Here is a 238751-nt window from a genome sequence, read left to right on the forward strand (position 1 = left end):
ACACATTTCTTCTGATCCTGAGCAAAACCCCAGAGCAGGAGATGCATGCTGCTTCTCAGACAACTCACTCCAAATGAGGAAGTGGCCACATCTTTATCAACTCAGCAGCCTGATCACCCACTTTGTTAAAATAGCCACATTCCCTCACTGAGAGCTGGAGTTTCTCATAAGCATACTTGATATCTTAGAACTGGAGGCTCTGATGTCACTCAAGTCAAGAGTTGAAGTTGGACTCTGGGTTGTCAAATGCCTCATGCTAAACCCTCAGAGTTGATCAACTTTGCTGAGCCCCCGTTTCCCTATCTGAAACATAGAAACAACAACAACAAGAATAATAATGCCTAATGTGAAGATTCAATGGACTAAAGATTCAAACACATGGACTGAAGTGTTTACCAGTATAATTTAAAACCCACAGGTATTTGAGGCTCATGTAAATGCCCAATAAATTGCAAGCATTGTTATTCTATGTCCTTTCAGTGCAATACTTGTTGTTTCTGCCATTACCCCTTCTTCTGGAAAAAGTACCCTACTTCTCCTTGGGAACTTTTCTTCTGTTGGATATCATCCCCAAGGGACCACCTATTCCTGGCTGAGGAATGGTAACATGGACTCAGCCCAACCAGAACCCTCTTCTTAGTATCTGAATCTTTAGCTGAGTCACATCCAAAACTGAGTGGGAAAAATACAGGGGAACCACAACAGAAAATATTTAAGAGTTAATGGGTTCCCATTGAAGAACACGGACAAGACTGGCTGTGAGCTCCTGTGGTGGCCCACGTGATCAGAGCTTCCCTGGCTCCTGTCTTTTCCAAGATCTGGTTCTCTGGTTTTCCCATAGACTCTTTGACTTTCTCAGAAATTTAAACTCCTATAAAGTCTCCAAAAAACCTAAGCTAGGCAGAACTGGTTTTCACTGCTTGTCATCAAAGTACGTGATATACTTTTCAAAGAATGATTAGGTCTCTGTGAAACTCAGCAAATTCTTTAATCCCCTTTTCCTCTTCCTCTGGACAAGGAGAGTGTATTAGCAATCAACTGCTGGGTGACAAATAAATCCTAAAGCCTGGTGGCTTTCAACAATACATATTTATTAACTCATAACTGTGTGCCTGGAATTTGGAAGCAACTCTGCTTAGTGGTTCTGGTTTAGCATCTTTCAGGAAGGCTGTAGTCAAATGTCACCCAGCGTTGCTGTCATCTGTCAGCCCCGGCTGCTTGACCGGGGCTGGAAGACTGACTTCCAAGATGGCCCATTCATACGTCTGTTGTCAGGAGGCCTCTGATCTGTATCTGTTTGAGAGTCTTCACCATGTGGAATAAGACAGAAGCCACGACACATCACACAAGGCAGTCCTCTTCAATGTGAATGCCAGCAGGTAGCAATGAAGATGACTGGGGGCCACACAGGGGAAGCCCAGAAACCCTGTAGGGGGCCTCTGTAGCCAGCTACCATCCTTCTTTCGCTGAGTTATTCCTATTCACCCCAAGAAGAACATCTCATTTCAGAAACCCTCAGACAGTGATTTACAAATAATGGGTGGAAGGAGGCGGTGAATATGAAGGTGCGAAATAGGCAGAGTGAAGGTCTCCAGTCTAAGGACTTGCTCTGGAGAACTGGAAAAGAGGAAGATATAGCCTTTAGGGAAGGGAGACACAGGCTGCCCTAAGTCCAAGGACAAAGAGCAGTATAAAACCTAAGTGTTCCCCCTGGGCAGCCCCAAAGAAGGTTTGACAGACAGTTCAGGCCTGCTTGTCAATCACTGCTCCAAAGTCAAACTGGGTTTGAGAACTGGAGTCCAAGAGTCCAGGCCGCTGCCAAGCTGTTACATATGGGCTGACAAAATGTTCCCCACAACACTCATGTTGAAGCTCCAACCTCCCAGTACCTCGGAATGTGACTGAATTTGCAAACAGGGATGATAAAGAGGTGATGAAGTCCAAACTGGGCTGTGAGGCTGGGCCTTAACCTGATCTGACTGGTGTCCTCGTGAGAAGATGGCATTTGGACAGAGACACCGAGGGCATAGACAGAGGCAAGACTGTGGAAGGAGAGAGCAAAAAGTCAACTGTGTGCAAGCCAAGGAGAGGGGCCTCGGGAGAAACGAAACCTGCCAACACCCTGATCTTGGACTGCCCGCCTCCGGAACTGTGAGAGAATCACTTCCTGTTGTTTAGGCCACCAGTCTGTGGTCTTCCATCATGGCAGCCCAGGCAGACTGAAGCTCGGGCTGCCACTGTTCTTTGAGGCAGCTCCTAACCTCTGCTGTGTACTGGGGTGTCACAATCAGATGTGAGGCCTTCCTTTCCAGACTCAAGGAGGTGAGACAGGTCTGGGCATCCGTGGCCAGCTGATAAGGATGGGCCTGGCATGGAGCCACAAATGCACTGTGCACCCAGAGGCTCTGTGTCTACTCCTGGTTCTTTCCACAAGCTCCTGCCGGGCCCAGGCCTCCTGCTCCTCTCCTCCGAGGGCGGCTCCTACGAGTACAGCTCCTGCGGCCACCTCCAGCGGCCTGCCACCTTCTCTCTAGCTGCAGAGCACCTTCTGTATTCGTTCCCGCACTTCCTTTGGTCCCAAAGACACCATCATCTCAGCTACCGGAGGTCCTTGCTGAGGACAAACAAGAGAAAACGTTGCCTTAAACTGCCTGAGGAACACACACCCGGGCTCAGCTGCAGGAGTTACGCCCAAGCCAACGCTGGCACTGGTGCCTGCACCCCAAGGAGCCGGGTGTGCACTTTATGAGCTTCAATTTCTGAGGCTGAGGATGGGTCCCGGGGCCTGGTCTCCTTGGGTTGGTATGTCCCTTCCCCCAATCAACTGCCAGGTCTCTCAAAGGGGCAGCATGTGTGTTTCACTCATTACTGGATCCACTGCATCTAGCATGGTGCTTGCACATGTAGGTACTCAGTGGGTTCTATCTGTTGAATGATTGAATGAGGGCAGGTGCTCATGTTTCCTTCATCTCTGTAGCCCACAAACTACACTTAGTGCTACTGGTCAATGTCAGCTGAGTGGGTAAAAGAGGGCTCCAGTCCAGTCCAGTCCAGCCGCCTGCCTCACCTGCTGTCCACTGAGGGCCACTCGGAGGAGCTTCATCATGTTACTGTGTTTGATGCCTTCCAGACCATCTGACAGCTTCTTCAGTTCTCCATTCAGCACGTCCTGAGTTAAGTTTGTACCAGGTCCTTCTAAAAGTCTAGAAGAGAGCCAGTCTATGAGGGGCCAGCACAGGCCAATGGCAAGTGGGTGGAAGGGAGGACTTCAGAAGCTTATCCATCAGCTACAACATATTGATAAATTAATAGCACAATCGATGTTCAAGCCTGCTTGGAAGTGGAGGGAGATATCTACTACTCCCATCCTAGTTGGTGAAGAAACAGCAACCAAGGGACTACAAACACAGAGACTCCAAGCAAGTGTGCATAAAAAAGGGAAACTCAGAGGATACCGTGAGAGGATTTACTAATTACTACCTGTGTCATGCAATCTTCATGGCCCAGTTTTCTCACCTGTAAAGTGGGGATAATAATAGTCTCTGCACCTCACAGAGCTATGGTGGGGCTGAGTTAAAACTTGGAAGAGCACGGAGTGCCCTGGCTGAACAGACAGTAAGAACTCGAAAGCATGAGATCTTATAAAAAGAAACTTACGGATGAGTTAGATATAGGACGGAAGAATGAAGCCCTCTGAGAAATGACGTGAAACATGGCTTCAAGACCTCTGGGATTTTCCTGGTGGTACGTGGATAAGAATCCACCTGCCAATGGAGGGGACTTGGGGTCGATCCCTGGTCCAGGAAGATTCCACATGCGTCAGGGCATCATAGCCCAGGCACCACAACTACTGAGCCTGAGTGCTTCATCTGCTGAAACCCGTGAGTCTAGAGCCCGGGCTCCACAAAGGCGCCACCACAATGAGAAGCCTGCACACTCCAACGACAAAGTAGCCCCCGCTTGCCACAACTAGAGAAAGCCTGCGTGCAGCAATGAAGACCCAGTGCAACCAAATAAATAAACAAAGACTTCCAGGGGACGTAGCAGAGAAGAGCAGAAAGAAAGACATCAGGAGAACCCAGCACCAGTGATGGCCCTGCCACCACTTGCTGTAACCATTCTTTGCCCACAAACTGAAACAGTTCAGGGGGTACAATGGGCCAACAACCATTCCTCACTTTCCTGGCAGTCCAGCTGAGACCCTCTTCCAAAAGCAGGTTTGAGCTCAAGAGAAAGTTCCTAATTAGTCAGGGCTGGACTTGCAGAAACTTCGCCCCAGCCCTGATTGGGAATTAGAGCAAGGGATGGGAGCAGAACTAAAGACGGGCCAAGGCTGGAGACCTTCACTAGTGCAGACAGTCCTTGACACCAGCTCGGGCACTGACCGCTCCTGAAATGGCCAGACACCCCATCCCCCATGCTGGCTTACATGGGAAGCTGGCAGGCTTCCAGCTCAGAGACAGGGTTCATGAGGGAATTGGAACCAATGGCCTTCCAGGGCACATTTCCTTACTCACTCCAGTACTTGAGCAATTCAGTTTCGAGAAATGTAACCATTTTTATTGTATCTTAAAACTAGACCACATGACTGCTGTTATTTATGAAATGGAGAAGAGGAAATGTTGAAAATATAAAATGTAAGACAGTTTGCAGCACCATGGATGGACCTAGAGATTATCATACTAAGTGAAGCAAGTCAGAAAGAAAAAGACAAATACCATGTGATATCATTTCTATGCGGAATCTAAAATACGACACAATGAACACGTCTACGAAACATAAGGAAAAGACCTGTGGTTGCCAAGGAAGGTGTGGTGGGGGGAGGGAAAAACTGAGAGTGTGGGGTGAGCAGATACAAACTATTACATATAGAATGGATAAATAACAAGGTCCTTCTGTATAGCCCAGGGAACTATATTCAATATCTCATGATAAGCCATAATGAAAAAGAATACGAAAGAGTACCTATATGTATAATTGAATCATTTTGCTGTACCATAGAAATTAACACAACATCGTAAATCAATCATACTTAAAAAAAAAGAATGTAGTATGAGGTAAAAACCAACAAGCTCCTCAATGTCATTATGGGGAAGCAGGCTGCCAAGGAGCTGGTGAAAGTGACAGGCCCCAGGAGGCCTGTGATGGCAGCCAGGATATGTTAATAAGAGCTGGCCCAGGATTTGGCATGGGCAGAGGGCCTTCAACAGAACTGGATGTTGCTCAACATGTGGGTGTCAGCTTTTCTGCCTTGAGTGGGAGCCCCAGAGTGTCCCTAAAACCTAATCCCATGGCAGGTGTGGGGAGGGAAGACATTAGTTTGGTAAACTAGGACAGCCTCATATGGAATGTCCTAAATTAACGGAGTATTATTAATAATACCTCAGGGAAATTTAGCCTGAGATATGCTTGCAAGGGTGCTTAATGGTGTCTATTCAAGGTTATTCACTGTGGCGTTGTTTGTAACAGCAAATTTGGAAGCAAATGTTCATCAGCAGGAGATGAGTTAAATAAATCATGGTGAAGTGGTATGATAAGGGACTAGGTGTAGCTGAGAGGAGGAGGAGGAGGATACCCTCTAAGCCTGGACAGATCTAAAGATATGCTGTTAAGTGAAAAACAGACAAACAAGCGAAAAAAAACAAAAAAGACAGAGAAATATAGCCATTATTTTGTAAACTTTAGACGGAGTACAATCCATAAAAATACTGAATCACTATGTTGTACATCTGAAACAATATTGTAAATCAACTGTATTTCAATAAAAAAAAATAAAATTAAGCCAAAAACCCCCAAAAGATACCAGTGTTATTGTACTATATGGTATCTTTTGTGTAAAGAGGTGGAAAATAAGGATTATCTAGATATAATTTAAAAGAGTAGTAAATTCAGAGAGGGTTCTGGAATGGGGCAGATGAGGGGTAAGGATTAAAAATGGGATTCATGGGTTTTCCCTGGTGGCTCAGTGGTAAAGAATCCACCTACCAATACAGAAGACAGAGGTTCAATCCCTGATTCAGGAAGATCCCACATGCCAAGGAGCTAAACAGCCCATGTGTCACAACTACTGAGCCTGCGCCTGAGAGCCCGGGAGCCACAACCGCTGAGCCTGCGCTCTAGAGCCCGGGAGCCACAACCGCTGAGCCTGCGCTCTAGAGCCCGGGAGCCAGGACTGCTGAGCCTGCGCCTGAGAGCCCGGGAACCACAACCGCGGAGCCTGCGCCGGGAGCCCGGGAGTCACACCTACCGAGTCTGCGCCCTAGAGCCCGGGAGCCACAACTACTGAGCGCACGCACCTGAGAGCCTCAGCTCCACAAGAGAAGTCACCGCAGTAGGAAGTCCATGCACTGCAGCTAGAGAGTAGCCCCTGCTTGCCTCGACTAGAGAAAAGCCTGCACAGCAGTGAAGACCCAGCACAGCCAAAATGACATCAACAAATAAATAATTTTTAAACAATAGGATTCCTGATATATACATTTTAAAATAATTTCTAGGTTTTAAACCCACATTCAAGAGGTTTGAATGAACGAATAACAATTAAATTTTAAATTAAAAGTCTGCAAGAATGGAGTTATATACACATTTCCTTGACTATGCAGACCTTTCACAAAGGAAACTGCTATTTGGGACTGTCTTTCTGTTGGGGGCTGAGTACGAGGGAAGACAATTTTTGCTATAAACCCTCTTGGACTGTTTGTATTTTTGCCACGTTAATTATATTCTTATCTTTTCAAAATGTATGTTTTAACGGTATAGTGATGGTTTCTTGTTATCAGGTGCTATCCAAGCATTTCACACCAAGAAGAAGCAACAGAGAACACGACACTACATCCACCCTCCCACCCCAGCCGGCTGGACTTTCAATCCCTGCTCCTCCAACTTACCAGCTGCATGATTTTAAGTAAGTTACTTAGCCACTTTGGGCTTCAACTTTCTCATCTGTAGAGTGGGGATAACAATAGCGGTTCCTTTATTAGGTTGCCGAGAACTTAAGGGTATAGGCGCATGCACAGCGCACACCGTGTCACGTGCACACACGCTCAGTTGTGTCCCACTCTCTGCGACCCCACGGACTGTGGCCCGCCAGGCTCCTCTGTCCGTGGGATTTCCCAGGCAAGAATACTGGAGTGGGTTGCCATTTCCTTCTCCAGGGAATCTTCCTGACCCAGGGATGGAACCTGTGTCTCTCGTCTGCTGCCTTGGCAGGCGAGCTCTTTGCCACTAGCATATATACATGTGCACATATCTTGTGTGTATTATGTTTTTATTGGATCATAATTGCTTTATAATGTTGTGTTACTGTCTGCTGTACAACAAAATGAATCAACCATATGTATACATATATCCTCTCCCTCTTGAGCCTCCCTCCCACTCGCCATCTCACCCTCTAGGTCATCAGAGCACTGAACTGAGCTTCCTGTGCTATACAGCAGCTTCCCACTAGCTATCGACATATTTAACGTATATGATATATAACATATTGCACACACGTGTGTAAGCAAGTACACAAACAAGTGTTTACTATTCCTATCAAACATAATCTTCACGACAAAACTGGGAAGTTAAGTAAAATGGACATCTGTGGGGTCTGCTGCTCAGCCCACATTGCCCTTCCTCCTGATACCAGGGCCCTAACACTCCCTGTGGAATGACTTGGCTCCATCCTCAGCCCACGAGCTCTGGCTGGGGGTCCACTCAAAGCCCCGCATATGACCTAACCTAGACTGGTCAATGTATCACATTCTCCAGGCCTCAGTGACTGGCTCGGAGGCAGAAAAACCAGGCCAATCAGGCCCCATCAGAGTGAATTTCAAGACACGGCTGGAGTCGGGGGCTGCAGTTCAGCCGTCTTACCCCCACAGTGGGGACTGTGAGAGAGGCAGCTTTTGATCCCCAGGATCCTTTCTCCCTCTCATGTATACTAAGACAATCTTCAGCTGGGCATGTGGCCACCAAGGTAAAAACTACATTTTCTGGACTCCCTTGTAGCTTGGCATGGCCACAAGGCAGGCGTTAAGGCCAGCAGGATGTCAGTGGAAACATGTATAACTTTTAAGCCAGGGCCTCGAGGGGAAGGAGCGCCCCATCCCCTCTCCCTTTCCTCCTTCCTCCTCTGGCTGAACCGTGAGCCACCACGGACCATGGGGACAAGAGCAAAACCTGGCCCACATGCCACCACTACTGAGCCTGTGCTCCGCAATAGGTCCTCCTGCTGCAACAAAGACCCAGTGTAGCCTCCCCTCCCCTCCCCGGCCCCAAAAAAGAGAGGGGGTGGAGAGCATAGGCAAAACCTAAAGACAGCAGGACCCTAGAGACGTGGACAGAAGCTGTTCAGCCTTGAACTACCTGATCCAAATGCAGGTAAGGGAGACACGCACGTATCCATCTAATACAGAACCTCTGCAGAAGGAGCGGCTGGCCTGGGAGAGTGTGTGGCAGAAAGTCAAAGGGGCAGAGGGAGAAACAAGGTGTCGGTACCATGATTTTTGGCCCCTGCGTTAACCTGGGCCTCAAGTCAGCCCTTCTGGCCTCTGCAATGATGTACACGCATCTCTCCCCTCTTGCTTAAGCCAGTTTTGGTTGCACTTTTTGCCCTCACAATCTAAAGAGCCCTGTGACTGTGAACAATGAGACCTAGTATCATCCCCACCCTACAGGGGAGGAAAGGGAAGCTCAAGGATGAGCAGGAACCTGGACAAACTGAAGTCACCTGGCAGGTGAACTATTAGGTTGGTGTGAAAGTAATTAATGGTTTGGCTTTGTTGATATCGGAATAGATTCTTAAATAAATGTGGTTTTATTATACATCACTTTCTATCCCGAAGCACAGATTTTTATGCTCTAGGAATAAGCAAACTTATTTCTCGTTGGCAAAAATGCGTTGATTATATGGTTCCAATTTTGATGAATGAAGATGTGTTTGAGCCTAGTTATAATGACTTCAGAGTCTGAAACCATAATTACTTTTGCACCAACCTAATAACTGGGTCAGTGAGTGGCTGGGCCGCAGTGGCAACCAGGTGGGTCCAACCCTGGAGCCAGAACCACTGCATCTTCCAGGGGAGCCCAGGCTTCTCAGTACCATGAGTGACTCTCTCACTGAGAACCTCTCGCTAGCTTTGGGGCCGGACTGCAGGCCTGACTGCCAAGCCCTGGAGTGGAGAGGGCCCTGGGAGGGAGACAGGGGAGGCAGTTCCCGAGCTCCGCCTGTGGGAACTCACCCCAGCACACGCTTGGCAATGATGTCCACCTTCTCCGAGATGGCACCCAGCTGCGCTCGACCCACCGCAGGGCGGGTCCACAGGTAGGAATATGCTGGGGAGACGAGATCTTGCAGGCGGCAAATGTGACCCTGGGGAGAGAGGTGGTCACTGAATGCACTGGGGGTTGGGGGGGTGGAATCCTGACATGGGAAGGGAGGGGAGTGGGACGCCACCTGCTCCCTGGGTCTCCAGGCTCCTGACCCACCTGTCTCAGCAGGATGATCCTCTCCACGTAGGCTGAGTCTAGCACCTCTCTGTCCTGCAGCTGCCTCCCAAACGCCTCCTCCACGAGTGCCTGCAGCTGGCCCACCAGCTGGCATCTCTGGGTCTCGTCGCCTACCAGCCGGCAGAGGTGCAGCCTGCAGGAGAAGCCAAGGGACCATGCTGCTGCGGCCACCCCCAGCGCTGCCAAAACCCTCCTCCCCAGAGGAGCGGGTGGGCTTTGCAGAATGACTCCCTCCAGGGGATGCTCTCCCTCCAGCTGGGCTGGAGCCAGCGGGGAGACTCCCGACGGTCTGCCCGTGACTCCGTTCCCCAGCGCCTCTCACCTGGCCTGCTGCCCTCCCCTGAGCTATTGTTTGAATTCAGGACTCAGTTAAAAAGCTCAAGTTTTGCTGTCAGGTCAAATTTTCTCCTTTTCAGAATTCTTCTAACCACCTTGTTCCCTCCTTCAGAAGCAGCAGTCTCTAAGACTCCAAGCCTCAAACCAGGCCCTGTCAGTCCTCAGTCCCCGGGCTGCCCTCACCCTGTCCCTGGCAGGACTGGAGGGACCCAGGGCGTGAACAGCACAGGGCCAAGGGCGGTTCTGGAGGAGCGTGCCTTCCTGTCCCTGGTGTAGAAGAAAGGCAGGCAGCAAGGGACGGATGACCATCTCATGAGCTCTGAGATCGGGCAGGCCTGTGAGTGAAGCCAGCCTTGCCGGACATCTGCAGCAAGTGACACAAGCACTCAGAGCTCAGGATGCTCATCTGTTACCATGGGGACAACGAAGCCGCCCTCACAGGGCGCTGGGCGGAGTAAAGGAGGGGCTGTCTGTGTACACCAGTGTGGCCACCACGTCTGGGAGCTGGAGACGGGCTGGGAGTCTGAGCAGAGGCTTAAGTGAGGCAGAGGGTGGAAGGACAAGACCCTCTGGGAAGCAAATCCGGAGCATGCCATGGCCCCAAAACATCATTTTCTAAAATGAATGAAGAGAATTCCCTGGTGGTGGTCCAGTGGTTAGGACTCCATGCTTTCACTGCAGGGGGCACAGGTTCCATCCCTGGTCAAGGAACTAAGATCCTACATACTGCCTGCCAGGCACAGCAAAATAAATAAAAAAAAACAAATGAAGAGAAATCACATGAAATTGTACTAAAGCTGTTTCTAGGACCTCTGTAGCTAGATAAGGCAGCGGGAAGAAAGACATCAAGAGACCCTAGTGGCCATGCTTGAGATAATCCACGTAAGGTCCAGGGATCCACACCTGCGACACAGTACACGCTAGACAAACGTCAGTTATTACTACTACCTTCACCAAGCCACCAGCACTGCTATGACAACTACTATCTTTAGTACTGCTACTGAAATAAGTCATAGCAGTGGCTTGATTACAGAACTACCTAAAGCGAACAGCTTCTGCTGTATGAAACCTGCGGGCGTCAACTGCAAGCAAAAGCCACGGCCATCTTCCTCTGACTCCCCTTGTGCCTTGGGGAGGACTGGAATGGGTCACCAAGTATCGTCCCTGTTCTGACCCCATTTCTCCCCAGGATGGCACTTTCTCCATGATAAGAAAGGTGGTACACAAGCTGTATTCCTCGTGCCTGTTGCACTTGTTCCTGAATGTCCCATGCAAGAGATGCCCAGTGGGAGTTCCGTGGTGGTCCAGTGGTTATAGAACTCGGTGCTCTCGCTGTCATGGCCCAGGTTCAATCCCTGGTTGGGGACCTGTGATCCCACAAGCCTTGCAGCATCCCTCCCAACCCTCCTCAAATAAACAAAAGCAGAAATACCCACCACTACAGTATGAACTTGAACCTGCCTCGTTATTTAGCTTCTTGACATCTTGCTCTCATTAAATGCACAATAGGGCAAAATCATACAAGTGACCCCATCTGATGGGAGAAGTAACATCCTTGAGGCAAATGCAGTTGATGGGAACCCCCTGGGCTCACCCAAGTAAAATACTGACAGCCTGTCCCCAAACCAGCTCAAGAGGAGGCATCTAGGAGTCCCAGTCCCCCTAACTACAGACCTGTCCATTGGCTTTCCCACTAATGCCCTTAGCCCGAGATGTGGCAACAGGGATCCAAACTGTAACTGCAGCTGGAGTTGTGGTGGTGGTGTTCAGTCTCTAAGTTGTGTCTGATTCTTTTGCAACCCCATGGACTACAGCCCACCAGGCTCTTCTGTCCATGGGATTTCCCAGGCAAGAATTCTGGAATGGGTTGCCATTTCCCTCTCCAGGGGATCTTCCCAACCCAGGGATCGAACTTGTGTCTCCTGAATTGGCAGGCGGTTTCTTTATCACTGACTCACCAGGGAAACCTTCAGAGGAAAGAACTACTTGAGATGTGAAAAGCATGGTGAGACAGCACTCACTCACTGTATTGGCTGGGCTGGGGAGAGGTTGATCAAGCGTAATACTGATGACAAAGAACAAACCTGCCATTTTACTGAGCACTTTCTCCGCGCAAAACAGCTTGAGGCTTAATTTAACTGAACAGTGGCACAAGGCCGGTACTGTTACTGGCCGCATTCTTAAAAAAAATTCTCAGCAAGTTAAAAAGATATATTACCATTCCAGCCTTCACATGAGCCCAGAACCTGGGGCTGGTCATGGAGGACAGGACAGCAAACAAACCCAGGTACCTGACACCTCTCTTTGCTGGATCCCTGCTCCCCAAAGCAGCTGATAGCGGGGCCACCCCTTTGGCCTCTGCCCCATCACGCCGACAGCGCTCCGAGGCCAGGGCATGCAGCCTCATGATCCCTGAGCTCTCAGTTGGGAGGCCACCTCTACACCTCCAGTACTGGAGGAGCCTGCTAGGGTCGGGCACCATGGATCTGGCCTGATGGAGGGAGAGACCATGCAGGAGGAGCTGTCTCAAGGTAACAGTCCCATTTTAGAGAAGAGGAAACAGAGGCTCGAAGAGATTAGGTGACTTACCTGTGGTCACACAGCACCAGAAGCCTAAGACCACAGTCAAAATCAAGCGTGACTCCAGGCCCGACTAAAACATCCGCCATGGGGACCCAGCATCAGCAGGTGAGCCCTTTCCTCCCAGGGGCGAGTGCTCCAGATTCCCCGCTCACCTGTTGAATTCCGGAAGTTTCTCCAGGTCCAGCAGGGCTGAGTGGCAGGTGACCCGGCTCAGGTCAAACTGTGTGATCAGCTCTGGCAAGGTCCGGCCCATCTGGTTCTCTGCAAGTGAGGAGGCCCAGCTGCTCAGCATTCCAACACCCCACTCCCCTGTAAACCACCCATCACCATTGCATTTTCAATCACAAGGAAGGGTGACCAAACAGATTTGATTTCTAGTCATTTTACATATCAAGAGTCCGGATGAGCTTTCATTTGCAGAAAGGGTTCTGTCACTAAGGAGAAAAAAAATCTTGAAAACAAAATCTGCCCATATCAACCCTCACTGCCCTCAAAGACATGAGCTGCAAGAACAGCCTGCTCAACTGTCTGGCTGTGGGCCAGGGATCCCGACTGACTGGTTTTAGACGGGGTCCGAGCAGAAGTGTACTTTACGAGCTTCCTGGGAGATTTCAAACTGCAGCCAGAGTGAGAGAGCTGAGCCAGGAGCTGCTTCCCTCGAGCCGCAGCTCCATCCCACGCAGTCAGTGGCATCCTGGTCAGCCTTGCGCCTCTGCCACATCCTTCACTAGCTGTGAGACTTTGTTGAGCTACTCAACCTCTCTGGGCCTCATAAGCTTCTAACAAACTGGTGATAATACATCTCTCTCATGGGTATTTTAAGGCTTAAATAAGACAAGAGCAGAAAAAGCAGGAGGCAGACTATGGCCATGTTTTCAGAAACCACCCCTGACCAAAGAGGTCATTCTACTTTGTGCATCATCAAGAGGTGGGCCTGATGTCTTGGGTCAAGCTTGGAATAAACTAGGGTCACCGTAATACTAGTAATACTCCCAGAGAACATACTTACTCTACTCTAATAATGTAACTGCAATAATCACAGGATCTGTAGTTTTTGTGCTTATCGTGTAGCAGATACTGTGCTGGCGCCCCATAGGAGCTCAGTGAACCCGAACTTAACTCAGAGAGGAAGACGCTTAGCTCCATTTTACAGATGAGGCAACCAAGGCTCACAGATCATAAGCTCCTTTGAGGCCAGAGATTACACCTTGCTCACTGTTGTAGCCCCAGAACTTAACATGGTGCCTGGCTCAATAAATGGTGGACAAAGAAAGAATTCATATGAGATCACACAGCCACGGCTTCCCTGGTGGTCCAGTGGCTAAGCATTCACTCTTGAATGGTGGTCCAGTGGCTATGCAACATAGGGGACGCCAGTTTGACCCCTGATCTAGGATGATCCCACATGCCTCGGAGCAACTGGGCCTGTGCACCGAGAGCCTGTGCTCCTCAACAGAAGCCACCACAATGAGAAGCCCGCAAACCACGATAAAATAAGATCAATAAACTAAAAAAAAATCAGAGCCTTTGGACAGCACAGCTGGGACCGAAGGCCAGGTAGCCTGACCCAGGGCCCCAGCTCCTCACCACTATGGTCTCTCCAGGACCTCTCAGGGGAGTGGGTACCTGCAAACCCTGAACCGCAGTTGGTGATGATGTCGAGCAAGGCGTCTGGCAGGAAGCCAGTGGCAGCAAAATGCTCCAAGAAGATGTCCCCTTGCCTCTTGGACAGCTTGCTGCCATCCTTGTTGAGGAGCAGGGGCAGGTGGGCAAAGTGTGGGGGCTGCCAGCCCAGAGCCTGGTAGAGGAGCAGGTGCTTGGAGGTGGAGACCAGCCACTCGGAGCCCCGCAGCACGTGGCTGATGCCCATGTGGTGGTCATCCACCACGGAGGCCAGGTGGTACGTGGGGAAGCCATCGCTCTTCAGGATGACCGGGTCCCCCTCCACGCTGGCCACCTCGTGCCGATTCCAGCCGTATACCAAGTCCTGGAAGGCTGGCGCCTCCCCGTCCAGGCGGAAGCGGATGGCAGGCTTGGGGTCCGTGGCCAGCTTCTGGGCCACCTGTGCCTGGCTCAGGCTCCGGCACCGATTGTCATACCTGTTGGGAAGCAGAGCAGGAGCTGAGAGTTATTAAGAGCATTGGTGATGGGCGTGAGCTGTAGCCGTGTGTCTGATAACCGTGACCCTGGGCAGGTCATTTACCTCTCTCAGCAGTTTCTTCAGTCTTGAATGGGGATAATAAGGTTGTTGTGTGGGAGAACTAAGTGTAATAACATAGCACAGCAGACTCAAGTCTGTTTCCTTTCTTCCCTGGTTGACATTCTTGGTCAAATGTCACCCAAGCGGGTGAATCACGATGGGTGTTGCTAAGTGTGCGATCCCATTCCTCTATACAACTGACCTGTCCACATTGGGCCATTCTAGTCACTGAGATTCAATGAGATGTATGCCTGGCAGGTAGAGGATGATGAAGATTCTGGGAAAGATTTTTCTCTCCAAGTGAGCCTGAGAGTGAGCCACAAGCTGCTGCAGCTACTTGGAACTGACTGAGGGAGGGAGGCAACAAGGGAGGCAGAAAGAAAACAAAAGAGAGTCCCGCCTTCTCAGAGTTGCAATGGTAATTAAGAAAAAATAACCCGTCAACAGGCAAACAGACTGTTTATGATTTAAAAAGCAATGCTGCAGTGAATGTCGTGACCTTGTGTGAATATCCAAGCCCGTGTCCAAAGAGTTCACTGACACTGGAACTTGAATGCTATGCTGATGGGAGTACAAGCTAATAAAGGGCCACTAGACAGTATCTATCAAAGCCACAAACTGACCCTGCAACTCCAAATCTAGGGAGGTAACCCAACACACACACTCTACAGACATGCCACATGATGGACATCAACACTGCTCCTCAGCACCCTCAATTTTTAATACAAAAGATTAGAGGTAACATGAATGTTTATTAGTAAAGAACTGATGAAGTGAGTGAGGACTCAGCCCTGTGACAGAATAGTTTGCAAGTGTAAGGAAATTTATGGACTCACACAGACTGATCCTCATCACAGTCAGCGGCATCTATAAGCTGCATGATATGGTATGTGTGATACCATTTGAGCAGAGAAGGAGGGGAAATAGCACGCATTCATCAGGGTCTTCACTGCATGTCTCTGGAGAAGGAATCGGAGAGCCAGTCAGGGCTGGGACAGATCTTTGCATATACACCTTCCTGAACATGAGACAGATTTTACTAATCTATTTATTTATTTGGCTGTGCTGGCACGTGGGATCTTTTTTTTCAGTTGTGGTGTGTGAACTCTTGCTCTTAGGTGGCTCAGCAGTAAAAAAAAATCCACCCGTGATGCAGGCGATACGGAAGCACAGGTTTGATCCCTGAGTCGGGAAGATCCCCTGGAGAAGGAAATGGCAATCCACTCCAGTATTTTTTCCTGGGAAACTGCATGGACAGAGGAACCTGGCAGGCTATAGTCCATGGGGTCAGGCTACAGATCATGGGGTCACAAAACAGTTGGATGCGACTGAGCAACTAAACAACAATGTGAACTCTGAAGTTGCGTCACGTGGGATCCAGCTCCCTGACCAGGGATTGAACCCAGGCCCCCAGACTGGGAGTGTGGCATCTCAGCCACCGGACCACCAGGAAGTCCCCAAATAAGAGAGAAATTAAATGACCTTACACGCCTGAGGCCCAGGGCGGCAGGCAGAGCTGACTCGGCCCCTGAGATATCCATCCTGGTGTTTTTGCTTTGTGTCCTCCCTGCCCTCGAGTGCGGGCTGGCCCTCCTGACTTCCTTCTAGTGACCAGAGCACAACGCAGCCACGAGACATCACTTCCTCGATTGGGTGACACAGAGGCTGCGGCTTCCACCCTGCTCGCTCCCCTCCCTGCCCACTGCCTTCTCCCTGGCTCGCCTGAAGGAATGCCAGCTGCCAAGTGGTGAGCTGCCCGGTGGAGAGAGGCCCACTCGGCCGGGACTGTGGTCTCCAGGAAACAGCCTCTGAGAGGGATGGAGGTAGATCCTCGGCGAGCCCAGCAATCGAGGCAATGGCAAGGCTGGCCTAGACCCTGATGGTGGCTTTGAGAAACCCTGAGCCGAAGGAGCCAGCTAAGCTGTGCCCAGACTCCTGATCTGCAAGAACCCTGAGGTAGGTGGGTTGGGTGTCATTTGTTACGCAGCAGGAGCAAATGAACACAGCCGCCCCTAGGGAGGCACGGTGACAGGCTGGGGCTCTCACCGGGGCGTCTGGCGGTTCCTCAGGGCCTCCTTCTTCAGGAGCTCCAGCCGCTGGGGTGAGCAGAAACACAGGTACGCAGCACCACTCCTCAGCAGGGCTTCAGCAGCCTGGGCGTAGAGCGCAAGCCGCTGAGACTGAAGGTAGGGCCCAGCAGGGCCTCCACGCCGGGGGCTCTCATCTGGGGGAACACCTGGAATATAGGCAGAGGGCAATCACCAAACGATAATGACCCCGAAGACACAGCACAGGTTCCCAGGCACTGCTACAAGCATTCCACATACTCCGGTGGCGATGGTGTTAGCTGCTCAGTCATGTCCGACTCTGCGATCCCATGGGCTGTAACCCGCCAGGCTCTTCTGTCCATGGGATTCTCCAGGCAAGAATACCAGAGTTGGTCCCTTCTCCAGGGGGATCTTCCCGACCCAGGGATCAAACCTGGGTCTCCTGCATTGCAGGCGGATTCTTTACCATCTGAGCCACCAGAGAAGCAATTCACACACACTGCAGAGCTTTCAATCCTCCCAACAATCCATGAGGCTGTCACTCTTATCACTTCTCTTTTCCAGATGAAGAGGTAAAGCACAGAGGGATTAACGCGTAAGGTCACAAGGCACCCGCTCCACGATCCACACCCTCTTTGGCATATCCTCTCCCTCTATCCTTGCCCCGAAGAGTGATAAACCAGCCCTGCCCTGGCACAGCGGACTCAGGAGAAGCAGTGTGGTTCAGGGACAGCCCATCCAGGCCAGCTGGACTCCTGGCTTGGCCCTTGACTACTGTGACAAAGGGTGGTGCCATGAACCTGTGAGGCTGCTTTTATATTCTGTGATCACTGTTAAGGCTCCAAACCACCCAACCTGGTAGATGCTGTTGTGAACCCCATTCAGAAAGGAGGACACAGGAGCCCCAAGAGGCTGCGTCACGTCACCTGGCCAAGGACAAGTGGGTACAACAACATTCAAAGCCAGGCTAGCTGGTCCCAGGCCCATGCTCTTAACCACTCCGTGGTCTGCCTCTTGCATTCCTCAGCTCTCCTAAGCCTTGGTTTCCTCCTCTGAAAAGTGGAGCTAAGAGTCTACTGTGCAGAGTGACTAAGACTTAAATGCATCAGTGCTCACTAAGTGCTTAGCCCAATGGCTTCTGTGTAGAACATGGAAGCTGCAACATATGCTGTTAGAGCAAACGTGATCCATTATAAGCCCAAACCTCAACCCAAAGTCCGGTTTCCACAGGTCACAAAGGATAGATTTCACTTATAAATGCTTCCAGGAGAGGCAGAGGGGCCACAGAAGAGCTAGATGATGGTGCTTCTGCCCTCAGAGGGCTGTCAGATGAATTAGGAAGCTAAGGACAGGGTTAATCCTGCACACCCGATGTCCCACAGTCTCTGGAGGTAGAGGGGCCTGGGCTCAAAGGCACTGGCCAGTTCTAACACCAGGCAAGACACCTTGCAGAGCCTCGGTTTCCTCTTTTAAAAGAAGGAAACAAACATTTACTTAGGTTTCCCTGGTGGCTCAAACCATAAAGAGTCTGCCTGCAATGGAGGAGACCTGGGTTCGATCCCTGGGTTGGGAAGATCCCCTGGGAAAGGAAATGGCAACCCACTCCAGTATTCTTGCCTGGAGAATCTCACAGATGGAGGAGCCGGCTACAGTCCATGGGGTCATAAAGAGTCAGACAGGACTGACTGACAAACACGTAACACACGTTTACTTTCTCCTGAGGGTCATCATGAAGCTGGAATAAGACAGCCTATCGGAAGGCTCGGCGCCCTGCCTGGCATATCTCAGCTCTCAGTAGGTCCTGGCTGCCAGTATCATTGGTTCTGTTGATAGTGATATTGACTCATTTGTCAGAGAAGGGGGGCTGGATTACATGCATCTGGGGTTCCTTCTTGATCTAATGTCAGCATGTCCAACATTTGGTATATGCTCCAGGGTTTAAGAGAGACTCCACTAGATGCACATAAGAAATAGCATGTAAATGTTCACAGAAATTTGACTCATCATATCCAAAATGTAGAAACTAAATGCCCAACCACTGATGAATAAGCAAAAAGTGGTATCTCCACATAATGAATAGTGCTTGGTCATAAAAAAAAAGAATTCATTCACGCTACAACATACATGCCGCAACATCCCCTTCAGGGATCACAGCCTTGTCCTGGAGAAGGGGCATGTGTACCTCAATGAAGCTCTGAGCCAGGCCATGCAGGACTACCCAAGACAGACAGGTCACAGTGGAGGATTCTGACAAAACGTGGGCTACAGGAAGAGGAAATGGTAATCCACTCCAGTGTTCTTGCCGTGAAAACCCCATGAGCGGTGTGAAAAGTCAAAAAAATGATATCAGAATATACGCCCCACCCCACCCCCAAGTTGGTAAGTGTCTGATATGCTACTGGAGAAGAGTGGAGAGCTCCAGAAAGAATGAAGCAGCTGGGCCAAAGCGGAAACGATGCTCAGCTATGGATGTGTCTGGTGGTGAAAATAAAGTCTGATGTTGTAAAGAACAATATTGCAGAGGAACCTGGAATGTTAGGTCCATGAATCAAGGTAAATTGGATGTGGTCAAGCAAGAGATGTCAAGAGTGAACATCAGCATCTTTAGGAATCAGTGAAGAAAATGGATGGGAAAGGGTGAATTTAATTTAGATAACCATTTTATCTACTACTGTGGGCAAGAATCCCTTAAAAGAAATGGTGTAGCCCTCATAGTCAACAAAAAAGTAAGAAATGGAGTACTTAAGTATAATCTCAGAAATGCCAGAATGGTCTTGGTTTGTTTCCAAGGCAAACCATGCAACGTACAGTAAATCCAAGTGTATGCCCCAACCACTGATGCTGAAGACGCTGATCAGTTCTATGAAGACCTGCAACATCTTCTAGGACGAACAGCAAAAAAAGATGTCCTTTTCATCATAGGAGAGTGGAAGGTGAAAGTAGGAATTAAGGAGATATCCAGAATAACAGGCAAGTTTGCTTCCAGAGTACAAAAATGAATCAGGGCTAACGCCAACAGAGTTTTGTCAAGAGAACTTGCTGATTACAGCAAACACCCTCTTCCAACAACCCAAGAGACGACTTTACACATGGACACCACCAGATGGTCAATACCGAAATCAGATTGATATGTTCTTTGCAGCCGAAGATGGAAAAGCTCTATACATCAGATAAAAACAAGACCTGGAGCTGACTGTGGCTCAGATCATGAGCTCCTTTTTGCAACATTCAGGCTTAAATTGAAGAAAGCAGGAAAAACCTCTAGGCTTCAGTAGCCAAGCTGTCTGACTCTTTGCCACTGCAGCATGCAAGGCTTCCCTGTCCCTCACCATCTCACCATGTCCATTGCCTCGGTGATCCCATTCAACCATCTCATCCTCTGTTGCCCTCTCCTGCTTCTACCTTCTATCCTTCCCACCATCAGGGTCTTTCCCAGTAAGTCAGCTATTCGTATCAGGTGGCCAGAGTATTGGAGCTTCAGCTTCAGCATCAGTCCTTCCAAAGAGTATTCAGGGTTGATTTCCTTTAAGATCGACTGGTCTGATCTCCTTGCTTTCCAAGAGACTCTCAAGAGTCTTCTCCACACCACAGTCCAAATGTATTGATTCTTTGGCACTCTGCCTTCTTTATGGTAAAGCTGTCACATCTGTACATGACAACTGGAAAGACATAGCCTTGACTATATGGTGTTAGCAAAGTGACGTCTTTCCTTTTTAACAGACTGTCTAGATTTGTCACAGCTTTTCTGCCAAGAAGCAATTGTCTTCTAATTTCATGGCTGCTGCCACCATCTGCAGGGATTTTGGAGCCCAAGAAGAGGAAATCTGTTACTACTTCCACGTTTCCCCCATCTATTTGCCATGAAGTGATGAGACCGGATGCCATGATCTTAGCTTTTTCAATATAATATTTAGTTTTAAGCTGGCTTTTTCACTCTTCTCCTTCACCCTCATCAAGAGGCTGTTTAGTTCCTCTTCACTTTCTGCCATTAGAGTGACATTATCCTCACACTGAGGTTGTTAATATTTCTCCCAGCAATCTTGATTCTAGTGTGTTAACTCATCCGGTTCAACATTTTGCATCGTATGCTCTGTGTATAGTTTTATTAAACAGGGTGACAATAAACAGCTTTGTCATACTTCTTTCTCAATCCTGAACCAGTCAGTTGTTCCTTACAGGATTCTAACTTGCTTCCTGACCCACACAGAGATTTCTCAGGAGACACGTAAGAAAGTCTGGTATTCCCATCTCCTTAAGAGTTTTCCACACTTCGTGACAGTCCACATAGTCAAAGGCTTTAGCAGAGTCAATGAAACAGAGGTAGATGTTTTTCTGGAATTCCCTTGCTTTCTCTATGATCCAGCGAATGCTGGCAATTTGATCTCTGGTTCCTGTGCCTTTTCTGAACCCAGCTTGAACATCTAGAAGTTCTCGGTTCACATGATGCTGAAGTCTAGCTTGAGGATTTTGAGGATAACCTTACTAGCATGGGAGATGAGTGTAATTGTCTGGTGGTCTGAACATTCTTTAGTACTGCCCTTCTTGGGAACTGGGATGAGTACTGACCTTTTCCAGTCCTGTGGCCATTGTTGGGTTTTCCAAATTTGCTGACATATTCATTGTAGCACTTTGATAGCATCATCTTTTAGTTAAATAGCTTTGCAGAAATTCCGTCACCTCCACTAGCTTTATTGGCAGCAGTGCTTCCAAAGACCCACTTGACTTCACACTCCAGGATGTCTGGCTCTAGGAGAGTGAGGGAATACACCATTATGGTTATCTGGGTCATTAAGATCTTTTTTGTAGAGTTCTGTGTATTCTTTCCATCTTTTCTTGATTGCTTCTGCTTCTATTACGTCTTTACCGTTCCCGTCCTTTATTGTGCCTATCTTGGGATGATTTAGGTATGAGCTAAATCAAATCCCTTATGATTATACAGTGGAGGTGATGAATAGATTCAAGGCATTAGATCTAGTAGACAGAGTGCTTGAAGAACTAGGGATGGATGTTCCTAACATTGTACAGGAGGCAGTGACCAAAACCATCCCAAAGAAAAAGAAACGTAAGAAGGCAAAGTGGTTTTCTGAGGAGGTTTTACAAATACCTGAGGAAAGAAGACAAGCAAAAGGCAAGGAAGAAAGGGAAGATAAATCCAACTGAATGTAGAATTCCAGAGAAGAGCAAGGAGAGATAAGGAGGCCTTCTTAAATGAATGATGCAAAGAAATAGAGGAAAACAATAGAATGGGAAAGACTAGAGATCTCTTCAAGAAAATTGGAGATATCAAGAGAACGTTTCATGAAGGATGGGGACAATGAAGGACAGAAACAGTAAGGAGAAGGAGTAGAGATTAAGAAGAGGTGGTAAGAATACACAGGAGAATTATATAAAAAAGGTCTTAATGATCCGGATAACCACGACGGTACCTAGGTCACTCACCTAGAGCCAGACATCCTTGAGTGTGAAGTCGAGTGGGCCTTAGGAAGCATTACTACAAATAAAGCTTGTGGAGGTGACAGAATTTCAGCTGAGCTATTTAGAATCCTAAAAAATGATGCCATTAAAATGCTATACTCAATATGACAGCAAATTTGGAAAACTCAGCAGTGGCCACAGGACTGGAAAAGGTCAGTTTTCATTCCAATGCCAAAAAAAGGCAATCTCAAAGAATATTCACACTACCACACAATTGTGGTCATTTCATGTGCTAGCAAGGTTATGCTGAAAATCCTTCAAGCCTAGCTTTACCATCTGGTAGCTAAGACGGTAAAGAATCTGCCTACAATGCAGGAGACCCAGGTTTAATCCCTGGGTTGTGAAGATTCCCTAGAGAAAGAACTGGCAACCCACCTCAGTATTCTTGCCTGGAGAATTCCATGGACAGAGAAGCCTGGCAAGCTACAGTCCCTGGGGTCACAAAGAGTTGGACACAACTGAGCGAATAAGCAACAGCAGGCTTCAGCAGTATGTGAAACAAGAACTTCCAGATGTATTAATACAAGCTGGGTTTAGAAAAGGCAGAGGAACCACAGATCAAATTGCCAGCACTCATTAGATCATAGAGATAGCAAGGGAATTCCAGAAAAACATCTTCTTCAGCTTCACTGACTATGCTAAAGCCTTTGACTGTGCGGATCACAACAAACTATAGAAAATTCTTTAAGGGATGGGAGTACCTGACCGCCTTCCCTGTCTCGTGAGAAACCTGTATGGGGGTCAAGAACCAGCAGTTAGAACTGGACATAGAAAAACAGACTGGTTTCAAATTGGGAAAGGAGTCCGTCAAGGCTGTATACTGTCACCCTGCTTGTTTAACTTATATGCAGAGTACATCATGCGAAATGCCAGGCTGGATGAATTACAAGCTGGAATCAAGACTGCCAGGAGAAATATAGACAACCTCAGATACACAGATACCACTCTAACGGCAGAAAGTGAAAAGGAACTAAAGAGTCTCTTAATGAGGATGAAAGAGGAGAGTGAAAAAGCTGGCCTGAAACTCAGCATTCACAAAACTAAGATCATGCCATCTGGACCAGATGGCCATCACATCACAGCAAATAGAAGGGGAAAAAGTGAAAGTACTGAAGATTTTTATTTTCTTTGGCCCCCAAATCACAGTGGATGGTGACTGCAGCCATGAAATTAAAAGATGCTTGCTCCTTGGAAGGAAAGTTATGACAAACCTAGATAGTGTATCAAAAAGCAGAGACATCACTTTGCCAACAAAGGTCCATATAGTCAAAGCTATGGTTTTCCAGTAGTCATGTATGGTTGTGAGAACTGGACCCTAAAGAAGGCTGGTGATGGTGGTTTAGTCACTCACTTGAGTCCAACTCTGGCCTGCCAGGCTCCTCTGTCCAGTATTCTTGCCTGGAGTGGGTTGGCATTTACTTCTCCAAGGATCTTCCTGACTCAGGGGCCAAACCTGGGTCTCCTGCACTGCAGGCAGATTCTTTACTGACTAAGCCACTAGGGAAGCCCAGAAGGCTGAATGACGAAGAATGGATGCTTCTGAACTGTGGTGCTAGAGAAGACTCATTAGAGTCCCTTGGACTGCAAGGAGATCAAACCAGTCAATTCTAAAGGACATCATCCCAGAACACTCATTGGAAGGACTGATGCTAAAGGTGAAGCTCCAATACTTTGGCCACCTTAGGTGAAGAGGTGACCCACTCGAAAAGACCGAGATGCTGGGAAGACTGAAGACCAAAGCAGAAGTGGGTGGCAGAGGCTGAGATGGTTAGCTAGAGTCACTGACTCGATGCACATGAATTTGAGCAACTCTGGGAGATAACGGAGGGTAGGGGAACCTGGAGTGCTGCAGTTCACGTAGTCACGACGACATAGTGACGGAACAACAGCAACGCACGTGGACCTTGTGCTAAGTACAAGCCAGTCATAGAATGACACGTCTCAAACGGGCAAGCCATACAGACTGATGTTAGTGGTTGCCACTGGCAGGAGGGAAGGAGGAACGGGAGTGCCTGCTAACTGGTTTGCAGTTTTGAGTTGATGGAAATGTTCTAGAATTAGAGGGGTGATGGATGCACAATACAGTGAACATACTGAAGACCACTTCGAAATGGTGAATTTCATATTATATAAATTACAGGTCGACTCCTGAAGCAAGAACATCCAGAAATTACCCACATGGGGTGCGGATCCCTGCCCGCTTCGGTCATACCCTTGGGCCGAGCTGAGGGCTCTAGAGGCTGGACGCGTCAGTCTTGCTCATCCCAGCACCCTTGTGCTAGCACAGTCTGTGGGACGTGGAGCACGTGCTCCACACATGGCCAGTCATGATCTCTTGCCCATCACTGTATCCTCATGTCACATTTCCAAGTCCTCTGGTCTCCTTGGGCTTCTCTGAGAGCTCAGTTGGTAAAGAATCCGTCTGCAATGCAGCAGACCCTAGTTCGATTCTTGGGTCGGGAAGATCCACTGGAGAAGGGATAGGCTACCCACTCCAGCATTCTTGGGCTTCCTTTGTGGCTCAGCTGGTAAAGAAGCCGCCTGGAGTGCAGGAGACCTGGGTTCGATCCCTGGGTTGGGAAGATCCCTTGGAGAAAGGAAAGGCTACCCACTCCAGTATTCTGGCCTGGAGAATTCCACGGACTATACAATATATGGGATCGCAAAGAGTCAGACATGACTGAGCGACTTTCACTTTTGCTGGTCTCCTCACTGTGCTTGGGCCACTCTGGCTTCCTTGCTGCTCTTCAAATACGCCCAGCACTAAGCTTCTGTAGGGCCTTTACATCTGCTACTCCCTGGGCTTTGAGCTTTCTCCCCCTAGGCAACCACGGCGCCAACTTCTCACTTTGTGCAGGTCTCTGCGCTCCTGTCCACCCCTTGGGGAAGTCTGTCCTATCTCAAAGAGCACCCACCCCTCCCTGCTAGTTTGCTCACCTGCTACCCCTTTCTCTACAGCACTTATCACTGCTTCATATCAGAGTAAGGATGAGCTCACCTGTGGTTTTTTTTTTTCCCTACCTCCTGGCATATAGCATCTTAGTTCCCTGACCAGGGATAGAACCCATGCCCCTAGCACTGGAAGCTTGGAGTCTTAACCACTGGACCACCAGGGAAATCCCTAGAATTCAGGTTTGTTTGTTTTTTTTTTTTTTTTAAGTCTGTCTTCCCCTATTTACTGAGGGCAGGGTCTTGGTTTTATGCTTGAATACTACCTGGACCACAGTAAGTGACCTTGGTGCATGAATTCTTTCACTCAGCTAATCTCGACTGTTTCTGCTACAGTCTTCTACAGTTGAGGACAGAAATGAAATCAGTTTTTGCTCTTCAGTAACCCAGAGTTTAGTTAATGATTTACCTGAGATTAGAGCACACGTTGTCGAGAGAGTCTTGGAGTTTTGGGCATTTTCCCGTAGGGAGCTTAAGTAGTCAAACCTGTTCTGACAGGTAGGCAGCAACTGACCTGGGGAACATACACACACTCCTCTGTCCTCCTCGAGCTTAGCTGGCTTCAGAATTAAACTTCCCACAGGGAGGCTGACTTAAGAGGCTGCACATATTTTGTCTGACTCATACAATGTGTCATCTGAGTTCAGATTTGACAATGGGAAGCACTCATCAAAACCGAAACAAAAACAAAAAACCTTGGCCATCTGGCTCCTCCTGGAAATCCGAAGATTTGAGGAGCTGGGCCAGGATTCCCACATGGCCAAAAAGAGCTGGCGCTTCCTCAGGCTCTTCACAGCCCTGGAGCCTCCCAGTCCATCTTCCACTTGGCCTGTTTCCTGCCTGATCCCAGGAGGAGATGAGATTCCGAGATAAAAACAAGAATCTCAGAAGTGCCTTGGAGTCTCCCCTCCCCCGCCCCAGGGAGCTTCAGTATTTTTCTGGGTGGTACCCGCCCCCCAGACAACACAAATGTACCCATTCTTCTGGGGACTCTCAAGTTCTCCACCCTGGGCCCTGTGAGAAGACTTTCAGGCTCCTTCTCCTGCTCCTTCTCTGACTTGCTAAACTGCTCAGTTGCATCCGACCCTTTGCAACCCAGTGGACTGTAACTGGCCAGGCTCCTCTGTCCATGAGATTCTCCAGGCAGGAATATTGGAGTGGGTTGCCAGGCCCTCCTCCAGGGGATCTTCCCCACCCAGGGATCGAACCTGAGTCTCTTGTGACTCCAGCATTGGCAGATGGGTTCTTTACCACTAGCGCCACCTGGGAGAACCTTGCTCTTTCCCTGGAGAAGGGTCCTTTCCCTGCCAGCCTCACCTGCCCACTCGAGCATGTCCTCAATATTCTCCGCTGCCCCAGGCACAAGACGGGTCTGATCTGTGTCCTCCAGCCTCAGGATGAAGCTCCCTTGGTGCTTCTTGGCAAAGATGTAGTTGTACAAAGCAGTGCGGAGGCCACCCAGGTGCAAGAAGCCTGATGGAAGAAGGGGACAGCCCAGATGAGATGGGGAAGATGAAGGGCAAGTCAATTCTGCTTGTGATAAAAGGGCCCAAGGAACATCAAAGCCCAGGAAATGGCTCTCCCTGTCCCATCTCTCCAGCAGTCAGACTGTCCCAGCAGAGGACTGGGCGGCTGACTCATTTACCCTCATCCCAGAAGTGGAAGAACACCCAGGTTTTGGAGCATATCATTTTGTAAAACGGCTCCAGCTCTCCCCACCTGCACCCATCGTTCTACTCTGAGATTTGCCTTGAGACCAAGTTTCACCCAAAGGGGAAACAGATGGTTAGTCACTGAAGCCACTTCACACATGCATTTCATTTATGCAAATTCAATGAGGTCCCTGGGCAAAAAAAACACACTTTGCTAATTGAAAATACTGTATAATTACATTTTGCACATACCCTCTATGCGCTGTATGGACTAACCACATCACACATTTTGAATTTTGACTATTTGATGCTCTAACTGCTGCCTTTAGATACTAATGAAAACTAATATTCGATTCCACTGTATTTCTCCACCCAAGTTTAAACTCTTAAAAGACTTTACTTTTTTCATCATTCCTGACTGAATAGTTAGAGTAAACAGTTTTCCCAGGGCTGTCATTTCCCCCCTTACCCTGCCTTCTTTGGACAAGGTTGTGGCCCTGTCTTCACAATGAGCTCATTTGCATCTTCAGGTGCTAGCACCTGCATGAGACAGGAACGGCTCCTCTGGGATCAGGCAGACTCTAGCTCGACACTGATTATATAGGTGACCTTCAGCTAGTTATTGCAAGGACACCACAGAACCAGAGTTCCCCAAGATAGAAGACATGGGTCGAGTAGTTGAAACCAAGACGTCTTACAGATCTTGATTCAAATTCTGCTCCCCTTGGACATTCTACTTGATTTTTGGGAGCTTCAATTTCCTAATTTGTTGAGAGAGATTGGCAACAAAAAAATAGAAACCTTCCTTGCAAGATTGCTGTGAGGCATAAATGCTGATCAGAGTATACCATTAATTTTAGCTATTACAATGATCTATATTCTTCTGTCTGTAGTCAACCACCTTGCCAACATAGGCTTTTCCAGCAAATCATCAAGGAAACAAGACTTAAGATCATCATAAAGGAGGCTTCTGCTTGTTAAGTGCTTTCCATGAGGTAACACACCTTTCCAGTGCCTCAGCTGGATTACCTCAAATGATGAGGCAGGTACTATTATCAGCTCTATTTCGCAGATGTTAAAATTCAGAGGTTCAATGCTTTGCTCAAGGGGCAAAGCCAGAAATCTGCACCGAGACAATCCCAGGCCTTTGCACCCAAACCAGAGCTTGTCTGAAAACTGCTCGCAGTTCACAACCAGGTAGGTACAGAAATAGCAAGTAAACGCTTAGAAATTGAGAGCATTTTGACAGAATAATTTTACATCTGTTGAATTCAATAGAAAGTCCCCTATTTTGTATGCTTCCCAGAGTTTCAATTTTCTAGTAATTTCTTCATATGGATTTTATAAAAGTATTAATCTGTAATTCACTGGAATCAGAAGCCAGTCAAACCCGGGGTGGTTTGAGGAGCAGGCTCTACACTATAGTGCCTGGCAAGTAATATCCTTGTCATCCTGTGCAGGTAGGATCTTTTACAATGGTAGCTTTGGGACCCAGTAGTTTAGAACGAGAGGTGTGCTTTTTGTGAAGAGGGTAGGAGGTTGCCTCAGATGGAAAAGAACTTGAGGAACTAGTGGGGAGGCCACTAAGGTACACAATGGGTCCCTGCCCCACTCTGGCTTGCTAAGCTCCAACACTAACCACAGGACCGTTCTACCTCCAATTTCCTCTGCCCAGGTTTCTTCTATTGGCTTCAGGTACCTAGCTCCTTGTTACTTGGTTCTCAACTCTCATGGCACCTCCTCAGCAACGCATTCCTGAGCATCCTACCTAACCCCTTGTCCCCTACATTGCTTCACCTCCTGCATGACACATGTGATTGTTTAAAACTACAGCTATTTTCTTACATGTTTGTAGCAGTCACTACCAGTGTAGGCTTCCTGGGAGTAGGGGCCCTACTTTCTCCAAGGCCGTTGCATCTCAGTGCCTACAACAGGCCGTACTCACTAAACATTTGTTGAATACGCAAGAAACAAGGAACCCAAAGAAATGGTACAGTACGATAAGCACGAAATTCCTGGCAACGCGAATAATTTTCGCTCGTAAACGTATTTCTATTTCTGTATAATGAGTTCTCACTGCCCCGCCAGTCTGACTCCACCGGAAGGGATTCGTTCGGAATGTTCGGGGGGCGGGCAAGAGACGGTGGGCCTCGGCCTGCAGCGTCACGTCCGCCAAGGTTACCTGTGGGGCTGGGGGCGAACCGCACTCGCACCGCAGCCCCGGGATCAGTACCCAGGCTGGCTTCGCGCCGCCCCATCAGGCGGCCCAAAGCAGCCGGGGACCTCCCGGGATGCAGCAACCTCTTCAGAAGCACCGCCATGTGGGGCGGCATAGGCACACGTGGGCCTCCGTGCATCACTTCCGGGGACTCCTCCCAGCCAATCCGCTTCCGCCACAGAAGGCGCAACCCCGCCCCTTAAAGGCGCCAGCCTCCTAGCCTGCAAGCCCACACCCCCCTCCCAAGACTGCGGCCCCGCTCGGCCTCAAGGGGGCAGAGCCTAGCAAGCGGGCAATTTCCCGGGCCCGCCCCCCTCGGTTCTCGAAAGCTAGAGCGTGGCAGGGGCCGGGCCGGGGAAGCGGAGGAGGCGGGTCTCCATAGAAACCTCCACCTGTTTCCGGCCAGGCTGTGCAAGATTAGGGGCTGCTGCGGGGGCCAATCTCAGCCAGCTCGCCTTTTCCCGGCGGCCTCTGCGGGAGCGGTGGGTGTTGTACACAATCATCATGGCGGCGGCCGGAGCCCCGGATGGTGAGTCTGGAGGGGGTGGCGGGCGCCCGGGTAGGGCAGGGATGAAGCGGGCGCTCCTAGGGGACGTGGCCCGGCGCTGGGGCGCCAGTAACCTGGCTCGGGCGCATTGGTCCGGCGGCCCTCGCGCAGAGTCTGGTTCCAGGCCCAGTCCGCGGCGAGCGTCCACCCCCTAACCCCCTTGCAGGCATGGAGGAGCCTGGCATGGACACGGAGGCCGAGACCGTGGCGACCGAGGCGCCCGCGCGGTCCCTCAACTGCGTGGAGGCCGAAGCCGCGGCGGGGGCGGCGGCCGAGGACTCCTGCGCAGCGCGAGGCAGCCTTCAGCCGGCCCCGGCCCAGCCCCCTGGGGACCCCGCGGCCCAGGCCTCGGTCAGCAACGGCGAGGACGCGGGCGGCGGCGCGGGCAGGGAGCTGGTGGACCTGAAGATCATCTGGAACAAGACTAAGCACGACGTCAAGTTTCCCCTGGACAGCACGGGCTCCGAGCTGAAACAGAAGATTCACTCGATTACAGGTAATCCCCCTGGCGCTGACAGCCTACCCACCGCACCTGCCTCCTGTCTACGCTAGGTATCGCGTTGCCTGTGTTCTTCCATCAGTTTTCTCAATGCTACCGACAGCCTGCCGAAGGAAGTAGTAACGTGCCCGTAATTCAGATGGAGAAAATGAGATCCAAAACCAGAGCCAATCGGCTGAGCTGGGTTTCAGGCCCAGCGCTGACTCTTAGGCCCAAGTTTCTAACTCCTGTGTCTAACATCTCTAATAAAATTACCTAAGGCGTTTGTTAAGTTTACAGCTTCTAGGCCCTTCCCCCTGGAGAATTTGATTCAGTCGGTCTGGAATGTGGCCAGGGATTATTTTTAGCGAATGTTTCAGGTAATTCTAATAAGGGAACTTTGGGAAACACTGCTGGTGGCTATCATGCTGGCCCCTTCACAGCAGCTCCTATTACATAGATTTATCTTATTTACAGCACTTTGCCATCTGAAATGATTTCCTTTTTAAACTTTTTCTGGGTAGGCTGTAAGCTCCATAAAAACAGAAACCTTATTGGTTTCTATATCCGTGATATTTGTGGACATTCACTTAATATTTGAGTCACAAGGTGGTTGAGGAACTACTTGGAAGGAATAATACCTGATATGGCACTAGGTAGGTAGGTTTAGTTGCTCACTTGTATCCAACTCTCTGTAACCCTGTGGGCTGTATCCTGCCAGGCTTCTCTGTCCATGGGATTTCCCAGGCAAGAATCCTGGAGTGGGTTGCCATGCCCTCCTCCAGGGGATCTTTCCAACCCAGGGATCGAACCCAGGTCTCCTGCATTGCAGGCAGACTCTTTACCGACAGAGCCACCAGGGAAGTCCTGGATATGACGCTAGTGGTAAAGAATCCACCTGCCAGTGCAGGAGACATAAGAGATGTAGGTTCAATCCCTGGGTTGGGAAGATCTCCTGGAGGAGGGAATGGCAGCCCGCTCCAGTGGGTTCTTGCCTGAAAAATTCCAAGGTCAGAGGAGCCTGGTGGACTACAGTCCATGGGGTCGCAAAGAGTTGGACACGACTGAGCACACACATTGATTGGTTACTTAACACCTTGTGCTGCACTAAATGCTCTATATTTGTCCCATCTCTTAGTCCTTAAAGCAAATCCATATATAAGGAACTATTGTCATCACCCTGATGACGTTCTGGAGGCTCAGAGAGGTTGTAAATTGCCTAAGTGCACAACAGTGATTAGTGATAAAGCAGTATTCACTTACGGGTCTGTTGTACAAAGAATCTTTTTCATTTCTTCTTTTTACTGTCCTCTGCCTTTTCCCAAGGTCTCCCGCCTGCCATGCAGAAAGTCATGTATAAGGGACTTGTCCCTGAGGATAAGACATTGAGAGAAATAAAAGTGACCAGCGGGGCCAAGATCATGGTGGTTGGCTCCACGATAAATGATGTTTTAGCAGTAAACACACCCAAAGATGCTGCCCAGCAGGACGCAAAGGCCGAAGAGAACAAGAAGGAGCCCCTCTGCAGGCAGAAAGTGAGTCTCTTGTGTGATTGTTGGTCCTAGGAAGAGTGAGGCTTTGTCTTCTCGAGCCTAGGCTGGTTGTCTCCTTTCTAGAATAAGCTCCTTTTCGGACAGGGCCCATGATGGAAATTTATGGCAGCAGTTGGGTGCGGCTGGCTGTTGAGTGGAGGTGACAACTACCTGAGATTTGCATCTTTGTCTCATCTGGCGGGTCAGTGTGTCTCAAGTCTATCTACTTTAGGATGAGGCCTTTGTAAAGGCAGGCTTCAGACCAGGTATTGAAAGGAAACAGATGTGGGTTTCTCTCCTATTTAGCACCAGAGAAAAGTGCCACTATTAGAATTGACCCTCCATTTCACACAGATGATTACATTTGTTTTTTTGGCTTGTGGCTTCCCCCAAGTCAACAAGCCTTTTTCTCCATAGGTAGGGAAATCAGTAGCTTTCAGCGGTCCCTCTGAAACTGGCTGTTTCAGGAAGCCAAATGAAGCTGACTTGGAAGATAACTACACTGATTTTTTTCTTCTTCCCTCCTTCCTGGTCATGAAATGAGGGTCTGATTTTTCACATGCTCTGTTGCTTGTTTCAGATGGAAGAGATCCAGCCTTGTTTTGTGATCACTGTAGCCATTCAGATTCTCTTTTGCAACTAGGAAAAGTAAGAGTGTTTCACTGTGGAGGGAACTGGTTGAAAGAACGGTCACTTGCAATCTTATCCAGCCAGCCCTGCTTGTAGTTACAGAACCTCCTGGCCACTCTTAGTGTGTTCCAGGATAATAGATATTCTCAACTCAACCTGTATCCTGCGGAGAGTAGACCGACCTTGACCAACATTAATTTCAGTGACCTTAGGCATCAAGGCACATGGCCAACAGTGTGGCACACAATTTTGTGTTACAGGCTTAAAATCTCTTATATGTGCTACCAGAACCCCAAGTCTGAAAACCAAAAGTGTTCTTACAGACTAGGCAGCAACACCCGACCAGAATTAGCATTGATAGTCATGTTTTACTCTAGAAATGTTAACATGTTTGGTGACAGGTGCTTCCCAAGACCCCCAACAAAGAATATCATGTAATGTGTTTTAAAACTGTATTATGTTTATACAAAACATTTGTCCATAGGGTTTCAGATAAGGGGTTGTAAACCTCTGTTCACATCTAAAAGGTGTTTATTTGGACATTTTCCCCTCCAGATATGGGGTGATATGAACCAGTTGAGTTCATTTCCATTTTCCTATCTTCCTTTGCCACGACATATGAAATTGTCAAATAGGAACATGTCAGACATGAGTCTTTCCCCTGGTCACGCCTTTGGAGCATAACATGCTTCTTAAATATAGGGTTTGAGTTACTAATGGTAGCTTAACAGGCTTAGAACTGTTCTCCACAGTGAAGGGAAAATTCTTCAAAAGGTACTTGGGATGTATGAGTCAAATTAAACTTCTGATCCACATAGCTTTGTTCCATTGATGCCAGTTATGAGGCATAAGGTGGCCTGATGAGAGGGACCCATTCTCCTAGCTTTTCATCAGCTTGTTCAAGAATCTGGGGCTGACACATAGAGTGACCTTTTGCTAGTAGTCTGGCACTTTTGAAGTTATTCCTAACCAGAGGGTTTCCGCCATGCCAGTGAGAGTTTGAACTGGCTTGTGGCCACCTGGTACTTAAATTCAATGAAATGTTTACTCTTTACCCACCCATTACCCACAATTCTAGCTTGACCAGACAGCGAGTGTACCTCTAAAGTCACAGATGGAGAGGAAACAAGACTCAGGCATTTGGGCCAGACCAGAGCAGTTTTCGGGGGCCGTGTGCCTAATTACAACCCTTTATGAGCTGCTTCAAACTCCTGAGGAGGGAGTGGAATTAGGCTTACTGTCAGGCTATAGAGTAGTTAACATTTCTCTTTGGAAAAGTGGCTCTTGATCTTTCTGGTTAGCATGGTTGAGGGTGGGGTAGTGGGGAAGATTTCTGCAGTGGGCTGAATCTCCATTTGTTGAAGAAATGTCCCTTCTAGGGAGCTAAGCTAACTGTCACATCCTTACAGGTTTCTGTGGGAGTTTGAGTTGATGGAAATGGCTGTCCCCATTTTGTACCTGCCAGGAGAGCAAGCACCCTTTGTGGCTTTCTTTAAGCTAGCTGTGTAATCTTTTCAGTGGTGATTTCGGGGAAGGGAGAGAAGGAAGTCGAGTTTATGTGAATTAGCAATCTGGAAATCCTGATTGCTCTAAAGCTTTGATGTCTACTATGGTAGCCACATGTGGCTGATTAAAATTCAATAATATTAAGAATTCAGTTCTTATGCTAGCCACATTTCAAGTGCTTAACCACCACAAGTGGCTCTTGGCTACTGTTTTGGACAGTACAGGTACAGAGTATTCCCATCACAGAAATTTTTGCTGGACAGCACTGCCCTGTAGTGTCAGGGACCCATAATCTGTAGTCAGGACAAGCTTTTGAACCAAAATATTAAGGCTTGCTTCATCCTGTTTTTCAGAGAGGTAGTAAAAGACAGAAATGCAGTCAGCTGTTTCATATAATTATCTTTTTCTGACTTATAGCAACACAGAAAAGTGTTGGATAAAGGAAAACCTGAAGACGTGATGCCGTCTGTCAAGGGTGCTCAGGTAAGCCAAACTCCTTTGTGAGCATTCTGAAAAGGAACCAGCCTCCACCTCTGCCTTCTTGAGGTTCCTGCAGTCGTGTCCTCGACTCCTGTCTTCTCCTGCCTCGCCTTTTTTACTGGTTCCTCTCTCTTACCGTGCTCTTGTGCCCCCAGGAGCGCCTGCCAGCTGTACCATTATCTGGCATGTACAACAAGTCTGGCGGAAAAGTAAGGCTTACCTTTAAGCTAGAACAAGACCAGCTGTGGATCGGCACTAAAGGTACGGGCTGGCCTCGCCTCTTCCTGGCTCGCTGCCTCTGGCACCCAGCAGGGCTTGGGCTCGGGCTCATCTCTGCTCCTCAGTCTGGAATCTCTCTCCCCTGTGCTTTGCTTGCTTTAGATTTTGCTTTTTGATGCTCACCTCTATTTGGGCCCTCTTCCCTCATTCTCTTCAGTCTGATCTCAGAGCCAATCCATCAAACATTGGCTCTTCAGTTGTAGCCAGAACCAGAGGTTCCAAACTGTGTGGCGTGCGGGCCAGGTCCTGTCTGTGGACAAGGGTTTTCTGAGTTTACACACAGTCTGTGAAAATCAGGAGATTTCACTGGATCAAAGTTTTTTTGTTTGTTCATTTTTTGTTTTGGCTTCTCTTGAAAAGAAGCAAAAGGTCTAGCTGTTCGGGACCTCCATTTTCACGTGGCACACGGAGATCAGCTGGCACCAAGTAGCCGTTTCCGGTGGGCCGTGCTGTAGCCCTCACTGTCCCGTTTGCCTTTTACTGTGGCCAGCTTTGCTCACATGTGTCGCCTGCCTGGCCGCTGTAGGCCAGAGGCTGCCTGGGCTCAGGACCTGCCTTCCCTCCTTGCCTGGTTGCCCCCTGCTCCCGCCACTTTCCCTGCCTGTGTCCGGGAGTCAGGCATGCTGTTTGCTGGGAAGTGTCTCTGACTGCTGCCCCTCTCCCTTCTCCCAGATGGTTCAAAGTCTTATCAGTTACATTCCAGAATTATCTGCATCTCTTTCTTTTCCCCTCTGTTGTGCCTGTTGATTCCTGGCATCTGTGAACTTTGTTAAAGCAAGTTAACCTCTGTGCCAACCCCATCTGCGATCTCTTCTGTCCTGCCCATCTTCCACACTGCTTTTTCCTCACTGGGTCAAGTCCTCAAAAACTTTGGGCTCTTTAAGGCCAAGTTCAGATGCCTCAACCTAGTGTCCAGTATTCTCAACCGTGGGGTTCGCGTTCAGATTTTTGACCCAGCTTCCTGCCCCACTTGCCCTGTTGTGCCCTGCATACTTGAGCTGCGTCACTCCATGAGCTTCCCACCATGCTTTGCACAGCTCATGTTTCAGTCATGCTGTGCCTTTGCCCGGGATGCCTACTTCCTGTTCCTGTTATTAACAAAAATCTTCCAAGGTCCTACTTAAACATGCTCTTCTAAGGAAGCCTTCCCTGATATCTCTCCACCCTGCAAATGAGCTGCTGCTGCTTCTGTCCACAGAGCACCCTGCTTTATCCCTGGAGCGCTCTTTACTCTCAGACTTACCTGTCCCCCATCAGACTCCTGGAGGGAACCAGACATGCCCGGTTTCCCTGTTTCTGGCCAGCACTGCAGGTATTCAGAGTTCGAGGCAGATGTAAGGAGCAGTACAGTGGTGCGCGTTGTGTAAGGTTAGCTGGTTTCAGGGACAGGCCATTTAGTATGATTCTGCTTAAAATGGGACCAAGGAGGTGTTAATTGCTCAGTTGTGTCTGACCCTTTCCACCCCCACGGACTGTGGCTTCTATATCCACGGATTCCCACAGATAAGGATACTAGAGTGGGTTACCATTCCCTTCTCCAGGGGATCTTCCAGAGCCAGGGATTGAACCCAGGTCTCCCACATTGTAGGCAGATTCTTTACCATCTGAGACACCAGGGAATCCCAAAATGGGACCACAGTTTTAGGGAAAGTAATTGGAGCAGGAGTGACGGGGAATGAGATTGTAATCATCTTAAAATGTGAAAGTAGGTTTCTTGTTTTTAACCCAATCTTGATTCTTAAAATGGACAAAGACCTAAACCGGCAAGATACTTGAGTTTTCTAACAATTGGGCAAGGCAAGTTGTGCATAAAACTTAAGGGCTTTCCCGGTCTTCCCAGGGGCTTTTGAACTCTGTAGTAGGTCATTCTCTTCCACAGAGCCTGGCACATCATCAGTTTTCTTCAGTCATGGGCTGCCCCATCTCGGTCAGATCCTCACTTACTCGTGACCTTGCAGGGGAGTTGGCTTACTTCTCCATCATACGCAGACCTGCCAGAACCCTGTCTCTTCCTTGGCCTGCGCTTTCACTCCTGCAGCCTACTGGGAGGCCAGGATCAAGACTGCTGGCCGGGAGGGTGGGTGCAGGTAGGGGAACTGGATGAGGACTGAGTGTGTAAGCCTTCGTTGGTTCCTAGGGAATGTTTCCGGGTGGTGAAGTTCTATAGGAAACAATGGCCTAACTGCTGGGGCTAATGACAGCCTCCCTTCCGTATGTTAGAGGTTTTGCTTTAGCTCATAGAAGCTGCCACCTTTTTGCTATGGCCTGAAGGCAGAGCTCTGGAAGAATCTTGGTGGATCAGGGTTCAGAGCTGTTGAGAGCCTCGTGGCTCACCAGCCTCATTAAAGAGCCTGGCTGTGAACATGCACATCTTCAAAGGGTGACCAGGGCCAGGATTTCCATTCCCACCCAGGCAGTGGTATCAGTGTCCCTTCAGGCTTTGTTCTTACTGTGGGCCCAGGAGTCCTGCCCCCTGCGTTTCCTAAGCACTGTCCTAGGAGGACGGCTTGTTCTGGGAGTTGGCTTCCAGCCACTGGCTTCATCTTTCTGCTGAAGTGACCGTCCCAGCAGTTCGTTGATGTCTTTCTCAACGGGGTGCTTTATGGAGCGGCATGCAATGGCTCCTGCTTGTGGCTTAAACTGTCCTTGCTAGTGTGCGTGGGAGGCAGTACCGACAGCCTCAGGCCCGGCGGAGCAAGAATGAGCTCCAGGCAGGAGATGGGACGTGACCTCGTGAAGCTGTCACCGGGAATATGTGCCCTGTGTGTAGGGCTCTCAGGTCTCTAATCTAGCTGATTGCTGTCACTTAGGAATGTGGGCCCAGGATTGTTGAATCTTCCGTGTTTTCAGGAGAAGCCAGAAGTCCATGTTTTTGTGTGAAATCTCTGGACAGTTCAAAATGGCTGATGTTTAAAACAGTTTCCATCATGAAAGACCAGTGCTGGTCAGATCCTGCCTGTGGGTGACTGTTAGAGCCACTCAGAAAGTCAAAATCTGAATGAGCATATTCAGGCCCCATCTCCCCACCCTCCTTTTCAGAGACCAAGGCCTGTAGGATAGAAGTTACGTGTCTCAAGCCACCAGCTAGATGACGGTCCAGGGCTCTGAGTTCCTGGGGTTTTGTCAGCTTGCCTCTTTTTTAGATTTTTGCTTGGTGCAAAGCCCGTAGTGAGCTTTTCCCAGCACGGTTCACCTTTTGCTGAGAGCTCCCTGTCCCGAGGTGTCCGCACAGGCGCCATCGCCCCCTTTTGTGCTGCTTGTCTCCAGTCTCCTCTCACTCCAGGCATGCCTTGCTGCCGCCTCTTTCTTACCTGCCATCCTTAGACTTGCTGCAGAAGGGCTTTTCTGACCCGATGTGATGAGTACCTCCTGAGGGTTAACCAGAAGAGGTTATGGATGTTCTCAGAGAGCTTGTTCAAGTGTGTGTGTTTGGAGGGGTGGGAAACTGGGGAGGGAAGGGGCTGGGAGGAGGAGTGGGCAGGATCAGGGTGGGAGGCTGGGGAGGGAAGGGGCTGGGAGGGGGAGTGGGCAGGATCAGGATAGGAGACTAGGGAGGGGGAAGGAGAGGGGCTGGCAGGGGGAGTGGGCAGGATCAAGGGATAGAAACTGGTCGTAAAACCCCAAGCAGCCGCCTTCCTGTATAAGTAGCAGGGGGTACAGCTGCCTCCTCCTGGTCCCTTGACTATCCCAGGCACCAAAGACCTCAGCCAGGGCTGGGCTTGGCGACAAGGGTGCAGAGGAGTTTCTTGGGTGTTTGTCAGTCGTCAGGCTCCGCAGAGAAACGCCAGGATGGCTCTATCTATGCTCTCGGAAGCCTGTAATGCACACCTGCCAAGTGCTGTTCCCCGCTTGCTCCTAGGAAGTCCCCACCTCCCAAACAGGGCTTGAGGTGCACTGGCCAGAAGGTGAGGGTGGGGGTGGACCCCCCAGCCGCCAGCCCTGAGGAGGGGTGGGGGGGCCTTTAATGATCTCTGTGATCCCTCTCAACTTAGAGCGGACTGAGAAACTGCCCATGGGTTCCATTAAAAACGTGGTCAGCGAGCCCATCGAAGGGCACGAGGACTATCACATGATGGTAAGTGGCCGGCGGCCTCGCCTGCACCGCCTCCAGCAGGGAGGGGAGAGCTCAGTGTTGAGAAGACAACAGTCTTAAGAGCCTCCTGTTGTCTTCGAATTCTTAGAGCTTAATCCGTGATCTACTAGTTCTGTTGATTTTGCAGCTGACCCCTCCCCCCGCTCCACCCGCCACCTTCACGCAGTTTAAAGGGGATACGTTTTTATCTCTTGCGTGTCTCTCATATCTGTAATATTTTGTTTTTAGACCAGGAAAATAAATGCAAAGAGGAGGTTAATGGCTTGTGGGTCTTCATTTTAAGTTTTGCCTCGTGTATGAAACAGAGCCTCCCACTAGCCTTGATGCCTGTGAGGGCATCAGGCTGCCCCCTTCTGCCGTGAAGTGCTTACCCCGGGGGGCTGCCCTCGAGTGGCTGAGGACCCTGTGGGGAGGGTGGGGCCTTTACCTGGTTCTGCCTGGAGTTGCGCTCAGGAGAGTGGCTGCTCCTCTGCAGACAGAGCCTCTGGAGATGTTCTCCAGGTCTGCAGAGCAGAGCAGGGATGAGCAACCCTGAGCAGCGAGGCAGAGCCCTTCCGCTCTCCCAGCACTGTTCAAGGGGCTGCTTTAAAAATGAAGTTGAGCCGCCTCGCTCCAAAGTCGCTGTGGCAGGGACGGGACCTGAGCAGCGATAGGGTGCGAGTGGGGCCGCCCGCCCTGCTCAGTCGGAGGAGACGACTGTGCTGTAGCCGAGTCAGCCCTGTCCCAAGGAGGAACGGCCGCACGCGGCTGGCGTAGAGTTTGCAGTAGAGGGAGGCATTGGAAAGTCCGGGAAGAGGGCATATCCAGCTGTGACCCTTCTCTTGGCAGATGGCAGGGCCCCTGGCTCTAGGAAGTCAGCCAGTTGTGGCCCCTGTGCTGCCCTGTGGGGGTCTGGTGGCGCAGGGTTGCCCCAGGCCATGGTTGGCAGTGCAGCCCTGGGTGCCCAGCTCACTGGTCCTCCTCCTGGTAGAGGTGGTGATGGCTCAGGCTCCTCCCAGGCCCTCTAGTCTCTGTGTAGTCCTTAGAGGCTTACAGGTGATTTGTTATTTTTTTGCTCAGGTATTTTTTCTGTTTTAAAAGTTGGCCTTTAATATTGTCATCTGGGCCCCTCCCTTAACTCCTTTTGAAAGGTTTGTCCCACCAGTTTGACCCCATAAGGTTTACAGCCACAGTTTTCAAACAGTCTGGGGAGAGGAATTTCCAACAAGTAGCATGGACCATTTTGGACATATTTTAAGGAGGTGGTGTGGATGGCTAATGCCTTCGCATTTAGTTTAAATGCCGATTTCTGTCTGGAGCTGTTGCTGGCAGAGGTGGGTTCTAATTGCCCCCTTTCTTTTCTAAGCACCATCGAGTGCCTTGGCCTTTGTCTTACTGAAGATATCTGTTCCCTCTTTGCAGGTGCCACTCCACTAGATTCACAGTTCACCTTAGAAAAGGGTGGCTGTGCTTTTTCATTTTTAGAGAAATGTTAAAAGAGTACCGAAAAGAACCGAGAGTACTAAAACAAACCCATATATCCATCAACCAAGAAATGACTGTTGTAAATATCTTGCAGCTTGCTTTCAGTCTTGCTTTAAATAAAAGAAAATCCACCAACAGTGAATATGTCCCCACTGTGTTCCCCTCCCCCTTTGCCCTTGTCTTGATTTATCATGTGGCTCCTTCCCATCTCTGCGCTTACTTTCACATGTATCCATGACCAAGATACAGTATTGCTTTGTGTTTTTTCAGTTTCCATACATGGTATCATGGTATGTATCATTCTGCAGCTTGCTTTTTTTTGGCTCGACATTATGATCTGTCTGTATTCACTCTAGATCCAGTTCATACCTTGTAAAAGTAAATCCAGTGTTCATCTGAGTAGGTCACTTTTAATTTTGCGTTCCCTTACGATGGGTATGTAGGTGGTTTCCAGGTTTTTATCATTTCTGACAGTGCTGCTTTCAACACTCCTGTCTCCTCATGCATGTGTGGCGGTTTGCCTAGGGCAGTGGTTCTCAAACTGGTGTCTGGGTCGGCAGTATTAGCTCACCTGGGAACTTGTTAGACGTGCAGATCCTCAGGCCCCACCCCAACTCTCTGGAATCAGGAAGTCTCAGGGCTGGAGCCCCCAGTCTGATCTAACAAGCCCCCAGCTGGCCCTGCTGCACACGCGAGTTCGGGAACCACTGCTTTAGGATCGGCTATGCCTAACGCTCCCACGCCTTTTTATGTTTTATTTATTCATTTATTTTTGACAGGAGAATGCTCCCCATGTGCACAGTTGTTTTTGTTTTTTTTCCCCTTCCCATTTTAATGAGCTCACCTCTCAGCCCTCCCCTTGTCTGTTGTGCTGCCTGCTCAGTCTCCTGACCTCTGAAGTACCGCTTGGTTTTCCTTTTTCCCTTCCAGGCGTTTCAGTTGGGCCCCACGGAAGCCTCTTACTACTGGGTGTACTGGGTTCCAACTCAATATGTGGATGCAATCAAAGACACTGTGCTGGGGAAATGGCAGTATTTTTGAAAGCACTTTCACCTCTGGCCCAGGAGACTGACCCAAAGTGAAGGACATTGCTGGGAGAGGCCTGCAGCATCCCTGGATTTCAGAGTTCTGGAACTTTGTTCAAAAATATCTATATCCAATCTGAGGTGATGTGGTGACTGAAGCCAGAGGTGATGTACTTTCACCATTAGCTTAATTTTAACTTAAAATCACCGGTTCCCTTTCTTGCAGTCAGCTTCATACCATTTTTAAAAGTCAATACGGTGGAAATCAATAAATCTGAATTCTGAACATGTTGTGTGGAATACTCTTAAGTGTGTTTGAGAGTAGATCTACCAGTTGTGTTTAGAAAGGAATGATCAAAAGCTTTCTGGTTTTTTGGTTGTTTTTTTTTAAGTGATTTCACCTGAAATATTTTCATCTCTTTGGTTGCAAACATTTGGACTGCGTTGTGATGAGTTGTGGGTGGGTTTTTTTTTTTCCTTTTTCATATAAAATTGTATGCAAAATGTGGGGGTTAGTAAGCCATATTTCTCTGTCCACTGGTTCGGAATGAATTCTTTCCCTTTTTACTTTCTCACTTCCTAGATGGGAATTTTTGTTTCTGAAAACCCAAAGATGTCAGTTCCTCCTTTTGTACCTCATCACCACTTCCTTGCCCGGCCTCCCTCCCGCCACGCTGCTGCTCATGAATGCATGGCAGGAGAGGAAGAGCCAGGGGTCTGGTCGGGACGCTCACACAGGCTCTGGTATACGCTGAGCAGCGGAGTGTGTCCCAGCAGCTCCGGTCTGAACATCTTGCCCTTTGGGCCCCAATCTGGGGAGACGGCACTGCTGCTTTGACAGTTGCCTGTGGCCCTTGCTGATTTGGCTTTGAGGCCCAGCTTGGCATGGGTGTGCCGACAGAGGCCCCTCTGAGAGGAGCCAGGTGGAAGCCAGTTATACAGCCATACAGCCACAGACCCAGATCCTCCTTTCTTTAGAATTTTTGAGAAATCCTTCAGCAGTCCAATGATTCTTTCAGTGACGCGTCTGCATTTGGTCCTTCTCATGCATTATGTTCAAGTGTCCTTCATCCCAGGTTTAGAGATGCTGCCTTTCTCAAGAAGTTATCTAACCTAGTGGGTTGGCCAATGGATTTCAACATCGAAAACGGGATAAACGGCTTTCGTGATTAGCTCTCCCTCTTCCGGGTTTAGCCCTTAACGTCCTTTGTCCACGTGAAGTTCTGTCGTCTCCCAGTGGTTTGGTTGACTCTGGAACGAGGGACAGTCTCTTGGTGATTGATACCCTTTGTGCTGTTCGCTGTTGCTCTGCTGCTGTCTTTGCGATTCTCCTCTCACTGGTGCAGGCCCTCATAGTAAGGTTTGGCAAGAGATGTCCCAAACTTCACATTCTGGATTCTAGACTGTTAGCCTTCTTTCTGTGAGATGTATTAGCATGTGTTCGCCTAAGATGACTATTCCTTGTGAGCCAGTTCATGGTGATCTTCCGCGCCCTTCCCTTCTAAGCCGTAGTTCAAGAATCCAGCCCATCCAGACCGACTCTTGCTTTTCGTGGTGTCGTCCATGCCAGGTTACGGATCTAGGCAGGAAAATCTCTTGCTTTTCTGGGGGGCACAAGTTTGTCTGGGAAGTGTAGCATCCAGGAGACGGCCTGTTTTCCACCCCTTGCAAAAGGATCAGTACCTGCAGCTCTTCTGTCCTTGTCAGCCCGCAGTCCCTGGAGGAAAGAGCATGTCTTTCCCTCTTGTGGAAGCTTCGCTCTGCAGTTGACAGGCCTCGTGAGCTCGTGGAATGGCATCGCGGTTTGAATGCTGCTCTTTCCGTTGGCCAGCCTGCCTGTCCCAGAGGCTTGTCCTGACAGTGCCATACACCCGCTCTTGAAGCAGGCGTCCTGTCCCCGTTTCGCGGGGCTGCTCCCCAAGGCCCTTGCCACCAGGTTCCCCCCTCGCCCTGCTCGGGCGGCTGCCTCCCGCCACGTGACGCCCCTTCCTCCCAGTGACGGTGTGCGTCCGGACTCCCTGCTCCCCAAGGGCCAAACCGCTTCTCGCTCAGGCTGGTGTCGTCTCAAAACAGGACCAAAGCCTGTGTGAGCCTTTTTATTTGAAGTAAAAATGGTGCTTTTTTCCTTACTTGGAGATCTTCTATATAAATACTGTAAATGACATCTTTTCGTATGGACCTGTTCGAGCGTTGCTTTCCAGAGCCCACGAACTGTGCTGGCCCGATCTTGGGCTCTGGCCGCCCCGTCCCTGTGGAGCCCTTGCGGGAAGCCCCGGCGAGCAGAGGAGCCGCCGGGGCAGCGTCTGGTGAGAGCCGTGCCGGGGTCCCAGCAGCGCTCACTAGTCTGTTAGTCGGCCCCTGAGCGGGCTCGTCGTCAGCTTCTTACGGTCCAGGATGTACTGACTAAATCTGTGTTAGCAAATTCAGACACTCCTTCCCCTTCGCGGTGTTCATTCTCCCTCAGGCTTCTCTCCGCGCGGAGTCCTCGCTGGGGAGGGGCCAGGACCCCTTGCGGGGCTCTGAGGGCGGGCAGGGGCTTGAGGCTGCCTTCTCTCGTGGAGCTGGCAGCCCTTTCGCAGGACAACAAGCCTTTCCTTCCCTCCCCTCCGCCACTTGGCAGAGTAGGGACAAGGTATCCCTGCCGTCAGCTCTGTTTCAGTCAGCCTTTTCAGAAAACTGAGAGAGATGGTCTCAAGACTTGGTCCAGCTCTTTGGTGTTCAGTATTCAACTGTTTGGTATTCAGTTTTAATCGATGATGGGCCTTTTGCAAGTAGCGTCAGCTCTTTTTAAAAAGAAAGTCAAGCTGAGCTAAGGGTGCACTTTGCCATATCGTGGACGTGGTGGGCCAGGTGAGGCCTCTGTAGGCTCCTGCTTTCCATGACGAGGGCCAGGGAGACTCCGTTCACCACTCAGTTGCCGGATCTCAGCTGGGACGGGCTGCCTTGCTTCTTACTCTCCCTTTCACCAGGTGCCTGGAGGAACGGTCCCGGGTGCTCACGCTTGGCCCGCCCTCTTTGCCAGAGGCAGGACCCTGTGTGCCAAGGGCGGCTTGCTTTCCACCCCGTCCTCTGAGGCCGCCTCTTTCTCTCCTTGCCTGTTGTCTTGGAAAGGATAGTCCTTTGTCTTCAGGCTTTGTGATCAAGTCATCTTAGGACTGGCACCTGTTCCCTTCTTCTCGGGGCCTGGTGGCCTTTCTGAAGTCGCAGGTGGTCGGGAGCCCTCCAGTGCGCGTGACATCTGGTCAGTTGACCTGCCAGGCTGGGTGGTTCTACTGCTTTCTGAATTTCTAAGAATCTCTTTCTTTCCTGACGAGTTCTGCAGATTTATTTGACAATGTACGTAAGTACCATGTTTCCCTTGTGGTGTACACTCTGTTCTGGTTTTGTTTTTAATCAAATGCCTGTTTGGGAGGAGATGAACGTATTTAGTCTATTAGATTTGCGCTGCTGGAAAATTTTTTTTTTAAAGTGTAACCTTGACTAGCTGTCTTATTATTGTTTATCCTGTAAGATTAGTCTATCAATTAAAGTTTGATAATTAATTGCGTCTCCTTTTCCTTCAAATTCTTCATGCGCCTGATCTGTACTGGGGATTGACGAACATTGAAACTGGACCTGGAGTCATTTTTTGTCCAGTTGTGGGGTACCATGTTACCATCTTCCTTGTTTGGCTCTTGGGTATATCCACATTTGTTCCTGCTGAAAATAGCTGATAAAGGGATCCAACGTGATGCACTCCGTGTGAGTCCAGCTCCCAGCTTGGCGGTCAGCCAGGTCCCGGTCAGGGCCTTCCCCTACCTGGCCTCCAGGGGTTGGAGGGCAGGCCGCCACGCAGTCCTCACTCTGCCAGGACACGTCTGATCAAACACTGAGACGGAGCTGCAGCTTCAGCCACAAGCCACAAAGACCCAGGACGGGGGAGGGAGGTCTGTTACCAGCAGCAGGATGAAAGCAGAGACCTGGGCATGGGCAGTGACTGTAGTTGGCAGAATTGGTTTTGACCCAGCACTGCTCCCATTGGACCCTCTCTCCTCTTCGCCCTACTTGGTAAATGTTCCTGAAGGTTCTGGTCTCACTGCCCCTTCCTGGCTCTATGTAGTTTCCCATTGCCTCACAATCCTTGAACCACACCGTTAGATTCTTAAGGTTCTGATTGTTTGGGGGTGGGGCTGTGCTCCATGCTGTCTGTGGCCTGATGCCCCTGGGGAATCTTCTGTCTGCATAAAGGGCACTTCCGAATTGTTCCTGGAGGCATCTTAAACCGGGTAGGGTGATTGAGCCTCCTCAGACAGAGAATGAGATGAACTCCGCTCTGAATATCGTACCATATTTTGGGGGGAGACACCTTGGCATTTTCTTAACTGTGGGTAACCATCAGAACACTCGACAGCAGGGACCTCACAAAACACGGTCATGAGGGCAAGAGGCGAGGACTTCCTGCTTTTGCCCGAAGTGGCCTGTCTAACTCACCCTGCTTGTAGGAAGTTGCTGTGCTTCCACCCAGGAGGCCTCTGCCGACCCCACTGGGCCGTTTTCAGCTGGGATTAACCTCTGCCTCTCCCAGTTTCTCGAGGCTGTTTTTGTTCTGAAGCCTTAGTAGCCTGTCTTAGTCTACTGATAGACCCCTCCCTACTCTTCCCCTCATTTTATAGCTCCTGACTCTCAAGTTTCTTCTATTTTCACCACTTTCCTCTCTATCTCATTGTAATTGCTTGCTGTCTTCCCTTTTTTGTACATTTTCAAACCTACAGATAGTTGAAAAATGCTAGTGACCGCTTCGTGCTTTCACGTGGGTTCACCAGTTGTTAAAAACGTTAACTCCATTTGCCTTCTCTTCACATGCATACTTTATTTTGCTGAGTCATTTGACCGCCTTACAGATGCCATGACATGTTTCGTGTGGATACGTAAGCAGCATCTCCAAAGAGTAAGGCCATTATTACGCCTTAGCACGACACGGGTACCTCACCTAAAAACGAATATCAATTCAGTAATATCACCTAATATATAGACCATGTGAAATTAGTAATACTAGTTAATACATCTTCTAGAATGGTTCTCAATAATTCTTACGCTTCTGAGGCCTGTCTTTTTTTTTTTAATATCCTTTTAACTTTGTCGTTGCTAGCCTTGCTCTCCCTTTAAAGAAACCTCCCCTCCATGTGTCTCTAATCATCATTTGTATCCTGACCCCCTGCTGTCTCCTTCCTGTCTTGAGTGTTAGTTACCCTGTTACCAAGGCTTCTGGAGCTGTGGTTCTGGTCGTGGTCGTGAACTGGCGCCCCCACCTGGCAGAGTCGCCTTGTTCTCTGCCCTGCCCTCCCTCCCACATGTGAGACTTGCTGACTGCAGGGATCCACGACTGAGGACAAACCCAGTTCATGTGAATTATGCAAGGGGATTGTAACCAGAAAGTCCAGTGTCAGACCTAGGCCTGTGTGGGTCCCCAAGTCACATCGGGCGCCTGACCCTCCAGCTCTCAGCTCTGCTTTGTTCTCTGTTGACTCAGCTTCTAGCAGATGCAACCCCGAGGGAAAGAGAAGTGTTTTCTTGCCCAAGAATTCCAGAGTAGAAATACCAGACAGGGCTGTTACTGGCGTGTTACCCAGAGACACAATAACCTCAGCATCCGAGACGTGTTGTTCCCGGTGACTTCAGTTCACTGCGAGTCTGGGGCTTTCAGATGAACGCTCCAGACTATAGAAGACCGCAGCTGTGGCAGGCCACCCGGCAGGCTCTGGGCCTCATGCTCTGCGTCAGGCCAGTTACTGGGAAAGGACCTTCTGCAGGGCTCCAGCCTCGGTAAAGAATGGGTGCTCCTGAACCCTCTCTCCAGGATGTTGTTTAACATCAGCTCTTGCATTGAGTCTGTCCACTGCCAGGCACCGGGACAGATAAAGTATGTGCGTTCCACTGTCACCACTCCATCACCTCTTGTCCGCCCCTTTACCCGTCGGAGGAAACTTTGAGAAGAGACCTAGCCAAGGTCACATTCCTGTCACAGACTGAGGCTGTGATTCAGAATCCAGATGTTCCTGACCCCAGAGTCTGTGCTCCGAGATGCTGGTCTTATTGTTGAGAACTTAGGAAAGAGCTTGGCTACTTTGTTTTGGTTTCATAATTTTTTTCTTTTTTCTCCCTGGTTTATTTATCTTAAGGGTACTAACATATGTTTGTGAGTTGTTTTTTTAACTTTGAACCTTGATATTTATTGCTTGGCCACCATTTAAAAAATCGAGACAGTAAATAGTACATGGGCTTGATAGAGAAATCTCAAATGGTAGGTAAGTCTCACGTAGTTCTAGCTCTCCACACCAGCTGTGTTCCATCCCTGAAGCGAGCAGAGTTCACTTTAGGCTTAAGCACCAAGAGGCCACCTCATGAGCAGAGGGTCAGTCATTCCCACGTAAATCCCTTATCAGAGTCGGGGTATCCACAGAGGAACTTCAAAGCAGGAGGGAGCAGGTCCAGAGGAGGCGCCTCACAAACATACTCCAGCCTAGAGTTCTAGACCATTATCTGTCATCTGTTCGGGTATCCGAGTAAATCCAACATCCCAAACTGAAACGATATCCCTTTCTTTTTCCTTTTTGGCCACTCCATGTGGCATGCCAGATTTTAGTTCCCTGGTCAGGGACTGAACCCGCGTCCCAGTTCAGTGGAAGCATGGAGTCTTAACTGGCTGGGCCACCAGGAAAGCCCCTGTATCCCTCTTCAGTCTGACCCTCCTCTCTTCCCTCTTACAGATAGCAGCTCACCCAGGACCAGTAGCCCCAAGCCATGAACTTGAGAGATACCCTAGACTCTCACTTCCTCTGTCATCTGACCACCTGCTATTTTTATCCCCAGAGTATTTTTGTAATCCCTCTTCTCTTTATCCCAACCTCCAAATCTGCATCTTTCTCTTGGGTTCTTCTAGTGCCCAGCACTTTCATCCCCTTCAGTTTACCCTTTGCACAGCCAGCTGCCAACCACTGAGCTCGAGTATGGCGACTGCGTCTGCTCTGGGGAATCCTGCGCCTGCTGCCTACAAGTTCCTCAAAAGACAATGAGGCCCTGCTTCGTGACCTGATCCCAGCCACAGCTTTAACCAGAGGCCACCCCGCCCAGGATTTCACCCTCCAGTCATAACCCCGGCCTGAACCAACGGCATTTCCCCTCCTGTGCTCACGTGGTGCTGCCGTGGCTCCTGCGCGTGCCAAGGGGCTGACCCCGGCAGAGCCTTAGGAATACAGCCCAGGCTTCACTGCTTGGGAGTGCCTTTCCCAAGCCTCGACTCCTAATGAACTCCCTGTTTTCACAGATTTCTTACTTTTTACACGTGTTTATATTTAGAAAACACTGATTAACAAAAATAAGCCAAGGTATTTCTACCACATGGTGGTAATCTAGCATTTTGGTATGTGTCGTATGGAAATGGAATCCTGCTGTTTATAGTCTGTTCTGTGGCTCAGCTGGTAAAGAATCTGCCAGCAATGTGGGAGACCTGGGTTCAATCCCTGGGTTGGGAAGATCCCCTGGAGAAGGAAAAAGGCTACCCACTTCAGTATTCTGGCCTGGAGAATTCCCTGGACTGTATAGTCCATGGGGTTGCAAAGAGTCAGACACGACTGAGTGACTCACTTTCACTTTTAAAATAAAATACCGATTTTTCATCGTGTAAAACTGTCCCCATTGAACTGACCCCACACTGTGGGATATCCAGCTGAATGCTGTCCATATACTTTGTTACACCCTATCATGTTGTCTTCTCCTTCACAAATTTCAAACAGGATAGTTGACGGGCTGTCACCTAGTCACCATCTGTTAACACTGCTACCATTTCTTTTTTCTTTTTCCTGAACCATTCAAAAGTTACCTACAGGGACTTCCCTGGTGGTCTAGTGGCTAAGACTTCAAGCTCCCCATGCTGGGGGCCCAGGTTCAATACCTGATCAGAGAACTACATCCCACATGCCACAACTAACACCCAGAGCAGCCAGATAAATACAGTCACCTACAGACATCTTGCTGCTTCACTTCTAAGTTCTCCTGAGCATAAGGTTAGTTCACTACATAATACTGATTATATGTAAGAAATTTAACATTGTTTTATCACCTGTGTAGAGTCCAGTTGTCCTCAAAATGTCCTGTTTTTCTCCCCAAACCTTTCAAGCTTCACATTTCCCGTGAAGTTAATGTGTCTCTGGTCTCCTTTAATTTAGTTACCCTGTCCTTTCTGTTCCACGTCAGTTTTTTTTAAAGTCCTACCTTCTGGATTTGTTTCATGATCAGTTGGATGAAGAATACCACGAAGGTGACGTGTCCTCTCATGACCTCAGGAGCAGCTCAGTCAATGCTTGGTATCATTGGTGATGCCGAATATGAAACAGCACATGGATTTTCACGGTCTCCTTTACCAGATGGTGAGCTTCCAGTGAGCAGACCTTACACTTGTGACCCAAGGCCCAGCCTGGGGGAGTGCTCCGCAGTGGCCGGCACACCGTAGTCACATTGGCTGCACGAGTGCCCTGGCTGTTCGGAGGAGACAGAACAGCACTGGCCCCAGACGCAGGTCGTCACAGGCCTCCCAGCCGCCCCTTCCCAAAGGGACCTGCCTGCAGCAGACACACTGATCCTCCTGTTTGTTCCGACTGACACGCTTTGGAATGCTGTATTTGGCCAGTTTGCTGCCTATGTATAGGGGCACACTGGTTTCTCAAAGAACTTCACAGCAAGTTTTTAGACCAGAAAGGCCTTGGCTGTTTGAACATGCACCCAGATCCTAAATACCACTGTCACCAAATAATGTGTGGTTGTTCCCCGCACCTCTCCCACTGCCTCATTCTGGCTTCTTTAAGACTTCCACAGAATGGTTATGAGTGGGCCACTTCACGGCAGGCATGTGGTTAAGATTTTAGCAATCTCTTTGCTGTAGTGGCAGTACTGCTGACTTCAGGATTTTAGGCAGCAACAAACACATTTGCAATTTTTGGCAAAATGTGTAGTTGCTGTGGGAGATAAAACAGACAGAACATTTACCCCAGATATTAAATTAAGGTACGTTCCAATCAGGAGTCCTGTGCAGCCTACTTTTTTGCCTGTTGGATCTCTAGTGCCTAATAAGCAAACTATTTGTTTGAATAAATGCAGCTGGGAAAAAGAAAGAGGCAGTCCCTTATGTTCCAATTTTGCAGTTTTCCAAGAATATCTTAAGTGTTTAAAAATGTAGCATAGCAATGAATGCTTCCTGTTTACTTAAAAAGGAGGGAAATGTGACTGCTTTCTTGTCTGTAGTGGTTCTAAAGTGACACAGAAGGAACTGGCAACACCGGGTACCTCCAGGAGAAGCAGGTGTGTGGCCCAAACCCCACACCAGACTGCAGAGTCCTGTCACCCCGTCCCTCAGCCACGAGATTCTCTGCCGGCTGAGGATCACACAGCCAGTCCCTGCACCTCTGCAACGACGCTACTTCCTACTTAAGTACACGACTGTGATCTCCTTCCTCCTGCATACTAGAAGTTCCGCTAAAAGTAAAGCAAGTATTTTAGGATAGGTCTCTCAAGTTAAGTCTCTAAGAGCTGAGCAGTTGCCTACATCAACTCCAAAGACCTAACACAGTGCTAGGAATAAAAGCAACAGGGTTGTTACTGATGTATGACAAACAGACACGAAGTCAAAGTAACCTAGGGGGAAAGAGAACCTTTTATCTTCCCCAAATTACTAAATTACCAAAATTACTAAATGCCATTAATTCAGAAATGGATCCTCAGGACAGGGATGAAAAATTAGTCCCACACACTGGTGTCAGTCGATATGAGGAATAATCAGTAAACTAACGGGGGCACAAAGTATTTTGAGGCAAAACATCATCTTATCACTAATTCATTCCTCATACTGAAGGTGGTCAGAGAGAAACTTATTTCAAGCACTCTGCTGAAAAAGTTATATTTCTGATATCCATGAATATCAATGACAGAATAATCTTTAAAAATCCTAAGCAATGTCAATCTATTAAAAAAAGCAGTCTAGACATAAAAAACTGAAGACTCAGAAAAATCTTGGTTTTACAGATTTATTTTCAAAGGGCAAAAACGCTTAAGACAATTTAAATACAAGTCTAGACAGAATTACTCTCCAAGTCAGCAATGATGCAGAAATATGTTCTCCCTCCCAGACACTCGCCAGCATCTTCTGAGCCTTCTCTCAGTGAGGAAAAAGGGTCTGGCAAAAGACAAAGTAAATTCAAAAGACAAAGTAAATTTTGGTGTTACTAACTTTAAGTGCTAATCTCTGAGGTGCTAAATCCAGGGTAACTAAAGTTACAGACACAAATACAGTGTTTTATTTTTAAAGTCTGATCACTCATTCTACAGCCTACAGAACAACAGCTAATATTAAGAGGCCTCTTTACTTCAGGCACTGTATTAGATGACTGACACACACCACAGTCACCTTCACGAAAGCCCCAGGCAGGCCCTGTCATACCCCCACTTTACACGTGAGGAGACTGAGGCTGCGGAGGCTGCACAGTCTGCCCAAGATTCCAGGCTCACAGGACGCGGCAGTACCGGGTCAGCTCAGGCGTCTGTCGCTGGAGTTCATGCTCCTACCCAGAAGGCCTCTCCTGCCTACTTAGGAGCCAGGCCATCTCAGCTTCCTGGACAGCAGGCTGGACAGGCCTTGGGGTGGGGGGGTAACTGAGGGAGGCAAAGGCCTCCGCTTCAGGGTGACCTTGCTCAGTTTTTTTGCACAAGTCTGCTTTTAGGAGGAGGGCTGACAGAGTCCTGTCTAGGAATGAACTGCTGTCAATCCCTCTGGAGGATAAAGATGATCACTAGGGTTGGCCCCCTTGGAGTGGCAGATAACCAGAAGGTACCTGCATTTTATAACTCCTGAAAATCTTGTCAAGCACTTCCATTTTTCCATTTCTTCCTAAGTTTTTATCGAAGAACCATGGAGAGATTAATTCTATGGGAGAACAATAAGCCAAATTGTTTACCTGGTATCTTATTCATATACATCCTTCTTATCTGCAATGTAATCTACAATTTCTTGTGGGCACATTAACTTCTCCGCATCTATATCAGGAATCTCAAACCCTGAAAGTGAAATTTATGACAATGCATGAATGTAGAAAAAGCAAATCCTTTAGAACCGAAAGCATCTAACCCTTCAACAACATGCATAAGCACATCAAAAATGTCCAGCAATCTCGAATCCCATTTCTGAGCCTGTTATGTACCAGATGATGTATTTTTCAGACATAATTTGCATACTAGAAAATGCCCCCGTTTCAAGGGCAACATTCAATGGTTTTTAGTATATTCACAAGGTTGTGCACCATCACCACTATCTAACTCTAGAATATTTTCATTACCCCAGAAAGAAACCCTGCAGCCCTTCCAGGACCACCCCTCTAGTTAGGGTGATCTCTGAGGAACCGTAATTAAGTTCTTCTCTGTGGGATGGCATACAAGTCCCTTGGCTTCCATTCAGGCAGTTCACCTCCTAAATGAGCCATGGAACCTCGTAACAGTCTCGTTTGTATAACTAACCATCCCAGACAAGGATAACTTGGGAATGTGCATGGAAACCGCTGCAGGAAACCAAGATGTGTGTATGGGTGTGTGTACAGGCACACATCCTAACCTAGGCACACCTGGCGCTTTTCTAGACGTGGACACTTAGGTCTAGCTCACTGGGGGGGAGGGTTCTCCAAGCTGTCATCAGCCATCAGGTGAAGGCTACGCCCTTCATCTAGGAGCCCCACCCCAAGAATCTCAGGGCCATGCTCCCCCAGGCCTCCTCTTGTCGCTGAGCCCTTGGTACTGCACTGGGCGCTCTGCGGACCTGCTTCCCAAATATTATTAAGTACACTGTCCCTGACGTTTACTTCATCTGATAGTAAGCAGGTGGAGGTGGGGGGTAGCGCACTGCAATTGCAAATCCCCATCAGACTCCCAGCATTTCTCTGCATTTAATCCACCTAAATCAAGAACCAGGACCCAGCCTGTGCGTTACCAAATTCGTCCTCCATGGCCATGATAATCTCCACTTGGTCCAAACTGTCTAAGCCCAGGTCTTTCATAAAATGGGAATTTACTGAAAGCTGCAAGAAAAGAACACCAAATGCAAAATTCAGTCTGTGAGAACACTTGCTTCTCAAAATAACTGAATGGTGAAATGTCACTTAATCATTACCAAGAAGTTTTTTTTTTTTTATTATAAAGAGGTCATATTTTAAATATCAAGATCCATAACAATAATAATATACTTTTAACCTGTGGCAACACACACCTGGTGTGCTTTACATGTTAACTTATTCAACCTTAATTTTGAAATAGTTAGCAATATATATAAAGCTAATGATGAACTGACTTTGTACATTTTACAATGATCTTTGAACACTGTTCTGAATGATATCTGAGAGTCTGTTTTTCCTTGCTGCCTTACTGACCACCAAGACACCACACCTTAGAAGTGACGTCTTGCTCCCTCAGGAATGGCACACAGTATCTGTTATCACATTGTCTTTAATCCAGACCTCACTATCACTAGACGAATCCTTCAAACAGTATACACAGTATACGATCAGTTGTTTTTTTTTAGATGGTGGGCAATAACAGATCACATAGTATGTGTAATATAAATACGTGTACTTGTGTATATATGCCCTTCCACATGCACTGAGAAGTCTCCAAAGACACACCCAAGAAGCCAGGTCAGCTGGCACCTCCCAGAAGAACAAGGTTCCTGGGAGCGATTTTTTGCTTTAGACACTTGGGATATTGTACCATGTGATTAAATACACATTTAAAGAAAAACCATTTAAACCACATCAATTACCTTTTCTGGGTCAATCTTGTCATAGAGTTTCAAGACGTAAAGAACACGGTCCTTGATTCCCTCCAATGTCAAAGGCGGTGCGTCGCTATACTGGCGGCACAGCGGTGTAACTCTGCCTGGAACCTAGAGCAAGGGATAAGGGAAGCGCTGCTGTGGAGCCCAAAATGCCTCTAGAGAAGGCACCGGCTACAGCTGTCTTTCACAGAGCTTCCAGAGGGCTAGCAAATCCACCTCCAGGGAGGCTCACTGTGGCCACCAGGACACACAGAGGCCTAATGCAGCATACAGTCAGAAGCCATAGCAGTTCAACAGCATAAAAATGGATTTCTTGGGACTTCCCTGGCAGTTCAGTGGTTGGAACTCCATGTTTCCAATGCAAGGTGCTTGAGTTCCATCCCGGGTCAGGGAACTAGGATCCCACACAGTGTGGCCAAAAAAAAGATCTCCTTTCCTCTGAGTCAGGACAGGCACTCTTGTCTCCTCTGGTCGGCCTCCAGGCTTTGGGACATTCACTCCACTTAGTGAAACTGCCACTAAAACTAGAGTCTGCAGAGGACCCTAAAGCTTCTCACATCTCCAGCAGCCCACTACCCTTTTAATACCCAAGGCAAAATAACTCCTCAAAAGAGCTGTCAGGGTGAACTGACACTGAGAATCACACACGAGAAGTGTCTAATTTGGCCCTGGTGGTAATTATAGACTTTGGCCAAGACAAATGAAGCCAGCTATGAACCCAAAGAAGAGGATGATGAGTTTGCAGGCATTAGTTTCCAATCTGTTTCCCTTCCAAGTGGGCTTGCCTTGTTGCCACCCACTAAATAATGAGACATTCTGATCTTTGCCATCATTGTGTAATATCTCAAATTTCTGATCTTAGCCCACTTGGAATTCAACTAGGTATGACGGTCTTGACTGGATTCCTTCACAGAATGTGAGAGGGAGTCCAAGTCACAGATCAGCAGACTTAAGGCCATGGAAGGCATGGGGCCAAGAGGGGAAAATGGGACAGCCGTCTGGCAGTTCGTAGTATAGAAGTCTTTAACCTCAACTGGTGTGTTCACCTTCTGAAGCTGATTTTAGGTCTGCAGTTTGGAGTTCTTAGGGGATAGAAATCCATAGGAAGTGGGTTTCCTTTTTGGGATTAAGGTCCTCCAAGTCACAAAGGTCTATGAAAAACTGTAAAAAAAAAAAAACAACCCCCCAAACCAAACAACACTGCCAGGACTTCCCTGGTGGCCCAGTGGTTAGGAATCCACCTGCCAGCGCAGGGGACACAGATTCGATCCCTGGTCCACGAAGATCCCACACGCCTGAGGGCAACGAAGCCTGAGTCCACAATTACTGAGCCCTTGCCCTAGAGCTTGTGCTCTGCAACAAGAAGCCACCGCAGTGAGAATGCCTTTCAGCTAGAGAACAGCCCCTGCCTGCCACAACTAGAAGCCTCTGCACAGCAGTAAAGACCCAGCACAACCAAAATAAAATTAATGTATTTTAAAAAACTGCCGGAGCTTCCCTGGTGGCTCAGTGGTAAAGAATTCGCCTGCCAATGTGGGAGTCATCAGTTTGATTCCTGATGCGGGAGGATCCCACATGCGCCGAGCAACTAAGCCTGTGTGCCTCAACTACTGAGCCTGTGCTCTAGAGCCGGGGAGCCACACTTCCTGAGCCCGTGTGCCACAATTACTGATGCCCGTGTGCCACAATTACTGACCCCCAAGTGCCCTAGAGCAGCAAGAGAAATCACTGCAATGAGAAGCCCACGCACTGCAACTGAAGAGCAGTCCCTGCTCTCTGCAGCTAAAGGAAAGCCCTCGCAGCAACGGAGACACAGCACAACCATAAAAATGAATGATTAAAAAACAAACAAAAAAACCTGCCAATTAACCAAATCAGTACGATCTGTTTAAGAAACACTTATCTTGCAAAAAAGGAAAATCAAGTATTGGAATCAGGTTTAATCAGCAAGCTAAAGAGATCAGAGCACTTGTTCTTTTTGTTTCCATTTATGGTCTCCTTTGCTTTCCGATTACAGCATGTTAAATTAAGGAGACCTCTGATCTGGGGATGCCACAGGCCAACTTATCAACAATGATTAGAAAAGGTTTCCAAACCACAAAAAAAAAAGGGAAGACGCAAAAAGGACCAAAGAGAAAGAGGGAGAAGACATGAGTTAATACTGGTAATGACAGAAAAGAAATCCGAGGTGGGAGGATCTAACAGAGGCCTCGTATGTGTGCAGCACAGCAAGAAGTGGTATGAGGTGAATTACCGCTGGGAAAGGGTGAGAGACAGGAGGGTGACATGCACGGCACCCAAGGGAAGAGGCTGGTGAGGGCACTTTCACATGCAGCTACCCAAGTGGCCCACTAGGTGTCAGCATCGACCCCAGTAGCACTGGCAACTGCCGGCAGGGGCCAGGTGGGTTCCCTGTGATTCAGTCAGTTTGGTTCAGTTCAGTTGCTCAGTTGTATCCGACTCTTAGCGACCCCATGAACCGCAGCACACCAGGCCTCCCTGTCCATCAACAACTCCCGGAGTCCACCCAAACCCATGTCCATCGAGTCGGTGATGCCATCTAACCATCTCATCCTCGGTCGTCCCCTTCTCCTCCTGCCCCCAATCTTTCCCAGCATCAGGGTCTTTTCCAGTCAGTCAGCTCTTCACATGAGGTGGCCAAAGTATTAGAGTTCCAGCTTTAGCATCAGTCCTTCCAATGAACACCCAGGACTGATCTCCTTTAGGATGGACTGGTTGGATCTCTTTGCAGTCCAAGGGACTCTCAAGAGTCTTCTCCAACACCACACATCAAAAGCATCAATTCTTCGGCGCTCAGCTTTCTTCACAGTCCAATTCTCACATCCATACATGACCACTGGAAAAACCATAGCCTTGACTAGACAGACCTTTGTTGGCAAAGTAATGTCTCTGCTTTTTATTATGCTATCTAGGTTGGTCATAACTTTTCTTCCAAGGAGTAAGCGTCTTTTAATCTCATCACTGCAGTCACCATCTGCAGTGATTTTGGAGCCCAAAAAATAAAAGTCTGACACTGTTTCCAGTTTCCCCATCTATTTCCCATGAAGTGATGGGACCAGATGCCATGATCTTGGTTTTCTGAGTGTTGAGCTTTAGGCCAACTTTTTCACTCTCCTCTTTCACTTTCATCAAGAGGCTTTTGAGTTCTTCACTTTCTGCCATAAGGCTGGTGTCATCTGCATATCTGAAGTTATTGATATTTCTCCCGGCAAACTTGATTCCAGCTTGTGCTTCTTCCAGCCTAGCGTTTCTCATGATGTACTCTGCATATAAGTTAAATAAGCAGGGTGACAATATACAGCCTTGATGTCCTCCTTTTCCTATCTGGAACCAGTCTGTTGTTCCACGTCCAGTTCTAACTGTTGCTTCCTGACCTGCATAAATGAGACTAAACAGGGCCCCACCTGGAAACCACAGGCCAGTCTCAAAAGGTGGCTGCAGTGGGCTGTGCAGGAAACAGGAGGGTGTATCACGTGGGAACTCAGGCTCTGGAAGGAGAAAGTATCCCAGCACTAGCTCTTTGTTACTAGCTCTTTGGCCTTGGGCAAGTTATTTAATCTTGCTATGCCCTAGTTTTCCTTATCTGCTAAGTGACCATAAACAAAGGTCTGTCTAGTCAAGGCTATGGTTTTTCCAGTAGTCACACATGGATGTGAGAGTTGGACGAAAATAAAAGCTGAGAGCCGAAGAATTGATGCATTTGAACTGTGGTGTTGGAGAAGACTCTTGAGAGTCCCTTGGACTGCAAGAAGATCCAACCAGTCCATCCTAAAGGAGATCAGTCCTGGGTGTTCATTGGAGGAACTGATGCTAAAGCTGAAACTCCAATACTTTGGCCACCTGATGCGAAGAACTGACTCTTTAGAAAAGACCCTGATGCTGGGAAAGATTGAGGGCAGGAGGAAAAGGGGACGACAGAGGATGAGATGGTTGGATGGCATCACTGACTCAATGGACATGAGTTTGCGTGAACTCCAGGAGTTGGTGATGGACAGGGAGGCCTAGTGTGCTGCAGCTCAAGGGGTCACAAAGTCTTGGACACGACTGAGCAACTGAACTGAACTGAACTGAACTGAACTAATAGTACCCAAGTTCACAGGATTGTTGAGGCATCAAGGAGATAATGAAACGTAGAGGGCTTAGAACACTGCCTGGCACATACAAGTGTTATTCAGGGCTGTCTAGTAGGCTCAGGCAGAGAAGGCGATGGCACCCCACTCCAGTACTCTTGCCTGGAAAATCCCATGGATGGAGGAGCCTGGTGGGCTGCAGTCCACAGGGTCGCAAAGAGTCGGACATGAATGAGCAACTTCACTTTCACTTTCATGCATTGGAGAAGGAAATGGCAACCCACTCCAGTGTTCTTGCATGGAGAATGCCAGGATGGGGTAGCCTGGTGGGCTGCCGTCTATGGGGTCGCACAGAGTTGGATACAACTGAAGCGACTTAGCAGCAGCAGCAGTCGGCTCAGAATGGCAGTGACCTGCCAGTTTGAGAGTGAGGCAGTAGTGTAGCCCAAAGTACTTGATTGACTCCTTCCCTTTCTAGCCTCTTTACTGATTTCCTATCAGGTTACAGTACTGCCAATAGCACTTTACATATGTCATCTCCTTTAGAAGTAATAATAACCCTGTTTTACAGGTGAGGAAACTGAGACAAAAGGTTAGTTATCTTGCCCCAGGTCTCCCAGAATGGCCTCCTGAAGGGTCTTACTGCCTCCTTTCTGGGGATCTCAGCCACGAAATACAGAGCGGACAAGCACTTCTGAAAAGTGTCCCCAACGGCCAACATTGTTTCTGGTGTTAATTATTCTTCCCCAAGGTCTACATTTAACAATTATATGCAACAAAATCACCTCCCTCAGACATCAGAGAAGCCACTGTCTGAAGGAAAAGAATGAGGACTCAACCCTGTGAACCAGCAGGAATAAACCTGAGTAGTTTCTATTAATATCCATCTTACCCTGAACTGGGTCCATCTCTGAGGGGAACTCAGAGGAACCTAGGTGGCTTTAAAGACCATCTCTGCAAATTACCCCCTGGGCGGCTCTAACCAGGTAGCAGACATCCCACCCTCAGTTTGGTTATAAATTCCTTACCTGTCTCCAAAACACCTGCTTGCAGACCTCCATTCCTTCTCCGCCCCTGGGGCTCTAGTTGGAAACCTCAGAGCCAGCCTCCACTCTCCCCATGTTCTCACCATCATGTTTACTGGGTCACCCAGCTAAGTGGGAGGGAAGGTCTCAAATGCTCCTTCAACAAATTGCATTAATCTTTACTCCCTGTGACCTAGACAGAGAACAGCCACATTCCTCAGTGGGTGAATGAGCACCTATACAGCACCCTTCAATACACCTGTCTTCCCACCTCCACTCAGGTCTCTCTCTTTCACAGGCACCAGAAGGTCCACACTAAGGAAGTGCTGGGCTCATCCCCGCCTCTGCATGTGCAACTACACCCACCCCCACTGCATGAGAAGCTGCTGCCTTCAGGACCATGCTCAGTGGGGTTTCCATCAATCTGCTCTTCTGCACTGCACACACACCTGTCCTCAAACGGCAATGCCTTGCCTTTACCTATTACCTGCCTGGCTCAGCAGCCTTTGAGCTTTACCTTATGTGCCAGGCACGGTGCAGTGGGCTGGATCCACAAAGATAAATAAAGACATCTACCCTTGGAGAAGCCTATGGTCTAATGGAAAACACTAATCCAAACAGATCATTTCAATTATAACAAAAATGTGGCAAGGGCCATGACAGGTATTTGTAGGTTGCTTCAGTAACAGAAGTTGTCATTCAATCCTTGAGAGCCAGTGAGGGTACAGATACAAGACTCGGGAATGAATGACGTGGTCGGATCGCAGCCCCAAGTCCACCACCACCACACGTGTCAGTCTGGCTCCAGTACCAGGAACAGCTGAGCCTTCCCTGCACAGGAACTCTTTGGAAATTCTCTGTACTCTGGCTGCCTGTCTAGATTCAGGGCTCTGGGTCAAGTGTAAGACTTCAAGGTCCCATTTTAGGCCACTACATCTTTTTTTTTTTTTGGTACCTTCTATTTTATATTGTTGTTATTTTTATACCCAGGAAAGCTGCTTCGGCTCCTTTATTCAGGGGAAAAAAATTAGAATATAAATGAATAACTAGTTGTTCCAGGGTCTGCACAGTGGATGGATTTGAGGAGGGAAAAGCTGACAGAACAGAATAGGTAGAATGAGCAAAGGTTCAGATGAAATGAACAAAGGCTGGAGGCGGAAGTTTGGGGTGACTGGCATACAAGCAGTAAGAGAAACCAAGAGAGCAAAGAGATGGGTGAGGGAGACTGTGTGGCAAGTGATCTCTTGACCTTACCAACATTTAACGATTTGGTAGAGAAAGTTCCCAACAAGGTGGAACATGAGATGAACCAAGGGAAAATAATGTCAGAAACCACCTAGGGGAAACCGCACAGCAGGGACTAGGCAAGGTTAACATAGCGGCCACGTGTCCAATGAAGACATGAATTGATGTCTTTCTTTTGTATGCATCTCTGTATCTCTCAACTGCTAGCATAAGGCCTGGCACACAGTGCCTCAGTATCTTTGAAGGAGCAAGTATTTACTCTCCAGTTTAGTCCAAAAAGGATACAAGGCAGCTAAATGGGAGCACTTAGTCAAAACCACTCTGTAAGCATAAAGAAAATGGCTGCTCTGCTGTGTATGTAAACCCAGCAGAGGTAGTGGAACCTCTCTGAGCACTTTGCAATTCAAGGCACGGTCCAAGAAGCAGCAGCAGCAGGATCTTCTGGAAGGCCACTGGAAATGAAGACTCTCAGGCCCCTTTCCAGAACCTATATTTTAACGCAAGTGATCCGAACGCACAATCAACTTTGAAGAGCAATGCTCCAAGAATAAGGAATTATCATTTTGCCTCTTAGCCTGACACTGAAGTTGGTCTCAGGAACAAAACGGTAACTATATACGCTACTCTTTGAACTTCAAGGTGACACTTTGAACTTTTTGATTCACTGACAGGACAATACCCCCTGGATGAATTTACTACGCTGTCAGTAAATCTTGACACTGGCTGCACATAAGAATCACCGACAACTTTTAAAAATAGATGACCACATTGGACTGCTAGAGATTTTAATTGATTTGGCCTGGGCATTCTTAGGTTTTATTCTAATACCTTAGTGGAGGTTGAAATCACAATTACATGAAGTCCTAGAGTTTGAAAAGGGCATTCTCTACTTAACTTTGGGAATCTATCTACCCTTAAGACAATAGTTCTTAACCTTGATGCACTTCAGAGTCACCTGGGGAATTTACAAAGCACACGTCAGTGCCTCATCACAGAGGTAAATCAGATGGGTGGGGGACCCACGAGGAACATACTTATTTTTAAGCTACCCAGGTGATTTGAATGTGCAACTAAGGTTGAGAATCATTAACATAAGGAGAAATTCAGCCTCTAAAAGGTTTCATCAGATTTAAAAAAAAAACTTAAAAACTAACTTGCTTCCTATCCTTATTTGCAGGAGACCCCGAAAGAGGCAAAAGGTGCCACAGGGAGAAACCTGGGGAGAGAACTGCTGTGGAGAAGGCTGTAGGGCGGCGTGTCTTCCTCTTTGCACCCAGTCATTAGTTTTTCCCTAGAAAGCCATCACGGTATTTATCATTATCACTACGACTAACGGCGACCGGTATTTCTGAGAGCTCACCAAGCACCGCGCTCGGCATTCTACCAGTATGATCTCCTCTAAACCTCGTTGGAACTGCACAAGGTAGAGTTTTACGATTCAGACTGAGGGTGGGCGACGGTACCTGGTTTGTCCAAAGTTCTGGTCAGAGTCAAGCTGCATTCGAACCCAGGGGTATTTGACTCCAGCTCTGTGCTCTTGTTCACAATCTCTAGGTCACCCGAGTGCCGGCAGGGGTCAACCAAGCACCGTTAGGCAGTGGGAGAGGGAGCGAGCAGGTGTCCTCTGGTCATCCCCACCAACAGGAGCCACAGTAGCCGCGGCCCCGCTGCCTGGCCCCTCCCTCTCACCCCGAGTGGGCCCGACGCCGGACCCCAGCCAAGCCCCCCCACAAAGTCACCGCCAGTCACCTGCGCGAGCGCCAAGGCCGGCAGCGGAGCCCCAGGCCTCGTCCGGGTCTCCGCGGCGAAGAGGGTAGTGCTGAGCGGCCGGGCCGCGGCTAGAGTGGGGAGCCTGGGCAGCGGCGCGAAGGCCGTGGGAAGTCGGCGGACACAGGCGCAAAGGACACGAACCGCCATGGCTACACCGACCCAGGATGCACTGCGCCGCGCCCTCGGATTCAGTATCCCCTTGCGCTCTGCGCAGGCGACGCACAGAGCGGCGGCTGTGGGGAGCGGCTGGCAGTGGCGGCCGCTGGCGGCTCCTGGCTGCACTGCGCCATCGGGGCGGGCGGCCTTGCAGTCCAGGTCCAGAGGCGAATAGATGCTAGAGCCAGAGCTAACATGGTGTGAATATTGTCTTTCCCCAAACACTAATCACTGACACAAGAAAGGAACTTATTTTTACTTATTCTCTGAAAGTTAAAGTTTTGATGTCGGTGATTCTGATAGGGGCAAAGGGACAAAGTAGGTGATTAAATAGTTAATCCCACTAAGGGATTCTAAGTAGAAAAATATGGCAAACCCCTGTAAGTTAATGATCACTCAAAAAAGCAGGCTTTCTTAACCGCAAAACCAAATAGGCTTGCTTAGCAACAAAACCATGCAGAAGAAGCAGGAGACATACCCCCAAACAATAAAATAATGGGTGTGTGAGACCTACATCCTGCCCATTAAGTTCAGTAAGTTAATGACCCCTAGGTCATGCTCTCTGCACAGGTAAAAAACAATAATTTACAGAAAGCTAACATTTCAAAGTAAAGACCCTCATTGTACTGAGATCTGAAATATTCCCATAGTGCCTTAACAGTCCTGCTTGACCCTGTAGGGACAAGAAAACTCCCTTGCCCAACCTGGAGGAGCTGATGATGGAAGCATGATGTCTAGCCAAGAATGAGGAAGAAACTGGTCTCTTACCCAGCCCCGATTTTTCCTTTGATTATAAAACTGTAGCCCACTAAGTTCTCAGGGTGCAGCATCTCTCACCTGCTGGATTGTAAGCCTCACTAGCGTCCTAGTCTAATAAATCACCTATCTATCACTTTGCCTCTCACTGGAGTCTTTCGGGGCAGAGACATAAAGGACTGATATACCTTTATGGAGCCACCTGAAATGACACCAAATGGTTCCAGTTCTTCATATTAAGTTTATTGAATAGGTCAAAACTCAGCATAAAAGAAGAATGTGAGTCATGTAAATGTATAACTAAGACTAATAAATGTGGGACAATAAAAGTCATACACATATTTAAAAACTTGACTGTGTAAACTATATAGCTCACAGAAATGGGAACATGGGAGTAAGCTGAAGAGTGCTAATTCATTCATATTTTTCAGCAGGGAAATCAAAACCTTTGAACAATGGCTTCAAACTCGGAATACTGCCTGGATGAACACTCCAATCATGCCTTCAGTTTACTTATTTCTTTTTACTTTCATTAAATCCAAGTAAAATAAAATGCACTGCCTTGTAATTTCTATGTATGAATTCATGAAAATATCAATAATCTGCTATGTGCTAGTTGTTGAGGCTACATCAGTGAGCAAACCAGATTGGCAATCTATTTTCAGATAGATTGGACAGATATAGAATAAGCAACAAAAAATATAACACCTCCCCCCAAAAAACCCTCCAGGAAGTAGTGATAAGTACAATGAGAACCAATAAAGCAGAGAAGGGGGTAGTGGGGGCTATGAGAGGTGTGCTATTTTAGATAGGGTGGTCCTTGAAGGCCTGTCTTTTGAGGTGACACTTGAGCCAAGACTTTCATCAGTCTGTTCAGTTCAGTCGTGTCCAACTCTTTGCGACCCCGTGAATCGCAGCACGCCAGGCCTCCCTGTCCATCACCAACTCCTGGAGTTCACTCAGACTCACATCCATCGAGTCAGTGATGCCATCCAGCCATCTTATCCTCTGTCGTCCCCTTCTCCTCCTGCCCCCAATCCCTCCCAGCATCAGAGTCTTTTCCAATGAGTCAACTCTTTGCATGAGGTGGCCAAAGTACTGGAGTTTCAGCTTTAGCATCATTCCTTCCAAAGAAATCCCAGGGCTGATCTCCTTCAGAATGGGCTGGTTGGATCTTCTTGCAGTCCAAGGGACTCTCAAGAGTCTTCTCCAACACCACAGTTCAAAAGCATCAATTCTTTGGTGCTCAGCTTTCTTTATAGTCCAACTCTCACATCCATACATGACCACTGGAAAAACCATAGCCTTGACTAGATGGACCTTAGTAGGCAAAGTAATATCTCTGCTTTTGAATATACTATCTAGGTTGGTCATAACTTTTCTTCCAAGGAGTAAGCATCTTTTAATTTCATGGCTGCAGTCACCATTTGCAGTGATTTTGGAGCCCAGAAAAATAAAGTCTGACACTGTTTCCACTGTTTCCCCATCTATTTCTCATGAAGTGATGGGACCGGATGCCATGATCTTCATTTTCTGAATGTTGAGCTTTAGGCCAACTTTTTCACTCTCCACTTTCACTTTCATCAAGAGGCTTTTGAGTTCCTCTTCACTTTCTGCCGTAAGGATGGTGTCATCTGCATATCTGAGGTTATTGATATTTCTCCCAGAAATCTTGATTCCAGCTTGTGCTTCTTCCAACCCAGCGTTTCTCATGATGTACTCTGCATAGAAGTTAAGTAAGCAGGGTGACAATATATAGCCTTTATGTACTCCTTTTCCTATTTGGAACCAGTCTGTCGTTCCATGTCCAGTTCTAACTGTTGCTTCCTGACCTGCATACAGATTTCTCAAGAGGCAGGTCAGGTGGTCTGGTATTCCCATCTTTTGAAGAATCTTCCACAGTTTATTGTGATCCACACAGTCAAAGGCTTTGGCATAGTCGATAAAGCAGAAATAGACGTTTTTCTGGAACTCTCTTGCTTTTTCCATGATCCAGCGGATGTTGGCAATTTGGTCTCTGGTTCCTCTGCCTTTTCTAAAACCAGCTTGAACATCAGGAAGTTCACGGTTCACGTATTACTGAAGCCTGGCTTGGAGAATTTTGAGCATTACTTTACTAGTATGTGAGATGAGTGCAATTGTGCAGTAGTTTGAGCATTCTTTGGCATTGTCTTTCTTTGAGAATGGAATGAAAACTGACCTTTTCCAGTCCTGTGGCCACTGCTGAGTTTTCCAAATTTGCTGGCATATTGAATGAAGCACTTTCACAGCATCATCTTTCAGGATTTGAAACAGCTCCACTAGAATTCCATCACCTCCACTAGCTTTGTTCATAGCGATGCTTTCCAAGGCCCACTTGACTTCACATTTCATCAGCCAGGAGGATGGAAAAGAAACCCTTGAGAGTCACCCTGCTGTTGCTGATGCCAATCAGTCCCTGTGGCTGTGCTCGCGGTCCACCCCAGGCTTCTCCTGCATCCTGTTTTCAACACCACCACTTCACTGCTTATTAAGCAATTGTATCACCTCTTTGGAATTGTCAGTGAATAAATGGCCAAGCTCCACATTGAGTAGAAGACTTTCATTTCTGCAGAAAACTGACAGGCACCTGACTGGAGTCCTAGGACTAGGGCCAATAATATCTGCTTAAGTCACCAGTGACACCCCGGCCTCTGATTGTGCCTTCCTGGCCATGCTCTGTGGCAGACCCACGGGACAGACCTATGATGGTCTCAGAAGAGGGAGCAGTCGTGAAGAGCTCTATTCCCACCAAGTCCACATATAGGACCCTCTCTTCCCATAACCTCTCTGTATTTCTGTTACATTTGATTCTTTTGGTCAAACACAACAAATTACCTCATTTATTTTTTTAACTTTTTATTTTCTAGTGGGGTATAGCCAATTAACAGTGTTGTGATAGTTTCAGGTGAACAGCAAAGGGACTCAGCCATGTACATGGATGTATCCATTCTCCCCCAAACTCCCCTCCCATCCAGACTGCCCCATAACATTGAGCGGAGTTCCACGTGCTATACAGTAGGTCCTTGTTGGTTATCCATTTTAAATATAGCAGAATCACCTCTTATTTAAATGACATATTTTGGGAGAGATACTTTTCCTTCAGCGAACAAAGAGAAAAATGTCAGCCAAGACAGTCCATAGGGTAAGAGGTTCATTACTGAGATCGAATCCTTAGCAGCTGGGGAAGACTTAAGAGAGCACCAGTGCTCTTCAGGAGCACTTCCATCAAAGGGGTATGAACACAGACTATGTCAGCTTCCTGCACACATCACCCCCTCAGCCCACCAGTCAGCCCCCCCTCTGCCCTGCACATCTGTACTACCGTCACGTCCCCTCCTGGATCCCCTGGCATCTTATACCACTAATTCTCTCTTCTCCCTGCTATCTTCAACCTTTCCTTCCCTTCTAGCTCTTTTTCTTGAGCCCCTAAACATGCCAAAGTTCCTCCCCACCTAAAAACAAGGGCAGAGGCCTCCTCCAGTGACCTTTACTATACCTCCAAAAATACCATTTCCCTTTCCATTCATAGTCAACCTCTCAGAAAAAAAAATTATTTGGCTGATTTGGGTCTTAGTTGCCGTATGCAGGATCTTCGTTGCATAATGAGGAATCTTTAGGTGTGGTATGCAAACTCTTAGTTGCGGCATATGGGATCTAGTGTCCGGACCAGGGACTGAACAGGAGCCCCCTGCATTGGCAGCCTGGAGTCTGAAGCCACTGGACCATGAGGGAAGTCCCCATAGTCAACCTTCTTGTAGGAATAATCTACTGTTTTAAATCTTCAATTCCTCACTGCCTATTCATTCTTTTTTAAAATTAATTTTCATTGGTGTACAGTTGATTTACAATGTTGCATTAGTTTCTGTTGTCCAGCAAAGTGAATCAGTTACATATACACATATATCCACTCTTTTAGATTCTTTTCAATATTTTACAGAGTACTGAGTAGAGTTCCCTGTGTTATATGGTAGGTCCCCATTAGTTATCTATTTTATATATAGGAAGTAGTGTGTATATGTCAATCCCAATCTCCCAATTTATCCCTCCCGCCTCCTTTCCCCCTTGGTAGCCGTAAGTTTTTCTACATCTGTGACTCTATTTCTGTTTTGTACGTTAAGTTCATTTGTCCTATTCATTAGTCCACTCTAATCTAGATTATACTTGACCCCCTACTCCCACCAGTGAAACTTCATAAACTGCATCTTAATTGAAGTCCAATAGATACAACCTCTCTGACCATTCCTTTTCTGCCCTCTTCATGGCCCTATTTTCTCTGCTCATCATTTAAATATTGATCCCTGTGGGGGGTTTGTCCTTGACCCATTCTTGACTTTAAACATATACGTTTTCAGGACTGATTTGCTCTAGAGGCGTTAATTGCCACCTCCATCCAGCCTGGCCTCTTCTTTGGGCTTTGTAGTCCTAGATCCAAATACCTGTTGCCAGAAGATCTAAAAGCACTCTTTCCCTCCTCTTAAACTTAGGGTATCATGTTTCTCAGGGTTCCTGAGTAAATTAAATCTTTATGAAAATCCCTCAATTGGCCATGATGTGCTTGCAAAGTTATTAACTCATTTGAGGTTAGAGACAGTGAGGACAGAGTTAGTATAGGAGAGAAAGTGAAATCTTTTATGCAAAGGTTATTAAAGGGTTCATGGGGTCACAAAGAGTCTGACACGACTGAGCGACTGATTAAAGGGTAGTAATGAAATTAGCAAAACCCACTATAGATATATCATTAAAAGGCATCTTTAAAAGAGAAGTAATGGTGTATGGGATTTTCCTGGTAGTCCAGTGGTTAAGACTTCACACTTCCACTGCAGGGGATGCAGGTTCCATTCCTGTCAAGGGAAATAAGATCCTGCATGCTGCATGTGTTGTGGCCAAAAAAAAAAGAGAGATCATGCATATATACTCTCAATATACTCAAGTTCAGTTCAGTCACTCAGTCGTGTCCAAACTTTGCGAACCCATGAACCGCAGCACACCAGGCCTCCCTGTCCATCAACAACTCCCGGAGTTCACCCAAACTCATGTCCATTGAGTTGGGGATGCCATCCAGCCATCTCATCCTCTGTCGTCCCCTTTTCCTCCTGCCAGCAATCCCTCCCAGCATCAGAGTCTTTTCCAATGAGTCAACACTTCGCATGAGGTGGCCAAAGTACTGGAGTTTCAGCTTTAGCATCAGTCCTTCCAGTGAACACCCAGGACTGATCTCCTTTAGGATGGACTGGTTGGATCTCCTTGCAGTCCAAGGGATTCTCAAGAGTCTTCTCCAACACCACACTTCAAAAGCATCAATTCTTCGGCGCTCAGCTTTCTTCACAGTCCAATTTTCACATCCATACATGACCACTGGAAAAACCATAGCCTTGACTAGACGGACCTTTGTTGACAAAGTAATGTCTCTGCTTTTTAATATGCTATCTAGGTTGCTCATAACTTTCCTTCCAAGGAGTAAGTGTCTTTTAATTTCATGGCTGTAATCACCATCTGCAGTGATTTTGGAGCCCCAAAAATAAAGTCTGACACTGTTTCCACTGTTTCCCCATCTATTTGCCATGAAGGGATGGGACCAGATGCCATGATCTTAGTTTTCTGAATGTTGAGCTTTAAGTCAACTTTTTCACTCTCCTCTTTCACTTTCATCAAGAGGCTTTTGAGTTCCTCTTCACTTTCTGCCATAAGGATGGTGTCATCTGCATATCTGAGGTTATTGATATTTCTCCCAGCAATCTTGATTCCAGCTTGTGCTTCTTCCAGCCCAGCATTTCTCATGATGTACTCTGCATAGAAGTTAAATAAGCAGGTGACAATATATTGCCTTGATGTACTACTTTTCCTTTTTGGAACCAGTCTGTTCTTCCATGTCCAGTTCTAACTGTTGCTTCCTGACCTGCATATAGGTTTCTCAAGAGGCAGGTCAGGTGGTCTGGTATTCCCATCTCTTTCAGAATTTTCCACAGTTTATTGTGATCCACAGTCAAAGGCTTTGGCATAGCCAATACAGCAGAAATAGATGTTTTTCTGGAACTCTCTTGTTTTTTCGAAGATCCAGCAGATGTTGGCAATTTGATCTCTGGTTCCTCTGCCTTTTCTAAAACCAGCTTGAACATCGGGAAGTTCACGGTTCACATATTGCTAAAGCCCGGCTTGGAGAATTTTGAGCATTACTTTACTAGCATGTGCTGCTACTGCTGCTAAGTCGCTTCAGTCGAGTCCGACTCTGTGCGACCCCATAGACGGCAGCCCACCAGGCTCCCTCTTCCCTGGGATTCTCCAGGCAAGAACACTGGAGTGGGCTGCCATCTCCTTCTCCAATGCATGAAAGTGAAAAGTGAAAGTGAAGTCGCTCAGTTGTGTCCGACTCCTAGTGACCCCATGGAGTGCAGCCCACCAGGCCCCGTCCATGGGATTTTCCAGGCAAGAGTACTGGAGTGGGTTGCCATTATGAGTGCAATTGTGCAGTAGTTTGAGCATTCTTTGGCATTGTCTTTCTTTGAGAATGGAATGAAAACTGACCTTTTCCAGTCCTGTGGCCACTGCTGAGTTTTCCAAATTTGCTGGCATATTGAGTGCAGCACTTTCACAGCATCATCTTTCAGGATTTGAAATAGCTCCACTGGAATTCCATCACCTCCACTAGCTTTGTTCATAGTTTTGCTTTCTAAGGCCCACTTGACTTCACATTCCAGGATGTCTGGCTCTAGGTGAGTGATCACACCATCGTGAGTATCTGGGTCGTGAAGATGTTTTTTGTACAGTTCTCCTGTGTATTCTTGCCACCTCTTCTTAAGATCTTCTGCTTCTGTTAGGTCCATACCATTTCTGTCCTTTATCGAGCCCATGTTTGCATGAAATGTTCCCTTGGTATCTCTAATTTTCTTGAAGAGATCTCGTCTTTTCCATTCTATTGTCTTCCTCTACTTCTTTGCACTGATCACTGAGGAAGGCTTTCTTATCTCTCCTTGCTATTCTTTGGAACTCTGCATTCAGATGCTTATATCTTTCCTTTTCTCTTTTGTTTTTTGCTTCTCTTCTTTTCACAGCTATTTGTAAGGCCTCCTCAGGCAGCCATTTTGCTATTTTGCATTTCTTTTCCATGGGGATGGTCTTGATCCCTGTCTCCTGTACAATGTCAGGAACCTCCGTCCATAGTTCATCAGGCACTCTATCAGATCTAGTCCCTTAAATCTATTTCTCACTTCCACTGTATAATCATAAGGGATTTGATTTAGGTTATACCTGAATGGTCTAGTGGTTTTCCCTACTTCTTCAAGTCTGAGTTTGGCAATAAGGAGTTCGTGATCTGAGCCACAGTCAGCTCCCGGTCTTATTTTTGCTGACTGTATAGAGCTTCTCCATCTTTGGCTGCAAAGAATATAATCAATCTGATTTTGGTGTTGACCATCTGGTGATGTCCATGTGTAGAGTCTTCTCTTGTGTTGTTGGAAGAGGGTGTTTGCTATGACCAGTGTGTTCTCTTGGCAAAACTCTATTAGCCTTTGCCCTGCTTCATTCCGTATTCCAAGGCCAAATTTGCCTGTTACTCCAGGTGTTTCTTGACTTCCTACTTTTGCATTCCAGTCCCCTATAATACTCAAGTTAGGCAAATAAATACTCGTAGACTGGGATGAAGTTTCCAGTGATACTACCAGATTCAGTTTAGTTCAGTTCAGTCACTCTATTGTGTCCAACTCTTTGGACTCGAAACACAGCACACCAGGCCTCCCTGTCCATCACCAACTCCAGCAGTCCACCCAAACCCATGTCCATCGAGTTGGTGATGACATCCAACCATCTCATCCTCTGTCATCCCCTTCTTCTCCTGCCCTCAATCTTTCCCAGCATCAGGGTCTTTTCAAATGAGTCAACTCTTCGCATCAAATGGCCAAAGTATTGGAGTTTCAACTTCAACATCAGTCCTTCCAATGAACACCCAGGACTGATCTCCTTTAGGATGGACTGATTAGATCGCCTTGCAGTCCAAGGGACTCTCAAGAGTCTTCTCCAATACTACAGTTCAAAAGCATCAATTCTTCGGTGCTCAGCTTTCTTTATAGTCCAACTCTCACATCCATACACGACCACAGGAAAAACAATAGCCTTGACTAGATGGACCTTAGTAGGCAAAGTAATTTCTGTGCTTTTTAATATGCTGTCTAGGTTGGTCATAACTTTTCTTCCAAAGAATAAGTGTCTTTTCATTTCATGGTTGCAATCACCATCTGCAGTGATTTTGGAGCACAGAAAAATAAAATCAGCCACTGTTACCACTATTTCCCCATCTATTTCCCATGAAGGGATGGGACCAGATGCCATGATCTTAGTTTTCTGAATGTTGAGCTTTAAGCCAAGTTTATCACTCTCCTCTTTCACTTTCATCAAGAGGCTTTTGAGTTCCTCTTCACTTTCTGCCATAAGGATGGTGTCATCTGCATATCTGAGGTTATTGATATTTCTCCCAGCGATCTTGATTCCAGCTTGTGCTTCTTCCAGCCCAGCATTTCTCATGATGTACTCTGCATCGAAGTTAAATAAGCAGGGTGACAATATATAACCTTGATGTACTCCTTTTCCTGTTTGGAGCCAGTCTGTTGTTCCATGCCCAGTTCTAACTGTTGCTTCCTGACCTGCATATAGGTTTCTCAAGAGGCAGGTCAGGTGGTTTGGTATTCCCATCTCTTTCAGTATTTTCCACAGTTGATTGTGATCCACAGTCAAAGGCTTTGGCATAGCCAATAAAGCAGAAATAGATGTTTTTCTGGAACTCTCTTGCTTTTTCGATGATCCAGCAGATGTTGGCAATTTGATCTCTGGTTCCTCTGCCTTTTCTAAAACCAGCTTGAATATCGGGAAGTTCATGGATCACGTATTACTGAAGCCTGGCTTGGAGAATTTTAAGCGTGACTTTACTAGCATGTGAGATGAGTACAATTGTGCGGTAGTTTGAACATTCTTTGGCATTGCCTTTCTTTGGGATTGGAATGAAAACTGACCTTTTCCAGTCCTGTGGCCACTGCTGAGTTTTCCAAATTTGCCGCCATATTGAGTACTATTAGGGCTTTAAAAATTGCCATCTCTAGCTCTTCCCTGCTGGTGTAGTGGTTAAGAATCCACCTTGCAGTCCAAGGGACATTGGTTCGATCCTTGGTCCAGGAAAATCCCACCTACCCTGAAGCAACTAAGCCCAAGTGCCACAATTACTGAGCTTACCAGCTGTAACTAGTGAAACCCGCACGCCCTAGATCCTGTGTTCCACAAGAGAAATCACCACGATGAGAAGCCCACGCTCATTGCAACTATAGAAAGCCTGCACAGCAACAAAGACCCATCACAGCCAATAAATAATCTGGAAAAAAAATTGCTGTCTCTCAAACCACTTAGGGAAAGGTGAAGATGATGTCTTCAGTACAGTTGTGCTGTTGACTGACTCTTGTGAAATGCAGGTACTGGTATCAAGGATGCATGTGAGAATGCAAATGAACAACAGCATTTCTAAATTAGCATTTGAAATAGGCTTTGCGTTACTTTTAGTAGGCATGTGAAAATATTACAAATTTCATAAAAGTATATTGCAGTACTTTCCTGATAGCACAGTTAGTAAAGAATCCGCCTGCAATGCAAGAGACTGAGGTTCGATTCCTGGGTTGGGAAGATCCACCTAGAGAAGGGATAGGCTACCCACTCCAGTATCCTTGGGCTTCCTTTGTGACTCAGCTGGTAAAGAATCTGCCTGCAATGTGGGAGACCTGGGTTCGATTCCTGGGTTGGGAAGATCCCCTGCAGAAGGGAAAGGCTACCCACGCTAGTATTCTGGCCTGGAGAATTCCATGGACTGTATAGTCCATAGGGTTACAAAGAGTTGGACACAACCGAGTGACTTTCAGTTTGTTCCCTGGCAGTCCAGTCGTTAAGAATCCATGTGCCAATGCAGGGGAACCGGGTCTGATCCCTGATCTGAGAAGATTTCACCTGCTGTGGGGCAACTAAGCCCACGCACCACAACTAGTGAAGGCTGAGTGCCCTAGAGCTTGTGCTCTACAATAAGAGAAACCAGATGGATGAAAAGCCCAGCACCATAACTAGGGAGTAGCCCCTGCTTGCCACAATTAAATAAAACCCGTGTGTAGCAACGAAGACTTAGTGCAGTGAAAAACAAAAGTATATTGCATATTAGTACACTAAGTTAACTGAGATTTACTGTGTAAGCATCACTGAGTAAATATTCTAGCTGTAAAATAATTAGTTCTTTTTTCTGAAAATCATCTTTACAGGATAGGAAAAAATATGCCAAACAGGATGTATCAAAATGAATATTTATTAACATTTCAAGCTTTATGTACATAACCTTTAAAAGGAAATGTGCAAATGTGAGTAATCACAAAAATCCACTTATATACCCTCTCTCCCAAAGTAAGTACAAATGAGCATTCAAAATCAGTAGTGCCCCACCATCAGAACACAGTTTGTCAGAATGAACACAGGTAAGTAAATGTTTTAAAACTCTTTCAAATAGTCTCCTTTAAAGGAGCAACTCCAAAGAGTACTAAGAGGCCAAAAATACCCAGAACACTGTGTTTTCCAGGTTACCCTAACTTTTTAGTAGCGGTATACAAATATATTTCCATCTTTTTGTCCAGCCAACAAATGAGAATCTGTACCTGACCATTTAACAAAAGACCAATTCTGGCCAGAGACAGGAGGAAGGAGGGCAGTGCAGTGACCCAAGAGTAAGTCCCAAACGGCAATGGTTCCAGAAGTCAATATTGCTGCTGCGAAATGGTCTTTCACGTCACCTTCCAGGAACCTAGCAGCAAGCAAAGGAGAGACAATTCAAATCACATATCAAAAACAAACAAAAAGACATTAAAACAAAAATGGGCCCAAACCATGATCTCTAAAGCAACAAGAACAAAGACACGTGGGAACACGCATGCTTCTGTGTGAAGTCCTAGGGCTGCTGGCCACGGTCGCTAGCGGCCCTGCCTGTCTCTCTGATGCACCTCTGCATTTCCTCACGACAGCTCACAGTGGCCTGCTTCCCACCCGCCAAACCAGCCGAGCCTGGCCTCGCTGTGGTGTCTTTGCTTTTGCTTGTCCCTCTCCTTGACAGGTCTCCCCGCAGGGCATAGCCTGGCTGGGTTTTGGTCATTGTTCAGGCTTGTTGCCTGCATAAAGTCACACCTAATCAGCAATCTGAGCGTGCACACACATATACACTCTGCTCCTTGACTATCGCAGCACCTTCTTTTTACCTTCACAGCAATGTGAGACTATTTGCCTCCGTATCTCTGAGAATATTAATTTGAGATTCTCGTTTCCATATTTGGGGGCTGTCTGTCCCACAGAAAATGTAAACAAATCTGGCTGTCTTTTTAAAGACGGGGCTCTGCAGTCAGCTACTGGGGTTTGAAAGAGTGCCAAATTTTAACCACTAGACCATCAGGGATGGTACTGAGGTTTGAATTCTAACAAATTAAAGAGATGTGTGACCCTGGCAAGTTATTTAATTTCATCAGTAAAATAGCGATAGATGATACGAGTATCTACTTCATAGGACTGCTTTGAAGTTTAATAAAACAGTTGATATAAAAAGCTTAGTGCAGTACCTAACACATAAGAAATGCTTTGTTGTTCAGTTGCTCAGCTGTGTCTGACTCTTTGCGACCTGCAGTCCCGCCAGGTTTCCCTGTCCTTCACCATCTCCCAGAGCTTGCTCAAACTCACGTTCATTGAGTCAGTGATGCCATCCAACCATCCTGTCCTCTTTTGTCCCCTTCTCCTCCTGCCCTCAGTCTCTCCCAGCATCAGGGTCTTTTAAATGAGTCAGCTCTTTGCCTCAGGTGGCCAAAATATTGGAGCTTCAGCTCCAGCATCAATGAATATTCAGGACTGATTTTCTTTAGGATCGACTGGCTTATCTCCTTGCTGTCCAAGGGACTCTCAAGAGTCTTCTCCACACCACAGTTTGAAAGCATCAATTCTTTGGCACTCAGCCTTCTTTATGGTCCAACTCTCACATCCATACATGACTACTGGAAAAACCACAGCTTTGACTAGATGGACCTTTGTTGGCAAAGTAACGTCTCTGCTTTTTAATATGCTGTCTAGGTTTATCATAGCTTTTCTCCCAAGGAGTAAGCGCCTTTTAATTTTATGGCTGCAGTCATTGTCCACAGTGATTTAAGAAATCCTTAATAAAAATTAATTATTCCTCACTGCCACATCACCAGTGCCTTACAGAGCGCCTGGTACACAGTCAAGTTTAAGTGAATATTCTGAGTGAACTGAATGATATATTTTATCTCTGGCTCGCACCCAACTCTTTTTTTTGCATTCAACTTTGTGTAGCTGTCTCTTAGCTCATCTTTTGAAAATCCATAATGTTTTCCTTGACAGTCTCTCCCCAACCCTTCACTGCCAATTAAAGTGCCCTTCCATCCCAAACAGTGCAAGCCTTCTGGCATTATGCACACCAAACAGCAAAAAAATTTGTTTCCTTTTTCTTTTTTGAACCGAGAAGGATTTACTGTAAGAGCCAAGCAAACAAGGAGAATAGGTGACTTATGCTCAAACACCTGAGCTCATTATTTTCTAACTTCCATGAGATTAGAAACAGTAGTGCTTCCTACAGGACTGGTACCAAATAGGCTTTCAAGATTTGCCAAACAAATAGGTTTGAAAAGGGACAAAAGAAATGCTTGACCTAGTAGTTCCATGTGTCTTCAATTTCTGGGCCTATGACTATGCTTCTCTCTTTATATTCAAGAAAACAAGTTTTACGTAAGCACATATTATAAATGAGAGTTCTGAGGTTCTTGTTGCACTAAGAACACTTGCAGAAATGCCACAGCTGGCTACATGCACAAGGAGAGGGACTTCTAGAACATGTACCACCTAGCAAGCTTTGCACAAGATCCAAAGAAAGAGAAATACACATATAACCATCAAGGATGCTTACCCCTGTGAGTTACTAAAGCCAAACTTTGTAATCCTGATTTACTAGGTCTATTTTCAAACATTAATAAAAGGAGTATTTAGAAATGATACCTTCGATGGTGCTCACTTCACCTAAGAATATGAGCACTACTTCAGAGCTTTATATAGCTCAGAAAACTGTTGGGATGCCCATAACTGTGGCATTGGTAAATAGATCTTCTCATCAGTCAACAGGTAAAATATTTATCAAAAGATAAATATCAACTGCCTACATGATGGAGGTACAGTCAATATTTCAAAGTACATATATCTTCTTTTAAAAAAAAATTATTTATTTTGTTTTTGGCTGTGCTGGGTCTTTCTGTTGCTACACGCAGGCTTTCTGCAGTTGCGGCAGCAGGGGCTTCTCTTAGTTGTGGTATGTGAGTTCCTTATTGTAGGGCCTCTCCTGTTGCAGAGCACAGGCTCTAGGAAACAGGCTCAGCAGCTGCAGCACAGGCTTTACTGCTCCATGGCACGCGGAACTGTCCCAGATTGAACTTGCGTCTTCTGTATGGGCAGGGGGATTCCTATCCACTGTACCACCAGGGAAGTCTAACAGATCTTCTTAAGTGCATTTAAAACTTCCTTAACTTTTATGGAAAGAACATAAACGATAAGTTTCTTGTAGAGAATGTTAATTACTCTGATGTGTTTCGGTGTGGGGAAAAACAAGGCTTGACTATACATAAAATACCTATCTAGGGCCATACTGGTGGGCAATCATTGGATGGCAGGAATCTGAACTTTGACTCAGATCTAGTAAACTTCACACTTCAACCTACTTCTTAGTATTCTTTACCATGATCTGTAGTATTTCATGTTTCCATTCACATCAGTCACAGAAAAATATTTGGTTTCTATATATGCACAGATGTTTCTCACAATGTCACACTCACTGGACGGCAATCACACACTTGCCTTCCAGCTTGCCCGTGAGGAAGGCAGTAGAGCATCACACCCATACTCAGGGTTGTCTTCGGGTTAATCACAATCAGCTGAAACACAGGGCTTCCCAATAACTCGTTCTCTTTGGCGCAAGGGTGACTCAGAACAACAAACAGGAGCCCCTGACGTAGGAGAAAAATTAATGACCAAATAAATCATCAAGAATATGTAGGGGGAAAATAAAGCATTGGCAGAGACAAAACTATAGAATCACAGGAATGGCCAACAGACTCTTAAGTCTCGAGGATTTAATCCCTGGATCACTCTTTTTCAGGCCTGAGGGGACCACTGAGCTGGACTTTGGGCTTCTCCACCACAGGGCTCCCCACAACTTTACAGCCAGTCTTTGCAGGTGTGAATCTAGCTGACTTACCAGCTTCCTCAACTTTAGAGCCTACTAACATTCATGCCATCTACCTGGGGGAATGCTGGTATTAAGGAAAGAGGGCATAGAAATACCTGGAGGGAGTCTTCAAACTAGAAATGTTCACCTGTAAGTTGGTTTTTGAAAATTTGGAGCACATTTTCCCATAAAAACAATCTTTTCAGTAGTGACAGGATTTTCAGGCCAGTTTGCAAAAGCCTATTTACTTATAGACTAAAAATGACCCAAAAAAGGCACCATCACCTATGGTTATTTCTGCGGGAAAATGGGTTACAGACCTCCCATGACTTTAAAATTACATGTTCTAATAATAACATCATTATGTATGAAAATCTATGTCACACACATGTATATTGTTGAAAGTAATTATTTCAGGGGTAAAATGGGAAAGTAATTATTTGGGGGGTAAAATGGGAAAAATTAATTACTAGGTCATCTTAGGATTAATAACATTCATTTCTAATTCATACATTTCTGTAATGACTGAATCCTTATAAGGATAATTAATTACCATTATAATTCATTGGTTGTTAAAAAAACAACTGAAAGTCAAAAAATGTTAAATGCTATACATTTAACTAGGGGTTGGCAAACTCTGACCTACAGGTCAAATCTGGCTCAATGCTTATCTTCGTATGGTTCATGAGCTAAGAATGGTTTCTGCATTTTGAAATAGTTAGAAAAAAGAGGAAGACCGTTTTGTGTCATATGAAAATTATATATGAAACTCAAGTTTCAGAAAGCTTTATTGTCCAAAAAGTTTTATTGGCACATAGTCACATGATTTGTTTATATGTTACCTCTGGCTGACCTGGGGCTGTAGTGGTAGAGGAGTTATGACAGAGACCACATGGCCTGCAAAACTGAAAATATTACTAACTGGCCCTTCACAGAAAAAGTTTGCCGATTCCTATACTGAACTATTCGAAGAAGGCAATGGCACCCCACTCCAGTACTCTTGCCTGGAAAATCCCATAGGCGGAGGAGCCTGGTGGGCTGCAGTCCATGGGGTCGCTAAGAGTTGGACATGACTGAGCGACTTCACTTTCACTTTTCACTTTCATGCATTGGAGAAGGAAATGACAACCCATTCCAGTGTTCTTGCTTGGAGAATCCCAGGGATGGGGGAGCCTGGTGGGCTGCTGTCTATGGGGTCACACAGAGTCGGACACGACTGAAGTGACTTAGCAGCATACTCAACTATTAACTATTATTTCTGGAGGTTGGCTTCATGGTGACATTTTACTTCCTATATCATACATTTCTGCATTAAATGTTTTAATATCAAACAGGTATCAATGTAATAACAAAAATGTAAAATTATTTAAATACTTAGTAGGTGTATTCCAGAGATGAACTTAACCCTCTTATTTTAGAGTAAAGAAAGTTAGCCCAAGATGATGTGATAGGTTACCTAAGATCACACAACAGTTGAGTTCATTTCCACAGAAGTTGCTAGGCTAGAGGGAGATGCACCCTTTGTGTTCAGAGCCTGCGGGTGCTGATGAGCGCAGGGCTGCCACTGCGCCGGGCAAGTCAGTCTCCGCCCAGCGCTGAGCCGGCTGCTTCTGCCTCTGCTTGTGGCCCAGCAGTCCCTGTTACTCAGGCAGTTACCTCTGACTCCTGGACAAGTACCTTCAGCCTGTTCAGATGTTAAAACTGGACTGTAAGCCAAGTCTACTGACACAGCACCTAAGAAGCTGTGTTTGTTTCTATACAGTAATGCTAAAGCCTGAGAGAAAACCATGTCGAGGACCCTGTAATCACCCTTCTAAGGGGATTCATTCACATCATAAATCATTTATGGCAATGTGGTTGGGAGCCAAATCTGAAAATCAGCATATTGTTTCTAGGTACAGTCTAGAAATCAAGGTTTGCCCTTAAGTCATACAGTCAGAAATTTTACCCAGTCATATTGTACGATCACTTACATGCACTCATAAATTTCAAGAAAGAACAAGGACTGCTATCCAATTTTGAAAAAAAACAGGCACCAGAGAGGGCCCAGAAATTATGACTTACTAAGTTACCACTCTCATTCAGTGAGACCAATACTAACATACAGACTAGACACAAAGTGGTCCCAGCAGATCAAGACTTACCATTTCAGAGTAAGCTTTGTGACAGACTGAAGCTTGGTAGGAATCATCGATGTGCATCTTTTTCAGGAGCTGACCAGTTTTTAAGTTCCTTGGACACCAAAAATAAATAAGCTCATATCATTCTTCTGACAAACTGGTTTTCACATAATATTCTCTTATGTATCACAGCATCCTTCAGGAGGTGACCAAGAGAAAAACTAAGGGACAGAGGACCTTAGTTCTGATTAGCCACTGATTTAGCTAAAAACAGAACTACATTTTAACTTTGCCAATAGGGTAATTTGATAGCTTAGCTTTAGACTGAACCTGCTATGCCATTAGGGATAAATCTTTTCAAATTCCAGGAGAAAAGTTTTCCAGGATCTCATTTCACTTGTACTGAAATTTGGCACAGGGCATAGCTCTATCATTATGATCTTATTACGCTTCTTGTTATATGTCTAAATTTTCCATGTAAGTCAACGGTCAGGAAACCAAATCTGGTTAGGAGAGAAACTACATCTAGAATAGACTTATAATTATGTCTCTATAATATGTTAATACTAGAGCTAGACTAAGATAACACAGAGAGAAGGGAAGACTGAGATGGAATAAAAAATGGAAAAAGGAAGACAGAAGATGGTGAATATAAAGAAAAAAAAGTTTGTTGGAACCACTCCTTAGTTCTACTGAGGATGTGTGACACTGATTTCTCCACTTATGAGAAACCCTCGGTGTTTTGGCTGTGCCCCATGGCATGTGAGATCCTAGTTCCTCAGTGAGTGATAGAACCCACACCCCCTGCAATGGAAGCCCAGAGTCTTAACCACTGGACCACCAGGGAAGCGCTGAGGCGTTGCAACAGAACTTAAGCCAACTGTGGGGCTGAACATACCCCCTTAAACTTAGAACTTAAACTGATACTTAGAAGCTCTAAGAATAGTCCCTTCCCAGCCTCGAATTCTACTGTGATCCCTTATTGACAAAATGCCAAAAGGCTATTATTAGAAAAAGAGGGAAACTGAAGGATGGAATGAAAAAAGGGAAAGAGTAGGGAACAGCTGGTAAAGAATTTTTGTAATGAAACATTAGGGAAATGGAAGGTGGAGAATGCAAACATGGACCCCACTGAAGGTTTTATTTGGTGGGGGGGTGGGGGGTGGGAGAATGAGTATTTATAAAGTGATAGTATAAAATATAATCTGGAGATTGAGTATTGAGACTAATCACTAGATTACATTAATAGTTTAGGAGCCAAACAATGAAGGGCCAGACTACAGAAACAGCAGACAGAAAAGGCAATGTTTACAAAGAACGTTGTCTGAAATAAGACCTATGTGCAGAAGCCCCGAGGCAAGTGCCAAACGTGGAAACCTGGTAGGTTAGGTCAGGGTCAAACTCCAGAGGCTCCCTGGTCAGGAGAGACAAAGTTTCTCTCGGGGCCACACTTGCCTAGTTTATTCCTAGAGGGTTAGGGTTGAACAATCCAGAACGGGCGCGTAGGAATGACACTCATAACTTTCTCTCACCAAGACCCATTCTGGCCTCAAGGGAGTAATTATCGGAGAGTCTTCTGAGGAAAAAAGCCAATCTCTTCTCCTACCACAGATTAACCTTGCAAGTGAAAAGACCTGATGTGGCTCTCCCCTGTGGTCAGGAAAGAGGTGCCTGGGGACTTCCACTGTCATTCCCCTATCTCAAATTTGTTCATGTGAATCATCTAATCTAACAAGTTTTACACATCCAGTAATTTTGGATTGTACTGTAGACACAATGACACATCATATAAACTCTGCATTCTGCTCCTCTGAAGAATACTGATTTTGTTTTTAACTCTAGTCAACAGTTAAATTGGCAAAACTCAAATTCTAAATGCTGAAAACCCAGTTCAGTTCCTTTGCTTTATCTTTTCTTTGCTTCTGCATTAAAAACAGTATTAAAAATCAAGCCTTTTCTACCAAAGCAGTTTCTAAGCAGCCCTTCTGCATATTATTGAATAATGCATGCATGCAGTTTAAAGGTCAGCCAGATAGTTAACTAGAGTTCAGGGCTCCTTCCAGAGAAGACAATGGCACCCCACTCCAGTACTCTTGCCTGGAAAATCCGATGGACGGAGGAGCCTGGTGGGCTGTAGTCCATGGGGTCGCTAAGAGTCGGACACAACTGAGCGACTTCAGTTTCACTTTTCACTTTCATGCATTGGAGCAGGAAATGGCAACCCATTCCAGTGTTCTTGCCTGGAGAATCCCAGGGAAGGCGGAGCCTGGTGCGCTGCCGACAATGGGGTTGCACAGAATCGGACACTGAAACGACTTAGCAGCAGCAGCAGCAGCAGCAGCAGCAGCAGCAGCAGGAGGGCTCCTTCTCTGGCTGTCTATTTTTCGGGATTTTTCTTTCTTGCTTTCTAGCTGCTGCAATCACCTTGATTCCTATCCTTTGGTCCTTTAAGGCAGTAGGACAGAAGTTTTTCTCTAACCAAGTGTGCAGAGTGGGGCCTCACCTTCGAACAGGAAACTTGCCCAGTGACATTTCCTTCCTCTACATATTGAATTTCCTCCAGTATATATTTTTTTCTCCCTCTTTAGTGCTTTCAGAGATTTGTTCTCTTTGCACAGAATTCATAGGTATTTGAAGCAGAAGAGTTAATCTCAGAAAGCTACTCAGCCGTTAACCAGAAAGAGTACATTTTTGACAACAATAAAATTTCACTTATTTTAAAGTAGTCTGCTTGGACTATTTGAATTAATATGATGTTCTCATTAAGATAAGTATATAGCATCTGACAGTAAACAAACAATAACACAATCATATTTACAGAGTTTCTTATTTAATCTTAATAACCCTTTGAAATTAAGAGATATATCCTTATATTACAGATGAGAAAAATAGGGCTCTCAAGGGGAAGCTTACCAAATAACAATGTTGTTCATTATAGTGGTACCAAGCAGAGCTTCCTGCATCCCTTGAACCTCAGCAAAAGTTAGTATGGTCTCTTCAGGGGGCATCAAAAGCTGTTTTTCTTTGCTTCTGTATTAAAAACAGTATTAAAAATCAAGCCTTTTCTACCAAAGCAGTTTCTAAGCAGCCCTTCTGCATATTACTGAACAATACATAATAGACACTAACCTAATGACAGAAAAAAAAAAAAATTCACCCAGAAAACATGTGTATTCTAAACATTCTACAATGAACATATACTTTCACATTATCTATCTAGATATATAGTAAGCACCTCATATTCATCATCTCCAAAGTTAAACTTACCAGCTCTCTCTTTAAACCGGTTTCTTTCAGCACTGCTATCTCAACTGACTGTTCCACCACTACCCAGATGAGCAACCCAGAAACTTGGACTGTATTCTTATCTCTTTCCTCTCTATTTACTCAATCACCAGGTCCTAATGACTTTATTATCTCATCTCTCTCAAATCCACTGCTTCTCCCCACCTCCACTAACATTTTCCTAATATAACCAAACAATTATTTATTTTGTACCTGTTTTATTGCAACGCAGTTCATGCAGTCACAAAGAGTTGGACATGACTTAGCAAATGAACAATTTACTGCAACAGGTCATGGATAAATAAGACTAATGAGGTTCGTACCCTCTGTTATTAGGAAAGACAGATAAATCCAATAAAGTGTAATGAGTATATGACAGACATAGAAGATGCTGAGTTCTGTTTTTAGCATGTTGAATTTGAGGTAACCATGAGATATCTAATAAACAGGCATGTAGGTCCAGAGGTTGGAAAGAGCTCAGAGTTAGAATCCTGCAAGCAGCCAGGATTCAGATGGTACTTGAAGCAATGGAAACCAAGTATGTGGAACCAGTTAAGTGTATAGGATCTTGAGGTATCTCTAACACTTAAAGGACACACAGAGGTCAAAGGAGACTGAAGGAAGAACAGACTACGCTTGCTGAGCCCCTCTGCTCCCTGCCCTCTTCCCTGCCATGTCTGGCTCCACCTCCCTACATTGCTTCTGTATAACAGCCCAGGACAGAGGCAGAACCTGCTGAACTACACATACAGCGGAGAAAACAAGATGCTACTGATTCAACTTTCTCTGAAGCCCTGTGATGAAATCATTTTTGATCTAATAGTAAAATCAACCAACGCTTTTCTTCAACCAATGCTTACCCTCCATCTTCGGCAAATGTCATAATTTCGACTTGCTGATCACAAAGGGTCCCACTGCTACTGACAAGCCTCCTCTTTGCCAGGCCAAGCACAGCTTTTATATTTCCAGAACTCAGGAGCACTTGCTTTTCACTTTTACCATCAGGAGAACAAAGTAGTGCCCTAAACCACATATAAGGGAAAATGCAGAGCAGTCAGGAGCAAGCCTTTAATATGAGAAGACTAGGCTCAAACTTTCAAAGGAAATTTCAGTCAGGGATGTCACTCTATTGATAGCTTTTTTCAAAATGAGTCTCTCTTTGGACCTAAATTTAGAGTCTTTCAAGACCCAAGCCTAGGTTATAATTTGCACTCAAAACTCAAAACAAGCTGACAAACATCCAGATAAAGAAAAAAACCCATGCCTTGAGATTTCTTACCTGATTTCTCTGATTTCCAAATTTCCCAAAGCCACACACACAAGATTGCAAACATCAGGCACTGCAACTATCTGTAATACTGGAACCTAAATAAAACAAAGCAGCCCAAAATTATATTTGGTTATTTCATTTAAATTAATCTAAATTTTCCAAAATTTGCCACATTTCTTTCTAGTGTCACCGTATTTAGTTTCAAACACTTGAAACGTTCTGCAAACATCCTCTTTTTGCAAGATGTAAACTCAAATAAGCTACGTGCATGATCGTGTTTACTGTGGCGTTTATTTAACATAATAAATGCTTCTAGCAATGGGAGAATAATTAAATGCTGGTATGTGGACGAATGGAACAATATGAAACCATTTAAGACAAGTTTATGCACTGAACAAATATTTATGAGCAGCACTCTGCCAAACACACTGCTACTGGCTGTGGATATACTGGAGTACAAGAAAGAAATTTGCTAAGACAGTCGATCTTAAGCATCCTCACCAAGGGAAAAAAAGGAAACCGTGAGGTGATATGCTGATTAACTTGATTATGGAAACCCTTTCACAGTGTGTATGTACATCAAATCATCACACTATGCACTTTAAATATATGACATTTGTCAATTACACCTCAATAAAGCTGAAAAAATGAAATTCAAAATAGACAAGTAGGAAGAATATGTAGAAACAAGCAAACATATTTATATGCTAAGAAAAGACAGGCTTAAAAATTTTAAGCATATTCAGACTGCAACCATGTAAAATATATACAAAGGTAGACAAGGATAGAAGAAACTACAGCTAGGAAAAAAGCAGAAATAACGTTTTGGTGAGAGCTCTCAGTAAGTTTAGAAGTCAGAATAGACATGAAATTTCAAGCTTCTCCAGCAGGTACAGTGTAAAAATCCACCTCTGGAAAAACACATGATAAAGTATGGAATTGACTTTACAATCTACGTGCTGGGCACATGGGTGCTCCCTATATCACTTTCCCATATATTTGGAAATTTTCATAATTAAATACTGGGGAAAAAAAACATCATTTTTCTGCTCTGTCTTGCATAGTCACAGATCCCATATTTTTGGTAAGCTGCCCATCTGTATTACCATGCAACTGATTGCAAAGATCTCTTTCAGCTATAAGATTCTGATTTACCTCTGTAAAGTGCCAGGAATAAATTTTTTCCCACTGCCAAGCATCCAGAGGTTTCCAAAGAGAAACGACGTATTCACAAGCAGTTACAATACACGGCTCTTTGAAACCAGCTATTTCCCACCACGTGGCACTCACATCCACAGAACAAGAACCTGAAGGATTCTGACAGAATGGCAACAACAATGACGTTAAAGGGATTCTTGGGGGCAGAATAAACATGAACAGTGATGGATTACAAGGATTAGCTGAAATACCAAATGAATGTGATTAAACTTTCATGCAGGTCAAAGAGACTTGTAGGTCTTATGTAATCACAAAAATTGCCATACACACTCACAGTGATTGACTTTAAAACCTGTAGCTCCAGACTGGAACAGTCAGATTTAACCATCAAAACAGACCATAGGCCATAAGAACTAATTGAAACATTAGTTCCTTAAGAACCTTTGGAAATGAAACATTCTAATGAAATACCCGTAGGTTGAAGAGGGAATAAAACTGAAACAACATACTATTTCTAAATGAAGATGCAGAATGTGGTGGCCAAAGCAGTACTTAAAAAAACTCCTATAATTATAAAGGTATTGATATTTATAAAAAATTAATACAGATAAAATAAAGTAAGCAAGCAGCTCGAGAAGTTAGTAAAAGAATAATGAAATTCATGTCAATGTATGGCAAAACCAATACAGTATTGTAAAGTAAAATAAAGTAAAAAAAAAAAAGAATAATGAAATAGGCACAATGAAAAACAGAAGGACTTACTAACAATAAAAACAGAAAAAAAATAATGAAAGAGGAAACCAAAAACTCAATTAACAATCAACACAACAAAAAACTAGGTTTGGGGGAAGACTTACAGAATGGACAAACCTCTTAAGTCTGATGTAGGGAAAAAAATGCTTTCAGAGGGCTTCCCTGGTGGTCCACTGGTTAAGAATACGTCTTGCAATGCAAGGGACACCAGTTTGATCCCTGGTCCAGGAAGATCCCACATGCTGCAGGTCAACTAAGCCCCTGTACCCTAGAGCCCAGGCTCCACGATAAGAGAAGTCACTACAATGTGAGCCCATGCCCCACCTAGAGAGCAGCCCCCCGCTCAGTGCAACTATAGAAAAGCCTGTGCATAGCAACAAAGACCCAGCGCAGTCAAAAATAAAGCAAGTATGCAAGCTGATATATGGAAAAACCAATACAGTACTGTAAAGTAAAATTAAAAAAATAAATAAATAAAGCAAGTAAATAAATAAAAAAAAAAACACCACTTTTAGAAATGGAGAGTGAGGAGAGGCTTAACTATACATACACAGACCAAAAACTATAACAACAAGTAACTTTTTACCTACAAATTTGAAAATATGAATGAAATGGCTGATTCCTTTCAGAAACTGTTATTAAAATTGATTTAAGAATAGTTTCGAAACAACATAAGTGTATCTTTTACAGAAAAGGAATCTGGGACCCAGAGGCTAAACAGCTTGTGCCAGGTCACATAATAGCCAGTGATCCGGAGAAACAGTGATTCGGAATACGTGGATTTAAATCTCTTTTTTTCAACACCAGTTGTTCTCAATTAGGGGTGGTGATTTTGCAACCCTCCCCGGGGGGGACAGTTAGCAATATCTGGAGACACTGCTGTCATCACCGCTGGGGTGGGAGGGGTGTGATTGGTAGAGACCACGGCTGTTGCTAAATACCATACAATGCACAGGCCAGTCCCTAACAATAGAGAATAATCCAGCCCCAAATGCTAACAGCAATAAGACTGAAGACCCTTGCTGTGTACCATCCTATTTCAAGCATAAAAAGTTAACCAGGACATGGGTCCAATTCACTTGACAGGATTTACCAGAATATTATTTATATTTCTCAGAACCATATACATCACACAGCCTATGAAAATTAACCATTCACTATGTTATAATCGAGAACTGTTACCCATTTTCTTATAAAGTAAGTGATTCTTCTAGAAGTACTATATTATTTGGGTAGGAGAGTCATGAATGACCCCTCTCTGTCAAAATGCCTGATTTAAACTTAGATACAAAGTCGAGCTCCCTAGCTTAAGTTTTTCTTGGCAATAGCTTGACATAAAAACTTCTTTAGAAGATCTCAGAATATATAAAACAGGTAAATATTGTGAAAAAGAATTTAAATGTTTTTCTGAATCTATTTTATCAAGGATCAAAATCTTCTGAATTTTCCAAGCAGTTCACTGCATTTTTCGCATGTAAGACACAAGAGATAAGTCTTCTGACCTTTAACTTTGAAACCAGCTGTAGGGTGCCCGGGTTTAAGCTATCCCAAGCAGGAACCTCTATTTCAGTCTGTGGAAACAAAAGTCACATCATTAATGTATATATTATACATGGTATCTGTCTGTATCACTCATTCTTCAAACTATTTCCTATGTTTTATTTTCTATAACAGCAGCAAAGCTCCAAATGCAACTGCTTCATGAATAACAAAGAGAACAGCATCCCTTAAAAATACACATATTTTAATTAATCCTAATTTCCCCAGAATGAACTTAATATTTACAGCGAAGTCATATCAAAGAAACATGGTAAAACATTTTAAAACACTGAGAAACTGCATCCACGTTCACTAAGACACTTCATTCCTTCAGAGAAAATTTCATGAAGGATGCAGTCTGTACCTGCTCAGCAGAATGTCTCTGTGATCCCTGGAGTTGACTTGCTTCGAAGGTGAAAGACTCGGTGGGCAGAGTTGTTGCTTGGGGACCAGAGTCAGGGTCGCAGGAAGGCTGTCCTGCTCTTCCTGCCACATGCTGGCTGCTATCTAATCTTGGGGGGCTGCTCCAGCTGTTGCACTGTTTACGACTGCTAGGCAGGCTGACTGTGGCTTTTAAGTGAGAAAGACGGAGTGGCGAGCATGTCTGTCCACCCGCCTCTGCAGACACCTTTTCCTTGTGGGCTTGGGAGCCAAAAGCTGGAGTAGCGCCTAATATGGGGAAAGCAGGTGAGCACAGGTCTGCGGTCAGTCTGTCATTATCATCAGAGGCAACAGAATTCAAAGGAGTGAAAAGTAAAATGGACGAAGAAAGGTCCTTTCCCCGAGGCTGGCTTCTTTGGCTTGGCATTCTAGAATGTGTCTTTCCTGGTAGAGTAGTTAGTTCCTCTTCCATGCCCTCCTTTTCTATATTGCTTTGTTTAGGGCTTGGTTCCTCCACAACAATGTAACTTTCCCCTTTAAGATGCCCTTCTCCATGTACTTTTGATCCAAAAGGCTCCATCTGCTTTTCTGAGCAGGACTTCAGTTTTTCAAGCTTAAGAAACCCAAAGTCTTCGTCAGGTAATTGAAAGTCTGTGATTTTGAGAAAAGATGACAGATGCTTTGAACTTAGCATTTTGTTCTTATGAGATGGAGTGCTGAAAGCATCATCATCCGAAGAGAAATAAGCGTAATTACTGTAAGAAAGGGAGTCCTCTTTTTGACAAAGACCTTCCTTCCCTAAAACAGAAAGCAACAACAAAAACAGATACTCACCAATTCCCAACAAAGAGTGAGTTTCTAAACTCCAACATCATGCAGTGTTTTCCCACCCAGGACTCTAAAACTTCTGTGGACAGTTCAACAACCAGACATATAGGTTAGTGCATACTGAGCAGCTCTCCCTCTGTAGGACCAAAACCAGACAGCGCTGCCTGGGACCAGTCTGGTGCCAGCTCTGCCACTGGTTCGCTATGTTATCCTGGGCAAGTCAAACTCACTTCATTTCCCCTTGTCCCTTCTGAGGGAGCTGGGTTAAGAATCTCTAAAAGTCCTTTCTGATCCACAACTATCATTCCAACAGGCTATCAGAGTAGAGTCTACAAAATGCTGGCTCTTCACATGGAAGAAAACATAGTTTCCTTTTCAAAGATTAATTTATTAGACTTTCTAGCAACAGGAGCTCTGTATCATTCAAAATGTAGCTGCATCCAATACCTTATAAACGGATAAGAGAGCTGTGCTACATGTATACAGTGGAATTATTACTCAGCCAAGAATATGAATGAAGTACTGATACATGCTACAATGTAGATGAATCTCGAAAACCAGCTAAGTAAGCAAAAGCAGCCAGACACGAAAGGTCACATACTGTATACTTCCATTAATACAAAATACCCAAAATAAGTAAATCCACCGAGACAGAATACAGATTAGTATTTGCCAAGGGCTGTCAAGAGAAAAAATGGGGAGAAACTGCTTAACGGGTACAGGGTTTCCCTTTGGGATGATGAAAATGTTTTGGAACTACACAGGGATCATGGTGATAAACCACTGTGAACGTAACTAAATGCCAGCCACTGAATTGTTCACTTAACTTAAAATGGTGAACTACGTTACATGAAGGTCACCTCAAGAAAAAAAAAAATTTCTATGTACCTGTAGGTTACTGAAATCACAGTAGATTATTTCAAAGTATACAAAACAACATTTCAAGCTTATTATTAGATTGTCCTGCTTTCCAATTCCTTTCTTGTTGGCATAAAAGATGATGATTTAAAAAGTTATGATTATTATTTTTTCAAAAAACTTTTTATTGGAGTACAGTTTATTTACAAGGTTGCATTAGTTTCTGCTGTTCAGCAAAGTGAATCAGTTATACATACATATGTATTCACTCTTTTTTAAGATTCTGTTTACGGGTCATTACAGAATAGTTTCCCCGTGCTATAATTAGGCTCTTATTAGTTATCTATTTTATGTACAGTAGTGAATATATGCCAATCCCAACCTCCTGAAACTATTTTTTTTTTTAAAGAAACTATCTGATTCTTTAACCATGGAAAGGAAGAATAATCCAGACAGAGAGAACTGTAAGTTTATATAAGCATAAAGACCCTAAGGCAGCAACCTGATAGATGAGTTAAAATAAAAGCTAGAAGGCCAGTGTGGCTGGAGCATCATGAGAAAGAGACCCTCTGAGAGAAAACAAAAATTCTTGGCTTTTGTCATACACCAGTTTCCAAGGTGTCAATATTTCCATCATGGCCAACTTCAAGCTACCAACATGGTATCAATAAATGCAAAGTTGGAAAGCCATGCACAGAGTCATCTCAGAAGCAGATGTCAGTGGCTTCAGCACATCACTGAGAGTGGTATGAAATGAAACTGGAAAGGACCACTATCATCAGGTGGTATAAATGATTATTTTAAAAAAATATTTTAAATTTATTTGGCTGCACTGGGTCTTAGTTGCAGCATGTGAACTCTTTTAAGTTTACCTGTAGGATCTAGTTCCCTGACCAGGAAATATGGAGTCTTAGCTAATGGACCACCAGTGGAGTCCCCATGATTATTATTTTTATTTAAATTAATAAATTGTGGCTCATAAGTCAAAGCCTGTCCAATGGTACAGAGCTGCTGGCTGCCTGTTTCTGTAAATAAAGTTTTAGTGAGACACAGTCACATTTACACATTATGTATGCTTACTTCCACATTACACTTGAATAGCTATGACTGAGCACAGAGACTGTATTTTCTATTTGGCCCTTTATAGAAAGTTTGCTGAGCTCTCACACAGAACTGGAGTGAATTATCTAAATTCTGTGCTCAGTTTATCAGATACATCTCCCGAGTAAATGAATAAAGAAGTTTAAATTATAACTTGCCCCTTGATATCCTCCAAAATCTTGTGTCCCATGAACCTCAGAGACACTATTAGACAGTTTACCTCCCAAAGTGGCTTAGACCTGTTGCATTTTATTACACAATCATTCCTAAGGTAGTCTGTCAGTGAATTCTTACTCTGACATTGATTTAATTTCAAATATACTTCCCTGTATTAGTTATTTCTCCCCATGGATAAAAGACTGTATTGTAGTTGAATAAACACTAATTTTAGGTAAACATCCAACACATTCTCCCTCTCAGTGTCAACTTTTTCAACCATATCTGTGAACTCTGACACCATGCAGCCAGATTTGAACCTTGACCCTGTGGCTTTAAAGACACTTTGATCACCTGGCCTTCAGTTCCTCAACTGTAAAGTGAGGATAAAAATAGATTCTGGGAACTTCTCTAGTGGTCTGGTGGCTAAGACTATGCACTCCCAATGCAGGGTGCCTGGTTTTGACCCCTGGTCAAGGAACTAGATCCCACATGCTGCAACTAAAAAAGAGTCCATGTGCTGCCAAATATATATATAAGTAATAAAAAAAAAAAGATTCTGCCTCATGTACAGCTGGTGTGATGATTCAGTGAGTGTCTACATAACATTTAGAAAGTGACGAGCTTCTAGTGTTAGCTACCACCATCATCAGCCACCACCATCAACCACACCTCGATTTACCTTTAACTCTCTTCTTACTGTGAATAACTGCCTTTTCATTCTGATCTCTGTGCAAGGCAATTTCTTCCTTGGACTTCTTAACACCTGATGTGCCAGAAGTTGGCAAAAGTAGTTCATGGTGATCTAACGGAGAGGTGCACGCTGACTTTCTTTTTCCTCTGCATTTTTTACCTGATGGCTTGGTAACTGTCTTCCTGGAAAAGTCATCTTCTGTGGAGTCAGTGGAAAAGCTGACTTCAGTTAATGAGAGAAGTTTCTGAGGACTTCCTGAACTTGGTTGGTCTGCGTGTGTGTCAGACACCTTAATTTCACTTTGCTTAGTTTTTTCGTTCGAAACATTAAATTTTTTAGCAGATTTTGTACTCATATTTTTAAAGCCTTTTTTCCTGACACCTAAATGACTCTGAATTACAGCCTCCAGTGCTACTTTCCTCTGGCAGCTTGACATGCGCCGTGTTGTCCTAACATAATATTCTGCAGGAAAGAGAAGGCCTTCAAGCATTGTGCAAGAATGTATTTGATCTTCTGTAGAAACAGGAGAAATTACTCCCAGGCTAAGATTCTTAGACTGACTTAGAACTTCTTTTTCTAGAAGACTTTCATTTCTACCACCGAGAGCATCATTGGAAGATTTAAGAGACATCTCTGTGTGATTTTGTTCTTTTAAGTTTTGGTTTTCATTTTCCACTAAGTTATCACAAGTGAGTTCATTTATAAAACATGAGTTATCTGCCCCTAAGTTAGGACTTCTAGCTGCCTGGCCACTTATACTTCCAGCTTTGTTTACCTCTGGGTTATCTGTAGAGACAGTCATTTTTTTCTTCTGTACCTGTAAGTTTACAGGTGAAGCAGAGCTAATGTTTCTTAAGCTGTGAGTAGTAAGTTCACAGTTACTTTGAGGGCGCTTGTGTTCGAGGAGCTGACCGCTACTGCTGTCTGATGGTGTAGGCAGAGGAAGAGTAGTCGCCCTGGGGAAATCATTTCCTCTAAGGAGGGCATCAACATCTCTCTGTGGTTTGGTGCTTGGTAGAATTAATACACTCCCTACATTAGTTTCTGTAACTGGTGCTGGAGAATTTGGAATGGCACACTTAGGACTTGAAAGGAGGTAAGTTCTTAGTTCAGTTACAGGTATTTTGGGATTTTCTCTATTGATTTTTTCCTGTTCCTTTAGTCTTTTTCCAGAGAGTATGAGTGAATCAGTATCAGAGAGAGGTTCTCTCTCCTGTGAAATATATGTTCTCTCCTCTTTCTTTCTTCTCCCCAGCAGCTTTCTCTGCCTTTTCTTAGCATCAGGGCGATTGACCCTGAAAGGAAAATGTTTCTGATTATCATCTGATCCTTGTATGCATGATCGTTCCACTGAGACATGTCCAGAGCTAAACAACAGAGGCTCAATGTCAAGTGAGCTGGGTGTCTTTTCTCCAGTTTCTTCATCAACATGGGTACTGATTTGCAACGTGTCATGAGGAGATACTGTATTTTTAGGTTCTGAAGAAGAAAAATTATATAGTTAATATTTTTAAAATAATACAAAAACTACCCCATATTTATTTTTAAATATTACATACAAATATTACCAAACATTTATTTAAAAGAGAGTCAATGGTATATCATTTAGGCAGATCAAAGTAAGTTTTTAATAATCTTACAAACCATAGTAATATTAAGTAAATGTAACAAAAATGGAATTGTGCTGGAAAAATTATTTTCAAACTAAACAATTATCTATTCTTGGGACTTCTTTGGTGGTCCAGTGGCTAAGAGTCCATGCTCCCAATGTAGGGGGCCCAGGTTTCATCCCTGGTCAGCAAACTAGATCCCACTGCTGCCACTAAAGATCCCACATGCGGCAACTAAGACCCGGTGCAGCCACATAAATTATAAATATTAAAAAAGATTATTCTTTATTGCAATCATCTTTTCTTAGTTTTTTCTTCTTTAAAACTTTACTGAACTACAACTGACAGATAAAAATTGCACATAGTTAAAGTGATGTTTTGAAACATGTATATATTGTGAAATGCTGGCACAATCAAGCTAACTAGCATATCCATCACTTCACATAGCTATGATCTTTTTGTGTGTGACGAGAAGACTTAAAGTCGGCTCTCTCAGCAAATTTCAAGTATATAATATAGTATTATTAACTACTGTCACCATGCCGTACATTAGCTCTCTAGGACTTATTCATTCTGCATAACTGTAACTCTTGACCCTTTGACCAACATATCCTCATTTCCCCCATATCTCACCGATTTTTTACTTCATGTCCCTTTTTGGGCTCAAGTAATTTTCATACCACTTTTCTATTTCATTAGCTTCTGATCTTATGATTATTAATCAGCTGACTTTTAACATGAGAAATGACCATTGTTTTTTATTAAAGTATTTCCACCCAGACTTTCATCTTTGTGCACATATAAACACTTAACTAAAAAAAACCCATCTTTCCATATTTAAGCAATAAATATAATTTCTAAAAGTTAAAATAGAGAAAAAGAGCAACTGAATAAGCAATCCAAATAAAGTATAGTTTCTTGCTCACAGAATGAGAGAAAATATTTACAAATCATGTATCTGATAAGGGTCCAATAGCTAGAATATATGAAGAACACTTAAAACTCATCAATAAAAGGACAAATAACCTAACAAAAATAGATATTTCTCCAAAGAAGATATACAAGCACACAAAAAGATGTTCAATATCATTAGTCACTAGGAAATGCAAATCAAAACCACAATTAGATACCACTTCTATCTATCAGAAAGGTTATAATTCACAAGTATTAACAAGGATGTGGAGAGATTGAAACTCTTGTGCGTTGTGGTAGGAAAGAAAAATGGTACAGTCACTGTAGAAAACAGTTTGGTAGTTCCTCAAAATTAAACACAGAATTATCATATAACCCAGAAATTTCACTCCTAGGTACATATAGAGAGAACTGAAAATATATGTCCCCCAAACAACTTGTACATGAATCTTCACAGCAGCATAAAAGCCAAAATTTATAATAGCCAAAAAGTAGAAACAACCCAAGTGTCCATTAACTGATGAATAGATATACAAACTATATCATATCATATTATATTATGGCTCATAGCTTCACTGAGTTACACAAGCCCCTTCACCACGACAAGGCTGTGATCCATGAACGGGAATGAAACATTCAACTGCAAAAAGGAATGAAGTACTAATGCACACTTAGATGAACATATAGATGGATGAATAAAGGTTGAAAACATTATGCCAAGTGAAAGAAGAGAGTCACAAAAGGCCACGTATTGTATGGTTCCATCTATATGAAATGTCCAGAATAGGAAAATCCACAGAAACCAAAAGCAGATTAGTAGTTGTCCAGGGGTTAAGGGTAGGATGGGTACAGGGTTTCTTTTTCAGGTGGTAAAAATGTTCTGAAATTAAGACAGTGATGATGGTTATATAATCTTGATGATGATTATACAAAGAAGCAATGAACTGTAGACTCTAAAGAGTCTACTGCTATTCCTTATCTTCTGTGACAAAAAGAACCACAGCTAGGAGATTTCCCTGGTGGTCCAGTGGTTAAGAATCTGCCTTCTAAGGCAGAGGATGGGGGTTCGCTCCTTGGTCGGGGAGCTAAGATTCCCCCACGACAGGGGACAACTAAGTCCATGTGGCCCAACGAAAATCCAGTGTGCCACAACTAAGACACAGCAAAATAAATAAATATATTTAAAAAGAGAATCACAGGCAAATTTACATGGGAAATGAGTAATAAAGAAAGCATAAGAGAATGGGCTAGCCTTACCTGTGTGGGTTAGCTGTGTTGAAACTTCCTGCTGGAGTGAGGAATCTTGTTCTTCCGCTGTTCTCCTAAGAGAATTTTTAAACTTCTCAGCTCTTCGGGCACGCTAGAGAAAACAAAAGCAACTCAAAAAACAACTTTATGAAAAAGAAATAAATTTTTGTTAACAGCTTAAATAAAGAGCTGTCTTTATATACTTTGTGGCATTAACAGCAATTTGAGAGAACGTGATTTACTTACTTGAAGGCGGGCCAATGTCTTGGTGTATTCCCTTTTCAGGAATGCTAATTTTTCTTTCAACTGGAAGAGGAAAAACAGCAAACAAAACTGAGCAGGTGGAAAGAAGGCATTAGAGAGAAGGGATGCAGGGCCTACTGGATACCAGCGAGCAGTGGTCAGCAGGTCCCTCAGCTGGAGGTGGGGAGGAAGCGGTACTGCCTCACTCTACTTCCAGTTCTCACAAAACATCAAGTTCTCTAACGCATCCCTGCAAAACTTGTTCCTATCACCTGGAGCAACTCTCCCCAACTTACTTTGCTAATTCCTACTGATTCCTCAAGCCTCGGCTTAGATTTTTATTTCCCTGAGGGAAACGTCTAGGGAAGTTTCTAAACTTCTAAGTCCTTCTCCAAATCCAAGTTAGGATTCCACCTCTCCTCTGTGTTTGCTTTATCACGGTACTTACTATACACACTGTCTGTTCACTTCTCTGTTTCCTCCTACCTCACTGTGAGATCCTTGAAGGTAGCAGGGGCTATCATCCTCAGACAGTCATTCTACTTATGAGTCAGTTATTGACCCAGGTATCTCCTGCACCAGAAACAATAACTGCTGCCCACTATGTCGGTTATAGTTCCAGGTGCTATATCTGCAGAGGGGTCAAGGCCACTGCTCGTGGGCAGCTTACACACAGTGAAGGATACAGATAGTAAGTAAGAAAACAAACAGATACAATGATTTCATGTGTTAATCAATACCTAGACAAACAGAGGGATGGGAGGGTGTCTGGGATACAGGAGAATGGAATACTTAGAGACAGTGGCTAGGGAAGCATTTCTGAGGAAAACCATATGAGCTCCAACCTGATGGAGGAAAGAGCTAGCTTTGGAAAGATCAGAGGGAAGGCAATTTGTCCAAGATCACACAATTTAAAACCAGCACAACTCAAACCATGCAGTCTGGCTCTAGGGTCTGTGCTTGTAACCTCTTCTCACAGCTTCGTACTTATCACCACCCTTATCAACATCTGGGAATTACCTTGTTGATTTGTAAATGAACTTTTCCACCACCACTGCAAGGCAAGCTGGGATGAGAGGACTGATGAGTTACGGTGAATGAAGAGTTTTAGCACCATGGTTGGAAGACCCAGTGCAAGATACATTCAAGTTAACAACATCTGTCAGTTCCCTGGTGGCTCAGTGGCAAACACTTTGCCATCCCGATGCAGCAGGGTGGGTTCCATCCCCGGTCAGGTAACTAGATCCCATATGCCCCAAGGAAGATAGAAGATCCCGTGTGCCACAACTAAGAAGGGGGCAGCCAAATAACTAAATATTTTTTAAAACCACAACAACGTCTGCTGGCACAAGCACGAGGTGGCATGTATAGGGACAGTCAGAAACAAAACCTGCAAACAAAAGGCTCTAAGCAGAGAAACATGTAAAGAAAAGATGTCACTTCCATTTGTAGGATACTATACAGAATTTTGGAGAAGGAAATGGCAACCCACTCCAGTGTTCTTGCCTGGAGAATCCCAGGGACGGGGGAGCCTGGTAGGCTGCAGTCTATGGGGTCGCACAGTCGGACACAACTGAAGCGACTTAGCAGCACCAGCATACAGAATTTAAGAAATAATTTTTTAAAAGGTAAGTAAACATGACGTGGGTTCCATCCCTCGGTTGGGAAGATCTCCTGGAGGAGGGCATGGCAACTTACTCCAGCATTACTGCCAGAAAATTTCCATGGACAGAGGAGACTGGAGGGCTACAGTCCAGGAGGTCACAAAGAGTCGGACACGACAGAAGCGACTGAGCAGAAGCAGGAGCAAACAAAGACTAAAGTGGATTTTAAACACGGAGAAGGAAAACGGAAGTTGCAGAACCATCTAGATCATACCATTTATGAACATTCACCTTCCCCCAAAATACACAATTTCTCTTCGGTGATTAGAGAATACAAACACGCCCCTCCACACCTCCACCACCCGCCCAACATGCACACACAGACACACAAAAATATCTTAAGTCCAGATGGAAGAGAGATTTACTTAACGGGGCGGGGTGGGAGAAGCCAAAACTGAGAGTGTGCAGGGTGGGGTGGGGAAGATGTCAAAGGGGACCTTAGCTTTATCTACAGTTTTACATTTTGTACTTTTGCGTTTCTGCTGTAGCGAAAAATTGTTCTTTAAACGCCACCAAGGGAGCACGGCGCTCTCCCACACTTTCACTTCCTGTGCCCCCTCAGTCCAGAGACAAGCGTAGGTTAGAGGTCACTGCCACCCTTGGACAGTCGAAGGAAGCAAAGACAAGCCTAAAATCCTGGGATAGGGGGTCAAAATCTGAGTCAACCCTTCCCGCATCCCCGGCACCTTTTCCTTCTCTTCACAGCTGAGAGTTTTCCCAGGAGGCTCTTCCATCTGACCGGCGGCCAACAAAAAGAGCATTCGTCGCTGGCCCCAGGCCTGCGGACAAAAACAGCCCGGCTGGCCCTGGGCCCCAAGCCACCCCGGGGAAGGTTCGTAGAACCCGGGAGCAACACAACACAGGGCCAGATAGCCCACGCTGGACGGGCGCGCCAACAAACCTGGCCAATCACAGCCGCCGCTCGGCCTGCGCACGCGCAGTCGGAGACGGCAGAGCAATGGAGTGAGGCCGCCTAGCGGAGAACCGAACTATGGATGACAGCCCCGGCCGCCCAGAGCGGAAGTGGTGGAGCCGCCGGAAGTTGCTTGAGTTCCAGTCAGAAATACCGGCGGACGGACTTTGACAGGAGCCAGAGCCGCGCCTAGGAGTTGGTGGTCATGGAGTTGGGCGAGCTGCTCTACAACAAGTCCGAGTACATCGAAACGGTGCGCGTGTCCAGACATCTGCCCTCCCCTCTCCAAGCCTGCGTTCTCTGAGGCCTCCGTCCTGTCTCTGCCCCACCCCTGGTCCTTTCGGCGTTAGTCCGAGATTACCTGAGAGTTCATGTATAGTCTGGTTTTGTTATTTATTCCTTGCATGGCCAGTTTAGGCTTTTTTTTTAAAATCTATTCCTGATTTCCTCGTAGAGATAAAATGCCTTCCAGAAAGCAGGACAAGTCTCATTCATTCTGATATTGATTACAGTTCTGGGCTTCAGGCCTTGTAAAAAAAAAATTTTTTTTTTTTTGGTTAAACTAATGTGTGGTGATTTATTACTATGTGCTGAGGACTGTTATTCGTTTTTTTTAATAGTCAATACCTGATGTATGTAAATTGCTCGAAACCGCTTTAGTGCTCAATCGGCATTACTCTTATTTTTTCATTGAATTCTCACAACTCTGATATTGGTAAAGTCATTATCCTGGTTCTAGGTCTATAAAACTGAAGTATAGAAATGAGACTCAATTCATGTCTGCTGCTGCTAGCCTGTGTATGTACCACATACAACTTCTGGGTCTGTTTCTTGAATCCGTAGTTTCCTGATTCATCCTTGCATTTTTGATATTCTGGACTCATTCCATCGCAGACGTCACCCATCTCAAGTCCTGTTCTCTGCAATACCAGCTTTCTTGGTGGAAATTTGTAGCCTGGAATCCACTGATTTTGCCCACCTCTGTTTTCTTTCAGGCATCTGGGAACAAAGTTAGTCGCCAGTCTGTATTGTGTGGAAGTCAGAACATTGTTCTTAATGGCAAGGTAAGGGACAGAGTCAGCTCCAAGATGCATATTTCTGTTTCCTTTCCACTCACTATCAAATCAGCAAGGCAGATGAAATGTTACCATGTCTCCTACTTATTGATGTACATTCTGAAATTCTGTTTTAAAAAGAATTCTCCAAATTGGATTTATTGGATACAAAAAAAGATTCAGTAAAGGGAGGCAGCAGAAAGCCTTTTTCCTGTTATTCCAGGAACAAAATACAATGGCACCCAGAACTGAAATTATTATATAGTATTGTGTGTTCTGTGTTACAGGACAAAAAACATAAATTTTAGTGTAAAAACTAAAGTGATACTGATATAATTATCCATTTACTAATTAATGGTTCATTATTAATCAAAACTCTTAATGTGAGAATTAGGAAAGATAACTGAAATATGAAATCCTTTTGAAAAATGGAATGTGAAAGGCTTAGAACACTTAAGAACCAGAAAAAATATCAAGGTATATTTGATCTTGACAAAAACTGAAGTCCCTAGTTTCTTCCTGCTGTTAGGAACACTCAATTTTCCTTGAAATATTAAATCTCTAACTTCTAGAGGTAAAATAATATCACTATAGTCAGAAGATCACAGATATTTGCAGTAGAGACACAATTACTGTCTCTATTACTGTCTCTATACCATGAGATTTAATGGAAATATAGTTTGGTAGTTAAATATAATTAATAATTATAGAGGCACTGTTTCTGCACCAAATTAGAAAATTGAGTCAACTCCATCTGACTCATTAGCAAGTATGTGGAGTTTAAGTATACAATTCATTGACATTAATTACAGTCACAGTGTTGTGCAGTCATCACCACTACATCTATTTCTAGAATTTTTTCATCACCCAAAGAAAAACTCTGTAAGGAACAGCTCCTGTTCCCTTCTCCCAGGCCCTGGTGACCTCAACCCACTTTCTGTCTCTATGAATGTGCCTATTCTAGTTACGTCATTTAAGTGGAATTATATAATACTTGTCATTCTTTGGGCTGGCTTATTGCACTTAGTACTATATTTTAAAGACGCATCCATGTTTTAGCATGTATAAGAATTTTATTCCTTTGATAACTGAATAATATTCCATTGTGTCTGTGTACATTTTATCTATTCATCTGTTGATAAACGTTTGGATTGTTTCTCCCATTCTGCTTTTTTGAGTAATGCTGCCATGAACATTGGCATGCAAAGATCTATTTGAGTTGCTGTTTTCAATTATTTTTGTATATACTTAGAGGTGAGGTGGCTGGGTCATATGGTAGTTCCATTTTTTAGCTTTCTGAAGAACTGTCAAGTTGTACCATTTTACAGTCCCATGGCAATGCAAGAGAGTACCAATTTCTCCATATCCTCACAAACATGTTATTTTCTCTTTTTCTTGAATGTGAGTATGAAAGGTATTTCATTGTGTTTTTTAAAATTCATTTTTTGTTGGAGTGTCATTGATTTACAATGTATTAATTTATGCTGTACATCAAAGTGAATCAGTCATATGTATATATATGTCCATTTTCTTCTAGACTCCATTCCTGTATAGGTCATTACAGAGCACTGAATAGAGTTCCCTGTGCTATATAGTAGGTTCTTATTAGTTATCTTTTGTATACAGTAGTGTGGTTTGCATTTCCCTAATGTCTAATGATGATGTGCATCTTTCATCTGATTGGCCATTTGCACATCTGAGGGCAAAAGTCTATTCAGTCCTTTGACCATTTTAAAACTGTGTTGCCTTTTTGTTGTTGAGTTGTATTTCTTTATATGTTCTCCGTAATAAATCTTTGTCAGATTTATGATTGCAAATATTTTCTACCATTCTGTAGATTGTCTTTACTTTCTTGATAATGTTCTTTGATGCACAAGAGTTTTTAATTTTGATGAAGTCCAGTTATCTACTTTTTCTTTTGTTGCTTAAGTTTTTGATGTCATATGTCTAAAAATCCTTACCAAACCCAAGATCATGAAGATTTACTCCTGTGGTTTTTTCTAAGAGTTTGTGATTTTAACACTTTTATTGAAATAGTCGTCGATTCATTTTAAGCTAATTTTTTGTTTGAATTAAACTTAATTAAGTTAATTTTTGCATATAATGTGAAGTTAGGATCCTATTTAATTAAGTCTTGGTGTGAGGAAATTTGCTTGTCCCAGCACCATTTGTTGAAGAGATTGTTCTTTCCCCTTTGAATGGTCTAGTCATCCTCATAGGAAATCATCTGTACTTAATCATTACTGTAGCCTTGTAGAAAATTTTATAATCAGGAAAGATGAGTCCTCCTTTCAAGATTGTTTTAGTTATCTGGGATCTTCTATTTCTTTCTTGAAAAGTGTTTTCTTTGGCAATATTTGGTGCACACAGGAGACTAATGTGCGATACATATGTTATGAAGCATAAAAATTGCATCAACACCATGAACCCACCACCCAGCTGAATAACTGGAACATAATCGATGCATAATAATACAGTACAACCTGAAGTTTCTCTCTTATTTCTTTCCTCCTTTCAAGAATAGCGCTATTCTGAATTTTTTCTTATAAATTCTTTATTTTTCAAAAACTTTTTTTTTAACCATATACATGCATGCATGTGTGCTAAGTCACTTTAGTCGTGTCCAACTCTTTGTGACACTATGGACTGTAGCACACCTGGCTCCTCTGTCCATGGGATTCTCCAGGCAAGAATACTGGAGTGATCCCTCCCAGGATCTTCCTGACCCAGGGATCAAACCTGCATCTCTTATGTCTCCTGCATTGGCAGCTGGGTTCTTTATTACTAGCACCACCTGGGAAGCCCCACCATATACATAGGTATTTCTAAATAATATATTTTGTTCAGCTTTACTTGGTTTTCTGTGACTTTCTATTATTACACTCAATTATTGTAATGATGACAATAGGAGACATACATTATACTTACTAAGTAACATTGTTCTCAACTCCTGTTTCTAAGATTCATTGGGATTTATGCATTTTCACTGTTGTGTACAATTCCATTTATCCCCTCTTCTATGGGTGGATAGTTATTTTGTTTCCAGCTTTTTGTTATTATGAACAATCTGTTTTGTTTTGTTTTTCCCCAGCCCCTGTCCCTTTCAGAACTTTCTGTTTTCCTAAGCCTTTATATCAGGTGTCACAGTGCCTGCAGGGAGAAATAGGGTTTATATGAGTAAAGAGGACTAGTATAAACCAGAGAGAGTGATGGGGCCTGGTGAATTGGAGAATACAGGACCTAGCTAAGCTCAAGTGGATTGTTGTTGCCACATGGGAATGCAGACATATACTTCCAGAGCTTCTAACTGTCCCAAACTGGAAGTCTGGATTTTTAAAAAAATGTAAAATACCCTACTATTTAAATAGCCTATAACTTAAATGATAAAAATGACTGAAGGGCTAAATAAAATGGTTTCTAGGTGCAACCCTTAGATCTCCAACTTGCCACCTCTGCCTTGTCCTTGTTGAGTTCAGTGAACCCTGCTTTAGCACTGTTTTCCTCCCTTTAAGGTCTTTTAAGACACTTCCTTTCATGTTAACATGCTGTTGCCCGTATTTTTCATCTGACTTCTCTTTAGCTCCATTCTTCTGAGATAGGAGCCAGAATTTGAATTCCTCTTGCTTAATCTCTTTGACCATCTGTGATATCATTTCCTTCTTACGTTTTTTTGGTGTTTGCTTCTTCATTGCAAATATAATCTAGGCTGACTGAGGGTCTTATATGAATTTTCTTTGTTTCCAAATTAAGATTGTTGTCTTTATTTAAAATGCACTGAAACAATAACAGCCATTACCAGATACTCAGAACTCTTGATATTCTGTTTTCTTCTAAAAGAAAAAGAAGTCATTTTCTCTGATTGTAGATGGAAACACAAGCAGAAAACAATGACTGAAGTAAATTAAAAATCTTAGATGAGAGAATTATGTACTAGAAATAGACATCTCTCTAAGGTTGAAGAAGATAGCTTTTTTAAAAAAAAAAAAAAAGAAGATAGCTTTTAAAACCAGGAGAGGAATTCCTAGCAGACGAGTGGTGGTGGTGGTGGTTGTTCAGTCACCCCATTGTGTTTGACTCTTTGTGACCCCTAAACTGTAGCACTCCAGATCCCCCCATCCCTCACTGTCTCCTGAAGTTTGTCCAAGTTCATGACCATTGCATCAGTGATGCCATCCAGCCATCTCATCCTCTGGCACCCTCTTCTCCTGCCCTCAATCTTTCCCAGCATCAGGGACTTTTCCACTGAGTCAGCATTCGCATCAGGTGGCCAAAATACTGGAGCTTTAGCTTTGGCCTCAGTCCTTCCCATGAGTATTTAGGGTTGAATTCCCTTAAGATTGACTGGTTTGGTCTCCTTGCTATCCAAGGGACTCTCAGGAGTCTTCTCCAGCACCACAGTTCAAAGGCATCAATTCTTTGGTGCTCTGCCTTCTTTACGGGCCAGCTCTCACATCCATACGTGACCACTGCAAAAGACCATAGCCTTGACTCTACGGACCTTTGTTGGCAGAGTAATGTCTTTGCTTTTCAACACACTGTCTAGGTTTGTCATAGCTTTCCTGCTGAGAAGTGGTCATCTTCTGATTTCAGTCACCATCCTCAGTGATTTTGGAGCCCAAGAAGAGGAAATCTGTCACTACTTTCACTTTCTATTTGTCAGGCAGTAATGGGGCCAGATGCCATGATCTTAGTTTTTTTTAATATTTAGCTTTAAGCCAGCTCTTTCACTTTACTCCTTCACGCTCATCAAGAGGCTCTTTAGCCTCTTCACTTTCTGCCATTGAGTGGTGTCATCCACATGTCTGAGGTTGTTGATATTTCTCTCAGCAGTCTTATTTCTAGCTTGTTACTCATCCAACCCAGCATTTCTCATAGTGTGTTCAGCATATAGGTTAAAGAAACAGGGTGACAGCAGACAGCCCTGTCGTACTCATTTCTCAGTCCTGAACCAGTCACTTGTTCCTTATTGGGTTCTAACTGTTGCTTCTTGACCTGCATACAGGTTTTTCATGAGACTGATAAGATGGTCTGGTATTCCCATGCTTTCCACAGTTTGTTACGATCTGCACAGTTAAAGGCTTTAGCATAGTTGATGAAACAGAAGTAGATGTTTTCTCTGGAATTCCCTTGCTTTCTCAATGATCCAGTGAATGTTGGCAATTTGATCTCTGGTTCCTCTGCCTTTTCTAAACCCAGTTTGAACATCTGGAAGTTCTTGGTTCACATGATGCTGAAGCCTGGCAGGCACAGTTTTAAGTGTGACCTTACTATTGTGGAAAAGTGAAAATGAAGTTGCTCAGTCATGTCCGACTCTTTGCGACCCCATGGGCTATAACCTACCAGACTCCTCCGTCCATGGGATTTTCCAGGCAAGATACTGGAGTGGGTTGCCATTTCTTTCTCCAGGAGATCTTCCTGACCCAGGGATTGAACCTGGGTCTCCCACATTGTAGGCAGATGCTGTACCATCTGAGCCACCAGGGAAGTTGCAGGAGATGAGTGCAATTGTCCGATGGTTAGAACATTCTTTAGTACTACCCTTTTTGGGAATTGGGATGAGGCTTGACCTTTTCCAGTCCTGTAGCCATTGCTGGGTCTTCCAGATTTGCTGACATATTGAGTGCAGCACTTGGAAGGAAAGTTATGACCAACCTAGGTGGCATATTGTAAAGCAGAGACATTACTTTGTTAACAAAGGTCCGTCTAGTCAAGGCTATGGTTTTTCCAGTGGTCATGTATGGGTGTGAGAGTTGAACTATAAAGAAAGCTGAGTGCCGAAGAATTGATGCTTTTGAACTGTGGTGTTGGAGAAGACTGAGAGTCCCTTGGACCAACCAGTCCATCCTAAAGGAGATCAGTCCTGGGTATTCATTGGAAGGACTGATGCTGAAGCTGACACTCCGATACTTTGGCCACCTGACGTGAAGAGCTGACTCATTTGAAAAGACCCTGATACTGGGAAAGATTGACGGCAGGAGGAGAAGGGGACGAAGAGGATGAGATGGTTGGATGGCGTCACCGACTTGATGGACATGGGTTTGGGTGGACTCTGGGAGTTGGTGATGGACAGGGAGGCCTGGCGTGCTGCAGTTCATGGGGTCGCAAAGAGTCGGACACGACTGAGCGACTGAACTGAACTGAGTGCGACACTTTGATATCATCATCCTTTAGGGTTTTGAATAGCTCTACTGGAATTCCATCACATCCACAGCTTTATTAACAGCAGTGCTTCCTAAAGCCCGCTTGACTTCACTCTCTAGAATGTCTGGCTCTGGGTGACTGAGCACATCATCGTAGTTATCAGGTTCATTAAGATCTTTTTTGTACAGTTCTTCCATGTATTCTTTCCATCTGTTCTTGATCTCTTCAGCATCTACTAGGTCTCTACCATTTCTGTCCTTTATTGTGCCCGTCTTTGGGCAAAATAGTCCCTTGATATTTCTGATTTTCCTGAGGAGATCGCTAGTCTTTCCCCTTCAGTTGTTTTCCTCTTATTTTTATGCACTGTTCATTGAAGAAGGCCTTCTTGTCTCTCCCTGTTATTCTTTGGAACTCTGTGTTTAATTGGATGTGCCTTTCTCTTTCTCCCTTGCTTTTCACTTCTTTCTTCAGCTATTTGTAAAGCCTCCTCAGATAACCTCTTTGCCTTCTTGCTTTATTTTTCCTTTGGGATGGTTTTGTTTGCTGCCTCCTGTACAGTATTGCAGACTTCTGTCCGTAGTCCTTCAGGCACACTGTTTCCTAGATCTAATCCCTTGAATCTGTTTGTCACCTTCACTGCATATTCCTAGGGGATTTGATTTAAGTCATACCTGGCTGGCCTAGTGGTTTTCCCCTCTCTCTTTAGTTTAAACCTGAATTTTGCTGTGAGAAGCTGATGATCTGAGCCACAGTCAGCTCTAGGTCTTGTTTTTGCTGACTTTATATAGTTTCTCCATCTTTGGCTACAAAAAAACGTAATCACTTTGATTTTGGTATTGACCATTTGGTGATATCCATGTGTAAAGTCATCTCTTGTATTGTTGGATAAGGTTGCTTCCTATAACCAATGTGTTCTCTTAGCAGAATTCAGTTAACCTTTGCCCTGCTTCATTCTGTTCTCCAAGGCCAAACTTGCCTGTTACTCTGGGCATCTCTTGACTTCCTATTTTTGCATCCCAATCCCCATTGATGAATAGAACATCTTTTTTTTTTTTTTATGTTAGTTCTAGGAGGTCTTCATAGAACTGATTAACTTAAGGTTCTTTGGCATTGGTGGTAGGGGCATAGATTTGAATTATTGTGATGTTGAATGACTTGCCTTGGAAATGAACCAAGATCATTCTGTCATTTTTGAGGTTGCATCCAAGTATTGCATTTTGGACTCTTTTGTTGATTATGAAGGCTACTCCATTTTTTCTAAGGGATTCTTGTCCACAGTAGTAGATATAATGGTCATCTGAATTAAATTTGCCCTTTCCAGTCCATTTTAGTTCACTGATTCCTAAGATGTCGGTGTTTATTCTTATCATCTCCTGCCTGACCATGTCCAATTTACCTTGATTCATAGGCCTAATGTTCCAGGTTCCTATGCAGTATTGTTCTTTGCAGCATTGGATTGCTTTCATCACCGGACACATCCACAACTGAGCATTGTTTCCTCTTTGGCCCAGCGGCTTCATTATTTCTGGTAGTTGTCTTCCACTCTTCCCCAGTAGCAAAGTGGACACCTTCATTGTGGGGGACTTATCTTTCAGTGTTACATCTTTTTGTCTTTTGGGACAGTTCATGAGGTATAAACGGCAAGTATACTGGAATGGTTTGCCATTCCCTCCGATGGATCACATTTTGTCAGAACTCTCCACTATGACCCTTCTGTCTTGGGTGGCCCTACATGGCATGTCTCATAGCTTCATTGAGTTACAGAAGCCCCTTCACCATGACAAGGCAGCGATCCATGAAGAGGGGACCAGTGGTTAGGACTCAGTGTTTTCACTACTGGGGCCAGGGTTCAGCACCTGGTCTGGGAACTAATATCCCACAAGCTGTGAGGCTCGGCCAAAAAGAAACAGAAACCAAGAGGAACTGTAATACTTTACAGTCAGCAGCAGATGTGAAAGTTTCTTTTTGCCGGTAGGGGTTTTATAGGCTGAACACATGCAGGTCAGATGGGTTAGCTCTTTCAGGTGTGAGTGCACTTCTTTTTTAGTATCTTCTCAGAGCCTGGTGTCTGGCCAGTGATTTATCTAAATTCACATATATTTGAGGTGAATATACCATCTGCCTCTCTACCCTGACCTTCTGTCTTGGGCCCCAGGCCTTTATCCACATCTGCCTGTTGGTCATCCCACAGGACCCTCAAACTCCACATTTCAAAATTGAATTTATGATCAAATCCCCAGAATTGCTCACCTCATCCTAGATTCTCTTTTTCTTGCCCAATATCTAAACAATGACCAAGTCATATAGAATCTCTTTTTGTTCCTTTTAAATATTTTATAATGGAATATTAAAAAATAATTTTTATTTAGGTATATTATGTACAATAAAATATACCCATTTTAAATATGGATGAGTTGGATGAGTTTTGGCTGGTGTGGACATCTCTGCAACTAGTACCACAGTCACGATATAAAATATTCCCATCACTCTAGTTTTTCTGCCTCTCTGCAGTCAAGCCACCTGGGTAACCTGTGTAAAACTAATATAGATTAGTTTTGCATTTTGTAGAGTTTCCTATAATTGTAATCATGTACTATTTTGGGAGTCAGGCTTCTTTCACTCAGCATAATGTTTCTGAGATTTATCCATGTCATTGGATATATTCAAGGATTAGTATTGGGTTGGCCAACAAGTTCATTTGGGTTTTTCTGTTACATCCTATGGGGAAACCAAATGAACTTATTCGCCAACCAATAGTTCATTATTTTTTAAACCTTTTTTTTGCTGTGCCATATGGCTTGTTTTCATTGCCGCGGCAATGAAAACCTGGAATCCCAACTACTAGTCCACCAAGGAACTCCCTCATTACTTTGTATAGATGAGCAGTATTATTTGGAACTTTAGGACAGTAGAGAAAACACAGAATGAGTCCCTATGTATTTATTCACCAGCTTCTACAGTTAGCAGTATTCTGGCATTCTTCCTTCATCTCTATACTCACCTGCCAAATTCAAACCAGTTTCGGAGTGGAATATTTTAAAACAAATTGCAAGTATAATTTTGTTGTTGTTGTTCAGTTGCTAAGTCATATCCAACTCTGCGACCCCATGGACTGCAGCATGTCAGGCCTCCCTATCCCTGACCATCTCCCAGAGTTCATCCAAGTTTATATACATTGAATCGGTACTGCTATCCAACCTTCTCATCCTCGCCTGCCCTCTTCTCCTTTTGCCTTCAATCTTTCCCAGCATCAGGGTCTTTTCCAATGAGTTGGCTCTGCTTCCAGAGTAATATTTCTAATGAAGATTGAGTTGTGCTAATCCTTCATTTAAAATCTTTCATTGATCCCTTATATCCTCTATGGAAAAGAAGTCTAAACTTCTGTAATCAGCGTACATAATTCCTCATGATCTGGTCCTTCTTACTTTCTCAGCTGCAACCCCAGCCACATGCACTTTTTTAATATTTTTTACTTATTTATTTTATTTTTTGGTTGTGGTGAGTCTTCTCTGCTGACGTGAGCTTTCTCTAGTTGTAACGAGTGGGGAGTACTTTCTAGTTGTGGTACGCGGGCTTCTCATTTCAGTGGCTTCTCTAGTTGCGGAGCACAGGCTGTAGGCATGTGGGCTCAGTAGTTGTGGCTTGTGGACTCTAGAGTGCTGCTGGCTCAGTAGTTGTGTCACATGGGCTTAGTTGCTCTGCAGCATGTGGGATCTTTCTGGACCAGAGAATGAACCGGTGTCCTTTGTACTTCAAGGTGGAGTCTTAACCACTGGACCACCAGGAAGCCCCTCATGCATTTTTTAACCTCATTTATTCAACAGACACTTCAAGAATGCCTACTTTTTACCAAGTATGGGGCATTAATTTCCCCCAGTTTCTGGGGGAAATTAATAATCCCCCCATAATTAATTATGTTATTCAACCCCTCCTGGCAATGTCTAGGGAAGCCATGTATCACATCCTGAAGTGACGCATGTAATCTGAGTCCAGAAATTGGGAAAGGAAAAAGAATGTCAGTGGATTTACCCTGGGAACATGAAGCTGGAGGCAATGAGTAGGGTTAGGAGATTAGACAAAGGTGGGGGCAGCTGTGAGTCTCCTGAGCAACCAGCCAAGGCAGGAGGGCAGGTGGAATGAGTGCATCTGAGGACGTGCGTAGACCAGGTCTGCTGTAGGTATTCTCAGCAAATGTTTGTCCATCCATTGACTCCTATTCATGGAATTGTAAGGGCAAAGCTTGTGATGTACTGGGAACATCTTGGAAAAATAGTCAACATTATGAGGGCAATTCTCTTCACCTTAAAAAAGTTTTCCCTTTTGACAGAACATGTGATTCAGTAGAGTATAACATAACTCTCAGTGTCTTGTTTCCTACTGTTTTTTGTTATGTTTTAGGCTATGTAAAATATGCTCTGTTTCCTCTTTTACCCCCCTCCTAGAGTAATGGAAATAAAAACAAAAATAAGCAAATGAGACCTAATTAAACTTAAAAGCTTCTGCACAGCAAAGGAAATGATAAACAAGATAAAAAGACAGCCCTCAGAATGGGAGAAAATAGTTGCAACCAAAGCAACTGACAGAAGATTGATTTCCAAAATATACAATCAGCTCGTGCAGCTCACTATCAGAAAAACAACCCAATCAAAAAATGGGGTGGAAGACCTAAACAGACATTTCGGCAAAGAAGACACACAGATGGCCAACAAACAGAAGGAGAGATGCTCAACATCACTCATTATTGTTGTTATTGTTGTTCAGTCACTAAGTTGTATCCAGTTCTTTGCAACCCCATGAACTGTACATGCCAGGCTTCTTTGTCCGTCACTCTCTCCCTCAGTTTGCTCAAACTCATGTCCGTTGAGTCAGTGATGCCATCCAGCCATCTCATCCTCTGTCGCCGCCTCCTCCTCTTGCTGTCAGTCCTTCCCAGCATCAGGGTCTTTTCTAATGAGTCTGCTGTTCACATCAGGTGGCCAAAGGACTGGGGCTTCAGCATCAGTCCTTCCAACAAATACTCAGAATTTATTCCCTTCAGGATTGACTGATTTGATCTCCTTGCTGTCCAATTGAATCTCAAGAGTCTTCTGCAACATCACAGTTGAAAAACGTCAGTTCTTTAGTGCTCAGCCTTCTTTATGGTCCAACTCTCATATCCATAGATGACTATGAGAAAAACCATAGATTTGACTATACAGATCTTGTTGGCAAAGTGATGTCTCTGCTTTTTAATACACTGTCTAGATTTGTCATAGGTTTTTTCCAAGGAGCAGGTGTCTTTTAGTTTCACTGTCCACAGTAATTTTGGAGCCCAAGTCACTTTTTCCCCCATCTATTTGCCATGAAGTGATGGACCAGATGCTATGATCCTCTTTTTTCAAATGTTGTGTTTTAAGCCAGCTTTTGCACTCCTCTTTCACCTTCATCAAGAGGTGCTTTAGTTTCTGTTTGTTTTCTGCCATTAAAGTGGTATCTAGTGCATATCTGAGGTTGTTAATATTACTCCCAGCAATCTTGATTCCAGCTTGTGAGTAATCCAGCCTGGCATTTTGCATGATGTACTCTGCATATAAGTTAAATAAGCAGGGTGACAGTATACAGCCTTTACGTACTCCTTTCCCACTTTGGAACCAGTCTGTTGTCCCATGTCCGGATCCAACTGTTGCTTCTTGACCTATATGCAGGTTTCTCAGGAGGCAGGTAAGGTGGTCTGATATTCCCATCTCTTGAAGAATTTTCCAGAGTTTGTTGTGATCCACATAGTCAGAGGCTTTAGTGTAGTCAATAAAGCAGAAGTAGATGCTCTTTGGAATTCCCTTGCTTTTTCTATGAGCCATGGATGTTGAAAATTTGATCTCTGATGGTTCTGTGTTTTCTAAATCCTGCTTGAACATCTGGAAGTTCTCGGTTCGCATACTGCTGAAGCCTAGCTTGAAGGATTTTGAGCCTAATCTTGCTGACGCGTGTGAAAATGAATGCAATTGTATGGTAATTTGAACTTTCTTTGGCTTTGCCTTTCTTTGAGATTGGAATGAAAATGGACCTTTTCCAGTCCTGTGGCCACTGCTGAGTTTTCCAAATTTGCTAACATATGGAGTGCAGTACTTTAACAGCATCATCTTTTAGAATTTTAAATAGCTCAACTGGAATTCCATCACCTCCACTAGCTTTGTTGGTAGTTAATGCTTCCTAAGGCCCACTTGACTTCACACTCCAGGATGTTTGGCTCTAGGTGAGTGACCACACTATCATGATTATCCAGGTCACTAAGGCCTTTTTTGTACAGTTCTTCTGTGTATTCTTCCCCCTGTTCTTAATCTCTTCTGCTTTTGTTAGGTCTTTGCCATTTCTGTTGTTTATTGTGCCCATCTTTGCAGGAAATATTCCATTGTTATCTCCAGTTTTCTTGCAGAGCTCTCTAGTCTTTCCCATTCTATTGTTTTCCTCTATTTCTTTGCACTCTTTGCTTAAGAAAGCTTTCTCATCTCTCCTTGCTATTCTCTGGAACTCTGCCTTCAGTTGGGTATATTTTTCGTTTTCTCTTTTGCCTCTCTTCTTTTCTCAGCTATTTGTAAGACCTCCTCAGACAACCACTTTGCCTTCTTGCATTTCTTTTTCTTGGGGATGGTTTTGGTCACCACCTCCTGTACAGTGTTACAAACCTCCATCCATAGTTCTTCAGGCACTCTGTTTACTAGATCTAATCCTTTGAATCTATTCATCACTTCCACTGTATAATCATAAGGAATTTGATAAAGGTCATACCTGAATGGCCTGGTGGTTTTCCCTATTTTCTTCAGCTTGAGCCTGAATTTTGTAGTAAGGAGCTGATGATCCGAGCCACAGTCAGCTCCTGACTTGTTTTTGCTGACTGTACAGAGCTTCTCCATCTTCGGCTGCAAAGAATATAATCAGTCTGACTGGTATTTACCATCATCTCGTGATGTCCATGTGTAGAGTCGTCTCTTGTATTGTTGAAAGAGGGTGTTTGCTATGAGCAGTGCATTCTCTTGGCAAAACTCTGTTAACCGTTGCCCTGCTTCATTTTGTATTACAAGGCCAAACTTGCCTGTTACTCCAGGTATCTCTTGGCTTCCTACTTTTGCATTCCAGTCCTCTATAATGAAAAGGACGTCTTTTTTTGGTGTTAATTCTAGAAGATGTTGTAGATCTTCATAGAACTGTTCAACTTCAGCTTCTTTGGCATTAGTGATTGGAGCATAGACTTGGATTACTGTGATGCTGAATGTAAACACAATGAAAAGGCAAAAAGATATGACACCAGAAGATGAACTCCCCAGGTTGGTAGATGTCCAGTGTGCTACTAGGGAAGAACAGAGGAACAGCTCTATAAAGAATGAAGGGGCTGGGCCAAAGTGGAAACAGTGCTAAGATGGGGATGGGCCTGGTGCTGAAAGTGAAGTCCAGTGCTGTAAAGAAAACATTGCATAGGAACTTAGAATGTTAGGTACATGAATCAAGGTAAATTGGTCAAGTGGGAGATGGCGAGTGAACACTGACATTTTAGGAATCACTGAACTAAAATGAATAGGAATTGGCGAATTTAATTCAGATGACCATTATATCTACTACTATGGGCAAGAATCCCTTAGAAGAAATGGATTACCCCCCTCATAGTCAACAAAAGAGTCTGAAATGCAGTGCTTAAAGGCAGTCTCAAAAACGACAGAATGATCTCTGTTCGTTTCCAAGCAAACCATTCATTATTAGAGAACTGCAAATCAAAACAACATTGAAGTATCACCTCACACCAGTCAGAATGGCCATCATCCAAAAATCTACAAACAATAAATGTTGGAAAGGATGTGGGAAAAAGGAATCCTTCTTGCACTCTTGGTGGGAAAATAAAATGATACAGCCACTATGGAGAACAACATGGAAGTTCCTTTAAAAACTAGGAATAAAACTGTCATATGACCCAACAATCCCACTTGGGCATATACCTTGAGAAAACCATAGTTCAAAAAGGCACATGTATCCCAGTTTTCATTGTAGCACTGTTTACAGTAGCCAGGACAGGGAAGCAACCTGGATGTCCATCAACAGATGAATGGATAAAAAAGTTGTGGTATATACTTATACAGTGGAATATTACTCAGCTATAAAAAGGAGCAAAATTGAGTCAGTTTTAGTGAGATGGGTGAACCTAGATTCTGTCATACAGAGTGAAGTAAGTCAGAAAGAGAAAAAACAAATAGCATATATTAACGTATATATATGGACTTTAGAAAAATGGTAGTAATGAGTCTATCTGCAGGGTAGGAATAGAGACGCAGATGTAGAGAACAGACTTGTAGACATGGGGGAAGGAGAGGATGAGATAAATTGGAAGAGTAGCATTGACATACAGTACACCACGATCTGTAAAATAAACGGCTAGCGGGAAACTGCTCTGTAACACAGGGAGCTCAGCTCCGTGCTCCGTGATGACCTGGAGAGGTACGATTGTGAGCGCGGCAGGGAGGCTCGAGAGGGAAGGAATGTATGTATCCTTACAGCTGATACACGTTGTTGTACAGTAGAAACCGACACATTATGGTGAAGTGATTATCCTCCAATTAAAATGAAATTTTAAAATGTGCTGCTTTGTTTTATAGACCATTGTGATGAACGACTGTATTATCCGAGGCGATCTGGCAAATGTTAGAGTTGGACGTCATTGTGTGGTAAAAAGTCGGAGTGTCATAAGGCCACCGTTCAAGAAATTCAGCAAAGGGTATGTAATTTAATCATTGTTTCAGTCTTGGGCAAGATGCTGCTTCTGGTGGTGAAATCCATGTGTTGAGTCATGGGAGAAGGAGCAGGTCTGTACTTTTGTTTGGAACACTGAGTGAGAACACGCCATAATGAGCACAGTTGGTGGTGGTTGTCTTAGTCTAGTTGGTGGTTAGTTGCCAGAAACAATTCACATAAGCTGGCAAAACCAGGGGCGGGGGTCGGGGGGGATTCTGATTAAACAGACACAGGCATATTTGATGGAATTTCAGGGTAAAAAAGGGGGCCAGGTTTCACAAGGGACTGGAACCTGGAGCTGGGCACCTTGCCAAAATTAAGACCGCTGTTCTGTCTGTCTGCTATTCTGCCACTGAGACAGTTTTTATCTGTCCTTCTCTCTGTACTTCTTCTTCCCTCTTTTTTCTTCCTGCTGTATCTTCCCACTTTTCTCCTGGAGCCAACTTTGCTGCCTCAGCCCTTTAATTACATTTCGTCTTCATTTAGGCTTCCAGCCTAAATACCTATCAGAGATTTTAAATTGTCCTACTAACAAAATCTTGGATAGAGTGAATCTGATTGGCTTAGTTTGCAGTTAGGTGCCCACCCCTAGTCTACAAACAGCTTTGACTGGGTATGGTCAAGTCAGGCCGACTGATCTCTCAGTGGGAATAAGGCTTGTCAGAGAAACATCTGACAGGGCAGGGAGACTGCCCGCTATGCTTGATGTGGAGTATCCTCTTTGCTTCCCTCTCTGCTTGCCCTCCTGGCTCCTTCCCATGGCACCATCTGCTTCCATCCAATAATTCAACAATCGTTTATTGAGTGTTTTCCTTATGCCAGTCACTAGGTTATAATCTGGGCATATAAAATATGGATAAAATGGGATCTCAAAACCTAGTGTTAGAAATAAAACAAACAAATAAATGTAACAAGGAAGAGAGATTCACAGGTGTATAGAACAATCTATTGGTTACCAGTGGGAGGGTGAGGGGTGAGATAGGGGATGGGGATTAAGTACAGACCATTGCATATAAAATAAATAAGCAACAAGGATATATTATACAGCTCAGGGAATATAGCTAATATTTTATAAACCTCTAAAATAGAGAACTACTATGTTGTACGGCCAAAACTTATATAAAATTAGCTATACCTCAGTTAAAACAACAGCAATCACCACCACCGTGTGGTAAAAATGACTGAATAAACAGCTACTATAGAATATAATGCTGTAGCAGGATAGCCACTATGTACTGGAGTACTGCTGACCCTGGGATATGAACATGGTTAGGGAGGAACAGAAGAGGGCAGTTATTTCAGATGATAATACTTGGATGTATATCATGCAGGAATTGTCTGCATTTCTTGTAGTGATGCTGGACTCCAGGATTTCATTACATACAAGAATTGGAGCAGGGAGTCATTGTATATCATACGAAATTCAAATGAAAATATTTGCTCATTAGTTCAGAAGGTGCTTGAGGGGGAGCCAGAAAACCTTTTCATGATTTCTTACAGTAACTGATGCTCTGCTAGAATTGTTGACTCCACCTCCTGATAAAGGCATTATTGGGCTGGATATGGTCCAGGAAGAAGACAGAAAATGAACAGTCTTTTCAGTGAATGGAGGGATGTATAAATAAGAATAGTACACATGTAGCAGCCTGGATGGGAGGGGAGTTTAGGGGAAGAATGGATACATGTATGTGTATGGTGGAGTCCCTTTGTTGTCCACCTGAAACTATCACAAAACTGTTAATTGTCTATATTCCAATATAAAATAAAAAGTTTAAAAGTAGTCCTCATGAGAAATACAGAAATATGGAAGTGTAAATAGCAACACATGCAAAGAAGGTGAATGTCAATTTCCTCCCCTGTATGTCTCTATACCAGAACCAGATAAGAGTAAAGAGTTTTGAATTTTCAGTTTAAAATTGAAGAGTTGACAGCCTGCTATAGACTATGATAAAATTAAGGAATCCATTGTTACCCAAGGGGTCTAGACTAAAAATGCAAATAAGGAAGATTTAAATAAGTTATAGGTGTGTGGAAGACAGGTATCATCTCTGATAAAATATTCCTGACAAAATAGAACACAGGACTGGAAAGAGCCAGTGAGTATCTAGCTGCTTTGTATTCGTTCTAGTCCAAATATTTTACATCCCAAGTACTGAAACTTCTTGGAAGTATGATCACAGACCACTGTCAGTTATATTTGAGGAGTCTTGGAGAATGGGAATGATGTCACAAGTCTAGAGAAACCCTACTAACTCCTTAAGTCTTGGCTTAAATGTCACTTTCAATTAAGCTTTTACCAAACCACCATAAAGTCTCTTTGTCATGCCCTCATGATGTGTTATTTTTCCTCTGTAGCACTTATCACAGTTGTAACTAATTACTTATTTAATCATTTATTTAATCTCTCTTCTCCCATGGGCAGGGTCAAGTCCCTTTTGCTTGCTATTGTATTCCCCAGTTCCTAGCGTAGAGTCAGGCAGTAAAACCAGACACCCAGTAAAACCAGACAATATATAAATTTTCAGCATGTTGGGAATTATATCTCATGAACATTACATCAGTCCCCTGAAGCATTATAGAGCAGATTAATGAAAATGTGATCTGTGGGCATTTTCAGAGGAGGCTGGAATGAGCAAAACGTTCATTTGTTTTTATTTGATGCTAGCTTTTCTAACTTTGAAGGTCTTGCCCTTGCTCTTTTGCTATTTCCTTGCACATTTCTGTAGTTTAATATTTCTGATTTCGGTTTAATAGTCACATGCATCTTCTTCAGTGTTACAGAATTCCTCAAATGTGAGGATTCTTTCCTTGCTAGAAGCAGTCTTATTAGGACAAGATGGTGTGGCAGTTGTGATCTTTAGTTTTATAAACCTTGACCAGAGGTACATCACCTTGACTCTTTTTTTGTTCTCTTCTTTTTTTTCTATAGCGTTGCATTTTTTCCTTTACATATTGGGGACCACGTCTTTATTGAGGAAGATTGTGTGGTCAACGCAGCTCAGATTGGCTCTTACGTTCACGTTGGCAAGAACTGTGTGATTGTGAGTATGCTGACTTGGCTGGCTGAGCAGCCTCACTCCCCTTTGAGCTCCTGTCCCTCCCATCAGTGGGCCTTTGCTTCTGTCATCAAGCAGGGTAGAAGTTTTTTCTGATCTAGTAGTTTGCCAGAATCGTTATTAAATTTGGAATTCTTCCTAGGCACTAGTAATCATGGCTAACCTTTATGGAATCTTTTCTATATGATGTTAAACTCTTTCCTTTGGTTATTTCATTTAATCGTCACAACCATCCGAGGATGATAGACGGTAATTATCCCTATTTTCAGGTGAGGAGACTGAAGACCTTTGATATTGGGGATTTGACAAGGCTAGTAAATGCTAGAGTTGGAATTTGAACCCTGGTGGTGTGAATAGCCATGCCACTATGTGGCCTACCTGTCACCTCACCTTAAGAATCTTACAGTCTGGTTGGGTGAGGGGATCTTGAAGGGTAAGTCAAAGCTGGCTCATAGACAAGAGGAGAGAGAGTGTTTCAGGGGAGAGATTGGCACATGTAAGGGTCACACTCACCAAGGGCATGACTTTAAAGGAGCTGCACGTAGTTCAAGATGCTGGGCCTGCCAGGTGCTAGTGGGCCTCTCACTCAGCAGAACCTGTAGGACACAGGTCCACAGGCACCGCGGCATTAGTTTGTTAATGCCAAACATTAATCCAGCCAAAGCTTTCCAAGGCTGAATTTCTTGACATTTCTTAGATGAAGAGGTTGATTTCAGTTAGGATTTCTGAGTCCATCCTGAGTGAGAATGATCAGAGGCAAACTCCCTAAATTTTCAGGGAAAATATTTCCTACCTTTTATATTTGTCCCTCAGATTCTGGGAAAGCCAAGACCCCTTTCCTGTTTTTAAATGGCTGCTCCTATTAACACAAAGTCAGCTCTCTACTCTGGATAAGACTCAGCGCCTAAAGTATCAGAAAATCTGCAGAAACCATGCAGTCACTTTCCAGGAGCCATGAGGCTGCAGCAGAGGTGGACAGTGCAGAGAGCCACGTTGCTGAGAAGACATTCCAGTCTGACTTGCTACTCAGAATCAAGGGGAGCAGTTGTTCTGCCAGATATTCTCTGGAGGAGTTCCTTAATATGTATTAGAGACAGGATGTCTTTGGTTCAGCCTGATGTTGAGGAGAGGGAGAAAACAGTGAAATCCATCCTCTTTCCTCACTAACTGCTTGATTAGAGCAGGCTTTCCAAGCCACAGCTGAATTTTTCTGATATTTTCCTCAGTAATGTGAAGACATCAGCATAGTAGCCTAGTCCTTTAGGTCCAGAGCCAGATGTCTGAATAGTTAATAACCAAATGCTATTCCCAATGCTTAGGAAATTCTGGTCCTATTGTTCAGCATCTGCTTTTTGTATCACTTTTCAGTGCATCAACTCCTGGTATAGTCATTGTTTGGCACTGGCTGTACTTATTTGCTGAGCCTTTACAAATTCTCAGGAGAAAGATGCTTTGAGAATCTCAAAGCTAGTAGGAACTCTTTAGAGTCCAGCTGTCCCCATGACACACAGATCTTTCCTGTAGCATCTCATGTAGTACTGTGACTTCTGCTTGGATATGGGAAGGTATGAGTGTTAATCAAAATTGCCCAAAAGTCTTCAGGAAAAGCCTAACAGGCATTATGGGTCAACCATTATCATGCCTTGAGCTTTACATTTATCTTTAATCTTAATAGCATTCTGGCAGGCTTGGTTTTACATGCTGTTTCACAGGATGGAAGAAATTTGCTAAATAACTTGGATAAAAAGATATGGGACTTCCCTGATAGTCCAGTGGTTAAGACTCCACACTCCCAATGCAGGGGGCATGAGTTTGATCCCTGGTCAGAAAACCAAGATCCCACATGCCATGCATTGCAACCAAAAAAAAAAAAGAAAAAAAGGAAGAAAAAAGAAAACAGCAAAAAAAAGGGAGATAAGGGTAGGTGTAATACCAGCAACATGTAGTTCTTAACTCCTTCTTGAAAAGTTCTTCAGGAAAGAATAAAGAAGCAGTTACAGCTCTTTACCTCCTCAGCTATTGCCAACTCATTCACGCCTAAGAAGTACCTGCATTTTTTATTGTGCTGCTGTGGAATTGATCAGTTTACCCAGAATTCTCTGAAACCCAAATGAGCACATTTCTCTGAGCGGGCAGAGTGGCTAACTAGACAAGCAGGTGCCCTCAGGCTGTTTGGTAACCAGGGTAGACAGTGGGAAAGCTCATCTCCACTGCTCTTCTTTTCCAGGGCCCTTTGTCTGGGGATCCCTGTCTGTGAGTGTATCCTGCCATAGGCAGCACCTTGTTTCCTTTTGCTCAGTGCCCCACATGCTTGGTCTGGGTTTTTAGGAGCCTCGGCATCTTAGGGAATCTTTGAGTTAATCTGGGAGTCACCAGGGGAGCTGGCCATCTGCTCCATTTTTGATATTGCCAATAACAGGTGATTCATGGAAAAGAGTTTTCTAAGGAGAAGTGAAGATATGCAGTCATAACTTGCTTCTGACCTAAAGATGTTGCCCAACTTGGCTGTTATCCACCCAGCTGGAGACAACTTAGTTAGCCCCTGAAGAAATTCAGACCTTAGAGGTATAAGCTTTTTAAAAAATTCATTGGGCAATCTACCCAGGAGCTCTTGGACATACATATGATTTAGGTGTTTAATATTGGGGGAAATTTTGAACACCATGAAATCAAAGTATGTTTCCTATTCTTTGGTAAAGTCTTTGAGATCTAGATGGGTTAGCATTATCTTGGTATTTGTTATATGTGTTCCACATCCTCAGCCCAGTATGTTTTATCTGATATTCTGACCAGAACACGAGTGAACTATAGGCTTGGATGATGTAAATGCAACTGGTAAAGACCAAGACTCTAATTTACTCAGCAAGTCATCTGAGACACGTTGTTGTTCAGTTGCCAAGTTGTGTCTGACTCTTCCCAAAACCATGGACTGCAGTACGCAAGGCTTCCCTGTCCCTCACCATCTGAGTTTGTCCAAGTTCATGTCCATTGAATCGGTGATGCCATCCAACAATCTCACTGTCTGTCACCCTCTTCTCTTTCTGCCATCATTCTTTCCCAGCATCAGGGTCTTTTCCAATGAGTCAGCTGTTCACATCAGGTGGCTGAAATATTAGAGCTTCAGCTTCAGCATCAGTCCTTCCAATGAATATTCAGGAATGAGTTCCTTTAAGCTTGACTGGTTTGATTTCCTTGCTTTCCAAGGGACTCTCAAGAGTCTTCTCTAGCACCACAGTTCAAAAGCATCAATTCTTTGGCGCTCTGCCTTCTTTATTGTCCAGCTCTCACATCCATACATGACTGCTGTAAAGACCATAGCCTTGACTAAATGGACCTTTGTCAGCAAAGTGATGTCTTTGCTTTTTAAACACACTGTCTAGATTTGTTATAGCTTTGCTGCCAAGAAGCAGTCTTTCTAATTTCATGGCTGCAGTCACCAACCGCATGATTTTAGAGCCCAAGAAGAGCAAATCTGTCACTGCTTCCACCTTTTCCCCTTCTGTTTGCCATGAGGTATCGGGACCAGATGCCATGATCTTAGTTTTTTAATATTGGGTTTTAGGCCAGGTTTTTCACTCCTCCTTCACTCTCATCAAGAGGCTCTTTAGTTTCTCTTCGCTTTCTGCCATTAGAGTGGTATCATCTGCATATCTGTGGGTTTTCTTGCTAAGGGAGATGCCAAGCGGAAGGTATCTGAGATATAACTTTAACCATATACAGAAGCATCTCCTTTTCCTTAAGTCATGAAACACGTGACTCTCCCAAACCTTATTTCTTGCCCCCAAAATGCTGTGGGTGATGGCAGAATTGAATGACTAACTAATAACTACCATTTACCCATGGCAGAATAAGTGAACTGTTAACTTCATATCCAGAAGAATTTCCCAAGACTTGTCCAGTTGGAGTTTACAAAAGAACAAACAGGGGCTTCCCTGGTGGTCCAGTGGTAAAGAATCCACCTGCCAATGCAGGAGACACAGATTCAATCCCTGGTCTGGGAAGATCCCACATGCCGCAGGGCAGCTAAACCCACGGGTCACAACTACTGAGCCTGTGCTCTAGAGTCATGAGCCGCAGCTACTGAAGCCCATGTGCCCAGAGCCCCTGCTCCACAACACAAGAGAACCCCCTGCAGTAAGAAGCCCATGCGCCGCAACTAGAGAACGCCCACACACAGCAAAAAGACCCAGTGCAGACAAAAATAAACGAGTAAATAAATAAATCTTTAAAAAAAGAGGATAATAATAATAAACCTTTAAAAAAAAGAAAAAACAAACCTTAAACTGGTAGGTGCAAAACAAACGTACTGGCTAATATGGACCACAGTCACAGAAGTAGCTCCTGATTTCATACACAAATGGCTCCAACTGACATCTCAGTTGACGTCATGTGAATTAATCTCCTTCCTGTTTTTAGTTTCCTCTGGAAGCCTCTCAGGCAGGTCCTTTAGTGATGGAAACTAGGGGCTGGTCCAAGATTCTGTCCTATCCTATAGAATCCTTACTGGAAAGAGCTTCTTTTCCCAGTAGTCCCAGCAGAAGCCCTGACTTTGAGATTCATCACGGTTCATACACCGATTCCCTAAACCAGTGGCTGTGGCCAGGCTTGGGGTTTAGAGTTTAGGATGAGATGAAGCACATGAACTGAGGTAGGGATGGGGTGGTATCCAATGGAAATATAAGTTCTGTTACAAGGAGAAAGGGAAATGGATGTCGGACAAGCATAACAATAGATATCCACTAAGTAAAAGCAAAGAAAATTAAACAGAATTCTTGAAGATCAAATTTCATATAGTCTGAAATGCCTAAAGTAGCCTGAACTGTCCCTAGTGTACAACCCCCACTTCAAATTTAAACACACAAAGGACTCACACACACACTAACGTTTCTCCCTCATGCTTGTCAGGTACCATTGGCAGTAGGGAATTGTGGGCAACCCTTTTGTCCCTGACCATGATGATTATAGGCTTCCCTGATGGCTCAGACAGTAAAGAATCTGCCTGTAATGCAGAAGACCTGAGTTCGATCCCCTGGTTGGAAGATCCCTTGGAGAAGGGAACCGCAACCTACTCCAGTATTCTTTCCTGGAGAGGTCCATGGACAGAGGAACCTGACGGCCTATAGTCCATGGGGTTGCAAAGAGTCAGACATGACTGGAAACTAAACAACAATAACACAGCAGACAAGACAACTTTTACTCCCATTTCCTGGTCTGTTTCCTATTAACAAGATTTTAATTTCAGGGGCGCCGGTGTGTGTTGAAAGACTGTTGCAAAATTCTTGACAACACAGTATTACCCCCAGAAACTGTGGTCCCACCGTTCACCATCTTCTCAGGCTGCCCAGGTAACCCGTGGGTGTTAATTATTAAAACTAAAGTTTATTTTCTTTCACAAAAGTCATGCATGCATTTTCTGTCTCTTAACAGTATGTTAGTCTAGCTAACTGAAATACTCTACTGACACAGAGTACCTAGAAATGCTATCCAAAATATAACTTGTATCTTTTTACATGCATAATTAGATTCATAAGGAAATTATTAGGGATCAGAAGCAAAGTGGAAACTAAATGCAAACTTTCAAGGATGCTTCAGGTGATGCCATTTCTATAGTAGTATGGTTTAGGATTTGATGCTCATGTGGGATGAGAGATAAAGCCTCAGATCTACACAGGGCAACGAGATCCTCTTGAAGGGCTTTCCCTCAGTAAAAAGTTGATGGAGGATGAATCTGCCCCCAACACAGGAAAAGTACAAAGAAGAGTGTCTTTCTTGGCCTGAGCTCTGGGTGGAAAAAGAAAGTCTCTCCAGATGATGGCCTTACCCTCACAGTGGATGGGGGCTTGAACTTGTACTTCCAGCCTGCTCAGAAATGCCCTAACTGAAATATTACCATAAAACATGCCCAAAGACCAGTGAGAGCTCTGGGATACCCAAGAAAAGCAAATATATTGTCATTTGACCTTGGCCGATGGAATGCCCACAGGCAAAGTCCTTATGAGCTCAAGAGATGGGGATTACAGATGTGGGGAGACAAGCAATCCATGCTCATTGTAGAAAGCTTGGAAAACACCAGAAAGCAAAAAGAAAAAGAAAAACCTCACATTCCCCCACCCCCACCTCAAGACAGTCTCGTCTCTTCTACCTGTTGTTTTACTCAGTGGAAACCTCATAGAACATACAGAGGTACGTGACCGGTTCACAGATGGAAGATGATATGAAGAGAGAGATTTGACAGCATATGGTCTCTAACCACTGGGTGGTTTCATTGTTTTTCCAATGTAAAAAAAATCTCATTACTCAGATCATTGAATATGAATTTCAAAGAGACACATAAATCATCCACTAAGATTCTTTTGGGAGGAAATGAGCTATTCTGCACTTTCGTGCATCTCTGCATTTTCAGAGGAGGAAGAGACTCATTTAGTAATTCTCCCCATATTGAGTTCCCACTGTAAAACAGTTTAACAGTTCTTAGCAAGTGCTAGATCAGAACAGTCTTTATTGTTTTGAGTGGTTGTGAGACAAGCATCTGATCTGAGGTGAGAAGTATCTTGTTGGAAAAATAGTTTAATCTCCTCTGACTTATTCAAGGCCCTTAGAAGCAACTTATGATCTTTGAACATTGATGGCAGATTGCAGGAAAGCACTTCTAGGTATTTGAAATCCCAGTAAATTCTGTGTGTGGAGGTTCTGCCTGGGATCTTAGAGATCATTGTATAGGTGAGGAAACTGAGGCTTGGAGAGGTTGAATTGTCCAGGGTATCAGTGCTGGTTAGTGGGGAGGCTTTTATTTATTTATTTTCATTTGACTGCTCAGCTTTTGCAATCTCAGTTCCCCAGCCAGGCACTGAACCTGGGCCAGGGCAGTGAAAGCAGCAAATCCATTAGACCACGGAGCTCCCAAGACTCTTTGTTTAGAGTCTAGTACTTTTTTGCACTAGCAGGGTACTTCTCATGTTTATTTGTGTAGTTTCACAAACAAATGCTAACCATCTAGATACTACTGTTGACAACCTCCCTCTTTAATCAAGAGGCGTGGGGTGGCAGGAAAACCAGCATATTTTTGGAAGGCTCCCCAGAATGAAAGGCGAGGCATCCAGAAAGATTCTGAGTTAGGAACCAAAAACTCAGATGCCCACAGGAGCCAGACAAAGTATGTAAATAGTTGAAGTAATTGCTTATCATAGCTGTTTAAGCATACAGCCATGATATTATGTGAACTTCTTGTGTTTCATGAGAAGCTAAAAATCTGAATGTTTATGTAATACTTCTGAATTTTTAATTGTTGAATACCATTTTTAAATAGATTAAATACTGTACAGATTCAATATATATTTGGAAATCTTAATGTGCTGCTAATTTGTAAAATGTGCCTGTGAGAGTTGTGTATTTTTTTAAGACCATTTTTTCATTCCTGTTTTCTCTCTTTATGTATACAAGAGTATATGTGTGTGTGTTTGTATGTTTATGAGTATATGCATGTGTATTTATGTATGTGTATGTATTTGTGTATATAATATGAAACTTTTTATATATATAAATAGACTCACACTCTATTCTGTTAGGAAACTTGCTTCCTTAGTATATCTTGGGCATCTTTTCTTGTCAGTATGGAGCAATTTACCTCATTCCTGGCTACAGGGTTTGCATTGCATAATTATCCCATGGTATAACCAACCATCCTCTGGTATAATGGAGCAAAAAAAGTTATACTTGGTTTTTCATAATTAGAGATTTTACTGCATTAATGCTTTTGTATCTATATTGTGCAATTGGGCAAGATTATCTGTGGAATAAATTCTTAAAAGTTGGATTATCAGATCACAGGGTGTGAACTTTTAAGTTATGCTAGTTATTCCTACATTGCTCTTCAAACATCTGTGTGAGTTTATACAAATACCATACTGTGTGAGTGCCTCTCTCCTAGAAAGTCTTCGATAAGTTTCCCCCATCTTTTGTCTCTTTGGGCATTTCTGTTCTACTCCCATCTATGATTCAAATATGTATAACTGCTCAGGCCTTGGATTCAGTTCCATTGTATGAATATCAGGGCAGTTTCTCCCCTGAAGAGCGCTCACCTTGGCTTGCCCCACAGGCATCACCCCAGAATCCAGGGGATAGATGAATCCTTGCCTGGAACAGCCTCTGATGTAGTCAGATTTGCCTTAACTCTTCAGTAATGTACTAACTTCTTTTACTTGGAATATATTTCTACATTTTGAGAACAGTATTATTCCCACATCACCACCCCCCCACCCGCAACTCCCTCCACACACAGATTCATATTATCTTGAATATATGGTCAGGAAATATTCTGTTAGCACCAAAGATGGAAAACCTAGTATTTAGACATTTGCAGCTAAAGAAGGCTTCTAGAGGTTTCAGCAGAAGTCAGAGCTGCATGTGGGCCTCCTCTGGCTCCTTGTGGTTGACCAGGTCTTTCTTTCCCCAGGACTCTTCTCAGGGGAGCTCCCAGAATGTACCCAGGAGCTGATGATTGACGTCACCAAGAGCTACTACCAGAAGTTTTTGCCCTTGACACAGGTCTAATATCTCTGCCTTGTGTCTCGAATTCGCTTGAGCGCTAAGATGAACTTGGGGACAAAGTGAGCCAGACAGCATCTACGAAGAGCTCTTGTGTCTTTGACAACTCCCACCCTCTTCTCTTTTTTTTTTCCTTTGGTTTCATTCTTTAGAATTTCTCAGTCCTCCCAGGCTCTAAGCTCTTAAGACTTTAATAACAGAACAACTGAAGGGTTGTCTCCAAATGCTGTGCTTAAACTGTATCTGTTCACTGTCACTCTGTACCATGATGTGGGGAGCACAGACTCATCTGTTCCCAGCACTCCCACCCCTTGGCCCTGCGGACAGCCGGATGGAGCAGGGCACTCTGTCCCAGCAGGGAGGTTGTGTGTGGCCCGTGGCCATGAGCTGCCACAGTGAGCACCACTCGCAGGGGTCACTGTTGGCATCCCTGCTGCTCATACGGTTGGCCAGTTGCCACAGCTGCTTGTCATCTGCAAAAAAAACTGTTTGCCACTTTTCAGAGCCCGGATTCCTCTTGGCTACTAAAACTTGAAGGGAGGGTGGTTAGTATTTCTCTTCTTTCCAAAGTAACCTGATCATCTTAATTCGGGGTGAATAATTAAAGACTTTCTAGCATTCTGTTCTAGGGCCTTGGCTTTCACTAAAAGCTTAGTGAAAGCATCCAGAAAGCATCCCTTAGCATCCAGATTTTATTTTTGCAAAGTCCCAGGTTTAAGTCTCCCATGTGGATGGACTAGACTGGCAGCCACTCCTTGTCTCATGGTATTTGGGAGCAGCAGTGTATGCCTTATTTCACTGGAGATGTAGCATTTGTGACACTTGCTCCCTGGCCTGGAACCATTCAAACCACACTACATTTGCCATAAACCTCACAGTTCAGACCAAAATATCTATACTTGGGCCCAGTCTCATATGTACATGGGGGCCTCATAAAATCATTCTGGGGGCATGGAACCCCGAGGAGTAGACAGTTGCCAGTGCTATCCATATGTTCTAGGTAATATCTCAGCCCTTCCCATTCTGCTCTAGTAGGAAGACTTAGAAGTGAAGGCCTGAAAAGGTTGGCCTTGCTTGATGCTCTAGTGCTGCTGTGAATGGGGTAGGACAGTTCAGCCTCAAAGGTTAGAATCTAGCAGCAGCTGTCTTGATTTAACATCTGGTCTGGGGTTTGCAAAAAGAACTGTATGTCGTCATCTTTGCTAGTTCAATGTAAAACTGCTTTCTGGTTTCTTTATTTTTTATGTTTGTACATTAAAGACGTGACACATGAAACAAGTCATCTGAAGATGATCACTGTTCACCTCCAGCAATGGCGACCTGTCTTCCTCACTGTGTTCCTGGTGTCCTCCTACAGACTTTATGGTCCCTTGCCTACTTAGAGCTTACACCAGCCCTATAAGCTGGATGTTTTCGCCACTTTACTGGTGAGGATAAAAACTCAAAAATGTTAGATAACTTGGTCTGACTGGCATGGTGAAGGAGTCACACTCGTGTGTTTGGCTCCACAGCCCATGCTCTTAAGCTCTGTCCCGGTGAGATGGGGCAGTCCACTGCGTCCTGTCTCATGCCAGCAGTCTGTGATGGTTGCAGCTTTTTGGGGAGCCATATACCCCAGCTCCCTTCTCTTTTTGGACCGCCGAAAAGGATCTTGGAGTTGGCAGAGCTTAGATGTGCCCTTGGCTAACCTCTTGCTCCCGAGAGAAATTTTCCAGGGTGTGTCCGATAGATTCCCTTCCAGTGCGTGTTTGAATACCTCCAAAAGGAAGCTTGCCACTTGATGTGACTAACTGTCCGTTTTCTTCTTTTATTTGCTTATTTTATAACTGACATGATTTTTTGACTATCCGTTTTGTTGATGAACAACCAAAACTAAGAGAAAGTGGGGTGTTTATTTTCCTGAGCCTTTTAAAAATCTTTAGGTAATTTGAGCTGTTGTTGGTAAGTCGCAAAGTTATGTCCAACTCCTTTGCATCCCCATGGACTGTAGCCCACCAGGCTTCTCTTGTCCATGGGATTTCCCAGGCAAGAATACTGGAGGGGGTTACCATTTCCTTCTCCAACGGACCTTCTTTCTCTTCCTGACCCAGGGATTGAACCCGGATCTCCTGCATTGCCGGTGGATTCCTTACTGCTGAGCCCCTAGGGAAGCTCAAGTAATTTGAGTACACAATTCCAAAAATCCTATCCAGTTACTAAAGAAGGGACATACAATGTAATAGGTTTTGCTGATCCAGAATCCAGTCCTATGCTCTACTTCCCACAGGCAACCACTCAGAATAATTTTCAGTCCATTGTACCGTTAGTCTGTTCTTGACATGAACAGATACACACGTCCACACCAGCCTCTGTATTCATGCGGATGCGCTATCCCACATCTTTCTCCTTTTACTTAACAATATGTCTTAAGAGAGTGTTCCATTTCGGCACATACAGGTGATAAAAATAGCAATTGTTAACATATATGTTGTTTACCACGTATCACGTACTCTTCTGAGTTCTTGCTTTTGGCTCTGCCGGGCCTTAGTTGCAGCATGCGTGTGGGATCTTCAGTCTTGGTTGCGGCATGTGTGGTTTTTAGTTGCAGCATGTGAACTCTCAGCTGTGGCATGTGGGATCTAGTAGTTCCCTGACCAGGAATTGAACTGAGGCACCGTGCATTGGAAGCTTGTAGTCTTAGCCACTGGACCACCCAGGAAATCTCCCTCTTTTGAGTTCTTTACCCTTATTTATGCCTTTAATCCTCACAGTAGCTATGAGATAGGTCCAGTTTTTCTCCCTAAGGAGCAGAGATAAATTGTCCGAATTTCTACATCTACAGTGGTGAATTTGGGCATTCTGGCCCTAGAGCTGATGCTTTTAATTAGTATGCAGAATCCTTCCATGTTCTAATAACTTTTGCAAGTGAAAGTGAAAATTGCTCAGTCGTGTCCAACTCTTTGCCACCCCATGGACTATACAGTCCATGGAATTCTCCAGGCCAGAACACTGCAGTGGGTAGCCTATCCCTTCTCCAGTAGATCTTCCTAACCCAGGAATCAAACCGGGGTCTCCTGCATTGCAGGCAGATTCTTTACCAGCTAAGCTATCAGGAAGCCCAGTACCTTTCATTGCCCCAAATGGAATCATTTGGCCAGCCTTTGTTGCACAGAAAGCATTTCAAGCAGGCAAGGAAAAAGGGTTGGGACTGGGTATTGTTGACCCATCTGGCAATGTCTGCCATAGGCAGGAAGCCTAGGGCCCCCTCTGAGAAGGTGGTCTTCTGGCCCTGGGCCCTATTGTAGCTACAACTGTGTTCTGACTAGTTAAATGGGAGCTGGTTTCTTGCAAGAATTGTCCTGCTTGCAGCCATTAGAGGGTGTCTTACAGTTCTGTAGCACAAGTTAGCAAGCTATAAAAGAATATACAAACTAGATTAGACAAAAATCGAATTTGAACGCTTTGTTGCAAGTGGAAGAAATCCAGCTTGAATCAATTTAAGCAAAAAGGGGGTTTTATTGACTTACACAACAAATCATGGAAAGGACCAGCTTGAGAAGCAATGTAGTATGAACCCTGGGTAAGTTACTTAATCTCTCCGTGCTTTCTCATCATAGGCTATACAGTGGGGATCATAGGCTGTAACAGTGGGGATCCACAGAGTTGGAATGTAGTATTTACTACATGTAAACAGTAGGGGCAATTCCTGGTGCTTAGAAGCACTCTGTAAGTGATCAGCTATCATTGTAGGGACAACCCTATCCAGAGATACAGGGCTCTTTGCTTTTATATCTTTTTCATCTTTACATTAGTGGAGGTAGAGACTGTGCTGTGGTAACAAAGAAGCCGTCAAAATACAGAAGACTATTTGAATATGAGAAAGAAGGTAATTTCGCTGACCTAACAGTGCAGGGATAAGCAAGTGGTCCAGCAGAGGTAGGTGGCTGGGCTCCACGATGTCATCAGGCACCCAGGCGCCTACTTTCTTGTCACATGACCATGTGTAACTGCTCAGGAGGCTGTAAATGTAGTGTCTAGCTGGGCAGCCAAAACTCGGAGGAAAAAGGTTCTGGTAGTAGGGGAGGAGAGAGTGGACCTTGAGGGTCAGCAGGCAGACTCTCCAGGCCTGTGTGTTGGTTCCTTTTCTCCTGCTGCAGATGATCTTGCTCCACACATTAGGGCACGTGGCAGCTGACAGACCCAGACTGGCATCCTCCCAGCTTGGTGGCCCTGAAAGAAAGGTTTCTTTCCTCGAGTTCTAATTTGGACAGTTCCAAAGAAAGTTTCTCATTGGGCTGTCGTGAGCCACCTGTGGCCAAGAGTGTATGGCCCTATAATTAACCCGATCTGGGTCATGACCTTTCCCCTGTCCTCACCATTACAGAGAAACAGCAAAGCGTATTTCCATAACAAGGTGCTGGCAAGACAAAACACTGGCTACTATAAATAGTAAGTGAGTGTTTAATTATGGACTGATACTGCTTTAAAGGTGTTGACACTCATGTGTATCCAAGGAAAAGCCAGCTGGACTCTGTCTCCATGGTGGCTCTCACCCCAGGGGCAATGTGTCACCAGACAATTACTTTTTTAACCCCAGAGAAAAAAGTCTCTTTGTCTTCAGAATACTCCCAGAAGACCGAGCAGGTGTAAGAGACCTGGGTTGGGACGCTTTCCATTTGACTTAGGGCAGAGAGGGGATTATCAGCTCATGTAGCTGATGAGGCCAAGTCTAGAGCTGCCATCGAGCTGAATCCGAAGACTCAGAACTCACAGGTTTACCAGGGACCTGACTCTTCAGCTCTTGACCCTGCTTTCCTTTGAGTTGGCTTCATTCTCCAGGCTTCACAATGTGACCCTGCAGCTCCAGTTATTGGTAGAAAGAGCTCTCCTTCTCCGATAAGCCTGTGGACCTGACTATCACTAGCTCAGGATGGAAGTGTCCAGCCTCAAGTAACCACTGTGGTCAGGAAGGTGGAATTCACTGGCTGGACCCAGGGCACGTACCCATGTGGACTGGGAGCTGGTGCTTGGTGGCTGTATTTTATCAGAACAGGAGATGAATGGGTCTGGGCCGGAAGGATTCTGAGGTGTCTAGTTCAGACCTTTTCCCCTTCTCCAGATTTCTTTCTTGCCCAGCCTTACCTCCTGCCCAGTCTCTCATTACTCGTGGTCTTGGGAAGTACCTCCTGAGGGGTATCTGAGCCTGAATTGGGGGCACAGTTGCTTAGCCAAAGTGGAGTGTTCAAGAAAGAGCCATTTGGAGGATGCTTCTCTGCCTGGAGGGGCTTCCCAGGTGGCTCAGTGGTAAAGAATCCTCCCACCAATGCAGGAGATACGGGTTTGATCTCTGTGTCAGGAATGTGCCCTAGAAGAGGAAATGACAACCCACTCCAGTATTCTTGCCTAGAAAATCCCACGGACAGAGGAGCCTGGGGTTACAAGAGTCGGAGATGACTTAGCGACGGAGCGTGTATGCACTTCTGCCAGAAACTGCTTCCCCGTGCACCTTACGAAGGGGTCTTTTTCAGAGTCTAGGTGGAATTTTAACTACATGCCTGCGCTCTTGTCTGAACCCACACTATCTGTGAACTCCTGAGGGGTCAGGCGTGAGCCTGTGATTTTCCAGCACATGGGGTGATTACCTGGATTTGAGTCCCCCTACCTCTGGTCCCCACCCCACTCCAGATAAGTCTCATATTGCAGGATCCTGGGTGCAGGGAACAAGGCTGAATGATTGACTTATGAGTCTTCTGTTGGCCAGTTCTGTTTCACATGGCTGCACAAGGCCATTGTGGTTTGTTGGGGTCTGTGGTGGTTTCTGAGTTAGTCACTTCTGCATGAGCCAGTTCACTCAGAGCTGAGACCACAGTTACTTTCTTAGTCACTCAGGCCCATCTGGGTGATAACAGACTGGGAAATGAATCAGACAAACATTGCTGCTATTTTCCACAGCCTTGGAAATTTCTCAGCTGTAAAGCAGGGATCTTGGTGGCTCGGGAAGCTTTCCTTGGTGTCTGGATCTGGCTGGTGAACCCACAGGGTGTCCAGAACATGGAGCTCCAATCTCATTTTGACTCGCCCTCAGCCATTTGCCAGGACAGATTGCATCTTAACAAAGCTGAGTGGTGGTTCTGGGTGGTCACATCAAGCTGGCTGGTCTCCTAATGGTAGCTGCTGTAGGGCTGTAAGGCCCCTGTAATGGCAATGGCAATGTTAGAACAGTGTGTTCAGAGGCGTGGTTATTTCAAAACAGGTGTTGGCAAAATGTCCTGCCAACGTGGACCAGTTCCCATAAGTCCATGATCGCTGAAATGCTTCGAGAGCCCCAATGATGGGCTGTGCTTTTGTGCTTTTGCTGCCCCTTTAGGGCTGGGGGCGGGGCCTGGGGTGAGGGGGACCTGACCACATGCTGCAACACTCATTTATTCATTTAACAAATACTGAGCCGCAACTGAGTGCCAGGCGCTGGCCTAGTGAAGAATAAGACAAAGCCAGTCCCTGCCTGTAGGGATCTAACGGCTTAGCCCGGTAAACAGAACAGTTCTCCGGTGGAGGCCTGAGGGGCTCTTCTTGAGGGTCACCATAGTGATGAAGTGTGGGTGTTGGGGGCAGCAGATTGAATCCCAGCCCTGCTGTTCTCCAGTCATGTGAATTTGGGCTCGTTATCTCACCTTGTGGAAACTCACATTTCTCATCCTTAAAATGGGGAAGATTCATAGGGGTTATTATGATTAAATGCATTCATACATGTGACGCATGCGTAGGGACTCAGGGTGAGCACTCAGTAAATGATAGTTATAACTAGTATTATTAGAAATGATACATCTTATAGTATATGGTTGTGCCATACTATTATTACTCTTTGCAACTCCATGGACTGTAGCCTGCCAGGTTCCTCTGTCCGTGGATTCTCCAGGCAAGAATACTGGAATGGGTTGCCATCCCTTCCTCTGGGGGATCTTCCTGACCTGGTGATCTTATGTCCCGGCCTCTTTTGTATGTCTTACACTATTATTAGGAAGTGAGCCCTTTATAGTATAAGGTACAGCATTCCTATATATTTTTAAAAATTTAAAGTGAATTTAAGACCATCTTTCCATATTATCTTTCCCTTCATCACAAAGAAAAGGTGGGGCAAAGAAATCACCCCTCCTTGCTTTGTATCTGGAGTGTCAGGCACTTATTAGAAAACCTTTACTCCTCCCAACTGTCAAAAAAAGTAGGGATTTTTACAACCCATCATACAGTGTCAAGGAGGCCAATCTTAAGAGAGGTTAGGTAAATTTGCCCAGTGTCACACAGCTAATAAATGGCTGTGCTGGAATCAAAGCCAAGTCTTATCTGGCTGCAAAGTCCATGTTTTATGCAGCAAAGCACTTACCCTGAGCACTGCACTTGCTGCTCTGTTGGTTAGTCCCTTGCTTTCCTGAAGTTTCTGCTGCATGTTGGCCACACCCATTCTCGTTATACACTCTGACCTGGATCCTGAAGTAAGAAGAGGTGGCCCAGGACATCCTACTTCCCCAAGGAGACTGAATAGCTTGTTCTGTACCTCCAAGGCCATTGGATATCAGGCAGATGGTTGTGCATATGAAAATCATTCAAGAAAGAGACACAGGAATGGAGTTCACTCCTCTCTGACTTTGATCCTAAGTCTGAAGCCCGTGTGGGTTTTCTTGGCCCTGCCAGCTTTTCTTTAGCTACATTCATCTCAGCTTTTCATATCTGCTGGTTGGACTTCCTGGTTTTCGATGGAAGTAGCAAGAGGCTGAGGAAACAGTATGACCAGAGGGGAGGGGAGAAGTATGGAAATTCGAGAGGCCCAGGAACTGGAAAGTCCTGTTGAAGACTCTGAGCTCCCTGGGATTAGTACAGGTTCTTTTTATTTCAGTAATAATAACAACATTATTCTAAGAGATTCCTCTTAGAATTCCTCCACGAAAACCTTAGGAGATAGGCATGTCTTCTCCTAGATAGAATCCTGGGAGAAGGGCACCGTAACCATCCCTGTTTTATAGACCTGGAAATTGAGGCAGAGAGAGGTTCAGTGACTTGCTGAAATCACATGTTGTTGAACCCAGGGTTTCTTCAGACCGTGAGTTTAACCAGCATGTCATATTGCTTTTTGGTAGGAGTGAATGAGTGAGTGAGTGAGCTAGTGAACCAAAGGAGTCTGGGATTTGGTTCTTTTTAAAATAAAGTTATTTATGTATTTTTAAGCTGTGCTGTATCTTTGTTACTATGCACGGGCTTTTCTCTAGTTGTGAAGAGCAGGGTATCTACTCTTTGTTGCAGTGCTCAGGCATCTCATTTCAGTGGCTTCTCTCGTTGCAGAGCATGGTCTCGAGGGCACACGTGCTCAGCAGTTCCAGTTCCTGGGCTTTAAGAGCACAGGCTCAATAGCTGTGGTACACGAGCTTAGTTGCTCCGAGGCATGTGGGATCTTCCTGGACCAGGGGTTGTTTCAGTGCCAGTGTCTCATGATTCTTTACTGCTGAGCCACCAGGGAAGCCCTGGGATTTGGTTCTTGCCAGAACAACAAGGCCCTGAGAGGCAGTGTGCCAACAGGTGTGCTTTGGAGTCAGCAGAATTGAGTTGGAATTCAAGCTTGCTACCTCCTGGCTGCATGACTTTAGGCAAGTAACCTGATGTAGAAGTGCTCATTTCCTTATCTTTAGGTGGGAAAAGTAATCCTTTTCTCCTAGGGTCTTTGTGTGGATTAAATGAAATCATCTCTATAAAGCTCTTAGCCCTGTGCCTGGAATACAGTAAGTCCATAAAGGCTCACTGTTAGTGTTACTATTACTGATACCATGCAGATAGATTGTATTAACGTGGCAGAGTTGCAGCTATATAAATTTGAATCTCCATGTTGATAAGGACTAGAAGGGAATATGAAAACAGTTGTTAAAGGATGGCTGAAAGGGAATTAAAGTTTCTTCAATGCTTTGTAAATTGTTTAGTAAGTGTTCCTGAATGAAATAAATAAAACATACATGCAATGGGTGCTCAACAGGCCTTTGCATGTATGAATGAAAAACACATTTTAAATTAAAAAAAAATTTTTTTTGACCATGCCCTGAAGCTTGTGGGATCCTAGTTCCCCAACCAGAGATTGAACCAGTGCCCTTGGCAGTGAAAGCTGGGTGTCCCAGTCATTGGACCGCCAGGGAATTCCCTAATTTTTTTTTAATTGGTTGAATTTGTTGCTTAAAAATGTATGATAGTGGATACGCTTGGGGGGTTTATTACTGAAAGGGGGCCTGTGCAGGAAAGAGTGAACACTGCTGGCCTGTGATGATAACCCTGTACATGCTGAATTTACTACTAGGGGTTTGAGTACATTTGCAATGTGAAAAAAAGGGAAGTTTTTAAAAAATGGCTTTGTATTTTGTGGCCATTGTATCTGGAGATATGATAAAATTGATTTATGATGTTACATGCTTGTAATTTCATAAATGCTAGTGGAGCCATCTCAAACATGCAAATTTTAAATTAAGAAGGTATTGGTGGGGTATAGCTTCCTTGCTTTTCCTATCCATAGGTAGGTTGGAATTTAAATTCTTTGGATTTTAGAACCAGAACAAGTCTCCATACCTGATGATTTTTGCTATGATTTGTGTCTGTTGGAACCTCTGGAAAGAGGGTGACAACATAAGAAGAGAGGCACTCTCTGAATAGAAATACACATTTGGATTTTGAAAAAGCAATTAGTTAAGTTTCGAATTGGCCCTTGTTGAAATCAGATGTCTGACCCTTAGAGGTTGATGACTGTCCAGTCTGATATGCATGTTTTTGAGTGGGTCAGTTTGGACTCTGAGACTGACAAAAGGGGTACCATGCTGTCTGGCACTGCAGCACACCTTTGCTACTGCTGAAGAAAAGTACCCGGCTTGATTGGAATCCCCAGTTCACTGACCCTCGTTGCCTGGACCTCACTCTAAGCTGAACCCTAACACTGGCTGTCAGTACACTCTTTCAGCTTCCCAAGGAGCAGTGCTGAACTGAAAGCAGACCCAGGCTCCATGGGCAGAGTTCAGTCAGACTCTGGGACCACTGGAGATTTAGGGCTCCTCTCTGGAGCTCTAAATGATGACAGCATACATCGTGGATGCTGGCTGTACCAACTGGGTCACATACAAATGCCCACAGGAAAGAGCCATTCTTTGACGGGACCATCTAAAATCAAGCTGCTAATCAGCTCTTTTATGTCTGATGCAGAGGCTGATTGCATCCTGACTTGTGATCCCTGCCCAAACCTGCAAGTTGGAGGAGGGCACATCACAGAGACTCTGACCGCCGGCCGCCTCCTGCTTTTGACATATCAGATTCTGGGCCTTCCCTGAGGGTGGCTCGATGCTTTTGATTTGTGTGCTCAACCTCCTGGGTGAGCCGTAACTTTACTACCACGGGTTGATAGGCTTACTTCGCCTCCTCACTTTGCCCTCTGTACACACACCTTGTAAGGCAGAGTGACTACTCTGGTGTAGCTGTCTCTGGAAAAGGACTGATCTTTTCTAGGCTGTCTCTGGGGAAAGGGGGTGGAAGGTTATATGCTGCTAAGTCACTTCAGTCGTGTCCGACTCTGTGTGACCCCATAGATGGCAGCCCACCAGGCTCCCCCATCCCTGGGATTCTCCAGGAAGGTTATATAAACCCACTGTAAAAATTTTTACATTCAGGACTTCATCCTCTATTAGTGTGCTAGGACTGCAATAACAAAATAGCACAGACTGGATGGCTTAAAAAATAGAAATGTATTTGCTCACAGTCCTAGAGGCTAGAAGTCCAAGAGCAAGCAGTTGGCACGTTTCTCCTAAGGCCTGTCTCCTAGGCCTGTACCCGGCAGCCTTCTCACTGTATCTTCACATGGTTGCCCCTCTATCTGAATGTCTGTGTCTTAATCTCTTCTTATAAGAACACCAGTCATATTGGATGGGCCCACCCATTTTACTTTAATCACCTCTTTGAAGGCCATATCTCCAAATACAGTCACCTTCTGTACTGGATGTTAGGACTTCAGCATATAATTTGGGGAGAACACAGTTCAGCCCATAACATATCCTGATCAATTCCTGAATATTTTTCCAGTTAAATTATATTAAAATATTTATCTGCAAAATTATTCCCATGTCTCTTGCACACAGCCCTTCTGGATGAAAGGCCTGGATGAGAATAAAAGATTATTGAAAAAATGTCACGTTAGTATTGCTGATCAAAAGCCTGGCACCCAGGGAGCTTTGGGGGCGGGGAGAGCATTTATGATCTTCATTTCTCAGAAATATTCTGGAAACTTTCCCCTTTTCCTGAAGGAAAGCTCCCAGTGCCATCAGCTGGAAGACTGACCCTCAGCTGGCATCTGGGTTCTTGAATTTCAGGAGAGTTCTCACCATTCCCTAAATGATAGGAGTTGCTTAGTGAGTTTAAACTGTGTAAACAGTGTGGTTTATGCTGCATGCCTGCTTTCCTTCCAGGAATGTAGAATTTTGGTGTGTTACAGGCAGAGGGTACCTGTGTGACCAAGCCCCAGAAAAGCCCTGGGCTGGACTCTCTGATGAGCTTCTCTGGTAGATAACATTTCACACGTGTTGTCACACTCATTGCTGGAGGAATTAAGTGTGTCCTGTGTGACTGACTCCACTGGGAGAAGACTCTGGGAAGCTTGTGCCTGGTTTCCTCTGGATTTTGCTCTATGCACCTTTCCCTTGGCTGATTTTGCTTCATAACCTTTCACTGTAATAAATCCTAGTCATCTATGAGTAGGACTATATGTTGAGTCCTGTAGGGGGATGGTCTTGGGGCCCCCCACACAGGGCACAAGGGGGACTTACGGGGTGGTTGGTCGTGTACTCTTTCTCAGTCTGGGTGCTGCTTACATGAGGTATACTCATTTTGTGAAAATTCACTGAGCTGTCCAGTTAATAGATGTATACTTTTTCGGTACATAGATTCAACTTTATAAAAAGATAAAACAATATTGTACACCACAGGGATTAAAAAATAATAATTTTTAAAAACAACTTCCTTTTATTTATAAAGCATTTTAGTCACTCCTTTTTGCCAAGCATTGTGCTGAGAGCTTGGGACATGGGGTAGGAAAGATGTCTTCATTGCCTCTGAGTTTATTGGGAGTTATGTAAAGAGATAACTGTGATATGACTTTTGCTGACTCCTAGCAAAGACATCATAGGATGCTGGGCTTACAACTTGAGTGATTCTCGGGTTGCCACTTAAGTATCTATGGAAGCCAGACAGGCAAAGGGGCAAAGGAGGGTTAGCAGGGAACTCTGACAAACTGGGAAGGTATGTTAAGTAAGCATAGAGTTGCAACAGCTAATAGTTTTTTCAAAGCTGCATTTTTATGTGAGCTCTCTTGATTTTTCAGTCCTGTATATGAATCCAAATTTTAAAAAGTGAAAGACCAAACAAAACACCTCTGCAGCCAAATTTGACCTTGGCTTACCAGTTTGCCAGGCATTCTGCCAACCTGTCATCTTTCCCTCTTACAAAACAATTGAGGGTCCACTATTTTAGGCACTGGGAAATAGAGCAGTGCGCCAGCCAGACAATTTTCTTGCAGAATGACCCTGGCGGGGGTGGTGGGGTTCTGGTACTGTACTTCTCAAACTTCAATATGTGTGGGAATCAGTGGGTAGATTCTGAATTGGGGGGGTCTGCGTTGAGGCCTGAAGCTTTGGCTTTCTAACAAGCTCCCAGGTGTTGGTGATGCTGGTGGCCCCTGCTGTTATTTGAAGAAGAGTAGGGGGTTTGTCTGGAAGATGCGTTTGCCTGGCAAGCATTCTCTTTATACTTCGATTTTAGTTTATGGGGTGATTTGGAAGAGAGCTGGTGACTTCTGGGGCGGATATTAGGGCTCCCCCATGCTGTCTCTCATTCTAGGTCTCTATTCTCAGAGTTTATAATCTAGAAGGCGAGGTGGGGATGGAGGAAGGTGCTGGGAAAAGCTTCCTGGAGGAGGTCCTCGCGGACTGCAGGAGCTTCCCCTGCTGTCGAGAAAGGAGAAACCCTGAACTCACCCTCTTCTGGGGCGGGGTCTCAGCAGCCCCACACCAGCTTTGGTTTCCCAGGCATCCCACGTGTCTTCCGTCCGCCATCCCTGCCAATCAAGCTCCTCCCCGGGCCTGGGTGAGAGTTTAAAGGCGGCTGCAGTGCCGAGCGCTCCCAGAGTGCCGCGCGGCGGGCGGGTTTGGATTTTAAATCCCCGCGGCCAATCAGTAGCGCGTAGGCTCTTGTAACGTTCCCGGCGCCGCGTTTGAATTCGAGGAGAGGCAGAGCCGTGCCAAGCCTCTGCCTAGACCCTGCTAGGTCCGCTGAGCAACTCCGGGAACATGAGTGCGGCGGTAACTGCAGGGAAGCTGGGGCGGGCACCAGCCGACCCAGGGAAAGCGCCCGGAGTTGCAGCTCCCGGGGCTCCGACGGCCGCCCCGCCGGCGAAAGAGATTCCGGAGGTCCTAGTGGACCCTCGCAGCCGGCGGCGCTATCTACGGGGTCGCTTTTTGGGGAAGGGTGGCTTTGCCAAGTGCTTTGAGATCTCGGATGCGGACACTAAGGAGGTGTTCGCGGGCAAGATCGTGCCTAAGTCGCTGTTGCTCAAACCGCACCAAAAGGAGAAGATGTCCATGGAGATATCCATTCACCGCAGCCTCGCTCACCAGCACGTCGTAGGCTTCCACGGCTTTTTCGAAGACAACGACTTCGTGTTCGTGGTGTTGGAGCTCTGCCGCCGGAGGGTTAGTGTCGCTGCTGGGGAACTGGAACTGCCCTGGGGGCAGGGGTTGGGGCACTGGGAACCGGAGCTGCTGGCGAAGGGCCGCCCCGGGGCTCAGAGCTGCTAGGGAAGAGGTGCTGGGAACCTGGAACTGGAAATGGAGAAAGTCTTGGGGAGAGGGAAGGTTCTCGGCACTTGGGGCCTCTGGGGAAGGCGGCTTCTGAACGCTAGGAGTTGGGCGGATTGGGGGAGGTGCGGGAGAACCTTGCTTATGGACGCCAGGGCTTCCGGAGTTGCTAGGTAAGGGATATTGCGGACCCTCACTTTCCCGAGTAGGGTTGGGTCAGGCAGAGGGTAGTTGGAGCCAGACTTCGGAGCTTCTGGGGGAGGGGAGGGGCAGGAAAGGGACCTGTTGCTGCCAAGAGTTCCGGGACCGGGATACTGGGGTCTCTGAGCTTCCGGAGTGGTCTGAGAGAGGGGTCCCAGGTAAGGGTTTTGGGAGGGAGCCAGTGGGAGAGGGTTGCTATGAACTGTTGCGGCCTGGTTTTGGGGGGAGTCTGGATCGCAGTTGTCCTGAAGAAATGGGTAGTAGGGTCCTGGCTGCCCTTACCTAATGACACTCCCTCCCTGCTTTGGGTCTGAGCACCGGCTCCCATTTCTCCTTCCCTCCTGCTCCCAGTCTCTCCTGGAGCTGCACAAGCGGAGGAAAGCTCTCACGGAGCCCGAGGCCCGCTACTACCTGCGGCAGATCGTCCTGGGCTGCCAGTACCTGCACGGAAACCGCGTTATTCACAGAGACCTCAAGCTGGGCAATCTCTTCCTGAACGAGGATCTGGAGGTGAAAATAGGTAAGGAGCTGGGACTGCAAGGGCATTTGACATGCAGTGGGAATGAGGAGGAGCTGGGAGGGAGGGTGAGGAAGAGGAAATTTGGAAAGAGACAAGGCAGAGAGGAAGAGGATGGTAGGAAGTCTGGGCTGTTGATTGGCTTTCTAGAATCCTCTCTTAGGACAGGAACTTAAAGAGCTACAAACCAGTGTCTTGTCTGCAGATGTGCTTTGAGGGGGGCAGTGTGTTCTATACAGTTTTTTGTTTGTTTTTTCAAGAATTTGGATTTGTTTTCACTTTTTAAAAATATTTTTTAAATTTACTTATTTCGGCTGCACTGGGTCTCCGCTGCTGCATGCCTTTCTCTGGTGCGGTGAGTGGGGGCTACTCTGCGTCGCAGTGTGCGGGTTTCTCATTGCAGTGGCTTCTCTTGTTGTGGAGCACAGGCTCCAGGTGTGCAGGCTTCAGCAGTTGTGGCTCCAGGGCTCTAGAGCACAGGTTCAGTAGTTGTGGCACATGGGCTTAGTTGCTCTGTGGCACATGGGATCCTCACCGACCAGGAATGGAACCTGTTTCTCCAGCATTGGCAGGTGAATTCTTTACCACTGAGCCATCATGGAAGCCGCCCCTCATTTTCACTTTTTTAAACTGAGAGCCTTGATGTAAAATTTTGAATTTGGAGCTCCTTTTAAACACTCGAGAGCTCCAGCAGTACAGGGGTAGCGTTCCCTCAAGACAGCTCTTTGCTGTACTGAACAGCAGCTGTTCCCTTTAGATGCTCTATGGTTTGCCACATTCCCCACCGCTCCGTATCACTTCCTCACAAACTTGCCAAGTAGCCATCTTGACATTTACTTGCTTAATCCCTGAAGGTGTTTGAGTTTTGCTATCCCTGTCAGTTGGAGAAGGCAATGGCACCCCATTCCAGTACTCTTGCCTGGAAAATCCCATGGATGGAGGAGCCTGGTAGGCTGCAGTCCATGGATCCCGAAGAGTCGGACACGACTGAGCGACTTCACTTTCACTTTCATGTGTTGGAGAAGGAAATGGCAACCCACTCCAGTATTCTTGCCTGGAGAATCCCAGGGACGGAGGAGCCTATTGGGCTGCCATCTATGGGGTCACACGGAGTCAGACATGACTGAAGTGACTTAGCAGATCCCTGTCAGTTCCCTTTTAGAAGTAAACCCCTCCTTTCTAAGGGGAGGGGTGATGAGAGTCTTTGGGAGGCCCTTCCCTAGGGCCAGCATGGTGGGAGGATTCCTGGGTAACAGGAATCTAGTCCTTGCTGTACACAAGGACTAGAGGCTTTGAGAGATCGCTTGACCCTGGTTCTTGATGGTTACCAGCTGAACCAGCTGTCTGCATTGACAGACGACAGAAGCTGGCATCTGAGCCTCCCTCTTCCTCCCTCTGTCCCAGGGGATTTTGGACTGGCAACCAAAGTGGAGTATGACGGGGAACGGAAGAAGACCCTGTGCGGGACTCCTAATTACATAGCTCCTGAGGTGCTGAGCAAGAAAGGGCACAGTTTCGAGGTGGACGTATGGTCCATTGGGTGCATCATGTAAGTTGGGAGTTGTCTCAGGACCCACCAGTCTCAGCAAGGGGCTTTCTGGACATCTCACTTGGCAGGCTTTATCCTGCAGACCTTTCCGCCTTTGGAAAGGCTGCTCCAGAGGACAGATGGCCTCTGAAGGAAGCCTCATTGCTGAATTGGTATATCTTGTAGGCTTCCTGCAGCCTGGGCTGTGGGTTCAGGGAATGAGGGAGGGAATGTCTCCACAAACTTGCTCTAATCCCTTGCTATTCAAAGTACGGCAGACCAGCTGCAGCATCACATAGGAACTTGTTACGCAGAATCTCAAGACCCAGACTAACTGGATCACAATCTGTATTTGTAAGACCCTTGAGTGATTTCTATGCACAATAAAGTATTAGAACCACTGATCTAAAAAGCAGCATTGGGTGGGAAGAATTAGGCCAGGAGTGGTGCTGGCAGGAGGAGGTCCTGTGGTCTGTCTGGGTCAAGGCCATCAGAGGTGGGTGGTGGGCAGAGAGTTGGGCCTGTTCAGGTGTTACCCCTTTTGTTGTTTCCCTGGATACTGGAGAGTTAGAAATGGCTTTCCTACTTCTTTGCCTTGGAATTTCCCACATGAAAACTTGCAGCCTAAAGTACAGAACTATTAACTGTGGGGCTGCCTCAAGGAGCAAGTGACCCCTGCTTGGACCTGTTCCATGTTAGCTGGCAGCCTCTGGCCCCTAGATTACCGCAGGCTATAGCTAAAAAGTCACTGGTCCATTAGAACCCAGTTTCATCACCTGTATTCTACCGAGGGTACCTCCCTGCCAGTGTCGTGGCTCCTGGGGCTGCTTAGTGAACTTGTGAATTGTCCTCTGGGGCCCCAGAGTCACAGTGAATGCCCAAAAGATGTCTGACTTCCTTTCTGGCCCTGAGAGGATTCCTCCCTGCATCTGGGTTTTGGTTGGGAGCCTTGAGCCAAATCCCTCCTTGTGCTTACAGGTATACCTTGTTAGTGGGCAAGCCACCTTTTGAGACCTCTTGCCTAAAAGAGACCTACCTCCGGATCAAGAACAATGAATACAGTATTCCCAAGGTGACTAAAACCACTTTAAGTTTACATTTGTTTTATTTAATTCCCTCCCCCACCAAGTGATTTACGGAGCCCAGCCATTTCCGGGGGAAAGAGATGGGTCAATGCCACCCCATGAGTAAGCGTAAGAGCTTTAGAGGGTCCTGTCTGAAATTGCATACAGAGGCTGATGTATGTGTACAGAAACAGTTTTTCTTGGGATGAGAGTTTGCAGGCTCTCATCAGTTGGGCAGTAACCCAAAAGACGTGAAAAACAGAGAGAAAGAGCCAGAATAGGGGCAGACGGAGAAGTGCTGCTTAGCCTGGCTGTGGACTGTCTTGGTTCAGATGGGCTCTGCCGCTTTTTAGCCAGATCACAATGGACAAATGGCCTGAGTCTTCTGAGCTGCAGTTTCCCATCTGTGAAGTGGAGTCCCTGCCCCAGAGCATCTTGCACACAGCGAGCGCTCACAGAATCTCGAACCACCGTGGAGGCGAAGTGGCGTGCTTTTGCAGCCCCCAGCAAGAGTGCATTGAGAGGGATGGTCGGCAGCAGTCTGGCACACAGCTGCTTCCACAGTTTGGCATCTTTGTCTTATGTGAAGCCAAGAGCCCTGTCTCCATCAGGATGGATGGGCTGAATCCGTTACAGAGGGTCAATTATTGGGCCGAGTAGAGCGGTTCCCAGTGTGGGGGTTGCACCTGACTGCCTCAGTGTGGGTGCTGGCTCCACCACTCACTCGGGATGTATCTTAGGCACTTGACTTCTCTGTGCCTATTTCCTCATCTGCAAAAGAGGGATAGTACTAGAGAGCTTCAGTCCTTGGGTGTTTCTCTGAGGGTTAAGTGAGTTCATCTACACGAAGTGCTTACAATATTTTGCTGGTAGATAGTAAATACAAAGTTGATGCTAGGCTTTACTGTGCATTTGACCTACCCTCGGTTGGGTCTCCTTGCCAGGGCTCCAAGCTTGGTGCTGTGTCCCCACTTTATAGATGAAGATACAAAGGCCCAGAAAGTTGGATTGGTTGGCACAGCTGGTGTTGAGGGACAGAACTGGGACTTACACCAGGCCTTTATGACTTCTAAGCGTTTGTTTTCAAGTGCTATTCTAGTGGTGAGCAACTTGTCAACTTAGTAAAGCTGCCAGTGGAAACTTGGGATGTTTATAGCCACTGAACATGGTGTGTGTATTTGGGGCTGGATAGGGGGTGGTGGTGCAGCAGCTGGGTTGGTCCTGTGTCATATCCTGCTTATGACTCCCCACCTTCCCTCCAGCACATCAACCCCGTGGCCTCCTCTCTCATCAAGAAGATGCTTCAGCCAGATCCCAGTGCCCGTCCAACCATTCACGAGCTGCTCAATGACGAGTTTTTCACTTCCGGCTATATCCCTGCCCGCCTCCCCATCACCTGCCTCACCATTCCACCGAGGTTTTCAATCGCTCCCAGTAGCCTGGACCCCAGCAACCGGAAGCCTCTCACCATCCTCAATAAAGGTAAACCAGAGTGTGGGTAGACAAACAGCCTTGCCTGCCTCCGTGTGTGAATGGATGGTCCCCAAAGCTCAGGTGTGCAGTAGGACAGGCCCCAGTCTTTGAATCCATGGTCCCCATCCTCATGTGGCAAACGCCTTTTCCCATAGCCCTGTCAGGGAAGACAGACCTTACTGTGACTGAGTCAGACCTGTCATGTCCAGAGAGAAGAGAGTGGCTAAATGCCATGCCTGAATAATTCTTAATATATATTTTTTATATCATTGATATCGCCCTGCATGGTTCATTGGAAAAAATGTTGAGAAGCTTCAGATACACACATGGAGCACAGTGTGCATGGGACCCACATCGCCACCAGAGTCAGCACTTGCTAAGATTTGTAGTGTTTGCTTCATCGCTCCTTGTTTGTTCCTTTGAAGTATTTTTGAAGTTAATTCCAGACATCTTGCCATTTTACCCCCAAGAACTTCTGTAGGCATCTCTCTAAAAGGATAGACATTTTTTTACAAAACCACATCTCGTTGCTTGGTTTGTCGTTGTTTCTAGGTCTCTTCAGAGAGCAGAATTAGAAAATACATAACTGGGGTGGGGATCTCTCATTATATGTGTGTGTATGTGTGTGTATTGTTTTTGTCCCAAACAACATGACAGTAAGTTGTACACATTCTGGCCTTTACTACTTAGTACTTCAGTGTATATTTCCTAAAAACAATTCTTTCACCTAACCACGACACAGGACCTAGTTATCAAGTTCAGGAAATTGAAATTGGTGCAAACTTGTCTTACAGCAGACTTTTTCTCCACTGTGAAATTACTACTTTAATTCTCTTTTGATAATTTGTAAGGGTCTAATTTAATATTATAGGATCTTTAATTTTATGCTTGTATTTTTTTCTCTTACAATGAAAACCTTGTTTGCTTACACGGTATACATGAATTTTCAACATATATAAAGTATGTTATGAAAGTATGTTTATTTCTATGCAGTTCTTTCTGTCCTTAGACTATATTTCACACACACACACAGAAAAACCCCAAGAAAAGCCACTTGAAATACTTTATTTCTCTGTGTGGATATAGCACAACTTTAGGAGTTCATTTCAGTTTTGACACTGCTGTTTTAAGGATTACCTTTTTCTTTTTGCTTTAATTTTTGATACTTTCTTTGGTTATATGAGTATTTCCTTTGATTGGTGATCACTTGGTTAAGGTGGTGCCTCCACTGCATAGCTACTGTTTTTCCTTCAGTGATTAATTTATACCCCATGGGGAGCTTCTCTGAGAGAACACTACTCAGACTTTAGCTCACTGATGTCAGCATCCATGGTGGATACAACAGCAGTTATTGCTGTGGTATTCTAATGGTGATTTTCCCCCTTTTCTTGTTCCTTCTACATCTGTTAATCAAACTTCTTCTATAAGGAAGAGCTGTCACTTCTCTCCCATTCATTTATTTGGTTGGTATGGACTCATGGATATTTATTCTTAGAGCTATAAGACAATATTGTTATTTTAAAGGATTGCTTTCTTCTTAGTTTCAGATCTTGGACATAAAGCAAAACCCAGAATTAGAGTGAACTTTTTGGGGAATACATAAATCCCATTTTTCATCATCTGTTTTTAATAATTATCATCGTCTGCCTATACTTGTTTTTATCGTTTCCACCTTCTTCCTTTTCTTTCTGCTAGATTTGGGGGGGGGGATTTGTTTTGTTTGCTCTTCTCTGTGGTTTGTGGGTCCTCAGCCAGGTACTGACCCCATGGCAGTGAAAGAATTGAGTCCTAACCACTAGACCACCAGGGCATTCTCTTGCTAGAGTTTTTAAAGCAAGTCTCAAATATTCTGTTCTTTCAAACTTAAGTCTTTATCATAGCATAGATTTTTTTAATTGAAAATTCAGATCTTTAAATATTTTAAGAATTTCGTATTATACAAGAGGAGCTAGCACATGTTGGTGGGGAAAGAATTGAACTTTTAAGCATCAAAGGCAATAACAATCATCCATAATTCCACCACCCAAATGCACCTAGTCTTAAAATTTCAGGGTGTATCTTTTTAGATTTCAGTCACGTATAAGTACATAAAGCAGATTTTAGAGGGGGAAACCTCTTATGTTTTCACTGAATGCCTGTTAGGCTATCCTATGGGTTGCAATTTACTGAGCCCTCCTGTTTTCCTGGATACAGAAGATGCTTTTAATTCTTAGATTGAAGCCAGGCAGCTCCAAGCTGCTGAAGACCAGAGGTGCCCAGTAGGGCCCAGCATTGGGTCGGAGGCCTGAGTGTCTAAAGCAATATGGCTGTGTGTGGCCATGAAGCCTGTCTACAGGGTCTGGCTTGGCCCGGCCCTGGAGGTATCAGCAAGTGAGTTTCAGGTGCTGTCACATGAGCAGGGCAGCTCCTGCTCTAATAACCTGCTGCTTACCTAAAGCAGTGGCAGTGTAAAGAGATTCTCAAGCTGTGGTTGCGGGTCCGAGGCCCTCAAATCCTGCAGCCTTGGTGCCCAACTAATGACCGTGTCTCCTCTCCTTACAGGCATGGAGAACCCCGTGCCTGAACGTCCCCGGGAGAAAGAGGAACCAGTGGTGCGGGAGGCCAGTGAGCCCGTCGACTGCCACCTCAGCGACATGTTGCAGCAGCTGCACAGCGTAAACGCCTCCAAGCCCTCGGAGCGGGGACTTGTGAGGCAAGGTGGGCGCTGGGCCGGGGCACCTGGAGAGGGCAGGGAGGTCTCAGCCCCAGAGTGCTGGCAGCTTGTCCAGGCCCCCGGCTCCACAATGCCTTTCCTTCTCCCATTTCCTGTACATTACAGCCCAGGGAAGTGGGCCTGCTGGCTCAGGCCCTCCATGGTCAGGCCTCTCCTTTCTTCTGTGACTCATCTGTTCTGTCTCCACAAGTGCCCCACCTTTCAGCAGCTCCATATGCTGCCTGTGTGCTTCTGCACACACTGTCTCTTCTGCTCAGGGAATTTCTGTGTGGCCTCAAGACAGTGGAAATAACAGACCCAGGCGTGCTCCAGCTTCAGGGCCTTTGCTCACACCGTTCCCTTCCCCCAGCACTCGCTTCATGCAGATCCCTGCATGGCTGACACCCCTTCATGTGCTTCTACCAGCATTACCCCTGTGAGCATCTCCTGGCCCCCAATTCCTAGCATTTCTCCTCCCCCTTACCTGCTTTATGTTTTCTCCACAACACTTCCCATCTAACATAAAGTTTCCACATTTGTTTTTTCTATTTGAAAGAGGGGATTATTGCATGCGTGGAACATCACATTTTCATACATCTGAAATTAGCTTCTTTTACAATTTTTTAATCACTCAGAACTCAGATTCTCACCATGATAGTTACAAGTAACTTACATTTCTGTGCATATTCATTTTGATTGGTCTCTAGCCCTGGAGCCAATATGCAGGCTCCGGGAAGTAGGTTTTGTCTTTGCTCACTATGCCTGTGATGGCACCTGGCACCCAGTGGGCCTTTGAGAAACGGGTCAGCTGAACACACGGGTAGACTCGGCATGCTGCACTGTGACTTGCTGCCTGTCTCAGCTGCTTGACGGCAGAGGCCCGGCTCTGCTCTCCTCTGGGGCCCCAAGCCTCTGGACCGAGTTCCCTGGTGTGGGCCACCCGAGCACATCAGAGGGGAGGAGGCTGGTCCTGACTGGTTGTCTTGTCTGTTTCTGTCCCAGAGGAGGCCGAGGACCCTGCGTGCATCCCCATCTTCTGGGTCAGCAAGTGGGTAGACTATTCGGACAAGTATGGCCTCGGTAGGTTTCTCCCAGGTGGGTGGGTAGCTTGAGACCCTCCAAGCTGTTACAGGCAGTTGCTTTTCCGGACTCTCGGGTCCTCTTCCCTCAGCACTCTTCTGTCTGCATCCCAGGCCTCCTAGTTGCAGCTCCCACTCCCCCTTTCTGAGGTTTCCCCTTACCACTAGGGTACCAGCTGTGTGACAACAGCGTCGGGGTGCTCTTCAACGACTCCACACGCCTCATCCTCTACAATGACGGTGACAGCCTACAGTATATCGAGCGTGACGGCTCAGAGTCCTACCTCACCGTGAGCTCCCACCCCAACTCCTTGATAAAGAAGGTGAGTGCTGGCTGGCCTGTGCGGTCCTGTGTTGCAGAGTGAGGGCCGTGCCCAAGGACAGGCTCCAACTCTGGACTCCCTCTCACACCCTCCAACCAGATCACCCTCCTGAAGTATTTCCGAAACTACATGAGTGAGCACTTGCTGAAGGCGGGCGCCAACATCACTCCTCGGGAAGGCGACGAGCTGGCCCGGCTCCCCTACCTGCGGACCTGGTTCCGTACCCGCAGTGCCATCATCCTGCACCTCAGTAACGGCTGTGTGCAGATCAACTTCTTCCAGGTGAGCCGGGCCCTGGAAGGTTGGGGTGGGGTGTCTGTGCCTCTCTGCCAGCTCACGGAGTTGGGTGGGGAGTGGGGGCCATGGACCCATCCTTAGCAGCAGCAGTAGAAAGAAATGAAATGTGTCCCCCTCCCGCCAGCTGGCCCATCTTTCGTCTACTCCTGCCACCACACAGTAGCAGCTGGGGTCTTCAATCACCAGTAACCCCCTCTGTCCATCTTCTCGCCCTCTCCCTCACAGGACCACACCAAACTCATCCTATGCCCACTGATGGCCGCCGTAACCTACATCGACGAGAAGCGGGACTTCCGTACATACCGCCTGAGCCTCCTGGAAGAGTACGGCTGTTCCAAGGAGCTGGCCAGCCGGCTGCGCTATGCCCGTGCCATGGTGGACAAGCTGCTGAGCTCGCGCTCAGCTGCCAACCGCCTCAAGGCCTCCTCATAGCCCCCTGCCCCCTGGACTGGTGCCCTCCTCCTGCAGCTAGCACCTTGGCCCACGCTGGTTAGCACCGTGGAGCTATTTTATAGTGTGTCCCCAGCCCTGGGGGCCGGGGCGAGAACTTCATCATCCCTGCAGGTGGGGGCTGCTGTGTAAGTTATTTTTGTACATGTTCCGTGTGGGTTCTGTGGCCTCTCCCCTTGCCCTCAGGCCCACCCTATGAATTGTACAGAATGTGGCTGTTGAATTCAGGACTGTCCTTGGCTTTATACACATTAAACATACGTGAATCTTCCTTTCTTTCTTGTGTTCCCCGAGGGGCACACGCTGTTGCTCTGGTGGCCCCAGCGGCCTGGCCTCTGCTGGTCTGTCGACCCGGGCAGGCTCAGCTCCCCGCTGCCCCCGGGCTCGGCCCCCCGACCCCTGCGGCCGGCGGATAGTAAGGCAGGAAGAGGCTCTCGGAGGCGCAGCTCCTCATGGCGCCGTGCGTGTGTAGCAGCAGCCGTGGAAAGCGGTTGGTAAAGTACTGGACGAAGCTGTCAGGGACGGAGCCCAGCGTCCGCCGTACCTCCTCTGGGAGTTCCCTGTAGTGGTGCTTCTGGAGGGTCGGACCAGAGAGCCGGGGCTCAGCCGGACCAGGCCTCAGGCCTCCCCACCGTCCAGGCCCCTCCCGAGCCCTGGAGCACACCTTGTTCCTCACAGCACGAAGCAGGTCTCGCACCGACGTCCCCTTGTATGACCGGAACCTTCTCAGATCTGTGGGCAGGGAAGGCTTTGGCACAGCCGTCCCTGCTGAGGCGTCCCTTTGGCCTCCCGGCGCGCCCCCCCCACCCCGAGTCTGGCCCCTACCTGTCTGCAGCGGCACCGAGATGTGCTTGTGCCAGTCACTCCGGACCACTTTGGAGCCTCCCGCCTCGAGCGCCGTCACCAGGGGCCCCTGCTCAGGCTCCTTCTCCAGCCAGTCACTGACGTCCTAGGACCCACAGAGCTGCTGAGCCTCCTGACCGGGATTAGAGGCCACAGGCCAGGAGGGTCCAATGGCTGGGGGCATGCAGCAGCCAGAGCTGCTCGGCTCCAGGTAAGGATTGTTGCCTCCTGTTGAGTGGAGCTTCTCTGCTACGCAGGGTCTAGTCCAACCTGTGACAGAGGCACTGTTTTCCCCATTTTACAGGCGAGCGAACAGGCTCAGTGACTCAAGGTCACAAGTGGAATGCACTGTCTGGGCCTGGGAATAGCATGAGAAACAACTGGGGCTGAAAGGAATGGGGTATGTTCTCACACCAGGGGCAGCTGAGCTTGGAAAGCGGTGCTGAAGAGGCCGTGCAGGGCTGAGAGGGCAGTGTTTGGGAGCCTGGGCTCTGTCTTGGTTTAAATCAAGGAGCTGGGCTGCCTGGAACACAGATGAGTCTTTTCCCCAGCCAACCTGGTTTCCCTTGTTGCTCAGAACCCAAACTTTCTGAGGCCTCTCTCCAGATTTCCAACTGACCTGGAAGAACTGGAGCTGCTTGGCTCTGCTCCAAAAGAAGGGGTGGGCCAGCACCTGCAGAGCGGAGGGGCGAGCCTGTGGCAGGGGGCTGAGCATGGCCTCCACCAGGTTCCGGGCGACAACCTGGTCTGCAGGGGTGAGAGGGAGGGGTGGCTTCAAGCCTGCCCAGCCTCTGCCTTGCTTACCCCCTCCTCTGCCAGCCCAGGTCACCCTCACCGTGAGCCTCTTCCTCCAGGTGAGCCAGACAGGGAGCCCCTGCAAGGATGTTTGCCTGACGGTAAAGACTCTCTCCGAAGGGGTGGCTGCCACCGGAAAGCACATAGTAGAACACGCAGCCTGCAGAGAAGATGTCCACTGCGCTGGTCTGGGGGCCAGAGGGACAAAGATAAGGAAGTCTCTGCTCCAGGAAGTCTGCCTGGCTGCGCTCTGCCCGGGGCTGGTGCGGCAGCCTGGGATTTGGTTCAGGCTAGAACTCAAGGATGCTTCCCAAGCCATCTTCGTAGCCCTACATTCCCTCCCCTCTGCACTAGTGAAAGGGACGTGTGGTTTTCATCCAGAATCTTTGTGCCCACTGAGCCTCTAGTTTAGGTCTCCATGCGTTATTCCTCCAGGTCTGGTGGGTGATGCTGACATGTCCGAGTGAAGCTGGCTAGGCGTGAGGCAATAAGGCAGCAGTGGGGACTGTGATCTGGTACCAGCTCTGTCCACAGCTGGCCGCTGGCACTCAGCTGCAGCTGGTTGCCTCCAGGGGACTTTCTTGGGTGGCAGAGCTTTTGATTTTGCAAAAGAATCCAGAAATCTAGACTTATGTGGAATTTCCCAGAAGTTAAAACGGTGGCCGCAAATTTGAAAAATCAAAACCCGCACAGGCTCCTAACATCAGTGCCCTGGTTCTTGGGCCTCTGCGTTGCCACTTCTAGCTCTCTCTCGACTTCAGGGGTGCGGGTGACTCTGTCTGTTCTTGTGTGTTACTCTCATTCATGCCTATGACTTCCCCCTGAACACTGACTCAAAAATCTATGATCCTGGGTCTCCAAGTGCCTCCGGGGGTCAGACACTGCTCTATGACTCAGTTACATTAGCTCACGTGCGTGTGCACGTGCTAAATCACTTCAGTTGCGTTCGACTCTGCGATGCTGTGGACAGTAGCCCGCCAGGTTCCTCTGTCCGTGGGATTCTCCAGGCAAGACTACTGGAATGGGTTGCCCATTATTCCTCCAGGGGTTCTTCCTGACCCAAGGATTGAACCTGCATCTCTTAAGTCTCCAGCATGGGCAGGCAGGTTCTTTCCACTAGCACCACCTGGGGAAACCATTAGCTCATATGATGCTCCCCCAAACCCTCCAATCTGGGTGGCTCTCCACTCTGGCTTCACAGTAAAGTCACTGGGGGTCAGTTACTGGGTGTAGGGCCTGGGCACTTGAATTTTTTCAAGCTCCTCAGGGACTACACCACAGTAGAGATGAAAACCATTTTCTAGCTTCGTGCTTCTCAACCTTGGGACTGTTGACATTTTGGACCAGATGATTCTCGGTCCTGGAGGACCGTCCTGTGCGTTCTTGGGTGTCTCACAAGCATCCCTGGCCTCTGCCCACTAGGTGGAAGTAGCAACTTCCCTTTCCCTGCCAAGTGGGACGACCCAAAAGGTCTCCAGACATTGCCCAGTGATGGCAAAAGTCACCCCTGGTTGAGAACCACTGCCCTAGGGGGAAAAGGGAGGAGTTATCTCCACTTTACAGATGAAGAAACAGGCTGGGAGGAGTCACTGAAGGCCACAGAACGGGTGATCCAGAGCCCAGGCAGCAGAGACACTGGGTGGGGAGGCATGCCTGCAGCCCGGGGTGGCAAGACTCACAGGGCTGTCTGGAGGCGGGACCTGCAGGAGCTCGGGCGCCATCCAGCCTTCTGTGCCCGGGATGCCTGAGCGGAGGCTGAAGCTGCAGCGGCCGGCGGGCAGCTTCTTGCAGAGGCCGAAGTCTGAGAGGACCACTCTGCCCAGGCCCTGGCTGTCGGGCCCCGCAATGAGGACATTGCCTGGCTTCAGGTCGCGATGCACTGTGAGAGCAGACCAGAGCTGAGAGCTGAGGGGGCAGGCAGGGGTTCTGAGGGAGGCCGGGAGGGGCCGGTACCTATGTGTAGGGAATGCAGGTGAGCCAGGCCCGCCATCAGTTGCTGCAGCGCCATCCCGGGCTCCAGGCCCCAGCCGTCCAGCTGTGGGTGTTCCACGTACTGGGGAGCAGTGAGGGGCAGAGCGTCACCCTGCAGCCCAGGACCCCTGGCCCCGCTCCCACCCCAGAGCGCAGGCCTCACCTCCCGCAGCGAGGCCCGGCAGAGCTCCAAGGCAATGTAGTGGAACTGGGGTCCCCGCTCGGTGCAGAAGTAGCGTAGCACGTTGGGGTGCCTGTCCGACTCCTGCAGCAGCTGCACCTCCCGCCGGACCAGACTGAAGCACTCACGGAGGAGCCGCTTGACTGCCACCGCCCGCCCCTCAAACTGTCCCCTGGGTGGAGGTCCAGAGGGCAGACCAAAAGGGAATTGTTAGGATCCACACCCACCTTGGGGATTCTTTGAAAGAGGTGCTCTCCTAGGGATAGTGGCGACCTCAGCCCAGCTCCTGTCTGCCACTCACCGGAAAACAAAAGTCCCACCGGCCCCGCGGCCCAGGACGTCCTTGGGGTTGAAGGAGATCTTCCCCACCACAGTGAGCTGCTCGGCTGCAGGGAGAGGAGAAGGGGTCTCAGGGGCCCTCTGCCCATGGCCGCCACCCCGCCCAGTTTAGACCTGTCCCCCCAACCTCGATCTCTCTCCAGCCTCCCGCTTCCATGCCCCACCGGATGCCAGACAGGGTCCAGTGCCTCAAGCTACCGCTTACTCCAGGCAAGTGACCTAATCGCGGCGCCCCAGTTTTCTCATCTGTAAAGTGGGACTATGTCAAGGATCCTGCATAATATTACTGTGAGGATTAATGGAAAAAAGGGTGGGGGTGAGGTCTGCTCTGCTGTCCTCTTTTATCATTTTTCCCTCTTCTGGCATTTTCTGCCCAGGTTTCTTTCCTTTCCCCGCCTCCACCAGTTACTAATATAATAAACGCTTTCGACTAAGCTGCTGCTGCTAAGTCGCTTCAGTTGTGTCCGACTCTGTGCGACCCCATAGACGGCAGCCCACCAGGCTCCCCCGTCCCTGGGATTCTCCAGGCAAGAACACTGGAGTGGGTTGCCATTTCCTTCTCCAATGGATGAAAGTGAAAAGTGAAAGTGAAGTCACTTAGTCGTGTCCGATTCGCCGAGACCCGGTAGACTGCAGCCTACCAGGCTCCTCCACCCATGGGATTTTCCAGGCAAGAGTACTGGAGTGGGGTGCTGTTGCCTTCTCCTCGACTAAGCTATTAGCTTCAAATAGGAAAGTGAATTTTGGCAGCCGGAAGCATGATGAAGGCAAAGGCTGTGGCAGAAAAGACTGTTCTGGGCGGGGGTTGCAGGGGGTGGGGAGCAGTGGGCGTGTGGATGCTGAACTGTCTAGAACAAGTTCCAGGGCAGCAGGGAGCCCCCAGAAGGCCTTGGCTTCCTATTACGAAGGGTGGGGTTGGATTTTCCTGGTGGTCCAGCGGTCAAGAATCTGCCTGCCAGTGTAGGGGACACGGGTTCCCTGGTTTGGGAAGATTCCACACGCCACAGTACAACTAAGCTCAACTCAGCAACTACTGAGCCCATGTGCCTAGAGCCTGTGCTCCACAAGAAGAGAAGCCACCGCAATGGAAAGCCCGTGCACCGCAACTAGAGAGGTAGCCCCCGCTTGCAGCAACACAAGGAAGGCCTCAGGAGCAATGAAGACCCAGCACAACCAAAAATAAATAATTTTTTTTTTTTAAGAAAGGGTGGGTGGGATTGGCTCAGGTGAGTGGAGGAATTGGGCAGTTTCTGCTCTTCCTTTCGGGTCACCTGGGAGAGACCCCTCACAATGACCCAGGCACCAGGCAGGCTCCTGCTCAGCACCCAGGGGGCCCCAGGCACATAGCTACATGCATCTTGTGCCGCTAGAGTTATGTGCCCCTCCATGGCCCTGAGAACACTCTCCCTAGGAAGGGCTGCCAGCTTTAGCCTCTCTAATCAGCTCTAGGAAAAGCAAATGAAAATGAGCGTCAGGGATCTGTGAGCAAAGTATTAAGCTGTCCCTCAGCACTGCTCTAGGTTATTTGCGTAAACACTCTCTGCTGATGAGAGGCAGGCAGTAAGTGAAATGTGTATACCCTGGACTCTCAGGAGTGTGGTCCTGGGGCCGTGCTGGAAGCACATCACACACAGGTAAGCTGGGCCTGTCTCTCTGGCAGCTCAGAAAGCAGGGGCAGAGTTGCCGGAAAGCCTGTTTGAACAAGCCCTGCTCAGCTGGCTCCAGGTGAGGGTCCCTGAGCACTTCTGGCTCCTCTTTTGTGCCGCTCTGTACCACTCACTTGGTTCTGCTGGTTTCCCGTCTTTTCCTATCTGCCTCCCCTGCCTGGATGCCCTCGGCATGAGGTGAACACTCGCTACGTGCTTTCTGGGTTAGATTCAGAACTAACTCTAGATTCAGGAGGACCCTCAGTGCTGGGAGGGAGGCCAGACTTCTGGCCATGAAGTTTTTGAATGCAGAAATAATGAATCAGGAGGCTCAGTCTGCACAAATTATTCACCATGATTTGCTCAGCCTTCTATATCATGATAATGGAGAAGCAACAAACGCAGGAGAATTTCTAAAGGAATCAAAAGTTGTCACATGGTGGGGAAGTGATGTACAGTCAGAATCCCCTCTGAGAGCTCCAGGAATATGTGATGCACGGTGTTGCTTCTTTTACACGGCTTGGGAGATCATTCAAGCCGGTTACCTACTTCATGGGCATTGCCAAAATTCAAACAGAGATACCATCCCAAAGTTGACCTGCTTCTGAGTTCCCAAGCTGCTACTTACTGGCTTTGTGAGTCTGGGGTGGGAGTGTCATGAACCTTTCTGCCTTCAATGTCCTCTTCTATAAAATCAGCATGGATAGTATCCACCTTGTGAATATGAGTTCATACATGCACAATATTTAGAACAGGGCCCGGTGTACAGTAAGTGCTATATAAATTTTAGCTCTCAGTTTTAGCTGGTTGTGCCAGCTTGACTGTGCCCGCTTGCTGCTGAATGTACCATGTAACCAGCAGTCCTGGAGGACACTCTACCAAGCACGTGTAGATGCATTTGTGGAGGTTAAATGAGAGTGGGGCAGGTTTCCACTGCAGATTTTGTGAACCATGAAAAGGTCCTGAGGAACATTCCTTTCCCTGCACTGAGCGGAGGACCAAGGGTTCCAAGGTCAGAGTTCCTGACGTAGATGTCCTAAGAACACATTAGGGGCCGCCACAGGTGTGGAGGGCTTTTTTGGAGAGTGGTTCTTGAAGCTTTCCTGCCATCTGCCACATGTGTTTATTTGACTCTCCCTGCATGAAAGATTTCGATACACTGGACTCCAAATGGCTGCATATTGAATGGGGCAAGTCCCAGCCATTAACTCGGCCTATACCTCATACCTGCTCAGCACATATTCACTCTGCATATATTTATTAAGAGTGCTGTCTAATCTAAGAATCTCTGGTGGCCAGTGTCAGTCACTAACTCAACAGATAATTCCTGAGTCAAGCTCCAAGTCAGACTGCAGCAGTAAGCAAGGCAGGCTTCGCCCGAGCACCTGTTCTCCAGCTTGCCACAGTCCCCACCACTCCCTATTCTCTCTCCTATGTGACTGCTTCGCTTCTTTGCTTTATCCACCTGACCTACCCGGAAGCATGAGTTTGCAACCCTCTTTTCAGCTTCCAGAATGTGCACCCTGCTTTCTCGCACCTCTGAACCTTCACCTGTGCTCTTGGGGCCACCTGGAGGATTCCTGCTCTACTCTGCCCTGCTCACCTGGGTAATTCCTTCTCTTTGGGGTCACAGCCTAGACTTCACTTTGAGGCCACTTCCTATGTCCCCACATCGGGGCTCCATGACCCTCCTCTGTGTTCCTGCAGCTCCCTGTATCCTTCCGTCCCCATCACAGCATTTATCACAGCACTTAACAATTACCTATCCCTTCCAAGCTTTCCTAGAAGTTATGAAAACAGCGAAGTAAAGCTTATGTAAGTTTAAAGAGAGTAAAAGAAATTGAAAGGTTTCCTTTAAAGTACAGAGGGAACTCAATATTACATAGAGGTTGTTACCACTGAATTTTGTCACAAAATGACCACACTCTAGCTGGGTATTTTATTTTCTTGGATTCTTGTCCTGAAGCACTGATAATACTTTGGTTGTTTTTTCACAGTGAGTAAAGTTTAAGTATTTCATATAACAGGGGAGCCTGGATGAGCCAGGGTTGGAATTCAACATCCTCTTCTCTCTTCCTCTGTGGGTTAGTGGTATCTACAGAACCACGAGGGGACTGAGGAGATGCCTGGGGGAAGGAATTCCATCCCGTCAGTAACTGGGTCTAGTAGACCGTGGTGGTGAGGGACAACTTTGGGATGATGGTGGAAGGAACAGTAAGGTCTTCTGACAAGAACCACCTGGGACGACGTGGAGTCTGGGTCATCTGGGGAAAGACTTGGCTTGAGTCAGAAGGTCCAAGAAGAAGTGTTTCAGGGTGTGATGGAATATTGTGTGGACCCACTCAGAGCCAGGAAAGTGACCGGAACGGCAACCTTCAGGGCTCAGGCAACTCTGCGGTGGGGGGCTTTCTACAGGAGCTGAGCCCTCAGGAAGGAAGCTGCTTTCCTCTCAGCACAGGGTGGAGGGGCGAACTCAGGGGGAACTTCGGAAGCAGCATGGGAGCATCCCACCAAATATGGGGCGGACTTCAGGCTGAGTTAGCTCCAAGGTAGGAGGCAGTAGCTTGAGCAATGCCAAAGAAGCAGGAGAGAAGCAGCCTGGACTGACCAATAAAAGCACGCAGAAGCTCCCCTGGGGCATCCCACAGGTTCCAGAGGAAGCTTGAAAGGGCTTCATTATAGGATGAAATTGAGAGAAGAGAGGAAAAATGTAAAAAAAAAAAAAAGCCCTAAAGAGAAAAGGAACCAAAGGGTACCTAGGTAATTTACTATTATTGTTATTATTACCAAATATGATATTCTTTTAACACACATTAATAACATCAGCTTGGCATGATTTAATAATAGCGGTGATGGTAAACCTGTCATATGAGGTGATGTAATGGATTAGGTGTTATCATTCCCACTTGACAGATGAGAAAACTGAAGGTCAGAGGAGTCAAGCAATTTATCAAAATTAACAGAGGACTTAGATCTATACCAGTTCTATCTGTATCCAGGGTCCCTGAACATAAAGACAACAGCAAAAATGATGGCAAACATTTCCAGAGGACTCCACTACACAGCAGGCACTATTCAAAGTTCTCTCCCGTTAACTCTTTTAGGGTTGGCTTCCCTGGTGGCTTCGTGGTAAAGAAGCCGCCTGCCAAGGCAGGAGACGTGGGTCGGATCCCCGGTCAGAAAGACCCCTTGGAGAAGGAAATGGGCAACCCACTCTGGTCTTGTTGCCTGGGAAATCCCATGGACAGAGGAGCCTGGTGGGCTACAATCAATGGGGTCACAAAAGAGTCAGACACAACTTGTTCAGTTCACAGATTGAGCAATAGCAGCTGTTGTTCCAGTAATCTGATTTTGGAGCTAAACCTGCCTCTCTCTTTTCTGTCCCTGACTCTGTCCTTTCTTGTTCATGTGAGCTCACCTTCAGGGTCTTCCAGTGGCTGGCCTTGCTCGGGGGGATTCTGAAGCCTCTTCTGGCTCTGAAGGGTGGCACTGGAGGGCTGGGGCTGAGCATCCTGTGAAATGTGAGAAGGGCCTGCAGGTGCCAGGGGAGCCTGGTGCTGCTGCTTCTCTGCCAACTGCTGCTGCTGCTGCTGCTGAAATATGGGGGCTGAAGAGGGCTCGGCCCTGGCCAGCCCTACCCCATGATGGGCCCAGAGGCTATGCCTGAGATGGCCAGTCCCAGGAGCATTGACATAAAGAGCACAGTATCAAGGGCCCTGGGAACTGCTAAGAGGAAGGTAGGGGATAGAACTGGACCTGGGTGAGGGAGAAACTCACTAAGTGGTCTTGGAGAGGGGCAGACTTCCTCTAGGAAGACCATAAGATAGACCTAAGGTCAGAGGTGATGGGCTTACCTGCCTCATTAGGAAGAGAATCCATCCTCCCAGGAGGAGAGCAGTGAGACTGGCTGCCAGCAGGTCTTGGGGTCCCAGGCCTGGATACAGCTCTGAGGTTTTCTTCTCAGGATGCAGCTCCAGGTCCGGAGGTTCCTCCCGGCTCAGGCTCAGGAGCTGAGGACAAAGGGACTTTCACTCTCAGCAGCCCCTCCTGCTATGGAACCCCTAACCCTTATTCATCACGCAGCACAGGGCTGGGCTTAGCTGAAGGGGTGGAGAGTGAGTGGTCTACATGATGGCAAACCTGGCGCTTTCCGTGGTGCTGAAAATTGTGGTGCCCCAGGAGACCTGGGGTGTCACCAAAAAACCCAGATACTCTTGGACATCACCAAAAAATACAAGTATATGCCTCCAGAGATTCTGAATTGAGTGAGGTTGGAGTGGGCTCCTAGGTGATTCTAATGAGCAACCAGATTTGAGAATCACGTCCTTCTGAGAACAGAGCATGCCTCTTCCTTCTGACCTTGAACTATTAGTGACTCTTGTCCAGTCCTCTCTCAGGAGGGTATACTTTCATAGTTTTTCCATTTTCATTTTCTCACTTGATAAATCTTTTGCCACCTCTAAACTGAAGAATAAAGAAAACTGTGACCTGTGTTTCGCAATGTAGATAGCCAATACTGTTTTGACACTTGTAACACTTTTTCTGGCAATAACAACAACAAAAAAAGTCTTTCTTCTGAGAAACTGTGAGGTCAGTTGACCCACCTCAAACGTTATGCCTAGAAGCCTGAGGAAAAGGTCCAGGGCTGCCCACCCCTGCAGCATCTCCCCACAGGCCCTCTGCCCATTGAGCACTGACCTCCAAGAAGAGAGTTGGAGCCTGGATGCTTTCTGAGGGTCTGGTCCCAGTAGCCCCACTCCCTGGGGTGGGATGGACTCTCAGCATGGTGGTGTGCAGGACTGGGGGTGGCTCATGGTGTCCTAAGGGGCAGGGACAAGGTCAGTGGGCTGAAGGTGACCTCAGCCTTCTAGCTCAGAAGCTGGGCTCACAGGTCTTTTTCTTTAAGTTTGGGTGGAAGGGGTCTCACCAATGAGAAGCCACTGGCTAGGGAGGGCCACGCTGCCTGAGGGGTATCTGACAGCAGTGCTAGGTGAGCCCCCTCGCTCTCCTGAGACCTGGAGTGTCACCTCCTCTGTGGTGGGGCCATCGGCGGGGGCCAGGGTCAGCCCACGAGGCTATGGCAGAAGATGGAGAGTCATCAGTGGTGGTGGGGGGCTTCTCTCCTGCTTCATCCCCTCTTTCCAGCCCCTCAGAGGCCCTTTCTCACCACTAGGGCCACCCCAGCATGAACCAGTGCTTTAGAGACATAGAAGCCAGCTTCATCCTTTCCCACATACAGGGTCATCCTAGTGGGGGAGAGGAAAGGGGAGAAGAATGAGTGAAGGTGGAGGGCAGTTTCAGTCCCATAGGACTGGCGTCCTTATATTGTCCCCGCCCACACTTACTCTGGCCTGGGTCATGTGACTTGCTTTGACCAATGAGATAACAGCAAATGAGACAATCAGAGGCTTGAGAAATGCTTGTGCATGGGGGCTTGCCTTCTCATGGGGTTCTTTGGAACCCCAAGACCACCACAAGGGGAAAACAAAGTTACTGTGTGGGGGTATGAGACACCTTATTTGATACCCCATAGGCCAAAGAATCTACTAACCATGAGATAGCTGAGTGAAGCCATTCTAGATTGTCCAGGCAGAAGAGCACTCAGCTGACCCACAAAATCTTGAAAAATAAGAAATGTTCATTCTGAAGCCCTAAACTGGGGAGTGATTGGTTATATAGCTAAAGCTAACTGATATAAACTCTACAGTCATTGCTTCTAAATGTTTCTAGCCCAGACCTCTTCTAGGAGCTCAGTTTTCTAGATCTGAACTCATCACCTCATTCCTTACCTACTTCCCTTCCTATTCTCCTCTTCCTCCTCCTCCTCCTCCTCCCCCAATTCCTCCTCCAGTGCTCCCTACCTTTGAAAACAACAGCACTCATGTGCTTCTAGAACCCTGACGGTAATTGGTGACTCCTTGCTCACAATCATCAAACTTTCTAATCGCCAAATACTGTCTTTTCCTCTTAATATCTGTTAGCCTCCACTTATTTCCATCTCCAGTGCTTCTGTCCTAGTCCAGAGTGTCTTCATCTTCTGCCTGAACTAATGCAATGTTCCGTGCCTGCTTCCTCCCCACAGCACTAAGATGACTTCACACTGTAGCCAGTTATCTTTCTGAAATGAAAATATGATCAAATCACTTCTTTATCTAAAACCCTCCAATGCCTTCTCCTTAACCTTATCCTAAACCCTTCAAATGATCTGATAAGATCTCTGTTTAACAGCCTCAAACCTTATTCTCTGCTCAGAGTTGTGCTCCAGCCTTGTTTTGTGAACTTACCCTGTTTCCTGGTTGCCATGATCTGTCTCTCTTGTTTTCTCTTCACCCTTTAGGTTTCAGCTTGAATGGCCCTTCCTCTAGGAAACTTTCTATGATTGCCTCCTGCCCCCAGTCTCGATTTAGGTGCCCTTTTAACATTCCCATGATACACTATACTTCTCTTATCTCTTCCCTTATCATACCATATCATGATTACATTACCTCTTTACACCCCTGTCTCTTGCACTAGACTCTGAGATTTCTGTAGGTCAGAACACTGGCTATATTACTGTACTCCCAGAGTCTAGCAAGTGATTGCTATGTAGCAAGTGCTCAATTAATATTGGGAGAACCAACTGAATGGATGGATAATCCCTGATTTTCCCAGTCTGTCCCCTGGCTCCCCAAGATGGGGACACTAAGGTATTCAGTGTTATAAGCAAGGGTCATTTTTAAGGTTTTTAAAAATCAAGAAACACATGCGCCTGTACGCTCAGTTGCTTCAGTCGAGTTCAACTCTTTGCGACCCTATAGACTGTAGTCCACCAGGCTCCTCTGTTCATGGGATTCTCCAGGCAAGAAATTGGAGTGGGTTCCCATGCCCTCCTCCAGGGGATCTTCCTGACCCAGGGGTGGAACTCACATCTCCTGCATTGCAGGCAAATTCATTACCACTGAGCCACTGGGAAAGCCCCAATAAACACACAGTGCCTACCAATCAGAACAGATGCCAGCCGTAGCACTGGGGTGGAGATACGGAGGCCCTTCCTTGGCCAGATTTTACCCTATTAGTTGCTGAACAGTGAGGCTATCCAGGGGTCCTGGGAGCACATGGCGGGCATGCAGGGCACTGGTTATTTACCAAACTGTTTGAAATAATGTGACCCTTGGTCTAGCTGGACTGGTCTGCCATGGTTGGACATCACACCTGCCCATTGGACCTGGGCTACACTGGTCAAAATACTTCCAGAAGCTCCTCCCCGGCCCCCAGACATGGGTACTTACAGCAGCTGGGTGTCTAAGGCAGGGAAGTGGGTGGCCGTGTCCTGGGGGCCTGAGGCTGGCAGTCGGATGTGGCCCCAGCGGAGGGCGAGGAAGTGCAGGGTGTCTCGAGCCAGCGTGAGGTGGGGTAGCTGGCGCAGGTTTTCCTGGTGCCATGTGTAGACGCCCACCACAGGGACGCCCAAGTCCTGCGTCCATAGTACCGCCCCGCTCCCTGGGTCCACGGTCAGCAGCAGACCCATCCCACAGGATGCCAGGTAGCTCATGTCTGCCGGGAAAGATGGTTGCGGAGATGTGGTCAGGGAGCCCTGCCCTGAGGCACTTTGGAGCATCTTGGGGTGGGGAAGCTGCTTTGAGGGTGGGCTGTCAGCAGGGCCCCTCAGGTGTGTGGAGGTCAGGTGAGATCACCTGGAGACTTATCAGGACATGGGAAGTTCACTGGGTCACTTTGATCAGGCTCAATGGGACAGTTGTGTAAGATGCAGGGGTAAGCTGAGGTCATCCAAAGGCAACTCCAGTGTGAGAATAAGTCCTTGTCACTTAGGACATGGGGAAGTCAGTCGTGGTCTGGCTGTTGGTCAGTCAGGGTGGTCTGGACACGTGTGGGTAGCATGGGAGTCATGTAGAACGTGAAGGGGGCTCAGCTAGGGGCCTTGTGGGTGTCACCTGTGATGTGTCAGGGTTGCCTGTGTGAATTCTCAGGTGGAATGGTAGAGTCAGGGTCTGGGATTGGCTTAGGGCACCCTCGGGGTCATTCAGGCATTTAGGAAGGGCAGTTACTATTATTTTTTTAAACACAACATGATTATATTTTAATACACAACCAAAATACCAAATACCAGAGTAAATTGATGCCAATAAAATACAGTATTTCATTTACATTGCAAGGCCAATGGTTGACACCTTTAGTCATAAATGAATTCTTAGAAACCAGTAACAAATATATTGATTTACTAAGGGAAGTGAAAAAAAAAATAACCCCAAAACTGAAGGAAATGAAATAACACAAGCGGCTACTATGGATTAAGCATATATGAAGATGACCGAGCTGAACAATAACAAGAAAAGCAATTTCTTTGTAATATTACATTACCCGAGATTAAAAATCTAACATTTGTACAGTTTTAGGAAGCATACCCCAGAGAAGGCAATACCAACCCACTCCAGTACTCTTGCCTGGAGAATCCCATGGGTGGAGGAGCCTAGTGGGCTGCAGTCCATGGGGTTGCTAAGAGTCAGACATGACTGAGAGACTTCACTTTCACTTTTCCCTCTTGTGCATTGCAGAAGGAAATGGCAACCCACTCCAGTGTTCTTGCCTGGAGAATCCCAGGGTCATGGGAGCCTGGTGGGCTGCCGTCTATGGGGTCACACAGAGTCGGACACGACTGAAGTGACTTAGCAGCAGTAGCAGCAGCAGGAAGCATATCCACACAGGAAAGGGCAGTCATTATATCAAGGGGGGTGGTGATTCTAGGGGCAGTCACTCAGGGTCATCTCTCCTCTCTGTCAACACTGGGGGTCAGCTGGGACACACGGGGACTGCTCAGGTGTGCAGGGGTTGCTTGGGGGTCACTTGGGGTCTGGGGAGCATCCAGGGTGACCTGGCTGGGCTCACTGCAAGTGTGAAGGAGTCAGGATGCTGAAAGCTTCTCAGGGTACAGGAGGGTCAGAGGCTGCGTGTTGAGTGGGTGACCTAGGCTGTTCATCAAGAGGGTGTCATTCAGTATGTGGGGTCCCTCAGGGGGTCAGATGGGTCTGAAGGTGGTGGCGCTTAGTTGTGGATGCCACTCAGGGTTCCTCAAGTTGGGGACCTTGCTCTAAGGTGGGGCCAGGGCAGGGAGACACTCACATTTACCAGGTGAGCCGTCCACGGGGGGTGCGGAGTAGCGGCGGAAGGTGGTGTTCCAGCGCAGGGTTGGGGTCCTGGGGTCGTGCATGGTGACCGTGTACTCTGGGGACACCCAGAAGCAGGGTTACCAGGAACGCCCACGTGACGCTCCTCCCCCTCTCTCACCTGGGGGACCTCATTTTGCAGAGGCAGGGGCTTTCCGAGCGCCCAGCCTGGAGGCCAGACCCTGTGAGCATCACTATGGCCGAACCAGGTTTGTTTGGTTACTGCCGTGTCCCTGGCTCGTTGTTCAGTGCTCAGTGACAAGTTTGTTGACCGACAGAGTGATTGACTGGCCCAAACTCAGCGTGGAGAGCAATTGCCAGGCCTGGGCAGAGCCAAGGCGGGGGCTGTCCAGAGCTTGGGGAGCAGCTGGGGTCTGACTCACGCGTCCGGCCGATGTAGAGGCGGGGGGTAGAGGGTCGCTCTGTGGTCAGCGTCATCTGCGTCTTCCCTGACTCAGGGTCCACCACAAACCAGGCATCCTGCTTCCGGCCTGTGGAGGTGGGAAGGGTGCCCGCTCTCTAGATGACCTGGAGAGGGTGTGCAGCCTGTCTGCACCATGCCCTGCTGGCCCGGCTGGACCTCGGTCCTGTCCCTGCTGGACTAGGACCCCAGGCTGGAGGGATGCTTACCTGTGTAGAAGACGCCATCAGAGCTGCGACACGGGGAGGCGTGAACCAGCTCAGGGATGGTGAAGGGCAGCCTCTGGGGAGCGGGAAGAGCAGAGAAACACATGCAACCTATTCGCTGGGCGCAACGTTGATCATATCCATTTCCTGAGAGGCTGAGTAACTTGGCTAATGTCACACAGCTGTAAGTAGCAGAGCCAGCTTCCAGAACCCACACAATTAACCACTCTGCTACACGACCTCCGAAGGAGCTGCAGTAAATCCCACCCCCAGTGCCAAGATGCCACCTGATCACGCGCTCCTGGACTAACAACCTCAGAAACACTCGCTGAGACTTTTTCAGCAGCCACGACGGCCTCGGAGATGCTGGGGAACTGTGCCAGATTAAGGGACACCCAGGAGACAAGGCTGGCCTCCTTGGTGGCTCAGATGGTAGAGACTCTGCCTGCAATGCAGGAGACCCGGGTTTGATCCCTGGGTCAGGAAGATCCCCTGGAGAAGGACATGGCAACCTGCTTCAATATTCTTGCCTGGGAAATCCCATGGACAGAGGAGCTGGTGGGCTACAGTCCATGCGGTTGCAAAGAGTCGGACACAACTTAGTGACTGACACTTTCACTTTCAAGAGACATGAGGACCAGATGCAAGGGGTGGTCTTGGTTCAAGTTCTGGACTGAAAACAATAAAGCACACCACTGGGACACTTGACAAAATTAATATGGGACTTCTCTGGTGGTCCAGTGACTAAGAATCCACCTGCCAATGCAGAGGATACGGGTTTGATCCCTGGTCTGGGAAGATCCCACATGCTCCACAGTATCTAAGCCTGTACACTGTAACAACTGAGCCTGAGCACTCTGGAGCCTGTGAGATGCAACTAGCGAGTAGTCCCCACTTGCCACACAGCCAAAAGCAAATAATTAATTAAATAAAGTCTTTGAAAAGTGAAACATTAATATGGACTGTGGATTAGATAACACTATTGCCTCAATGTTAAATCTCCTGAGTTTGAGAATTTACACTCAGGTTGTGTAGGAGAAAGTCGTTGTTTAGGAATACACAATGATACTTTAGGAATAAAGGGGCAGGATGTCTGCAATTCTTTCTCAGAGTTCAGAAAAAGAAATTTTATATATACACATATAATAGTATCTATCTTTATCTATAGATAAACACATGTGGAATATTATCTATCTATATTTACTAAGAGAATAATATAAAATTTATATATACATGTTTAATATTATCTCTATATATCTATCTATTAATATAGAATAATATGTTTTATATATATGAAAGTGAAAGTGCAAGTCACTCAGTCATGTCCGACTCTTTGCAATCCCATTGACAGTCCATGGAATTCTCCAGGCCAGAATACTGGAGTGTGTAGCCTTTCCCTTCTCCAGGGGATATTCCCAACCCAGGGATCAAACCCAGGTCTCCCTCACTGCAGGAGGATTCTTTACCAGCTGAGCCACAAGGGAAGCCCAAGAATACTGGAGTGGGTAGCCTATCCCTCGCCACTTCATCTTCCCGACCCAGGAACTGAACCGGGGTCTCCTGCTTTGCAGGCAGATTCTTTACCAACTGAGCTATCAGGGAAGCCCTTTATATACATACATACATACATATATATATATATACACACACATATATATACATATATATACACACATACATGTAATATTATCTATATCTATCTACTAAGAGAGAATAATGGAGATCAACCCTGGGATTTCTTTGGAAGGAATGATGCTAAAGCCGAAACCCCAGTACTTTGGCCACCTCATGCGAAGAGTTGACTCATTGGAAAAGACTCTGATGCTGGGAGGGATTGGGGGCAGGAGGAGAAGGGGACGACAGAGGATGAGATGGCTGGATGGCATCACGGACTCGATGGACGCGAGTCTGAGTGAACTCCGGGAGATGGTGATGGACAGGGAGGCCTGGCGTGCTGCGATTCATGGGGTCGCAAAGAGTCGGACACGACTGAGCGACTGAACTGAACTGAAGAGAGAATAATAGAGTGAAAGTGATAAGACATTAAAACAATTGACGCAGCTGGGTAAAGGGAATAAAGAATTGCTCTGTAACTATCCTTGCACTTTTTCCTTAGGTTTGAAATTGTATCAAAGCGAAAAAAAAGTCCCCAAACTCCACATACAGAGCTCTTAGAAGACAGTGCCCCAGGCACAAACATGTACTGAGTCAGGACAGACAACTAAAGAAGGCAATACAACCTACAGCTGGCGTGTAAGGTTAGTGCTGTGATAGGGGAGCACAGAAGCTGAGGGTACCTGGTACAGGCATGAGGGACGGAAGGACTGAAGGAGGACGCTCAGCGGCGCATTCATTCATTCAGTCACTTCACCTATTACTAGCTGGGTGCTGGGGCCCAAGTGCCTTTCTGCACAGAGTTACATTTCTGGTGTGTGTGATAATAAACAAACAAAAATGACAATGCCGGGTAGTGGTTCAGTTCAGTTCAGTTCAGTCGCTCAGTCGTGTCCGACTCTTTGCGACCCCATGAATCGCAGCACGCCAGGCCTCCCTGTCCATCACCATCTCCCGGAGTTCACTCAGACTCACATCCATCGAGTCCGTGATGCCATCCAGCCATCTCATCCCCTGTCGTCCCCTTCTCCTCCTGCCCCCAATCCCTCCCGGCATCAGAGTCTTTTCCAATGAGTCAACTCTTCACATGAGGTGGCCAAAGTACTGGCGCTTCAGCTTTAGCATGGGTAGTAACTGTTATTAAAACAAACTCAGAAAACTAGGATAGAGAGTGATTAGAGACGCTATTTCACATAGGGAGGCTAGAGAGTAAGAACTCAAGCCAAGGGAGTAGTGAGGCTCAGGAGCATGTGGAGGGCAGAGGGACAGAATGCTGAGACCACCGGCAGGGCCACCTACTGAAGAGCCCAGGTGGCATGTATGAGGGACAGCCAGGGCACTGGGAGTGGGCATGGAGAAGGGCAGACGGAAGTGGAGGCCAGCTGGAGGCAAGAGCACGGGCTGGAAAGGAGTTTGAATTTTAAATTGGGCCTTAGGGGATGAATAGGAACCAGCGTGGGGAAGGGGAGCACGTTTCACAAATATTCTGGTTCTCCTTCTGGGCTCCTGGTGAGATTACCCGTCTTTTGTGCTTAAAGTGGGCACAGCCATGAAACCCGTTTTAGCCGAAGGGAGGGCACAGAAGAAACCATGTCACTTTCTACACTCTTTGGTGCAGGAGAAGCCCAGGTTGAGACAGAGCATCTGACAGCTTGAATCTGCAGAAGACCATGGTGGACAGAGGACAGGTGGACCCTGAGGACCCACATGGGTCACATGGTGTGAACAAGTGAGCAAGCCCTGTGGATCCACGGGGATGTGTGTGCTGTTACCGCAGCGAAGCTGGAACCCAGGCAGTCTGGAACCCTATGGGGAAAAGGTAAAGCCTCAGAGCTGGCATATTCAAGAAATGAATCAGTATGAGTGTGGGCACATGTGTGTACACACAGGTGCCCGTGGTGAGTGAAGACGCTGCAGGAGTGAGCTGGTCCTGATGTGCTTTGTTGGAGCGACTGGACTTTATCCCAGAGGCAGGGGAGTGATGTCACCGATAGCCACACCTGCCCCATAAGACCCGATGGTGGACACATAGCTGGATGAACAGGAGGTCTGCTCTCTGCCTCTCCTGGGAGACACACTTGTGTGGATCCCATCAGTGGGCGCCCTGTGCTCTGGCTTCTAGTGGGGCTGGGATAAGGGAAGGGGCAGGAACAGGGGGAGGGTTCCCTGGGCTCCTCTCCCAGAGTCATCGTGAGCTGGCTGTGCCTCTCCCCCAAAGGCCTCCTGTCATGCGGTCCTCTCCCCAAACCCCTTCCAGCTCCAGGTAGTGATAACTGCTCCCCCCACTGGCTTAGAGATGATAAATAGCATCCCACAGTACGGGCCATAGGACTCGGCACCCTGCCTTCCGGTTTCCTCCCCTCGGCCCCATGGGTAGTTCAGTTGGTAAAGAATTCACTTGCAAAGAAGGATACCCCAGTTCAACTCCTAGGTCGGGAAGATCCCCTGGAGAAGGGATAGGCAAGGCTACCCATTCCAGATTCTTGGACTTCTCTGGTGGCTCAGACGATAAAGAATCTACCTGCAATGAGGGAGACCTGGGTTCTATCCCTGGGTTGGGAAGATCCCCTGGAAGAGGGCATGGCAACCCACTCCAGTACTATTTGGGCAAACTTCGGGAGATGTTTTGGAGAGATGGCGAGGGACAGAGAGGCCTGGCATGCTGCAGTCCATGGAGTCGCAAAGAGTTAGACATGACTGGACAACAATAAGACTAGGCCCCCATCTTTGTAAGTAACCCCATTAATAACACATCCTTAATCTCTCCAGTAGGAGTGTGCTGTCTGTTTGCTGGGGCCTGCCCGTTGGACACACCAACATTTCTTATCAATTCAGTTTCCTAATCACAGAGTAAGCCCGTCCTGGCAGGCCTCCCATGGCACAGTCAGAGGTCTGATACTGCCGGCCTCTGTGCTTGGCCACGTGACCAGCTTTGGCTGATGAGACATTAGTGAACGTGATACAGGCAGCCTCCCTATCCAGGGGTTCCGCACCCACAGATTCAATCAATTGCAGATTGAAAATATTTTTTGGGGAAAAAAAAGGCTTCAGAAAGTTCCAAAAAGCAAAACGACTTTGCTGCACACCTGGCAACTGCTTACATGACATTTACATTGTATTAGGTCTTATACGTAATCTAAGATGATTTAAAGTATATGGGAGGATACCTTTAGGTTATATGCAAATACCATGCCGTTTTACATAAAGGATTTGAGCACCCTCTGATTTTGGTGGTGGGAGCTTGACCTGGAACTGATCCTCTGTGGATACTAAGGGATAAGAGAATAAGCAAAGCTTGAAAACTGCTCATCCCCTGGCTTTGCCCCCTCCTGCTGCTTCTGATTCCCTTGTTGATACCATGTGAACAAGTCCAGGCTTGTCTGCTTAAAGATGAGAGACCCCTGGCCCAGTGGCCCCTGTTGAAAGCCAGCCAACTACCAACCAGCTTTCAACAAAAGAGCCAGCTGATCGACAGCTGACCACAGATGCTTGAGCAAGACCACCTGGCTGAGTCCAGCAACTGTCATCCCACGAAAATGAGTTAAATAAACTGTCTGCATTTGAAGTTTTGGGGCGACGTGTTATTTAGCAAAAAGTAACTGATGCACGGGCTTCCCAGCAGTAAAGAATCCGCTGGCCATTGTAGGAGATGCAGGTTCAACCCCTGGGTAGGGAGGATCCCCTGGAGAAGGCAACCCACTCCAGTATTCTTGCCTGAAGAATCCCATGGACAGAGGAGCCTGGCGGGCTGCAGTCAGTGATATTGCAAAGAGTAGGACATGACAGCAACTAAACATCAACCTATACATAGGTTTCCCCTAAAAACCCTCAGAGCCCCTGGAGAAGCTCCTGACACTCTCAGAGACCTGACAGCCTGCTGTACAGACACAGCCAGAGTCACCCCCCACTCCCAACCTCGACAGGCCCCTCCAGACAGCCTTGCCCTAGTGCTCTCAGACTTCATCCTCTGCAGGACACTCAGATTCTGGCCCTACAGCCCCCTCAGTGCCCTGGCTAACAGAAGTCCTGATCCTCGCCCATCCAAGCACAGTACGAAACACACCATTAATCCTTGTTGTTTCTGGGTCCCCAAGATGTACAGGCTGCCATCAGCTGGGTCTGAGAGAAAGACGGTCCTGTGGGACAGAGGAACGGGGGGAAGGTTCGTTCACACCCCCTGATTCCAAGGGGGCCCTTTCCCTCCAGCTTCTCTGCCTGTAGGAGCCCACCCCTGACAGGAGGCGCCACAGAGCTCCACCCGAATTTCTTCCCTTCCTTCCAGCCCACGTGCCCCTCCAGGCAACACTGGCTTCCCCATCTCCCAGCTGTCCGTGCCTTGAGAGAGCCCAGTCCACTTACTCTGTGACGTATGTTGGCCCCTGGATGATGGGATCTGCAGGGACAAGGACACGACCATGAGCAGTCCCCTCCAAACTCTCCATTGAAAGGCATACCTCACATTGGTACTTACCGTGTGCCGGACACCAAGTGAGCATTTTGTCATGAGCGTAATGTAATACCTCTCCTGTAGGTAGGGTCGTTACCCTTGGCCCTATTTCACAGGTGAGGACATTGAGGCTCAGAGAGGAGAAGTGACTTTTCCAAGGCCACACAGCCTGGGTAAGTGGTAAAGCTGACTGAAGACACCTGAGTATTGGATTCTAGACCCCATGCTCTTATCCTGAGGTGACCTCCCCCAGCTTGAGGTCCAAGGAGTGACAGCCCTTCTTTACCATCTTTCAGCGTCCACTTCAAGTCTCCGGTCTGCTTGCTCAGTGCGTGGAGACTTCCATCCAGGGTAGACACAAACAGGAGGTTCTCTGGCGTGAAGCTCTGAACCTGCAGTTGAAACAAAGCCACCTCTTCTGAGAGGCCTGGGACCACCCTAGTCCTTTCAGGCAGGGACTCCCTGTCCCCCAGAGGGAAACGGAAAGAAGGATGGATGATTGGGAAAGCTGCTGGCTCCACCCCCTGATCGCCAAGACCCTAGAGAGGGGTGACAGTGGGAGCTGGGAGCCTGGTTCCTTTACAAAAGGACATCAGTGACTCTTACAGCCTCCCTAAGAGACTGATGCTTTTATTAAAAATTTTTATTTGGCTTAGCTGGATTTTAGTTGCAGCGTGAGAGCTTCCCTGGTGGCTCAGACAGTAAAGAATCCGCCTACAATGCAGGAAACTCAGATTCAACCCCTGGGTCAGAAAGATCTCCTGGAGAAGGCAATGGCAACCCACTCCAGTATTCTTGCCTAGAGAATTCCATAGACAGAGGAGCCTGGAGGATTATAGTCCATGGGGTCGCAAAGAGTTGGACATGAGTGACTAACACGTTCACTTTCACTTGAGGGCTCTTGGTTTGGCACGCAGGATCTAGTTCTCTGATCAGGGATCGAACCCAGACCCCCTGCATGAGGAGCACAGAGTCCTCAGCAGTGGACCACCACAGGAGTCCAGAAAGTGGTGCTATTATACTTACCACTGTACAGGTGAAGGAGACTAAGGCTCAGAAAAGTTAGGTAATCAGCCTAAAGCCACACAGATAAACAGCAGGACTGGGACTTGAACCACCGTCTCTCTGGTTCCAGCACCTGGTCCCTTTCTCCTTGGCTTCACTGTCTGCCTCTCTGGGGGATGACCCATTCTGCGCCCCCGCCCCCCAAACCGGCCCAGCTACTTTTGGTGCCAGCCTGCAGGAGGCCCCCTGGACCAAGGCTGGGGGGTGGCCATGGTAAGGAGGCTGGCACTGCCCCAGCGCCTGGCCCCCGCTGGGCTAACTCACCTGCTCCAGCCCTTCCTTGAGCAAACAGGGTGGGGCTGAGCTCCTAGCAGGAACTCTAACATCCGGGTGGCCCTGCCGCACCTCTGCAAAGGCCACGTCCTGCCCCCGGACCCTCAGGTTTGGGGGCAAGCCAATGGTTTTGGAGTAGAGTCAGGAAGCTGCCTCTGAGCCCTCTCTTTTCCCGCCCTGTTTTGTGATCTGCCACGTGGCAGGAGGGAGACTGTCCTGGGTAAGAAGCCCCAGACTGAGTCCACGGTTGAGTTTTGTTTGACCATCGGGGGTTTAAAACTTTGTCTACCAATTTCTCAAAATTGGAAAGATTTCACTTAAAAAGTCAAGTTTCTAATTTTTGTCATTTCTACCTTTTTTTCCTCTCTCTTTTTTTCCCCCCTGGAAGCACCCAATCTGGCCACACTGTGCTCATATTCCTAGATGGCAGCCATGGGGTGGGTCTCAAGCTGGAAGTGGGCCTGGGGTGGCAGCAGCAGTTGCCTCTGTGCGTTTGTGTGTGTGTGTGTGTGTGTGTGTGTGTTAGTTGCTCAGTGGTGCCTGACTCTTTGCGACCCCATGAACTGTAGCCGGCCAGGATCCTCTGTCCATGGAATTCTCCCAGCAAAAAGAGATGGGTTGCCATTCCCTTCTCCAGGGGATCTTTCCCACCCAGGGATCAAACCTGGGTCTCCCAGGTTGCAGACAGATGCTTCACCATCTGAGCCACTTGGGCACAGTTGCCTCTGGGAGGCCAATAGCTGTGCTGGGGGTTATAGGCTAGACTCCTGGGTTGTAGTCCTGGCTTTTCCCTCTCACTGCATTTCTGTAAGACTGGACTTTTCCGCTCCCAGCACGGTTGAACCGGATTCCCATAGGTCCAGCTTACTTATCCCAGAGGTTGTAAGTTCGGGGTCCAGTCCCTGGTAAGGGGGAGCACTGTGATCCGCCTGAATTTGTCTGTAAAAATCGGTGTGTGGGCGCACTTCTCCACAGGGGACCTTTAAAGTTCCAAGGAAGCCGGTTCCAGAAGTTTTAAGAGGCCTGGCAGGAAAGCGAGGGCCCCCCTCCCTCGGGCTGTTCCCTCCCCTCACACCCCCACACCGCAGGAGGGGCGGGGTGCTGGATCCCCTCTGCAGCTCGTGGGGCAACTGACAACTCCCCCAAACGAGGAGGTTTTCTCCAGCCAGGGGCTGACTTGGGGGCACCCGGACTCAGGAGAGGGCGAGGCGCCCCCTGTGGTCCCGCCGCACCCCCGGATGCCTGCGCCCCCGACCGGAGCTTGCAGGCTCCGCGGCCGCCCGCTTCTCACCTGGGGCCTGAGCGTGCCGAGGAGCGCCGAGAGCTGGAGCAGGAGCGGGGCCCACGGGCCGGACCCCCGGGCCGCGCTCGCCATAGCCCGCGTAGACGGCGGCCGCACGGCTGGCCCGGTCCCTCGGTGCCTCCGGGGAACCGCCCGGCCCCCGCCCGGCCCCCGCCCGGCCCCCGCCCGGCCCCCGCCCGGCCCCCGCCCGGCCCCCGCCCGGCCCCCGCCCGCCCGGAGGAGACTCCGCCCCAGGCTGGGCCAGCTGGGTGCTCGGGCCGGGGCGCAACCTCAGCGGCTGTTTCCCTCCTTCCCCTGCCCTTCCCATCGCACTCACACCCGCAACCCCCGGACACCCCGCAAGGGATGGCTCCGAGCTTTCCTGGGAAAGGCATTTTCCCAACGGAGGCCCTTATGGAGAATTTCCCACCTGCCAAGTATTGTTCCAAGCGCTTTTACACCCGTCATTAACTCACTGACTCTCCACGGCACTTGCAAGGTAAAAGCCGAGGCTCAGAACTCGGATTCGAACTCAGATGTCTGACCTCAGAGCTTGTGCTGTTTGTTACTATGCTAGTGGCCTCTACCGAGAGATGATGAAATACAAATCAATTACTCATTCAATAAATTTTTATTACGTTAAATTAATTAAATTAAATATGTAATCTCAGCCTGGGAAGCAGGAAAGATAAAGTCCCTGTTTTCACAATACTTACAGATTCCTAAGCGTTAGATGGGCCTATCTGTTGGCTCAGAAGTAAAGAATCCACCTGCAATGCAGGAGATGTGGGTTCGATCCCTGGGTCGGAAAGATCCCCTGGAAAAGGAAATGGCAACCCACTCCAATATTCTTGCCTGGGAAATTCCGTGGAAATCCCTCATTGCCTTCTCATATAGTTTCCCCATCCCCCGCACTTGAGCAAGAATTCCTGTCAAGATCTTGCTTTGTTTTTAAGAACCTACCAGATCTAAGACATCCTCTAACCATCAGTATGGTTAGGTTTGGAAAACCCAGCTGCCTCATGGTGCAAAACTTCTTTTAGAAATAGGTACATCAGGAATCCTCTGGTTCACTTGGTTACTCCCTCATGCTTAGCTGGTCCAAGACCCCCAAATCAGCATAATAAACTTAACTTCATAACAAAAGTGATTGCCATTCTAGAAACCAACCCAAGCTGCTGAGCCAGTTGAGCCTGGCTTTATGCTTCACATTTTATACTCTGCACATCTGTTTTAAAACGTTCATTGTGTTTCTTATTTATGCTTGGGTTTGTAGGACTTTCTCATGCGATAAATTTGACTTACATAGAACACAAACAAGTGAGCTGGTTTAGGTAATTTGTGTGTGTAATGATATAAGTAACAATTCTACAAACTTAGCAAAATTAAAAAATATATATAAATTAGAAAACTCATTCATGTTTTCCCCTCTCGGAAGCACAGCATCTCTGTTAACATTCTGTTTTTATTTCCCCCAGTGTTTTTTTTTCCCTGTGCCTATACGTCTGGTGGGTACTGTGTTGAAATATTAACAGTGTTTTCCCCACCAGAGCTTCTTTTTCCCCCTGACAGCCCTTCTCCTATTTGAATGAGGCTGCCCTGACTCTGTTGCCTCAGAGAAGGGATGAGGAAGCAGAAAGAGAGAAAAAGACGCTTCTTTTACCTTTCGAGTATTTCTGTAACTCGTGGCATGAACCTAGATTTAAGAGAATGAAGAATGAGAGTGGAGCGGAGTCTCCAGACACGAAGAGGAAGGAGGAGCAAGGGATGAGAAGATGTTTCAGGTCCCTGGGAAAAGGGGATCACTCTGTAGCCCCTTCACTCAAGGAGAGGACCCCATGTAGACACTTGGGATCCAAGTGCAAGGGGGTCTGTGTCTTAATTCCTGGATGGAAATGCTGTGTGCTATGTCTGGACAGAGGGGGCGCTAGGGAGGTTCCCACTGCCTAGCGTGATACGGAGGTGTGGGCATGTGTGTGCTCAGTCATGTCCGACTCTTTGCCACCCCATGGCCTGTAGACTGCCAGGCTCCTCTGTCCATGGAGTTCTCCAGGCAAGAACACTGGAATGGGTCACCATTTCCTCCTCCAGGGGATCTTCCTGACCCAGGGATTGAACATGGGTGTTCTGCATCTCCTGCATTGGCAGGTGGATTCTTACCACATGAGCCACCTGCTGGAGGGAGGAAGAGGGAGAGAGACAGAGAAGGAGGGGGAAAGACTTTTCAGAAAGAAAAGCGGGACAATGCAGCACAGGCCGGTAAGGACAAGAGACAGGACGCAAGGAGACCACGGCTGTCTCAGGGGATGGCGGCTGGGACAAGGACTCGGGACCCTCTCGTTTCCTGGCACTGTGTCGACTCTACTGAATTTAAACCCATCCTGGAGAAAAGCTGGGAAAAGCCAGATGGAAATGAATTTCTTCCACCTGGCACAAAGGGAACATTTATTCACCATACCTCGGTTTGCGCTCTGCTTCTGGACACGTACATAAACCAATAGTCTTCCTCCATTCTAGCAAAAGAATGGAGGAAACAGGATTAGTAATGGGAAAAATATTCCAATCATGATAGCAGTAAGAAGGAAGTCCTTAGGAATAAATCTAACTAGAAAGGCACTGTACCTATATGAAAACTGTGAAATCTTATGAAGGCTATAAAACAAAATGTGACTACATAAAAAGATATGGCTGTATGGGAAGATTTAAAATGATTAAAATATCTCTTCTCTAAATTAAATTGTAAGTATTAAGAAATTCTATTATTGCTATATTGAATCTATTTCATGGTCTTTAAAACTGGACTAAAATAGAGATTATATATAAGAATAATGCCTGAGAGTAGTCAAGAGAAGTGTGGCAATGAAGAGTAATGAGAAGGGGGCTTGTCTTACCAGATATCAGAACATACTGTAAAACTAGAGTTATCAATATAATTTCAGCACAGGAATTGACAAATACAAAAATACATCAATGGGATCCAATAGAGAATCCAGAAATATATATCAGCATATGTGAGAATTTAATAAAGGATAAAGATAATATTTTAATTTATTGGAAAATTTAACAAATGCCATGGCATAATTATCCATCAGGAAGAGAGTAAATCTTTTTCATTCTTTTTTGAAAAATAGATTTTATTTTTTATAGCAGTTTTAGGTTAATAGCAAAATTGAATAGAAGGTCCAGAGATTTCCCATATACTTCTTACAGTTGTAGAGCTGTTCCCATTATTAACATCCTCCACTGAAATGGTAAAAGTGATGAACCTACACTGACCCATCATTATCACTCAGAGTCCACAGTTTAGAGCTGATGCTTGCCTTATATATTCTATGAGCTTGGACAAATGGATAGTGACATGTGTCCACTGTCACACTGTATTTTCACTGCACTAAAAGTCTTCTGCACTCCACTTATTCATTTCTGTCTCACCTCCCCCAAATCCCTGGCAACCACTGATATTTTTACTGTCTCCATAGTTTTGCTTTTCCCAGAAAGTCATATAGTTGGAATCATACAATATGTAGCATTTTCAGACAGACTTTTCTCACTTAATAATATGCATTTAAGTTTCCTTACATCTTCTCACGGTTTGATAGCTCATTTCTTTTTAGTGCTGAATAACAATCCTTTGTCTAGATGTACCACAGTTTATTTGTCCATTTACCCATGGAAAGACATCTTGGTTGCTTCCAGGTCTTGGCAATTATGAATAAAGCTGCTGTAAAGATCTGTGTGCAGGTTTTCAAGTGGATCTTGTCAACTTTCTACTGAAATACTTCATACTTAGAGAAAAGTACGCAAGTCATAGGTCATAAAGTGAACACATCTGTTTAACCCGTACACAGATCAAGAAACAGACAATGACCAGCAACACCACAAAGTTCCTTATACCCCAATCTAAGCATAACCTCTACCCTGTCTTCTAACACCATAAATCAGTTTTCTTATTTTTGATATTTATATAAAGGGAATCATACCGTATTTTCTCTTCTATGTCTGGTTTCCTTTTCCTTTCTTTCTTTCTTTTTTTTTTTTTTGGTCATGCTGCATGGCTTGCAGGATCTTAGTTCTCTGATCAGGGATTGAACCCAGTCCCCCCTGCAGTGGAAGCTAAGAATACTAATCTCTGGACTGCCGGGGAACTCCCTGGTTCCTTTTTCAAAACTATTTTTATGAGATTGTCCAAGTCATCAAGTGTAGTTGTTAGCTCATTCTCGTTGCTGTATAGTGTTACATTATGTGAACATACCACAATTTATTTTTCTATTCTAATGTTGACCAGCATTACCACTTTTTCCCTCTATCAGTTTTTGGTTATGATGAAGTGTTATGAATATTCTCGCACACGTCTTTGGGTGACCACATCTATGCATTTCTGTTGTGTTATGTACTTAGGGACAGAACTTCTAGGTCATAGGATATATAAATGTTCCTCTTCAACAGATTCTGCTAAACAACTTTCCAAAGTGGTTGTACCAGCTTTCATTTGGTAGTGGTAGTGGGTAAGTTTCTTTTGTGATATAGAAAATATAAATGCTGTAAAAGAAAACAAAACATACACTTAAAATATATAAAAAATTTACAATCCTTAGAAGGGCAAAAGACATTGTAAACAAACATCAAAAATATCAGCAACACAGAATACAAAGATTAACATCTATAATACAAACTGCTCCTATACATTGACAAGAAAAAAACCACCAAGAAATATACAAATGCAATGAATAGGCACTTACATAAGATGAACTCCAAACATGTGAAAAATGTGCTCAGAAACACTAGCAGTTAGAGAAATGCAAAAACAAGATTTTTTAAAAGTAGCAAGTATATCACATTATGTCCATAAATTTGCAAAAATTATAAAGAAAGCTATAGTAATGGCAGAATGTTGATAATTGCTGAAGCTGAGTTGTGAATATTTGGGGGGCTCATTATGCTATTTTATGTGGTTTCAAGATGTTTGAAAATGTCCACAATAAAAAGAAAATCCTCAAACAAACAAAAATAAGAAGGCAAAGCTGACTGCTGCCAGGGATTTGGAGAAGAACATGCTCTCATATGGCGTTGGCGGAAATATAAATTGTAACAGACTCTTTTGGGATGCAATCTGGAGACAATTGTTTAAAATAAGAATTGCATAATCCCTTTGACCTGAAAAACCCATTCTTAGGATCTTTCCCATAAAAACAAAAGATCTTTATATAAAGTTATTTTAAAATATAGTTTAAAAGGTTTATGATGGTAGCGGTGTAAGGGGGCTTATTGGAGCACTGTTCTTAGTACAAACAAGTATAGATGCAAAGCAAGTAGCCTTTAACTGAGATATAGCTGACCTAGTTACAGAACATCTGTACTATGGAGTATTATGCAGCCATTAAAAATAGTAGAGTGTATTTATTAACTCAGAAAGATTTTTATGAGTTGTATTAAGGATAGCAAGATACAGGGGGGAAGGGTAGTTAGGGAGTTTGGAATCAACATGTACACACTGCTATATTTTAAATGGATAACCACCAAGGATCTACTGTATAACACAGGAAGCTCTGCTCAAGGTTATATGGCAGCCTGGATGGGAGGGGAGTTTGGGGTAGAACGGATACATGTATATGTATGGCCGAGTCCCTTTGCTGTCCGCTTGAATCTATCTCAATATTGTTAATTGGCTATACTCCAATACAAAATAAAAAGTCTAAAAAAAGAAAGAATAGCAAGGTGCAGAAAGAGCATTACAGGAACCTATTTTTGTAAAGCCATACATATGTATATACATGTAAATTATCTTATATGAATATGGATAATAACACAGAATGCAATATATTGGTTTGCTAACAAGGATTATGTGGTATGCTAGAGATGGTATGTTATATTAACAAAGAGGTAAAACCAGCAAAAAAGAAAAAAAAATTTAAAGCTGATCGAAAAATATCATGTATCTATCCCTTTTATGTACTTTGGCCACCTCATGAGAAGAATCGACTCATTGGAAAAAACTCTGATGCTGGGAGGGATTGGGGGCAGGAGGAGAAGCGGACGACCGAGGATGAGATGGCTGGATGGCATCACGGACTCGATGGACGTGAGTCTGAGTGAACTCCGGGAGATGGTGATGGACAGGGAGGCCTGGCGTGCTGCGATTCATGGGGTCACAAAGAGTCGGACACGACTGAGCGAATGAACTGAACTGAACTGATCCGTTTTATGTAAAAGTAGATGTATGTATGTGGAATGTGTGTATACATTTTAATGTGCATTTAACTCCTTGCACAAATGAAATAGCTGTTTGTATATTATTCAGAGCAATTTTAATCCCCATATTTCCACAATTGTCAGTTCTGTGCATAACCTTCACAGACAAAACAGGAGTCTCATTTTCATTCTGATACTGAAAATAGTACTTCTGAAAAAAGTGACATACATGACCCTCTCCTTGCTTCATATATAGTGTCTTACCTAGTCTGTCCTGTCTGTAGATGAGCAAACTAAGTTTCAGAGAGGTGAAGTAAAATCGACCCAAGGTTACAAACCTAGTGAGTGAAGAGGCGGTGATTCAAACCTAGCTTTGTCCCACTCGCTGTGAACTTCAACTCTGTTATACTTCCTTTCCCCTATTCTCTCGACCTGCTTCTCCACGGGTTCACCTGGTCAGCTGGCTCAGTGACGACCCGGGAGGAAGCAGTCCTCCTTCATTTGCCCACTGGCTCACTGGCAGACCACACTAGGGTTCTAGGACAAAGCCCTATTTGGGACTCCTTGGCCAGAACTTGGTCCCTACATCTCCCCTGGGACATCGGTGGCCCCAGATGTCCTCCAGAGACTTACCGATGCTCAGATTTATCACTCAGTTGTTTCTCTATTTCCTCCCACCCTGGGTTGTGAGTAACAGAAGGTCCCCTTAGTGGAGAGAGGTGAGTAAGTGCCCAGAGACTGGGTTTGGAAGATTTCAAAGTCTTGCAGGCGGGGCATTCTGTCTGGGCCTCACGAGAGCCCTCTAGTGGTAACACTTCAAACTGCAGGCTTACAATTCCATTGGTGTAACCTGCAATGGGAACAGTGACAGACTTTCTTTTCTTGGGCTCTAAAATCACTGCAGATGGTGACTGCAGCCATGAAATTAAAAGATGTTTGCTCCTTGGAAGAAAAGCTATGAAAAACCTAGACAGCGTTTTAAAAAGCAGAGACATTACTTTGCCAACAAAGGTCCGTATAGTCATAGCTATGGTTTTTCTTATAGTCATGTATGGATGTGATAGTTGGACCATAAAGAAGGCTGAGCGCCAAAGAATTGATGCTTTTGAACTGTGGTGCTGGAGAAGACTCTTGAGAGTCCCTTGGACTACAAGGAGATCAAACCAATCAATCCTAAAGGAAATCATTGGAAGTTGAAATGAACTGATGCTGAAGTTGAGGCTCCAATACTTCGGCCACCTGATGTGAAGAGCAGACTCATTAGAAAAGACCTGGATGCTGGGAAAGATTGAAGGCAGGAGGAGAAGGGGACGACAGAGGATGAGATGGTTGGCTGGCATCTCCGACTCAAAGGACATGAGTTTGAGCAAACTCCAGGAGATATTCAAGGACAGGGAAGCCTGGTGTGCTGCAGTCCATGGGGTCGCAAAGAGTCAGACATGATTTAGCAACTGAACAAAAACAACAACCTGCAATGCAAGCAAACAGACCCAGTGGTTGAAAATCAGGGTGTTAGTGATCCACCGAAGGTTCTGGGGGAAGGAGTCCAGGGGCGACAAGGAGGGCTGAGGGAGTCTTCTGGAGATCTGATCGTGCTGTGTGTTCTTTCTTTTCATGGGTGCTGGTTGCGTGCTTCTTTGTGTACATTTCATAGGTGTGCTGGAGTCCGTTCATGAGAGCAGACTGTTACATTTTCGGGAATTTTTAGAGTGGTCAGTTAATCACAGCCATTGTAAAAAATGAAGTTATATTAACTTACAATGAAATATATATTTTTTGACAAATATAATAAATACTCAGAACTCATCACTTCCTAACTCTTCTACTGTTTTCTCTGCCCTTGAGATTATTTACAACTTTGGTATGTGTATGGTGGAACTACTACATAATGGTGGCTCCCAGCATCGAAGTGGCCCAGCTCCACTATCACGAACATCACGTTAGCAGCTTGTAATCTTCCATAGCCGGAGTATTTACACCATGGAAATCAGCAGATGCGATAAACTAGGGCTTGCTTTATTGTTCTGTTGATTGCCTAGAAAGAAAATGTTCACAAAGCATGTTAAATTTGAAGCTGTTCTGCATCTGTGAATAGTGTAAAAGAAATCAAGGAAATATTCTTCCTATTTGAAGTATATTATCTGGTTCAGCAAAGAAGACTGAGTGAAGTTTCAAAACAGGTCTTTGCTGCTTCATTTCCCTCTTCCTTGTTGTTTGTGTAAACAAGAGAATCAACCAAAGTACATGTCAGAACTACATTTAGAGAGCCGGTTGTTAAAATTTTATCAGCACACCACTGCTGATACTTCAATAAAAAGTTAAAAACAAATAGAATAGCTGGATATACGCTCTTATGGTCAAAGTGTGATGGGTCTCATTCATAGCAGTTTTGTTTAATTTCCTTAAGAAAATCTAATAATATTGTAAAAGAAAACTACATTCCTAGTAAAAGACAAAACTTGGCAGTCTCCCCTCAAGGTTTGTTGAGCACCCATGCTGCTGAGCAGTATCTATTTGTGGGGTCAGGGGACGTTGTCTTGTGTAGCAGCTACTGTGATGTCCCACTGCTGCTTCCCCAAAGCAGTGAGTGGTGGCTGTTTACAGATCACAGCTGTCTTCCTTCTCCAGAGCATCGCTCTGGGCTCCTGGGAGCTGCCTCTCTGGAAAGTCACCCCACCCCTCTGCTCTCTGTTGCCCTCCTGGCCTCAAGGAGGGACCATTCTGCAGTATAACTTATGCTCCGCCCCTCCCCGCCAACAGACCACATCTTTGCTTCACCTCTTCTCAGGCCTTACCCTCTTTCTCACTCCCTGACAGGTTTCCCTTCATGAGATTCCCTTAGTGACCCCCTTCTCTAAGCTCCGCTTCTGGTGGACCCTACCTAAGATTCCAGCCTTTAGGAGTAGTACCACTTTTGGAGGGCAAGCTCCCAGCTCAAGTGGGCTGTGTGTGTGCTTAGTCACTCAGTCGTGTCCGACTTTTTGCAACCATGTGGACTGTAGCCCACCAGGCTCCTCTGTCCATGGGATTCTGCAAGAATACTGGAGTGGGTTGCCATGCCCTCCTCCAGGGGATCTTCCCAACTCAGAGACCGAACCCAGGTCTCCCTCATGGCAGGGAAATTCTTTACCGTCTGAGCCAGTGGGAAAGCCCAAGTATACTGGAGCGGGTAGCCTATCCCTTCTCCAGGGGATCTTCTGACCCAGGAATTAAACTGGGGTCTCTTGCATTGCAGGTGGATTTTTGACCCACTGAGCTACTTCAGCTCTTGCAGACTGATTTGTCTCCTGGGACTTGTTTTTAGTGCAGAATCTGAAAACATGTCACAATGATCAATTCTTCCCACCCCATTCCCAGGACCTATTGAATCAGAAATTCCAGGAACTTACCTGGTGGTCCAGTGATTAAGAATCCACCTGCTAATGTAGGGGCATGTGTTCGATCCCTGATCCGGGAAGATCCCACATGTCACAGAGCAACTAAGCCTGTGCACCACAACTACTGAAGTCTGTACACTCAGGGCCCCTGCTCCACGACAAGAGACGCCACCGCAGTGAGAAGCCCAAGCTCCACAGGTAGAGAGTAGCTGCCACCAGCTGCAACTAGAGAAAGTCAGTGCACAACAATGAAGACCTGGCATAGCCAGAAGTAAACAAACAAATAACTTAAAAAGAGAAATTCTGAGGGTGGAGCCCAGCAATCTGTGTTTTAGCAAACCCTCCTGATAATTCTGAGGCACACTCGGGTTCAAAAACCATGGTAAGTGTGTAAGATGTCACTGGCTCAGGGAGATGATACACCCCATGGACAGCAGATTTTCTTTCCACCTCACACTCAGAAGAAGAAGGGATTAACCACTTAATGAGGGATATCCCCCATGAATTTAAAATCAGAGATGGGTAAATTATGACAGTCAGCTTCTTGGCAAAGCTAAGAAAGCAAGAAAGCTTCTCCTCTCCTCTCTTTCTTATGTCTTCATTGTGTATACACTTTCCCTCTGGCTGGCCACAGCAACATGAGTTGGGACGTTTAGATCAGGGAATCTTGCTTTGGGGTTGGAAAATGCTACCTTAGGAAGGAGTCAGTGATTTTATTTTAAGCTGCTGCTGTAGTCAATTTAGTCCTCATATTTGCTTGTGTTTTTTAAATGTTGGGGTGTCCTGAGATATCCTTCTGGATCCTACTGACTTGTAGAACTTTGAAAAAGTGAGGCAGGTCAGATGCTGGTTGAAATAAATAACTTGATTCTGGAGGTGTTGATGGGTCCACACTGTCCAAGCTGCCTCCCGAAGAGGAAACGAACACCCCTGAGTAAGTCCTTCCAGCCGTCAGGGCTGGAACTGAGAGGAATGAGGAGGGAAAGTGGAGGACAACACGACAGGAGTAAAGACACTGAGAATGTGAGGTGTGCTGGCCACATGCAGGATAATACATAGTTCTTGACGATAATCCACACACTGTACGTTTCACACCCGGGACTCACTTATTTTGCATCTGTAAGTTTGAATCTCTTTCTCTCCTTCACCTATTTCTTTCCTTCCCTCACCCCAGGTCTCTTTTTCAAGCACCTATAGGATTGATTTTCATAGTTACCTTTTCTTGCCCCCTTGCCTGACAAGAGGCTTGGTTTTCAGTCTCTGAGTTGTCCTGAGAAAGGAGGAAGGCGGCTGGCCTTGAGGGGAGCCCAAGACCCCTCTGCACCCCCATCCTCCCTGTGGAAGTGTTTTGAAGCTCAGACTTTGGTCAGATTATTTCACTTTTGTTTTTTCTTACTCATGGCCTTGAATAGTTTCTTTTTTATCTCCCTTGAGGCTAGTGTGGTAGAGAGATCTGGTTCTGCTTCTTGCTCTGTGTGTGTGTGTATGGGTGTATATGTGCATGCATGGGTACATATATGAGGGTTTTGTATGTATATATATGAGTGTGTATACATGGACGCGCATATATGTGTATATGTGTGATGTAAAACTGTGCGTGCATATACTAGTGTATATATGTATATGTGTGAGCATGTATTGGAGAAGGCAATGGCACCTCACTCCAGCACTCTTGCCTGGAAAACCCCATGAATGGAGGAGCCTGGTGGGCTGCAGTCCATGGGATCGCGAAGAGTCAGACACGACTGAGCGACTTCCCTTTCACTTTTCACTTTCATGCACTGGTGAAGGAAATGGCAACCCACTCCAGTGTTCTTGCCTAGAGAATCCCAGGGATTGGGGAGCCTGGTGGGCTGCCGTCTATGGGGTCGCACAGAGTCGGACACAACTGAAGCGACTTAGCAGCAGCAGTGAGCATGTATATGCGTATGTGGGTACACGTGTGTATATATGTATATGTGTGAGCGTGTATATGTGTATGTGAATATACGTGTGTATATATGCATATATGTGAATGTGTATGTGGGTATGTGGGTACATGTGTTTGTATATGTATATGTGATGTGTATATGTGTATGTGCATATACATGCATATATATGTATTTGTGTCAGTGTGTATACGTGTATGTGGGTACACGAGTGTATATATGTATATGTGTGAGTGTGTATATGTGTATTTGGGCACACATGTGTATATATGTATATGTGTGATGTGCATTTGTGTATGTGCATATACGTGTGTATATGTGTATACATGTGTATGTGTGTATATATGTATGTGTGTATGTGTATTTGTGTATATGTGTATGTGTCTATATATGTATATGTGTATGTGTGTATATGTGTATGTGTGTATATATGTATATGTGTGCGTATGTGTATTTGTGTATATGTGTATGTGTGTATATATGTATGCACCGTATATGTTTGTGTGTATGTGCACTTGCATGTGTATGTGTGTGTCTGTGTGATTTAGAAGAGTTTGGTTATAGATAGAGTTTTGATAAAAGTTCTTTGCCCCTGGAGTCATCTTTCCTGGTCATTAACATCTTGGTAGCTAGTCTAGTCATTTAGTCGTGTCCGACTCTTTGCGATCCCATGGACTGTAACCCGTCAGGCTTCTCTGTCCATGACATTCTCCAGGCAACAATACTGGAGTGGGTTAAGGGTGGCTACAGCACCAACCAACAGCAGGGGGCAGTAGAGTGTAGCGGTTAAAAGTGAGGGCTTTGCCACTGTAGTTGGGTTTAACCCTGGCTTCAACCAGTCATTCCCCCGTGCATCTGTGATCATACAGTTCTTTCAGTGAGGAAGTTTTTGAATATGCACCCTCAAATATATGTAAAATTATGGATAATTATATACATAACTCCTGTCCTTATAGAAGAATTGTGCATACTATAAAATATAACAAAACTGAAATTAAAAATAGAGAAAAATGGTGAAAACAACTTTGAAAAATGCTTTATTAAGATGTAATTGAACAGAGACTTCCCTGGTTGTCCTGGTTAAGAATTTGCCTTGCAATGCAGGGGACACGTGTTCAATCCCTGATTAGGGAACTGAGATCCCAGATGCTCCAGAGCAACTAACCCTGTGTGCTGCAGCTACTGACATGGAGTGCTCCGGAGCATGCAGGCCATAACTAGAGAGTCCACGCGCCACCAGGGAAGATCTTGCATGGCTCCACGAAGACCCTGCCTGCCGCAACTAGGACTTGATGCAGTAAAATAAATAAATATTTTTAAAAAGATGTAATTGACCATAAACTGCACATGTTAAAAGCACACAATTATATTCAGTTCAGTTCACTTCAGTTGCTCAGTTCTGTTCGACTCTTTGTGACCCAATGGACTGCAGCATGCCAGGCTTCCCTGTCCATCACCTACTCCCAGAGCTTGCTCAAACTCATGTCCATCGAGTCACCAATGCCATCTAACCACTGATGTCATCTAACCATCTCATCCTCCATCATCCCCTTCTCCTCCTGCCTTCAATCTTTCCCAGCATCAGGGTCCTTTGTAATATATCGGCTCTTTGTATCAAGTGGCTAAAGTATTGGAGCTTCAGCTTCAGCATCAGTCCTTTCAATGAATATTCAGGACTGATTTCCTTTATGATTGACTGGTTGGATCTCCTTGCAGTCCAAGGGACTCTCAAGAGTTTTCGCCAACACCACAGCTCAGAAGCATCAATTCTTTGGCACTCAGCTTTCTTTATAGTCCAACTCTCACATCCATACATGATTACTGGAAAAATTTTACAGGTTTTGACATAATTCTCCAAGCCAGGCTTCAGCAATACGTGAACCGTGAACTTCTAGATGTTCAAGCTGGTTTTAGAAAAAGCAGAGGAACCAGAGATCAAATTGCCAACATCTGCTGGATCATCGAAAGAGCAAGAGAGTTCCAGAAAAACATCTATTTCTGCTTCATTGACTATGCCAAAGCCTTTGACTGTGTGGATCACAATCAACTGTGGAAAATTCTAAAAGAGATGGGAATACCAGACTCCTGACCTGCCTCTTGAGAAACCTATATGCAGGTCAGGAAGCAACAGTTAGAATGGACATGGAACAACAGACTGGTTCCAAATAGGAGAAGGAGTACGTCAAGGCTGTATATTGTCACCCTGCTTATTTAACTTCTATGCAGAGTACATCATGAGAAATGCTGGGCTGGAAGAACCACAAGCTGGAATCAAGATTGCTGGGAGAAATATCAATAACCTCAGATATGCAGATGACACCACCCTTACGGCAGAAAGTGAAGAAGAACTCAAAAGCCTCTTGATGAAAGTGAAAGAGGAGAGTGAAAAAGTTGGCTTAAAGCTCAACATTCAGAAAACTAAGATCATGGGATTGGGTCCCATCACTTCATGGCAAATAGATGGGGAAACAGTGGAAACAGTGGCAGACTTTATTTTTTGGGCTCCAAAATCATTGCAGATGGTGATTGCAGCCATGAAATTAAAAGACGCTTACTCTTTGGAAGAAAAGTTATGACCAACCTAGACAGCATACTCAAAAGCAGAGACATTACTTTGCCAACCAAGGTCCGTCTAGTCAAGGCTATGGTTTTTCCAGTGGTCATGTATGGATGTGAGAGTTGGACTGTGAAGAAGGCTGAGCGCCAAAGAATTGATGCTTTTTAAGTGTGGTGTTGGAGAAGACTCTTGAGAGTCCCTTGGAATGCAAGGAGATCCAACCAGTCCATTCTAAAGGAGATCAGTCCTGGGTGTTCTTTGGAAGGACTGATGCTAAAACTGAAGCTCCAGTATTCTGGCCACCTGATGCGAAGAGCTGACTCATTGGAAAAGACTCTGATGCTGGGAGGGATTGGGGGCAGGAGGAGAAGGGGACGACAGAGGATGAGATGGCTGGATGGCATCACGGACTCAATGGATGTGAGTTTGGGTGAACTCCGGGAGATGGTGATGGACAGGGAGGCCTGGCATGCTGAACTGAACTGAACACCCATGAAACCATCACCAGTCAATCACCCTCACACCCAAAGGTGTCCTCGTGTCTCTTTGTGATGCTCCTTTCCACCCTCTCTGATCTCCGACCCCCTGATTTGCACACCACAGATTAGTGTGCAGTTTCTGGAGTTTAATGTAAATGGCATCACACAACATCCATTCTATTTTGGGGAGTCTGGCTTCTTTTACTCAGCATAATGAATCTGAGTTTCAAAAAAATCATGGATTAAAGCATTAGGGCACTTTAAAAATAACGTTTTGTTCATATCCTGGCATGAAATACTTTGCACTCAGACTGTAGAGGTTCGTCTTCATGTTCTGGATGCTAGATTCTTTTCCCTTTTTACACCGAATTTAAAACAACTTGCAATTAAATATTCGAACAGGGAACACATTCTAACCAGATAAAAAGGTAAAAGTGAAAAGTCTCCCTTCAGCTAGTACCTATCCACCTAAGTTGCACTGTGTCCTCCCACCTTCCAAGCCACCACTTTGCTTAGTTTCTTAGATGTCTTCAGGATTTACTTGTGCAAACGTGAATATATTGTTGTTCAGTTGCTAAGTCACGTCCGACTCTTCATGACCCCAAGGACTGTAGTGCGGCGCCAGTCTCCTTTGTCCATGGCATTTCCCAGGCAAGAATACTGGGAGTGGGTTGCCATTTCCTTCTCTGGATCTTCCTGACCCAGGGATCAAATCTGCATCTCTTGCATGGGCAGGCAGATTCTTTACCATGGAGCTGGCTACCTGGGAAGCCCAAATATGAATATATATGTGCACATATCTTTTTGGATTCTCTCATATTTTTACAGAAAAGATAGCATGTTTATTCACAATGAGGCACGTTGTTTTGCAACTTACTTTCTTAACTTGCTCTGTTGGTGATCTCTCTATAAATGTTTGTTGGAAGTACTTTTTTTTTTTTTTAAGTTTCATTGTGTTTCAGAGTGCTGTAACTAATTAATCTGATGGATACTTGGGTGGTTTCCAGGGTTACTTTTTTTTTCTGGGAAAAATAGTGTTGCGTCAAATAACCTTATGTATGTGTTATTTTACAAGTGTGCAAATGTATTTGTAGGGTGAATTTTTAGATGTTGGATTGCTGGGCCAGGAGTGTACAATTTATAACACTGATAGGTAGCGCCTTCATAACCTTCACAGAGGTTATGCCAAACAACACACCCACTTTCTGTGGGAGACTCCCTATAATCTCACCAACAGTGTTTAACCAACTTTTGGATTTTTTCCAATCTCAAAAATGAATGTATCTCAGGGTAGTTTCAGAGAAGGCAATGGCAACCCACTCCAATACTATTTCCTGGAAAATCCCATGGGCGGAGGAGCCTGGTAGGCTGCAGTCCATGGGGTCGCTAAGAGTTGGACATGACTGAAGTGACTTAGCAGCAGCAGCAGCAGCAGGGTGGTTTTAACTTGCATTTATCTTCATGAAACTCCAGTTGAATTGGATGCTTAGTTTTTAAACGTCTTGCTAATTGTGATGATTTCATAACATTATCTAACATCTCAAGGCATGAATCATGTCAAGTGCCTAGCTTTTGTGGTTTACCTGAGCTTTCCATGTCAAAGGAGATGCTTGGAAGAGTTGAGATTCTCATCTACTGCAGTTGAATCAAGTGCGTGTTTACCTAACTTCTTTAAATCCAATTATATACCTAGAAAAGAGGGAAAATAATATTTTAAGCGGTGTTGTCATGAGACAAGGAAGACAGTCTATCAGAGCGTATAGCACTCTTTTTTTCCTTACCTCATCTTACGACAACTATCATTCACCTAGTTGTATTTATCAAACAAGGTCATAGACAAAAACCATATATGGAGTTTCATGGTAATAGATAATTTTGTCTGCACTTGATTTTTGAATTCTGTGCTGACTTAGGAACGGAATTTCCTGCCTTAAAGTAGCCTATTGTGCTGGTTATGAGAGTCTGTTTCCCTGAATTCTTAGCATGGAAGAATGGCATGGTCAGATGAGAGTATGCCGAGTTCTCTGCTTCATGCCTTCTTGTGCTGAGGGAGGAATCACTCGTGCATTTGTGTGAGACTGGTTGTGTATTTGGCATGGTGCCTCGTGCTTTAGGAGCTTCCCTGGTGGCTCAGCTGGTAAAGAATCCACCTGCAAGGTGGGAGACCTGGGATCGATCCCTGGCTTGGGAAGAGCCCCTGGAGAAGAGAAAGTGTACCCACTCCAGTATTCTGGCCTGGAGAATTCCATGGACTGTATAGTCTATGGGATTGCAAAGAGTCAGATATGACTGAACAACTTTCTCTTGTGGTTTAGGGAGAGACAAGGTGAGTGTGGAACATGCTTTGGGGTCACAAGTCTCACGCATAATTCTTTCTGTGAAACTGACCTCATGGTCCCTGCAAAACGGGTGGACTTAGGGAGTCATGTTTGCCTCAAATTGGCCAAGACTCTCAGGCTACAGCTGAGTGGATTAGACGTGGATACCTGATCCTGGTGAAGCCTTAAAGTTTGAATCAAAGTAAGGAAACTTTAGGGTCATTGGAGCTGTGATCTACTGAAGGATTTGGGCCACAGCTGATGCCAAATACAAGGGCAACTCTAAATTATGGAGTAAAAGAGACACTAGGAGTCTTTCAGAGGATACAGATCTGCAGAGGGAAGAGAGAATACATAGAAGAGGGAAAGCAGAGGTGGGAGAGGCTTTGTCCCCAGAGAGGAAAAACAGCCAGATTGTCAGGAACCTGAATGCCTCACTCCAGGTTTCCATGAGATTCCATGAGATTCCTCAGATCCTGACACTAAAATTCCTTTTCTTTAACCATATAATTTCCTTTCAACAAATCCTGAGCCTTTGGAGTATAAATGTCTAGGACAGGTGGCAATAATTGTAAAGAACCCACCTGCCAATGCAGGAGACTTAAGAGATGCAGGTTCATTCCCTGGTTGGGAAGATCCCCTCGAGGAGGGCACGGCAACGCGCTCCAGTATTCTTGCCTGGAGGATCCCATGGACAGAGAAGCCTGGCAGGCTAGAGTCGGGTTGCAAGAGTCAGACACGGCTAAGCACGCATGCATGCATGCACAAAGCGACTTAGGATACACACAGGATGCTAAGACTATGCTGGGGAAGTGTGAAATCACAGCCAACACTTTTCAAAAGAGTTTGATTTTATCTCCTCAAGTTGAATATTCGCATATTCTGCGACCCAGAAATTTCACTAAGAAAAACTCTTTTGCTAAGAAAAACTCCTGCCTGTGTAAACAAGGATGTTTGTACCAGCACTGTTTACAGGAACTGAAATCTGGAGGCCCCTCAACGGGAGACAGGGTGGATAAACTTTGGCAAAGTCACGCTATGAATGTTAGCAGTCAAAATAATGGATTACTAAACAATACGGCTTAATATAAGCCCTATGATATTAAGTGAAAAAAGTGCACAGCCGAGACCATGTCTGTTTTGTTCCCAGCTCTAACACTCCACCCAGCACACGCCTGCTCAGTAAATATTTCTCAAATGAATGAATTGGTAGAGCGGTCTCCTAGGAAGACTGTCATTTAAGTCCACCGGAGGCAGGGGACATACGCTGCTTCTGTCCCAGCCTCTCATCCCTCCCTCTTTTCACCCATTTTGTCCTCTTCTGCTCTCTCTCTTTCCCCCACCTTTCCAGGAGATGACCAGTCCCAGCTTTTAGTTTTGTTGACTTTGGTCACTGACTCAGCTTCTGATCTAATTGGCCTAAAGTTGGGCCCCCGGCAGCTGACACTTAAAAAAATAACCTGGTGGTTCCCAAGTGCTTCCAGAATTACCCATTTGCCTTGCCAGTGTTTTTTGGTTTTGTTTTGTATAAGCGTGTGATGTAACCTCAGCTGATGAGATGAAGAGGAGGTCTGTTGAGGGAGACTTCTGGTTCTTCCTAGGAGGAACCCCCCATTATCCACCCATCTTTCCTTGTGTGTGTATGTCTGAACAACTCAGAAAGAGTCACATGAAAGAGGGGAGGCAGTCTTTGCCTCTGGGGATGAGGACTGGGGGATGGGAACTGTCAGGAGAAGCCTCTCTGTTGTCCAGGAATGCCAGAGACCAAGCCTTGAGTGTTGTCCCAAGATGCCTCCAGCCCTTGGGGTGCCGAAGTCTGTGGGGTTCAGTGGAGAGATGGCAAGAATGGCCTCAGCTTTGACTCTGGGTCACACTTCACTGACACAAACTGAGCTAAGAGGTACATGAAGCTTCCTGAGACCGGGGACGCTGCCTCCCGAGTCTGCCTCCAACCACAGGATCCAGGGAGAACAAGACCTCACCCACCCTCCCCTTCGTCTTCCTCTCTGCTGGTCCCTCCTCCTGGCCCAGCCTCACTTCTCTGTTCTGTAAGGCTCTAGTGTTAGGCCGAATTCCCTGGAAGCAGAACCAGAGACAGGGACTCTCGTTCGGCTGATTTATTTAGGATGTGAGGGAAGCAGGACAGGGGAGAGAATACAAATTAAGGCAAGAAAGTGACCTCAGCTGAAGGCTCGCTACTTTCTGATCCCACAGAGAAGCTCTGGAGCATAAATCCACGACAGAGCAAATCCTCTCTGGGGGCAAAGGGGCTGGCCCGTGGGCTGAGCTCAGCACTGGAGTGTATGTGTGTGGGTGACCTCTAGGGAAGGGTGGCTCATTTTCTTAACCCTTCTTTTTGCCACATCCAGTGGCAGGTGGGATCTTACTCCCCTGACCGAATGGAACCCATTTGCCCTCCACAATAGAAGCGTGGAGTCTTAACCACTAGACCGACAGGGAAGTCTGAAAGTGGCTTGTTTTTGACCAAGCACAGTTTTCCAGAAAATGGAGGCTTCATGAGTTACCAGCCAATAAAGAAGCTGGGGTTTGGGGTGCACTGGGGTCTAAAGGGGACCGAGAATAGCTGCTGCGGTTCTCCCTTCATGGATGCAGACAGGCATATAGGAAGGTGTGTGTGAGTGTGCGTGTGTGTGTGAGAGAGAGAGACAGAGAGAAATTGAGTGTCGGAAATGGAGAGATACATACTGTCATGTGTGTGTGCTGCTGTTCAGTCGTGTCTGACTCTTTGTGACCCTTTGGACTGTAGCCCACCAAGTTCCAATGTCCATGGGATTTTCCAGACAAGAACATTGAAGTGGATTGCTGTTTCCTCCTCCAGGGCATCTTCCAGACCCAGGGATCAAACCTGCATCTCCTGCATTGCAGCAAATTCTTTACCACTGAGCCACCAGGGAAGCCCTGTAACTGTCATAAACTAGACAAGAATTCTTCTCTTATACTGTCACTTGTGCAGGACTTAGCCAGCCCCTTCAGTCCTTCCGCTGCCTAAGAGGCAGAGGGGGAGGACATTCTTTTAAAGCCAGCGTCATAAAAAAAAAAAAACAACAGCTTTATTGAGGTATACTTCACACACACAATTCATCCATGTGAAGGGTACTATTGAATGGTTTTTAGTGTATTTACAAAGTTATGCAACCACCACCACAATTTGAAGTTTACGTCATCCTGACAAGACGCCCTATGCCCTTTATTAGTCACTCCCCACCTTTTGTGAGCAGCCCCACCTCATCTGCAGGCAACCAAGGATCTACTTCTGTCTGTATGGATTTGTCTGTTTTGAACATTCCATGCAAATGAACTCTCACGACACGTGGTCTCATGTACTTGCTGCTTTTCACTTAGCATGATGTAGGTGCATTGGTGTCAGACTTTATTAGTGTCAGACTTTGTTTTTTGGGCTCCAAAATCACTGCAGATGGTGACTGCAGCCATGAAATTAAAAGACGCTTACTCTTTGGAAGAAAAGTTATGACCAACCTAAATAGTATATTCAAAAGCAGAGACATTACTTTGCCGACTAAGGTCCGTCTAGTCAAGGCTATGGTTTTTCCAGTGGTCATGTATGGATGTGAGAGTTGGACTGTGAAGAAAGCTGAGTGCTGAAGAATTGATGCTTTTGAACTGTGGTGTTGGAGAAGGCTCTTGAGAGTCCCTTGGACTGCAAGGAGATCCAACCAGTCCATTCTGAAGGAGATCAGCCCTGGGATTTCTTTGGAAGGAATTATGCTAAAGCTGAAGCTCCAGTACTTTGGCCACCTCATGAGAAGAGTTGACTCATTGGAAAAGACTCTGATGCTGGAAGGGATTGGGGGCAGGAGGAGAAGGGGACGACAGAGGATGAGATGGCTGGATGGCATCATGGACTTGATGGACGTGAGTCTGAGTGAACTCTGGGAGATGGTGATGGACAGGGAAGCCTGGCGTGCTGCGATTCATGGGGTTGCAAAGAGTCGGACACGACTGAGCGACTGAACTGAACTGAACTGATGCATTGGATACTTTTTTTCTTTCTATTGCTGAATAATATTCCATTGTGCAGATATACCATATTTATTTATTCATCAATTGTTTCCACCTTTTGGCTTTGGGTAAATACATATTTACATTTCTCTTCTACGTACCTAGGAGAGGAATCCCTGGGTCAACCAGTCATTTTTGCAGTGTTTCTGTGATGGCTTCTGCTGTCAAGTTCTCCAGAACTGTCTTCTTGCCTTTTTCCAAACTCAATTCTTTAGCCTTCTTCCCCCTAAACCAGTTTGCCTTTCATTCTGAGATTTCCTCCCTGGATGAACAAAATTGTCCTGAAGGTCTATGAGAACAATGGCTTGGAACTCTTGGGTTAAAGCCAGTGTTTCCATTGGCATCCATGAGGCATGGAGGTGCTCCAGACTGAATGCCCACTGGGTCCTGGTTTGTTTCAGTCTTCATGCAAAATTCTATTTTCCTGGAGAACTCTGAAAAGAAAACATGTCAGTCTTTTACTGAGCACTGTCTGTAGAGAACGCAGAAGTTATAAGCACATTAGCAAACAATGGTCTGTGTGCTAAATCCAGCCTGTTCCCTATTTTTGCCTTTGTTTTCTTTTAACTTTTTATTTTACATTAGGGTATAGCCAATGAGCAATGTTGTGATACTTCCAGGTGAATAACAAAATGACTCAGCCATGTGCATATACACGTATGCATTCTACCCCAAACTCCCCTCCCATCCAGGCTGCCACACCACATTGAGCAGAGTCCCATATGCTATACAGTAAGTTCTTGTTGGTTATCCATTTAAAATATAACAGTGTGTACATGTCCATCCCAAACTCCCTAACTATCCCTTCCCCCATTCTTCCCCCCAGCAACCACAAGCTCATTCTCTAAGTCTGTGAGTCTCTTTTTGTTTTGTAGATAAGTTCATCAGTATCATTTCTTTTTAGATTCCCCATATAAGGGATATCATATGATATTTCTCTTTCTCTGTCTGACTTATTTCACTGGGTATTACAGTCTCCAAGTCCATCCATGTTGCTGCAAACTACCTATCTGTGTATAAAGCTAAGAATAGGTTTTACATTTTCAGATCATTGAAAAAAGGAGTAATATTTTGTGATGTGGGGCAAATGATATGATTTCAAATTTTAGTGTCCATAAATAGTTTTGTTGGGATATAACCAAGTCCATTTGTTTAAACATTGTGTATGGCTGATTTTTCACTGCAATGGCATAATTGTGTTGGAGGAGAAGGGGAGGACAGAGGATGAGATGGTTGGATGGCATCACCAACTCGATGGACATGAGTTTGAGTAAGCTCTGGGAGTTGGTGATGGACAGGGAGGCCTGGCGTGCTACAGTCCATGTGGTTGCAAAGAGTCAGACACAACTGAGTGACTGAACTGAACTGAACTGATGGCTGCTTTTTCACTACAATGGCAGAGTTGCGCAGTTGTGACAGAGACTGTAGGATGCACAACACTGGAAAGATTCACCATCTAGCCCTTTACAGAAGCGTGCCAACTCTTGATGGTGCCAAGACCCAACTGCCCTGCAGCACTCAACCCGGCCTTAGTAAGCAAAAGGAGAGATGAGTGTTTTCAGTCCTCATTTAGACAAGAACTTCATATACACAATCCCCAAATTTACCTTATGATTATCCTCATTTGAACCACAGTTATCCGCAGTACCTCCGATATAAGAATGTTATACTGACTCTCATCAGACTCCTGTTCTTCACTTAGCGGGAAAACCACACTCCTGATTTTCCTTCCACTTCACTGGCCACTCCTTCTCAATCTTCTTTATCAATTCCCTCTCTCTTCCCAAGTTCCCAATGTTGGAGCGTCTTCGGTGATTTGTCCTGGACCTTTTCTTATCGTCTTCCTTCATTCATATCACAGATGATCCTATTCAATTTCCTATTTTTTTTTTAATTTATAAAAAGTTGTTTATTTCTGTCTCTGTTGGGTCTTCGCTGCTGCTCCAGCTTTCCTCTACTTGCGGTGAGTGGGGGCGACTCTCTAGCTGCGATTCACAGTCTTCTCGTTGCGGTGACTTCTTTTCTTGAGGAGCACCGTCTCCAGAGTACAGGCTCAATAGTTGTGGTGGGAAGGCTTAGTTTCTCCAAGGCATGCGGGATCTTTCTGGATCAGGGATCGAACCTGTGTCTCCTGCATTGGCAGGCAGATACTTTACCACTGAGTCACCAGGAAACGCCCCAGTTTCATAGTTTTAATACCATTTATTCAGTGATAATTCCCAAATGTGTAGTCCTGTCAATTCTTCAAGGAAATACATCAATGAGAAAGGCTTATATACCAAATAATAGAACTCCGAATAGATGAAGCCGACATTTACAGAACTGAAGGGGGAAATAGACAGCTCTATAACAATACATTGCGACTTCAATATCTCATCTTCAATACTGGATAGAACATCTAGACAGAGGGTCAATAAGGAAATAGAAGACGTGAACAACACTAGGCCAGCTAGACCAAACAGACATATAGGGAACACCCAACCCAACAAGAGCAGAGTACACATTCTTCTCAAATGCACTTGGAACATTCTTGTGGATAAATCATATGCTGGGGTCCAAAAACAAGTCTCTGTAAATTAAAAAATATTGAAATCACACAAAGTATCCTTTCTAACTGCAGTGGAAGGAAACTTGAAATCAAGGAGAAGGGAAACTGGAAAATTAACGAATATGTGGCAATTAAACAATACACTCAAACAAGCAATAGTCAAATAAATCACAGAGGAAATTAGAAAATACTTTGAGATGAATGAAAATAAAAGCACAAGATAACAAGCATATAACACTTGTTTCAACTTCTCTCTTGGAATCCAGTTTGCCATACCCAACTAGCTATTCAACATCTTTACTTGGATGTATAATAGGCAACTCAAGGATTTAAAAATTTTCCCTTTTTGGTATGCACTCTTTTCCTTCTATTCACCGTCTCAGTTAATGGTAGCTTCCAGTTGTTTGTCACCAAAAGCTTGGAATTATCCTTGACTCTTGTTTTTCTCTCACCGACCTTATATTCAGTACATCAGCAAATCTTGTGGTCTCTTCTTGCAAAATAGGACCCACATTTGTTCCCTTCTCACCACTTCTAGTACCCAGATCCACCACTGTCGTCCATCCAAATTATCTGCAGTGTCTCTCAGTTTCCATGTTGCCCCAGTTAAGTCTACACACAACAGCCAGAGTGATTCTTGTGATGTTACGAAAACAGAAATTGGGTTATCTCGTTCTCCAGCTTAAATCCTACCATCATTTCCTATCCTGAAGCTGAAGCTCCAATATTTTGGCCACCTGATGTGAAGAGCCCCCTCACTGGAGAAGACCCTGATGTTGGGAAAGATTGAAGGCAGGAGGAGAATGGGGAGACAGGGGATGAGGTGGTTGGATGACATCGCTGACTTAATGGACATGAACTTTAGCAGACTCTGGGAGACAGTGGAGGACAGGGAAGCCTGGTGTGCTGCAGTCCATGGGGTGGCAAAGAGTCGGACATGACTTAGCCGCTAAACAACAACAGATGTCCTATCACACTTAACACTCATGATCTAAAAGGTTCTGCAGGACCCTGCAAGATATGACTCATACCTACTTGATGTTCATGACCTGTATCCTTGCCATCCTTTTTTTTTTTTTTTGACCTCAAGGGATCTTAGTTCAATCCCAACTTGGACCCTTGGAACTGAAGCATGGGGTCCTAACTATTGGACAGCCAGGAATTCCTTGTATCCTTGACATCTTGACCACATCAAAGATACAGTCTCTTGTTTTAAAATGTAGTTTTACTCTTTGTCTTTTTCCCCACTAGAGACAATATATACTTTGAAACTTCCTGAGGTTAGGCATCTTCTTATGCCATTTATCATTTCTATTTCACATCTTATCCCATTTTTTTTCTAATAAGAAAAGTGTGGGGAGTTTTGGGTTTTCTTTCTCTGTTGCTTTTGTCATTTTCCTTTTGATCTTTAAGAGACCTTTGTATTCTAAGGAAATCATCTTTTACCTTTTATATAGACTGTGAATATTTTCCCAGCTAGTCTTTTTGCCTTTTATATAGACTGTGAATATTTCCCCAGCTAGTCTTTTTGACCTTGAAATCTCTCTCTATCTCTCTATATGTCTTCATACAGAGACTTTAACTTTCATACAGTCAAATTAGCAAATCTTTTCTCTATGGTTTCTGTTCTGTTTCATGTTTAGAAAGGCCTTCTTCAGTTCAAGATTATAACAAAATCTAAGATTTCTTCCCAAATTGTTTGGTTTCATTTGCGTTTAAACCTTTATTCTATCTGGAATTAATTTTGGAAAGTATGGATACAGCTTTATTTTTTCCCCCAAAAGACAGATGTTCCAAATGACATTTATCCGGTAATGCACATTTCCCTCACTGATTTGAAAGGTCACTTTTATCACATGCCACATTCCCACATGTATTTGGATTTATTTCTGACTTTTTTGTCTATTTCTCATCTGTCTATTCTTGCCCTATTATCACAAAGCTTATCATAACTATATAATATTTACATTTAAAAAATGTTAGAATTAATTTGTCATCATTACTTTTTAATTTCAAGAGTGTCTTTTGCTCTTCTTGGTTTTTAATTTTAAGAATCTTTTGTTCAGTCACTAAGTCATGTCCGGCTGTTTGTGACCCCGTGGACTGCAGCATAGCAGGCTTCCTGTCCTTCACTATCTCCCAGAGTTTGCTCAAACTCATTGAGTTGATGTGAGCCAACCATCCCATTCTCTGTTGTCCCCTTCTCCTCCTGCCTTCAATCTTTCCCAGCATCAGGGTCTTTTCCAATGAGTTAGGTGGCCAAAATATTGAAGCTTCAGCTTCAGCATCAGCCCTTCCAATGAATATTCAGGACTGATTTCATTTAGGATTGACTGATTTGTTCTCCTTGCTGTCCAAGGGACTCTCAGGAGTCTTCTTTAGCACCACAGTTTGAAAGCACCAGTTCTTCGGCGCTCAGCCTTTTTTACGGTCCAAATCTCACATCCATACATGACTACTGGAAAAACCATAGCTTTGACTAGACAGAACTTTGTTGGCAAAGTAATGTCTCTGCTTTTTAATATGCCATCTAGATTGGTCATACCTTTTCTTCCAAGGAGCAAGTTTAATTTCACAGCTGCAGTCACCATCTGCAGTGATTTTGGAGCCCAAGAAAATAAAGTCTGTCACTGTTTCAATTTTTTCCCCTTCTATTGTCCTTGAAGTGATGGGACCGGATGCCATGATCTTAGTTTCCTGAATATTGAGTTTTAAGCCAGCTTTTCTCATTCTCATTTTGCACCTTCATTAAGAGGTTCTTTAGTTTCTCCTTACTCTATGCCATTAATGTGGTATCACCTGCATATTTGAGGTTTTTGATATTACTCCTAGCAATTTTGATTCCAGCTGTGCTTCATCCAGCCCAGCGTTTCTCATGATGTACTCTGCATATAAGTTAAATAAGCAGGGTGACAATATACAGCCTTGACATACTCCTTTCCAATTTTTAAACCAGTTCATTGTTTCATGTCCGGTTCTAACTTTTGCTTCTTGGCCTGCATACAGGTTTCTCAGAAATCAGGTAAGGTGGTCTGGTATTCCCATCTCTTTAAGAATTTTCCACAGTTTGTTGTGATCCACACAGTCAAAGGCTTTAGTGCAGTCACTGAAGCAGATGTTTTTCTGAAATTCCTTTCTCTATGAAAGGAATAGAAATCCCTTTCTTGATGAAAGCAATTTCTGAATTGCTTTCTCTATGATCCATCGGATGTTGGCCATTTGATCTGTGGTTCCCTTGCCTTTTTTAAATCCAGCTTTTACATCTGGAAGTTCTCAGTTCATGTACTGCTGAAGCCTAGCTTGAAGGATTTTGAGCATAATTTTGCTAGCAGGTGAAATGAGCGCAATTGTGTGGTAGTTTGAACATTCTTTGGCATTGCCCTTCTTTGGGACTCGACTGAAGACTGACCTTTTCCAGTCCTGTGGCCACTGCTGAATTTTCCAAATTTGCTGTCATATTGAGTGCAGCACTTTAATAGCATCATCTTTTAGGATTTAAAATAGCTCAGCTGGAATTCCTTCACCTCTACTAGCTTTGTTCGTAGTGGTGCTTCCTAAGGCCCACTTGATTTCACATTTCAGGATGTCTAGCTCTAAGGGAGGGACCACACCATCAAGGTTATCCAGGTCATTTATTCAACCTCTTTGTTGAGATATAATTCACACAGTATATAAATCACCACTTAAACTGCACAATTCAATAGATAGATATATACACAGATATGCATAACCATGACCATAGTCAATTTTAGAATGTTTTCATCACCTCAAAAATAAACCTTGTGGGACTTCCCTGATGGTCTAGTGGCTAAGACTTCAAAATCCCACATGGGGGCCTGGGTTCCATCCCTGGTCAGGGAACTAGATCTCACATGCTGCAACTAAGGATCCCATGTGTGTAGCTAAGACCTGGTGCAGCCAAATAAATGAATATTTTCAAAAGTTGAAAAAAAATAAACTTTGTACCCTTTATCTGTAACTCTCTTTCTCACTGGCTCCCCTAGCCCTAAGTAACCACTAATTTACTTTCTGTCTCTATAGATTTTCCTATTCTTGACATTTCATGTTATAATGAAGTAATATCATACGTGGTCTTTTGTGACTGGTTTATTTTATTTAGATTGTTTTCAGTGTTCATCCTTATTGTGGCATGTATCAGCGCTTAATTCCTTTTTATGGTTGAATGATACTTCATTGTAACATATATGTCTGGGTATGCTCAGTCATGTCCAGCTCTTTGCAACCCATGGATTGCAGCCTGCCAAGCTCTTCTGTCCATGGGATTCTCCAGGCAAGAATGCTGGAGTGAGTTGCCATTTCCTCCTCCAGGGGATCTTCCTGACCCAGGGATCAAACTTGCATCTCCTGTGTCTCCTGCATTGGCAGGCAGATTTTTTTTTTTTTTTTACCACTGAGCCACCTGGGAAGCCCATAATTTATTTATCACATTTTATTTACCCATTAGTCAGTGGACATTTGGATTGTTTTCACCTAGTAGCTATTGTGAACAATGCTGCTATAAGCAAGTCATGGACAAGTTTTTGTTTTACCACTTGTTTTCAATTCTTTTGGGTATATACCTAGGAGTGGAATTGCTTATATGGTAATTCTGTTTAACTTACTGAGAAATCTCCAAACTGTTTTCGGTGGCAGCTGCACCATTTTACATTTCTACCAGTAATGTATGAGGGTTCCAATTTCTCTACATTCTGGCCAAGAGTTATCATTTTCCATTGTTTTGTTTTGTTTTAAATTCTAGTCAGTCTAGTGGGCGTGAAGTGAAATCTCATTGTGGTTTTATTTGTGTTTCCCTGATGACTAATGATATTGAGCATCTTTTTCACGTGTTTCTTGGCCATTTGCCCATCTTTGGAGAAATGTCTGTGTTTTTTTTTTTGTTTTTTTTGGCTCACTTAAAAATTGGGTTATTTGGGAGCAGGGAGCTTCCCTGGTGGATCAGCAGTAAAAATCCACCTGCAATGAAGCAAACTTGCAGGGGAAACAGGTTCTGTCCCTAGGTAGGGAAGATCCCCAGGAGAAGGAAATGGCAACCAACTCCAGCATTCTTGCCTGGGAAATCCCATGGACAAAGGAGCCTGGCAGGCTGCTATCCATGGGGTCCTGTAGTGTTGAACACGACTGAGCCCAGCACAATAAAACTTTATTTAAAAGAACAAAACTGAGTTATTTAGAACCTGCAGATTTTAGCTGCACCCATAGCTGCCCATATCACAGAAGTTCCCAGCTTCCTCTGCAGGTAGGCTGGTTATGAAACTAACTCTCCCTCCAAGATGGACTGGGAAGCGATTTATATGACTTCTAAGGATATTTCCTAGAAGAGAGAGACAGGTCCTTTTCTCTGCTTCGTCTTCTATCCTGCTGCTGAGAAGGGGAGCTCTGTGACTGGAGGTCCATCCTGGCTGGTCTGCATCCTGGTTGAGGGCAACTCTTAGGGGATGGTAGAGCATCCAGGGAGAGGAGTTTCCTAGAGCAGCCCTGCCAGACCAGCCCTGGGCTGTTTACCTCCAGACCCAACCATGAGACAGATGAAAACATCAATTTGCCATTCTTATGTGAGGGTTCTTTGTTACAGCTGAACTTTAACCAAATGAGGACAGCTATCTTTTTAAAAAATCAATCAATTAATTTTATTTTATTTTTGGTTGCATTGGGTCTTCATTGCTGCAAGAGGGCTTTCTCTAGTTGCGGTGCTCAGGCTTCTTACCACGGTGGCTTCTCTTGCTGTAGGGCACATGCTCCAGTTGCTTGGGCTACCGTAGTTACAGCTCCCAGGCTCTAGGGCACAGGTTCAACAGCTGTGGCTCATGGGTGTAGTTAGTCTGACACATGCGGGATCTTCCCAGCCCAGGGATCGAACCCACTCTCCCCTGTATTGGCAGGCAGGTTCTTATCCACGGTACCACCAGGGAAGTCCAGGACAGCTGTCTTGGAGGGAATTTCTTATGTAGTTACTTTGGGTAGCAGTGCTCCGAGAACCACAGCTGTTTGAAATTCTCAACTCTCCCTTCCTCGTGGTGACATCCAAGCTCAGCTTCAGGCCACTCTCCTTTCCAAGCACCTCTCTGGAAATCTAACATGTGAAGATCCTTGCTCCCAACTAAACAAGCCTGGAGCTAATATCATCGTCCAGGGGCTACATCTTGTTCTTTCCTCCCCCATTTGTGTACTCCACCCCTACTCTCTTCCAAAGAGGCAGCCTGTTTTGAAATATGCTTTCCCTGTGAATATCTGTAGATTCTAATTAAATAACTCAGGAAACAGGCCACCTTGTGTCTGATGTAACTTGATTATTGCTAGAAAGATGAGTTTGCAGTGCATAAGTTCCCTGCTAAGCTGACAAATTTTAAAAGCTTAATTTGAAAAACTAACCAAGTCCCACTCATAGCATTAGGGCGGAAAGTTGGATTTGGTCAAGCCTCAGCCTGAGCTCTCAGCCTGAGGACACAGATATTTGGACTTCCCAGGTATCTGGCCTTGTCTATATAATATCTTATGTGCCCTCCACCCTTAAGCAGCCTGCAGTTTTATGGGGAAAAAGAGCTCTAACATATATTAAAGTATTAAGACTTCCATGGTAGTCTAGTGGCTAGGTCTCTGTGCTCCAAGTGCAGGGGGCCCAGAGTTCGATGTCTACGCAGGGAACTAGATCCCACATGCCATAGCTAAAAAGATCTCACATGCCTCAGTGAGGAGCAAAGATCCCAAGTGTCACCACTAAGACCTGATGCAGCCAAATAAATAAAAATTAATATTAAAAAATATTAAACTCGTTGTGAACATTGTAAAAACAATTTGAGTTGTCTTTTTATTATTGAGTTGAAAGTGCTCTATATGTACCCAACTATTCTTGTATATTTCTTAATTTGGAACAACAGACCGGTTCCAAATCTGGAAAGGAGTACTTCAAGGCTGTCTATTGTCACCCTGCTCATTTAACTTATATGCAGAGTACATCGTGTGAAATGTCGGGCTGGATGAAGCACAAGCTGGAATCAAGATTGCCGGGAGATATATCAATAAACTCAGATACATAGATGACACCACCCTTATGGCAGAAAGCAAAGAACTAAAGAGCATATTGATGAACGTGAAAGAGGAGAGTGAAAAAGTTGGCTTAAAACTCAACATTCAGAAAACAAAGATCATGGCATCTGGTCCCATCGCTTCATGGCATATAGATGGAGAAACAGTGGAAACAGTGGCAGACTTTATTTTTTGGGGCTCCAAAATTACTGCAGATGATGACTGCAGCCATGAAATTAAATGAAGCTTGCTCCTTGGAAGAAAAGCTGTGACAAACCTAGACAGAATATTTAAAAGCAGAGATATTACTTTGCCAACAAAGGTCCATCTAGTCAAAGCTATGGTTTTTCCAGTAGTCAAGAAAAACCATAAAGAAGGCTGAATGCCAAAGAATTGATGCTTTTGAACTGTGGTGTTGGAGAAGACTCTTGAGGGTCCCTTGGACTGCAAGGAGGTCAAAGCAGTCCATTGTAAAGGTAATCAATCCTGAATATTCATTGGAAGGACTGATGTTAAGGCTGAAACTCCAATACTTTGGCCACCTGATGCGAAGAACAGACTCATTGGAAAAGACCCTGCTGCTGGGAAAGATTGAGGGCAGGAGGAGAAGGGGATGACAGAGGATAAGATGGTTGGGTGGTATCACGGGCTTGATGGACATGAGTCTGAGCAGGCTCCAGGAGTTGGTGAAAGACAGGAAAGCCTGGCATGCTGCAGTCCATGGGGTGGCAAAGAGTCAGACACGACTGAGCAACTGAACGGAACTGAACTGATTCTTGCACATGCATTTTTCCAGTCGGACCTCTGTTATACTGAAGTTGGAAGTATTGCTTCCTCAAGAATGGCTAGCAACTGTTATTGAAGAAGGCAATGGCAACCCACTCCAGTACTCTTGCCTGGAAAATCCCATGGACGGCGGAGCTTGGTAGGCTGCAGTCCATGGGGTCTCTAAGAGTCGGACACGACTGAGTGACTTCCCTTTCACTTTTCACTTTCATGCATTGGAGAAGGAAATGGCAACCCACTCCAGTGTTCTTGCCTGGAGAATCCCAGGGACGGGGGAGCCTGGTGGGCTGCCATCTATGGGGTCACACAGAGTCGAACATGACTGAAGTGACTTAGCAGCAGCAACGCTTATGCAGCTTAAAAGCAGAAAGCAAGCATTCAGCCTGAATCCTGTTCAACAGATTCTTCAGATGAAATTCTCCCCAAAGCATCCCTCCTGTAAATGCCCTGAAAAGATGTGGCCAAGTATATATATGAACTTGATTGGGATGCTACTTGTGTGCATGAAGCAAGAAGGGGTTCTGACGGAGTGTTTTCCTGGAAGCTTTCGATGGTGTGGGGACGCAGGTTGTTAATGACTCGCTGACCTGATTTGCATCAGTGCAGAGCTGACTCAGAGATTAAGGCTGGAGGAGCTCTTTCCAAGATCAGCAGCCCAAGCTGGCCTGAGGTGATTATTGCAAACTCCCAGGGACTGTTATCACCTCCTGGGTTCAGAACCTAACCTGACCGACTCTCCTAGGGATGCACTGCAGTGATTGCTGGGCTTCATTAGGGAGCAACATGGTTTCCTGAATGCTTTAGTCCTCAGGGGGCATCGAAAGGGAACTGAGCATTCTTTGTGCCAACTGTCTAATCCTTGGGGTATCTGAAAGAGCAGAATGCACTTCTTAGATCAATATTTTCAAGGCTTATCTGATGTGAGACTCTGCCTGGGGCTAGAGGCTTGATTGTTTCCCTCTCTCCAGGGTGGGTATGAACTTGAACCCTTGAAATGAACAGCTTGCCTCTTTTCCCCTTGGGAAATCTGTGTATATGTGTGATTATGATGGGGGAATACAGGGTAATGATACGTGCAAAGCTGGACTTGCAAAGTGGTGCTTGTTCCTTTACAACATGATTTTCTCAACTTTTTTTTTTTTACATCCCCATTGAACGAGCACTGTTAGACTTTTTTTCCTTAACCACCACTCTCCCATGGTATTTTAATATTACAGATTTGCTGTTGTTGTTCAGTAGCTAGTTCAGTTCAGTTCAGTCGCTCAGTGGTGTCCGACTCTTTGCGTAGCTAAGTCGTGTCTAACTCTTTGTGACCCCCTTTGAGGACAGACGAAAGTGAAAGTCTCTGAGCCATGTCCAGCTCTTTTCGACTCCATGGACTATACAGTCCATGGAATTCTCCAGGCCAGAATACTGGAGTGGGTAGCCTTTCCCTTCTCCAGGGCATCTTCCCAACCCAGGGATTGAACCCAGGTCCCCCACATTGCAGGCAGATTCTTTTACTAGCTGAGATATCAGGGAAGCCCACCCCCACCCCTGACCTTGAGGATGGATGATTTGTCATAACTCACGACTTTTTAAGTGATGGCAGCATCCACCGTAAAAAAGTGGAAAGATGGCCTTCCAGCTAGTTGTGTGAGTTAGTGCATTTAAAGGGCTTTGCAAAGTGCAGGGTCCGTGGTGAGTGTTCAGAAAAATGAGAGCCCTTGCTGCTGTGGTCATTATGTTCAGGGTGGTCACAGTGGGGTTTGTAACCCTCCCTCAGGCTGCTGTGGATTCTTTGGTACTTGAGGGCTGGTCAGAGGTCTAAATCAGTCCCAGCCTGGAGCTTCTACCAGAGCTGACAGGGTTCATAGGGGAGCAACTGGGCTGGGAGGGGACTGCACCAAGAGGACCCCCAGAATGCCCCATCTAAACATGGCTGCTGTTCCCAGATGTATGCTCATGGTGCCAGGCAGGAGAGAGGGCCTAGTGGTGTCAGATCTCCTGATTTCTCAGAAAACAGGAATTTTGGAAATTTGGTTCCATATCTGCCCACGATACAGGAGACCTGGGTTTGATTCCTGGGTCAGGAAGATCCCCTGGAGAAGCAAATGGCAACCCACTCCAGTATTCTTGCCTGGAAAATTCCATGGACAGAGAAGCCTGGGTGGCTATAGTCCATGGGGTGGCAAAGAGTCGGACGTGACAGTAACTAACACACGGAACTATATTCTGATTTTTAAGCATTTACTCAATTAGACATCAACAATGTTATATGGATCAAACAAAACAGATAAAACCAAGAAATGCCGACTTGTTCAGAGTTAGAAGCATAGCTGGGATTCCAATCCAAGTCCTCCAAATCCAGTGCTCCTTCCACTTAAAAGAGCCCTTCATCTATGCCCCACGACCCTCCACACTCCAGCCCTCTTTGGAGTTCCTTCAAGGCCACTCCCACTGCCTGGGGAAGGAGCCCAAGCTGGGGCCTTCCCAGACTGGGACCAGGGTGTCTCGCTCCCCTCCTCAGCCGCCACCCACTTCCCAGAAGGGCTTGGATTCTCTCTCCAGATGAAAAAGGTCGGGACCTCGAGCCTTGCTCTTTAGGACCGGGGAGGCCCCGGGCTGGGAGGGCCGGGCCGGGCGGGAGATGGCAGGTCGGTGCCCCAGCGAGCGTGGGAACGCGGATTCGCGGGGCGCGAGGTGGCGGGGAGGCGGACTCGGGGGATGGGGGGCGAATACTCGGGCGGGGGGCGAATCCTCGTGAGGGGGTACGACGGATCGTCGAGGAGGGGTGGACCGGAGAGGAGGGCGGACCCGCGGGGTAGGGAGAGGTGGACCCAAAGTGGGGAGGAGGACCCGCGGTGGGCGGGGGGGAGGACCCTCGGGGAGCGCGGACCCGCGGGCGGGTGGGGAGGAGGACCCTCGGGGGGGAAATGAACCCGCGGCGGGGGAGGTGAGGACGAATCCTGGGTAGTGGGGCGGACCCTCTCTGGGGGAGGTGGGGAGCGGATCCGGGGTAGGGTGCGGACCCGCGGGGGGGCGGACCCTCTCTGGGGGAGGAGGACACGCAGGGGGTGGGGACAGACCCGCGGGCGGGGGAGAGGCGGACCCTCGGGAGGGGGCCGGGCCCGCGGCGGGGGAGGTGGGGACGGATCCTTGGCTGGGGGACAGACCCGCGGGCGGGGGGGGCGAGAGGCGGACCCTCGGGAGGGGGCCAGGCCCGCGGCGGGAGCGGGCCCAGCCCCGCCCAGCCCCGCCCCGCCCGACCTCAGAGTCTAGGGATGAAACCGCCTGTTGTTCGCGCCCGCCCTGCTGACCCCGCCACCCTGGGCCCGGCTTTCCATTCGCCCGGGTCGCGGGTGGGAGGCAAGGAACGCCGGGGTTCAGGAGCCTGGCTCCCCGCCAAGGCTGCGGCCTTCGGCCCCGGGGCCACAAGGCGGCCGCGCCTGGGCGGCGGGCGGGGAGGACGGCGGCCCGGCGGCAGCTCAGCCATGGGCTCCCGCAGCTCCCACGCCGCCAGGATCCCCGACGTGGACAGCCTCCGGCGGGAGACCGGCTGTGAGTGCGGCGCGCCGCGTCCGGGGGCCCGGCGGGGTCCCGGGCGGCTCCGGTGGGGGTCCCGGGGCTTGGAACCTAGGAGATCCCGGCAGCCCGGCTCGCTGGGGGATGGGGGCGCGTTCACCCAGGGGTCCCGGCTCCGGGTTTGCGGGCGCCTGGATAGCCCCGGGCCGGCATTGCACCGGATGGAAGGGGTGGCTTTGGTCTCCCGGATCTCCCGGGTCTCGTCACGCCCGCCCCCTCCCTGCCCTCTCGGCCCCGGGGAGCCCTCCCTTCAGCCAGCCTTCTGCCCCCAGCCCACCCCCTGCTGCCGCCGGGTGGACGGAGCGTGCCCTGGGATCCCGGCGCGTCCCCAGCGTCCACCTTACTCCCCCGACCCCCTTCTTACCGCCCCTCGTCCCCGCCCAGCAGTCTCGCAGGCCAGTCTGCGCCGCCTGTATGACCGATTCCAAGCGCTGGATAGGACTGGCAAGGGCTACCTGAGGTAAGCAGGAGCTGGCCTTCTGACCTCTCACCTCTGCTTTCTGATCCTGTCCCCTCCCTGACCATCTCCTCTTTGAACTTTGTCTTTCCAGCCGCCTGGATCTGCAGCAGATCGGGGCGCTGGCCGTGAACCCCCTGGGCGACCGCATTATAGACAGCTTCTTCCCAGACGGGTAAGCCTCTCAGGGGTGGGAAGACGGAAGTGAGAGTTTGTCAGTGGAGGTCAAGACCAGAGGCAGAGGGATGGTCACGGTGAGCACCGCTTCTGCGCCATTGCCCACCTGCCCTCTCACCTCCCAGGAGTCTGCGACTGGACTTTCCAGGCTTTGTCAGAGTCCTGGCTCATTTTCGACCTGTGGATGAAGAGGAGGAAGGAAACCGGGACCCCAAGGAACCCGAGCCCCTCAACAGCAGAATGAACAAACTTCGCTGTGAGTTTGTGCCCCCCTCCCCACAGTGAGACCCCAGATTTACCATGCCCCATGAGAGGCCCCAGGCCCCCCCGTACTCCCTTTGGGAGCCCCGCCCCCCCACTCCCCCAAGATGAACTTTTGAGGGAAGAGAACCAGGGAAGACCCATCCTTTCCCTCCCCCACTTTCTTCCCAGTTGCCTTTCAGCTCTACGACTTGGATCGAGATGGGAAGATCTCCAGGCATGAGATGCTGCAGGTTGGAAGAACGCAGGGGCAAGAGATGTGACCCAGTTGTGGAGGGTGGGGAGATGGTTTGTGGGTGGGAGATGCAGATGACTGGGGTCTTGGGTGGGTAATGGAATGAGTGGTGTTGGAATGTGGGTTAGTTGGGAGATGGAATGGGGAACATTTCGGTATGAGGTTGGACATAGATCAGTGACTCTCAATGTGGGGGTTGGCGGGGGCGGTGGCGGGGGGGGAGGTTTTGCCCCCTGAATGATATTGGCAGTATCTAAAAAACATTTTTGGTTGTTGCGAATGAAGAAGGGGAAGGGGCAGTGCTCCTGACACTTAGTAGGCAGAGGTCAGGAACTCTGCTGAACATTTTACAATACACAGGGTCGCCCTCTGCCCCCATGACAAGGGGTTATCTGGCCCCAAATGTCAACAGTGCTGAGACTGAGAAACACTGTGATGGAGTGGAGGATGGATTTGGGACTAATTGAAGGATGAGGTGGGGAAGGGGGTGGAAGATACATGAAGGCTGGGTAAAGAACCCGCCTGCTAATACAAGAGACACAAGAGATGTGGGTTCAAGCCCTAGGTTGGGAAGATCCCCGGTGAGGGCATGACAACCCACTCCAGTTATTCTTGCCTGGAGAATCCCCTGGACAGAGGAGCCCCGTGGGCTACATTCAGTAGGGTCAGTAGGGTCGCACAAAGTCGGACACGAGTGAAGCAACATAGCATGCACGCAATGAACTTGCTGTATGTTGCTGAGGTGAACCTAGGATAGTGAAGGCCACATGGGGGGTTGGATGGAGAAGTGATGAGAATTATTGGGGGTTGTGGTGGGAAGTGAGTGGAACGGGGTGAAAAGTGAAGGAGGGATGGATTGCAAAATGGGTACTGACAGTTGGGGTGATGTGGACAAGGTTTGGGGGTTGGTGCTCATGGTCCTTGTGCCTCCTCTTTATGGCTATCTCTGTCTCCTCCTCCAACTCCCAGGCACTCCGACTGATGGTTGGGGTACAGGTGACAGAAGAGCAGCTGGAGAGCATCGCCGACCGCACGGTGCAGGAAGCGGATGAAGATGGGGATGGAGCTGTGTCCTTCCTGGAGTTTGCCAAGGTTAGGGTGCCCTCAAGCCTGGGGAGCTGAGATCAGGAGTCCCTGGGGACTCCTGAGTCCACCTGAGATCAGGTGGACATGGGGGATTACGTTGGAAGGAGGAGGGCATAAAGAGAGGGGGCTCCAGGGAAACATGGGGCCTCGGGAATGGGAAAGGAGGTTGGAAGCATAGAGGTTTGGAATTCAAGCCTCTTGACTACCACCCATCTCGCCCTCCCCAGTCCTTAGAAAAGATGAACATCGAACAGAAAATGAGCATCCGGATTCTGAAGTGACCCCCGTTGTGCCTTTGGGTAGCTTACATGGACCAGTTCTGCTTGGGATTCATCCTCGGGGAGGCACAGCCCCAGTGAACTGTATTCTTACGTCTACACTGAGCTCTATTTAGGGCCAAGGAGAGAAAACCGGAAGGATGCATATAATTCACCTGATCTCAGATCTGTGAATGGGCCAGAAATCTTGGCGGTTTTAAGTGACCGAAAACCCAAATCAAAGTTAAAGAAGAATTTTATGGACGCATACACTGAATAAGTATGAAAGTATCTTCAGAAAACTGGGAAAGTCTGGAAGTGTCTCAGGCACAGCTGGATCCAAGGGCTCAAAGGATGCTATTGGGACTCAGTTTTTCTCTGTCTCTCATCTCAACTTTCTTTTGTGTTGGATTCATTCTCAGGAGGGCTCTTTTCCTTGTGGTGGAGGATGGTCACGTGCAGCTCCAGGATTCCATCCTCCTAGTGTGGGAAGAGATTTTCTTTTTTCAACAGTTCCAAGCAAAGAGTGTCCTTAGCCCCACTGGAGCCTTGTCCCTTCTCCAGGGGAATGGGACTCTCTATTTGGCCAGGACTGTGTCGTGTCCCAACCACTAAAGCCAGGAAGTAAAGCCTGAGGACTCAAGATAGGGTAAGGGGTAGTTGCTTCAAGAAAATGAAAGGCTCTTATCAGAAGGGGAAAAGATATTGATCAAGTAAAACAAGAGGTCTCCATTACTGTTGGGTTGACCAAGTGGAGGGATTCTTAAAGTCTGGTTTCTTAAATGGGTTTTCTCTGATCTCATAGGTATTTGCCAGTGTGATGAGGATGGGTAGCTGGGGAAGAGGTGATGTAAAAATAATAAAGAAGACATCTTCCTAGAGTATGAGATAATTAAAAGGTTTGGGGAGTACTTCCTTTTTTCTCATGGTAAGATGTTCAAACATTGGCATTTACACAGAATAGAGTATAAAAGTCACATAAAATCTGGAGATCCTATGTCCATCACGAAGAAGTCTGGCTGTACATGTAGAAGATGCTGTGGGTCCCCTGCCTATATCCCTTCCCAGGCCTGTGCTGGAGTTGTCTTGTATCAGCACATGGGAGCCAACTGTGCTTCTGTCTTCCTGACTCTGCCTTCAGTGATGCCAGACTTGGTGGCTTCAAACTGCTGTGTTGGGAGTCTTTCTTTACATCATAGACACTGGCAGATGCAATAGTCTGGGGCTTTTCTGCTTAGAAGAGCCTGTTGTTAAACATTTATTAGCACATCAGCTGCCTGGCATTCACCATTACTGTGTATGCCAATGACTTTTCCCCAGCTTTATTGAGGTATAATTGGTGTACAAAAAACTACATATAATTAAGGTATGCAATTTGGGGAGTTTGGACATATGTATACTCTTGTATTACCATTACCACGGTCAAGGTAATAAACATATCCATCATCTCCAAAAATTTCCTTGTGCCCCTTTGTTTTTTTTTTTTTAAATGAGTGTAATGTGTACTAAGAACATTTACTGTGAGACCTACCTGCTTAACACGTTTTAGTGCGCAATATTATTGTTTACTGTAGGTACTACGTCGTACAGCAGATATCTGAAAATTACTCAGCTTGGATTGTTGTTCAGTCATAAAGTTGTCCGACTCTCTGGGTGCAAATCTGACTGCAGAGAGTTCCTGTCTGTCACTGTCTCCCGGAGTTTCCTCAAATGCATGTCCATGGAGTTGGTGATGCTCTCTAACCATCTCATCTTTTGGTGCCCCCTTCTTCTTTTACCTTCAACCTTTCCCAGCATCAGGGTCTTTCCCAATGAGTCAGCTATTCACATCAGGTGGCCAAAGTATTGGAGCTTCAGCATCAGTCCTTCCAATGAGTATTCAAGGTTGATTTCCTTTAGGATTCAAAGGTTGGTTGAGATTCAAGGGAATCTCAAGAGTCTCCTTCATCACTGCAGTTTGAAAGCATCAATTCTTTGACACTAATCCTTCTTTATGGTCCAGCTCTTAGATCCATACATGACTACTGGAAAAACCATAGCTTTGACTATATGGACCTTTGTTGGCAAAGTGATGTCTCTACTTTAATACTGTGTCTAGGTTTGTCACAGCTTTCCTGGCGGGCTACAATCTATAGGGTTTCAAAGAGTTGGACATGACTTAGCGACTAAACAATAACAACAATGTGTATACCACATTTTTTTTTTGCTTCTGAACCAAACTTGGTCTCATTTTATTGGCTCGAACAACACAGGGCAGGAAGACTGTGAGGACTGACTCAAAGACATTGGTAACAAGTTTTGGTGACCTAGATAGGACAGATCATGGCCTTTTGGCCTGCACCAATCCCCTAGGCTCCAGTTTGCTCTAGTGGGAGGACTGCGTGGCTTTGGGAGGGTCATGTTAGGATGACTGACTCTAATCTCTGAGTACACTCTTATGGGGTAGTATGGTGGCAAACTCAGAACCACTCTGCCCAGCGACTTGGTACCCAGGTGTGGTGTGCACCCAGCGTAGCCCCCACAGTCATCTGGACTGTGCCCCCTTGAGCGGGTCCCTCCCACTGTGGCATTTCTGAGGATCAGAGACTGAAACTCACGCGTGTCTGTCTGCTGTCTCTGGCCAATCTCCCATGCTGCTGGACGCCAGGGACAGTGGGGATCCGTGGATCAGAGGGAGCCCAGCAGTCCTGCCTGCTGTCTCGCCAGCGACCTGTCCTCTTGACCTCTGTACACGATGTCATAGCTGCACCAGAGCTTCTTGCTGTCCTTGCTGACCTCCAGGGGTCAACAGTAGGATTCTCCATCATCACTTCCAGTTTAGTGAAGGAGCATGGGCAGCCCTGTGAGCCAAGAGGTGAGACCAAGAAAAAACCCAGATCATGGGTACTTATGAAAAAACAGAATGAGTACACTCAGTCCAAGTTCAGGAAAAGGCACTAAAGACACCTGAGCATGAAAGGGTCCCAAGGGAGGCATGAGACCAGTGACCTGACTTCCTCCCAAAGTGGGCTATTGGTTATTGGCTATTGGCTATTGGCTCTTGCCCTCCAACATCAACCAATCAGCACGGGAACCTGGACTAACCACCCACAGAGACTCTTGACTCTGGTGAGTGACCTCTGGCTCCCACTGAGGGACAGCAAGCCAAGGGAGCTAGGACCTAATCAGTGTGCCACATGTACATAAGAGGGACCTGGAAAAGAGAATGTCCTTGACACCCCCCAAAAGGGATGGAAATGCAAATCTCAGCTACTATCCTTGATAGCAAATGGTTCAAAAAGATGGAGAATGATGGGGTCAGGAGGCTTCTAAGCTGGCACTCCAACTGACCCTCAAGGAGCCCTGGCTGACTCTGGATATAAGGACAAAGACTGCTGAATTCTTAGTGGACACCACTGCCGCTTACTTGGTTCTGAATGCTGGATTGCTTCCCAGGTGGGGTCAGTGGTAGCGGATCCGCCTGCAATGCAGGAGACACGGGTTTGATCCCTGGGTCAGGAAGATTCTCTGGAGAAGGAAATGGTGACCCACTCCAGTAGTCTTGCCTGGAAAAATCCGTGGCAGGCTACAGTCCGTGGGGTCAGGACTTAGTGACTAAACAACAAAAACCAGATCAGGCAAACTTGGTCATAAAAAATTGTAAAATTATGGGGCTGTCAGGGAAGGCCTAAGAAAAGACGTTCATAGAGCTACTGGAGTGTGAACTGTATGAACACAGGTGCACCCATTCCTTCCGGTTCATCCCTGAATGCCCTCTACTCCTGCTAGGAAGAGATATCTTACAGAAACTGGGGGTAGTGTCTGTACTAAGTTGCTTCAGTTGTGTCTGACTCTTTGTGACCCTATGGACTGTAGCCTGCCAGGCTCCTCTGTCCATAGCATTCTCCAGGCAAGAATACTGGAGTGGGTTACTATGCCCTACTCCAGGGGATCTTCCTGACCAAGGGATCAAACCCATGGTCTCTTATGTCTCCTACTGAGAACTAGAAGGTGGGTTCTTTACCACTAGTGCCACCTGAGAAGTAATCCGCAAATTGGGGGTTACTCTCCACCTAATGGGAGACAAATTGGAGACTGGTGTCCCCTTAGACAAAGGGGCAGAAGATGATAATGTTAGTAACAGAGGACAAACCTCCCCACACAGAGCAAGTCCATATCCCTGGAGTAAATCCTGAGATCTGGGCCCAGGGACAGGTAGGGCCAGCTACCAGAGCCAGTCCTGTGATAGTCCACCTAAAACCCAGACATACACGGCCCAATAGAAAACAGTACCCTCTCTGCCAGCCTTCCCCTGTGACACAGATCCTAAATGACCAGGGCCTTATTAGACCAGGCCAATTGGCCTGTAATACCCCATCCTCCCCCTGGAGAAACCCAGTGGAGAATATTGGCTGGTGCAGGACCTCAGGGCAATCAGTGAAGCCACTGAAGGTGTACATCCAATTGTCCCTTAACTGGTACACTGTGCTGGCCACTTCACTATCCGATAGGACCTAATATTCTGCCCTAATCTCTGGAGAAATGACCTGGGGAAATGGACCAGACCCCCTGGACCACTTGCGTGACCCTCTGTCTGACCTGAAGCTTCTCTTCTGAGAAACAAGTATGGCAAGGGAGACTCAGAACTGACCGTAAGCCTTGGGTCAGGACCAAAGGCCTAGAGATCTGCATTTTCAGGAAAAATTTGACAGGTGAGTGTTATTCTTTTGCTAATATTTGGGCCATGGATCTTAAACTGTCTGGGGTCCTTTGTCTCCCAAAGGTTAGACAAACGGGGATCGCCCATCTGAGGATGAGACTGGTCAGGACCGAGGCCTGGGGGCAACCACACAGACCTAGAGAGGTTCCTCTCCTCCACTCAGGCCATCCATGCTCAGCAGGAAGCAGTTTCTGAAAAAGACCCAGGCCCTCGGCGTCCCTTCAAATCCACACAGGGAGGAGCAGGACACAGGGCAAAGGAGGAGGACCCAGGGCAGAGGAGGGGTTTGTCACCAGCGAAGCCCATACAGAATCCCCAGAGAATAAAAACAGAACCTGGGTGAGAAAAAGTAAAGTCCGACCTTGTTTCCTCTGTGCTGAGTCTAGTTCACTGGCTTCCAGGACAGCACGTGGCCTAGCGCCAGACCTTCCCAACAGGATTCCTGGTGCAAAGTGGTGGTGCTCAACCTCAGCCTCCTATACCGCATTTTTATCTCTTCATCTGTTGATGGACATTTGGATTGATTATTGTGAATAATGCTGCAAAAACTCATGGAGTGCAGATATCTTTTCAAGATAGCCATTTCATTTCCTTTGGATATGTGCTCAGAAGTGGGATTGCTGGATCATATGTTAGTTCTATTTTTAATTTTTTGAGCAACCAACCCCAATGACTGCTTCCTACAAGCATGGGTGACAGTCTGTCCTGGGGGCTTTGCCTGCTGTAAGCATGTGCTCAGCTTCTGTGAGAGGGGCTGGCTTAAGTGCCAGGGAGTCAGTGACCGTGGAGGCAGCTCTCAACCAATGAGAGATGGACTGACTGTCTGAAGTGGGATCAATCGTGTCCGATGGTTTGTGACCCCAAGGACTGTAGCCCTCCAGGCTCCTCTCTTCATGGGATTTCCCAGCAAGAATACTGGAGTGGGTTGCCATTTCCTTCTCCAGGGGATCTTCCTGACCCAGGGATCGAACCCCCGTCTCTTGTGCCTCCTGCATTGGCAGGCGAATTTTTTACCACTGCGCCACCTGGAAATGGAAAGCCAAATACCTGCTTCCTCACCTCTCAGGTGGGACAACAGGGGCATGTTCTCTTCACTCTCAGACTCTCCAGCAGGTTTGAGCCCAGTTGCTCACGGTCTTAGCCTATTCCTATGGTACCATTTGGCTCCTTTTGTCCTGTCTCTCTTTCCCCTACCAGTGTTTCCTGGGTCACCTCACAAGCAGACACCTTGCTCTCCAAACCTCATCTCAGGACACTCTGGAGAAACTCAGCTTGACATGTGCCGGACCCTCCAGAACACAAGCTCATGGTCCTCTGGTGTTGCTGGCGCTCCACGGGACACTTAGAAGGAGCCCCCGGTTAGGTGTCTGTGCAGCTCCTGGTGTTTTCTGAGTCCAGGGAATTTGAGGTCATGCAAAGACTATGCACCTTTGGGGCTCTAGGAACGTGGAATTATCTGAGGTGGTACATTGACCCCACCTGGACTTTTGCATTTTGATTATGTGATTCTGACAGATAAGTTTCACAGCTGAGGGGAGGGGGCAAAGAGGATGTTTGATTTCTGATGAAATTTTGGGTGTTTGTCCGAGGACTTCTGCTTAAACAAAGACTTTTTGACTGAGAGATGTTTTCCTTGGTTTTTGGCTCCAGTGGAAGGTAGGGGGAGGGTATAAATCTCACTGAGTAGTTATTTTTTCCAGGCACTCTGGGGGAAGATTTGGGCATAGAGAGAAGGAGAGGAGAGGGAGGGCGTGGGTGGGTGGAAATCATTCTTTATAGTTGGTCTTTTCCCCATTACAATGTTTCTCAAATTTTCCTGGCAGTTACTATCATCTGATTTAAAAGTTCAGACCCTTCAACCCCACTTGAGAGCTCGTGAGTTTCCAGGGAAATGTATATTTTTAATACATGATTCTGATATTGGAGGTCCAAAGATTGAACTTTTAGAAACGCTGGCCCGTAGGCTCTGGTTCCACACCTGCTCTGTGTCAGTGACTAGTTGTTTAATCACTAAGTTGTGTCTGATTCTTTGTGACCCCATGGACTGTAGCCCACCAGGCTCCTCTGTCAATGAGATTTTCCAGGCAAGAGTACTGGAGTGGGTTGCCATTTCCTCCTCCAGGGGATCTTCCTGACTCAAGGATCGAACTTGTGTCTCCAGCATTGCAGGTGGATTCTTTACCACTGAACCACCTGGGAAGCCCACCAGTGACTAGTGCTCCTGACCAATAAGGGTCCCGGAAGGCCTGGGAGATTCCCCTAGTCTCTACTTCCTGTTCTGGTGGGTGGGGGAGCAAACTGCCCCCACCTTTTCTCAGCCTGAAATTCCCTGTATCTTGCTGAGCTCAGGAGGTTGGAGACTTTTGTCAGGCAGGAGGGTGGGGTGTCCATCTGGCTGCTGTGGTATAAACTGGTTGAACCTCACCCTCTTGATATCAACTCTGACAGAGTAGCCTGTGGATTTGTTCCATGGGGAGGGGGGTGCCTGATGACATGGGCGGGGAGCCCTGTGCTCTGAGCAGCAGCTGCCAAATGTCAGTGATTTTCTTGCCACCCTTGGCACTGTTGCCATGCAGTCTCTGCACGCTGTGCCATTATTCACTTATTATTTGCCAATGAATCGACTTGTTTAAAAATTTATGTGTTTGAGCTTATAAAGGAAACTGAATATTACTCTTGTAAATTACAAACTGCCATAAACAAAATAACCATACAAACACAATACATACAAAGGAACCCCCCCAAAAAAAAGTCAAAAAGGGAGATTAGCAAGTGTTGCTAAGCTGCTAAGTCACTTCAGTCCTGTCCGACTCTGTGCGACCCCATAGACGGCAGCCCACCAGGCTCCCCCGTCCCAGGGACTCTCCAGGCAAGAACACTGAAGCGGGTTGCCATTTCCTTCTCTAATGCATGAAAGTGAAAAGTGAAAGGGAAGTCGCTTGGTCAAGTCTGATTCTTCGCAACCCCATGGACTGCAGCCTACCAGGCTCCTCCATCCATGGGATTTTCCAGGCAAGAGTACTGGAGTGGGGTGCCATTGCCTTCTTAAAGAGTTGTAAAAGACAAACCTGCCTGAAACACAACTCCTCTGTGACGATCTGAAGGATGGAGAGAGAGAACCATCTTGTCACTGAGTGATTGGGTTTATGTAAAGCTGTAGGGTCATCTCAGAAAATCATCTTGGTTACATGAGCAATGCCTTTCCTAACACATTGGGATCCACTGGCTTGGGGGAACTGGGAGACAGCAATCCTGGGTCCAGGGACCACTTTGGAGGTAGCCATTGGTGGGTTGGGCATCCAGCTCCTCAGATGGGCTACTGGTCGGTCAGCTTGGGTTTGGTAGAGGGTGGCCACGTGGTGAGTCCGCTCACCAGGTCGGGTCCAGGACAAGCAGCATTGCGTGATGACAGATGAATTGTTACAGAGCTGGAAACGCTAAGAGCAGCAGCCCCTTGCTGACATCTGTGTCCAGATCTGGTTAAGACTGTGAGCTTGGCAACAAGGCTTGTGACCCTGGCTGCCTGCTGGACTCAGACAACACAGTCCTGCAGGGAGGGGCTGGGGGCTTGGTGCTTGGGATTCTCCCTGGAGAGGGGCTCCCTGGAGAGGTGTGGGACAGGCTCTGAAGCTGACCCTTGCCTGTTCCACCAGAGATGCTGGGAAGGGCTTTTGCTGACCTGGAATTTTCTGGAAAAACTTATCTACATATCCTGAAAACAAGATGAAAATTCCAAAATCCCCTTTCCTTGCCAAGGTGACGTGTAAGAGCCTTGGGGAGCGGCACTTAAGTAGTAATGTTGTGTAAAGCTAATTATGGCTAATCAGGAAAGTAATTAAGAATTCTGAACTTGACTCTCAAATACAATAGAAGGAAACTCTGGGTTATCCTCTGCCCCACCCAGCCAACACCAATAAAACTCTTCTGATGTTTACAAGGCAAAATATAGACTTGATTCTTGGCTATACAGCTAACCTGAGAATCAGTGTGGTTCAGTAAAAATGACGAGTTTTGGAGTTCTGCTAAGCCTGAGATTGAATCTGGATCCATTTGATTACTCACTGAACAACCTTGGGTAAGGAACTTTACCCTTCCATGCCTCAGCCTCTTATATCTATGAAAGAGGTAGATAAAAGCAGTACTTTGTAGAGTGATTATGCTTTATCCTTTCCCTAGTTCACCCCTACCCCCACCCCTGCTTTACTTCAGCGGAGGCCCCTTGGCCCCCACCTGTAAACCAGGACTCCGGTCTGTATCAGTCAGGAGTCTTTCCGTTGTAACCAGCTTACGAAAGAATAGAAGTTTATTGTTTCATATAACTGAAACAGCAGTCCAAAGGGAGACCTGGCAAAGGGTCCCAAAGGCTCAATGATATCATCAGAAATTCGTCTTTTCACCCTCCACTCTGCTTCCTTCTGTGTTGGTTTTGTTCCCCAGCAGCAGTCTCAATGAAAAGTGAACCTCTCTTTCCCAATAGTGCTGCCAAAAGACCCAGAAGTGAACCTCAGCTTAAAGAAGTAAACCTCGCTATAGCCAGGCAGATGTAAAACTCTGATGGGCCAGACTGGTCACGTGCTCACCCCAGGAGCTGGAGACTGCAATCCCACTTGTACCAAAATACAGAGCATTGTGTGTGTGGTACGGATTCCTTAAAGGAAAATCAGAATGCTGTTGTGGGAAGAAAAGGGCTGCATTCAATCAACAGGTAACTATATACTAGTTAGGGTTTGGGTTTTTTTTTTTTGGCTACAAAAAACAGAATTACCAACTAACTGTGGCTTTAACAATTGAGACAATTGCCTCACATTATAAACTGTTTTTGGTGGTAGACAGTTCTAGAGTTGTTGAGTGGCTCAACAATTTTATTAAAGCTCCAAATTTTTTTTAACCTTCCATTCCTCAGTACATTGACTTTTAATTCTCAGCTTTGTTGATTCCACTTACATAATGGCTGCTGTGGCTCTAACCATCACATCATCAAAGGAACAATGTCTAGAACAGGTGAATGGCTAGGGCAGCTAAAGGTAACTCCTTTCACGTCTATCTATTTTGATCATCGAGGAAAATTTTTTCCAAATGTATATCCCCCTCATAGATTGTCTTTTAGTTGTCATTGGTCAAAATAAGAACACCTCTAGCTGTAAGAGAGGCTAGAGAAGTGACTATCTGGCATTTCCAGACTTTATCATGAGACATGGGCTTTCCCGATAGTGACGAAAAGAGAGAAATAACATTGGTGTCGCGTATTATTCTAAACGTGACTGTGATAATGGAAAACTCCTAATGTTGATGGCTTAAGACAGCAAGAGTTTATTCCTTGTTTATCTTGTATGTTGTTAGCTGTGGGTCAACCCTCCTTGGCTCCATATGGCTTCATGCTGCAGGACCCAGGCTGAAGGAGCAGCCCCCCTCAGGGGCTTTCCTCATGGCAGAAGGAAAGCAAAAGATCTGCAGGAAACACGGCTAAGTTTCTCTGTGGACCTGCCTTAGGACTTGTCTACTTGGATACCATTGGCCAAAGCAAGCCACACTTCAGCCTGAGGTCCACAGGGCAGGAAAGTGTACTCCCCAACAGGGAGTCATGATGTTCTATCACATAATAGAACAGTATCTGTATAGCAAGTCACCCAAAACCTTGGCTTAAAACAACCAGCATTTTATTATACCTGACAATTATGTGCGTCAGGGCAGGGCTCAGCGGGGCAATTCTTCAGCAGCACGTGGTGTTGACTTTGACTGAGGCCACTCTGTTGTATTTGGTTGGTCACAGGCTGGTCTGAAGGGTCTGACTTGGCTTTACTCACAGGTCTGGCACCTTGGTGGGGATGGCTTAAAGGCTGGGCTCCCTGGCATGGCAGTATGAAGGTTGTGGGCTTCCTCCATGGCAGCTCAGGGCTCCCAGAGACGGGGTCCCTGGAGACAGGAAGTGGAAAAGCCGGGAACTGGAAACATCACTTCCACCATAATGTACCAGATAAACCAGTCACAGAGCCCACAGGCGAAGAGGAGATGGATTCCCTCTCTGGAGCAGAGGCGTTTTAAAGGATTTAAGGCCCTCTTTTACTTGTCACATGTGGATTTAGGAACAGACACATAATCTTACAGGGAAGGGAAGTGGATTTTTAAGAAAATGATTTATTTTTGGCTGTGCTGGGTCTTCACTGTTGCACAGGCTTTTGTCTAGTTGTGGTGAGTGGGCTCCTCATTTTGGTAGATTCTCTTGTTGCGGATTCTGGTTTCTAGAGCATGTGGGCCTCAGTAATTGTGGCATGTGGGCTCAGTAGCTGTGGCTCCTGGGCTCTACAGCACAGGCTCAACAGTTGTGGCCCACAGGCTTAGTTGTCCCAAGGCATGTGGGACCTTTTTGGATCAGGGGTCAAACCTGTGTCTCCTGTAGGTGGATTCTTTACCACTGAGCCACCAGGGAAGCCTGGGAGGTGAATATTTTTTAAAAATGAATTTTAAGATGGACCTTACCTTACCAATGAACACGATCATGAAATAAATATTATTAAAACATAGTTATGTGAAATAGTTAATAGCCATCATGAAATCTACATAATTAAAACAGTTATGTTAAATAGCACATGTTATGCTTAATATATCTGTATATACTTAACATATGTTTTAAAAGTTAATATTTATTATGAAACCGAACATTTTTTTTGGCATGTGGGATCTTAGTTCCCCAGTGAGGGATCAAACCCATGTCCTTTGCAGTGGAAGCGTGGAGTCTTAGCCACTGGACCACCAAGGAAGTCCTGAAACCAAAATATTTAAGACAATGGGGATATTGCTACAGAAAGACCAATGGGACAAAAAAGAAAGTACAGCCACACACACACAGAGTTTATACAGTATGATAAAACATTATATACTTATATATTAGATCCCCCCAATCACATCACAAAATTAAATAAATGATTTAAAATAAAAAAGGATATAATGGAATATTAATGTAATCTTGAGTCGCCAAGCCTTTTCTAAGAATAATCACCAAGGAAACTATTAATAGTACTAAATATATAAAAATTCTGTGTATCCAAAGAAACATGAAAGAAGTTAAAGGGCAAACTGAAGGATCCTTTGCATTATATTAATATATATTAAACATGGGATTAAAATCTTTTACATATAAATAGCTCCTTCAAATCCTTTTAAAAAGATGAATATCATATAGGCAAGGAAATGGACAAGACAATTTTAAAAAGAAATACAAATGTCCAAAATCATATCAAAATATTCAGCCTCAATGTTCATTAAACTCTGATTAAAACCATGACTCTCCTAAGGATCACTCTGCTTTCATAAATCAAAAGCCTCAAAACTGGCCCTCCTCTTTGACTCAGAACTCTCATTCCTAGGAATTAATCCTAAGTAAATAATTATGGATGTGCAAAAAGATTGAACTACCAGATTATTCACCTAAGTCTTGTTTATAACAGCATGAAAAACCAGAATCAATTAACCGTGTGCCTGTGGGTGGGGCAGCTGTGGGGTGCGCCGCGGCGGGGTCCCTTCAAGAATGAACTTGCCCTTCACTTCAGAGAGTGCTGGGGCTGGCAGATTCCAGCTTTGACCTGCTTGGGATCCACCTTACTCTCACGCAGAGGCCACGCTCTTCTGAGGCAGTCTGCTGAGGACCGAGCAAGGTGCAAGGGCCTGAGAGTTTTGCTTATCAGCCGGGCTCCTCTAGCAGAAACGGCTCCAGATTCCCTGCTGACATGGCTGAACCTTTCTTTGCCAAGTTCGCGTTGCTATCTGAGGCGCCACTGGACCAGTCCTGCTTCTTCACTGTCTTATCTTCCCAGATGTTTCTCCCAACGGCATTCCTCTGTCTGCCTCAGTGTCTGATTCCCAGAGAACCCGATGAACATAGAGGGTTAGGGTTCAGTTGGAGTTTCACCAGAGAAGTACAACCATTAAGGATGAAAGGGACTAAAGGACTTACTATAGAGCTCAGACGTTGCTCATCTGAGGTCATCAGTGGTCAGCTAGTCAGGATGTAAGGGGGAGGATTTTCTGAATCTGGTGTTGGGCCTGATGTCAACACGTGGGAAGAAAAAACACACCTGAAGTCGGGGAATGCAGAGATGAGCAGGAGCTGGTGAGGACAGAGTGGAACATGCCTCTGTTACCACCTGCTGTCTTGATGATGTGAGTAATTGGCAGGAGAAGCTGGCATCCCTCACCTGCTTCTTTCAGGATTTGGAGAAGCCAAAAGAGACCCAGAGTTGCCAGAGGAGCTGCAGGCCTGGCCGCCGCCCCACACCAGCGAGGTGAAGCAGCAGAGGCCCTGCAATACGTGTGAGTGGCCACAGAGCCCTACACCGGCCTTAGGAGCACGTTTTTAGTCTGCTCTCTCACTTCTGCCTGCCCAATCCTACGTACATTTTTCTCAAGGCCAACTATAACCCAGGCTATAGGGAAGGGAATTCTTGGAAATATAGCTCCAGCTTAGCTAAAACTGAAGCAGAATGAAGCCGTCATAATGGGACTGATTAAAATTAATACATATTCATAAAATGAGGTGGCATTTGTCTATTTAGAATGAAGCTGCAGATGAATATTTATTGTCATTAAAAGGCAACAATATAGACATCCTAACCCCATTTGTAAAAATTATGGTGGTTTAGTCACTAAGTTGTGTCTGACTCTTTTTGACCCCCATGGGCTGTAGCCCATCAGGCTCCTTTGTCCATGGGATTTTCAGGCAAGAATACTGGAGTGGTTTGACATTTCCTTCTCCAGGAGATCTTCCTGACCCAGGGATCAACCTGCGTCTCCTGTGTCTCCTGCATTGCAGGCAGATTCTTTACTGACTGAGCCACCCAGAAAGTCCTGTAAAAATTATATAAACATATAAAGGCAAATGTCCTAAGGTGTTAAAACAGTTTAAAACAAAAGCAAAAGTCTGATTGGATCACTCTTCTCCTTTAAGCTCTTAAACTGTTTTCCACAACTTATAAGATCTAGTATTTTGGTAGCTGCCTAGGTCCTCTGTGATAGCATTACCTGTGCAGTCTTCTTAGGGCTTTCCTGGTGGCTTAGCTGGTAAAAAAAATCTGCCTGCAATTCAGGAGACCTGGTTCAATTCCTGAGCCAGGAAGATTCTCTGGAAAAGTGATAGGCTACCCACTTCAGTATTCTTGGGCTTCCCTGCTGGCTCAGCTGGTAAAGAATCCATCTGCAATGCAGGAGAGCTGGGTTCCATCTCTGAGTCAGGAAGATTCCCTGGAAAAGGGAATGGCTACCCACTCCAGTACTCTTGCCTGGAAAATCCCATGGACAGAAGAGCCTGGTGGGCTATAGTTCATGGGGTAGCAAAGAATCAGACACGACTGAAGCGGTTAAACATTCGAGGTTTATACTCACTGGCACGATGTGTTTTCTCACTGATACTGGCTTTCCTCTTTCCTTGGACTGACTTTTCCCCCCAGACTTTGCCTGGTTAATTCCTACTTATTATTCAAGACCTTTTCTAGTATTGCTTTTTTGAGCCATTTGCAACTCAGTGGCTCCCCAAACTGTTGAAACATCAGAATAAATTCCCTGGGAAACTTAAAAAAATAAAGATATTTGGGCTTCATCATAGACCTCCTACAATAAAAGTTTGCAGAGGTAGGGCCAGGAATTTGGTATATATGTATTTTGGAAATAGATTTGTTTTCAGGAGACAGAGACTCTGAATAATAATGGCTCAAACAAAATAGACATTTATTTCTCTCTCGCATAAAAGTCAAAGATGGCATGACAGCTCTGCTCTGGATGTCTGTTAGGAGGCCAGATTCCTTCCACATTGCTGTTCTGCCATTCCTAGCAAGTTGTTCTCCACTACATGGGCCAAATGGCCCACACTGTGTCTTCTGCTTTCCAGCCAATGGGAAGAGAGGAAAGGTGAAGAGGGAGAGACCTTCCCACTGCAGTGCATTTCCTGGAGGCTGTGTGTGTTACTTTCTCTCAGATCCATCGGCCAGAACCTAGTCTACTTAGATGCAAGAGAAGCTGGGAAATGTAGTCTTTATTTGAGATGGTCAAAGGCATAGCTGCAAGTTCTGATTTTTAGGAGAGGTGAATGAATCTGGGAGAGAACTGTAGTGTCTACCAGGCTATGTTTAAAAACTCAACTTCCCAGAATATCATTCCTGATGGACATCAGGGTTTGGAAATACTGGAAGTTTCTTAAAGCGATCCAAACCAGAATTATCTCTTTCTGATGGCCTTCACCTAAGAATGTTGTTTTCTTAAGAGAAGGAACAGTGTCTGTATTTCTGAACCCAACAGTTGTCTGTAAATGCTCAATAGACTTTTGTCAAAGGAATTGAATGGGGAGTTCACATATCCTATGGGTAAAACACAGATGTTAAGATTCCTTTTTCGCTGATTACCAAAGTTTTCTAATAACCACATCACTCTAAACTATATCATTTGAAATATTATATTTTTACTAATTTGTAGCTATTAAGGCATATCAGTAATAACGGTTCCTTCTTATTGAGCTAAGTCTTTCACAAGCATTACCTTATTTAATTCTTACAATAAGCCTGTGAGTAGGTATTTTTTATAAGTCCACATTATGAATGTAACGTGTTCTCAAGGTCATGGAGCTACTAAGTGAAATCCATGGTGGTAGCTCTTAATCATCAAGCTATTATATCTACTGAGACACTGCTAGTTTCTAATCATTAAGTGTTTCTTTTAATTAAACATTCTCCCCGATTTTCCTTCAATTTCATATATGAGTTTTTGTAATTGTACTTCCATAGGTTCTAACTTGATATTCAAGAGATCTCCTTGTCACTTCCCAGCACAGAAGTAATTCACAAAACTATTTAATACTCAGATCACTGACTTCTTATTGAAACCTCTACCAATCTCCATCCTAAATCCGAGCAAAATTTTCAGATTCGGTTTTGAGCAAATGATTAGTTAGTTGATTTTTATTATTATTTTAATTTCTTATTTATTTATTTTTGGCTGCACTGAGTCTTCCTTGCTGCACGCGGGCTTTCTGTAGTTGCCTTGAGCGGGGGCTGGCTTCCCCTTCGTGGCAGTGCACAAGCTTCTCATTGCGGTGGCTTCTCCTGTTGCCGAGCTCCAGCTCTAGGGGCATGGGCTTCGGCAGTTGTGGTACTCGGGCTCAGTGTTTGCAGTTCGCAGGGTCTACAGTGCGGGCTCAGCAGTTATGGGGCCTGGACTCCAGTTGCTCTGGGGTACGTGGAATCTTCCTGGATGAGGGATTGGCAGGTGGACTCCTATCCCCTGTACCAGAGGGGAAGTCCTTAATTAATTATTAATATTCATTAACCCTCTGGCTTGCCAGGCACTGAACTGAAAGCAGGTGTTACAGGGATTAGCAAAACAATTTCACTGTCATGGAGCTGGTGTCCTAGAAGGAGGGAGACAATGCAACCAAACATGTCTTAAAAAGTTAAGTTCAGATAAAGGTAAGTGCTGTAAAGAAAGTAAAATGGTGATTTTACAGGCAGCGATTGAGGGTAGGGTGGGGCTGGTTTAGATAAGGTGGTCAGTGAAGTGTTCTCTAAGGAGGTGTTGCTTGAGGTAGGGCCTCAAGGCTGAGAGCAAGATTAGGAGAAAGAGTACTCTAGCCAGTGGGTAGAGCAAGTGCAAAGGTCCTGAGGCAGGAACAGAGAGTGTTTAGAAGTGAGGAGAGAGAGTTAAGAGACACATTGGAAAGAGGGGCAGAGGCCATATTATGTACTGGAGTGGGTGGCAATGCCCTCCTCCAGGGGAACTTCCCAATCCAGGGATCAAATCCAGGTCTCCCACATTGCAGGCAAATTCTTTACCATCTGAACCAGCAGGGAAGCCCAAGAATAATGGAATGGATAGCTTGTCCCTCCTCCAGGGGAACTTCCCAATCCAGGGATCAAACCCAGGTCTCCCACATTGCAGGCAGCTTCTTTACCAGCTGAACTACCAGGGAAGCCCTCAATATAATGAGGTTGGATTTTATTCCAACAGAAGTGGGAAACTGTTGGAGAGTTTTATGTGGGACTGTAGGATGGTCTATGTTAAATTTAAAGAAGTTGCTTTGGTTGCTGTGTGGAGAATAAATAAGTGGGCAGAATGGAAGCAGGGTTTGGCAGTTCCTTAATAACTTGAAGTGAGAAATTGATATGACCCCAAAATTCCACTCCTAGGTATATACCCCAAAGAACTGAAAACAAATACTTGTACTTAAATGTTCCCAGTAGTGTTACTCACAATAGCCAAAAGGTAGAAGCAGCCCCCAGAAGAAGAATATACAAAATGTGATATTTCCATACGATGGAATGTTACTTAGCCATAAAAGGGAGTGAAGTACTGACATATGCTACCACATGGATGAACCTTGAAAACATTATGCCAAATGGAAGAAACCATATGGAAAAGGCCGCATATTGTATAATTCCATGAATATGAAAGGTCCAGAGGAGGTGAATCCATAGGGACAGAAAGCGGATTTATGCCCGAGGACAGGAAGAATGGATTTTGACTGCTTAATGGGTATGAGGTTTCCACTTGCGGTGATGAAAAAAATTCTGAAAATAGATGGTGGTGAGGGTTGTACTACACTGTGAATGTATTTAATGTCATTAAATTATAAGCCTTAAAACAGTACATTTTAGAACCCCATGAACAGTATGGAAAGGCAAAATGATAGGATACTGAAAGAGGAACTCCCCAGGTCATTAGGTGCCCAATATGCTACTGGAGATCAGTGGAGAAATAACTCCAGAAAGAATGAAAGGAGGGAGCCAAAGCAAAAACAACACCCAGTTGTGGATGCGACTGGTGAGAGAAGCAAGGTCCGATGCTGTAAAGAGCAATATTGCATAGGAACCTGGAATGTCAGGTCCATGAATCAAGTCAAATTGGAAGTGGTCAAACAGGAGATGGCAGGAGTGAATGTCGACATTCTAGGAATCAGTGAACTAAAATGGACTGGAATGGGTGAATTTAACTCAGATGACCATTATATCTACTACTGCAGACAGGAATCCCTCAGAAGAAATGGAGTAGCCATCATGGTCAACAAAAGAAGCTGAAATGCAGTACTTGGATGCAGTCTCAAAAATGACAGAATGATCTCTGTTCGTTTCCAAGGCAAATCATTCAATATCATAGTAATCCAAGTCTATGCCCCAACCAGTAACACTGAAGAAGCTGAAGTTGAATGGTTTTATGAAGACCTACAAGACCTTTTAGAACTAACACCCAAAAAAGATGTCCTTTTCATTATAGGGGACTGGAATGCAAAAGTAGGAAGTCAAGAAACACCTGGAGTAACAGGCAAATTTGGCCTTGGAATGAGGAATGAAGCAGGGCAAAGACTAATAGAGTTTTGCCAAGAGAATGCACTGGTCATAGCAAACACCTTCTTCCAACAACACAAGAGAAGATTCTACACATGGACATCACCAGATGGTCAACACCAAAATCAGATTGATTATATTCTTTGCAGCCAAAGATGGAGAAGCTCTATACAGTCAGCAAAAACAAGACCGGGAGCTGACTGTGGCTCAGATCATGAACTCTTTATTGCCAAATTCAGACTTAAATTGAAGAAAATAGGGGAAACCACTAGCCCATTCAGGTATGACCTAAATCAAATCCCTTATGATTGTACAGTGAAAGTGAGAAATAGATTTAAGGGACTAGATCTGAGAGACAGAGTGTCTGATGAATTATGGACGGAGGTTCCTGACATTGTACAGGAGACAGGGATCAAGACCATCCCCATTGAAAAGAAATGCATAAAAGCAAAATGGCTGACTGGGGAGGCCTTACAAATAGCTGTGAAAAGAAGAGAAACGAAAAGTAAAGGAGAAAAGGTAAGATATAAGCATCTGAATGCAGAGTTCCAAAGAACAGCAAGGAGAGATAAGAAAGCCTTCCTCAGTGCTCAATGCAAAGAAATAGAGGAAAAGAACAGAATGGGAAAGACTAGAGATCTCTTCAAGAAAATTAGAGATACCAAGGGAACATTTCATGCAAAGATGGGCTCAATAAAGGACAGAAATGGTATGGACCTAACGGAAGCAGAAGAAATTAAAAAGAGATGGCAAGAATACACAGAAGAACTCTGCAAAAAAGATCTTCACGACCCAGATACTCACGATAGTGTGATCACTCACCTAGAGCCAGACACCCTGGAATGTGAAGTCAAGTGGGCCTTAGAAAGCATCACTACGAACAAAGCTGGGGAGGTGATGGAATTTCAGTGGAGTTATTTCAAATCCTGAAAGATGATGCTGTGAAAGTGCTGCACTCAATATGCCAGCAAATTTGGAAAACTCAGCAGTGGCCACAGGACTGGAAAAAGTCAGTTTTCATTCCAATCCCAAAGAAAGGCAATGCCAAAGAATGCTCAAACTACTGCACAATTGCACTCAACTCACACGCTAGTAAAGTAATGCTCAAAATTCTCCAAACCAGGCTTCAGTAATACATGAACCGTGAACTTCCAGATGTTCAGGCTGATTTTAGAAAAAGCAGAGGAACCAGAGATCAAATTGCCAACATCTGCTGGATCATGGAAAAAGCAAGAGAGTTCCAGAAAAACAATCTATTTCTGCTTTATTGACTATGCCAAAGCCTTTGATTGTGTGGATCACAATAAACTGTGGAAAATTCTGAACGAGATGGGAATACCAGACCACCTGACTTGCCTCTTGAGAAACCTATATGCAGGGCAGGAAGCAACAGTTAGAACTGGACATGGAACAACAGACTGGTTCCAAATAGGAAAAGGAGTATATACGTCAAGGCTGTATATTGTCACCCTGCTTATTTAACTTCTATGCAGAGTACATCATGAGAAATGCTGGGCTGGAAGAACCACAAGCTGGAATCAAGATTGCCGGGAGAAATATCAATAACCTCAGATATGCAGATGATACCACCCTTATGGCAGAAAGTGAAGAGGAACTCAAAAGCCTCTTGATGAAAGTGAAAGAGGAGAGTGAAAAAGTTGGCTTAAAGCTCAACATTCAGAAAACTAAGATCATGGGATTGGGTCCCATCACTTCATGGGAAATAGATGGGGAAACAGTGGAAATAGTGTCAGACTTTATTTTTTTGGGCTCCAAAATCACTGCAGATGGTGATTGCAGCCATGAAATTAAAAGACACTTACTCCTTGGAAGGAAAGTTATGACCAACCTAGATGGTATATTCAAAAGCAGAGACATTACTTTGCCAATAAAGGTCCATCTAGTCAAGGCTATGGTTTTTCCAGTAGTCATGCATGGATGTGAGAGTTGGACTGTGAAGAAAGCTGAGCACCGAAGAATTGATGCTTTTGAAGTGTGGTGTTGGAGAAGACTCTTGAGAGTCCCTTGGACTGCAAGGAGATCCAACCAGTCCATTCTAAAGGAGATCAGTCCTGGGTGTTCTTTGGAAGGACTGATGCTGAAGCTGAAACTCCAATACTTTGGCCACCTCATGGGAAGAGTTGACTCATTGGAAAAGACTCTGATGCTGGGAGGGATTGGGGGCAGGAGGGGAAGGGGATGACAGAGGATGAGATGGCTGGATGGCATCACCGACTCGATGGACATGAGTTTGAGTGAACTCCAGGAGTTGGTGATGGACAGGGAGGCCTGGCATGCTGCAATTCATGGGGTCGCAAAGAGTCGGATATGACTGAGCAACTGAACTGAACTGAACTGATGATATTTTTATATAGTGGTAATAATAATAAAAGAATTACCCAAGGGTTTAGTCAAAATGCAGCTTCTTGGGGACTTTTTTTTAGAAATTGTGATTCTGTAGGTCTGGGGAATCCTAGGGATTTGCCACAAAGAAAAAGAGAGAGCAGGAGCAAGAAGACCAGAATACCGGAGTAGGGGTGGCTTGGATCGTGGTGACCAAGGGTGTTTGAGTTAGACAGGCAGGGACGTGTCCTGGAGGTAGTGTCAACCAAACACGCTCATGGTTTGCATGCAAGGCAAAAGAAGAAGCAAAGATGCCTCACAGGTTTTTGATCTGCTCATCTGTGTGTAGAATGGTGCCCTTCATGTTGCAGGGAGATTCTAGAGTTATAAGATATTTGGGAAAATTAAAAGTTTTGTGCCTACCAGAGCAAAGTTATACCTTTTCTTGGAGAAGGCACCAACGCAGAGATTGCTAGATGCCTATTGTAGCCTCTCTACTTCCCCTTTCTTTAAAAATAAAAAGCTGATTTTATTTGGAGTGGCAAAGTGCCCAGCTAAAAGTCAACATTTCTTCAGTTTCTTTGCAGTTAAGGATGGCCAATGAGCTGTAAACAGGTCTTTAAAGCTCTTTAAAGGGCAATAATTTAAGCTTTGAGGGACAATCACTTTTCCCCTTCCTCTTCTTCTGCCCAATTAGAACATGAGCTCCACAGCTATAATATGAACATGAAAAAGCTTGACCTTGAGGTTTGAAGTTATATGCAAAGAATCAAAGGAGCCTGAATTCCAAATAACTTTGAGGAGCTGCCATGCTTGTTCTAGCTTTTCACATCAGAGAATAAACCCTAAAATGTCTTAATTCACAGCAACTGGATTTCTGTTACTAGCTGCTGAATACAATTCTTGTCTGATACTGTGCCAACTCTAGAAAAATACAGTTCCCTGTAATTTCCAAAACTTCCATCTTATTATCCATCCTCCTCCAAGCAGCATACTGAAGAAGCTGCCTAGAAATAGTTTATGCATAGTTTGTCAATATAATGCCTTAAAAAAATATATCCTGAACATGCTTTTGGCCTGATTTTCTCTAACCAACATGTACCAGCAATATAAAGCAAGCATTTGTATTTTTAATGTGTTATTTTTGTGCAGTCTCCTAAATTTTGATGTTCTAAGCATCATGCCTTTGACATTAGCTAAGGGGGGTATATTGAAGAGGTTGTCTCCAGTTCTCTGGGTGTCAAAGATTATGCTGGTTTCTGTCCCACAGTTGAGAACATAAATCCTTTGTGAAGATGAAAACATTAAGTTCTCCAGGTATTTTCCTTACACTCATAACAGAGAATCTGGTAGGGACTGGACATTGATTTATAATTTTTCTGAAGCTCTAAAAATGGTTATTTAAAAAATTACAAACACTACACGTTGATACTTATATGAAAAACACCCAAGAAACTGTTAATACTGCTACTTCTGAGCAGTGGGATAGAGGTCTGGGGAGGGGAGACTTTTACTTTCTAGATTATACCTTAAATTTTTAAATTAAAATAGATAAACAAGAAGGTCCTACTGTATAGTATAGAAAACTATCTTCAATATCATATCATCAGCTATAATAGAAAAGACTACGAAAAGACATATATATATATATAAGTATGTATAATTGAATCAATTTGCTGTATACCAGAAACTATCACAACATCGTAAATCAACTATATTTAAAGAATAAGAAAATTTACCATCACAGGTTTCGTATGTGTGTGTGTGTGCTCAGTTGCATCTGATACTTTGTGACCCCATGGAATCCCCCACTAGGTTCCTCTGTCCACAGAATTTCCCAGGCAAGAATCCTGAAGTGGGTTGCCATTTCCTTCTCCAGGTGGTCTTCCCGGGTCAGGAATCAAACCTGTGTTTCCTACATTGGCAGATAGATTCTTTACCACTTTAGCACAGGCAGATTCTTTAATACTAAGCCACCGGGGAAGCCATCCTGTGTACCAAAGCTGGGAGGGAAGGAGTTCCTAGCCGAGTGGGAGGGGTAGGCCAACTCCTGGTAGGTGGCTTTTGAGTCTGCGTTTGGGCTTGTGCCCCTCAGAGAAACTGAGTTGGGTGGTGTGTCTCATGAACTGAGGACTCTGAAAAGGCCATGTTGGGGTCCATCAGAGGGTGACAGTGTCCTGAAGGTCACAGACTGCAGAGGCCTCAACGTGGTAAACAGGATAGGAGATGGGATATGAAAGCCCAGTTATGCACCAAGTTCAAAACAGAAACCCGTGGTCTCCTCCTCCACCCACCCAATCCCAGTTTAGAGAGGCTTATTCCTTAAATTCTTTGGCCATTTCTTCTCTGATTTACCTCCATATTTATAAATCTATGTCTCTGCTGCAGTTTCTTATCTTTTCAGTTATAGATACTATTGCCATGATCTGTTTCTACCCATGGAACGGCTCTGACACACACATGGGCTTTTCCCATCCCCACCCCCACCAACCAATCTTCTGACACTGGCTAGCTGTTCCACACTTCAGTAAACTCTGACACCCTCAACCTGGAGTTAGCCCTGTATGTACCTGCGTGCTAAGTAGCTTCAGTCATGTCTGACTCTTTGAGCCTGTATGGACCATAGCCCTCCAGACTCCTCTGCAGGGGAGGAGGAGTCCATGGGATTCTCCAGGCAAGAATAACTGAAGTGGGTTGCCAGGCCCTCCTCCAGGGGTGTCTTCCGGACCCAGAGTTGAACCCACATCTCTTATGTCTCCTGCATTGGCAGGCGGGTCCTTTGCCACTGAGCCACCTGGGAAGCAGGTCACACAAATAAAGGGCTCAGCGCTACAAGACTGTCTCCTCTTAAGAAGCCAGTCAGCAGTCAACCTCTTGTACTTTTGACTGATTGGCTATAAATCAGGGGTTCCCACGGCCCCCTCCTTCAGTTCAGTAATTTGCTAGGATGGATCATAAAACTAAGGAAAAGTTTACTTACTAGTTTCAGTTCTTGTGAAGGATACAACTCAGTTCAGTTCAGTCACTTAGTCGTGTCCAACTCTTTGTGACCCCATGGACTACAGCATGCCAGGCTCCCCTGTCCTCCACCAACTCCCAGAGCTTACTCAAACTCACATCCATCGAGTCAGTGATGCCATCCAATGATCTCATCCTCTGTCATCCCCTTCTCCTCCTGCCTTCAATCTTTCCCAGCATCAGGGTCTTTTCCAATGAGTCTGTTCTTCATATCAGGTGGCCAAACTATTGGAGTTTCAGTCTCAGCCTCAGTCCTTCCAATGAATATTCAGGACTAATTTCCTTTAGGATTGACTGCTTTGATTTCTTGCAGTCCAAGGGAATCTCAAGAGTCTTCTCCAACACCACAGTTCAAAAACCAATTCTTTGGCTCTCCGCTTTCTTTATAGTCCAACTCTCACATCCATACATGACTACTGGAAAAACCATGGCTTTGACTATACGGGCATTTGTCAGCAAAGTAATATCTCTGCTTTTTAATCCGCTTTCATAGCTTTTCTTCCAAGTAGCAAGCGTCTAATTTCATGGCTGCAGTCCACCATCTGCAGTGATTTTGGAGCCCAAGAAACCGAAGTCTATCACTGTTTCCATTATTTCCCCATCTATTTGCCATAAAGTGATGGGACTGGATGCCATGATCTTAGTTTTCTGAATGTTGAGTTTCAAGCCAACTTTTTCATTTTCCTCTTTTCCTTTCATCAAGAAAGAGGCTCTTTAGTAGTTCTTCACTTTCTGCCATAGGGTGATGTCATCCACATATCTGTGGTTATTGATATTTCTCCGTCTTGATTCCAGTTTGTGCTTCATCCAGCCTGGCATTTCGCTTGATGTACTCTGCAAATAAATTAAATAAGCAGGTTGACAATATACAGCCTTGATGTACTCCTTTCCCGATTTTGAACCAGTCTGTTGTTCAATGTCAGGTTCTAACTGTTCCTTCTTGACCTGCATACAGATTTCTCAGGAGGCAGATAAGGCGGTCTGATAATCCCATCTCTTTAAGAATTTCCTACATTTTATTGTGATCCACACAGTCAGAGTCTTTGGTGTAGTCAATAAAACAGAAGTAGATGTTTTTCTGGAACTCTCTCGCTTTTTCGATGATCCAATGGGTGTTGGCAATTTGATCTCTGGTTCCTCTGTAAATCCATCTTGTACATCTGAGGAACAGACAAATGAAAGAGATGTACAGAGCAAGGCCTGGGGCAACAAAGTCAAGGGGCAGTGAAGCTGCAGGCAAGCCCCCTTCCCAGCACCTTGATATGTTCACCAGCCTGGAAGCTCTCCAAACACCATTGCTTAGGGGTTTTATGGAGGCACGATTGATTAAATCACAGGCTATTAGTGATTAACTCAATCCTCAGCTCCTTTCCCTTTCCTAGAGGTCAGGGGAGATCTCAACTTTTAATCCCGTGATTCTAACCCTTTAACCCCACAGTTGGTTTCTCCAGCAACCAGCCCCCATCTGGAACCCATTTAGGGGCCTACTGAGTCACCTTATTTGCAGAAACTCTTATTATGAACAACAAAAGATACTTCCTTTATCTCATCACTCAGGGAATTTCGAGGGTTTTAGGATCTCTGTGCCAGGAACTGGGGACGAAGACCAAATGTGTATTTCTTTCATTATTTTAAAATTTTATTTGTTATTTATTCGTCTGTGTTGGGTCTTAGTTGCATCATGTGGGATCTTTCATTGCAGTGCATGGACTCTCTAGTTGTGGTGCATGGGCTCCAGAGCAGGCAGCCTTCAGTATTATTCTGGCACTTGGGCTTAGTTGCTCTGTGTCATGTGGGATCCTAGTTCCCTAACCAAGGATTGAACTCTTGTCTCCTACATTGCAAAGCAAATTCTTAACCACTGGGCAGATCCTAGGAAAGTTTCCAAATATATATTTCTTATGATATTACCATATCATAAAAAGCAGAGACATTACTTTGCTGACTAAGGCCCATCTAGTCAAAGCCATGGTTTTTCCAGTGGTCGTGTATGGATGTGAGGGTTGGACTATAAAGAAAGTGGAGAGCCAAAGAATTGATGCTTTTGAACTGTGGTGTTGGGGAAGACTCTTGAGATTCCCTTGGACTGCAAGAAATCAAAGCAGTCAATCCTAAAGGAAATTAGTCCTGAATATTCATTGGAAGGACAGGCTGAGACTGAAACTCCAATAGTTTGGCCACCTGATGTGAAGAACAGACTCATTGGAAAAGACCCTGATGCTGGGAAACATTGAAGGCAGGAGGAGAAGGGGATGACAGAGAGAGGATGAGATCATTGGATGGCATCACTGACTCAATGGACATGAGTTTAGCAAGCTCTGGGAGTTGGTGATGGACAGGGAAGCCTGGCATGCTGCAGTTCATGGGGTCACAAAGAATCGGACAGGACTTAGTGACTTAACTGAACAGAACTGATGCTATTACCATATCACAACATTATTTACTGACTTCCTAATATAAAGGATTTAACTCTTTTACACACTGTTTATTCATTTCCAGTCCCATCTTTAATTTCATCACAGCACAAGGTTTGGTTAAATCAATGTTTAGTATTTACACTAGTATGGCAATATAAATACCATATAAGCTGACCCATGTAATATACTATGCTTCCCTTTCCTTCTTGTGTAAGTTTTTGTTTTCCCTGGAGTGAATAATCCCTTTATTTTACTGTGCTTTCAACACACTCGTGTAGTTCTGCCTACATCAACAGCTTCTCAGTAATATCTTCACCTTCAAGCACAGCAGGTAATTTATCACTCATCCTCCACCTTCCCAAGACCTCTGCAGTCAATTGTATTTTGCAAAACTGGCCACAGCAATATTTCCTCTCCCACAAGCTCTTCCAGAATCTTTTCACGATGCATCAAAGGCAGTGTCTATCCGACTTTTCTTGACCCTGGGTGGGAGCCTGTGATTACTGTGACAGATTGTGGTAGAAGTGACAGTGTGTGGCTTTTGACACCAGGACATAAAAAGACAGCTTGTTTTCTGCCTGACTGTCTCTTAAGGCTCTTACTCTTAGAAGCTGGTCACTACTGAGAGAAAGCCCAAACCGGCCCAGATGGGCAGAGCACATAGTGAGGCCTGAGACCTCCAGCTGACAGCCAGCAGCAACCACCAGACAGGTAAGTAAATGACCCCTCAGATAATTACAGCCCTCAGGCTTCTCTAAGACTGTGAGCCAGTTGTGACTCCATGTTGGATCTGTTTCTTTGACTTTAACCTTTGCTAATCATTGTTTTTGTTATTATAATCATACATAATGTCCTACCTCAGAGAAGCAGGGTTCTCTGCCTGACTGTTAAAGTTCTTTCATTCCACTCACAGCTGCCCGCCTGTTCAAGCCTGCAGAAAAGAAGAAATGAGCACATCCCCTCTTCAAGGCTGGCCATTCCAGGAGATATCTGCGAGACTTATGACCTTTGCACTTTACTTCCTCACCTCCTCTCCCTCTCAGTTCTATAAAAGAACCTGCCTTCCACACCCCCCATAAGATGGTTATTTTGAGACATTAGTCTGCCATCTTCTTGGTCAGCTGGCTTTCTGAATAAAGTCACACTCCTTGCCTTGGGCTTCCCTACTGTCTCAGTGGTAAAGAATCTGCCTGTCAATGTAGGAGATACAGGTTGAATCCCTGATTTGGGAGGATCCTACATGCTGCAGAACAACAAAGCCTGTGTACCCCAACTATCGAGCCTGTGCCCTAGAGCCTGGGAGCTGCAACTACTGGAGCCCACACACCCTAGAGGCTGTGCTCTGCAGCAAGAGAAGCCTGTGTACTGTGACTGGGGAGTAGCCCCCACTGGCCACAATAGAGAAAAGCCTGTGCAGCAAGGAAGACTCAGCACAGCCATAAATACATAAAAATTATTATTTAAAAAGTCAAGTTGTATTCCTTGCCTCAACATCTCATCTCTTGGATTTATTGGTCTTTTATGCAATGAGCAGAGTGAGCTTGGACTCAGTAACACTTTGAGTCTTTCAGCTCTAGACATTGGGTAGCAGAGACAAGCCAACCCCTCTGTTCCCTGTTTGAATTTCTGACCCCTCAAACTCATATGCACAGTAAGTAGATGTTTTCCACCACTGAGATGTGTTATACTGCCACAGTAAAGGGAATACTTCTGTAGTTGCCAGCCTCCAAGATGGCCCCAGGGATCCCTGTCTTCTGATACTCACATCTAGTGCAGTCTTCTCGCACCTTGTATAAGAGTTGGTCTCTGGTGACTGATAGAATACTGCAGAAGTGATGGTATGTTAGTTCCAAGGTTAGAATATAAGAGACATTGTGGCTTCTGTGCTGGGCTCTGTCCCCTTCTCTGCTGGATCAATCACTCTAGAGGAAGCCAGCTCCCATGTGGTGAGTGGCCTTTCTGGGGAGGCCCACAGGACAAGTAAGTGACTCAGGACCCTTGCCAGGCACCCACATGAATGGGCAGATCCTTCAGCTCTTGTGAAATCTTCGAATGACTGCAGCCTTGTCTGCATGAAAGACCCTGAACCAGAAGCAGATTTTTGACCCTTAAAAACTATAAGATCATCAATGTTCATTGTTTTAAGCTGCTAACCTTTGGGGTTGTTACCCAGCAGTGTTTAACTAAGGCAGCCTCCCACCTGGGAGGCTCCCTTGTCTTCTTGTTTCAGTCTGAACAGACTTTCCCTATGCCTGAAGTACACTGGATTTCCTTTCATCCTCATCCTAGGAATTCTCTTTCCTTTTCCCCTAGATCTCTGTTTTCCTCTTTATAATTTTAATTTCTCATTTTGGTAGAGCATACTATTCAGTAGCATCCTAAGAAAGAGTTCACTGAGGGAAATTATTTTGAGAGCTTGCATGATGGATACTATCTTTTTATGCCCTTATATTTGTTTGTTAGATATCAGGGTCTAGAATTTTAGGTTGAAAATATTTTTT

At 45.9% G+C, this 238751-nt stretch overlaps 8 protein-coding genes across 10 annotated transcripts; 4 read left to right on the forward strand and 4 right to left on the reverse strand.

The window, feature by feature from the left end:
• Positions 966–29103, reverse strand: EARS2 (glutamyl-tRNA synthetase 2, mitochondrial). Its single transcript, XM_018040714.1, has 9 exons — positions 28915–29103; positions 26398–26553; positions 16655–16844; positions 14035–14507; positions 12561–12669; positions 9469–9622; positions 9222–9352; positions 3068–3203; positions 966–2614 (listed from the first exon to the last, which is right to left on the reverse strand). The coding sequence occupies exons 1-9, from the start codon at positions 29087–29089 to the stop codon at positions 2531–2533; spliced, it is 1608 nt and encodes a 535-aa protein (XP_017896203.1). The 5' UTR covers positions 29090–29103; the 3' UTR covers positions 966–2530.
• UBFD1 (ubiquitin family domain containing 1) lies at positions 29189–44526 on the forward strand. Its single transcript, XM_018040769.1, has 7 exons — positions 29189–29479; positions 29664–29993; positions 31302–31510; positions 34061–34126; positions 34279–34384; positions 38395–38477; positions 40890–44526. Exons 1-7 carry the CDS (start codon positions 29455–29457, stop codon positions 40998–41000), a joined length of 930 nt encoding a protein of 309 aa, XP_017896258.1. The 5' UTR covers positions 29189–29454; the 3' UTR covers positions 41001–44526.
• Positions 51026–62154, reverse strand: NDUFAB1 (NADH:ubiquinone oxidoreductase subunit AB1). Its single transcript, XM_018040962.1, has 5 exons — positions 61939–62154; positions 53814–53936; positions 52989–53076; positions 51967–52066; positions 51026–51188 (listed from the first exon to the last, which is right to left on the reverse strand). The coding sequence occupies exons 1-4, from the start codon at positions 62104–62106 to the stop codon at positions 51975–51977; spliced, it is 471 nt and encodes a 156-aa protein (XP_017896451.1). The 5' UTR covers positions 62107–62154; the 3' UTR covers positions 51026–51188; positions 51967–51974.
• On the reverse strand, positions 73196–97947 carry PALB2 (partner and localizer of BRCA2). Its single transcript, XM_005697606.3, has 13 exons — positions 97671–97947; positions 95324–95383; positions 95087–95189; positions 91296–92786; positions 87654–88468; positions 87253–87321; positions 84995–85156; positions 83849–83934; positions 83430–83591; positions 82198–82314; positions 79309–79396; positions 76795–76943; positions 73196–73702 (listed from the first exon to the last, which is right to left on the reverse strand). Exons 1-13 carry the CDS (start codon positions 97743–97745, stop codon positions 73495–73497), a joined length of 3585 nt encoding a protein of 1194 aa, XP_005697663.2. The 5' UTR covers positions 97746–97947; the 3' UTR covers positions 73196–73494.
• DCTN5 (dynactin subunit 5) lies at positions 98004–126729 on the forward strand. Its single transcript, XM_005697607.3, has 6 exons — positions 98004–98150; positions 98893–98961; positions 113712–113830; positions 116777–116888; positions 122146–122248; positions 125356–126729. Exons 1-6 carry the CDS (start codon positions 98103–98105, stop codon positions 125451–125453), a joined length of 549 nt encoding a protein of 182 aa, XP_005697664.1. The 5' UTR covers positions 98004–98102; the 3' UTR covers positions 125454–126729.
• PLK1 (polo like kinase 1) lies at positions 134586–149177 on the forward strand. Its single transcript, XM_005697608.3, has 10 exons — positions 134586–139177; positions 139835–140003; positions 141405–141549; positions 142507–142600; positions 143855–144074; positions 146607–146762; positions 147760–147837; positions 148005–148159; positions 148259–148441; positions 148682–149177. Exons 1-10 carry the CDS (start codon positions 138776–138778, stop codon positions 148886–148888), a joined length of 1809 nt encoding a protein of 602 aa, XP_005697665.1. The 5' UTR covers positions 134586–138775; the 3' UTR covers positions 148889–149177.
• On the reverse strand, positions 149125–173278 carry ERN2 (endoplasmic reticulum to nucleus signaling 2). 3 transcript variants are annotated; one of them, XM_018040710.1, is made up of 22 exons: positions 173160–173278; positions 170817–170922; positions 170443–170476; positions 170147–170219; positions 164473–164545; positions 164226–164333; positions 163799–163900; positions 161950–162214; positions 159849–159927; positions 159609–159756; positions 159380–159501; positions 158536–158691; positions 158100–158271; positions 152998–153082; positions 152679–152868; positions 152498–152597; positions 152224–152423; positions 150585–150732; positions 150369–150496; positions 149732–149855; positions 149571–149638; positions 149125–149480 (listed from the first exon to the last, which is right to left on the reverse strand). In XM_018040710.1, exons 1-22 carry the CDS (start codon positions 173241–173243, stop codon positions 149268–149270), a joined length of 2778 nt encoding a protein of 925 aa, XP_017896199.1. In that variant the 5' UTR covers positions 173244–173278; the 3' UTR covers positions 149125–149267. The 3 variants fall into 3 exon arrangements, with proteins under 3 accessions (XP_017896199.1, XP_017896198.1, XP_017896200.1); XM_018040709.1 differs by having other exon boundaries at positions 158100–158274; XM_018040711.1 differs by having other exon boundaries at positions 158100–158193; positions 173160–173277.
• Positions 207645–211912, forward strand: CHP2 (calcineurin like EF-hand protein 2). Its single transcript, XM_018041011.1, has 7 exons — positions 207645–207957; positions 208369–208441; positions 208533–208613; positions 208741–208871; positions 209048–209109; positions 210081–210203; positions 210425–211912. The coding sequence occupies exons 1-7, from the start codon at positions 207681–207683 to the stop codon at positions 210476–210478; spliced, it is 801 nt and encodes a 266-aa protein (XP_017896500.1). The 5' UTR covers positions 207645–207680; the 3' UTR covers positions 210479–211912.

This window comes from Capra hircus, chromosome 25 (genome assembly GCF_001704415.2).
Source record: "Capra hircus breed San Clemente chromosome 25, ASM170441v1, whole genome shotgun sequence".
Taxonomy (NCBI): domain Eukaryota; kingdom Metazoa; phylum Chordata; class Mammalia; order Artiodactyla; family Bovidae; genus Capra; species Capra hircus.

Coding starts and splice junctions, on each gene's coding strand:
- EARS2 (XM_018040714.1), bottom strand. CDS start 29,089: ATGCACGGAGGCCCACGTGTGCCTATGCCGCCCCACATGGCGGTGCTT. Junction 26,554..28,914: donor GTTCGCCCCCAGCCCCACAG/GTAACCTTGGCG, acceptor TTCTTCCATCAG/GCTTCTTGCACCTGGGTGGC. Junction 9,353..9,468: donor GGATCATCCTGCTGAGACAG/GTGGGTCAGGAG, acceptor CTCTCTCCCCAG/GGTCACATTTGCCGCCTGCA.
- UBFD1 (XM_018040769.1), top strand. CDS start 29,455: ATGGCGGCGGCCGGAGCCCCGGATG. Junction 34,127..34,278: donor CGTCTGTCAAGGGTGCTCAG/GTAAGCCAAACT, acceptor TTGTGCCCCCAG/GAGCGCCTGCCAGCTGTACC. Junction 38,478..40,889: donor ACGAGGACTATCACATGATG/GTAAGTGGCCGG, acceptor TTTCCCTTCCAG/GCGTTTCAGTTGGGCCCCAC.
- NDUFAB1 (XM_018040962.1), bottom strand. CDS start 62,106: ATGGCGGTTCGTGTCCTTTGCGCCTGTGTCCGCCGACTTCCCACGGCC. Junction 53,937..61,938: donor CGGCCTTGGCGCTCGCGCAG/GTGACTGGCGGT, acceptor CCCTTGCTCTAG/GTTCCAGGCAGAGTTACACC. Junction 53,077..53,813: donor ACAAGATTGACCCAGAAAAG/GTAATTGATGTG, acceptor CTTTTCTTGCAG/CTTTCAGTAAATTCCCATTT.
- PALB2 (XM_005697606.3), bottom strand. CDS start 97,745: ATGCTCTTTTTGTTGGCCGCCGGTCAGATGGAAGAGCCTCCTGGGAAA. Junction 87,322..87,653: donor AGAGACATTCTGCTGAGCAG/GTACAGACTGCA, acceptor TTGTTTCCACAG/ACTGAAATAGAGGTTCCTGC. Junction 76,944..79,308: donor ACAAAGCTTACTCTGAAATG/GTAAGTCTTGAT, acceptor CTCCTACGTCAG/GGGCTCCTGTTTGTTGTTCT.
- DCTN5 (XM_005697607.3), top strand. CDS start 98,103: ATGGAGTTGGGCGAGCTGCTCTACAACAAGTCCGAGTACATCGAAACG. Junction 113,831..116,776: donor TTCAAGAAATTCAGCAAAGG/GTATGTAATTTA, acceptor TTTTTTCTATAG/CGTTGCATTTTTTCCTTTAC. Junction 116,889..122,145: donor TTGGCAAGAACTGTGTGATT/GTGAGTATGCTG, acceptor TTTTAATTTCAG/GGGCGCCGGTGTGTGTTGAA.
- PLK1 (XM_005697608.3), top strand. CDS start 138,776: ATGAGTGCGGCGGTAACTGCAGGGAAGCTGGGGCGGGCACCAGCCGAC. Junction 146,763..147,759: donor GCGGGGACTTGTGAGGCAAG/GTGGGCGCTGGG, acceptor TTTCTGTCCCAG/AGGAGGCCGAGGACCCTGCG. Junction 148,442..148,681: donor TGCAGATCAACTTCTTCCAG/GTGAGCCGGGCC, acceptor TCTCCCTCACAG/GACCACACCAAACTCATCCT.
- ERN2 (XM_018040709.1), bottom strand. CDS start 173,243: ATGGCGAGCGCGGCCCGGGGGTCCGGCCCGTGGGCCCCGCTCCTGCTC. Junction 163,901..164,225: donor CCTCTACATCGGCCGGACGC/GTGAGTCAGACC, acceptor GGGTGTCCCCAG/AGTACACGGTCACCATGCAC. Junction 158,692..159,379: donor CTCCAACTCTCTTCTTGGAG/GTCAGTGCTCAA, acceptor CTTTGTCCTCAG/CTCCTGAGCCTGAGCCGGGA.
- CHP2 (XM_018041011.1), top strand. CDS start 207,681: ATGAAACCGCCTGTTGTTCGCGCCCGCCCTGCTGACCCCGCCACCCTG. Junction 208,442..208,532: donor ACTGGCAAGGGCTACCTGAG/GTAAGCAGGAGC, acceptor TTGTCTTTCCAG/CCGCCTGGATCTGCAGCAGA. Junction 210,204..210,424: donor CCTTCCTGGAGTTTGCCAAG/GTTAGGGTGCCC, acceptor CGCCCTCCCCAG/TCCTTAGAAAAGATGAACAT.